The sequence below is a fragment of the Oncorhynchus nerka genome, linkage group LG19, assembly GCF_034236695.1.
Source record: "Oncorhynchus nerka isolate Pitt River linkage group LG19, Oner_Uvic_2.0, whole genome shotgun sequence".
NCBI lineage: Eukaryota > Metazoa > Chordata > Actinopteri > Salmoniformes > Salmonidae > Oncorhynchus > Oncorhynchus nerka.
Window position 1 is genome coordinate 28,622,883 of NC_088414.1, and position 258,636 is coordinate 28,881,518.

The 258,636-nt window shown below is 43.0% G+C and overlaps 15 protein-coding genes across 20 annotated transcripts; 7 read left to right on the forward strand and 8 right to left on the reverse strand.

Moving 5' to 3' along the window:
- Window positions 1-3,537: 3,537 nt before the first annotated feature.
- kif4 (kinesin family member 4) lies at window positions 3,538-22,531 on the reverse strand. The gene is made up of 30 exons (XM_029620685.2): window positions 22,247-22,531; window positions 21,788-21,911; window positions 21,560-21,674; window positions 21,263-21,453; window positions 20,948-21,046; window positions 20,685-20,851; window positions 20,405-20,499; window positions 20,082-20,204; window positions 19,277-19,452; window positions 19,106-19,167; window positions 18,247-18,379; window positions 18,000-18,058; window positions 17,601-17,706; window positions 17,160-17,282; window positions 16,782-16,955; window positions 16,497-16,600; window positions 16,141-16,285; window positions 15,786-15,896; window positions 15,560-15,643; window positions 14,778-14,891; window positions 14,311-14,466; window positions 11,613-11,710; window positions 7,692-7,821; window positions 7,188-7,472; window positions 6,860-6,937; window positions 4,866-4,967; window positions 4,544-4,711; window positions 4,276-4,401; window positions 4,025-4,144; window positions 3,538-3,855 (listed from the first exon to the last, which is right to left on the reverse strand). Exons 2-30 carry the CDS (start codon window positions 21,908-21,910, stop codon window positions 3,706-3,708), a joined length of 3,717 nt encoding a protein of 1,238 aa, XP_029476545.1. The 5' UTR covers window position 21,911; window positions 22,247-22,531; the 3' UTR covers window positions 3,538-3,705.
- Window positions 22,532-22,659: 128 nt separating this feature from the next.
- LOC115147034 (small ribosomal subunit protein uS12m-like) lies at window positions 22,660-24,243 on the reverse strand. The gene is made up of 3 exons (XM_029689026.2): window positions 24,110-24,243; window positions 23,937-23,987; window positions 22,660-23,357 (listed from the first exon to the last, which is right to left on the reverse strand). The coding sequence occupies exons 2-3, from the start codon at window positions 23,983-23,985 to the stop codon at window positions 22,972-22,974; spliced, it is 435 nt and encodes a 144-aa protein (XP_029544886.1). The 5' UTR covers window positions 23,986-23,987; window positions 24,110-24,243; the 3' UTR covers window positions 22,660-22,971.
- An 11,735-nt stretch (window positions 24,244-35,978) lies between these two features.
- On the reverse strand, window positions 35,979-39,845 carry LOC115146931 (neuronal PAS domain-containing protein 4A-like). Its single transcript, XM_029688935.2, has 8 exons — window positions 39,671-39,845; window positions 39,084-39,235; window positions 38,849-38,957; window positions 38,320-38,611; window positions 38,105-38,214; window positions 37,837-37,972; window positions 36,208-37,703; window positions 35,979-36,010 (listed from the first exon to the last, which is right to left on the reverse strand). The coding sequence occupies exons 1-8, from the start codon at window positions 39,843-39,845 to the stop codon at window positions 35,979-35,981; spliced, it is 2,502 nt and encodes an 833-aa protein (XP_029544795.2).
- Window positions 39,846-47,094: 7,249 nt separating this feature from the next.
- On the reverse strand, window positions 47,095-55,734 carry LOC115101308 (EGF-containing fibulin-like extracellular matrix protein 2). The gene is made up of 11 exons (XM_029620686.2): window positions 54,669-55,734; window positions 52,653-52,918; window positions 52,326-52,374; window positions 51,852-52,064; window positions 50,329-50,451; window positions 50,073-50,189; window positions 49,760-49,879; window positions 49,217-49,336; window positions 48,942-49,080; window positions 48,600-48,795; window positions 47,095-48,022 (listed from the first exon to the last, which is right to left on the reverse strand). The coding sequence occupies exons 2-11, from the start codon at window positions 52,755-52,757 to the stop codon at window positions 47,861-47,863; spliced, it is 1,344 nt and encodes a 447-aa protein (XP_029476546.1). The 5' UTR covers window positions 52,758-52,918; window positions 54,669-55,734; the 3' UTR covers window positions 47,095-47,860.
- A 77-nt stretch (window positions 55,735-55,811) lies between these two features.
- Window positions 55,812-73,025, reverse strand: LOC115101309 (acidic fibroblast growth factor intracellular-binding protein B-like). 6 transcript variants are annotated; one of them, XM_029620689.2, is made up of 11 exons: window positions 71,460-73,014; window positions 70,835-70,927; window positions 70,437-70,635; window positions 67,545-67,671; window positions 67,087-67,187; window positions 66,694-66,827; window positions 64,775-64,883; window positions 64,579-64,642; window positions 64,135-64,221; window positions 56,400-56,497; window positions 55,812-56,326 (listed from the first exon to the last, which is right to left on the reverse strand). In XM_029620689.2, the coding sequence occupies exons 1-11, from the start codon at window positions 71,629-71,631 to the stop codon at window positions 56,257-56,259; spliced, it is 1,254 nt and encodes a 417-aa protein (XP_029476549.1). In that variant the 5' UTR covers window positions 71,632-73,014; the 3' UTR covers window positions 55,812-56,256. The 6 variants fall into 6 exon arrangements, with proteins under 6 accessions (XP_029476549.1, XP_029476553.1, XP_029476550.1 ...); XM_029620693.2 differs by having other exon boundaries at window positions 70,835-70,947; window positions 71,460-73,011; XM_029620690.2 differs by lacking the exon at window positions 64,135-64,221 and having other exon boundaries at window positions 71,460-73,020.
- LOC115101311 (coiled-coil domain-containing protein 85B-like) lies at window positions 72,865-74,582 on the forward strand. Its single transcript, XM_029620697.2, has one exon. The coding sequence runs from the start codon at window positions 73,424-73,426 to the stop codon at window positions 74,021-74,023; it is 600 nt and encodes a 199-aa protein (XP_029476557.1). The 5' UTR covers window positions 72,865-73,423; the 3' UTR covers window positions 74,024-74,582.
- Window positions 74,583-75,338: 756 nt separating this feature from the next.
- tmem223 (transmembrane protein 223) lies at window positions 75,339-76,701 on the reverse strand. The gene is made up of 2 exons (XM_029620696.2): window positions 75,951-76,701; window positions 75,339-75,851 (listed from the first exon to the last, which is right to left on the reverse strand). The coding sequence occupies exons 1-2, from the start codon at window positions 76,570-76,572 to the stop codon at window positions 75,553-75,555; spliced, it is 921 nt and encodes a 306-aa protein (XP_029476556.1). The 5' UTR covers window positions 76,573-76,701; the 3' UTR covers window positions 75,339-75,552.
- A 1,697-nt stretch (window positions 76,702-78,398) lies between these two features.
- On the forward strand, window positions 78,399-82,572 carry LOC115101312 (cofilin-2-like). Its single transcript, XM_029620698.2, has 4 exons — window positions 78,399-78,507; window positions 80,937-81,247; window positions 81,370-81,446; window positions 81,539-82,572. Exons 1-4 carry the CDS (start codon window positions 78,505-78,507, stop codon window positions 81,649-81,651), a joined length of 504 nt encoding a protein of 167 aa, XP_029476558.1. The 5' UTR covers window positions 78,399-78,504; the 3' UTR covers window positions 81,652-82,572.
- A 523-nt stretch (window positions 82,573-83,095) lies between these two features.
- On the forward strand, window positions 83,096-89,692 carry LOC115101313 (transmembrane protein 151B). Its single transcript, XM_065004835.1, has 3 exons — window positions 83,096-83,711; window positions 86,508-86,558; window positions 86,860-89,692. The coding sequence occupies exons 1-3, from the start codon at window positions 83,658-83,660 to the stop codon at window positions 88,522-88,524; spliced, it is 1,770 nt and encodes a 589-aa protein (XP_064860907.1). The 5' UTR covers window positions 83,096-83,657; the 3' UTR covers window positions 88,525-89,692.
- An 11,710-nt stretch (window positions 89,693-101,402) lies between these two features.
- Window positions 101,403-106,468, forward strand: LOC115101314 (amino acid transporter heavy chain SLC3A2). Its single transcript, XM_029620700.2, has 9 exons — window positions 101,403-101,533; window positions 102,381-102,624; window positions 102,752-102,942; window positions 104,014-104,187; window positions 104,317-104,411; window positions 104,517-104,653; window positions 104,935-105,250; window positions 105,393-105,455; window positions 105,538-106,468. Exons 2-9 carry the CDS (start codon window positions 102,407-102,409, stop codon window positions 105,883-105,885), a joined length of 1,542 nt encoding a protein of 513 aa, XP_029476560.1. The 5' UTR covers window positions 101,403-101,533; window positions 102,381-102,406; the 3' UTR covers window positions 105,886-106,468.
- A 1,638-nt stretch (window positions 106,469-108,106) lies between these two features.
- On the forward strand, window positions 108,107-112,705 carry LOC115101315 (calmodulin-1). The gene is made up of 6 exons (XM_029620702.2): window positions 108,107-108,487; window positions 109,629-109,659; window positions 109,758-109,901; window positions 110,057-110,163; window positions 110,400-110,535; window positions 111,633-112,705. The coding sequence occupies exons 1-6, from the start codon at window positions 108,485-108,487 to the stop codon at window positions 111,659-111,661; spliced, it is 450 nt and encodes a 149-aa protein (XP_029476562.1). The 5' UTR covers window positions 108,107-108,484; the 3' UTR covers window positions 111,662-112,705.
- Window positions 112,706-117,300: 4,595 nt separating this feature from the next.
- LOC115101316 (pyruvate carboxylase, mitochondrial-like) lies at window positions 117,301-214,618 on the forward strand. The gene is made up of 21 exons (XM_029620703.2): window positions 117,301-117,572; window positions 123,745-123,886; window positions 124,025-124,209; window positions 124,317-124,482; window positions 124,649-124,794; window positions 124,892-125,009; window positions 125,096-125,247; window positions 132,124-132,242; window positions 142,694-142,856; window positions 173,821-174,003; window positions 195,684-195,828; window positions 201,700-201,789; window positions 201,915-202,136; window positions 202,852-203,008; window positions 203,185-203,425; window positions 203,597-203,846; window positions 208,733-208,977; window positions 210,257-210,436; window positions 211,356-211,604; window positions 211,719-211,859; window positions 212,320-214,618. The coding sequence occupies exons 2-21, from the start codon at window positions 123,745-123,747 to the stop codon at window positions 212,569-212,571; spliced, it is 3,546 nt and encodes a 1,181-aa protein (XP_029476563.1). The 5' UTR covers window positions 117,301-117,572; the 3' UTR covers window positions 212,572-214,618.
- Window positions 179,133-192,979, reverse strand: LOC115101317 (leucine-rich repeat and fibronectin type-III domain-containing protein 4-like). The gene is made up of 3 exons (XM_029620704.2): window positions 192,280-192,979; window positions 184,961-186,656; window positions 179,133-182,751 (listed from the first exon to the last, which is right to left on the reverse strand). The coding sequence occupies exons 2-3, from the start codon at window positions 186,631-186,633 to the stop codon at window positions 181,662-181,664; spliced, it is 2,763 nt and encodes a 920-aa protein (XP_029476564.1). The 5' UTR covers window positions 186,634-186,656; window positions 192,280-192,979; the 3' UTR covers window positions 179,133-181,661.
- A 6,371-nt stretch (window positions 214,619-220,989) lies between the features above and the next one.
- LOC115101318 (peptidyl-prolyl cis-trans isomerase FKBP2-like) lies at window positions 220,990-228,663 on the forward strand. Its single transcript, XM_029620705.2, has 6 exons — window positions 220,990-221,097; window positions 221,555-221,712; window positions 222,389-222,501; window positions 222,703-222,749; window positions 227,781-227,816; window positions 227,941-228,663. Exons 2-6 carry the CDS (start codon window positions 221,557-221,559, stop codon window positions 228,000-228,002), a joined length of 414 nt encoding a protein of 137 aa, XP_029476565.1. The 5' UTR covers window positions 220,990-221,097; window positions 221,555-221,556; the 3' UTR covers window positions 228,003-228,663.
- Window positions 228,664-228,746: 83 nt separating this feature from the next.
- Window positions 228,747-233,185, reverse strand: LOC115147035 (protein phosphatase 1 regulatory subunit 14B-like). Its single transcript, XM_029689027.2, has 4 exons — window positions 232,693-233,185; window positions 230,964-231,047; window positions 230,720-230,752; window positions 228,747-230,509 (listed from the first exon to the last, which is right to left on the reverse strand). The coding sequence occupies exons 1-4, from the start codon at window positions 232,885-232,887 to the stop codon at window positions 230,423-230,425; spliced, it is 399 nt and encodes a 132-aa protein (XP_029544887.1). The 5' UTR covers window positions 232,888-233,185; the 3' UTR covers window positions 228,747-230,422.
- Between the last annotated feature and the right edge of the window lie 25,451 nt (window positions 233,186-258,636).

The window sequence follows — 258,636 nt, forward strand, 5'->3', positions numbered from 1 at the left end:
CCTAGGTGGTACATCAACATACAGTACCTGCCTGGTTTTAGGCTATAACGGACCAACTGGGAACCATCGTTCGTGGTGTCATAACTCAGATCACATGGTGGGCTCTGCCAGTTGTTGGGGTGTAGATGTAAACTAGTTATCTAATGAGCTCTAGCCATGATCATGCAATGACATCAACACCCCTGAAACCGTAAGTAGTGTTGTCGTTGTTATGAAAGAGGGTTCACATCCCAAGTGAGGTCGGCCATACAAGGACGAATCAGCTTTATATTGGGAAAGTTTCCTATCCTAATCATTTACCCAAAATATGGCAACAGTAAGCTCACAAAACCAAAGACCCTTCTCTTATGATCTTTCATATTTGTACTGTAAGTGAGGGAGTGATACCAAGGTCAGAACATGAGATGCTTGCACTAAAAGTGTAGGTTTACACTTGCCTGAGGACTCACTCTGAATTGAATTACACTGTTATATGGATCGGTACATACAGTACATTCAGTCTGAAACTGCCATCCTATAAGTTGTTTGTGTGACTTCAAAATGAGGGATGAGGTACAAAAATTCATCAGTGATTGGATCGCCTCTAACAAATCTAACCAATCAGAGTATCAAAGTTATCATCATGTAGGCCGGCTCTGGCCCAACCCATCGGTTTCTGGGACCAATCTGAAAGGTCAGAATGTGTTGACGTGCTAGAAATCATCGGGAGGGGGGAAAATCCAGACTCATCGTGGAGAAGAAACATTAGTTGGCCGTAGCGATGTGGATGGGTAGCCAGGCAATGTTTACACCTCTGCAGATGACTGGCTGCTCCCTAAGTGAGGGCTTAAAATGGATGACAGTGAGGTTTCTCAGCACTGAGCTAGGCAGATCAGGCAGGTTTGGAGAGAACACACATACAGAGCCCTCTAAGCTGCTAGGCTGAATGAATGAGCATCAGCTTGAAGCGCTCAAACCTTTTGCAGTGTGTTGCCCATCTTCATTTGAACTACTGTATATTGCAGATGGTTCTTTGCAAGAGCAGCAAACTACTTGCTACATGTCCTTTAATAAAGGTAGACTCCGCAATATGACAACCGTTCACTCCTATCCCTGGTCCCAGAACAAAGAATTGATTGAGACATAAAATCAAATGTTATGTCATATGCGTCAAATACATCTTTTTGGCCTTCCTGTGACAGCACCCGATGTCCACCAGGCTGCCTACAATGTCATTTTAGAGAATTTCAAATCAAATCATATTTATTTATATAGCCCTTCGTACATCAGCTGATATCTCAAAGTTCTGTACAGAAACCCAGCCTAAAACCCCAAACAGTAGTACGTCCAGTACGTCTTGACCTGACTGCAGTTTGGAGTCATAAATGACTTCAGTGGGCAAATGCTCAACTTCAATGGCCACTGGCAAACTAGAAAAGTGTGCTCTTCACAGATCCTGGTTTCAACTACCGGGCAGATGGCCACTGAACTCTGGAGCTATTTTAAAATCACCAATGGCCTCATGGTGACATCCCCAAGTAGTTCCCTTTCTATCCTGCAGCTCAGTTCAGGATGACTGCATCCTTGATGTGTCTGGGTGGTTTTATACATGTCAGTGCTAAACCCTAACCCCCAACCCTTACCATTTTACATTTCAACTTCAATGGGGTAGGGACGTTCCAAGGATTCTGGATAGCACGGGCCATTTAATACATCAACAGCATAATTATTAACTTGACCATGCGTAAAGATATATTCTATGTTTGATATGAAAAAAGTTCAAGAGGGGTAGTCTTTCTATATGCACTGTACGTAATTTTAAAAAAGTATACTTGTCTTTTAAAAACGATAAATACAATTAATAGCAAAGTTCTACTTGCTGTTCACATTAGGCTGAGCATCACACCATGAACATGCACACCCACACAATATGACAAGAGCAGTTTGAAAATGTGTGCCATCAGCATTCCTTCCACTTGACAGCTCCATTCTTCTGTGCACAGGCTGCTGCTGCCGCATTTCTCAATATTTCGAGCAGGGCTGGGGCAACTAGACTCAACCGCGGGCCGATTTGTATCAGAGAGGACGGTTTGGGGCCAGAACATAATTATAATCATTTGTACCCAGCAAATTGACCACAACTAAGCCCAACGAGAAAGTGCATTTGAAAAGAACAATCATTTCATACCTTGATTACATGGAGACACAATCACATATTTTATTCCTGGGAATACTTGAACAGATTTCCTAACTTGAAACAAATTTGTAGCCAAATTCCTGGCGATTGTTTTCCTAGAACACTTTCTTTTTAGCTAAAAACTTGATTTAAGTGGCCAAAACTGGCCATCTCCAGAAGCATATTTACGTCGTATGTCATCAACGTAACTCAAAACTGGCCATCTCCCAGAAGCATATTTACGTCGTATGTCATCAACGTAACTCAAAACTGGCCATCTCCCAGAAGCATATTTACGTCGTATGTCATCAACGTAACTCAAAACTGGCCATCTCCCAGAAGCATATTTACGTCGTATGTCATCAACGTAACTCAAAACTGGCCATCTCCCAGAAGCATATTTACGTCGTATGTCATCAACGTAACTCAAAACTGTGACAGTCACAGGAGACATAGGTTCAGCATTTTTAGGTATTGAAACATTTAAAATGATTCTCCTGTCAGCATTGTCATTCCCATGTGCAGTTGGAAGTCAGCATTCTCCACATTCCTAGGATGAGTCATTTTTTGTCTCAACTTAAAATTTTCCAAACTTCATACCATCCAAACCACCCTGGGCCATTGTCAATTTCAGCAAAAGGTATTTGGTTTCAAAGTGCTCTCTCACTCACTACCATTTTTAATTTGGGTGTATGCTGCCTTTATATGGGACAATCTTTTCACACTACTTCGATACAAAAGTGATTCTCGTAGCAGGTTAGTAGGGCATTTCCCTTAACCGCGGTCTCCTAACCTGCTGCGTAAGTTCTACTAACCTGCTACAAAAAAAGGTCACTTCGGTATAAAGGTTTTTCCCCTCTATATAGTCACACTGCTTTGATTGAGACTTAAAATGGCAGCAGTTCAGACTCAGAGTGGATGTCATGTTAACTCTGGACTGAAGCATTAAAAAGGTTGGGAGTGGAGTGTAAACACTGCAATAGTCTTCAATGGGAATGCTAACAACATCGTTGCAAAACTGGGTGATCATTTGATTTTTGTTAGACAACTGCAAGTTAAGAAAGTTTGATTTATTAACTATGTTTATTTGTTCCAATATTCCACAGAAAATTAAAATCATGAATTATTAATTTATAACAAAAAAAAATGTATATTAAAAAATGATCCATTTCTATTGATAGAAAATCAGTTACATTCAACTATTAAACGTTTATATTTCAAGTGACAAATAATTCCCTAGTATGATTGTCTAATTAAAAATAGTCTCGTTAAATGTATGTATGTATTTAGCCCTCATAATTAGGCCATTTACGGCAGGCAGTTCACAGTAAGTGAATTTCTGTGCCCTCTAAGATTTAGACCGATAAAAGAGTGATGTCTCATTTAGAATCAATTGCTACACTTTATTACAAGGAACGTAAATGAGGACATTTAAAAGACATTGAAAAATGACCAACAAAACACTGAAAAAACAAACAGATAAAAGGACTATCCTATAGCAGAGGCTAAGACCTTGCATGTCTTGTCTATACTAGCATGCCTTTCCCACCTTAAGACTCTTCCCTGATGGGCGTACATCCAGAGAAAAAGCTGTTCTGGAAGCTAGTAAGGACTCGTTTTTTCTTCAAGAAGCTGGTTGTGTTCCTTTCTTCAACCTCCTCATCTTCCTCCTCCTCGACAGAGACACTCTTCCTCACAAGCTATAAAGAACACAGCAAGGAAGATAGTCTTTTCAGCACAATAAGGACATGATCTGAAAACCCCAATAACCCACCTAAGATGCAGTTTTGTGCAAAAGAAAGTGATGTGCGATGAGTCTGTTACGGGTATGTCACCACCCTGTTGCGTTATTGGTATAGAGGAGCCTACCTTGGTGGGAGTGACACAAGGTGGTTTAAAGAACGTGGCGTCACCAGGGCTAACGGCTGTGGGGTCTTGAGGAATAGAAACTAAATCTTTGGACCCATCGTCGGTGACCTCGCTGGAGTCCTGATTTTAGGAAGAGAGGAAAATGATTAACAAAAATAAACTGCACAAACAATGAAATATTCTCCCACTAGTGAATGTAGGGAGCCTATGGTATACAGATATCTGACAACAGATGGACAATTTTAACTTACTATACTGGACGTCTGGTTGTCCATGTTGCGACACTTCTCATGGTCACACTGGCAGTTCTCCCCACAGATCATCTTTCCCTTACGGCACCGGCACAGCTTGTTGCCACAGCGACCCTTACAGGCACACTGAAGGAAGAGGCATACAGATGTGAAAACTTATTTAACACTACAAATACATAAGAATATTGATCTGATCATCTCTAAACAATTAACAGTGTTGCCCCGGTCTCACTAAATTATTTCCTATACATTACGTCTATGTTCTCACCCCTGTAGCCTTGGGTTTTTTGACATTGGAGCTCTTTCTGTTACGGCCACTCTCATTCTTCTCAGGGCACCACTCAACCTCCTCTGACTCTGAGGGAGACTCTAGCTCCTCCACGTCAATGGCCATCTTCAGGGGAGCCCTGGCTGTAGTGAAACGCCGGCCTTTAGGCTGCAGGAGGTAAAAAACACCAGCCGTGAGATGGTGCAATCTCTTAGCGCTGGTCTAAGTCAGGGTCATCTTCCCCTAGACTCGAATGGGGGAAATTTCCACTCTAACAGTTGGATATCAAACAGACTGGTGAAGAAGTGTGCCAGTGGCTTACCTTCCGTGGGATGTACTCAAAGGAGTCATCTGGGGACTGAGTGGATGTTGGCAGTAGGTTGTTGATCTTTTTCCCACTGGCCAACTGGAGCAGTGTTAGTTTCTGAACACACAGAGCAAAAGTTGCTTGATATGGACAGTTTCAACAAATAGTAGACATAAATGTTTAGAATTGTAATAACCTGTGCTTTTAGCACCTAGGGTGTGAGAAACTTTACAAATTACATGAATTAATATTAGGGTACATGTAAGATTAGGTTTTGGTGATATACCGTTTATACCGAGTTATTTTGAAATACTGACGGTATCATTTTAAATACCTTACATTATTTAAAGAAAATAAACATTTGGGGTTGGGGGCACCCACGCATTGCGGGGGCTGCGTGCTACCTGAATTCTTTAGGCCATGGGTTCTACAGGTTGGAAACGTTCCACATGGATGTTGGTCCATGCTGACGCAACGGCATCACGCAGTTACTGCAGATTGGGCTCCCTAGTGGCGCAACAGTCTAAGGCACTGCATCTCAGTGCTAGAGGCATCACTATAGACCCTGGTTCGATTCCAGTCTGTATCACAACCGGACATGATTGGGAGTCCCATAGGGTGGCGCACAATTGGCCCAGCGTCGTCCGGGTTAGGGTTTGGCTGGGGTAGGCCATCATTGTAAATAAGAATTTGTTCTTAATTGAACTACCTAGTCAAGTAATAAAATAACAAAAGATTGGATGCCGGGAACGCCACTGACACCAGCCTGTACTGTTTACACCAGTCAGGATAGGTCGATGGACTCGTGTTGCTTACGCCAAATCCTGACTATGCCATTCGCATGACGCAACGCGAACTGGGGTTTTTCTGACCAGGCATAGATTTTCCACTCCTAAATTGTCCAGTGTTGATGATCGCCTGCCCACTGGAGCGGCTTCTTCTTGTTTTTAGCTGATAGGAGTGGAACCTGGTGTAACAATAGCCCATCCGTGACAAGGATAGACAAGTTGTGTGTTCCAAGATGACGTTCTGCACACCACTGTTATTTGTCTGTTTATGGCCCGCCTTTTAGCGTGCACAATTCTTGCCATTTTCCTTCGACCGCTCTCATCAAAAAGCTGTTCCCACAGGACTGCTCCTGACTGGATGGTTTGTGTTTGTTGCTCCATTCTGGGGAAACCCTCGACACTGTGGTGCATGAAAAGCCCAGGAGGTCGTTTCTGAGACACTGGATCCGGCGCATGGCACCGACCATCATACCACGCTCAAAGTCGCTTAGGTCACCCGTTTTGCACATTCTAACGTTCGATCGAACAGTAACTGAATGCCTCGGTGACTGCTTTATATAGCAAACCACGGCCACGTGACTCATCCATTTTCATGAACGGGGTTGTGTACCTAATAAACAAACGTGCTGTACTCCACCTTATATAAACCTAAAAATCGGGTGTGGATCCTTGTATATCATGAAAAGAACAGTAATAGGACAGCACTCCGGTAAACAAAAGTAAATGGACATTTGCATTGCCGTACGAACATGTCAGGTATGAGCCCTTCCTCAGCGTGCAAGGCAATGGCAATCAATGTCACAACAAGACTTCACAGATGGGCATAATTACAAATTCAGTCAGTATAGGCCCAATTAAGAGATCCCAGCAGAGGGAGCTGTGGGGGAAACATGAAAAGCAAATAAAGATAGACACACAATACCAATACCTAATATCTGGCCTGTGAGTGTGTAAGTATAACTATAAGAAATCTAAGATGTGAAATAAATTATATCCAGCTCAGGGCTACAGCAATGCATTTGGTTTGCTAACTGGATCAAGATCCCAAGTGCCTAAATTGTTTTATGTGCACTTACGGTAATACCGTATACTCCAGTATGGTACAGAAACAGTATGACTGTATGACAATCTGGATACCACCCAACTCTACTGCAGACCTTTGTTCTTGTAGATACTTTAAAGTGTTCTATTGTCCTTGTACAGGCTCATCTGGGCATTTACCTGTTTGTATTGTTCATTTTCATCCATCAGCCTCTGGTTTTGCTCATTCAATTCCCGTATCTTTTCAATCTCATCCTCCTGTAGAGACAGGCATTGAATTAGGAGGGGGGTTAGAATACCTATATTCACCCTGATCAGTCTTTGATAAGAGTTGTCTAAAACACAACACTGAGTTGAACTTGAAGTCAAATCAACCTGCTTGGATAATGAGGATTAATAGCAGAAACAAGCCCATAAGCACATAAATAGACCTGACTGTATGACCCTGATGAACTTTCCTCCAGAATGTTATTTTGCACAGTAGCTGAGAGGACAGAGTGTGACAGACCTGGAACTTGAGGCGCTGCAGAAGCTCCCTCTCTCTTTTTGAAGTCTCCTCCTCCTGTTTTTTCTCCACTGACTTGCTCTCCTTGCTCTGCAGCTGACCCAGGAGGTACAGGACCTTCTCCTGGTGCATCTGCTCCAGCTCCACCAGGTGGTGCTGGTGCTCCATGTCCATGGTAGACATCAGTTTCCTCTCGTCACACAGCGTCTTCTGAAGGTCCAGCACGTTGCTTTTCTCCTGCTTTAGCTCGCTCTCCAGCGTAGAACTGGTCGTTTTGGCAGACACCAGCTGTGGAGGTGGTGATATTTATTGTAAGTTGCTCTGAATAAGAGCATCTGCTAAAATACTAAATAGTCAAATGAAATTTTGGGTTGCCATGTATTTTGTCAATGAACATTAGCTTACAAGGTAGGCTAATAGGCAAAGAATGACATCTTTTCAAGACATTGAAAACTTGAGACTAATACACTTGCAGTTCAACAATACGCGAATAAGCTCATGTCTTACCTCTGACATGAGGACCTTGAGGGCACACTTGGCCTCCACCATAGTAGTGATGTTGTCCCAGCGTTGCTTCAAGCGCCCCTCATTGTCTGCATCCAGAACCTTCTGTTGTAGGTCAGCTATCTGGGCACTCCTAGGAGGAAAACCATGGGACATTACATGTGAATGTTTGTCTATAAAAATACATAAATACACATGAATGAGCTAACGGGATTTCCCATGCACCGATAGAACAGAGAAGCTGCGTCTGGTAAGACGAGGGGTGGGGGTGTGTGTCTATTTGTCAATAACAGCTGGTGCGCGATGTCTAATATTAAAGAAGTCTCAAGGTATTGCTCGTCTGAGGTATCTTATGATAAGCTGTAGACCACACTATCTAACAAGAGAGTTCTCATCTATACTATTCGTAGCCGTGTACTTACCACCACAGACCGATGCTGGCACTAAGACCGCACTCAAACAACTTTAAAAAGGCCATAAACAAAGAAGAAACTGCTCATCCAGAAGTGGCACTCCTAGTGGCCAGGTACTTTAATGCAGGCAAACTTAAATCCATTTGACCTAATTTCTACCAGCATGTGCAACCACAAAATATATAAAAAATAAATAAACAAAAAAATAAAAGCTCCTCTAGACTACCTTTACTCCACACAGATGCATACAAAGCTCTCCCCTGCCCCCCATTTTGCAAATCTGACCATAATTCTATCATCCCAATTCCTGCTTACAAGCAAAAACTAAAGCAGGAAGTACCGTTGACTAGCTCAATACGGAAGTGATCAGATGACGCGGATGCTACAGGACTGTTTTGCTAGCACAGACTGGAATATGTTCCAGGATTCATCCAACGGCATTGAGGAGTATACCACCTCAGTCATCCGCTTCATCAAAAGCTGCATCGACAACATCATCCCCACAGTGACCGTACGTAAATATCCCAACCAGAAGCCATGGATTACAGGCAACATCTGCATTGAGATAATGGCTAGAGCTGCTGATTTCAAGGAGTGGGATACTAATCCTGACGCTTAAAAGAAATCCTGCAATGCCCTCAGACAAACCATCAAAACAGGCAAAACGTCAATACAGGATTAAGAATGAATCCAACTACACCGGCTCTGACACTCGTCGGATGTGGCAGGGCTTGAAAACTATTACAGAATACAAAGGGAAACCCAGACGCGAGCTGCCCAGTGACGCAAGCCTACCAGACGAGCTAAATGCCTTTTATAATCACTTCGAGGAAAGCAACACTGAAGCATGCATGAGAGCACCAGCTGTTTTGGATGACTGTGATAACACTCTCGGCAGCAAATGTGAGTCACACGGAACCCAAACCGGCCTCGTGCATGCGCCATCGTACATACATTTATTTTGTCCCCCCACACTAAACGCGATCACGACACGCAGGTTAAAATATCAAAACAAACCCTGAACCAATTATATTAATTTGGGGACAGGTCGAAAAGCATTAAACATTTATGGCAATTCAGCTAGTTAGCTTGCACTTGCTAGCTAATTTGTCCAATTTAGCTATCTTGCTGTTGCTAGCTAATTTGTCCTGGGATATAAACATTGAGTTGTTATTTTACCTGAAATGCACATGGTCCTCAACGCCGCCAATTAATCCACACATAAAAGGGTCAACCGAATCGTTTCTAGTCATCTCTCTTCCTTCAGGCCTTTTCTTGACTATATATTGAGATTGGCAACTTTCATAAATTAGGTACATTACCGCCACTGACCCCGTTCGTCTTTCACTCACCCACGTGGGTATAACCAACGAGGAGATGGCACGTGGGTACCTGCTTCTATAAACCAATGAGGAGATGGGAGAGGCAGGACTTGCAGAGCGATCTGCGTCAGAAATAGAAATTAGCCCGTGGCAACGCAGACACTCGTTGGCGCGCGCGAGCAGTGTGGGTGCAATAAGTGAATAACATTGATTTGAAAGGCTGGTCATGGCTCACATCAACAGCATCCTCCTGGATACCCTACACCCACTCCAAATTGAAATACCGTCCCAAAAGATCCACAGATGATGTAATCTCAATCACACTCCACACTGCCCTTTCCCACCTGGACAAAAAGAACACCTATGTGAGAATGCTGTTCATTGACTACAGCTCAGCATTCAACACCACAGTGCCCACGAAGCTAATCACTAAGCTAAGGACCCTGGGACTAAATACCTCTCTCTGCAACTAGATCCTGGACATCCTGACGGCCACCCCCAGGTGGTAAGGGTAGGAAACAACACACCTGCCATGCTGATCCTCAACACAGGGGCCCCTCAGGGGTGTGTACTCAGCCCCTTCCTGTACTCCCTGTTTACACACGACTGCGTGGCCAGACACGACTCCAACACCATCATTAAATTTGCTGACGACAGTGGTAGGCCTGATCACCAACAGCGATGAGACAGCCTATAGGGAGGTGGTCAGAGACCTGGCAGTGTGGTGCCAAGGACAACAACCTCTCCCTCAATGTGAACAAGACAAAGGAGCTGATTGGGGACTACAGGAAAAGGCGGGCCGAACAGGCCCCCATTAAGATCAACAGGGCTGAAATGGAGCAGGTTGAGATCTTCCAGTTCCATGGTGTCCACATCACCAACAAACTATCATGGTCCAAACACTCCAAGACAGTCACGACTACACCTTTTCCCCCTCAGAAGATTGAAAAGATTTGGCATGGGTTCCCAGATCCTCAAAATGTTCTACAGATATACCATCGAGAGCACTGGTTGCATCACTGCCTGGTATGGCAACTGCTTGGCCTCACAACCACAAGTCACTACAGAGGGTAGTGGGTACGGCCCAGTATATCACTGGGAACAAAAAAATGGTCAAAGACTCAAGTCATAGACTGTTCGCTACCGGAGCGCCAAGTCTAGGTCCAAGAGGCTTCTAAAGAGCTACTACCCCCAAGCCATAAGACTGCTTGAACAATTATTAAAATGGCCACAGACTATTTACATTGACCCCCCCTTTGTTGTTACACTGCACTACTCGCTGTTTATCATCTATGCATAGTCACTTCACCCTTGACTACATGTACAAATTACCTCGACTAACCTGTACCCCCGCACATTGACTCGGTACCCGTACCCCCTCTATATAGCCTCGTAATTGTTATTTTATTGTGTCACATATAATTTTTTACTTTAGTTTATTTGGTAAATATTTTCTTAACTCTTCTTGAACTGCACTGTTGGATATGGGCTTATAAGTTACTTCACAGTAGGGTCTACACAAATAAAGTTTGATTTACTTGCCCAAACTTAAATACTTCCTCACATATATCATTACTCTGTTCTAAGGACTTGCGTCTGGCAGCCGTCACAATATCCTATCAACAGGAATTAACAAAAGAACAGATGGGGAAGGCGTATGCTTTGGAAGGTGTGAAAAGCTTTGGAGCAAAGCCTCACTATGACATCAACATTTCTCCAGGCAAGCCAAGGGGAGGTAGGCCAGGAATTCACAATGACAGTGCAAAAATGGATAGCAATGCAATGCAACTGAAAGACAAATTATGTGGATGTCTTTCACGTCAGTAGAGTCATGTAATAAAATCAAATGCATTAGAAGTAAGGTGAGGTCAATGTTTAGTGTTTGGATAGAAGGAATCCCTCAGCTGCGGGAGGTAATATAGGTCAATGTTTAGGTAAAAGGAATCCCTCAGCTGCGGGAGGTAATATAGGTCAATGTTTAGGTAAAAGGAATCCCTCAGCTGCGGGAGGTAATATAGGTCAATGTTTAGGTTAGAAGGAATCCCTCAGCTGCGGGAGGTAATATAGGTCAATGTTTAGGTTAGAAGGAATCCCTCAGCTGCGGGAGGTAATATAGGTCAATGTTTAGGTTAGAAGGAATCCCTCAGCTGCAGGAGGTAGTAAGTCAGTTTTGAACGAGTCAGACTCACCTGAGGTTTATTTCTGTCCCCAGATTGTCCACCTGTTTGCTGAGAGACGCCTCCAACTCTCCCTGACTCTCCAGCTCTGAGATGATGAGGGTCCGACGCTGTGGGAGTAGAGCGAGAGGGGAGAGAAAACACAGTAAAAACTGTTAAAGGGGGAATGGAAAAACTTCAGGAAGTAAAGCTAAGCAAAGAGATGTATTCTGTCCACTAATATTAAACCATATGCATTTAACATCTCTGTTTTTAGGGTTTTGATATTGAACGATTATTAGGAGGTATGGGTAGCGGCATCTTGAATTGCCATAGAAACAACTGACGCTGATGCGTCATTGGCAGGATTGAGCAAATTGTGAGTTTTGGCAGGGGACTGAAAGTGAATGCTGCCACGAGGCACCTCGCCTCCACTTGACCTGAAAGGGTTCTCATAGCTCAATGACAAAGCTGTCAAAGTTAAGGACAACATTAGGGTAAGAAACTGTATTCAATTTGTTTTTATGTTGGTAATTATAGTATTTTTTCAGATTGTCTTTTAAATCAGTCAGCCAAAACAAGGCAAGGCAGCCATCTACTTGATTTAGCACTTCTCTTGTCTTTTTTACATTAAACGTTGTCTTTGATAACTGTACAAAATCAAATGCTCATATTATCAATTTGAAGAGTATTTGTCATTGGTTTAGTTAAGAACTAAAATTAAACTGTCTAGAGCCTGATTCTACAGTAGTTGATAGCCAGCAACCCACAAGAGGGCTGCAGCAGGACTAATATTTTACCAGTAAAAAGTTTGATACCCATATAATCATTAGTTAGCTAGATATTTCATTAGGTATCGGTTTATCTATGATTCCTAAAAATAATTAGGCTGGTAGCTTGGTAACAACCCTAAATCATCCTGTTCTAACTGCTAATGATTTATTATTGTTATGTAATATTAGGCCTTTACATACGGTATATTAGCTCCCTCCCCCTCAAGCTTAGACCTTCACGAGGAGGACATCCCTGTAGACATGTCACCTGTGCACCAGGAAGTCAATAGAAGCTGTCCCAACAGTGTCAATGACAGACAGGACAACATGCTGTGGAGGCAGCAGACAGGGCTGAGGGACAGTCACATCCTCACAGCCTAGTTGAGGTGAACTTCAATTTTTATTTCACCTTTATTTAACCAGGTAGGCTAGTTGAGAACAAGTTCTCATTTGCAACTGCGACCTGGCCAAGATAAAGCATAGCAGTGTGAACAGACAACAACACAGAGTTGCACATGGAGTAAACAATTAACAAGTCAATAACACAGTAGGAAAAAAAGAATCTATATACATTGTGTGCAAAAGGCATGAGGAGGTAGGCAATAAATAGGCCATAGGAGCGAACAGTTACAATTTAGCAGATTAACACTGGAGTGATAAATGATCAGATGAACATGTGCAGGTAGAGATACTGGTGTACAAAAGAGCAGAAAAGTAAATAAAATAAAAACAGTATGGGGGTGAGGTAGGTAAATTGGGTGGGCTATATACTGATGGACTATGTACAGCTGCAGCGATCGGTTAGCTGCTCAGATAGCTGATGTTTAAAGTTGGTGAGGGAGATAAAAGTATGTACCGCAGGACTACTCTAGAAATGGTTGGTTTTGTTAGAGGAAAGATAGGAGGAAATGGCATGGTTTATTTGTGTTGCACCAGAATGCAAGGGCAAGCAGTTATGCATCGCAGAGGACCAATTTATTTTGTGATGAAATTATTTTATTAAATGGGACTCATTGCAGACATAGGCACTAGTAAAGGTACTCCTAATCTTCACCCAGTAGCTCAGTGTCACTAGTCACCTCCCCTGTATGCTTTCAAATTTGTTCCCATTTTGACTCTTCGAAGGGGGTTAAAATGTATGCCTTCATCTTTTTTGTAATTCCAATTTGAGATGTAACTTGCATTTTGTTTGCAGGTTTGAATGAGATGTATTCCCCTCAATAAAGTTATTTAAATAATGTTCTTGATTTATTAATATTACGTGGGTGTCTTTCCTTATCATATGTCAAATCAAATACACTTGTAATGTTTTGGTGCAGATATGTAGTTAATATACAATCCAGATAGGTGTCTGATAACAGAACATTCCGTAGAATTTAAGAAAAATGCCACGTTCACCAAAACAGCTGTGACTCATTCACAATAAAAGGTATTACTATTCTGATTACTATTTAGATTTTCCATCCTTGTAAAACCAGGAATAGTTATCATGCTCAGTTTTTCCTCCATCGTCATTAGGAAGTTACGTAAATAGCATTTGTTTAGGGGGGGAAAAGCGTCAATTTTCCACAGGTATTTCTTGACTGATTACCATTTGAATCATGTGGTGCCATTATATGTCATATCATTGGAAATGGCTGTTTCTCAGCTTTAAACTATGTATCATGTTTTCATATATGGTAAGACATTAGCTAAATTTGCTCATTAATGAACGCAGAGTTCATGGTCTTTGAGACAGTTTTTGGAAATCCTGCCAGTGATGCAACATTGCCAATCTGGCGATTTAGTTAGCTGGTGTTCTAAAGCCTAGTGTTCACATTCCCCTTGGACTAACTCCTGCAGAAAAACAGAGAAGCATCATTTCCTCATGTAGCCTAGCAGTGGAAATTTCCACTGATAACTCATTTAGTAAAAGCTCAGATTGTCATTGATCTTTTTAAGACAAGGACTCCACTTACCCTGACTTTGGCAGCAGGCCGCTCCCCTGCCTCCATCTGTTGTTTAAGTTGGGATATCTCCTCTGCCAGGATCTTCCTGTCCTCCAGCAGGTCCTGCAGGTGGCGCCGCGCCTCCCCGGTGCTCACCAGCACCTCCACCTCGTTCAGGAGCCAGGTCTGCCCACAGATTCAGGTAACAGCATACATTACTCAGTCCTTCATACACAGTGACAGTACTAGAGATCCAAAATTACAGGACCTTTCAATAAATTCCCTGGTTTACCTCCTTATTCCGCAAATCATACAACCAGGATTTTTGAAAAACACGGAATTGATTGAAATTTCACAACCCTAGGCAGCACATTTAAAATCACACACACAATCACTTCGACCACAGCATGCACGTTCACATAACACATTATGGCAATCAGTTCCTTTCTTGCAAACCAGGACCCCTCACAAATCGCTGATCAAATAATTCACAGGACCTTCACTCTCCCGGCTGCTCCCTCCATCCCTCTGTAATGGATATCCTTTCGTTTCTCTGCCACCTCACTCCTCTTCTGTAGGGCATCCTTCAGACGCTTATTGGCTGCTGCGGCCTGAAGGAGAACACCTGTAGAGTTAGAACTACCGCTCACCACAGTTCCAGCTAACAACAATTAAAGAATTGACACAAAATGTTTTCCTGGTCGATTAGGCCCAGTGGTTGAAAAAGTATCCAATTGTCATACCTGAGTAAAAGATACCTTAATAGAAAGTCACCCAGTAAAATCATACTTGAGTAAAAGTATTTGGTTTTAAATATACTTAAGTATCATAAGTAAATGTAATTGCTAAAACATACTTAAGTATCAAAAGTAAAAGTATAAATCATTTCAAAATCCTTATTAAGCAAACCAGATAGCACTATTTTCTTGTTTTTTTTTAAATTTACACATAGCCAGGAGCATGCTCAGGCATCATTTACAAACAAAGCATGTGTTTATTGAGTCTGACAGATAAGAGGCAGTAGATGACCAGGCATGTGCTCTTGATAAGTGTGTGAATTAGACCATTTTCCTGTCCTGCTAAGCATTCAAAATGTAATGAGTACTTTTGGATGTAAGGGGAAAAGTAACATTTTCTTTAGGAATGTAGTGAAGTAAAAATTTTAAAAAGTTGTCAAAAATATGAATAGTAAAGTAGATACCCCAAAAAACTCCTTAAGTAGTACTTTCAAAATGTTTTACTTAAGTACTTTACACCACTGAATAGGCCTAGGCCTCACCTCCTCAGTTTTACGACGCAAGACATTAGCTTGCTTCTGGAAGTCACTCTCAAGCTTCACCATCTGAAACTGACGTTTACGGTCCTGAGAGGTGAGAAATGTATTGTTATTGAAAGAAAAACTAAATCAATCATCTAAACCACATGGAAATGAAAGTGGTGAACAGTGTGCCTTATCTATGGACTGGTGAGTCCACCAGAGTCGCTACCACACGTCACACACACACCTTCTCCTTGAGCTGAAGCACCTCCTTGTCCTTCTTGTTCTTCCACACTCTGAACTTCTCAGAGTCCTCCTTCATCTGCCTCATCAGCTGTACACGCTGAGTCTTCATAGCCTACAGGGAAAGAGAGCAGACAATCAGAGAAGCCATCAACAACCTCGTCTTAAGAGTACCATCATTAGGTCACATTCAAACATTTCATTTCAAAAGCCCATTGACCGATGAGATCCAGACTGAAAACCTCTCATTGTCCTGAAAAACAGTGCCCATTAGTTCAGAGTAACTAGTATATCCACAGCTCACAGTATACCCACAGTGCCATGACAGTGACACACCAGAGAAAAGCACACTGTCATACCTGGATCTCATGGTTGAGCTTGGCCACGCTGCGAACAGAGGACTCTTTGACCTTGAGGAGTTTGGACTGCTCCTGGAGCTTCTTCTTCATGTCTGTGATCTGAGCCTCCAGCTCTTGCAGACGCTTTCTCCGTTGCTCACTCAGCCTGGTGAAAGATGGAGAGAGGGAGAAAGACAGAAGGAAATGAGATTGATGATTCCATTCTACTGCAGAGAAATGCTTATACTAAACGTAAAATTCTGTTACACACCAAGCTCGTGGCTATCATAGAGGGAAACTCTTGTGACAGATAACTATCATATCAACTGACTACACAGCCTGAACATAAAGACGCTATTAAAATACTTAAGTCTTACTTAGCCTGATTGACATCCTTCTTGGCAGATTGGAGAGCCTGTATGAGGTCCTCCTTTTCCTTCTGCAGAGAGCCCACTGATGTCTGCAGGCTCTTGATGTTATTCTAGAGGGGAACCGTTAATGAGGAGTTCAGATTAAAAAACAGTTCAGTTTGAAATCTTCCCAGTGGATAAGAATCAAAGTGCTGTGCTGGTGTTGCCCTCCCTTGTTTCAGCCCTCTGAACCTCCATTACAGCCAACCCATATTTTCTCTCCCCTCTCCAGTCTGTCATCTCCAGCCCTACCTGGTGTTCAGTCTGCATAGGCTCCAGGTGGCTGTCGTTCTGGCACATCTTCCTGACAAACTCCTCCTTCAGAGCCAGAACGTTGTTGAGCTCAATCAACTCCTTGGACATCTGAGCCTGACGCAGGGCATGCTGGGTAGTGAAGGCCTCTGGAGAGTCCTTGTCAGCAGCAGCCTGTGAAGAGTGGCATGTTTGTTTGTATGGTAACAAAAACACACCTGTTGTACAAAACCTAAAAACACACAACAATTCTATAATATCAGTGAAAATGCAATAATCCCAAAACACCTGCACAGAATCAGATACATGTCAGGAAGAGTAAACCTGCAGCAGACAGACTTCTGCATTAGAGGAGTGGTTCTAGATGACCAGACTTACTGAAGGAGAGCCATCAGTTGGGGTCCTGCTGCCACTCCCTGGCCCATCCGGGCTGTCCTCTCCTTCAGCCCCACAGTCTGCAGCCAACGCCTCAATGGTGGCAGCAAGGCCAGCACTCTCATCCTGGAGGAAAAAGAGCAGACATTATTACCCAGCCAGGATGCAGAGCAGCTTCTTATTAGACTGAATATTGGGAAGGGAACTAAAATACCCAGCCATTCAAACGTTGACACGTGCAATGTGTACAATGAAACATAATAAATCAAGTGTCCTTTATCCTTATGACTAGCATGATCAATAAGGTTATGACATTGCACAGAAACAGCTTAGCTACTAGGAAATTCAGGGGGAAAATGCTTTGCTTGCTAAACACAGAGGACTGAATGGAGTCTAATGCATCAGTAGATCCAGCCTTGTGAGCGCTCCCTCGTCTGGCCGTACCTGGAGCTGCAGGATGACGTGCTGCAGATTCTGGATCACTTCCACATTCTCCTTCAGCTCCTGGTCCTCCAGAGTCTCCATCACCCTCTGCAGGTTCACCTTACACCTAAACGATAAGCCTTGTGTTTAACACAAATAATTATGGTGCCAATTACCTAATCAGACAATGGTAACAGCACATGACATTTAAATATTTACAGCGTAGCCCTTTGTCTCTTATCCACGGCGATTTACAGTTTGTGCATTCATCTTAAGATAGCTAGGTGGGACAACCACATATCACAGTCATAGTAAGTAAACTCTTCCTCAATAAAGTAGCTATCAGAAAAGTCAGAGCTCGTAAGGGGGGGAAAAAAGTCAAGTGCGAGTGTTAGTTCACAAAAAGACATTCAGACTTACGCTGCATGCTGCCTCAACTCTTCCAGTTTGCTTTGCAGCTTCTCATTTGCTTGATCCGTCTGTGGGTGGGGTAACAAAAAAGGATGGCACACGTCATGGTAATACCTCCAAATATCTTTCCAAAGATGAATAACTAAAAAGGATAATTGTATGTTTATGGATGGTCAGTCAGCGTTGCTGTGTGATGTTGGCATGGCCTGCAGTATGACAGAGCCAGTCCTACACTAGTGCAGGCCCTCATCCTCACCATGATGATCCTCTCAAGCATCAGGGCAGTCTGGCCAGCTGCCTCGCTCAGCGCACGGCTCAGCTTGTTGTTCTCATCCTGTAGGGTATGGGTCCGCTCCAGGATCTTAGACATGTTCTCCACTGGCTCAGACCTTTTCAGAGAAGAAATGTTCCCAGTATGGATGTTCAGTCATTATAGGTTGACAGACTATTTGGCTCAATAGATGGAGAGGAGGACATATAGTCTGGTCCAGGATTATTGGAACCATTGATAAGGATGGGCAAAAAGACTATAAAATAATCTAAATAATATTATATGCTAAAAACAAAACTAAAAACAAGGGGGAAATTATATTATTTGATAGTAACACAATTACTCTGAAACATTTTGTAAATACACATATATATATATATATATATATATATATAAATAAAAGGGGAAGAAAAACACCCGTTTTCCTTGTTATCCTTCATCTGGGCTTATGGACTGCCCTCTTCAATTAAAACCAGTTTTTAACGGGGTTCAAGTCCGGAGACTGAGATGGCCATTGCAAAATGTTTATTTTGTGGTCAATTAACCATTTATTTGTGGAACAACGTGGTCTCTAATCTCATAAAACATTTTAGAAAAAGGCTCAGTGTCAATATCCTCCCAAAGAGAGTACTGAAAACAGGGATGCCAATCATTTTGACCCCCCAATCTTTGTTTGTTTGTATTACTTGTTACACAAAATATTTTTCTCTGTGCATGCAATATAGCTCATATTGTATTATTTATTTATTTTATTTGCTGATCTTTATCTAGGGTTCAAACAACTTTACACCTGAATGTATCTTAGTTCGGGAAATTATCCCAAAATAAATAGCATAGTAATTACCCAGAAAGCACGGGTGACACACCTCCACGTGCATGCAGAAGCATCACCTGTAGCTCCTGAACCTGTGTTCAAAAGAGGAGGAAACATTCCCATCGAAACAATGGACACTTAAAATCAAGTCAACTTCGCCAAAACACAAATTGTAAGGTCACTCAGTAGGGTGGTCACTACCTGCTGCTTCAGGTGTTTCATTTCAGCAGCTCGAGGGTCCACGTTGACCACAGGTTTGTTTTTTATCTTGCGGGCTCTGTCAGCGTAACGCAACGTGTTTATCGTCTCCTCAATGTTGGAGTCTGCAGGGCTGATGCAGGCGATCATCAAGGTGTGGCTGTTACCTCCCAATGAATCTGAAGGAGAGCAGTATTTATTATTTAACCCCCACTTTAAAACATGAATTCTTAGTATAGTGTGTGTGTGATATATATTTATATATATAGAACCGAATCAGTCTCTACATCTAAGAAAAACATGCTAGATTTGAATGAATGCTTGTTGTGTTGAATGCCTTAGGGCAGGGATGGACAACGGATAGGGGTGGGGGCCACAAAATCTGAAATTATCATGAGCGGCCGCAGGGGCTCGCAGGTCTGCGTAACCACACCCATATATGCAGTCAAAGCCGGCGCTGCTTTGACGTTTGCAGAGAACAGTGTTGTCGATAGTTGTCGATTGTCGCCAAGGTTCTTTGCACTCTGGGAGTTGTCAACCGTGATTTGGCCAGTTGCCCTTCCCTGCCTTAGGTTATGTAACTTGACTGCTCTCTTGACTGTTCTTTCAGTCATCTGACTACCACAAGGTCTTGTACCACATGACACTATCTTTGTTATGTTAGGCTGCATTGTACTTACAAGCCAATCCTAAATTGATAGTGGACCCAGAAAGATCCTATGGGCGGTTAAACCTGGGATTTGGTCTGCCCAAACACAGTTAGTGTCAATAACGCCTGCATAAGCTGACCATCCATTTGAGCGCTCACCCTGCAGCAGTCTGGTTAGTTTAGAGTCCCTGTAGGGCACAAAGCCGGTGCCTTTCTTGCTCTCATCACCGAGGGCGCTGATCACGTTTCCCAGGGAGAGCAGGCCTCGGTTGATGCTGATGCCTGGAGCAGACAGGATGAAAGCAAAAAAATCAATAAGGTTCTGATACTGAACTAAATCAAACATTGAATTTGAACTGGGACTGTCATTTAAAACATGTAGATTGTGCTAATAATTTCCCATAACAATACTGAAGTACACAGATTAATACAGTCAATGAAAGCTTGTTTTTTAAAGGATTAGCTTCTGGTAATCAACTCACCTTCCTTCAGACGATCTCCCTCAGCTTTGGTCTTTTTCTGTCTCTCAGAGCCAGCCAGATCCACCAGGTGTAGTTTTGACACCACATTGTCAGATCTAAACACACATTTGGAAACACAAAGGAAGAACTGAGGACAAATCAACTTGCAGACAAACTTAAATCAAATTAATTGAATTATCTATATCATGAGATATTTGTATATAAACAATATTTATGCTCTGCGTATTGAGAAGAATATTAAGAAGGTGAGATTTATGGGAGAAAGAAAGAGAAGACCGACTTGTCTGCACCCCTGCGCTGCTCCAGGGTGATGGTGAATATTGCGTGGGAGCGAGACGAGGCAGCATTCATCGCAGTAGAGCCCACAGTGCGGGCTGAGTTCCCCAGCTCCAAGCAACCTACCATCTCATGGGCAGACATCACCTGTCTCTCAGTCAGGCCCACAATCTAAGATCGGGAGGCAGATGGAGAATGGGTTAAAACAAACGGTCCATTTAAACACATTCAGGCAACACGTTCAACGGTTACAGACAGTTCACTCACCTTTATGCCCTCTTTGGGGTCCTCCCGAATGTTGATGGTTGATGGTTTATCTTTGGATGCCGATGGACAGAGCAAGTCCAGGATCTCTTCATTGTATATCTATGGCAAATCAAATGTAGACATAATGTTACAGAAAAACATGCACAGGATACTTCCAGAACCAATGAGATGGATTTCTTTATTAATCAGAATACTCGCTTTTTTGGCATTTACAACTTCCCGTTTTGATTTTCTATTACAATCAAACTATGGCTTTGTGTTATGACAATTAAATAATGACAATTAAATAATAAAAACTAAGAGGTTCCCACACACCTCCAGATAAGACACTGTAAGAAAGATTTCACAATCGGTATGCTTCTCCCTTTCCTGGAAGATCATTCTGACCACCCTGGGGATGACTCCAACGGTGGGCTCATTCTCCTGGGCCGAGGTGTATGTTCCTCCCATAGAAAAGGTCTTCCCCGAACCAGTCTGACCATATGCAAGCACAGTAGCATGATAGCCTTAAAAGATAAGTAGAAACATACAGCTTATTGATCCCATCCCATTTTGTCAGCTTACTGGTTTATGGATAATATTGTGTGAAAGTAAAAGGTTTGTCTTCCATACCTTTAAAAAGACCACACAATAATGGTGAAACAGCACTGTTGAAGACTTCCTCTTGTTCAGTTGTAGGATCAAATACAAAATCGTATGTGAACGCCTTTTCAGTGCCAACAACCACCTACAAGATAAATTAATTATATTAGAAAATAATTTTAGTTATGTAGCTAGGTATGAAATTGGATACATAAAACATCAGGACAAGTGCTTTGTCTTGTGGCATAGACTGCTGACCTGTGGCTCCCCTGGCACGAAAGTGAGACAGGTCTGGCAACCCTCGTTGATTTCTTTAGCAACCAAAGGTCGACACCGCAGGGCAACCCGCACAGGGATCGACTTATCATCCTCCTTTGTCATGCTTCGAAATCAGGTGATTGACAGATTCAAAACAGAATTGTGTAAATGTGGCCAATTCTTTAAAGCAATGTTGTCATTGGAAGATTTGCATATCGGAAATGTATTTTCTGAAAGCTATTTTAGCCTCATTGTGATTCTATTCACAACCGACCAAACCCTTCTGATAATAGTACGGACCGCGGCTGTTAGTGTTGTTAGCCAGCACTTAGCTAGCTACAGTACCTGTCTAGCTAACGTTAACTTGTCTATATCATCGGGCTAGCTAACCCCCATTATGATTCATGCTCTACCCATCCAAATAAGTTTAGTAGATAGCTGAGGAGGACGGTCACTTACCTTATGGTCTGACAAGACGTTGGTCTTCACCCCTGCAATGAGCTGTACGGTGGCTAGCTGACGTTAGCTAAAATGTGTGTGCCTCTAGCTTGCTAAAATTTTATAAAAAACTATTTTTTTCAGACGAAAGAATAAGAATTGTCAGTTCATAAATCGCATATAACCACACCAGTTGTCGTAAGAAATGTAGACTGAACGTTTGACTATTGTTATCTCAAAAGAGAACTTCGGTCGGTGCCTGCCATGGATCTCGTCTTGCCCGCCACTTTCAAATATTCTGCCCCGCCTCCACCACGCGTTTTGCGTCGCAGAGTGGCTGTCATTCGCCTGTTTCTCCAGATTGTAGTCTAATCGGGTGGTTTCTCAAATGTCAAAATAAAATTGACAAATACAGAACATATAATACACTAACATTGCAAATATTAATTTAATTTTAATGGAACAATATAAAATGCAGCAGTATCAAGATCTGAAAATAATATAATTGTATTTCTTAACTAATTTGAATCGGGCAAATCCTCTTCGAGCTGACTGCTCATCTCTGGAAACAGAGGACCGGTTGCTGAAGTCCACAAAACAAAAAGGGAACTACTGATACATGGGATAAATCACAAGATAAGATAAAGATAAATCACTGGATCCAACTCATGTTTAAACTTACGCATGTATTATGCAAACACAACAAAAAACACATTCGCACCCCACCGCCCTCTCCCATGTCCCTATTAGTTATTTTTCTTCTTCACAACATGGGCACAGTCATATTTTCCCCTAACCACAGTCAGCTTGACTCCTGGCAGGTCCTGTGTCCTGCCCCCCTGCACCAGCACTACGTTGTGCTCCTGGAGGTTGTGTCCCTCCCCAGGAATGAACACCACTGCCTCCTTGCCGTTACTGAGGCGGACTCTGGCACATTTACGGTTGGCCGAGTTTGGCTTCTTCGGTTTCCGGATCATTGTCTTCAGGATTACCGCCTTCAGCTGGGGGCGGCCGAACATGGCGCTGACGCTCGGGGGAGGGGCCGATGGCTTTCCACGGCGATGCATCTGATTCAGCGTAGCCATAGTTCTGGAGAGGACAGGTCCAGACCATTGGGAGACAGACTGAGACACTGTATTAGGGTACAAAGAGTGCATAAGAGATCTACTCCAATTTATAATGTCGAGAGTAAAAACTGTAAACATAACTGGTGTTGGCTACAGATTTTCTATAATCAACTTTTGTTGATTTAAAAAATTGTCCCAGGGATGAGGGAACCCTGCGGTCTGATAAATGGGCCTCAATAAGATGCTGAGGGTATTCTGAAGTAGGGATGGGCAATCATCTTCACAAAAGGTGCAGTGAGGGAACAGGCTTTCACTCCAGCTAATGCAGTACCGTACTTCATTCACCTTAACATTTAATCATCATCTGCTCTACAATAAATACTTATTTTTAGTGTAATCAACGGAGTTCATGGCTTCAAGCAAACTGGCCCTAACAAGGTAAGATAACCCACCCCTGCAGGTCTGAAGTCAAGTGCATGGATAATGACTTTCACTGTCAACCGTCTGTGTGTGTGAGTGTGTAATATGATTATACTACTGTATTATGTGACATTTAGCAGACGCTTTTACCCAAAGCAACTTTACAGTCATGTGTGCATACATTTTTTTGGTGTGTGTGTAATACGAATGCACGATGACATTACCTTGCAGAAATGATGTCAACGCTGGTCTCAGACTCCCCAATAAAGCCATCCCTGCAAAAGAGTCAAAGACAGGATTTAGGGGGAACCTGTCTGTGTCACACTGGTAACCTTGCAGCTAACCCTACCATTAACTCTAGTCTAAAACCGTGTTCTATAGTATTTTCAAATCGTACCTGCTGCTTTTCAGTTCCTGTCCAAGGATAAACCACCCACGTGTGTTTTCAAAGTATATAACAACTTGTAATATGGAAAATAAGAAATGTCACACAAAAATCATAACCACTCTCAACCGTTTGACCTCCGGAAGTATTTGATATATTCTTCCGCATTGAGTGCGACAGCTTCTGTTGCAGATTTTTGTAAGAGCACTACTGCCACCTACTGGTCGGGTACACGAAAATAACCACAAAACACAATGCACATTATGCTGGCCACGAATTAGAAGTGCTTGTGGATTTGATGTTGATCATTTTCTAAATAAGCCCATTTTCTAAATAAGTCCTTATGTTATAACCCTTGAAATAGACAGGGGTGGACTGGAGCTGGAGAGGTAAGCCAAAGCAGTGTCAAATTAGAGTTGAGGTCAATTCTGTTTAAAATCCATCCCAAATTGATTATAGTCAAATTGTCCTTGAAATATTGATAACTCATGACAGTAGGCTACATTATTTCATTTTCTCTAGGGACTTCAAATCAAGTGGCTTTCCCAATCAGGTGGTATTTTACCGGCAGGTTATGAGTCTAGAAAATATGTTCAATGAAAGATGACAGATCGTGGGTCTCACACCGAGGTAAAGGCAGTTTCAGATTAGATATTCGACGGATATGTTCATCTCACACGTTTTTACATGAATTTTTCTAAATGTAACCTTTCAACAGCTCCTTGGTCACGTGACCTAATGACTTCAAACAAGGTTGAGAATGTACACTCAGTGGGCCTACACATTGCACACCCTTTAGTTTGTCCATTTTCATCTCACAAGATTTTACATTCATTTTTCAACATTTAGAATTCCAATAGCTCCTTGGTCATGTGACCTACTGACTTCAAACATGGTGCAGAATGTACCCTTCTATATTGCACACTTGTTTGTGTGCTGTAAAATCATGCGGTTTAACATACATTTTTCATAGTTTTAAATTTCAATAGCTCTTTGGTGTTGTCAATTACACACTTAAGAAGCGTGCAGTGAACCCATATTGCATAACCTCTAGTTATGTCTCTTCTATATTGTTGTACATTAATATTAGTTTGGCAATTACGGGGTTCAGTCCAGTGTTGTGTTTACCCTTTTCTTTAATATTTATCTATAATAATTGGCAGTTCTAAGTTCTTATTTTCCCTGTTTTTAATTTTTCCACAGTATGTAACAGCGGTACACAATAGGAGAGAGACAGATATCTCCTTTCGTCGTTAATATCAACCATAAATGAAAAGGGCAAAGTACGAGAGTCATACTATTAATTGTCCAAAGCAGGGATGGAGAGTGAGCTGGTGAGGTAGGCTGCAGTGGGTTTGCTGGTCAATACATATACTGAACATTTAACCACAGCAATGGTGGCCAGTATATCAATGAATAAAAATGGAATATTGACAAATGAAACAGAAATTGTATACCTTTAATATTTTCCAACATGTCAACAGACACTTAACTTGAAATAAGTATGAAACATTTCACAGTGTTAACTTTCTCTTTATCCCTGGTTGATGTACATGTCAGAGCCTCTTCAGTGTGGGTGGGGTATAGCATACATTTTCAACAACAAAGACTACACTTCCTGTTTGTGTTCTTCACTCTGTTGAACTCTTTTGTCTTCATTGCTAGTTACAGCACATGGAACCACCGTTGGCAGGCAAAACATTCAATCTAAAACAAAACAAAGCGTAACACCTTATAAATAATATCAATGTAGTATGACGAATTAGCCATCCATTTGTGTTATATCATAAATTGTCTTACATGCCATCACTGTTGTCAAAAGATTATAAACATGTTAAATAAAGTTACTAACCCAGTCAGTCTTTGTGCCACATCCAGGTTCTTTATCAGTGGCACACATGAAGCAGTTGTTGGCTTTGTTGAACTCTGAAATCATAGGCATGAACTGAACATATTGCTGACACAACTACATAAAAATAAAGAATTTACATTTAATTTCAATTAAATGTCATTTACATACCAGACATTTTTTGTATATCCTCAGCCATTTCTATTGAAATTTTACATTTTAAAATGTTCATGTCAAATCATGTGAAATGAAAATGGACAAACTAAAGGGTGTGTAATGTGTAGGCCCACTGAGTGGACATTCTGAACCTTGTTTGAAGTCACATGACCAAGGAGTTATTGAAATTCTAAATGTTGAAAAATTCATGTAAAATCTTGTGATGAAAATGTACAAACTAAAGGGTGTGCAATATAGAAGGGTAGTCAGTGGACGTTCTGGACCTTGTTTGAGTAAAGTAGGTCACATGATCAATGAGTTATTGAAATTCGAATGTAAAAAAAGTTTGTACTTTGTTTACGCTCCCTAACTAATTGAACTAGAAATACAAAATACTGCTTACATTTCCACATGTTTATTAGCTTCGGAAAACAAATTAATGTCCAAATCGTGAAAATAATACATGTGCAATGTTCTGCGCAATTTTTCCAAAATAATGACACTTATTTGGAATCTGTTCCTATTTCTAAGTGGTCTGAGAGCGCGAATATCCGTCGAATATCCAACTTGAAACTGTCTTTACCTCGGTGCTTCTCACTAGTTTGTTTTTCCTATTTGGTAAACAAACAGTTCGATGTTTATAATTGTTAGAAAAATAATATCAGTTGAGATCCACGAAAGTGTTTCCAGTTTTTTTTTCAATCACTAACCACGTTTCCATGCAAGTAAACTCGTACAGTATAAAATAAAAATCATAGCAGCTGTGATGGAAAGAGGAAGTTTCGGTGTAATTTTATAAATGCTGACAGATAATATGTTCGTTCGACATGGTGGGATCTTTTGTGTTGGTAAAATTAATTATGCAGGAAGGTGGTGGAAACGCCTTTATGCGCAAATAGTTATATAATAACCCAACCTTGCAACAACCATCATATTGAGATAAATTTGGAGTCACTCAATGATATGGTGTTCACAGTCTGTAGCTGTTGGCTACAGCACAGGTGTCAAAAGACATTAGTAGGCACATTTGCTATATAACGCAACCGTTTTTGTGACAAAACTATGGGTAGAGTTGAAAATGCGATGGAAACACGTTGAACTTAAACATTTTATTCAGTACATGACAACTTGAGCGCAAAAGTAAGAAGTCAATGCACTACGTCATCAAATATCGAGTTTTATCCTCAAGTCCAATTGCTGGAAACAGCGCATGCATTCTTTATGTGGGTTCTAGAATATTCACATGACAATCTGTTGCCAGTTGGATGAAAACCTGGCTACTGGTGCAATTTTCACAAGTAGGTTGTACTTTTTCACAATTCTAAGCAAAAACACCTAGTTCGTGTTTCAGAACTTTAATCACATTTTCAAATGACTGAGTACAAGAAACAAATTCACAGTCACTTGTTCACTGCACCAAAACACTTTCAAGTTGGATACATATTCAACCTAAGCATCTGCTTTTCAAAACGTTTTAAATTATTTTCTTGTCATTTGTTAACAATACTGTCACGAAGTGGAATGTGACAGGTTATTTTAGATCTGGGTTGGGCAGGCAGACTGAAGTAAAGACCAACACAAAGGACCAGTTTCAAAACATGTATTTATAAGGCATGGTTTTGGGTTAAACCATTCAACACATTCAAGTCAAATCGTCAAAACACATAATTTCAGTTCTTGGTATCAGTTTCCTTCAGTTCAGTCCTACTTTAAAAACCATGCTATTGAAAACATAAACCCCAACAAAACAAAAGGGGCACAGGAAGTGTTGCAGCCCAGGAGGCAGGTGTCCATTTTCTAATTTCAAGCTCAACACAAGTATCAACCATGCTTCTGTCATTTTACACCCACTGGATCTTGTAGCACTGTTGAGTTCTATGAAAGAGGCTCCTATTTCTAGCGCTCTCTCATTCTATCCTTCCTGCCCTTGCGTCCTTGTGAAAACTCAAGAGGGACGAAAATAGACTGGACCTAAATGAGGACAGTGATAAAAGGGTAGGAAGACATGCAAGGAGGACTTGAGATGTTTTTTTCCCCTTCCGCCATCTCACTTGTTCTCTCTCAACCTCTCCGCCCACAATTTAGTTTTCCTTTAATCTTCCCTTTTTTACACATCTGTGTTCTCTTGTTCATTCAGCCGTACCTCATTCATGGAAACCATCTCCTTATTAGTAATTGTCACCATACTCATCTATCCCTGTTCTCTCCTTCCTAGCTTTGCATCCCCTCGCTACTTCATCTGCTCTACACAGAACCACACACACACACACACACACGTGGCGGTCGGTGCCATCTAAGATGTGGGGACGATTTTAGTTTGTTTGAGCATGACTTTATTTCTATCACAGCATATTGGATGGCTGTCATTCAAATTCCATTCAGCCAGCTCAATGTAACATCGATAGATTTAGGCTACTACACATGATACTAAAATTTTCCCTATACCCATCATGAGGTTGCTTACAATCTAGCCTATGAATGAAAGTTTACAACGTAGATGCACAGGTTGAGAGAAAATTGAGTAATCAAGGTGACTGACAGTGAGTGACACATGTAATACCGCCTTGCACACTGTATTCTATTCTATCTTAGTCTATGCCGCTCTGACATTGCTCATCCAAATATTTATTAGTTCTGAATTCCATTCCTTTAGATTGTATGTAATGTTAGATATTACTTGTTAGATATTACTGCACTGTTGGAGCTAGAAACACAAGCATTAATTGAATCCATTTTAGAATAAGGCTGTAATGTAACAAAATGTGGAAAAAGTCAAGGTGTCTGAATAAAATGTTATTTGTCACATATTTCTTCAGCAGATGTTATTGCGAGTGTAGCGAAATGCTTGTGTTCCAGCTCCAACAGTGCAGTAATATATAAGTAATATCTAACAATACACATAATCTAAAGTAAAGGAATGGAATTAAGAACATGTAAATACTAGGACAAGCAATGTCAGAGCGGCATAGACTAAGATACAGTAGAATAGAATACAGTATATACATATGAGATGAGTAATACATAGACTAAGATACAGTAGAATAGAATACAGTATATACATATGAGATGAGTAATACATAGACTAAGATACAGTAGAATAGGATACAGTATATACATATGAGATGAGTAATACATAGACTAAGATACAGTAGAATAGAATACAGTATATACATATGAGATGAGTAATACATAGACTAAGATACAGTAGAATAGGATACAGTATATACATATGAGATGAGTAATACATAGACTAAGATACAGTAGAATAGGATACAGTATATACATATGAGATGAGTAATACATAGACTAAGATACAGTAGAATAGAATACAGTATATACATATGAGATGAGTAATACATAGACTAAGATACAGTAGAATAGGATACAGTATATACATATGAGATGAGTAATACATAGACTAAGATACAGTAGAATAGAATACAGTATATACATATGAGATGAGTAATACATAGACTAAGATACAGTAGAATAGAATACAGTATATACATATGAGATGAGTAATGCAAAATATGTAAACATTATTAAAGTGGCCAGTGATTTCAAGTCTATGTATATAGGGCAGCAGCCTCTAATGTGCTAGTGTTGGCTATTTAACAGTCTGATAGCCTTGAGATAGAAGCTGCTTTTCAGTCTCTCGGTCCCAGCTTTGATGCACCTGTACTGACCTCGCCTTATGGATGGTAGCAGGCGGAACAGGCCGTGGCTCGGGTGTTGGATTTCCTTGATGATCTTTTTGGCCTTCCTGTGACATCGGGGGCTGTAGGTGTCCTGGAGGGCAGGCAGTGTGCCCCCGGTGATGCGTTGGGCAGACCGCAACACCCTCTGGAGAGCTCTGCGGTTGCGTGCGGTGGAGTTGCCGTTGCCGTACCAGGCGGAAACCATATGCTTGTGAAAATAGTACCAAAGTGATTTTTAAAAAACCTGTAAATTCAGACAGTGAGTGAAATACAGTATATTGTTATATATAACCCAGGTATTTCAGCAGTGCATTGTACACTACACTATAATTTCAAATGGTAGAACATAGAGTGACATTCCACTTTGTCCTATTAAAGCACACTGGCTGATGGAGAATGATGATGTAGTATTCATGGCAACATCCATGTATGATTTGGTTTCACCTTCCAACATAAATTGAGGTCAAATGGAAACATTTATGTGGTAAAAATATAGCGGTAATCAAACTATATATGTTAACTAGGAACTACATCATTTGTGTTCAGTAGTTATCCGTTTTTAGTAGTTTATTAAGTGATGGTTAATTGTATTTTCACAGCCCACTAATTGTCCCAGTTAATTCAGCAAGCATTCCCATTGGACAATTCACCTGATCATGTGACTTTGATTCCCTCATGTTTTTGTGTTCTCTGCCACTGCCAACAGGAGGTGGATGAAGGGCCAGGAGGGTGGATGGCATTTATGCTTTTTTAATTTGTATTATTTGGTGCAATTTTCACGTGGTACATTTTCACAACGCTTTAGTACAAAACTCAAAACAGATCATCAAAAAGGTCGCTGTTTCATCACTGTGAGCAGGTTTTAAATTCACTAAGTAACACACACAATAATACAGTCACTTTTTCACCAAACTCAATTGGTGTTTCATATTGCAATACATGTTCATATAAAGTAATTGATTTTGACAATGTGATGCTCACATTACTTTTGATATGATTGTTTTCTCATTGTTGAAATACATTTGACTATTACTTCATCCGACTGCTCTTAATTGATCATCGCTAAACCATTTGGTAAACCTATAGATTTTAAATCAGTTTGTCTACAACAAATTTTGATAACTACATAATGAAAATGTATGTTTATAAAGTATGCTATATATACTCTAATGTACTATTATGATGACTATTCTGATTTTTACTTCACAGTGAGTAAAAAAAGAAAGAAATATTGATAAGATCAGAGATATACTGTATGTAATGCATCCCAAAATGAAGTTGCTGGCCAATACAGTACTGTAATATATGGCATTACAGTAACATAGCAGGGTTTGTATCCAAATGGACAACAGTGAGTACACACATTTTTGTATGTGACCCCAGTGGGAATCAAACCCACAACTCTGGTGCTGCTAGTGCCATGCTTTTACTAACTGAGCCACACAGGACTACTACAATACATAAGTACAATACAATACTGTAAAATTCAATACATAATTACAATACCAGTAGTAGGGATAGGATTGCCACCCCCATGAGCATGCCATCCTCCTCCAGTCCATGGTTGAGGCATACATTGACAGCAATTCAGACCTATTTCAGGCTTGGATTCACCATGCCAAAAGATTTTCCCCCAGGTGCATGAACAACGAGGACATTTACTGAAATGTCGATGAGTACCTATGGCCAAATGCTCAAGACAGGCTTGATGCAAACTAGTGCCTGCTAAACATTTATGTTTCTGTCATTGATTTCATTTGTTTCATTTGATTACAATAAGCCTATGTCGTAGTTATATCCAAACAATACGTTTACTTTTTGCATCAATGATTGTAATCTTGAATGATCACACCTTTTGATCACTCATGGGAAAGAAATGATGGGAAAAATGTTGTCTTTTTTTATGGGTAATGGAAGTGTATTGCATAATGTGAAAAAGGTGTAATGTGCTGTAATTTACAGTACTGTATCATATTACATTCTAAGGGCAATTTTGAAACATGTATTTTTTTCTATTGGATTAAATGGTTGTTAAAACAATTAGATAGCACACAATGGGAGGCAGGTAGCCTAGCAGTTAAGAGTGTTGGGCCAGTAACCAAAAGGTTGCTGGTTCAAATCCCCAAGCTGTCTAGTGGAAAAATCTGATATGCCCTTGAGCAAGTCACTTCACCATAATTTATCTGGATAACAGTGATTAAAATGATGTTGTCTTTTGGTGATTTAAATAAATGTTCTAAAGGTATTTCAGAGTAAACTTATATTGTGGATCAATGGTTGCATGTTGAAAGATGTCTCCAAACAAAATGAATGCACAATAAAAGGTTTTAATATAAGACTTGTTGCGTTACAGGTGTTACCAGCTTGGATCACCACATACTTGTGAAAATAGCATCAAAACAATTGTAAAAACCTGTAATATCATTCTTGTCACACACTGATCTGTTTCACCCGTCTTTGTGATTGTCTCCAGCCCCCTCCAGGTGTCGGCCATCTTCCCCATTATCCCCTGTGTATTTCAACCTGTGTTCTCGGTTTGTCTGTTGCCAGTTCATCTTTTTTGTTTAAATCAACCAGCGGTTTGTGTCTCAGCGCCTGCTTTTTCCAGTCTCTCTTTTCTCTCCCTCCTGGTCTAGATTCTTGCCTGTCCTGACTCCGAGCCCGCCTGCCTAACCACTCTGCCTGACCCTGACCCTGAGCCTGCCTGCCTAACCACTCTGCCTGTCCTGACTCCGGGCCCGCCTGCCTAACCACTCTGCCTGACCCTGAGCCTGCCTGCCTAACCACTCTGCCTGACCCTGAGCCTGCCTGCCTAACCACTCTGCCTGTCCTGACTCCGAGCCCGCCTGCCTAACCACTCTGCCTGACCCTGAGCCTGCCTGCCTAACCACTCTGCCTGACCCTGAGCCTGCCTGCCTAACCACTCTGCCTGTCCTGACTCCGAGCCCGCCTGCCTAACCACTCTGCCTGACCCTGACCCTGAGCCTGCCTGCCTAACCACTCTGCCTGTCCTGACTCCGAGCCCGCCTGCCTAACCACTCTGCCTGACCCTGAGCCTGCCTGCCTAACCACTCTGCCTGACCCTGAGCCTGCCTGCCTAACCACTCTGCCTGTCCTGACTCCGAGCCCGCCTGCCTAACCACTCTGCCTGACCCTGAGCCTGCCTGCCTAACCACTCTGCCTGACCCTGACCCTGAGCCTGCCTGCCTAACCACTCTGCCTGACCCTGACCCTGAGCCTGCCTACCTAACCACTCTGCCTGACCCTGAGCCTGCCTGCCTAACCACTCTGCCTGACCCTGACCCTGAGCCTGCCTGCCTAACCACTCTGCCTGTCCTGACTCCGAGCCCGCCTGCCTAACCACTCTGCCTGACCCTGACCCTGAGCCTGCCTGCCTAACCACTCTGCCTGTCCTGACTCCGAGCCCGCCTGCCTAACCACTCTGCCTGACCCTGAGCCTGCCTGCCTAACCACTCTGCCTGTCCTGACTCCGGGCCCGCCTGCCTAACCACTCTGCCTGACCCTGACCCTGAGCCTGCCTGCCTAACCACTCTGCCTGACCCTGAGCCTGCCTGCCTAACCACTCTGCCTGTCCTGACTCCGAGCCCGCCTGCCTAACCACTCTGCCTGACCCTGACCCTGACCCTGAGCCTGCCTGCCTAACCACTCTGCCTGACCCTGAGCCTGCCTGCCTAACCACTCTGCCTGTCCTGACTCCGAGCCCGCCTGCCTAACCACTCTGCCTGTCCTGACTCCGAGCCCGCCTGCCTAACCACTCTGCCTGACCCTGAGCCTGCCTGCCTAACCACTCTGCCTGACCCTGACCCTGAGCCTGCCTGCCTAACCACTCTGCCTGACCCTGACCCTGAGCCTGCCTACCTAACCACTCTGCCTGACCCTGAGCCTGCCTGCCTAACCACTCTGCCTGACCCTGACCCTGAGCCTGCCTGCCTAACCACTCTGCCTGTCCTGACTCCGAGCCCGCCTGCCTAACCACTCTGCCTGACCCTGAGCCTGCCTGCCTAACCACTCTGCCTGTCCTGACTCCGAGCCCGCCTGCCTAACCACTCTGCCTGACCCTGACCCTGAGCCTGCCTGCCTAACCACTCTGCCTGCCCCTGACCCTGACCCTGCCTGCCTAACCACTCTGCCTGCCCCTGACCCTGACTCCGAGCCCGCCTGCCTAACCACTCTGCCTGCCCCTGACCCTGCCTGCCTAACCACTCTGCCTGCCCCTGACCCTGACTCCGAGCCCGCCTGCCTAACCACTCTGCCTGCCCCTGACCCTGACCCTGCCTGCCTAACCACTCTGCCTGCCCCTGACCCTGGCCCTGCCTGCCTAACCACTCTGCCTGCCCCTGACCCTGAGCCTGCCTAACCACTCTGCCTGACCCTGACCCTGACTCCGAGCCCGCCTGCCTAACCACTCTGCCTGCCCCTGACCCTGACCCTGCCTGCCTAACCACTCTGCCTGCCCCTGACCCTGACCTTGAGCCTGCCTAACCACTCTGCCTGCCCCTGACCCTGACCCTGAGCCTGCCTAACCACTCTGCCTGCCCCTGACCCTGACCCTGAGCCTGCCTAACCACTCTGCCTGCCCCTGACCCTGACCCTGAGCCTAACTAACCACTCTGCCTGCCCCTGACCCTGGCCCTGCCTGCCTAACCACTCTGCCTGCCCCTGACCCTGGCCCTGACCCTGACCCTGACCCTGGCCCTGCCTGCCTGCCGACCTGTACCTTTGCCCCCCTCTGGATTACCGACCTCTGTCGTACCCTGGACCTGCCTGCCGCCGACCTCTGTCGTACCCTGGACCTGCCTGCCGCCGACCTCTGTCGTACCCTGGACCTGCCTGCCGCCGACCTCTGTCGTACCCTGGACCTGCCTGCCGCCGACCTCTGTCGTACCCTGGACCTGCCTACCGCCGATACTGTTGCCCCACCTCTGGTTTACAGACCCCTGCCTGCCTTGACCTGTCTATTGCCTGCCCCTGTTGGAATATTAAACTATTGTTTATTTGATGTGGTCTGCATCTGGGTCTTATCTTCATACCTCATAATTCTAGTTGATATATTAAAGGGTACATCTGTCAGGTCTGTGTGTGCGTGCGCAAATGCAGGCACATTCAGGCCTGTGGCTCAGTCTGAGCTGCTGATTGTGTGACAGGCGTCACAATGTACGTCAGAACTGTCCCTGACTCTCATCACACAATGGAGAGAATAAGGGAGAGGCAGATGGATAGAATGACAGTGTCTAAATGATCAGTAAAAGACAAACACTTCCAAATATATTTTAATAGAGTTGCTTTTGATTGGTATCCAAATACGTCACCACAAGAGAAAAATACATTGACAACAAGACAAAAACACATTAACAATCTCCATTACTCATTCAGTACAGTAGCTAATGTACTGGATGTCATTAAAAAAAATCAAATACAGAAATCAGAGTTATATAATATATGAATGTACAGCATACAGTGTATTATTGGTACACTGGTAATACACACTGTTCACTCCACTTTTAGAGTCATATATAGTCAATAGATCAGTCAAACACAGTATGTGAACAGAACATATATTTTCACATTATTCTATACAAACACTATTGTGTATAATATAATCATTTAATTTCTAAAATATAGAAATCAAACCTTTACTATGTGGTATAGACAATGCCACATTGTGTACTTTGACACTAAAACAGAAGTCTATCGATTGATAACTGCTGAAAGACAACCCATTATGATTTTCAAACCAAAATGCACCCATTCAACAAAATAAGACCAAGTTGACCAATGTGTAGATCAATGTATAAAACACTATCTTTATAGAATAAAACCAAACAAAATTGCTGTGGTCTGTTACATTTTTACAATTTTATATTTTGTGCTCAAAGAAGCCTTCTTCCTCACTATGAGTGAATATAAACATGGCACTTTAAATGACCTCTATCATGAGGTTACTCAGCAATCATATGTATTCACAGTAATGCATGTACAACTGAATCATCAGAAAACAGTATTATACAATATTGAATTGTAAGTATCTTAAATATGTATAGGAGCGAATACGCATTTCACCGTTTTGAATATTTTGTATAGATGTTGCACATTCAGCTTTTACAAGAAAAGCTTGAAATATGACAATATGCCATACTGAACGAAGTAAGTCACAGACTTATTTTAGAAGAGGGTCACGCAGGGTTCCATCTGAAATGAAAGAAAACAACGGACAAGAGTTAATTTAGTTCAGCAACCAATATTTATCACACTGACATTTTAGTAGTGATGCATCTTATACTGTAAAATGGAAAATATTGGATGAAACTATGAAACAAATGTATGTGCCAGTGGTAAAATGGCCTGTTCTCTTATCAATATATTAGCATGACAAAAATGTCCCGCACCTTGGTGGAAGCTTTGTGAATGTATGGTTGAGTGGGAGTTGATACAACTCAGGTTGTCACCCCGAGACGGGTTGAAAGAGTCATCTGCCTCAAACACAGATTCCATGGTATGCAGATCCTCCAGAAGGGACTGGGCATGGGGCAAACCGATGGTGGGAGCCGGATGGACAAAGGCAGGGGCACCTTCCTGAAAGGCTGTGAGAGCGATGGCTGATGATGGCAGTGACAATAGAGGCTCCACCGACACGTCCGTATCCATCTCACTCTCAGATGACTCCTCCACGTCTCTCTTAATCCCTGCCTCGACGGCCATCATAGCTCCACCCACTGCCATGAAGTTACACTGCGTCGACTGGACGCTACAGAAGTGGTTTACACCAATTGAAGATTCACCCTTGAAGAGGCTTGGGTTACACCTGCTCACTGGGGTGAGTGGCCAGCATGGAGGGGAGGACTTAAAGGAGGAAGATGGAGGAGAGGAGCATGAAGAGGGGGACAAAGGGAAAGTTGAGAGCTCCTCAATTAGGCTCTCTAGAGCCATACTCTCCTCATACAGAGAGATATCCTCTCGGCTAAGGGGCGGGTCTAGCCCCTTCCAGGGCAGACACTCAGCTCCGCAAGGAGGAGAGGAATTCTGGGATGTGGCCTGAAGACTGGGTGAAGACGAGAAGGTGGGTGGGGTTATTCTGGGGAGAATTGGGTCACAATAGAATCCCTCAGCTAAAGAGCTAATATATTTAGCCAAGAGAGAAATGTCCTCCCTCTCTCGCTCCTGCTCTTTCTCCGTGGAGAAGAAGGAGCAGGGAGGATGTGTGGGGGAAGCCTCTGGAGTTAGGAGGAGCTCATTCAGAGGGCCATGGAAGGGCCTGTGGGGAACATCCACATACAAGGGACCACTAATCTGTGGCAGGCCCATGATGGAGCATTCATCTCCCCCAAAACTATTGGTGGTGGGGGGCAGCTTTCCATGGGGCTCTGCCAGGAAGAGTACCTGAGGATGCTTGGAAGAGAGGACCTGGGAGAAGGCTGGTGCACTATGTGCTGAGTTAATAACCTCATGGGCCATTGGGCAGGACACAGCTGCATTGAAAGGATCAAAATTGAGTTGCAGTTTCTCCACAAAAGGAAAACTTCCACTAGCAAGATGAGGGGTATACGGGGGAGTGCATGCACACTCCCCCATCTGTTGAGGGTGGGGCATAGTAAGAGGGGCGAGGGGCTTGGTGAGGGAGGAGGGGAGGGGTTCTGACATATTGGTTAGGTGAGAGGTAATTCTTTGAGTCAGAATATCAGACTTAGTGTCAGTCAGTGAGGCAGAAGTGGTTGGTCCAACAGAGAGAAGGCTGGTCTTTGGTTCCCACTGGTGTTGTCCTCCATGTGTCTGGGGGAAGTTGTCTTCACCCAGAGATGACAGGCTGGACCGAAGACCATAACCAACTGGCTGCATGGGCACCTCACAAGAGCTCTGCTGGCGTATTGAACAGGCCTCTGACTCGCTAAGAGAGAGAAAGAGAGAGAGAGGAAAAGAGACAATCATTATTTATATCTCACATATACTGTATAGAGGTCATGGTTAAAGGTAAGAGACAAATGACACAGTGGTGTTTCATAGCAGCGTAGCTGTGGTACCTGATGATGTAGTTGTGGCAGCTGATAGGGCTTTCGTCGATGTTCAGCTGGAGGACCATATAGAGCCAGACCCATGAGTGGTCTGCTGCCTCCACCTGCACCACCATGTCCACCTGCCTCCTCTCTCCTTCACTCACTACAGAGACAGACACATTCCCATATTCAGCTCTCCTCACTGGTCTGTCTTCCTCATGTCTTTGTATTGTTATGTTGGACTGAATGTTAAGTGTCTGCTGTTGAGTAGTTGTGTTATTGTGGATGTACTCACATAAGAGACAGTGCTGTGTAGAGGCATGGGAGAGATCCCTGGGATGGACCAGGCTGTACCAGGAGCGAGAGCGTAGAAACTCCACATCGTAGCCCAGGTACACAGTCACACTGGAGAAAAACGGGACAATAGAGTTGATAATATACCCCATGTTCTCATGCCTATACACTACCAAAACAGTGTTGTACTTCAGAATGAACCAGGCTCATTCTTACCTGTCCTGGGCATCCCAAAGCCTCATGTCCCTGTGGTGTTGAGAGTGGAAACAAGCCAGTAGGAAGGACTGCTCAGGGGGTGGGGTGAGGGGGGCACTCTTGGCGATTGTAAAGTAAGGCATTTTTGTCCTCAGGGGGGTACAGAAACACACCCATACTGGGTTGGAGGTCCAGTATGCAGAGACAGGGCAAGGTGGGGTGAGGCAGCGAGCTCTGACTAGCATCAACTTGTTCTCCGCACCCTGTCGCCGGATGAACTTTGTAGTATTGAATCGACATCGAAATAACTTGTCTGGAGGAGGAGAAAAAGGAGAAAGGTTTGAAATTGATGTCATCTTTTGTCTTATAAGATATATACACATTTGAGGAACAGTTATATAAATGACATTTCATTTGTAAACTAAGGTCTTGGTTGTCTTTTGATAGATGATGTCACCATAGTCTAGGATGGATGCAGCAGTTGGATTACTCAGATATTTCTAATGGATCCAGTAAAACAATTATTAGATTAGTGATGAGAGATCTATACCTGTGTCAGTAGTGGTCATTGGTAGCCCTGCAAGGTTACTCCTTATGACAAAGTGGTCCATAGGATCAATGATATCATACACACTATCACTCTGGGCAACCAGGTCCACCTGAATGAGAAAAACAGGTTACATGACATTGAATGAGACTTTCATAGGTCTATGCACAATACTTTCAGTGTATGATTTGTCAAAGTAACAACAACAGCCACATGTTTTCAGCTTCGGGCTACTCACCATGCAATGCCCGAGGTGGTCTGCGACATTGTCTGACAGATACAGAAGTTTTCCATCGCTTGTTAAGAGTATCATGAAACCTGACAATTCGTGCATCAGCCCTGACAGCTCCTTAAACAACATTAAGTCCGTGGTCTCGTCTTGAAGAGCGTCTGTTTGGCAAAGAAAATAAAAGGTCTAACATTAGTTGTAAATATCGTCACTGAGACAAAAAGCATGAAATAAATTGTAGTATTTGCATTTTTTTCAACAGGGATCGTGTTCATCCTAAATATTACTTGTGTTATGCATCCAACAGATTGGAGTCGCGCGCATTTACTCGCTACAACAGACTAGTACCATGGACAGCGGCAAACATTTTCAGAACTTTAGACAACGCAAGACTTGTATGGACATTATGTACAAATCAATAACAAATCAAACTATTAGCCAACAAATAAAGCAGTAAATCAACTTCTGCATTACATTGCTTGATAGAATGTAGTGGTTGTCGACCATGCACGTTAAACTTCAGTGCTCCTGGTGACTAAAACCACAAGAGACACTTTGTGTGACCATATTTGAAATAACAAAAAGGTAAAGCCTACCTTGAGAGAAGAATACAGACTTTCGGGTGTACATGCAGGCAAGTGACATGATGTGTAGGTAGGAGAGTCGAGCTTTGTCCGAATCGGAAATGGGCAACAGTTCCTTGATGTTCTGAATCTCTGCGTTGATTTGATCCCTCCGAGCCTTTGAGGCTCCTTTTGTGGACCGATACATTGTTGCGTGCCTGCCTGAAACAGGTGTCTGTTTGGAGTTTGAGAAGATTGCAGAAGTCGCGGAGTTGTTCTGTCTCACTACTTCATCCTGATTCAGGCGCTGTAAATTGACAACGGAATTGTTAGAATGAATATGAGTAGTTTAATAGCTGAGTTTGCATTGTCAATCCATTGTAATTTGTCTCCCCATGAGCAAGGAGCTGTTTGGGTGGCTGACTATGTTGACTAGTTGCGTCGTGATTATAAAGTACATGAACGAGGATGTTCTTTATATAGGCTGATGGTGGGGTGGAGGGGGGCTGAGCAACCATACAGTAGATAGGAATATAATGTGAATGGCGATGGGAGGGGGTGATTAGCATTGAGGACTGCCTGCTGTATGATACCTCTCTCTCTCCCTCTCTCTCTCTATAACGTGTCATAGAGAGAGAGAGAGAGAGAGAGAGAGAATGTGTGTGTGTGTTAGTGTGTGTTAACCAAAGCTCGTGCAGTAAGTGTTGTCTCCAGGTGAACTAAGCAAACGCCTACACACTCCCCTTCCCTTCTCTCTCTGGTGAGAATTCAGCCTTGTACATGTTCCTTGCTCTATTATTGGTTGTTCAGTTTATTTTTAGAACATGGACTTGAGAGGATTGTTTTGATTGTAATGATACACTATGTTTTATCTGATTCTCTTCTTAGACTGAGCTGGCGGTCTGCACCAATTACAACGAAAATACAAGGGGTCAAGATTACATTTGTTAATTTGTCATTTTAGATGTGGTGTTACATTAGAGTTAAGATATAGTAGGTGTTTTAGTCTAACACTAAACAGTATACTCCATTCAGATAATAATATTTTGTATTCTTTTTTACCTATAAGTAAACTTAAACCACAAATGAGACTACAGCCACACACATTTTCACTTAACTGATGTACAAAATGCCTGACTCCAACATCCTGTTGATAGTCCTTCATAATACCATATCACTACACTTAAGACCAACTGGACTCTCCTTGAATTGAAAACAACTTTATTAAAATCAGATAGATTGAAATGTTACTGGCTTCAGTTTGGTCCGGGCCCATGGGACAGAGAGGGAACTGCTGTTTGACATCCTGGGCTCCCTGTGGTAATGGATGTTTTTATCGTGGGTGGTGTGGCCATCTGTTGAAACCACAATGGTGTTGAGATATGGAGCATCTATATTCTCACTGATGGTGCAGGACTTTGATACAACACAGAATTTGATTTTCCCAACTCTTGAATTGCTATTTTGTGTATAGAGACATTTTCACATGCAGAGGTGTTGTAAGAGTTGTTCTTTAACTCAGCATTTATTTCCCTCTCTTTCTATCTGCATTCATCAATCACAAGGTGCTTGTCTCTTGTTTGTCTCCATCTCCATATCTGCTTGTCTCCATCTATGTGTGACCATGGCAACAATACTGCTGTTACTTAGTAACCACATTGAGAATAATTATTAATATGTGGACCAAAGACGCCATTTAAGCTGGTAGGTGATAACCACACTTTATTATTTAGAGGTGGATTGAGATAAATCAACTATTTTGTTTGAAATATAAAATATGATTATTGGATATCTAATTCAATTGTAGGGCGGTGTGTAATTATGTAATTAAATTGTATTGTAGGGCGAAGTGGTTACATGGACCACTACCATATCTTCACCATAGGTTGAGTTTAGGAGAAGCACAGTATGATTTTTATAGAAATTGTGTCACACGACCAAACATTTCATTCCATATTGTTCTTCTGTAGAGTTTCATCAGGTAATGATGACGCATTTGTCTCCCGTCATGATATGATTACATTTTCTCTAATTATATTCAAAATGGTATAAACAAGCTAAATGTAAATAAATATAAAATCAGTGTCTCATTCACACACTTTTTTGAATTGAAATAAAACGATGATTCATTTCCTCTTTCATTCATGCATTTCCTCTGTCATGTCAGAGCCCTTCTCCTAATGGACTGGTGATGACTAGGGATTCATGAGGGAGTGGAGAGAAAATAACTCTACCTGATCCAGCTCAATTTCCTCCTCTCTGGACAGAAATATACAAATACAGTTGAAGTCGGAAGTTTACATACACCTTAGCCAAATACATTTTAACTCAGTTTTTCACAATTCCTGACATTTAATCCTAGTAAAAATGCCCTGTCTTAGGTCAGTTAGGATCACCATTTTATTTTAAGAATGTGAAATGAATAATAGTAGAGAGAATGATTTATTTCAGCTTTTATTTCTTTCATCACATTCCCAGTGGGTCAGAAGTTTACATACACTCAATTAGTATTTGGTAGCATTGCCTTTAAATTGTTTAACTTGGGTCAAACATTTCGGATAGCCTTCCACAAGCTTCCCACAATAAGTTGGGTGAATTCTGGCCCATTCCTCCTCACAGAGCTGGTGTAACTGAGTCAGGTTTGTAGGCCTCCTTGCTCGCACACACTTTTTCAGTTCTGCCCACAAATGTTCTATAGGATTGAGGTCAGGTCTTTGCGATGGCCATTCCAATACCTTGACTTTGTTGTCCTTAAGCCATTTTGCCACAACTTTGGAAGTATGCTTGAGGTCATTGTCCATTTGGAAGACCCATTTGCGAGCTTTAACTTCCTGACTGATGTCTTGAGATGTTGCTTCAATATATCCACATCATTTTCCTACCTCATCAGCCATCTATTTTGTAAAGTGCACCAGTCCCTCCTGCAGCAAAGCACCCCCACAACATGATGCTGCCACCCCCGTGCTTCACGGTTTGGATGGTGATCCTTGGCTTGCATGCCTCCCCCTTTTTCCTCAAACATAATGATGGTCATTATGGCCTAACAGTTATATTTTTGTTTCAACAGACCAGAGGACATTTCTCCAAAAATTACGATCTTTGTCCCCATGTGCAGTTGCAAACTGTAGTCTGGCTTTTTTTTATGGCGGTTTTGGAGCAGTGGCTTCTTCCTTGCTGAGCGGCCTTTCAGGTTATGTCGATTAAGGACTTGTTTTACTGTGGATATAGATACTTCTGTTCCTGTGTCTTCCAGCATCTTCACAAGGTCCTTTGCTGTTGCTCTGGGATTGATTTGCACTTTTCGCACCAAAGTGTGTTCATCTCTAGGAGACAGAACACGTCTCCTTCCTGAGCGGTATGACGGCTGCGTGGTCCCATGGTGTTTATACTTGTACAGATGAACGTGGTACCTTCAGGCGTTTGGAAATTGTTCCCAAGGATGAACCAGACTTTTTTTTCCTGAGGTCTTGGCTGATTTCTTTTGATTTTCCCATGATGTCAAGCAAAGAGGCACTGGGTTTGAAGATAGGCCTTGAAATACATCCACAGGTACACCTCCAGGTGACTCAAATGATGTCAATTAGCCTATCAGAAGTTTCTAAAGCCATGACATCATTTTCTGGAATTTTCCAAGCTGTTTAAAGGCACAGTCAACATAGTGTATGTAAACTTCTGACCCACTGGAATTGTGATACATATATTATTTCATTTATAATTCAATCTGTAAACAATTGTTGGAAAAAGTTACTTGTGTCATTCACAAAGTTGATGTCCTAACCGACTTGTCAATACTATAGTTTGTTAGCAAGACATTTGTGGAGTGTTTGTACACTCCACGTACTATTGTTTTTACAGATGAACGTGGTACCTTCAGGTGTTTGGAAATTGCTCCCAAGGATGAACAAGACTTGTGGAGATCTACCATTTTTGATCTACCAAAGATCTACCAAAAATTACTTGTGTCATGCACAAAGTAGATGTCCTAACCAACTTACCAAAACTATAGTTTGTTATTTTAACAAGAAAGTTGTGGAGTGGTTGAAAAATGAATTTTAATGACTCCAACCTAAGTGTATGTAAACTTCTGACTTCAACTGTATCTTTATCCACAGGAATAAATATACCTAGAAACCATTTCAAGTCGGCATAGGTTAATATAATATGTTGGCAATGAAGCTGCGGTATCATTGGAATATGTTGTGAGGATATAACAATTTATAACAGATTTGTAATTATTATGTATGTATACAAATGAGTCATTGTAAAGTGTCAACAAGATTAATAATAACCTTTTAAGTCCTCACTGGGAAGCTAATTCATGTTCAGGACAAACTTAACAATGTACGTTCATCCTCTCCCTCTACTTCAGATTGAGCCTGCTCTGTGAACCCTGCCTCCCAGGTCATGGCACCCTGTGATGAAATCCCTGTCCAATCCCAGGTGTGCCTTGACAGCATTACCCCCTGTACTACACAACACCCACACCCATAACATTACCCCCTTTACTAACCTCCACCCATAACATTACCCCCTGTACAATACACCACCCATAACATTATCCCCTGTACTACCCATCACCCCAAAAGGTACACCCTGTACTTCTCACCACCCATAACATTACCCCCTGTACTACCAATTACCCATAACATTCCCACCTGTACTACCCACCACCCACAAAATTCCCCCCTGTACTACATAGAAACCACAACATTACCCCCTGTACTATACACCCCCCATTACCCCTGACCCATCCACCACAAAAATACTACCACCACCCATAGCATTTACCCCTGTACATTACCCTGTACTACCCACCTATAACATTACCTCCTGTACTACACCACAAAAAAATTACCCCTTACTACCTACCACCATAACATTACCCCCTGTACTATACCCCTGTACTACCACCCATAACATTACCTCCTGTACTATCCACCACATACAACATTACCCACCACCCATAACATTACCCCTGTACTACCCACTCATCCTCTCCCCCTACCTCAGACACATAACATTACCCCTGCTCTGTGACCCCCATAACATTTCCCTGGCACACTCCACCCATAAATTACCCCTGTACCAACCCAGGTCACCCAAACATTACCCCTGTACTACCCACCACCCCCTGTACTACCCACCACCCATAACATTACCCCTGTACTACCTACCAGCCATTATATTACCCCCTGACCCATCCACCACAAAAATGACCCTACCACCCATAACATTACCCTACCACCCATAACATTACCCCTGACTAACACCACCCATAACATTACCCCTGTACAATACCCACCACCCCATTACCCCATGTACAATACACCACATAACATTACCCCCCTGTACTACCCACCACCCATAACATTACCCACTGTACTACCCACCACCCATAACATTACCCCTGTACTACTACCCACCACCCATCCACCACAAAGCATTACCCCTGTACTACCCACCACCCATAACATTACCCCTGTACTACCCACCACCCATAACATTACCCCTGTACTACCCACCACCCATAACATTACCCCTGTACTACCCACCACCCATAACATTACCCCTGTACTACCTACCACCCATAACATTATCCCCTGGACTAACCTCCACCCATAACATTACCCCATGTACCACTCATCAACCATAACATTACCCCTGTACTACCCACCACCCATAATATTACCCCCTGTACTACCCACAACCCATAACATTACCCCTGTACTACCTACCACCCATAACATTATCCCCTGGACTAACCTCCACCCATAACACTACCCCATGTACCACCCATCTTCCATAACATGACCCCCTGTACTACCCACCACATATAACATTACTCACCACCCATAACATTACCCCCTGTACTACTTACCAGCCATAACATTACCCCCTGTACTATACACCACCCACAACATTACCCCCTGTACAATACACCACCCATAACATCACCCCCTGTACTACCCACCACCCACAACATTACCCCCTGTACTACCCATCACCCATAACATTACCCCCTGTACTATACACCACCCACAACAGTACCCCATGCACAATACACCACCCATAACATTACCCCCTGTACTACCCACCACCAACACCCATCTGCTTCTTCCCCGACCCACCTACATAACATCTGTGCCTGGACTTCCTGCCTCTCAGCTCCCACACTGAAGATGTCACAGAGGAAAGCCCAACACTCTGGTACAAACAGACCAAAACATACTCACACATGATCTCACATGCAAACACACACTCTTCACTGCCCATTCTAATGTAAGGTATGAGTAAATAATTTATTCTGTAATATTCTTGTTTTTTACTCAAGTGAATCAGATTCAGGCTTCCGTTGTTTCTGCCACTATGTGGAGACATTGAGGTACTGATACTTCAGTCCACACTGTGTGTGTGTGTGTGTGTGTGTGTGTGTGTGTGTGTGTGTGTGTGGCACAGCTGAGAAAAACTTGTTTGTGTGAAAAATAACATGATGAAGTGAGAATAACATCAATTTCTCAAAATAATTATTTAAGTAACAGATAACTGAATTATGTCTTAGGTAAGGGATAATTCTACAGTGGAGCATTCAAGTAATGTAAATCATTTGAACATGAATATGTTGAAGGGAGAATAACATCCATTTCTCAGTGGAGCATTCATGTGTCTACCACTTTTTCGATGACTGTGAACTCTCGCACAGCTACAGAAAAAACATTCAAGTTTGGTTGATATGTGACTGCATTGTTGATTTGAACCCCATTGTTGATTTTTTGGTTGACATCTGGGTTCAAATTAGATGAAATGACTGTGCATGTTGATGACCTCATGCAAATTCTACCAACTAGCCAAATTAATGGAACACGTTGATAAAGTCTGTTTAAATGACAAGGAGACCGAGGGCTCTATTCAGTCTGTATCACTGAAGTGTTACAGTTGCCAGATAGAGATGTAAAGGTCATTTCCTATTGAGCCGACATATGCAGCATTTACCATGAATGCAGTCACCTCTAAAGCGGGAACATTGCCTTTAAATTCAGGCTGTAAAGTTGAACTTCCGTGATGTGGATTGAATAGGGCCCTTTATTGACTCAACCAATTGACCAACTTTTAAGTTGGTACGCTGTAGGCTATACATTTAAAAGACATTTAAACCCAAAGTTACAGTAATTTGGCAATTTACATTAAGATATTAATCTATAGTAACTGCAGATTTAAATATACTCCAATGTATATAGATATATACAGTATATAGAAACAGTGTCCCTTGTATTGTAATAGTGCTCTATGGCTTTTCATTCACTGTAGTGTAAATGCATTTATCTGTCTGTACTGAAAAGCAAACTTGACAGAGTGAAAGAAAGAGTTTGAAAAAAGGTCAGCAAAGAACCCATTAATGGGCCTTAATTAAGCAGAATAGGAGGTAAGGCCACCAGAAGGAACCACCATTCATCCAAATGTTGGTTTCAATTATTTGAATTTTTAGTAACATGTCAAAACAACCGTAAGGTGTAGAAAAATAAAAAACGACATCCTTGATGGAGAGAAAGAGAACAGTATAACATGGGTTGTAATGGTAGCCTTGAATGGATGTTTTTGATCAATTTCCTTGGTAACAATGTCCCTCTATATAACTTAGCTAGTCTTCTGTACAGCAACAGACTATTGAAATGATGGTGAAGAGGCTAGATACCAACTATGGTGAACACAAGGTGATGGGTTAATCTGTTAATAGAACTGTCTGGGAATATTACTGATTGAACTGTCTTAACCTATTGCAATATACCCGTGCACCAGCCATATGCACCCTGTCCCAGTGTGCCATGCCTGTGTCCTTGTGTGTGTGTCAGAGGAGTCTGGTAAAGGGAGGGAATAATGTCTGGAATGGAATAAATGGAACCGTATCAAAAACAAGTTTGACTCAGTTCCATTTATTCAATTCCAGCCATTATAATGAGCCTGTCCTCCCATTTAAAGTGACACCAGCCACCACTGGTGTGTGTGCATGTGCATGAGGATGTGTGTCTGGTGACTCACAGAATTATGGAAGAATGCTTTCACAACTAGCTTTTCCCCGGGCAGTTGTTTTAAAGACGCATAGTAGTATAGCAGAAATGAGTCTGAGAAATGTTTCTGTCTCATGTCCTTAACAGTTTTCCTCTTCTCATTTCCCTCCCACTCTCGATTTCTGTTCTTGCTCTCTCTCTCTTTACTCCATCTCTCTCCTCAGAAGGTGTAAGGTCCCACAAAGACAGACAGTCGTAGGGCAGAGCTGGTTTGGTAGCTGATGAGGGGGTTGACAGACACCATCTCCAGATCCAGGGTGTACTCTATTGGACCGGTCACAGCACGGTCCAGGACCAGCACAGCACTGAAGTTGTTCATTTGCTGTGAAAAGATAGAGGGAGGTATAGTGGCATTGTGTGAGTGTGCAGGACTGAATCATCATTTTAACTCAGTATTCGGTCTTCAAAACCAGTCGTTTTTGTTCCCCTACTACTGCAGTAGGCAGTATTAGATGTTCGGTCTTGGTAAGTCTTTTTGTGTAATATGCAGACATCTAGACATTCTGCTTTCTTCTTGACATGCATCCAACCCTGACTCATAAGTCAACACTGTGGCCTTTAACTCCAAGTATTACAACACACAGGGATATTCAGTAGTTGGTGTTTCCTCACTCTTAGAAAAAAGGGTTTCGAAAGGGTTCTTTGACGACTGTCACCATAGGAGAACCCTTTTTGGCTCCAGGTAGAACCCCTTTGAGTTCCATGTAGAACCCTCTGTGGAAAGGGTTTTTACCTGGAACCCAAAAGGGTTCTACCTGGAAGCAAAAGGGTTCTTCAAAGAGTTCTCCTATGTGGATAAGAGTGTAGTGTAGTGAATGAAACTGGTATACAGTTAACACATGTAGTGGAGAGAAAATAGTTGATACTCCTAGAGTTGCCTGTATCTCCCACCCACTCACCCGTATGTAGAATTCCCCATTGTGGTCCCCAGAGCGGATGCGGAAGGTGTTGTAGACTCCAGGGTAGACGCGGGTGGCCTGGATCTGGAAGATGTCTGAGGGGACAGAGCGCTCCGAGGTGATGCTCATGTAACGGTGGACGATGGAGAAGGGGAGGTCACGACACTCAGGCTTGATGACCGGGCAAACACAGCGGCTAGAAAGACAGGGAACAGGGGGTTAAATAACCTGTCTAGTGCTGTCCAAATGTCATTTCTTGGAGGGATTTTCAGACTATATGAGGTTGTGTGATAGTGAGGTTATGTTAGTGAGTCTGAACGTGTGGAGGAGGATGCTACTCACTTGTCAGACAATAGGGCTCTTGTCAGCACATAGGGCTCTCGACAGCGGTTGGAATCGGTGCACTGATAACCCCCATGGATGTTAATACAGGTCTGGCCCTCTCCACACTGGTCTATGTCTGTTTCACACTCATTCACATCTGGAGAGGGGGAGAGAATGAGAGAGGGAGATGGGGAGAGATGGAGGGCAGAGGAGAGAAAGAAGAACATGGAGAAAGAGATATCATAACTTCTCACATTTGTCAGTTATAAATAGCGTATTCTAACGATGTTTACCTTGGCAGAGTCTGGTGCCCTGTAGCTGGTACCCCTCTGGACAGATACAGGAGAATCTCCCTGGATCGTTAACACACTGAAACTGGCACATGTAACTGGAGTAGCTGCATTCGTCTACATCTGCACAGAGAGAAAGATAGTCAGGGAAAGGCACAGATGTAACTGGAGTAGCTGCATTCGTCTACATCTGCACAGAGAGAAAGATAGTCAGGGAAAGGCACAGATGTAACTGGAGTAGGTGCATTAATCTACATCTGCACAGAGAGAAAGATAGTCAGGGAAAGGCACAGATGTAACTGGAGTAGCTGCACTCGTCTACATCTGCACAGAGAGAAAGATAGTCAGGGAAAGGCACAGATGTAACTGGAGTAGCTGCATTCATCTACATCTGCACAGAGAGAAAGATAGTCAGGGAAGGGCACAGATGTAACTAAAGGGCTGGATTTTAATAACCTGCAGCATTCTTTGTTTTCATGTTGGAAACCCTACAGCAAAATAGACTGACAGACAGAAAATAGCCAAGGAGAAAATCAGGCCCTTTACCATTGCATGAGTGTCCGTCTGGTCCCAGTTCGTAGCCCGGTTCACAGCGACAAAGAAAGGTGCCATATGTGTTGTAACATTTCTGCTGACAGGGGGCGCCCATCTCACACTCATTCACATCTTGAGTTGGATATAGGATGTTGTAGGGTTAGGGTTATGTTGTAGTAGGGTGAGGGAGAGACCAGCAGGCAGAGAAGAAGAACAAACAGTAACCATCATCAGATATATTGTGAGGTAATGAATTCTAGTTTAGTGTTTGAAGTTTGGATTTCAGCTGAGTTTCTGCCAGCTTTACTCATGTAAAGGGACTTACCCACACATGAACGGTTGTTTCCAGCCAACTGAAACCCAGGCTCGCACTCACAGGAGAAAGAGCCAGGTACGTTTACACAGCGATGCTGACAGTACCTGTATCTACACTCATCAATATCTGCGAGGAGAGGATGAAAGAGAGGATGAAAGATTCTGAGGTTGCGTAGGGGAGAAGAGGAGAGGATGGAAAACAAACAAAGTAAAAAGCCTCAGAGGAATAAAGAAAGTGAAACGTGATGTAGATAATGCTGTCTCACCCACACACTCAATACCAATTTTACTGTATCCATCTGGACACTGGCAGCTGTAGGTGCCCACAGTGTTAACGCACTGCTGGCTGGGCTGGCAGTCATGAAGATCGAGTACACACTCGTCCATGTCTGAAAACACACACGCAAACACACACACACACACACACACACACACACACACACAGTAACCTTTGACTCAGTAGAACAAAGAGGGCAGGCGAGGTGTTCATAGTGAATCATTCCACCCTGATCCCTGCTCTTACTCACAGTGCTTCATAAAACAAACCAACACATACACGATCACACTGTCCCTTCTCCCACTCAACACTTATGGCCAGCCTTCCCAGTCTCTGTCCAGGCTTGTGACTCACCCAAACATCCCTCCCCCTGGCCTCGCCCACACAGCCCTCCCCCTTGGCTTTACCTACACAGCCCTCCCATTTGGCCTCACCAAAACAGCCCTCCCCTTGGGCCATACCTACACAGCCCTCCCCCTTGGCCTCACCTACACAGCCTTCCCCCAGGGCCTCACCTACACAGCCTTTCCCCAGGACCTCACCTACACAGCCTTTCCCCAGGGCCTCACCTACACAGCCCTCCCATTTGGCCTCACCTACACAGTATCCTCTTGGGCCTTACCTACACAGCCCTCCCCTTGGGCCTTACCTACACAGCCCTTCCCTTGGGCCATACCTACACAGCCCTTCCCTTGGGCCATACCTACACAGCCCTCCCCCTTGGCCTCACCTACACAGCCTTTCCCCAGTGCCTCACCTACACAGCCCTCCCATTTGGCCTCACCTACACAGCCTTCCCCCTTGGCTTTACCTACACAGCCTTCCCCCAGGGCCTCACCTACACAGCCCTCCCATTTGGCCTCACCTACACAGCCTTCCCCCAGGGCCTCACCTACACAGCCTTTCCCCAGGACCTCACCTACACAGCCTTTCCCCAGGACCTCACCTACACAGCCTTTCCCCAGGGCCTCACCTACACAGCCCTCCCATTTGGCCTCACCACACAGCCTTCCTCTTGGGCCTTACCTACACAGCCCTCCCCTTGGGCCTTACCTACACAGCCCTTCCCTTGGGCCATACCTACACAGCCCTCCCCCTTGGCCTCACCTACACAGCCTTCCCCCAGGGCCTCACCTACACAGCCTTTCCCCAGGGCCTCACCTACACAGCCCTCCCATTTGGCCTCACCTACACAGCCTTCCCCCTTGGCTTTACCTACACAGCCTTCCCCCAGGGCCTCACCTACACAGCCCTCCCATTTGGCCTCACCTACACAGCCTTCCCCCAGGGCCTCACCTACACAGCCTTTCCCCAGGGCCTCACCTACACAGCCCTCCCATTTGGCCTCACCTACACAGCCTTCCCCCTTGGCTTTACCTACACAGCCTTCCCCCAGGGCCTCACCTACACAGCCCTCCCATTTGGCCTCACCTACACAGCCCTTCCCTTGGGCCTCACCTACACAGCCCTCCCCCTGGGCCTTACCTACACAGCCCTCTCCTTGGGCCTTACCTACACAGCCCTCCCCCTGGGCATCATAGCCTACAGGACAGGGGCTGAAGGCCTCGTTGGACTCCTCCGGCAGGATGGCCACTGATTGGCTGGATGGTTCAGGGGCGGTGATGACAGAGGCAGAGCGTGGGAGACACAGGTAACCACCATAGTGGTTAAAACACTTCATCTCCCCCTGGCAGGCCTCCACAATGGTCTGACACTCATTGATATCTGAGAGATGAGGTAAGAGAGAAAATGAGTGAAAGGCAAATTAAGGAGATGGAGAGAGCAAGAGATGAGGAGGAATGTGTGAAAGTGCAAACATGTGAGGAGTAAAAAAAACTCAAATGAGGGTTGGTGATGAATAGAACTGACAAAGGAAGCTTATTTACCATGATATTTTGGCTGTGACACCATCAGATCATAAGCACAGTGACATAACTTTCTCACACATCACTCTCTCTAACATTACAACCAAATTAATCCACCCACCTTTACAATGCTGACTCCCAACATCCCACTCATAACCATCTGTGCACTCCTGAGAGAGAGAGAGAGAGAGAGAGAGAGAGAGAGGGAGAGAGAGAGAGAGGTTGCAGTGTTGACTGGATGCACTAAAGTGCCAGAGCATGCATGCACATTTACAATATTAGAAGAGGGACTGACTCAGGTACATGGGGAATGAGCATTGTTATCGAGAGGTGTAAATGTTGCTGGGAGAGAGGCATAAAGTGGCTTTTAGAAGAGACAGAATGAAAAACTGAGCAATGGAAAAGTAATAAGCAGGAAGAGGAGAAGTGAAGACTGACTCATCCTTACCGTGAGGCTGTCACCTTCAGGAGGCGATTGCGACTTTGTATGGTGGAAGAGGGACAAACTCACACACACGCATAACAACACAAATGTTCTCCGCATGCTACACATAAACACACACAAACAAACAAGAGAGCAGGTAGCAGACAGACAAACAAATGCTGTGGAGTCACTCGATCACAATGACACACATACACCTGAGTCAGTAGTACATAAATGTCCGGGCAAAGACCAACAACACAGAGAGGGGAAGCAAAGTGATATTCCAGAATCTGGGAGAAAGACAAGAGAGCGAGAGAGAAATTCAGTTTGACAATGGCACAAACAGTGATACTTAGTATTTGTATATCACGTGTGCATGTATCCCAGTTCAGACAGTGGATGGGTTGTTTTCCATGTTCAGTTTCTCCCATGTGGTGACCTGAACACGACAGCATTATGTCAAATAGCTAAGTTTAGGCCCATGCTTTTGATCCTGCGACACCAACGGTCACACTGGAAGACAGAGTACACTGCCCCATGGTCTCATGCTTGAGTCATGTACTGCACAAGTAGAACAATGTGTGCTTCTGGTCAAAGGAGCATTTCAAAGAAAATGTGTCACACAATTATAATGGTTTGAATCGGTATTTCATAACTTGCCACATACCAGGAAGTCCTCTGTTTTCACTTCAGTATAAACGAGACTGAACCACCATATCCAGTCAGACACGTGCTGATATTGGCAAATAACCACATCACCACTCTGAGAGATTAACGCAATTAGGCTGGCTCCAAGAGGGCTGTGAACTCCTTTCCTAAATTCCACACTACCATAGAGACTAACGGTGCCAGAGATATGACCTCAATGGCCTGGGAGGGAACAGGTGCAGGTATACAGACACCACATGAAGCTATGTATAAATGGATTCAGCTCACAGCTGTGCATAAGCTTTTATTAGTCCATGATACATTTTTCCAGAGGTTTTATTATTGTGCAATAATGTAAAACAGACTTGAGCTTAATATTAATATCCATCCCAAAATCAAATGTGGATATGTACACCGGTTTGTTGTGGCCATTCTTGGCCCTAAAGCCTGGCAGGTGACAAGATTAACAGATGAGCCTTCTCTTTCAGGAGGGTTTAAAATTCGTTGACAGATCCCTTTCCTGTAGTCAATGAGCAAAAGCGCCATCTAGTGTCCTTGTGGATGGAACGTTGTTAATATTTGTCATCATTTCATAATTCATAAAGAATCTTTTTTTTTTTTAACTGTCAAAAATCTGCCGTTTCTATGTCAAACAGTTTTGTTATATTTCAGTCTTCTGTGATGTATATAAAGTCTAAGATTGGGATGCAAACTCAAAATGTTATACATTTCAACATGGTACAGGTATCTTATTTTTTGTAAACCCATAACCATATGTGTGAGGTGTACACTTTTGTTTGAAAGTAGATCTGTTTTAAGACTACCCAGAATCCCTCCGTGTGGTCCTGATTTAGCCCACTGCAGTAACAGGTTTTTAAGAATAGCTTATATTTAACAACTGATCAATCATTTCAATACAACTTGCACTGCAGAACTACACAGTACATTTTATCCTCAAAGCCAAAAATAAAATGCCAGAAAACAACATAGGATCTTTCTTTGATTACCCTGTTGAAGAGAACTTTCCTGTAATGCAGAACATGTTTAACTTGTAGTGTATTTGAGGTTTAAATAAGCTTCTGAAGATTGTAATTTACACTTCGAAATGTCAGACTTGATTTACAAAAATGTATCAACCCTTGCAAAAGTGTCCATTAATTATAATTCACATAATAATTTACATTTCCTGTCGCTGCATGATTATTTTCCTGCTGTATCAAACTGGCTCAAATTAAGGTCCTATATTTGTATTACAGCAGGTTCAAGGGAAGAATGAAGGAAGAATGACGTTACAACCTACAGTACTGTCTTTCTATGGAATGTATTGCATATTTGTTTTTACATTCTACATTCATAAATTCCATAACATTTTAAAAATCTAATATTACTCACTGATCAGTCTTCCTCTAGTCCACAGTCCACAGTTCTGTTCACTTGTATCATGTTGTAAGTCCTTGACACCCTTTCACAGTTTATGCTAACAGAAAATCTTTGTCAAGATGCAGGGCTATAGTACAGCTTCGTGGGCTGTCTCTTCCTCACTTTCTCTCTCCTCTTTTTTTCTTAGTGATTTACAGGTCCTGTCTTTTAGGTGTCTGTCCTACAAGTAGAGGAGTGGATTGCGGCAGTATGAAAATGTGTATGTGAAGCAGTGTGAAAGTGTGTTTGTGAAACAAAGTGTTTGGGGAGAAAAAAAGGGTCTGGGCAAGAGAAAGGAAAGGGGGAAGGCCAGCCCATTCTTACCCCCTGAGCCACATCCTTGCTGCACAGCCCTGAGCATTATCCTCCTTCAGCCTCTTGTATGTCCTCTGTCTATTTCTCTCTATCTGGGATTCAAATTCCTGGTCTGCAGCCCAAATTCAACATCCATTAATCAACCATGCAGGGACCATAGTGGCATAAAAAACCAACCCTGCACTCTAGAGGAAAGGACGTACCTGTATTCAATCAAACCCAGTCCTTAACTTATCACTCTTCCTCCACTCCCTCTCTACCTCTGAGTGCCATCCATCCCTGCCCTCCCCTGCTCCCTCTTAATCTCCTGACACAGTTGGATATTTACTGTCTGGGAAGAAGGGGGGCCCAGAGGAATGTGGAGACAAGTTAATGAGCAGACACAAAGAAACAAGGTTTAACAGTTAAAGACAGCAGGCCACTGTTTCTACAGCATACACACAAGTGTGCTCATGTTCAACATGATAAATCCCTGTATTGCACCAGAGTGAAAATGCCTTTATGCATTGGAAAATAAACTGTGATTCCATTCCTTTAGTCCAAGTTATCATTAGGAAAAAGAGGACACTTTGTCAAGGAAATTTCCATGACCATTTGGCAGGAACGGGGCAGGACAGCTGTCCTAGTGAAGGGGTTTTATAGGGCAGTAAAGTCTCAGTTCAGACCTGAATCCCCCTCCGAGACAAACCTGACCAACTGTAGCCCCCTGCTGCTAACCCACCCCCTTAAAACACACACACATGGACTAAGACACACACACCCTCACATTTTCACAAACATATACCAAACAGTTGAAACATCTTTCTAAAACAAATATGTTTACTTCATTTAAGTCACAATTTACATATCAGAAAAGTATTCAGTTCATTCAGTATATTTACAGGGGGACTGACTGAAGAGATAGAAGGAGATGGAGACAGATAGTTCACTTTGATCAGGGAGAGGTGGAGAAGTGGACTGCACTGGGCTGAGGTAGTTACGAAAAAATGCCAGAGGGAAGACAGATTCACAGTAAGATCAATACAGATCACAGGCGGCCGGTGGAACCTTAATTGGGGAGGATAGGCTATTAGTAATGGCTGGAACGGAATAAATGGATTGGTATTGAAAACATCAAATAAATGGTTTCCACGTGTTGATACCATTCCATTCACACCATTCCAGCCATTTTTATGAGCCATCCTCCCCTCAGCAGCCTCCTGTGATACAGCTCAATCAGGAGAGGAGGTCCAGACCAGGGATCTACCTATTCATGGTACATTTGGAGGATACAGCTTTTGATGACGCCCATGTATCTGTCCCAAATCATCTGGTGCCTGAAGAGAGAAGAGATGAAGTATTACGACAACATTAATGACTGTATAAACACACACACACACACACACTAACCTGAACGTGCCAAGACAGTGAGCGGCATTGGTGTAGTGAGTGAGGAAGAGTGTGATCTCTGCCACTGTCCATCTATCATATCGACATGGCTCTATGAACTAGGAGAAGAGGAGGAGGATATAAGGCTGTTAGCAGAGATTTCTCAATCTTATCAGGACAGGGGAAAAGCAACTTAGTCATAGGATGATAGTCAGTATCAGGGCAGAATCTATTCCACAGAAAGGTCCAACTGAATACTATACCAACAAGATTTAACCAATAAAACTACATCAATACATAGCCATCTTTACGATCATATCTGGCAATGAAGTATGTCTCATTTGTTTCTACAATCTATAATGCCAAACAGCGGAATTCACAACAAACAAGATTTAGAAACATCTTAAAAGAGGAATTGTCACATACAGTACCAATCAAAAGTTTGGACACACCTACTCATTCAAAGGTTTTTCTTTATTGTTTACTATTTCCTACATTGTATAATAATAAAGACATCAAAACTATGAAATAACACATATAGAATCATGTAGTAACCAAAAAAAGTGTTAAACAAATCCAAATATATTTTATATTTGAGATTCTTCGAAGTAGCCACCCTTTGCCTTGATGACCGCTTTGAACACTTGGCATCTCTCAACCAGCTTCATGGGGTAGCCACCTGGAATGCATTTCAATTAACAGGTGTGCCTTCTTAAAAGTTAATTTGTGGAATTTCTTTCCTTCTTAATGCGTTTGAGCCAATCAGTTGTGTCAGACAAGGTAGGGGTGATATACAGAAGATATGGCTATTTGGTAAAAGACGAAGTCCATATTATGTCAAGAACAGCTCAAATAAGCAAAGAGAAATGACAGTCTGTCATTACTTTAAGACATGAAGGTCAGTCAATCCAGAACATTTCAAGAACTTTGAATGTTTCTTCAAGTGCAGTCACAAAAACCATCAAGCGCTATGACGAAACTGGCTCTCATGAGGACCACCACAGGAAAGGAAGACCCAGAGTTACCTTTGCTGCAGAGGATAAGTTCATTAGAGTTAACTGCACCTCAGATTGCAGCCCAAATAAATTCTTCACAGAGTTCAAGTAACAGACACATCTCAACATCAACTGTTCAGAGGAGACTGCGTGAATCAATCAGGCCTTCATGGTCGAATTTCTGCAAATAAACCACTACTAAAGGACACCAATAAGAAGAAGAGACTAGCTTGGGCCAAGAAACACAGTCAATGGACATTAGACCGGTGGAAATCTGTCTTAAATTTGAGATTTTTGGTTCCAACCACCGTGTCTTTGTGAGACGCAGAGTAGGTGAACGGATGATCTCTGCATGTGTGGTTGCCCCAGGGAAGCATGGAGGAGGTGGTGTAATGGTGTGTGAGTGCTTTGCTGGTGACACTCAGTGATTTATTTAGAATTCAATGCACACTTAACTAGCATGGTTACCACAGCATTCTGCAGCAATACACCATCCCATCTGGTTTGCACTTAGTGGGACTATCATTTCTTTTTCAACAAGACAATGATCCAACACACCTCCAGGCTGTGTAAGGCCTATTTGACCAAGGAGAGTGATGGAGTGCTGCATCAGATGACCTGGCCTCCACAATCATCCGACCTCAACCCAATTGAGATGGTTTGGGATTAGTTGGACAGTAGAGTGAAGGAAAAGCAGACAACAAGTGCTCAGCATATGTGGGAACTCCTTCAAGACTGTAGGGGCCTCCCAAGTGGCACAGTGGTCTAAAGCACTGCATCACAGTTGCTAGCTGTGCCACAAGAGATCCTGGTTCGAGTCCAGGCTCTGTCGCAGCCGGCCGCGACCGGTGATCCATGGAGCGGCGCACAATTAGCCCAGCATCGTCCAGTGTAGGGGAAGGTTTGGCCGGCAGGGATGTCCTTTTTCCATCGCGCTCTAGCGAATCCTGTGGCGGGCCGGGCACATGCATGCTGACACGGTTGCCAGGTGCTTCCTCCGACACATTGGTGTGGCTGGCTTCCGGGTTAAGTGGGCATTGTGTCGAGAAGTGGTGCGGCTTGGTTGGGTCGTGTTTCGGAGGACGCATGGCTCTCGACCTTCGCCTCTCCCGAGTCCATACGGGAGTTGCAGCAATGAGACAAGACTGTAACTACCAATTGGGGAGAAAAGGGGTATATATATATATATATATATATATATTATATAAAAATAAAAAAAATCATAGACTGTTGGCATTGGAAAAGCTGGTTGAGAGAATGACAAGTGTGTGTCATCAAGCCAATGTCACAGCCTGACCATAGAGAGCTGTTTATTCTCTGTGTTGGTTGGGGCGTGATAGTGACTAGGGTGGGTCATGTCGGTGATTAATGGTTTATGTTGGCCTGGTATGGTTCCCAATCAGAGACAGCTGTTTATCGTTGTCTCTGATTGGGGATCATATTTAGGCAGCCATTGTGCTTTGTGGGATCTTGTCTACAGATAGTTGCCTGTGTGCACACCTGTAGCTTTACGTTTCGTTTGGTATTTTGTTCGGTGTACGCCTACCACGCTGCACCTTGGTCCACTCATTACGACGATCGTGACAGAAGATCCCACCACCAAAGGACCAAGCAGCGTGGTCAGGAGTGGTCAGGAGGAGCAGGGATCCTGGGCCCGGGAGAAAAGTGAGTGGAGGACATCATGGACATGGGAGGACGTTATGGCAGGGGACAAGACCCTGCCATGGAAGCAGGCAGAGGCAGCGAAGGAGGAGCAACGGCGACTCCGAAGTTCACAACCACGACGGAAGCCCGAGAGGCAGACCCCAAATTTTGGGGGGGGAGAGAGCACACGGGTTGGTTGGCGAAGCCGAGGGGCGAGTCTGAGAGCGAAGAGGAATATTGGGATAGACTGAGGAGTATTGTGAGATAGTTGAGGGGAGTGATGAGGTAGAGTGGATGTTTTGGTGTCTGCAGCAAGACAGTCGCCGTGAGGAGAATGGGACTAGTCAGGCACCATGTTTTGCGGATCGACACACTGTATCGCCAGTGCGCCTTCACAGCCCAATGCGTTCTGTGCCAGCGCCCCGGCACTTTCCGGGCAAAAGTGAGCATCCAGCCAGGACGCGTTGTGCCAGCTCTACGCTCCAGACCTCCAGTGCGCCTCCATGGCCCAGTATATCCTATGCCGGCCATACGTACTGTGTCTCCAGTGCGCCTTCACAGTCCAGTACGTCCTGTGTCTCCTCCCCGCACTCGCCATGAGGTGCGTGTCATCAGCCCGGTGCCACCTGTGCCGGTCCCACGCATCAGGCCTCCAGTGCGCCTCCACAGTCCAGAGCTTCCAGCGACGGTCGGCGGTTGGGAACCTCCAGCGACGGTCGGCGGTTGGGAACCTCCAGCGACGGTCGGCGGTCCGGCACCTCCAGCGACGGAACCTCCAGCGGCGGTCCGGAACCTCCAGCGGCGGTCGGCGGTCGGGAACCTCCAGCGGCGGTCGGGAACCTCCAGCGGCGGTCGGGAACCTCCAGCGACGGTCGGCGGTCGGGAACCTCCAGCGACGGTCGGCGGTCGGGAACCTCCAGCGACGGTCGGCGGTCGGGAACCTCCAGCGACGGTCGGCGGTCGGGAAACTCCAGCGACGGAACCTCCAGTGACGGTCGGCGGTCGGGAACCTCCAGCGACGGAACCTCCAGCGGCCCGGAACCTCCAGCGGCGGTCGGCGGTCCGGAACCTCCAGCGGCGGTCGGCGGTCCGGAAACCTCCAGCGGTGTTCCGGAAACCTCGAGCGGCGGTCCGGAAACCTCGAGCGGCGGTCGGCGGTCCAGCGACGGTACCTCCAGCGACGGTCCGGAACCTCCAGCGACGGTCGGTGGTCCGGAGCCTTCAGCAGGGGTTCTCAGTCCAGAGCCTCCTGCGACGATCTATGTCCCGAGCCACCGGTGACGAAACACGGTCCTGTGCCTCCGGCGACGAAACACGGTCCGGTGCCTCCGGCGACGATCCCCGCACCAGAGCCGCCATGGAGGAAGACGTCGTATCTCTGAGCGGAGTGGGTACTTCGCCCCGCACCGGAGCCGCCACCGACAATAGACACCCCCCAACCCTCCCTTTTGGTTTCAGGTTTTGCGGCCGGAGTCCGCACCTTTGGGGGGGGTAGTACTGTCACGTCCTGACCATAAAAAGCCTTTATTTGCTATGGTGGAGTAGGTCAGGGTGTGTCTGGGGGGTGTTCTAGTTTATTATTTCCATGTGCATTCTGGTTTTTCTATTTCTTTGTTGGCCGGGTATGGTTCCCAATCAGAGGCAGCTGTCTATCGTTGTCTCTGATTGGGGATCATACTTAGGCAGCCTTTTTTTCACTTTTAGTTTGTGGGATCTTGTCTACAGATAGTTGCCTGTGTGCACACCAGTAGCTTCACGTTTCGTTTGTGCTTTTTGGTGAGTTCAAATTAAATCAATTTTTTTGTTGTCACATACACATGGTTAGCAGATGTTAATGCGAGTGTAGCGAAATGCTTGTGCTTCTAGTTCCGACAATGCAGTAATAACCAACAAGTAATCTAGCTAACAATTCCAAAACTACTACCTTATAGACACAAGTGTAAGGGGATAAAGAATATGTACATAAAGACATATGAATGAGTGATGGTACAGAGCGGCATAGGCAAGATACAGTAGATGGTATTGAGTACAGTATATACATATGAATGAGTGATGGTACAGAGCGGCATAGGCAAGATACAGTAGATGGTATTGAGTACAGTATATACATATGAGATGAGTATGTAAACAAAGTGGCTAGTGATACATGTATTACATAAAGATGCAGTAGATGATATAAAGTACAGTATATACGTATACATATGAGATGAATAATGTAGGGTATGTAAACATTATATTAGGTAGCATTGTTTAAAGTGGCTAGTGATATATTTTACATCATTTCCCATCAATTCCCATTATTAAAGTGGCTGGAGTTGAGTCAGTGTGTTGGCAGCAGCCACTCAATGTTAGTGGTGGCTGTTTAACAGTCTGATGGCCTTGAGATAGAAGCTGTTTTTCAGTCTCTCGGTCCCAGCTTTGATGCACCTGTACTGACCTCGCCTTCTGGATGATAGCGGGGTGAACAGACAGTGGCTCGGGTGGTTGTTGTCCTTGATGATCTTTATGGCCTTCCTGTGACATCGGGTGGTGTAGGTGTCCTGGAGGGCAGATAGTTTGCCCCCGGTGATGCGTTGTGCAGAACTCACTACCCTCTGGAGAGCCTTACGGTTGTGGGTGGAGCAGTTGCCGTACCAGGCGGTGATACAGCACGACAGGATGCTCTCGATTGTGCATCTGTAGAAGTTTGTGAGTGCTTTTGGTGACAAGCCAAATTTCTTCAGCCTCCTGAGGTTGAAGAGGCGCTGCTGCGCCTTCTTCACGATGCTGTCTGTGTGGGTGGACCAATTCAGTTTGTCTGTGATGTGTACGCCGAGGAACTTAAAACTTACTACCCTCTCCACTACTGTTCCATCGATGTGGATAGGGGGGTGTTCCCTCTGCTGTTTCCTGAAGTCCACAATCATCTCCTTAGTTTTGTTGACGTTGAGTGTGAGGTTATTTTCCTGACACCACACTCCGAGGGCCCTCACCTCCTCCCTGTAGGCCGTCTCGTCGTTGTTGGTAATCAAGCCTACCACTGTTGTGTCGTCCGCAAACTTGATGATTGAGTTGGAGGTGTGCGTGGCCACGCAGTCGTGGGTGAACAGGGAGTACAGGAGAGGGCTCAGTGTTGAGGATCAGCGGGGTGGAGATGTTGTTGCCTACCCTCACCACCTGTGGGCGGCCCGTCAGGAAGTCCAGTACCCAGTTGCACAGGAAGGGGTCGAGACCCAGGGTCTCGAGCTTGATGACGAGCTTGGAAGGCACTATGGTGTTAAATGCCGTGCTGTAGTCGATGACCAGCATTCTCACATAGGTATTCCTCTTGTCCAGATGGGTTAGGGCAGTGTGCAGTGTGGTTGAGATTGCATCGTCTGTGAACCTATTTGGGCGGGAAGCAAATTGGAGTGGGTCTAGGGTGTCAGGTAGGGTGGAGGTGATATGGTCCTTGACTAGTCTCTCAAAGCACTTCATGATGACGGAAGTGAGTGCTACGGGGCGGTAGTCGTTTAGCTCAGTTACCTTAGCTTTCTTGGGAACAGGAACAATGGTGGCCCTCTTGAAGCATGTGGGAACAACAGACTGGGATAGGGATTGATTGAATATGTCCGTAAACACACCAGCCAGCTGGTCTGCGCATGCACTGAGGGCGCGGCTGGGGATGCCGTTTGGGCCTGCAGCCTTGCGAGGGTTGACACGTTTAAATGTTTTCCTCACGTCGGCTGCAGTGAAGGAGAGTCCGCATGTTTTAGTTGCGGGCCATGTCAGTGGCACTGTATTGTCCTCAAAGCGGGCAAAAAAGTTATTTAGTCTGCCTGGGAGCAAGACATCCTGGTCCGTGACGGGGCTGGTTTTCTTTTTGTAATTCGTGATTGACTGTAGACCCTGCCACATACCTCTTGTGTCTGAGCCGTTGAATTGAGATTCTACTTTGTCTCTATACTGACGCTTAGCTTGTTTGATTGCCTTGCTGAGGGAATAGCTACACTGTTTGTATTCGGTTATGTTTCCGGTCACCTTGCCCTGATTAAAAGCAGTGGTTCGCGCTTTCAGTTTCACGCGAATGCTGCCAACAATCCACGGTTTCTGGTTTGGGAATGTTTTAATCGTTGCTATGGGAACGACATCTTCAACGCACGTTCTAATGAACTCGCTCACCGAATCAGCGTATTCATCAATGTAGTTGTTTGATGCAATACGAAACATATCCCAGTCCACGTGATGGAAGCAGTCTTGGAGTGTGGAATCAGATTGGTCGGACCAGCGTTGAACAGACCTCAGCGCGGGAGCTTCTTGTTTTAGTTTCTGTCTGTAGGCAGGGATCAACAAAATGGAGTCGTGGTCAGCTTTTCCGAAAGGAGAGCGGGGCAGGGCCTTATATGCGTCGCGGAAGTTAGAATAGCAATGATCCAAGGTTTTTCCAGCCCTGGTTGCGAAATCGATATGCTGATACAATTTAGGGAGTCTTGTTTTCAGATTAGCCTTGTTAAAATCCCCAGCTACAATGAATGCAGCCTCAGGATATATGGATTCCAGTTTGCAAAGAGTCAAATAAAGTTCGTTCAGAGCAATCGATGTGTCTGCTTGGGGGGGAATATATACGGCTGTGATTATAATCGAAGAGAATTCCCTTGGTATATAATGCGGTCGACATTTGATTGTGAGGAATTCTAAATCAGGTGAACAGAAGGACTTGAGTTCCTGTATGTTGTTGTGGCCACACAACGTCTCGTTAACCATGAAGCATACGCCCCCACCCCTCTTCTTACCAGAAAGATGTTTGTTTCTGTCGGCGCGATGCGTGGAGAAACAGATAGTTGCCTGTGTGCACACCAGTTTCTAATTTAAATATGTGGAACTCTACGCGCGCCTTGGTCCAATCATTATGACGATCGTGACAGGCAAAGGGTGGCTACTTTGAATAATCTCAAATATAACAATTATTTTTGATTTGTTTAACAACTTTTGGTTACTACATGATTCCATGTGTTATTTCAGTGTTTTGATGTCTTCACTATTATTATACAATGTAGAAAATAGTCAAAATAAAGAAAAACCCTTGAATGAGTAGTTGTGTCCAAACTTTTGACTGGTACTGTATGTCATAACACATTGATTTGATATTAGGGGTGTACCTTCTCCACAAGGTCGATGAATAAATCTCTGACATCTTTGGTATGTGTAAGTTTAGATGCAAGGTTTATCAGGGCTCTAGAAAGATTCTGTGTTCAGAGAGAGTGAGATAGGAAAAGAGTAAAAATACATTCTTACAACTAACAAATTCCTTCCATTTTGTCCTGTTTCAGTGGGGGGAGGGATGTGGGATGTTCATTTCAATCTGAATAGGAACCAAAGTCTGAAATGTTAGACTATTTGATACCTATTACACTAGTTTCATATAGCTTTGATATATTTTACTTTAACTTATTAATTCATCATAATTTAGATACTTTGAATTGAAATAAACTATTTTTCATGCAATATTGTACCTCACCTCTGGTTAAAACCCACGCCAACTCTATGTGCATTTCTTAGTCTCTATACACATTATTAACAGCAATTATCAGTTAGTTGCTCACTTTGAAGTTAACCTCCATCAACTTGTAGACTTTGATCTTTCCCCGCAGAGCAGCACACACCAGGCTAAGAGAGCGAGGAGAGGAGAGAAAAGGAGTCAAGAGGGGGACCAGCAAAGACATCAACGGCTGAATTGTTTTTAGAACTCAACATTAACCCACACAAGCATTTTCATACAGGTGGTTACACCCATCCTACATTTTATGTTGGTCCATCATGTCTTTGTCGTTAACCAAAACCTTGAGATCTTTCAGTTCATTCAGAAACTCTTTCTCCAGGTCAACATCCATATCCTCCATCATGCTATCTGTGAAGAGAGAGGGGGAAAATGAATGGGATAAGTATGTCCAGCGTCGATACCTCATAAAGCAGGGGTCTCCAACCTTTTTTTTAGCATGAGAGCTACTTAAAATAAAAAAATAATGTGAGCTACTCATTTCTCTAACTTAAAAACATTATAATTTCCTCATTTCCTCTGCAACTCTTTCTGGGGTCCTTATTTTTATTATTTTTTTCATTTTTTATTTAACCTTTATTTAATTAGGCAAGTTAACTAGGATTTGAACCAGGGACTGTAGTGGCGCCTCTTGCACTGAGATGCAGTGCCTTAGACTGCTGTGCCGCTCTGGAGCGAATTGTACAAGATAAAGTAGTGCACTATGTTCTCTGGCAGAATACCTGGTAAAATAATGGTTAACAAAAAACTAAGGGGGTCCCTACAATTTGTAAGTCGCTCTGGATAAGAGCGTCTGCTAAATGACTTAAATGTAAAAAATGTATAAAATCTATTTTTTACCCCCCAAATTCAGTTGTGTATTTTCCTTGTTTTGGATTTTTTGGGGGTTTCACTCAACATTACAATTGTTCATAGAGAAACAACGACATTGGATGTTCTGCGTTGATGTCAATGCTTAAATCACAACATAATACCATTTTGTGGGGGTCTTGAAGAAAACTAACATATTTAGATTTGAGAGTCTAATTCCACTTTAAATGCGCATCTGGCCCTTTAAATTAATTGCACATCTAGTGTGCAGTCTAATGTGCCGGTCTAGCGATGGTTCTGTACTACTGCTGCTCATTTCATGGCAAAGTTTGCAAATAATATACAGTACTTACTCATGACATACCTCTGCCAGGTAAGCCTATTTCGCAGTTAACATTTATTTCAGAAGGTTTTGTGTAAAGTATTTCTGTCAAACCACAAGATGGTTATCACGTCAACTGGCTACTATGGATGGGCATTTCGAGTATTTTCTGTGAGCCGGATCGTTTGGCTTCGTTCACTTAAAATAGCCATTAATTTGGCTCCCAAACGGCTTTAATCTCTAATTTGAAGCCTAAAACGTTGCCTAGCATTATGTCATATTGTTCAAATAAATGTTAACCTGACCTAATTATTAGATGGCCTGCAAAAAAAAAAGTAAGATAACATTTTACGCACTGAAAAAAATAGCGTGAACCACAATGAGGCTCTCTCCTCACTATATTGTTATTGCACTGAGGATTTACCATCTTCAGAGAACGTTTTTAGAATTTATCTGCAGATAATCGATGTCTGGAGCTCAAATAGTAAAAGTATGCAAATCAGGGAGCCAAATTAACTTATTTTTCACATATGTGATTCGGCTTTTGGCGTTCACCAAAAACAGCTGTTCAAAAAAGCTGTTCGCGAACGAGCCATCACTACTGGCTACAAAAGGAGTGATAGACAAATGCCGGCACCACACAGACCTAAAGGGGCAATATTGATGGAATTGGCAGATATTGTGTTAGGTTTGGCTTTTTAAGCCAATAGTGGCTAACCAGGGGTTTTATGTTAGATAGTAGCTGGAAGCTTGCGGTGTCCGATACGTTATAACAGTTTGCGGTGGAACACAGAATTGTTTGGTGAGCTACTCATAAGCTACTGGTAGCTCGCAATCGATCTGTTGTAGACCCCTGTCATAACGTAACTACTTCCACGGGCCAAATAAAACTGTTTTTGACAAGAGCTTTGGGTTCAAATAATTATTTATACGTTATGATTTTTTTCCCCCGGGACTGACTTCTTTACATTGTGTTCTACATTTAGCTGCATTGTGCCATCAGTGACTGGTCAAAGTGATGCATCTTACCCATTGCTCCTATTGTCCAGTAACTGATGAGCTGGCCTGCACAGAAGGCAAAGTCTTGGAATGAGAGGTACTGTAGCTTCCTCTTTCCTGTCTCAAAGCGGCTGTTTGCAAAAAACACAATGGCAGCATAGTCCCTGCAGGGATAGAGAAAAAAGTGAGAGGGAGGCACTGTAGGTTGGAGGGCCTGAACCCAAGGAAACTATCACAGGAAATTATCATTTTTTTTCATCCATCATTCTATAAACCATTAAGTCAATGTCTACAAACAAAGACGCATGTATGCTATTCCCTGTGAATATATAAATATTACTAGAGTTATGGTTGACAGATTTATTTCGCTACACTATTTCTGTTTCTCCTTCCTTATTCCTCCCACTCTGTTCTTGTATCCACCTTGCCAGTGTGTCGGAGAGCAAGAAGTGACGCTGTATGTTCTCCACTAGTGGGCCCTTGAGCTCCTCCACCACTTTGAACACCCGCTTGAAATTGTCAAACTGGAGAGAAAGACAGTAAGACGGACATAGGGACAGACAGACAGACATACATACAGACAGACAGAGATGTGCTTCGTGTTGGTATGCTCTATATATTGTATTTCTGATCATGACCTCACTATAAAAGCCCCACGGTTGGAAGGCAAATCCCTCTGCATGACAGTGCTTAAACTGGACAGATAATTCCATTACAGAGCAGTGCTGTCCAGGTAAGGTCCTGGCCTGTCCTTTTGCATTTAAGCTGCTCTTGAGTGACAGGTTCTTCTCAAGCTGGGAGTTGTGTGTTAATACAGTCAGGAGTCACGCTATATTAACGTAGCCCCTTCTCAATGAGTGTGGTGTTTGTGTTAGTCTCACCTGTCTCCTGCAGCTCTTCAGTGTGATCCCTGTTTTACAGCTGATGTCATCCAAGTCCTTTTTGGTCCCTTTGGAGAGCTTTTTCCCCAGCACCTCTCTGGCAAACACACTGTCAAATTCATAGTACCTGCAGAAAATAACAACACACTGGTTTGCTCTAAAACATGGGGAGGAAGGGCTAATACACACACACACACACTATTTGGATTTGCATATGGTCCTGAGCAGTGGAGGTTCCTCAGAGAAAGAAGGGGAGGATCATCCTACTAAGGGAATTTCATAAAAATAGAGAAACATAAAAGTTCTCCTTTTTGGATAAAACTATACTAAATATATTCACACCTCATCAAATAACTGATTAAAACACACACACTATTTTGCAATGAAGGTCTTAAGTAGCCTAAACAGCACTCTCTGGGGTAGCACCATGGTGTAGATGGAGGACAGCTAGTTGACTTCAATACAAACCCTAGGAGGCTCATGGTTCTCAGTAGTTACACTACATGACCAAAAGTATGTGGACACCTGCTCGTTGAACAACATCCAAAATCATGGGCATTAATATGGAGTTTCTCCCCCTTTGCTGTGATAACAGCCTCCACTCTTCTGGGAAGGCTTTCCACTAGATGTTGGAACATTTCTGGGGGACTTGCTTCCATTCAGCATCAAGAGCATTAGTGAGGTTGGACACTGATGTTGGGCGATTAGGCCTGGCTTGCAGTCGGTGTTCCAATTCATCCCAAAGGTGCTTGATGGGATTGAGGTCAGGACTCTGTGCAGGAGAGTCAAGTTCTTCCACACTGATCTCAACAAACCATTTCTGTGTGGACCTTACTTTGTGCACAGGGGAATTGTCATGGTGAAACAGGAAAGGGCCTTCCCCAAACTGTTAGAAGCACAAAGTTGGAAGTACAAAATCATCTAGAATGTCATTGTATGCTGTAGCGTTAAGATTTCCCTTCACTGGAACTAAGGGGCCTAGCCCGAACTATGAAAAACAGCCCCAGACCATTATTCCTCATCCACCAAACTTTACAGTTGGTACTATGCCTTCTCCTGGCATCCACCGAACCCAGATTCGTCCGTCAGACTGCCAGATGGTGAAGCGTGATTCATCACTCCAGAGTACACGTTTCCACTGCTCCACAGGCCAATGGCGGGCGAGCTTTACACCACTCCAGCCAACGCTTGGCATTGTGCATGGTAATCTTAGGCTTGTGTGCAGTTGCTTGGCCATGGAAACCCATTTCATGAAGTGCCTGATGAACAGTTATTGTGCTGATGTTGCTTCCAGAGGCAGTTTGGAACTCGGTAGTGAGTGTTGCAACCGAGGACAGATGATTTTTACGCGCTTCAGCACTCGGCGGTCCCGTTCTGTGAGCTTGTGTGGCCTACCACTTCGCGGCTGAACCGTTGTTGCTCCTCCACATTTCCACTTCACAATAACAGCACTTTCAGCTGACGGGGCAGCTCTAGCAGGGCAGACATTTGATGAACTGATTTGTTGAAACGGTGGTGTACTATGACGGTGCCACGCTGAAAGACACTGAAATCATTACGGGACATTCTACTGTCAATGTTTGTCTATGGAGATTGCCTGGCTGTGTGCTCGATTTTATACACCTGACATCCAGAGGATGTCCTCAAACCTATCAGAGCTCTTGCAGCATGAACTGACATGTTGTCCATCCAATCAAAGGATCAGAGTAATGAATCTAGTACTGAAAGCATAAGCTACAGCTAGCTAGCACTGCAGTGCATAAAATGTGGTGAGTAGTTGACTCAAAGAGAAAAATACAATAGCTGAACAGTTTTGAACAAATTAATTTCTTAAACAAACAATGAAGGATAAGCAGGAGAGAGAGAGAGAAAGAAATAAAGAGAGAGGGAGAGATTTACTGTAGCTATATTTCGAAGTGTTTTTTTCTTCTTCATTTACCTTTCACTTCCTTAGCTAATGTGACTAATTTAGCCTACTCAACAACCTGACTCAAACAGAGAGGAATGCTATTTATGTTAGCTAGCTGGCTTAGGCTATCCAACACGACAACTCTTCCAATCAAGGTAAGCTTTCGATTTTATTACTTTATTGCCAACGGGGCCCGCCAGTGTAACTACTAAATTGTACACATGGATTGGATTGTGGATTAACTCATGTGTTAGTTCTAGTTTTTTGACTATAACGTTAATGTATTGACAACGATGTAGACTGTTTAGCTTTTAGCGGACATGGTATGAAGACTTGGCTTGGAGAGTTTTTTGCACCTGGTCACAGACAGCTGTTGTATTGTGCCCTAAAGTCCACAAACTAAGAGAAAAGGTGAGAGGAGAGTACATAGATGCGAGAAGGAATTATACAATGAGCAAAGTGATGATGCTGTATGTGGCTGCTTTGAAAGCGAACTGTGTGTGATCAGGGGTGTATTCATTCTGCCGATTATGTTGTAAAACGTGTCTTAAATGGAAGGAAACTGGGAGGGAACTACCTGAATTTGTCCAATAACTGTTTGGATGAATGATTACACCCCAGATCAGCTAGAATCAGTATTGAATGAGTCTCTGTCTGTCACCTTGCTTATTCTATGTGTCTCTCGACCTGTGCACCTATATGTCATTTGTAGGGTAGGTTGTAGCAACCTCATGATGGGTATAGGGAAAATGTTTGTATCAGTAGCCTGAACCTATCAATGTTACTTACATTGAGCTGGGTGAATGGAATATAAATGACAGTCATATGCTGTAATACAAATATGGACATGCTCATTAAAACAAATAATCCTCCCTAATCTTGAATGGCACCAACCACTACTGGCCCTGTGTATATTTCTAAGTTTCCACACAAATTGCCCTTGGCTTTGGGAACAATAACAATTTATGGAATTGAACACACACCTTTCAATGAGAATTATCTGGTTCTGGGCCGGGATCTGATACAGCAGCTGACTGCCCAATTTGGTGGGGGAGTGTAAAAGACGCTCACACATCTGGAAGGTTCTAAACTGGTCCATGGTATCGCTGGTCAGCACCTCTGGATTCGCCTCACACTCCAATAATGCCCCCTCATCCATCCGCACCTTTACTGCATCACTCACTGTGAGGGAGAGCAAGGCAGAGATGGGAGAGAGACAATAGGATGTAAATTATCTCACGGTCTGGTAATTGCCATTCTATTGTGTAGGCATCTGTGATTTCAATACATTCCTGAAATCAATACATTCCTCTGTCACACAGTGCAGTATCACCACAGCCATGTCATTCCAAAGTCTCAACAAAATAGGATAGAGACAAACCGGTGAGACCGTCCAACCAAAGCTGATAGACTTCCATATCCATGATAGTTGTGTTCCCCACAAACACATCCAGTTCCATAGACATCTTGTAGGCTAATGAGGAACCAAAAAGACTGCAGAGAGTTAATTTAAGAATGACTATGCCGAGTAGTTAAAATGAGTAGTCTACACACAATCAGAATATTCTTGGTAGCCTTTTATATCTACTGAGTAGCGGGTAACCTAGCGGTTAGAGCGTTGGGCCAGTAACCGAAAAGTCGCTGGTTTGAATACCCGAGCCGACAAAGTGAAAAATCTGTCAATGTGCCCTTGAGCAAGGCACTTAACCCTAATTTGCTCCAGGGGTGCCGTACATCTATGGCTGACCCTGGAAAACAACACATTTTACCGCACTTATCCGGTGTATGTGACAATAAATAAATAAAAATATATATATACACACTCACATTATGCCTCACTATTGATATACTGCAAAGTTGATCCACTGAGGGTCATGTTTCTAGGTGAAGCTGGCATTAACAGTCAAGGATCGATGACCCATTTAAAAGGGTAGTCACACCGGGTCACTATATTGTGCCATTATGTAACATAGCCATTTTAAGAATAACAAATAATTATACTTTACCTTTAACTAGTGTTATGTATCTGTCAAGTCGAGGGGAAACCGTAGCCAGCAAATATATTGCACCAGGCACCGTTTGGGTAAACAGCATCTGCAAACGCGTATTATTTATTGCGCAGTTAAAACGTTGGGTTCTGCAAAGAATTGGAGTAAAAACAGCGTATCGAATTTGCATAGACCTGCATTCAAAAGAACAGTAAACACTGCTTAAAAACGCTATCCTTATTGTAAATTAAAAGCGAAACGACAGATGGTGTCGCTGACAAGTAAATTGTGGCTCCTCTCAAAATCCACAACAGAAAGCGCAACTTTGTTTCTCTTTGCTGGATATCTCTAGAGAATAGCACATTGGATACAAGGCACTTTACTGCCATCTACTGCTGTGGAGAAATATTTTTTTCCGGCGGTGGGTTTGTACCGTTTTCTAGCAAAATATGACTGGACGAGTTATTTGAAGGGAAGTCTCTATCGCACGCAATATGACGGGCACTGCCCATTGCCCTGAAATGGACAAATTTATGGAACGTTCCATGGTTTTGAAATTAGCTAAATGCTGGGGCTGTCCATGGTGCTGAAATCAGCAACGTTCCTGTGTTAACAGTACAAGGTGGGAGTGTCTGCTGCATGGGAGAAAATGTAGTGGGCTAAGAAGGCGGTCTATGCCAATATTTATAGTTGTTCCATTATATTTGCCTAAACTAAACACTCTCTGAGTACGGATATATTTCTTAACGGAGGGCCACAACATAATATAGCTACTAATATGTATATATAGCGGGCAAGAAATTTACAAACAAAGGGGCCTTTGGATATGACCCCAACACCCAATTGTGGTGATGAGTACATAGACAAATTCCCCAACACCTAATAATGGTGAATGAGTCCAAAGACAAGTTTAAGGCCCAAGCTATGGGGCTGTGCCAGCAAAAAAAACAAGTATATAGCGGGCAAGAAACCTATAAACAAAGGGGCCCTCAGCCCGGCCCCCAACACCCATTAATGGGGATGAGTACTAAGACAAGTTTAAGTCCCAAACCATGGGGCCGTGCCAGCAGTAAAAATAGACATATAGCGGGCAAGAAACCTATAAGGAAATAGGCAAGTCAGATCCGTAACCCAGGGATAAGGATTGGCTCTGCAAGCAATAAAGAATGTATATATAGCGGGCAAGAAACCTAGAAATGAAGGGGCCTGTAGACAGGACACCAACACCCAACAATGGGAAAGAGTACAGGGAAAACAAATCAAAAACCTGGACATGCCAAACCAGGTGCGACCTCGAGCGGAGACCACAGGGCAATAAGGTTGCAAAGTGAGCTAAGTAATGCAGGATGCACTTCCTGATAACCGAAAAAAGGTGCCGCTAGTGGGTTGGGTACCACTGGTGAAATCTTCTTATCTTGACCGAGTACAGCCTCAGAGGAAGGGCCACTCCAAGGAGCCGGGTCCTCCCAGGGTTTCTCCGCTGGACCCGACTAATATGCTGGTTTGTTCCACAAATCTGTATGGGCATTGTTTCCTCTGTCCAAATATGACTGCGCGTTTATCTTTCTGTGGACAGGACTTGAGCGCCACCCTGGCGAAAGTGAGAAAATACAGTGTATTTTTACATCAACGTCAGCCTACTGGTGACGAATTCTGTTTTTCTTAACTGGCCATTTTTAAGAGCCATGTATTACGCGCTTTAGAAGAGGCATCGATACAAATCGCATAAAGCGCTACATAAAACTCTCGTTTCACTTCGTGTCGTGAAAATGACAATGACAGAGGCAATGTGGGCAAAGGCTTGTTTTGCAAGACATACTCGGTAGCGTTGAGGATCAGGGCATCACAATTTAAATCATAATTTTGTAAGCATTCCATTACCTATTTTATTACTGTTTATTTTTTTGCAAATTGGCATATTTGTCATGGATAGTCGTTGAGCCGCACTCGCATGACGCCAAGCCTATAGTAAATGACACAACATGTGCAGCAACAGCGAGATTGACAAGCGAGAGCTCTCTAAAATGTCCGACGGGGATTTGATGTCATTCTCCAAAAAAGACATCGTGGCCAGGTTGCGCCAAGAGGAGGCCAACAAGATGACAGCCCTTATACAGCGAGGGCGGTTAATTAAAAAGGTTAATAAACAACTGCAGGAGCATTTACTCGAAATCAGGGAACTCAAAGTAGTCAATAATAGGCTTCAGGAGGAGAACCAAGAACTGCGAGAACTATGTAGTTTCCTGGATGATGACAGAATGAAAATAAAAACGCTTTCCCGAGAGTGGCAACTTTTTGGACACAACGCAGCCAAAGTGATGCGTGAGGACGTGGGTGGACATCTGAAGAAGTTAGCTGATTTGGAACGAGTGCAAGATGGATTGGTAAAGGAGAATTTCGATCTCAAGGAACTGTGTGTTGTTCTGGAGGAGGGTTGTGTCAGCAGAGGTGATTCCAGTCCTGGCGGGTCGTCCGAGTTGAGTTTACAGTATTTTGTGGCCCGGGACTTTGGAGACGGAAGTTCCAGCGCTGGGAGCATCGGTAGTCCAGATCCTCTTCTAGTCTGTTCCCCCGATGAATGAGATGGTACCAACAAACCTCTTCTATCAAATATAAAATATGTTGTTAATGTCACCTCAGGTTACATAAAAGGGGAATGGGTCGTTTGCTATGTTATAGATTTCTAGCAAAATATCACAGGCCACGTTCTTATCGTGCATTCAATATGACGGGAGCTGACCATGGTTCTGAAATAAGCAACATGCTGTACATCCGACACGGGAATGCTTTATCTCGAACTGTTTTATATTGACTGATGATGGGAATTTGTATTCTTCAGTTCTCTTTTATTAGTTTGCATGGCACATGTTCAATTTTCACTTGCAGTTTTGTCATATTGTTCTTCACACAAATAGTGTTTATTTCCCTCCATTCAATATCACTTTTCTCTCTGAATATCAAATCATTATCTATACTATCCTTTGAGCTGGTGAACCTTTTCTAAGTCGTGTCTGTGCCCCTTATAGCATGTCATAGTATTTATAATACAAAAAAAACAATTGTCCAAAACTTTATTGTAATTGTGAAAACCCTCATGTTTTTACACTGTTTTGATTAAAAGATGACAATAATGATCTGTAACAGCTTGTTGTTTTTACATGACCCCTATTTGGGTAGATTAGAAGCAATAATGCATGATGGTGATGTTTTGAAAAACCCAACTCCCAGTTGTAAGTCTTTCTTAGGATGAAGTGGATGAAGGAGGAATTCATTATTGATCCAGGGTCAACTTCAGGAGCAAGGTCTAGGCCAATACATGCAAAATATTGGGCTTGTTCAACATTTCAGCCGACACTGCAGGTGACTGCAGACTGTTTGATCTACAAATTACCATGCATCATAAATAACTACTCATTACTATTTGTAGATCATTCAGTATGTTCAGTGACAGCTGTTGGAAGTGGAGTGGAGATTGCACTCAAAAGGGAGATGGGGGCAACTACAGTAACTCCTCAATCTCAATGGGGATTGAGGGTAACTAGTCACTCCACCCTGTCTCAATGAGGGGGTATGTGGGGAACTGAGCCAGGAGAGATGATCTAATGTTATCTCAAACTAATCTTTAACTCAAACTCTTAGCCAGGTCAAATATGTATGCATTTTAAGATCATCTACACATTGAATAAGGTGGCAAAGCCTTTATGCAATATATTTGCATATATTTTTTTGAGTGTGGACCCATCACACCTTTTTGCTAAGATCATCTACTATCAGATGCAGATTTTAGTTACAGTTACAACAATCTTCATCCCAGAGTAAAAATACTGACTGAAAATGTGTATTTTTGGTTTGGAGGTGGTGAATAGTGTTGAAAATGATCCACTTCAATGCACTGGAAACATTTTTACATCCACAGTTTATTAATATCTATATCTTATTTGTTGTCAAATTAATTACAAAAAGCCAACAACATTTTTGCAAACTTAATCAATGGTTTATGTTGAGAACTTTAGCCAACAGATTGTTGAATTCATTCCAATCAACCCCTTTGTACTGACACAATGTTGCATTGACAATGGGGGACAAGTCACATTCTGTTATCTTGACACACCTAGAATGATCGATATGCCCCAACTGTAACATCAAACAGTTGGGGATTATTCAGTGTGCCTTCTCTGTCCAAAAGAAAGTAGAACTTGCGATCTTTCACCCTGAGGGGAATGAAAGTAGGAGACTCTTGTCTGTGGGCGTAACAGGCCACTTGTGACAAGGGTACAGTAATTCTCTGTCCCTTGTTTGGTCCCAGGGGTGACTGTGTCGACACGGTGACCATCCCGCCCCCCTTATGTAGAATCACCTGGCTGACAGAACGCCGGCAGAACAGAGCACCAAGTCCCATGATCCCTCCACCTAAGAGAGAGTGAAAAGTATTAATACAATCACACACAGGTATAGGTGCCTTAATTTATAATAGTGCCAGTCTTCTGCACACACAATTCTGACACATACCAATAACAAGGCATGCCAGTGTGAATCCATATCTCCAAGCATTAGATCCCAGGTTCATATCGAAACTCCAAAGTCCTGCCAAGCCAGTAGTGGAGACATGTCTCCCACCAGAACCACTTCCACCAGTGTCTCGAAGACCAGTAAAGGCGAAGTGGGCCAGGTATGTCCAGAAAAGAAACTGACCACCACAGAAGACTGCTAAGAGGCGAAAGAACCTTGTTCGGTCGTGCTCAAACAGAATCACGTCTTTTGCAACCGCTGTCGATGTAGAAAGAGGGCGGAAAAGAGGCACCTGTTGGTGCAGTTTCTTCATAACATGAAAGTACCGTTTTTGTGTGTTCACTCTTGAGCGGATTGATAACAGACCAAAACACAACGTATCTGTTGCCCATATAGCACCCTCTCTCCCCAAACTGTATGCTACTCTTACACGGCTATACAGGTGGCCATTGCTCATGCCAGTGCATGTCGACGATGGTGAAGGTGTATGTGATGGATGGCTCAATATCGCTCTCGGGGTCACTTCGCTAAGGTTCCGCAATCGCGAAACGTTTGATAATCGATGACGTGCAAGACTAGACCAGCACTTCGATATACCGCTTAACAAATACCGAAATGTCATTTTTCTTACTGTCAGATTTTTATGGAACCCTTTGATTTTTTAAATCAGAACATAGCTGGACACAAGCTACATAACTCGTTTGTAGGACGCCGCCATGTTTAGATGTCTACGGAGACTGCAGTGGCACAAAAAGTAACGTCATGACAAGCAAGCGTGATAGCTTCAAAGATGGTGGATACATAAAGATGTCCTACTCAGGCCGTTTTACCATTGAAAAAATTGTCACAGTTCCGGTCTACTTGAAGGGGTGGTTCTCCCATTCACACCAATGCAATAGCTGCTGGGTCTGTATAAGAGCCAGAAAAAATGGACTGAGATGTATCGCTTCCTCTTCCGTCTCTGATAGCAGTCTCATCGCTAGGCCTACTGGTAAATTAGGCCATATCAGGCTTATCTCGTGAACAATCTTATATATCAACACAGTGAATTTAAGAGAATGTATTGTGTTATATAGCTACAATTATCATCCCTTAATTTTATCCACAGAAGATGTGTCACAAAGCTATAGTCTTGCTCATCTCACTCAGTAGACTAGTCCAATGTATGGATGTGTGGAAAAATGGAAAAACTGGTGGTGCTATAAGACAACGAATGAACACCTCCCCGTAGTCACGCTCCTTCTCACTCTCTCAAGTCAATTGAAAAAGCCATTATCAGCGTGGGAAACATGTGTTCCCATTGTCAAAGAAAGTAAAATCGATAATGAACAATAGTGAAATAAACAATCCGAACTGAACAGTAAAGATTACACTCACAAGTTTAAAAATAAGAGACATTTCAAATGTTATAATATGGCTATTTATAGTGTAACAACTTACAAAAGGGAAAATAAATATGGGTTGTATTTACAGGGTGTTTGTGCTTCACTTGTTGCCATTTTCTTGCTGGTGTGATGGCACACTGTGGTATTTCACCTAGTAGTTTATTTTTTTTCTCTCTCTCTCTCAATTCAATTCAATTCAATTCAAGGGCTTTATTGGCATGGGAAACATGTGTTAACATTGCCAAAGCAAGTGAGGTAGATAATATATAAAGTGAAATAAACAATAAAAATTAACAGTAGACATCACACATACAGAAGTTTCAAAACAATAAAGACATTACAAATGTCATATTATATATATATATATACAGTGTTTTAACAATGTACAAATGGTAAAGGACACAAGATAAAATAAATAAGCATAGATATGGGTTGTATTTGTATTTGTATTCTCTCTCTCTCTCTCTCTCTCTCTCTCTCGCTTTGCTCTGGTTTGAGTCTGTCGTTTATATTGCACAGCAAGTACTCGTCTGTCTTGGTCTAGATTTGAACGAAATGCCCTAATGACCATATATGGAGATATAGATGCCGCGAACCACAGGGTGTGCACGAGGCGCGCATTGGCCCTACTGCCGTTCGTTTCCTTATTTGGAAGTGAGTTTAGCCAACCTTCTCATTGCGAATGAATAACTGATGTATCGGAGAGACAGACACGTCAGTCCCTGTGTCTGTCAAAAATGCAAACAGTGAATTGATTGTAAGAGACAAATTGGATTGGACATACTTTTTAAAAGCTGATTTAATTTTCACCATATAGATCATTAGGAATTTTAAAAAGTATGTTCTTAATATAGTCTAGAGACGTAGCTATAAAGCTCAGTTTTCTTCTATAACGTTATTATACTCTATTCTATATGGACATTGAGTGTTACAGTCTAGATCTGTAGTTTAGCCTACTGAACGTCGTTCAAGTGCATACTGTGATTGTGTCAGTGTGTGTTCGGGGGAGGGTTATAATGAAAATACAATTCCCATGATACTTTGGGTTGACACTTGCTTCCTTTGTTCTGATGCCCGTCAGGCGCGTGTCCGTCGGTCTAGTGTGAACTCAACAAGAAGAACGAACATTTCATTTTCAACTCAGACGCTGATACACGAAAGACCCAACCATGGTAACGTTACTTTTATGGTTCAAATAACTAATTTTGTTATCCTACATATACAACCCACAGTAGTTGTATTGGGGAGGGGTAGTTAGCAACTTGGCCCGCTGATCATAAAATGAAGTTATTTATTTCCCCACCATAGTTTTTCAATCGGTGAACATTGGCCACCTTGCTAGCTAACAGCCCACATTTGGTAGCTAACTGTTTAACTTGGCTAACCTGCTTAAAAAATGAGCATTTAACTAAACCGCCATTTGTCATTCATGGTCAGAGTTAACTAGGTATCACCTGGTAAATGTAAATGTACCTCGGCATTTCCTCTAAACCATGACCTAACAGTATCACTAGTATTATAGCTAAGCTAACTAGGCCTCGTGCTAACCGGATGGCTAAATTAGCTAGCTAACTGGTTAGTATACGTAGTTAGCTAGATTACTTCAGATGGCACAATTATGTAAGCAAACGAACGGTACGCTATCCACCATTGGTGTTGATTGGAATTGACAATTGCTTTAACGTGACAATATGTTTGAGTAAGACGATGCTAGTCTGACACTTGTCTAACGCATCACCCGCTAACATTTACTGCCAGCTAGCTAGTACCGGTAGTTAACGTTACCTCCCGTTTCAGCCGACCCCACCCTTAATGCAAGTACAAGGAAGTGTGCCGTCAAAGCTTGCTAGCTACCTGGCAATGTTCGTAGATTATGACATGTCAATGGATTTTGTTCAATGGTATTTTATTGTTGACTGCGTATGTTCACTTTATCAATTTCGGTGACAATTGTTGAGAATGATTATTGAGAATTGGTTAGCAGCTCCATCAAACTAGGAAGCCATGGCATCGAACCCTGACACCATTTCCTTCTCCCTTGACTTGCGCTGACAACGGCACGCCAGTGTGTTTGTAACACTGAGTATGGTTGTCTGCTTCAGCACACCCACCATAAGAGTGAATGTACCAAGCGCTGTAACCACTGCTTTGGGGAAGAGGAAGTGAAACAACTTCCCAATGCAAACACACTGTTTGCTAGTGGACATCCTGTTTCATATGCCAGGGTGTCCACCCACTCTGGGTGATGACATTTCACTTCCCTATGTTATAAAATAGATTTTATCAAGACAAATGTAATTCTTCATGTTCTGAATCGTTCAGTGGGGTATTTCTCTAACATGATTAACATAAAAGTCCATCAGATTAAAGGCACCGAGCTCTGTTTACAGAGCGGTGCAGCTTTATCGCAAAGACATTTGACCATTTTGTTGTTGGTCGCAAATATAAAAATTGGCATGACACTAGCTGAATTAAATGTAAAAGGTTTTCGGGTATGCACAGTGCTCTGACATTTTGGAGAAAAATACAGGAACTTTGCGTTAATATGAACAGTGTATACTAAAATGTCTCAATCGATAGCTATCTTACCTCTTTATTGTTTTATGATGATTTCAATGGTAAACCTGTCAGGTAGCCTTAATTCTCACTCATCATCCAGTCTGGTTTCCCCCTTGATTTAGTACCACTTTTTTTTCTCTGGCCTCCATTGATTTAGTTGCCATAATTTTGACCATCCTGTAAGGGTAATAACTCTCAATACATTTTGAACGGATTATGATAAGATGCATGAGGTTTGGACCATTGGTTGTTTCAGAGGATTTATCTACATAACATTTTATCCATTGGTCAAAATATGTTTTTGATTGGACACCCTACATATGGTCTTAGTGAAGTGTATTTCTTCCACCTTGGTTATAACATTCTAGCTAGCTAGCTGCCAGCAACCAAATCATCTTCATACCACTGGAAATGGAACTGAAATGTATTTTATTGAGATTAACATTCTCTTTTTAAGTTTTCCCTGGCTCTTTTTAGAGATTGTTTTGGAATGTAAGTGGATGATTGTGAAATTGTAGGTTGTTTCACTTAGTCAGTTTGTCCAAGGTATTGATTTCAGGAACAGTAACAGCACCCTCTGCTGTCTTTCTCTGTTTGCTTGATGAATAGGTATCTTTTGTTCTGACACAACCCTCTTGAGTTTTTGTTTGACTTGAGGTCTTTTGCAATTTTGAGGAAAAAATGTAGAATACTTTTGGCACTCACCATCCTTGTATTTCAATCATTCAAGTACTGACCTGACTAACAATTGTTCCAAATGTTTTCTTTAAACTGTAAAGTCAACTGCTCTGAATAGTGCAAGTGTGAAATGATCATAGTGATTTATCAACATCCTTATCCCAGTGTGCCCACTAACAGTGTTTGCTTAATGATTAGTAGACGGGGCTGAAGATATCAGCAATCGTTTAGTCTGGAAAAACAAGCCATTTAAAGCCCTGCAAGCTGTTTTAAACTTAAATCCAAACATGCAGACCAAAGCTGAGAGATCTCATTCATTGACCTCTTGGGTACATGATGCATTCAACTTGTTTCCTCCTCTTAGGCCTCTGGGGTGACAGTGACTGATGAAGTTATTACAGTCTTCAATGAGATGAAGGTCCGTAAGGCCCAGGCGAATGAGGATGAGAAGAAGAAGAGGAAGAAGGCAGTGCTGTTCTGTCTCAGCGAGGACAAGAAGCACATTGTCCTTGAAGCAGGTAAAGAGATTCTGACTGGTGATGTGGGTACCACCATCGCAGACCCTTACCTGCACTTTGTCAAGATGCTGCCTGCAGACGACTGTCGCTACGCCCTCTATGACGCAACCTATGAGACCAAGGAGACCAAGAAGGAGGACCTTGTCTTCATCTTCTGGTGAGTGTCAACTGTTAAGCACTGGGTTTAAGTCTATTTAATTTGATGATTACAACTAGTCAATTCTGCTGATATAAAGAAAGAATATTTTGGTAATATTTTCTGTTTCCTTTGTATCTCAGGGCCCCAGAAGGTGCTCCACTGAAGAGCAAAATGATCTATGCCAGCTCAAAGGATGCCATTAAGAAGAAATTCACAGGTGAGCTTAACCTTTTAGGTTGAAAGAAAATCTGTGATGATTAGTGTGCTTTCATTTGTTTTCACACATTTGACCACTTTGCTCATTTCTAGGTATCAAGCATGAATGGCAAGTTAACGGTTTGGAGGACATCAAAGATCGGCGCACCTTAGCAGAGAAGCTTGGAGGCTCATCAGTGGTCACCCTTGAAGGTGGGCCTGTATAAATCCACTCAGTCAACTGAGGCCTACAGGGAAAGAAAAAACAGAATTTATGTCCCGGGGGTATGGCTGTTGATTCCAGAATGAGAAGGAATTGGGTGAGGGGGGTTTAGAGTACAAATAAGATGGGGTGGAGGGTATCTTGTTGTGGGGAGAAAGATCAAGTATGCTATTTCATGGTTAAAATTGTGGTTATCATTCCACTTCTCACAATGAAGAACAAACATAGACAAGTCTCAATTTGTGATGAAGGATTATGACAAAATAGATTAAGATTTGCGTCAACATTTCCAAGATTGTCCTTGCAATTTCCAAACGAATGAAGAACAAAATGTGGTTTACACAATGAAATCATTAAGGAGGATATTTTTTAAACTGATGAGGACTGGGTATGTCTCTTGTATGATGGTGTATGGATCAGGCAGAGCAAAGAGCAACTTGAGTGAAAAATCGAAGTTTATTGGTCACAAACAGTTAAGCAGGTGTCATAGCGGTGCAGCAAAAATACTTGTTACTTGCTGGGTAAACTTGTCAATTTATGCACTTTGTTCACACCTAATTTATTTGATGGTAATTCCTCTATTGACAAATTTGTTTTAACTACTTATATGCTAAACGAGGTTTATTTTCCAACATGCTTCCCGTACAAGTAGAAATAAAAAAACATAGCATAATTCCAGGAAGTTATTTCCAAGACCTTCCAGCAAACAATTGCTGTGTACAAAAATGCATTCCTTTTTTCTTGATGAAATTTCAGAACAGCTTAAACATAAATTGGTTGAGGGTTTAACAAGATGGAGTCAGGGGTATGTAGTAATGTTGGTGGCTCCAGTTGGAAGAAGCCTATGAGAGAAGGTAAAGTGTGGATGGATATATTGTGGGTGTTTTTGTCTCATGTCTAAATAAAGAAAATGCACTTACATTTACTAGTGTTGGCTGTTGCATATTTCCTATGGTTAATTGTCCATTCCTGCATGCCTTTTTATATTACTTAAAAAAAACTGATACAGCATGTTTGTAGATGCATAAGTATACTAACAGTTAGCCTATGCATAATGTGCATATTTTACATTTGACAGCAGAATATAGCCACAGTTAAGTGGAGGCAAATCGCACGGGCATACAATTTTCAGCGTAAGTGTCAGGTCACACTTTCTTGGTTCTGTCCCATTTCTGCACGTAGACACTTGCCATGGAACTAGTTGTTTGTGAAACGTGGGCGATGTGCAAGGCTCATCAGACTGAAGAAGCAGTATTTGCTCACAAAACGTATATCGGGAGTTAAATGACTACAATATTGCCACCGCAACTAATTGAAATGTAGGCCTTTTAGAAAATGGTGCGCGTTTATGTCCGTACTCAGTGACGTCAGCTCTAACCGTCGACGATTAAATGTGCAGGTGAAAACCGGAATAAACACATGACCAAACGCGCTAGGAGGAGGGTGAACGAAATTATCTGCCAATCATAATATCTGAATGGTAGGATGAGGATCCATTTACGCCTACGGATAAATAGCGTGCTATCGCACTTGACAGACCATAGTTGCATCGTCAGGAGGTAGCCTACCAAATAATAACGCGATGTCTCGGTTGTGATTTAACGTACAGTATTTCCTCATCTATCTTCCCCGCTGGATGGTCCATGTTGGAGCCTGGAGCTACTGTAGAGTAGATTACAGCAATACATTAGCAATAAAACAACATACGGTGACTTAACAGACACCCGAGAAACTACACATGAAACGGGGTTTTGCCATGTCCCGCGGTCGTGTGACAAGAACCGCAGGACAGGATCGAATCAATCCGTTGGGGCAATGCTAGGAGCTGTGTTAATAACCTGGCAAGAGGAATACTTGATACTCGAAGACGTTTGCTTTCGGAGAATCGAATTCGGACATGGGGCTTGAGTTGTCATGCGGGGCGGTCCGGACACTGGACCCCCTGATCGTGGGAGTCTCGGATAGATACCGATGCTCACGGTCAAATCATAGCTTGTGAGGAACGAAAGAATGCCTGCGGTGACCGGAGAAGCGCCCTTACTGAACGGGGGCAGAAGAGAAGAGGTAGTAGAGCATTGGCTAGGTTGTTTGGGGTGTGGGGGGGGGGGAAGTGCGCGCGTGCGTAATTGTTGTTTTGGCTGCTACTAAATGGCCTAGGCTACTATATACAGGCTAATAAAATGACAATGTTAATACCCATATAGAATGTGCGCTTGCAAGGATATTATCCATATATTTAGATCTGCACTACATGGTGAGCTCAAGCTAATAGGCTACTCCACCTCCGTTTTCACTCCTCTGTAACCAGTGGAGCTCACTCAGTTATCCACTCACTAACCAACATGTTGAGCACAAACATAACTCTGCATCTCTGGTGCGTCCGAGTTTGATCAGAGGAACTCTGGTCTTTACAATAGGCTACGACAGACCAGTCACGTATTTTTTTAGTGCGTGTATACTACAAGGTTACTAGAAGTCACCCCTCACTAATGGACGGACGGACGCAACTGCATTGCAGTCGAACTGGAGGTGAACGATTTAGCTCCCCCTCATTTATTTGCCTGGGCTGAGATATGAATTCCACCTTCAATTACTGACATGATAACAACATGAATTATTAAATCATTCCTCATTATTAGGAGACATCTCCAGTTGGGGAGTACTTATTAGAATGAACTGTACAGCATCAGGCCACATTATAGTCTATGATCACTGTTCTGTCTTGAGTAGTAGCCTAAACGTTAGAGTCCTCAGTTGCTGAGCTGTAACCTCAGCTCTTATGTTACAGAGAGATCAATAAAAAGAAGAGAGACAGATTGGGCAAGCACCAGAGAGCACTATTGAGTTTTTATGTTTGTATTATACTGACACAACCATATCTACTGTTAAGTGAGATAAGTTACATGTCATAATGCCCTTTTTTCCAATGAGCATGGTTGATATGTGCACATAATGATGTCTGTGTGTCCTGTCAGGCAAAATCAGCACACCTCTGTGTGTGTTAATGTTTATTTCTGAGGTTGCTTTTCTACTCGGGCGGCCTCTGTGTTCCCTTGAATGTTGTGGGGTTTGAGAGAAATAAGACAGATGTGCAGGCAGAACTGTAAGCCTGCCATCTCTACTTTCTCTCTTCCTCTGCTTTGCCCTTCATCTCAAAGTGAAGGTAAGACAGTGGAAGACAGGCTCCTACACACACAAAAACAAAGAAGGGAGGGAGGTCTGTAGTATCATTACAGTTTGGACACTGGTTGAAGAAAACCTGGTTGGGTCAACCCACATAGTTGTGTGTCTTGTCTTCTGTTGTGTTTGCAGCCATCAATGGTCAGATTTCTTCCACATACTTTGAGAATAATTGTACTCTTATGTAGTAAGGACTTGCAGACGACAGGCTGACCTACTTGAATTTATACACACACAAACTCACATTATGTTTTTTGCCTGCCTCTAATGTGAGAGGCATTCCCGATAAAACTGTCTCTCAGACCGGTAGTTCTTAGGCTTGATAAATAATTAACACTAGTTGAGTATGACTGAAATGCTCTTTGTATACCTACTTAAACACACTATCCATCTCTCTCTGTCTGTTGTTGCATCAGAATATGTTACATTTATTTAGTTGGATTTGTTTCTATAACAAAAAGACACTCCTTTACTCTGTCCCCCTTCTTTATTCATCTTCCCTGTACCATTATTTAATTAGGCAACTTGCTCTGATAGTTGATAGGTGAACTATTTTGTCCTTGTCCTTATGACAGTAAGAAGGAGCAAAACCAAATGGTCTACTGTGTGTGAAATTGAAGCAGTTTTTTCCATTCTCCTTTCAGCAACAGTTTTACACCCAAAGTAGTTTTACAGTGCTTCATGTCAATATGGAGTGGGAAGAAAAGCGATCAAGTGGGAGGGAAAAAGCACAGTGGAAGAAACATGAGGCTCCTAGTAAACTACCCATACCTCTTTCTTTTCATCTCTTCCTCTCTAATGGCCTGTAAGTGGGGGATGAGTACAGAGTTAGCCCATCATCATTAATATAGACACACACAAATGTAATAAATTAGCAATTGAGGCACTTGGCTCTAGCTTTACGGTGAACTTAAATGGTCTCTCCCTTTTGACTCAGCGTGCTCCCTTGTCCTTGTAATGCAGGCACAATTAAACCCTGGCACCTCTGCCAACAGGAACACACCTCCTCACAGCTACCGTTTGGACAGCAGCCTGCCTTTTAGCAAAACAAACCTTCCCTGCAAGGTCACTGTCATGGCTATGAGAGGCCCATTTGACTACATCAAAAGCGAAGCAGATAGTCAAATACTCTGATCTCAGGGCCCATATCCACAAAGCATCTTAGAATAGAAGTGCTGATCTCGTATCTCTCCATATAATCTTATTCATTATGAGACTCTTTGTGGACACGGGCCCACCTCTTATCTATCTCTTTTTTGTTTGTTTTCCTTTTGTTTCTTTTTCTATGCTCTGTGTGGCCAAGAATGACCCTGTCCATGTGCATCTCCCTATGGGAAGCAGGGATGGCCACAGTACCACTAACTTCCACTGGCAACAGAGAGCTGAATGCACTCTCTTTCTCTCTTGATGAGGTCTAAAAGCATCAACCTCTTCCAGTGCCCACTAAAACCAAGTGTTTAAAATGGGCTTCATGGTTTAGGTTTCACTCTGCCAGGAAATGTGTTCATGTCTCCAGAGACTGGAATGTTCCATCTCTGGCAGAGAAGGGGAGCAAGAGAGGAGACAACATTGATGTTTATTAATGTTGTAAGGCCATGGTGTGATTGATGCCCCATGGTCTGTATTCTAATGGAATACACTTAATATATGTTCTGTTTTCTCTGTTTCTGTTTCTTGCAGAAAAATCCAGTTTTAACACCCTTTCCTTTCCTTGTCTTTCTGCCTCCTGTTGTATGTCCTTCAATGCTGTTCCTCTCCTTTTTATCACCCCTCATACGTTCCATTACACGTGATGTTTTATTATCGTTAAAACCCCATCCCCACTACTTAAACAATCATTTATCCAACGTCCTGTCCACCCTCACATCACTCCCTTTACCCAAAATGTCAAGCTCCTGATCCCATCACTCAAACTCTGCTACCTTACTCCCATTTATAAAATGTTAACCAAATTTCTACTTGTATTTGTGCCTGATCCTCCACCCCCCCCATCATCTGCTTTACCTTGTCTCTTATCCCTACCCCCCTGTAGCAGCGTCCCTGTAAACAGTCCCTTCCCGGGTCCCTATGCCGAGAGTCCCATTGGAAGTGCCTGCTCCTCACGCTGCTGATGTTCGGCTGTTTCGCCACGCTGGGATGGTGCTCTTTTTACCGCGTCACTGTCATGGCTGCCGATGAACACGGCCTCTACTACGGTGGCCGCGCCCGCCTCTACCATGACAGCCCCTGCTCCAACGGCTACGTCTACATCCCGGTGGCCTTCCTGATCATGCTGTACCTGGTCTACCTGGTGGAGTGCTGGCACTGCTTCTCTAAAACATCCTCTCTGGCCCGGGTGAGGATTAGCAAGGTGTACAACAGGGTCCAGAGGCTGCAGCAGGCCATGCCCTGTATCTGGTGGAAGGCCATCAGCTATCACTATGTGAGACGGACACGGCAGGTGACTCGATACCGCAATGGTGACGCTTACACCACCACACAGGTGTACCATGAGCGGGTCAACACACACACAGCCAGCTCTGAATTTGACTATACCCGACATGGTGTCAAGGACGTATCCAAGGAGCTTCTTGGCCTTCTGGAGCACCCGGCCGTACGCCTTCGTTTCACCAAGTGTTTCAGCTTTGCCAGTGCCCATGCCGAGGCTGCCTACCTCACCCAGCGCGCACGCTTCTTCGCAGAGAACGAGGGTCTGGATGACTACATGGAGGCACGGGAGGGCATGCACCTGAAGAACGTGGACTTCCGTGAGCACATGCTAGCCTTTCCTGACCCGGCGTGGCCGCCCTGGTTCTCTCGCCGGCGCATGTATTGGCTGATCTCAGCCCTGATGTTGTCCTGGCCACTACGTGTGGTGTCAGAGTACCGTACGGCGTATGTCCACTATCATGTGGAGAAGCTGTTTGGTGAGAACGAGGAAGTCAATGACAATGACAGCACTGAGATGGGCAGCTACCGCTCAGGCCAGGAGAATGGGCAACGCGGTGGCCCCAGATTACGTGTCATATCGAGGGTCAACACGGTAGACATCACTGAACTGGAGTGGCACATTCGCTGCAACCAGCAGATGGTGCCCAGTTACTCCGAGGCGTTGCTGATGGATCTGAACACCAACAACACAACATCTTCGCCCTCTGCGTTTACCGGGGCAACGCGTGTCCCTATGAGGCGGAACTCTAGCTACGTCCTCCAGAGCTGCCCCCGCTGTCGCAGGTCCACCAGCAGCTCCTCGCTCCCCTCGCGAGTCAGGGGGAACGTGGCGATGGGGGCGGGCTCTTTGACATATGGGACAGTGGGAAGGATGGGAGGAGGAAGGCTAGCCCTCAGCCGCAGTGGATTCTCTCTGGGCCGTTTGCACACTGTGCGGCAGGCCTGCCTGTTTCACTCCCGGAGCCTTGGTGCAGGGATGGGGAGTAGAGGGGATGAAGGTGGTGGGTTTCTGGGACTGGGCCTCCGCCGGGCTAATGAAGAGAGCAGAGGGGTACTGGAGGGAGAAGGATTTGAAGAGGATGAGAATAGTCTGCAGCTAGAGGAGGATAGAGAGCAGGAACTAGAGAGAGTGAGGGCTGAGATCATGCAGGGAGTGGCCTGTGTGACAGAGAGACCACCAGCTTATCAGGAAGCTCTCCACTTGCCTGTGTTGATCGTCCATGGTGAGGAGAGCTGCCATGGAGGGGAGGACCTTGACACAGGATAGTCACTATGATTGGCTAGGGTGATGGAGAGTAGATAAGCAAATCTGCTCAGGATGATGCAAGAAATGAATGAGAGGAGGGCAGAGGAGAGGAAAATAGGGAAGGAAGAAAAAGAAGTGGTAATATGGAAAGGATTGGAAAGAAGAGAGGGGTAAGGAAGGAGAAAGAAAACAAATGGAAAACCCCTAGTTTCCAGACCTGCGACAAAGGACTACTGCAAAATGTGTAGGGAAACCAAACTATTGTGTCACGGTAGATTAAATTACAACTATGTAGTTGCTCTTGCTTGAGAGTGTGTAATATGTGTATCCCATTGTCCACAATGAACAACAATCGCTTTGTATCATTGTTCATCAATGTATGAAATGTATGTTCATGAATGTATGGACGTATCAATGAGCTGCTGAGTTAGCGCTTAACATCAGGAGTAGTAGTAGTCCACCAAGCTATTAGATTAATTCAAGGGGCACTGTATATTGTGTAAACTTACATAACTCCCGGGTGGAGGTGGAGCACAACTCTCATGCCAATGAAATCAAAAAAATATTACCATTACACAGAGATGATAGTAATCCGATTTTATATTACTTTTAGATGTAAACAAATAATACATTTGATCAAGGCACTGAGGTGATGCGGCGTATGTCATCTACTCATCTTCCTCTTGAGATAATGCAGATCCAAGCGGCCAACAATATTGTCTATGACATCACAGATATAGTGAATAATGTTTTAAGAGGTAAGTGCACATATGGGTATGTTTGAGCAGGGATGCAGTAGTTGCTAAAAATCGAGCTACTTTATGAGAAACTTCACGATTTTTTAAAAATGTCCTTGTAGCTCAGCTTTGTGACTCCGTCAGCCAAAAACATGCATTTGCCCCCCTCACAGACAACAGGAATGTGGAGAAAGACACTCACTTTTTAAACCTAACATGGATATGGGGAACAGGAGATGGAATATGATAGAGTTATGGAGAGAGCAATTGTCCCATTTTATGTTGGTAAGATTAACCCCTTTATTCATCCAAAAAATGCCTCTTAGCAATTTGGCCTTAACCACATTTACATTTACATTACATTTAAGTCATTTAGCAGACGCTCTTATCCAGAGCGACTTACAAATTGGTGCGTTCACCTTATGACATCCAGTGGAACAGCCACTTTACAATAGTGCATCTAAATCTTTTAAGGGGGGTGAGAAGGATTACTTTATCCTATCCTAGGTATTCCTTAAAGAGGTGGGGTTTCAGGTGTCTCCGGAAGGTGGTGATTGACTCCGCTGTCCTGGCGTCGTGAGGGAGTTTGTTCCACCATTGGGGGGCCAGAGCAGCGAACAGTTTTGACTGGGCTGAGCGGGAACTGAACTTCCTCAGTGGTAGGGAGGCGAGCAGGCCAGAGGTGGATGAACGCAGTGCCCTTGTTTGGGTGTAGGGACTGATCAGAGCATGGAGGTACTGAGGTGCCGTTCCCCTCACAGCTCCGTAGGCAAGCACCATGGTCTTGTAGCGGATGTGAGCTTCAACTGGAAGCCAGTGGAGGGAGCGGAGGAGCGGGGTGACGTGAGAGAACTTGGGAAGGTTGAACACCAGACGGGCTGCAGCGTTCTGGATGAGTTGTAGGGGTTTAATGGCACAGGCAGGGAGCCCAGCCAACAGCGAGTTGCAGTAATCCAGACGGGAGATGACAAGTGCCTGGATTAGGACCTGCGCCGCTTCCTGTGTGAGGCAGGGTCGTACTCTGCGGATGTTGTAGAGCATGAACCTACAGGAACGGGCCACCGCCTTGATGTTAGCTGAGAACGACAGGGTGTTGTCCAGGATCACGCCAAGGTTCTTAGCGCTCTGGGAGGAGGACACAATGGAGTTGTCAACCGTGATGGCGAGATCATGGAACGGGCAGTCCTTCCCGGGAGGAAGAGCAGCTCCGTCTTGCCGAGGTTCAGCTTGAGGTGGTGATCCGTCATCCACACTGATATGTCTGCCAGACATGCAGAGATGCGATTCGCCACCTGGTCATCAGAAGGGGGAAAGGAGAAGATTAATTGTGTGTCGTCTGCATAGCAATGATAGGAGAGACCGTGTGAGGTTATGACAGAGCCAAGTGACTTGGTGTATAGCGAGAATAGGAGAGGGCCTAGAACAGAGCCCTGGGGACGCCAGTGGTGAGAGCGCGTGGTGAGGAGACAGATTCTCGCCACGCCACCTGGTAGGAGCGACCTGTCAGGTAGGACGCAATCCAAGCGTGGGCCGCGCCGGAGATGCCCAACTCGGAGAGGGTGGAGAGGAGGATCTGATGGTTCACAGTATCGAAGGCAGCCGATAGGTCTAGAAGGATGAGAGCAGAGGAGAGAGAGTTAGCTTTAGCAGTGCGGAGCGCCTCCGTGATACAGAGAAGAGCAGTCTCAGTTGAATGACTAGTCTTGAAACCTGACTGATTTGGATCAAGAAGGTCATTCTGAGAGAGATAGCGGGAGAGCTGGCCAAGGACGGCACGTTCAAGAGTTTTGGAGAGAAAAGAAAGAAGGGATACTGGTCTGTAGTTGTTGACATCGGAGGGATCGAGTGTAGGTTTTTTCAGAAGGGGTGCAACTCTCGCTCTCTTGAAGACGGAAGGGACGTAGCCAGCGGTCAGGGATGAGTTGATGAGCGAGGTGAGGTAAGGGAGAAGGTCTCCGGAAATGGTCTGGAGAAGAGAGGAGGGGATAGGGTCAAGCGGGCAGGTTGTTGGGCGGCCGGCCGTCACAAGACGCGAGATTTCATCTGGAGAGAGAGGGAGAAAGAGGTCAGAGCACAGGGTAGGGCAGTGTGAGCAGAACCAGCGGTGTCGTTTGACTTAGCAAACGAGGATCGGATGTCGTCGACCTTCTTTTCAAAATGGTTGACGAAGTCATCTGCAGAGAGGGAGGAGGGGGGGGGGAGGGGGAGGAGGATTCAGGAGGGAGGAGAAGGTGGCAAAGAGCTTCCTAGGGTTAGAGGCAGATGCTTGGAATTTAGAGTGGAAGAAAGTGGCTTTAGCAGCAGAGACAGAAGAGGAAAATGTAGAGAGGAGGGAGTGAAAGGATGCCAGGTCCGCAGGGAGGCGAGTTTTCCTCCATTTCCGCTCGGCTGCCCGGAGCCTTGAACCACAATTCTAAAGGGGTTCTCCCCATGTCTCAGTTCTGCCCACTGTCGTAGTTCTACATCATGGTCAAGTATGGATATGATGCAGTTGAGTACATATCCCCCCCCCCCCTCACTCAACTGATGCCATTAGGATGTGATCGATGCTCAGAAGCCTTGGGATCAAAGCCAAAAAGGGTCTTGTAATTAGGAATTAGAGAAAAATTCATAACACAATATTTATTTCAAGACATGTATTATCTGTCTTTATGTAGATAATCAAACAACATGCAGACAGCACATAGTTGACATAACACACAGCATATTTAGCTCAAACACAACTTGTCAGAATTACAGAAAGACATGCCCATACAAAGACTTGACAGCCAGGCGAAATAGCATGTCAGGACTTATACTTCTTTACATCAGCATATTCACATGTCATAGTAGGTGCACATTATTAAGCACAAATAGACCATCTTAATAACAGTAAAAAGATCCATGGATGTGAATGTGGACCTACTTTTCAAATAATGGCCATGTTAACATTCATAGGTACTGTATGAAGGTATGGACATGGTGACTTGTCCCACCAACACTTTAAAACCACTCCCTATCTTGAAAAGACTCCTGTGTGTTCCCATTCTGTTGTGTCTCATGTGTTACCAATACACATTCAAATTGTTGAGTGTCAAGTACAGTAACTGTTTGAAATTGCATTAGGCCTATAACTGTTAGGTCACGTTGTTGTTACCAGTGATCTTGTAACTACATATTGTAACCAGATTCATAAACTCATTTTGTAAAGAAGTGTTGGTTTTGGTTCTCAGTACATCCATGCATGTCTGTCTGCATGCAAGCAAAGTCTCACTCTCTCTCCCTCCTACTCGTAGCTGGTTTTAAAGGGCTAAGCACCCGGCACATTTCATATGACACAGTCTGCACATCAACTGCATGGGAATTTACCAGTAATTGTTAAGTAGATGTAAAAAAAAAAAAACATTTGAGTGAAGAGGAGAGAAGAAACTGCTGCAGCACGTTGCAGGTGTGAAACGTTTCTCACTGTGGTAAGTGGCCCTTCCAAGAAATGTCTGTAGACACACACTATTAGGAGTTTGTATAAATCAGAGCAAAATGTTTAAACACTTACAGCAAAATGTTGGTAACCACAATGTAATTATAATCCAATAACTGCAGGTAGTTACACTGAAATATTATGTTATATTGTCACATACAATGTGTTATGCACAAATTACTTGTTGGCTTCCCTTATGGAGACATGGATGTAAAACAATATATGTTATTTTGTGGTTCAGAAAGTGCCTGAATGGTGAAAATGTGTTGCCTGTTGTTGATAGCACTGTAGGTGAGAGATACGCTCCATGGTAAGCCACTTGCAGTTGTCTCAGGGGCTGATGAATCAGACTGATGCTGCCACCATGAACATTTCAGTCTTTATTAACATTTACATGAGGGTGGCTAATATCTTATCAAGGGGATTTAAGATAGTGTTGATTCACTAGGGTACACCTCAGTGCAAATCCATGTCAGATGTTTTATGCTCTGCTTGGTGTTAATTCCAGACTAGTATGCGTTTTATGCCCCATTTGTCCTGTAATATTTCACTTTTCACTTTCCCCCAGTCCATAAAATGTCTCAGGAGCAGGTGGATTCTGTTGTGAGGAACATGGAGATCCTGTTGGTGGAGGCAGCACAGCTTAGGACCCCATGCAAGGCACAGAGCACCCAGCTGGCCCTGGTGAGGTCACCTCAGCTGAGGGAGGAGGGCCAGGGCCTGCAGATAGAAGCAGCACAGCTAGACATATCCAACATACGCAGGCAGCTGGAGCAGCTCCTGGACACCAAGGCCCCATTGAAACAAAAGAAAGACAAGCTCGCAAACTCAGCAAGCAATTTGTAAAGATGGAGAGAAAGAGAGTGCTTGAAGAAAAGGGCAGAGAGGAGAGGGATAGATGATGGTGAGAGGAGGCAAAGAATTATGAAGTGGTTGGGATTGAAGACTAGTTAATGCCATTTATAAAGGTTGTGATGGATTGATTTTTTTTCTCAGAAAATGTAAAATTGTAACTCATTCAATACTAGAAAATAACTAGTAATGATCTGTACTTAATTAATAATAATCAAATAAAGATTAAGACAATTTAAAAAAATGTGTATATATATATATATATATATGTAGAAGATACACTTCACAGGAAATGCTTTGTCTTTCACAGACGTACATATCAGTACAGTATAATCTGAACAGATCATCCTATATATCAGGAAGGGACTGAATTGTGTATCTAATTGATTTAAGTATACAAAAATGGAAGAGGTTACTTCCAAAGTTAATTGTATTTCCCACTATTCCATAGTGAAAACATGTTGTAGTTAGGTTGCCCCATTGAACATCCTGTTTTACAAGCCCCTGTTATTTGATCTTGGGCCAATAGTAGGTTCTTGCATGCAGGGAACTAGATCCAAAGACACATAATGGCACCTATCGGGCTATAGGTTAGGTCAGTGGGGTCAGACAGGTCGGTGGAAGAAGGGTTCTGTTTCAGACGTGCTCCATTCTGACCCGGACGTTTCTGGACAAACACCACCGCCACGATCAGCACCCAGAAGAAGAAGTTCACCCACACAGACTTCTGGGAAAGTTAAAGAAATAGAGGACAGATGAAGAATACAATATGGCTTTAAATAAAAATGTCAATACTTTTTTATAGCCTTTGTATCTGTGGTCTAATAAGGCAACAGTGTTTTGATGTGTCATCATGATATGGATAGTGTCAGGGCAGACCTCTGCATTATACACGCCTGTGTAGAACTGATTCCCATCGTAGCGACTGACTCAGGTTTTATTGTCTGCTTCATCACAACTGAAATTAAAGAAGTCCTCCAGATATAAAAGAACAGCATAAAATATTTCATATACAGTATGAGAGACAAGAGGGCACTGAGCACAGAGGTGATATGGGAGAAGACAGGCCCTACACCCAAACAAGGGCACTGCGTTCATCCACCTCTGGCCTGCTTGCCTCCCTACCACTGAGGAAGTACAGTTCCCGCGCAGCCCAGTCAAAACTGTTCGCTGCTCTGGCCCCCAATGGTGGAACAAACTCCCTCACGACGCCAGGACAGCGGAGTCAATCACCACCTTCCGGAGACACCTGAAACCCCACCTCTTTCAGGAATACCTAGGATAGGATAAAGTAATCCTTCTCACCCCCCCCCCCTTAAAAGATTTAGATGCACTATTGTAAAGTGGCTGTTCCACTGGATGTCTTAAGGTGAACGCACCAATTTGTAAGTCGCTCTGGATAAGAGCGTCTGCTAAATGACTTAAATGTAAATGTAAGACGGAAAAACAAGGCAGCCATCTCACCTGGTTATGGAGGGCATGTTTTGAAGGGCAGACAGAAAGAGGCGGTCCCTGACACTGCCAGTAAGAACAATATCTTCACACACCCGCCCAGAGTAACATTCAGCCACAGTCTTTCCCTGGGGGTGCAGAATGGGAGCTAAGTAAAGAAATAGTCCAAATCAAATCAACAACAAACAAATAATTTCTGTTGATGCCACACTATTTGGGCATGGAAATCGATATTATTGACACATCTGCTGGGCCATACAGTTGAACCTCTCACCTCTTGACCTTCTCTTCCACACAGCTGGTGTAGAACCAGTAGATGGCCACAGATACAGAGATGGCTTACACAAAGTAGCGGAGGGAGGGATGGCTGGGGCTCTCCCGAACCAGGCTAAATGTGTTGTACTCAACAGTCCCATAAAGAATGCACTGGCCTGTAAAGTGGCCCTGAATGACATACACATTTTACAGATGCATTCAGGAAAACTATAGTTTATTCAACAGTATGCAATTGAAATAATTGTATGCATGTTCCACAACCTAAAGCTACATAGTCTGTCACACACGGGCCTCACTGTCTCCTGGCCTGGATAGGGAGCCTAATTCAACTTAAATTAAATGCTTTAGAAATTCCATTTATCTGCACAAATGAACAGTTATATTCTTTTAGGACATTAGATGATTGATTATCTTATGGTGCCACTGGGCTGTGTGACAACAGGAAGATCTATGATTGTAGAACACATTTTTCTCAACACATTTAATTTCAAACAGGCATTGTCATCTGTATGGAAATGGTAGCCTAATCTATTGCACTGTCAATGGTGCATTTAGGTGAAGTCAACTAAGACATCAAAAGAATGTATTCCCTGAATTAAAAAGTCACATGATGATCTCTACTGATTTAATTGATATTCTCATTATTTGCTTCTATGGTTAGTCCCCATGTTTTGAGAAAAAAAGCAGGAAAATACAACATAATACTGTCTGGGAGAGAAGTTATTGAAAATCTGATAAAATCTTACTAAACTATTGGATGTAGCACCCAAAAGTTAAACCCATTGTTGAGAGGGCGATAAATATTCAGTAGTCTCAATAGCCAGCAGCTGTTTACTAGTAGCCTTGTGTCCATTTGAGAGTGAAAGTAGTGTAACAGGCTATAGTTGCAGTCGGAAGTTTACATACACCTTAGCCAAATATATTTAAACTCAGTTTTGGATAAATAATTGTATTTATTTCATCACATTCCCAGTGGGTCAGAAGCTTACATACACTCAATTAGTATTCGGTTGCCTTTAAATTGTTTAACTTGTGTCAAACGTTTCAGGTAACCTTCCACAATAAATTGGGTGAATTTTGGCCCATTCCTCCTGACAGAGCTGGTGTAACTGAGTCAGGTTTGTAGGCTTCCCTGCTCGCACACGCTTTTTCAGTTCTGCCCACAAATGTTCTATAGGATTGAGGTCAGGGCTTTGTGCTAGCCACTCCAATACCTTGACGTTGTTGTCCTTAAGCCATTTTGCCACAACTTTGAAAGTTTGCTTGGGGTCATTGTCCCTTTGGAAGACCCATTTGCGACCGGCCAAGCTTTAACTTCCTGACTGATGTCTTGAGATGTTGCTTCAATATATACACATAATTTTCCTTCCTCATCAGCCATCTATTTTGTGAAGTGCACCAGTCCCTCCTGCAGCAAAGCACCCCCCACAACATGCTGCCACCCCCGTGCTTCACGGTTGGGATGGTGTTCTTTTGGCTTGCAAGCCTTTTTCCTCCAACATAATGATGGTCAAACAGTTCTATTTTTGTTTCCTCAGACCAGAGGACATTTCTCCAAAAAGTATGATCTCTGTCCCCATGTGCAGTTGCAAAACGTAGTCTTGCTTTTTTATGGTGGTTTTGGAGCAGTGGCTTCTTCCTTGCTGAGCGGCCTTTCAGGTTATGTCGATATAGGACTTGTTTTATTGTGGATATATATATACTTTTGTACCTGTTTCCTCCAGCATCTTCACAAGGTCCTTTGCTGTTCTGGGATTGATTTGCACTTTTCACACCAAAGTGTGTTCATCTCTAGAAGACAGAACGCGTCTCCTTCCTGAGCGGTATGATGGCTGCGTTGGGTACTATTGTTTGTACAGATGAACATGGAACCTTCAGGCGTTTGGAAATTGCTCCCAAGGATGAACCAGACTTGTGGAGGTCTACAAATATTTTTCTGAGGTCTTGGCTGATTTCTTTTGATTTTCCCATGATGTCAATCAAAGAGGCATTGAGTTTGAAGGTAGGCTTTGAAATACATCCACAGGTACACCTCCAATTGACTCAAATTATGTCAATTAGCCTATAAGGAGCTTTTAAAGCCATGACATAATTATCTGGAATTTTCCAAGCTATTTTTAGGCACAGTCAACTTAGTGTATGTAAACTTCTGACCCACTGGAATTGTGATACAGTGAATTAAATGTGAAATAGTCTGTCTGTAAACAATTGTTGGAAAAGTTACTTGTGTCATTCACAAAGTAGATGTCCTAACCGACTTGCCAAAACTATAGTTTGTTAACAAGACATTTGTGGAGTGGTTGAAAAAACTGTTTTAATGACTCCAACCTAAGTGTACGTAAACTTCTGACTTCAACTGTATGAATGTGGAAATGTTTCCAATAATTTATATTGCTAAGTTATAATGGGATATAAATAATAATACTATCAAGGTGGTTCATAAGTGTTCTCAAGTTTAAAATGTCCCATATGCAGTTGAAAGATCAGACTTTTCAATCATGAATGCGTTCATACCTGGGTGATTGTCAGTGAGTCAGCAAACGTTATTCCACAGATGAAACAGTCTGCGTAAAGTACGAGCTACAAAACGAGCTGCCTTGGCAACGCCATCACGAACCTCTGCAAACCCATCCTATGATACCTATCAAGGACACCCTAGCACCCGGACAATGCACTCCATTCCAAGCTTGTTTAACTTTTACAATGGAATGCCAACTTTTTTTGCAAAAATGTACCCATTAACACATTTTTTTAAAATTGTAAACCTCAATTGAATATATGACCAAGGAATGCAATGCATTTACTATAATTGGTTGATTGTAAGATTGGAATGGAATACTTCAATTGGGCCTCTATGTGAGACAAAATACATGGCCACGTAAGGGCGCTGTGTAACATGTAACCATATAACCAGAGCCCTGAATTGGCCTGTTAACCCATCCACACAAACCAGTAGGTCTGTGCACTACTCCATTACACTGATGATGGCACAGGCACAACCTTGAATCACTTGATTTCTATCACATGATTGAGATTATGACAGTGGTGGAAAAAGTACCCTATTGTCATACTTGAGTAAAAGTAAACATGCCTTAATAGAAAATGACTCAATTAGAAGGAAAAGTCACCCAGTAAAATACTACTGCTATTTTAATTATAACTACTAAAAGTAAAAGTATAAATCCTTTCAAATTTCTTATATTAAGCAAACCAGACTGCACAATGTTCTTGTTTTTTGTTGTTGCCTGGGGCACACCAACACTCAGACATAATTTACAAACTTAGAATTTTTGTTTAGTGAGTCCACCAGATCAGAGGCCGTAGGGATGACCGGGGATGTTCCCTTGATAAGTGTGTGAATTGGACCATTTTCCTGTCCTGCTAAGCATTCAACATATAAGGAGTACTTTTGGGTGTCAGGGAAAATGTTTTAAAGAAAAATTACATTATTTTCTTTTGAAATGTAATGAAGTAAAAGTAAAAAGTTGTCAAAAATATAAATAGTAAAGTAAAGTACAGATACTTGAAAGTATTTTTACTAAAGTACTTTACACCACTGGGTTTTTATTATTCCTAGACCCAGCTCTCCAACATACATAAACAAATCTAATCTTCTCAGTAATCAGCATAGTTTCCCTCTAACCCTAATCCAGTTTAGAATTCCATGCACAGAAATGCAAAGCCATCTTTTTGGATCTTGTATTGTTCTCCTCTGAGACTGAAAACTGTGTGTGTGCAGACTCTTAATTTGATCTCCACTCTTTACTAACAGTTGTGGCTGCTTCATGTGATGTATTGTTGTCTCTACGTTCTTGCCCTTTGTGCTGTTGTCTGTGCCCAATCATGTTTGTACCATGTTGTGTTGCTACCATGTTGTTGTCTTATTGTGTTTATACCATGCTGTGTTGCTATGTTGTTGTCTTAGGTCTCTCTTTATGTTGTGTTTTGGTGTCTCGTCGTGATGTGTGTTTTGTCCTATATTCTTATTTTATTTTTCATCCCCGTAGGAGGCCTTTCGGTAGGCCGTCATTGTAAATAAGAATTTGTTCTTAACTGACTTGCCTAGTTAAATAAAAGTTAAATAAAAAGAAATGTCAGTAGTGGTCTTACTCTGGCGCTTTGTGATTAAAGTAGTGTAAAGAAGAAGTGTTCCTAAGTGATAACAGAACATTTAACAGCAGATGTTTTTTTTTATGCTGATTTGCTAAACGGAGTTACTGTTTAACTATTGTTTTAAGCTATTCATTTTAATCCCAATAATGTTTTCTTCAAATAAAATTGTATAAATACGCCTTGACTTGACATACAAATGTTCTGGTTTACACAATGTAGCCTGAACCTGAGACCTGGAGGTGGATGTCTCAGGAATGTAATATCCTCTGTGCAGCACGATGATGAAAGGAACAAATAACAGGAGGTCAATAGTTATGAAATGGGCAGATGGGAAACGTCTGGCTTAAAGCCAGATAAATTTGTGTCTGACTGTAATATCAAACCAATAATTCACCAGGTTGAGCAATCTGCTTGAATCAGATAAGTAAATGTTTTCTGGAATGTTTGATTCAGTGGGGTTTTGCTGTTTGTGAATTTGTGCATTCTGTAACCTTTCGCAGTCCTGTCAAGCTGGATAAGTGCAGGTTAAACTGACTGAAAAAAAGATTTGAGCTTAACAGAGAACCATCATACTTAATCAAAAGCCTTTAACACTGCTCTTGATTTGATCACAGTGTACTTCCATTAAATGCAATTACTGATCTGACCGATCATCATAGTCCTTTGACAAAACATCGATCATACTTCCATTGTTCTCTACTGTGTTCATTAATTGCAACTCTTGCGTAGAAGATTGTAGGCCTTTTCAGGAAAACATGTTGATCTTCCATTCTACAAAGTGTTTTTCAGGGAGGGCCTAAGGACACAATGTGCTCAGCTCCGCTATGTTTACATGATACCGGACACACCTCAGCCTCTGACCTCCAGAGGGAGGGACATGGGCTTATAGAGGGACTGTATTTTGTTTAGTGTTTTCCTGTATTGTATGTATTGTTATTTTACTGCTGCTCTTTAATTATTTGTTTCTTTTATTTCTTATTTTTTGACTTATCTATTTTTTACTTAACACATATTTTTCTTACAACTGCATTGTTGGTTAAGGGCTTGTAAGTAAGCATTTCACTGTAAGGTCTACTACATCTGTTGTATTCGGCGTATGTGACAAATACAATTCAATTTGATTTGAAATAGGCCTATAATCTAAAGAATGTGGCCTGGCGGACATTTTAGATGCATTACAGCAAGTATGGTTACCTGGCTCCTGTGTGGCGCAGAGGTCTAAAGCACTACATCTCAGTGCTAGAGGCATCACTACAGACCCTGGTTCGATCCCAGGCTGTATCACAACTGTCCGTGATCGGGAGTCCCAAAGGGTGGCGCACTATTTGCTATACTCTACCATACTGCAAATGGAAATAGGTGAAAAGCTCCATACAACCTCTGCCTACAACAGTTTCACTGCATTATCAGAGGATATATTCTGCTGAATAGTGATGTCTGTAATCTTGGGAGATAACAAGACATTACTCTTATCACTGCAGAGTCTGTGAGGGGATTACAAGATGAGAATGTATCTTGTAGATTGGACAGAACTGTGTCAACATAGAACAATATGCAGAAACTTGATCATTAACGATATAATTTCCATACATTGGTCCATAATTAATTCAAGTGGTGTTTTCTTCATCTCTTCTTTGTCTTAAAAATAGATGTTGTAATCAAGATTGTTTTAAAATTATTCTAGTCATTGCATTGATTGGTGGATGCAAATTAATATGAAGAAATATTCCCTGAATTATCTTGAGAATAACACAAACACGACCAAGGAGTCTGGAGTCCAAAAACACAAAGAGGGGTTATGAACACAGGAGATTGTTGCGGACCCTTAAGGTGGACTTTCTTTATCAAACGCAAACATTTGAATTCCCAAACCATGAAATGCAAGTCGACTTTAACTCTCATTTAGAGCACACTTGCAAAGTTAACGAAGTTGTGTTAACGTGATCAAACTCATCATAATTGATCAATCTGCAAATTGCGATGTTGGCCCTTCCTTAAAATTGGGCGGTTGGGAGGCTACTGACGCCTACAGTGCTATATAAATAGCGCATTACTGCGGCCGTGGATAAACCATTTTTCTCAGCATTAAGGTTAACCTGAAGGCGAATTGAAAACTATTTACGCGACCAGTTATCTTCACCAGGTAAGAATGGATTGCTTATTCGGTTCATGCAGGTGAATATCTCAAATTGCGGGTGTTTTCATTAGCCATATCCTACACAGATACTATATGTAATCATTGGATTGTTCAGTGACTGAACTTCAACCGTTTGTACCCCACTAAAATCACTGAAAGTGTCGTTACATTTAACTAATCTGGTGACAATTTAGAAAATAGTTTATGGTATAGTACCTTTTCTGTTTTCAGTTTGTGGTGTGCCTTAGCCCTTAGTCTGGTGCCTTCACTAGAATAAAACTGGACCAATCCTGTTAACGCACACGAGATTAGGCCTACAAACCTGCCATAGGCTACAATGTATACAATGTTGTCTACTGTAAAAATCAAACCAACGAACCATTGAATGAAGACGTTACTTACATTCGTTATCTAATGAAATTGTTTAGGTAGGTGGCAATTGCTTTAACATTTAACCCTCATATGTTCAATCTAAGCGATGTGAATGTAACTCCTTTCGCCCGCCTGGCTCAGAGTCCAGATATATTAGCCCATTTCTGTCATATATAACATCGTAATTTACATATTTGCCCGCTTGGTCCTTGTTTAAAATTGAAGGGTGATGCAATTCTTCGTCAAATTGCAATTGTATTAGACCATCGTTTGCGCATGTGCGTGACAGCTGTGTTCGAGAGCGTCAAACACATGTTTCATGAGTAAATTATGACTGACTGACAAACAAAATGTTGTAGTTATTTAGGATGAAAGGTGATTTGTAGAGCAGTCAGTCTCAATTTACATTTAAAGTCGTTGGCATTGTCGAGCGCGGCCACAGACACTACTTACTCAGCAACACTCCTTTCTTTTTATAAAGAAAATCTCAATTGAACCAACGTCACAATGAGTAAGGACACCGAGGTAGACATGAAGGATGTGGAGCTCAATGATATGGACCAGGAGAAGCAGCCGATGACGGGCGGGGCAGCGAACGGGGATTCTGGTTCTCCCACTTGCACGGAGAAGAACGGCAGCGTTAACGTGAAAATGCCCGAGGAGACCGAGACTAAATTTACCGGTTTATCCAAAGAGGAACTCCTCAGAGTCGCTGGAACACCAGGGTAAGAACTATTAAGATGTATGCAATAGACCGGCTTATTAAAAAATAGCTAATGGTGGTTCGCAATGTAAACATTTAGGGTATAATATTGCATTACTAAACAATCTTGGTCCCTTCATCACCTAAAGGTGGGTCCGGACAAGATGGGCCCTTCTGATTCTGTTCTGGCTGGGCTGGCTGGGGATGCTGGCTGGAGCTGTGGCCATCATTGTTCAAGCACCTCGCTGCAAAGACATTCCTGCCATGAACTGGTGGAATTATGGACCTCTGTACCAAATTGGAAATGTGCAAGCTTTCAGCGAGTCCCAGAATCTAAAGGGTAAGAGCCCCTGAAAGGGTTAGTGATGAAACCCAGTATGTTAGTATGGTAGGTAGTGTGTTGAAGGTTCAGACCAGTGTTTATTTCTTCGAGCAATGTGACGAGACATGAGATTTTAAAATAGTCTGCTTTAGCTTCCAAGTGTGTGCCCATAGTATTCTCAGAATTGGGGTCATTTATTGTACGTGAACACGTTTACTACTTCCTTGACTCCGCTCCAGGGGATTGTGGGGGGGGGGGCTCTTTAAGCGTCCTACTGAACCAGCAGAATCCTGCCTCCTACACCCTAAGCTGACTGGTTTGGCATGTTTCTTGTTTGGGGGGTATTAAGGTGTCTGCATGCTTCAGTCCGGTGGGCCGAAGTCTAACGAGTGTGCTCGCCTACTACCGAGCACACTCGTAGTAGGTGAGCGTTCTCGCTTTAAGAACGCTCACCTACTAGAAGAAGTGCCAATCGTTCTATTTGAGACTCCGTTGCCAGTATACAGTTCCTCAACATAGTCAGAATTACTCTAAGATATCTCAAGGAATCTGTAATTAATTTGGACATTTTTGCAGAGGAGAGCTTAGTTGTGCAATTTGACATATAATCAAGATTGGTGCAGTATTTCTCAATGGAGAAAATGTGCATTAAAACGAGTTCTCTCATTGGACTATAGACTTTATTGACGAATCCCTACAGTTGCCCGATCATGGGTGTCGACTTGGGCTCCCAAACTTAGGCTGGCCTTGAGGAAAAAGTGTGGCCGAACAGCCGAAAAAACCCTTAATGACGTCCAAATCGTCATAATATGTACACACTCTTCCAAACTGTTTTGGCTTGGAAGCATGCAGACACCTTTAGTCATATTCCAAGAACTGGACTACATGATGGCTGCCTGAAACAACTTGTTTTTGTTTGTGGGAGCGCAGCTACAACGCCAGTGGGTGGTTACACACTGAGAATGAACAGATTGTTTAACAAAGGATTTCAAGGATAAATGTTTATTTATTTTTATCCAGATGTTGTACATTCAATAAAGAAACGGATGTATGGCCACTTTCAGTAAGCAGTTTTCTACTGTGTAACAGGTGTGGAGGACAAGATTGACCGTCTGAGCCAGCTGAAGGTTAAAGGTCTGGTCATTGGGCCCATCCATGTTGCCCCCTTAGACAACCTTGTGAGCCTGAACTTTGAGGAGATCTCCTCTGACGTTGGCAATCTGGAACAGTTCAAAGGCCTCATTACAGCTGCACACAAGAAGAGTGAGTGTAGCCCCTTTTTTATTTCGTCCCTTCATTTGATGTCCTTTCAATTGTAGTCTCTTGAAACTACTCATTGGTTTGGCAGTGGTCTGTGGTTCAGGTGGATTAACTCTCTCCCCTCTCTGACAGGCATCAATGTGATCCTGGATCTGACTCCCTACTATCTGGGAAGTGGACCATGGTTCACTAATGTTAGTGTCACAAATGTTGCTGAGCGACTCAAGGTAATTTGTAGTGTCTCTTCTCAGTGAACTCATTAAATCTACTCAGTCAGTCCCAATTGAATGTGAGTTCATCAATCTAATGTGTGAACGGTCTTTCCTCCCCAGTCTGCCCTGGTGTTCTGGCTGAACCAAGGTGTGGATGGGATCCAGCTGTCTGGTGTAGAGCGTGTGTCCAGTGTAGTTCCGTCTCTTTGGGCTGACATTCGAGCCATTGTCCAGAATGGGACTGAGGGAACGAGAAGGTGAGCACATGTCCACAATTATGTACATCACTCCCTTAGAACTCAACTGGGCATCTCAGTAAATTGTTATGCTTTGGAGCCACCTCGTGGTTTAATGATTGTATTGTTTCGTCACATTTTCATCCTCTACAAAATGGCTATTGGCTAACTTGGGGTGTAAGCTGCACTGACTGCTACTTAAAGAGCTGATACTGTATCTTGCTTCTTTTACAATGGGTACATTAGACTTGTGTGTGTATATATAACATTAATTCCTTTCCTAATGTGGTCTTTTTGCTCAGGATTCTGATTGGAGTGACTGAGAAGACCTCTGCTGTTGGAGTCTCTGAACTGCTTAACTCCACTGGGGTGGACCTACTCCTATCCGGGGCCCTCAGGTCTAAGAGCATGACCGCTATGGATCGTGCGCAGACTGTCCAGCAGCTGCTCTCTTCTCACAACCAGACCCAGCTGGCCTGGAACATTGGGGACAGGAAGGAGGGTCACCTGGCCACACTGGTGGGCCCAGACATGGTGAACTTCAACCAGATGCTCCTGTTCACACTGCCTGGAACCCCAGTGTTCAACTATGGGGATGAGATTGCCCTGGCTGATGCGGTGAGCAGGGGTTTTCCATAACTAATGTATCATAAAACAAATGTCAGCTTTAGCCTTGGAGAGATTCACACTTTAAAAAATAAATAAAAGCTTGTCTAAATTTGTATGGGTACCAAATGTATTGATTGTCTTTCTATAACAGGATACAAAGTCCCCTAAGATGCTGTGGGATCCACTCGAAGATGAGACAAATGGAACTGCTAAGGTAAATAGGATGCTAATGACAATATTAATTAAACTGTTAGAAAGGCAAAGCAATTCAAATATTTTATTCCTGCCACCCTCAGGAGGAGAAAGAACAGAGGCTCTCCTGCCGTTCCTTCTTCAAGACTCTGAGTGAACTGCGTGGAAAAGAGCGTTCCCTGCAGCATGGGGACTACATTCCCCTCTTCAATTCAACCTCTGCCCTTGCTTACCTCCGCCAGTGGGACCAGAGTGGGCGCTATGTCGCTGCCTTCAACTGGGGCAGCGACGCAGTGACCCTTCAGCTGTCCCACCCTGACCTGCCTGCTCAGGCTGTGGTCCAGGTGAGCACAGACCAGGTCAACCTGGCCCCCGACAGTACTGTTGCACTCTCTGCGTTGGAGCTAGGCCCAGGCCAGGCTGTCCTGCTACAGTTCCCCTACATAGCCTAGAAAGAGGAGAGATCCCAGCACCATCTGTGTGGGCACTGATAAAGTAGTCGTCACTTATTTTTTTGTATTTACATTTTCTAGGGAATTCTGTTACTTTAATGGGGTATAAAGTCTGAGTCATTCAAATGGCCATAGCATTTTAGCATGCACTGATCAATATATTTTACTTTAACTCCTAGACCATAAACTGCTGTGAATTAGTCCTGTATTCTAGAATACTGTGTTGGTCAGACCTACAAACACCTGTACACATCGCAAGCACCAATCAACACTTCTGCAACTATCGGTCTTTCTTGCTGTTACTGAAAATACATTCCAGACCATGAAATGCAATGTTTGAATTTATCATTTTAAAAATGTATTTTATTGTTGTTTTTTTTTAAGTTGTCTTTTCAGGCCATGGTTGGCCTCTTACTGAAATGTTATAAATGTTTCTTACATGTTTCAAGAATGATCACTTATCTGATGTTGATTGCTTTGGCAGCAGAAGGTGTAAAACACATGAACGGTGGAGGGGCTTAAACTCCTACTAAATTAAATTGGCATGATATAAAATGAGGGGGAAATAAACAACTGAATACAACCTTTACTAGTCTGTTTTTATTTAGGCTAGTGTGTGCTTCCAATGGTGTGGGGAAATCTAAACCTGAGGTTAAACATTAAAGCTAGCCCTCTGCACTTGAACATCTCTTATTGGTATCAGGTGGCCCTTAAATGCCTACATTTAAACTTGGTACATGCAGGAGCTCTGTCTCACCTGACAATTTTGACACTACTTAAACATTTATCTACCAACGCTGCTTTTGACAGACAGTGACTGCTCCTGTTTGCACCCACAGAAGTTGGTCAAGAGTTAGTGATTGAGTACTGAACTAATATAAAAGCATTTGAGTGTTAATCTATAATAGAAATGCATACTTGTTGATTAGCTGGGACTGGGGGGGGTGGAATCAATTATGTACACGCCATTGGCCTAGTTTCTATTAGAAAGGGGGGGAAAAGATTATCTGTTGTGCACTCTTCATGAAATGGTTCTAAATTTAGCTGCTTGACACCGTTCACAAGGTCCCAAAACTCTACACTATATACTACTAGTGTGGTTTGTGTATAAACTAAACCTCTATCACAAACACTTAGACATGGCAAACTACCCCTTACTTGGGTTTTAATGGTGCACACTGTTAGAATACTGAAAAGCATATGCTTTTGAATGGATGTCTGATCTAATCACTACACCGATCTCAATGGTTGTAGTTGTCATGTAAGGATGAGTAATGGGGGGAGGGGGTTAGGGGAGAATGCATCAGTCTGATGACTGAGGGGTATGAAAATGGAGCCTAGTTACTAACACCAGATCTGCTGAACAAAAATTTCAGCAGAGGGATGAGAAGACCTTGATGCTGAAAGCAGCAATGAATCTTAAAATTATTTTTGTTATTAAGGCTTTTTCTTCCTGTCTAATTTTGTGTCAGGTAGTCCTGAGGGTGCTAGCATTCAACCTTGATGTAGTGCTCTCCTTGAGATGTTCTTGTCTGTTTTCTATTATGTCATGATTTGTGTGGACTCTAGGAAGAGTAGCTGCTTCTTCTCACAACAGCTAATGGGGATTCTAAAATACCAATACCTTCCAGGAATTGCAATGAGGTGTATAGCTCTTATCTTTCTCAAACTCTTTTTCTTAATTGGGGTCACATTGACTCTAAAATAATCTGTTCTGTGTTGAGTTGGACTTAAAATGTACCATCTCAAGTTATCAAGAGCATTTTCATTGTTCTCTAGTCTAGACATGCACAGTTTAGGGCCTACAGGTATTCTATCCCTAAACAGGTCCCTTCCTACTATAGCAAAAATGTCATCTGACTAAAGGGCTTCTTTGATAAAATCCCGAACTATCCCTTTAAGATTGGAACAGCCTTTACACTCTCTGGGAAGACTTCTGGTCATCACTAGTTACCACCGCCACAAAGTCATAAACCCCGCCCATTTCTACAATTTATCGCAATGTGATTTCAAACCTTAACCACACTGCTAATCTAAAACGCAAATTTTTGTTTTCATTCATTTTTATGCTGTGGTAATTTGTGGAAACTCTCCCTGGCGCATTGCAGGTGGCTGAAAACCAATCTAGTCCGGTTTACTGGGTCAGCTGATGTGCGCCGTTGATCTCTCTCTATAACGTCCTGGGCTAGTTCATACAAACAAAGACAGAATTTACATTTCCTAGAAATAGAGAATGAGCATTATGTAGTTGGTTTTCAAATACAAACGTTTTCAACGATTGGATACTTTGAAACGCGACTTTTAAGTGAATGATAAAATTGAGAATAGTCCACGTTGCAGATAAATCAAAATTGTGCCGCTCGATCTTTAAAATAAATAAATATACTATATTATGTATATTTTTAAATATATATATATTCGGTGCGCGGACACCATAGTTGCTAGGGAGTGCAGTGTCCTGTTTAAAATCTAAACCAAAGCGGATTGATACACAATTTGAAGCGGCAAAGAGCGCGTAGGACTGTAGTACACTTGATTATCATATTTATCAAGTCGTTGTTAGGTACAGTAGGTAGTAAGATCAAATCAACATATCAAAATGGTAAGTTCCCTTTGCTGTACATTTAAAAAAATTAAATACACATTTTGGATGAATATAATTGGCGTTTAGCCAGGTATAGTACTAGAGCAATCTAGCTAACTGGCTAGCAAGCTACACTACATGGCTAGATAATGTGTTGGCTTGGTTGCTTTCTAACTGCGATTGATTAGCTAGTTAGCTAAGCACAGCATACTGTAGGTTACTCACAACATTATGATGATGGCTAACGAGATACAGTAACGTTAATTACATGTGTTATGAATGTGGTAGCTAGTTATTTCTGCGTCAAATTCAGTCGTTAACAAGGCTGTTAGTTGTGTCCTACACAGACAGCCAGTTCCGCTACGACGAGGAAACGAACTACTATAACGTTAGCTAAAGTTAGTATGGCTGTTTGTCAAAACTATCCACCTTGGCTTGGTGTCGCTGTCGTCGTTGTTCCACATTAACATTCGATAGTTTTCAAGGCTAGTTAATTTACCTATACAGTCGCTAGTTAACTAGTTTTGTATAGTTAACTATTTTGGCTAGCCAGGTAGCTAACGTTAACTAGCTGGAACTGAGAGCTGGTCATGACTATAAATAATTTGAAGTAAGCTAGATAAACGTCCAATGTGACTTTTCGTAACAAACTAGGATCATTTATGCAGGATGTTCGGTAAATTAAAGTAACAGGTTAGGATAATTAGGTTAGGGTTAGCTAAATTAGCTAAAAATATATATTTTTAACGTTATTTTTATTAAAGCTGGATTGCTTCTAGACATGAACGTAACATCTGGAATTTGGCATTATGTCTATTTAACAGTTGGGTTCCTCAAAGTGTTGTAAACTAACGTTAGCTTCTTCAATGTCTTCCGAATTTGGTGAAGCAACGTTACTATATATTGTTCTGGCTAATTTCAGTTCCAGTGGGATATCCCCTGATCCAATGTGTTGCTTTCTAGGCCACTGTGCGGCAGCCTGATCAAACATTGGGGCAAATATGGTGCAAGATGGACTCATTTTTAGACAGAACATCACTTGCTAGCTAGCTAATAATGCGATGTTGCAACTGAAGATGGACGTATAGACGACTGAAGTGCAAAAAAGGGGAATCCAAAATCAAAAGGTGTCATTAATGATATTGTTTATTGCTTTCAGGCAGATCAACTGACAGAGGAACAAATTGCTGGTAAAGTGGCTGTATTTGCTCAAACATTACCAAGGAGTTTAGATGCTTTAGTCAGCATTATGGATGTGGAGAGTGACCTTCTACATTTTTTCATTCAGAGTTCAAAGAAGCCTTCTCGCTGTTCGATAAAGATGGAGATGGCACCATCACCACCAAAGAGCTGGGCACAGTGATGCGCTCGCTGGGACAGAACCCCACAGAGGCCGAGCTGCAGGACATGATAAATGAGGTGGATGCTGATGGTGAGAGACTTAAAAATGCTCTCCATCTCTCCCCCTCAGATTAGGGTGTTGATAATGTCCTGATGCAGTATCTGATTGGGATGAAAGACCTATTACATTGTAAAAAAACAAAAAAAACACTTGTTCCTGTGACAGCATTTTTCTGTCATCCACAGGAAATGGAACCATTGACTTCCCTGAGTTCCTGACCATGATGGCGAGGAAGATGAAGGACACTGACAGCGAGGAGGAAATCAGAGAAGCTTTCAGAGTCTTCGACAAGGTCAGCTAAACTGAGGAATGGAAGACTTTTCGATTATCTTAACGTGGCAAGTCATAGTAGTGCAAATACTAACCAATGGGTTTCATCACTCCCAATAGCTCTGTCTCAAACCTCTCCAGAGTTTCAAAATTCATAATTATTTGACATTTAATATTCAGAAATTGCTCAGTAATAAGATCTGCATGTTAGTTAACACTAAATTCGAACCCAAAAAATGAATTGATTTCTTGTTGCAGGACGGTAACGGCTATATCAGTGCTGCAGAGCTGCGTCACGTTATGACAAACCTTGGTGAGAAACTGACAGACGAGGAGGTGGATGAGATGATCCGGGAGGCTGATATCGATGGAGATGGACAGGTCAACTACGAAGGTCAGTTTTCCCGTCTTCTCTCTATCTAGTTTTACATTTATGTTAACCTGAACAACGTTGTATATTAGTCAGACAATTTAATTGTCCATTCACAAGCCAAGAAAGTACAAAACGAATGCTGTCACCCAATTTAATCCATTCAACATTCATGCATTCTAGCTTGCTTTGTTTTGTCGTCATAGCAATATATAAAGCAGGTTGTTTTAGGTGTTAGTGCTGCAGTTAGACAATGTTGTTCTCATTCCTCTGTTTGGGCAAGATGAAGTGGCTGAGTCAATTGTTACTGTAAAAAGGAACATTTTATTTTTGACTACCACATCCCCTTTGATCAATCATATCAGTGTTGGTAATCCTTCTGTTAGACAGACGTTGCTCTGCTACTTATATGTCCTAGTGTCCATTTTGTGTCTGTTAAAACAATCTGTTTAATGGTTTTAAAAGGCATCAATTGACAAATGTCACTGCAAATTATATTGCGATAATTAAATGTTTGGAAAATGGCTCCATATTATGAAGTGTGTGCACAGATGGAGCAAACTGTCGGGCCATGCTCATGAAAAGGTAAAACATTGAAGAATGTAATGACTGGCACGCAGCTGCAGAAATACATTTGATCTTCACATCAAGATATCGAAGTGTACACAGCCTTGCTCTCAACCACCACTTGAGGCATGGATAACAGAATAGAGCTCTGATGAAAAATTAAACATGGCATTATACCACAATTATTTGTGATACTAATGAACAGCCCCTTCAAAAACTTGCACATCAATTTGCAGTCTAGATTCCGTTAACTCGTGGTTGTGGAGATGGCTCCCAAATATTTGTAATAAAATAAGCTTTAAATCGCTGTCTCGAATATGGTCAGGCTCAATTCCTGTTGGGTATTGCATTTCTTCCGTGCTTGATATTTTGGAGGCACATTAGGCCACATATTTGGGTTCAGCTGTTCTTTGGGTTCCTCTTGTGCCGTGTGTCGATCACTTGTCAGCTAAGACACAAGTGGTATCTTATAGAATGTGAAGAATGGAGAACCATTTGCCAATGCAATGTATGCCTGCCTGCCTCCAAATGTTGGTCCCAATCTTGTCTTTCAGAATTTGTGCAGATGATGACGGCAAAATAATACCGTAAACCCAAAAGAACCCTTCACCACCAGACCAAACAGTGGACAACACACTCACTGTCAACACTCGACTGTCCTCTTATTTATTTATTTTTGCTTTGCATTTGGTTGCTTTCCCCCTTTGTCCATTTCGCTTGATTCAGGCTCATCTTGCAAAATCTGTTTTCTTTCATTGTTCCTCTCTTATGCTCTTTTCTTTGACATTTTCTGTTTTCTCTCAAGTAAAATATTTACATAAACATATACAAAAATTGTCGAAAACAAACGTGAACCATTTCAAGCTAAAATATATACAGGAAGAGAAATGCATGCTGTGTTACTTTGGGAATATTTTTGTGCTACACTGCTTGCATTGTTTTTTGTTTATTACATGGTCTATTCTCATGCCATTTACGGTTGTAGATATTTGCTAACTTTTAGAAATGCAAAATATTAACATGATGGGAGGTGACAGGATTTTAACAATAAAATAGACTAATGTACTTCCATGTGTGTATGCGCATGTTTTGGTAAAAAATGTTGATATGTACGTTTGGGTATAGCAGACATGGTTGTCCAAGGACTCCCCTGTGCAGTGCTGTATGCATATCTCCATTATGTCCTGACATTAAACATTTTGAAAATGTTCTTATGCTAGAGCAGGGGTGTGTTCATTATGCTCATTCTGTTGCAAAATGTTTTTGATTAAACTGCGAACAGAACATCTTGTGTTTTGGTTAATTGGTTTCCCTAATGAAAGCCCCTGGTCTTTCTGTTCAGCACCACCAGTCTCGTTTGAAATGATTTATGCTATTTTAACAATCCAGGAATGTTTTCATGTACATTTCACTTATGCGTAAAGATGTAAGGTATTACAATTTGTTTTGAATGGTTATGACCTAAGTGGCAAACTTCTGCTCTGAACAACTTTATGTACTATTCATTCCCCAAGCAAATGCCACTTGCCTTGTAATTGTGGTTTTAAAGGAACCCTGTACAAGAAAATAAATTTCCCCGTCTACTATTTTTGAAAATGTTATCTGTGGAAGGGTGAATACAAGTTGAGTCTGCTGATTGTGGTTTTGTACTGAACTTGTGTGTATGTGATTGAAGTCATGGTCTGTGTTGTCGCTGTCCTACCTATCTGATCATGCCATATTGCATATTTAACTTGACAACCTTTCATGTTATCCATATTTTAGTTTCCCCCTCCCATTCCTAAGTTTACTTTTTTACTGTCCATAAATGTTCTGTTAATGATCTTTTTTTTTTTTTCTTTTTTTTAATTGAAGACTTTGCCTGTTGTCATGTTCTTTCCCCTGCCCTTTAAAGTTGTGAGTTGTTTGGAGGAGAATGAGAGATTATGCATTCCATTGCTATTTAAACTCTTTGACCAGTGTTTCTATACCAAGATTCCTGCCTTTCATTTACAGTGCATTTAGAAAGTATTCAGACCTTTTGACATTGTTATGTTAGCCTTATTCTAAAATGTGTTAAATGTTTTTCCTCATCAATCTACACAATACCCCATAATGACAAAGAAAAAATAGTTTTTCAGATGTATTTGTTACATAAGTATTCGGATAGAAGCCACACCTCAGTAAAAGGCACATGACAGCCCGATTAAAGAACACCTAAAGAACTCAGACTGATGAAACCAAGATTGAACTCTTTGGCCTGAATGCCAAGAGTCACATCTGGAGGTAACCTGGCACCATCCCTACATTGAAGCATGGTGGTGGCAGCAGCATCGGTTCACATTACAACAGGACAACAAACCTAAGCACACAGCCAAGACAAAGCAGGAGTGGCTTCGGGACTTTGAATGTCTTTGAATGTCCTTGAGTGGCCCAGACATGAACCCGATCGAACATCTCTGGAGAGACCTGAAAATAGCTGTACAGTGATGCTCCCATCCAACCTGAAAGAGCTTGAGGATCAGCAGAGAAGAATGGGAGAAACTCCCCAAATCAGGTGTGCCAAGCTTGTAGCGTCATACCGAAGTAGACTTGAGGCTGTAATCGCTGCCAAAGGTGCTTCAACAAAGTACTGAGTAAAGTGTGTGAGTACTTTTGTAAATGTGATATTTCTGTTATAATAAGTATATTACAAAGTGAGTACACCCCTCACATTTTTATAAATATTTGAGTATATCTTTTCATGTGACAACACTGAAGAAATGACACTGCTACAATGTAAAGTAGTGAGTGTTCAGCTTGTATAACAGTGTAAATTTGCTGTCCCCTCAAGGGAAGGGATCATGCTCTGCTTCAGTATGTCACAGTACATGTTGGCATTCATGGTTCCCTCAATGAACTGTAGCTTCCCAGTGCCGGCAGCACTCATGCAGCCCCAGACCATGACACCCCCACCACCATGCTTGACTGTAGGCAAGACACACTTGTCTTTGTACTCCTCACCTGGTTGCCGCCACACACGCTTGACACCATCTGAACCAAATAAGTTTATATTGGTCTCATCAGACCACAGGACATGGTTCCAGTAATCAATGTCCTTAGTCTGCTTGTCTTCAGCAAACTGTTTGCGGGATTTCTTGTGCATCATGTTTAGAATAGGCTTCCTTCTGGGACAACAGCCATGCAGACCGATTTGATGCAGTGTACCGCGCATGGTCTGAGCACTGACAGGCTGACCCACCACCCCTTCAACCTCTGCACCAATGCTGGCAGCACTCATAAGTCTATTTCCCAAAGACAACATCTGGATATGACGCTGAGCACGTGAACTCAACTTCTTTGGTCGACCATGGCCAGGCCTGTTCTGAGTGGAACCTGTCCAGTTAAACCGCTGTATGGTCTTGGCCACCGTGCTGCAGCTCAGTTTCTGGGTCTTAGCAATCTTCATATAGCCCAGGCCATCTTTATGTAGAGCAACAATTCTTTTTTTCAGATCCTCAGCGAGTTCTTTGCCATGAAGTGCCATGTTGAACTTCCAGTGACCAGTCAGTATGAGGGAGTGTGAGAGCGATGACATCAAATTTAACACACCTGCTCCCCATTCACACCTGAGACCTTGTAACACTAACGAGTCACATGACACCGGGGAGGGAAAATGGCTAATTGGGCCCAATTTGGACATTTTCACTTAGGTGTGTACTCACTTTTGTTGCCAGCGGTTTAGACATTAATCGCTGTGTGTTGATTTATTTTGAGGGGACAGCAAATTTACACTGTTATACAAGCTGTACACACTACTTTACATTGTAGCAAAGTGTCATTTCTTCAGTATTGTCACATGAAAAGATATACTCAAATATTTACAAAAATGTGAGGGGTGTACTCACTTTTGTGATACAATTTTTGCTTTGCCGTTGTTGGGTATTTGTAGATTGATGAAGGGGGGATAAACCCCATTTCAACCAGTTTAGAATAAGACTGTAACGTAACAATGTGAAAAAAGTCCAGCGGTGGGAATGCTTTCCAAATGCACTATATACTCGTACTGTGCAATGAAAGCAAGTGTTTGACAATTCTATCAAGAATATGGACAGACAGTATTTGACCTTGTATCTCTATTCTGTCAAGTTTTAATATCGCAACATTTAGTTGCACATTTGCAAAATATCTTTAGTTGGTAATGTTGTGCAATAGTAGTGCATCTTGTGTTTATGGTCTGTACCTAGTTGAAAATCAATTATGTATGTCTATTGGCTAGGGGCGGAGGAAACACACAGTATGCTAACCTGGTAACTAGAGACTTTACAAATCCTAATGATCTCTTCAATGCATAATGAATACCAGAACTATACAGTGCATTTGGAATGTATTCAGACGCCTTGGCCTTTTCCACATTTTGTTATGTTACAGCCTTGTTTTAATATTGATTACATTTTTTCCCCTCAATCTAAACACAATACCCCACAATGACTCGAAATTGAGCTCAGGTGCATCCTGTTTCCATTGATCATCCTTGATGTTTCTACAACTTGACTGGAGTCCACTTGTGGTAAATTAAATTGATTGGACATGATTTGGAAAGGCACACACTTGTCTATATAAGGTCCCACAGTTGGCCGTGCATGTTAGCCAAAATCCAAGCCATGTGGTTGAAGGAATTGTCCTTCGAGCTCTGAGACAGGATTGTGTCGAGGGATAGATCTGGGGAAGGGCACCAAAAAATGTCTGCAGCATGGAAGGTCCCCAAGAACACAGTGGCCTCCATCATTCTTAAATGGAATAATGTTGGAGCCACCAAGACTCTTCCTAGAGCTGGACGCCTGGCCAAACTTGAGTTATCAGGGGAGAAGGGCCAAGAACCTGATGGTCACTTACAGAGCTCTCTGTGGAGATGGTAGCACCTTCTAGATGGACAAACATCTCTGCAGCACTCCACAATCAAGCCTTTATGTTAGAGTGGCCAGACGGAAGCCACTCCTCAGTAAAATGCACATGACCACCTGCTTGGAGTTTGCCAAAAGGCACCTAAATACTCTAAGACCATGAGAAACAAGATTCTCTGGTCTGATGAAACTAAGATTGAACTCTTCGGCCTGAATGCCAAGCGTCACTTCTGATGGAGAACTGGCACCAGTCCTACGGTGAAGCATGGTGGTGGCAGCATCATGCTGTGGGAATGTTTTTCAGTGGTAGGAACTGGGAGACTAGCCAGGATCGAGGGGAAAGCTGAATGGAGCAAAGTACAGAGCGATCAATGATGAAAACCTGCTACAGAGTGCTCAGAAACTCAGACTGGGGCGAAGGTTTACCTTCCAGCAGGACAACGACCCTAAACACACAGCGAAGTCAACGCAGAAGTTGCTATGGGACAAGTCTGAATATCCTTGAGTGGCCCAGCCAGAGCCCGGACTTGAACCCGATCGAACATCTCTGGAGAGACCTGAAAATAGGCAGCAGCTCTCACCATCCAACCTGACAGAGATTGAGAAGATCTGCAGAGAAGAATGGAATAAACTCCCCAAATCAGGTGTGCCAAGCTTGTAGCTTCATACCCAAGAAGACTCAAGGCTGTAATCGCCACAAACGGTGCTTTAACAAAGTACTGAGTAAAGAGTCTGAATGCTTATGTAACTATGATATTTGCTAAAATAAAATAAAACTTTGTGATTATGGGGTATTGTGTGAAGATTGATGGGGGGAAAAACTAATTAATCCATTTTAGAATACGGCTGTAATGTAACAAAATGTGAAGGCTTTTGAGTACTTTCTGAATGCACTGTACATGTTTTTTTTTTTAATGTAGAATGAATAACAGTGCAATGTTATAATTACTCTAAAAATTTCACCATTTGTGTTTCACGGTGCTGTGTAGTATTAGCTGGCTGTTTCATGATAAACTCCTTGCACGATTCCTCTACCCCGTCAACCAATAGCTGAACAGGTGCGTGTGTGTGTATTGATTGACGTTGGGTATTACGAATAGCACACATTAATTCCAAACATTAGCCAGGGGTGTAATCCTTAGTTCAAACAGTTGAAAAACGTTTCGTTTTAAAATTTAAAGGAGAATTTCTGTTGGACAAATTCAGGTAGGTGTCTCCCTGTTTCGTTTCGTTTGCGAAACGTTTTACAACAGACTCAGCGGAAAGAATACACCCTTGAAACTAAATTGACGTAAGGAAAAATCTAACCAATAGCAGGTAGCCAAGGGGTGGGCGAGTCGTCTGAATGGGTTTAAATGTATTATCTCAATAGACAGCTAGCTAGTCATTATAACACCAGCCTTTTTTTCAGCCATCAAGGAGGACAGTTAGCTAGGGTGCACAGAAAAATCATAAAAGCCACATGCACTGAGGTAGATCAATTTACGCTGATTGAAGAGAAGAGCGAACTGCCAGCGACAGTCAAAAGCGCCACACCAACACCCATGCTAATGTCCGATAGCCACTGAACGTTAGCTGGGAGACTTTAAAGCCTCAGTCATTCACGCATTCTACTGTAGACTTGACCGTAAGGTAAGTTTTTTTGGTTTTGGATTTACAAGTCTTGGAGAAAAATAGACCATTTGGGGGTTGCTTATCCTGTGGTAGTTGGCCAATATCCATCCATCATACTATGTTTTTACATGCAGGTCCAGAGCTGCTAGCTAGTTAACAGTTGGTTGGCTAGCTAGCGAGTTAGCTATGCCAGTTACTGTAGCCCTTTCTCATGGAAGTTAGTTGGCTGTGAGGTGGCTGCATACTAAGCACCGAGCAAAAGTGTACACTGCAGCCGACAACTCCCTCAAATGATGGTGACATTTCCACATAGCTAGCCATTTAGAATTATCCGCGACAATGCCCTTTTGGACTCCAGTAAAAACTAGTGATGTACATATTCGTTATCTTCTGACTGACAAATAATACACCGAATGGACGTCGAACGTGAGAACATTGATTGAGATTGGTTTGTTTGCTCTTTCGATCAGTGAAGAACCTCGACTTTGGTGTTTCACCAAGCACTGGTGAATCGGTCAAGAGTTCAGTGGAACAGAAACTGTCTGGACAGTTCATTCATGTGCATGTTGTATAATGTGGTAATGTCTGGAAAGGATTCTCGTATAAAATCTAGTTTATAGCGTGCAACAACGTGTAACTTTTGGACTCCTGTTCACTCATTCTGATATATAGACCTAGCAGTGTTATTAAATTATTGTCCTCGGAACCCATGAGGTGTGTAGACAAGTCCGGGGTGCAGGCCAGACCCTTGGCTTGGGTATGCAGGACCAGTCTGAAGAACACTGCGGTGGCATAGCCTTTATTGTGCATTAGTGTCCCAACCATCTATTGTGACATTTCCTTATGGTTTCTACTTTTTTCATATCTTACCAACTGCTGTCCATGAATAAATCAGACTGTGATACCAGCTTTCTGGTATCCACTTAAGCAATAAGTCCGAGGGGGTGTGGTATATGTCCAATATACCAGGGCTAAGGGCTTTTCTTATGCGCAACGCGGTGTGCCTGCGTACAGCCTTTGGCCGTGGCATATTGGCCGTATGCCGCAAACCCCCGAGATGCCTTAATGCTATTATAAACTGGTTACCAATGTAATGAGAACTGTAAAAAAAAAATGTTTTTGTCATACCTGTGGTATATGGTCTGATATACCACAGCTTTCAGTCATTCAGCATTCAGGGCTCTAACCACACTGTTTCTGATCTGAAATAAAGCACTGCAAACACTTGAAGTTTACTTGCAAATCAGATTGTTGAACAAAATCACATTTGTACTAACTCTGCCGGCTGTCTGTGCGGTTTGTCTTTTTTCGGGTCAAAATTTGAGGAAATAGCAATAGTATTATTTACCCAACTGTTTAGCTTGCCGTTACTGCCATTGAGATTTCTATAACCTGGTACATGTGCAAAACCATGTAAATACCTGCAAGACTTCAGTTAGTATGCATACTTGAAGGCTACTTCTGTCTTGTGCACGTAAGGTGCCTTTAGGTGACAAGTCATAATAGCCACACACAGACACCTGCGTTTTGAAGTTGGCTTAATAATACTTTCCTGTGGATACATTTCCACAGACAGAAATCAGCTGACAATGGGTAGAGTAAGTTTAAATGTAATGTACATTTGGAACATGGGACATAGGTTTGCTTCAATAGAGAACAAGCTTTGGGGCTATAGCTGTCCCTACATTTTCAGTCTGCCACATTGCTAGACTTGTTTTTTGAATGTCATGGTTACCGATGGCATTTAGGCCTAGGTTCAAGTTACCCCTGCCAGGCTTATAGCTTACTAAACACTTAGCTGGGAAAGAGACTACGTTCAAATATGGCATGCTCTTCGTGCTAGCCTTTTTGTTTTCCACCTAAGGTGTATTTGTGTGTACTGTCTTAAGTTTGATTCCGGCTGATCAATCCCTTTAACAGAATACTTCGGGGTTCTGGCAATGAAGCCCTTTCTCTACTTTCCCAGAGTCGGCTGACCTAGTGGATAACATTTTTATATCTGGCAACTTCAAACTGCACTTTCCTCATTGCCAAAATCTAGAAGTATCCCTTTAAAGGAGAAGTTAACTTTGCATTTTGATGTAAAAGAAATCTGTATTTTGGATGCAAATTGCATGTTATAGTAGAGTCCACACACTTTTCTGCAATTTTACTTAAATGTAGCTTGTTCTGCAGTGCCAAGGCGTGGATAAAACATGCACAAAAACACCTAAATATACATCCTAGAAACCGCAATGCTCTCAGTATAGTGATGCAGGTCTTGTAGATGTATGTGAAATTGTCATTCCGAGCGATGTTCCATTTTGTGCCATTCGAGTGATTTCCCCTATCCACTTGTGATACTTCTCCGTGAAGCATGAGCACTCTGAAAAGTATGGCATGAGTCGCACAAAGTGGTATATAACGTTGAGGTTGAAGTTTGGAATCACACAATTTTAATATGTACAACATCTAAAGACCTGGATCACTACTGAGAGCGTTGCAGTTCTAAAATGAGATACTTGGGTGTTTTTGGAGCTTTTATTGTTTAATCCACTCCCTGGCACCTTTAAAATGTGCATATGGAAGTCCATCGCTGTTTGGGGTACATTTTTCAAAACCAATCAAAATAAATAGTGTGTGGACTCTTATATAACATGCCATTTACATCCAGAATGCAGATTTGGTAAAAAAAAAAAGTGCACTTTCTTATTTGATATAGCTGGATCTATGCAACATGTCATAGTACTCCACTCAAGCTTAGATCTTTTGAGGTTTGACAATGTCTCTAGGGCAAATATTGCTTAATTGAGCAGGAATTATTGTCGTTGCAGAAATCTGTCCTGCTACTTTGCCGAAGGTAGGCTTCCTGCAACACTTCTATTAGGTCAGAAGTCCTTCTCATATGTTTAATGGTAGTCTACGACATTGACTCCTTGTACTACAATTGTAGTTACTGTGAAGATTATTGCGGGCAAATCGTGAAGAAATTCAAATGCATTTCACCTACTCACCATGTTTCCAGAATCTAAAATGAATTGTTGAATGAAGGTGTTTGTTGTGAAGAGCATGCCAGATCTGTTCCAGATGAGTTGATAAAGTTGAGGCTTTGTTTCCTCAACACCGCTTCCATACCTCATGTATGTTTATAACTGCATGGTGGGGTTGTTTACCCAACAACAACCTCAACTTGCTACACTTGCTCTCTGGTTATATTCAGTGCTATCAACACAAGTAGCATATGTCTTGGCTACTGTGTTCAGAATGTTTAGGATTCAGCCTCTAAATTGAATAAAACTAAACTTTTGTAATGATGGTAGTAAACAGGCTACCACTTTTATTTTTCAGCCTACTAGTAACCGTTTACTTAATGCCACATCAGTGTTTGTTGAACTGAGTGTTTTTATGCGTGTTCAGTCATCTGGTTTTAAGACCAATTAATTGCCCCAACATGTTCTAGTATGTCTTGTGTGGTGGGAAAGACCAGCACAGAGACTAAGCCTGCCTACATGTAGACTGATTTGATGGGATATGTAAACCACCTTGTTCTGCCTGTCATGGCCCATTTTCAAAGCCATCAGGTTATTGATGGCCATGTTTAGGCCCATGTATTTATGAGTGACATATTGGCAATATTTGGGGAAGGATGGTAGTGAAGTCTCTGCATGTCACTAGGGCCCTAGTCCTATGCTATAGGTTGGTTTGTCACAGGGATTGACGTTACATTCTGAAAGGCACTTGCCCATCAGTAAGTTGGGAGCTTTAATAAAAATAAAAAATAAAAATTGGTTGCCTGAAGATTATGATCACTTGGTTGAAAAAGTAAACTAGCTATTTACATACAGAAGTGCCATACAGCCTGCCTTTCACCTACACATGGGGAAGGAATTAGAAACTGAGAACCCAAATGCTAAGAATTCCAGTAAATCAGTAAAAATCTCAGAACAAATTTAACTTGCTTGACTGCCATAAATTGTCTTTCACCTAATACAATCGGATGAACCAGAAAGGTCAGGTTTAGGCTACTGGAATTCTTTGCAGTTTGGTTGTTTTCAATGACCTGCCAAATGGGGCAGGCTCAACTTGCGGGACTGCTCAATTTACTTTCCCCAGGCAATAGGGCAACACCTTAATATCAATCCCTGAAATCTCAATGAAAGTTCTCTGTGAAGTATTAACTCATTAGGTAGTCAACTTATTACAGTAGCCATCACGTTTTACAATGTGAGGGCTGGGCTATTTCTCTTGTCTAGAAAGAAGGCACTTTAGGTGACAATGGAGAGGCTGTTCAAGGTCAGTCTGCTGATGCGAGGTCCTTGGTGCCAGACTTTCTCCAGAGCCCTCATTAAGCCATAAACACACCCTGTCAGCTTGAATACAGAACACAATGAAATACGTTTGCAGCTCATTTTTGGGTAGAAATGGTTGACAGGTCAAATTACAGTTGAAGACAATGTACCAGGCTATATTACAATAAGCTGCCTTTTAACATGTCTCTCAAATGATTGGACCAGAGGAATGTCGTCAAGAATATCCTGTTTCATTTGGCCCACTTCCATTCATTCAGCCTCTGACTAGCCTCGTTTCTTTTCTTTTTTTTTGTGCCAACTCTGCTCCCTCTTCTCTTTCCTTTTGCTTTATTTTCAAGTCATTTCTATTCATGGGAACATAGTGAAGTCTTAGGTTCATTCACCTGCATTTATTGAGGATGTTATAAATAAAGGATGTCACGTGCAGTAATGTACTAGGTTAGGGTTAAAATGGTTAGGGATTTCTTATCAATTCTTTGGTTTTATTCTAATGCCAACATGACAGTGCCATGAGAATTTCATAATAAATGGTATCATTTGTCAACATGGCAAAACAAATATTTGTTATCAAGGGGATCTGACATCAAAAGAGCATTCCTGCAAACTGCCCTTTTCTTTTTACCTTTGAACCTGTTATTGCAATGTGCGCTTTGCAGTATTTTGTTTTGTTTTGTCCCAATCTGTTTCATTTTCAACATGCAGTGCAGGTATAGCTATAATGAAGTGCCCGTATGATACGGACTTTTAAATTTGATGTCCTATATTTGGGATCACAAAGTACTGAATGTGATATGGTTTATCAGTCTCTTGCTCCTGCCAACGCAGCAGTGGACGTGCCATTGTTTATGCCAAACATTTTTAGTGTTGGGATTGAATTCTGGTGTATCAAACCATATCCACCTCTTAGTGTTGATCAGTTAGCCTGTTCATGTGACTACTACTTATACAGATGAGGTATTTCCAAATCTGGAGAACTGGTGGTCGGACCATGGACAACTGAGCTTTGTTATGCTGGAGTTACGAGAGGTCACTACGAGAGGTCACTAATGCTGCTGTATCGGCGGACCAGTCTCATGATATTGTCACATCAACAGGCCAACACTTCGGATACTCTGAAGGGTTTGGATTGATTTGTGTGCTAGGGTGGCGTGTTAAAGGCAGTTGGACATTCAACCATTTTATATTTAATTCTTGTTGTGTTCAAACCCAATTTAATTTCCCCTTGGCCTTTTCTAATGAATAAAGTATTGCTGAATTGATCTCCTCTACAGGTCCTCTGAATAGGAATGTTTTACTCTTTTCCCCATCTGCGTCCCATGGAGCTTCCACCCCTGCTGTGTTCATTCAGTCACTATTTGTTCAGATGGAAAGTGTTTACCAAACTATTTCTTTAAGTTCCACCTTTTTTTTTTTTGTCACTGACCCCTGGGTTGCACATGAATGCTTTGTTTAGTCAGTTGGTATGGAGTGTTAGGCCAGAGGTCTGGTACGAGTGTACTGTAATAGAGGTTAAAGATGTCCTCCAGCAATTTTATTTTGTATATTTTTTACATATAAAAAAAATACTTTTACTGTGAATGTGATATCTCAAGTATAAATGCAGTGAAGTACACACTTAAGGTAAAAAAATAAAAATAATGTTTGGTGCAAATGTTTCTAGACACAACTGATATTTCTACAGGTAAGTCAGGTATCTAGTATTCCCACATTCCTTCCAAGGTAAAGCAAAAGGAAGTGTTAGGCTTATTTTATCTGTTGTCTGCATCTTATCGCCTTGACAAGTTTGACATGTTTACTGTCCGTTAAGTCAGTCCCCATACGACTGTATTTAGGTCAGGACCTGTGTTGCATCATGCATGGGCTGTCTGTTTACTCCTTAACCACACCCTTCCTCTGTGAAGATGCTGCTGCACGTTGGAGGTATGCGTTCGGCCCTGGGGCTACTGGCTGTCAGGAGGGCATGCTGCCTGTCTCGCACCACCCACAACTCCCCTCAGACACTGGAATACAAGCCCATCAAAAAGGTCATGGTGGCCAATCGAGGTACCGTAACAATTTTCCTACCTTGGTATTTCTGACACTGAAATGTAAGCCAAATTGTTGTAGCTAGTTTCCTCTCACCACATGATTACATTTTCCTGAGACTGCATCATGACAGCTGAGTAATCCAACAACTTGTAGGTGAGATTGCCATCCGTGTGTTCCGGGCGTGCACTGAGCTGGGGATCCGGACAGTGGCTGTCTACTCTGAGCAAGACACCGGCCAGATGCACAGGCAGAAGGCAGATGAGGCTTACCTCATAGGGAAAGGCCTGCCGCCCGTGGCTGCCTACCTGGACATCCCTGACATCATCAAAGTTGCTAAGGTCAGAGATGTGAAAATATATTTTGGAAACTTTTCTGAACCAACTGTTACTGCTCTTAAAGATCACAGCTTTGTTTTTTTCCCACATCGTTTTATTATTTTTCTCAGGAAAATGATGTGGATGCAATCCACCCTGGGTATGGCTTCCTGTCTGAGCGATCAGACTTTGCTCAGGCATGTGTCGATGCTGGGGTACGCTTCATTGGCCCTTCCCCTGATGTGGTGCGCAAGATGGGAGACAAGGTGGAGGCTCGATCCATCGCTATCCGTGCAGGTAGGCCGGACACTCACTTACTGTCATGTTCAGGACCATCTGATGGATGTTTGTTTCGTGTCTTAAAGTAATTTCTTCAGCAAAATCATCAAACATACAGCTGACATTGTGTACTGTTAAGTTAACTGTTTAGTTAAGCTCATTGTTGGATTGTTTTTGCTTCCAGGAGTTCCAGTTGTACCAGGGACAGACGGTCCCATCACTTGCCTATCGGAGGCCCAGGAGTTCTCCAACACCTATGGCTTTCCCATCATCTTTAAGGCTGCCTACGGTGGTGGGGGCAGGGGAATGAGGGTGGTCAAAGAGTACGAGGCGAGTATAAATATCTGTGCCTAAGTAGAGGCTCCAGTCTGAGTGTTTTGTCTTTGTGCTGGCTGACTTATTGATCCCCGTCGGTTGACGTGTGTAGGAGCTGGAGGAGAACTATCAGCGTGCGTACTCTGAGGCCCTGGCTGCGTTTGGGAACGGTGCTCTTTTCGTGGAGAAGTTCATTGAGAGACCCAGACACATTGAAGTGCAGATCCTGGGTGAGTTTGTTAGACTGTTTTTGTTGCCTCTTTTAAAAGGGTTGTATACAGTAGATCTAATCACATTGTCATCCCATCTCTCCCAGGTGATAAGTATGGTAATGTTATCCACCTGTATGAGAGGGACTGCTCTATCCAGAGGAGGCACCAGAAGGTGGTAGAGATCGCCCCGGCTGTACAACTGGACCCACACCTCCGGGACAGACTCACCGCTGACTCTGTCAACCTGGCCAGACAGGTACAGGATGCAACACACACGCTTTATGATACATTCTTTTAATAGGGAGTGTAGAGCTGAAACCTTGTATTCCTTTGTCATTTTCATTTTTTAAATGTTTAGAATTTTGGCACTGCTGCCTTTTAAAATGGCTGAGCTGTATGTATTGGCAGTTTTGAATGGAATATCAGATGATCATTGTTAGAATTGAGTAGAGTTTAAGTCTGTTTTATTGTGCAAAAACACTTCTCACAGACACCATAAACATCAAGGATGAAAGTTGAGAAACCCTGAGTTTGTTCGTTCTTGGCCTTTCGTTCAAAACGGCTCATAATGAAAAATGTCCTACATTTAAAAAATAAAACAAATTAATTGTAGTAAGGAAAGCAAGGCAAGGCCCTCAAAGCACAATGTTTTAAATTCATTTATAAGCTACTCTGAGCCCTTCTAAATGGGTGTTCTCATTCGGTGTTGTGCTCATAGAGGCATTGGAGACGTGTGGGAGGAGGATGAGAACCTGGAAAGGAATATTCCAGTTTAAGAAAGGGATTTAGAGACCAAAAGAGCAATTTCGATTCATAAGTGTCCTACAGGGAAGGAAGAAAGGATCAAAGTAAAAGACTAGAGCCTAATTAAAGCAGTGGAAAGAAATTCCACCTGCAGGCTACCAATTGACACACTAGATGGCAGCATTCAACAACACAGATGGCCAGAGGAGACTGCCACTAGTAGTGAACTGTTGAGACTGCCACTCCCACTCACAATAAATATCACCTGTAAGGTGGCTTTCACACCATAGTGTTTACTCCCTTAGTTCGGTTGGTTTGAACTGGTATGAACACTATCCGCACTAAACAATGCACGGTGTATCGCTCAAAGGGTGGTCTCGGTCCGATTCGTACCGTTGTGCGGTTCGCTGCAGGTGAGATGGCAGTCTGGACCAAACACAAGGGGGGGCGGCGGCGGCCGTGGCAATATAGGCTACTGAATATAGTCTAGTCATGTAGCAGCTATTGTTTCGTGGGGGGATACAATGGAACAATAATGGAACTCTGATTCGAACTATAGCTCAGCACTGTGCTAAAATGTCCTAACAATACGCAATTGAAGAATTTCCTGATTGCAATCAAGCTGACTTATTTTGTTTTCTTGAGGTGGAAGCAATTACTTTGATCTGAAAACAGTTACTGTTGTCAGTGGCATCCCACCGATTTCCCCATCCTGTATGAGATAAACTTTTAGGCGTTGTGTACACTAGCTGGTGTGCCTGTCATGTTCACCCTTGAGCTAGCTGTATTTTGCAAGTGCAAATTTTGCTGTTTTTGGGATGGAAGAGGGATGCAGGGGGTGGGATGAGTTTGCCATGTTTGAGGGAGTGAAGAAAGACCTGTGATGTGCATGTGGCCCTCAATTTGGGATCGGCCACTGTTGAACTGCCTGAACTCATCCATTCAGCCTGATACCCAGACATGCACTACAGTGATCAGTCTCCCACCCTATTTGCTCTGTCAATAACTTAACAGAATGGAAAATATGACTACACTAGCATTGGTCTGTGTGAGGGAGAGAGAAAGAAATTGGGTGTGAGTGAGGGACAGAATTTCTCCATCTGTTCAATCATATGGCAGGGAGGAATGAAGAGGAGTGGTGACGAGAGCGTTTGGCTATGCATGCACTTCGACAAACCTGCTCTCCTAACGAAAACAAAACCCTGCCAGTGGTGGTTCATTAACAGACTCCTCCCACATGAGCACATTGTTTGCATATCAGATGTGTTAAGCCCTTCAGCATGTATTTCCACTAGGGTCCAGCTTGTCATGTCAAAGAGTTTCAAATTTGTTGGTCTTATCTATAAGTGAATTATAGAGTACATTTTAATGCTCAATGATTCTCCTGTTCTACTATCCTGTGGGATATCCATAGATAATCATATCTGACAGTCCATGACTTCTCTAAGGAGGATACTGTTCACCCATATACCTTTTATATAGCACCTTCCCCAGACCCTAGTAAAAAAAATATTTATTACTTTGATCTGTTATTTAAAGCTTTAATCATCTGCGGTTAATTTAGGTAACTTGATTACAACTTCATTAAAAGCGTGTGTTCCAGCCCTTTATCTCAGGAGTAAGCTGTGGACCAAAATATCAGTGTGAAACATGCTTTGGGTAGATTTAGTTATGATTTGAGATGAAATTTTGACTAGAATACTAGGGTAATAAATTCCTCCGATACATTAGAATACACGTGCTTGTCAAGGCGTGGTTATAGGGATCACTCTTGTATCTGAATTGAACATACAGTGTACACTGGGTGTGCAAAACATTATGAAAACACCTGCTCTTTCCATAAGACTGACCAGGTGGGAGCTATGATCCCTTATTGATGGGTTAAAGAAGGATTTTTAAGCCGTAACAAGTCTCAACATATTTCGATGTGATTGTGTGCTGATAGTTCGTGGGAAAGTGTTTTTACTCCAACCCCAGAAATGTTTGTCATTCAATTACAAAGCTACCACAAGGAGTTTTGAAAAGGTCAGAAAATAAAACTTGAATAACTGAAATTGCTAATGAAAAACTCAAAACTAGTTTGTAATATATTTTTGTCTCGTTTCCATGGTGACCACTCTACCCAGAGCCTCTTAAGAACATGTAGGGGTGTGGTCACAGCCTTGATACGGTCTCCTAATTCCATTCTTTTCTCTTCTAGCTCACATGCTCATTTAATTCATTTTACACTCCCACCCCCCCACACCATTGCACTCTCTCCAACTGAAAGCCTTGTATTTTTGTTGTCAACTGAGCCAGCATTGACATATTTAAAACAGCAGATTGCCTTAGTTTCTGAATTGTTGTGCTTGCATGTACAGTACCTGTTATTGGTGATAGGAACACTTGGCTTCCAATCTGCCGGTGTCTACCACGTCTCATCCCCGCTCCCGCTCCATCGGTCTCGTCCACGCTCCTGGGTCTCGTTCCTTATCCTTTGAAATGGTCCACACACGTAGCCGGTGTGGTGACGAGTGTGCAACTGCTCCTCTTCAACCTCAGGCGGCTGAATAAATTTGGATTGTCACCCAAAACCCTGACAAACTTTTACAGAAGCACAACCGAGAGCATCCTGTCGGGTTGTATCACAGCCTGGTACGGCAACTGCACCGCCCTCAACCGCAAGTCTCTCCAGAGGGTGGTGCACAACGCATCACCGGGGACAAACTACCTGCCCTCCATGACACCTACAGCACCCGATGTCACAGGAAGGCCAAAAAGATCAAGGGCAACAACCACCCGAGACGCTGCCTGTTCACACCGCTATCATCCAGAAGGAGTGGTCCGTACAGGTGCATCAAAGCTGGGCCCGAGAGACTGAAACAGCTTATATCAAGGCCATCAGACTGCTAAACAGCAATCACTAACTCTGAGAGGCCCACTGGCCACTTTAATAAATGCATCACTAGTCACTTTGAACAATGCCACTTTAATAATGTTTGTCTTTCATTACTCATCATATGTATATACTGTATTTTATACCATCTATTGCACCTTGCCTATGCTGTTTGGCCATCGCTCATCCATATATTTAAATGTACATATTCTCATTCACCCCTTTAGATTTGTGTGTATTAGGTAGTTGTTGGGAAATTGTTAGGTTACTTGTTAGGTATTACTGCACTGTTGGAACTAGAGCCACAAGCATTTTGCTACACTTGCATCAACATCTGCTAACCATGTTTATGTGACAATGTGATGTTTTGAAACAATTACTGCTTTGCATACAAGCCAGTGAATTGTATGCGTTACAGCTGGATGAGTCAACAGACTTGGCATGCACAGCTCCTGGTATTTGTTTTTGGAAGGCCAATTAAGACATCCTCTTCTGCAAACCACTGGACAGCTTTGTGACATCAAATGGACTTTGGTGGTAAAGATGTGTTATCTGTACTGATGGTGCAAAAGCCATGACGGGGAGACATAGTGGAGTGGTAAAGCGCATGCAAGCAGTTGCTCCCGATGCCACTTGGGTACACTGCAGCCTCCACTGAGAGACTCTTGCTGCCAAGGGAATGCCTGACAGCTTGAAATACATTTTGGACACTACAATGAAAGTGGTTCATTTTGTTAAAGCGAAGCACCTGAGTGTGTTGGGTGCGCAATTACGCAGGTACTTTTCCGAAATGTATGACACAAACAACTGGAGTCGTTATCCCTTTCATGCCCTGCCTGCAGTCCAGTTACTGATATCTGAACAAGAGAGCCTCATTGAAATTTCAACAAGCGGTTCTGTGAAAATGGAATTTAATCAGAACCCACTGCCAGATTTCTGGATTGGGCTGCGCTCCGAGTATCCTGCCTTGGCACATCGCGCTGTTACGACACTGATGCCCTTTGCAACCAGGTACCTATGTGAGAGTGGATTCTCGGTCCTCATTAGCATGAGAACTAAATACAGGCACAGACTGTGTGGAAAATGATTTAAAACACTCTCTCCAATACAACCCAACATTGCAGAGTTGTGCATCCTTTCAAGCACACCCTTCTCATTAAACTTATTCACAATTTTTGATGACTAGTAAGGTTTTCTATGTAAGATGGTTAAATAAAGAGTGAAATGATTTATTTGTGCCTTGGTCCTATAAGAGCCCTTTGTCACAACCAGTCTCATGGGAAGTGATATTCACACTCTTAATAAATGCTTCATATTGTGTGTGTGTGGCAGGCTTACAATGATTGCAAAAAACACAATTTGAGAGTGCGTTGAGCGCACTGAAGGTTGAATATTTTGAAGGGGTACGGTCTATAAATAGTTTGGGAACCACTGCCGTAGAGGATAAGTATACAAACAGCCCATAATGGAAATGCAGCCTGTTCTATGAAAACAGTTGTGGAATATGGGTGCAAGCAGCGCTCCCCCTGGCAGGGGTTGTAATTGTATTGAAATGACTGATGCTATTTGCTGTGGCACTCCCATTTTTAAGTTTTATTACCAAACATTTATTGTAATTAAGTTTTCATACCCCTAATTCCATATTTTGCTGTTACAGCCTCAATATTTTTTCTCACACTTCTACACAATACCCCATAATGACAAAGTGAAATGTTTTGTTAATTTATTGAACATTATATATAGAAACCTCTCATTTACATGGTGTTTCACATCCCTGAGTCAATAAATGTTAGAATATACTTTGGCAACGATTACAGCTTTGTCTTTCTGGCTAGGTATTTAAGAGCTTTCCACACCTGGATTGTACAATATTTGCACATTATTATTTTAGAAAATCTTCAAGGTCTTTCAAGTTGGTTGTTTATCATTGGTAAAGATTTTTAAGCGGTTTCCCTCTAGGATTTTGCCTGTGCTAAGCTCTTCATTTATTTATTTGTATTTTTTATCCCACTCCAAAAATGTCCTTGATGACAACCATACCCATAACATGATGCAGCCACCACCATGAAGTGGTACTCAGTGATGTTTGATTTTCCCCAAACATAGCTCTTTGTATTCAGAAGATAAAGATTTCTTTGCCACATTTTTTGCGATTTTACTTTAGTGCTGTATTGGAAACAGGATGCATGTTTTGGAGGATTTTTATTTATTTACAAGATTCCTTATTTTCACTGACATTTAGGTTAGTCCTGCAGAGTAAGTACAATGCTTATCCATCCTCAGTTTTCTATCACAGCCATTAAACTCGTAACTGTTTTAAAGTTACCATTGCCCTCACGGTGAAATCCCTGAGTGATTTCCTTCCTCTCCGGCAACGGAGTTGGTAAGGACGCCTGCATCTTTGTATTGATACTAATTACACTTTGGATGGTGTAACTCCACCATGCTCAAAGGGATATTGAATGTCTCCTTTTTTTTTTTTTAATTTTAAAAACTTTTTTTTACCCATCGGTGCCCTTTGCGAGGCATTGGAAACCCTCGCTGGTCTTCGGTTGAATCTGTTTTGAAATTCACTGTTCAACTAAGGGAACTTATCTGTGCGGGATACAGAGCTGAGGTAGTTATTCAAACATGTTGCACACAGTGACTCCATTTGAACTTATTTGACTTGTTAAGCAAATGTTTACCCCTGAACTTATTTGGGCTTGCCATAGCAAAGGGGTTGAAATACGTATTGACAGACATTTGTCTCTTTGTTTACCAAAAAAAAAATATATTCAATAATCTTTAAACATTTTTATCTTGACATTATGGGGAGATTGTGTGTCGGCCTGTGACCTAAAATCTCAATTGAATACATTTTAAATTCAGGCTGTAACACCTTGGAAAAAGTCAAGGCGTGTGAATACTTTCTGAAGGCACTGTACATACACAGCACTTATCCTGTGTGACATGAACTGCCTAGCCATGAGCCTGCACCTTCACGTGGGTGACTGAATGGATGAGCGGGTGCCTGCCTAGCTGGCAGAGATTAGTTTTGGGCAAGGGATGAATTTCAGTGGTTCAGATTTCAGTGAATTTGGCTAGTGCTATTTTGACACCCCGCAGCGCTGTGGAGGGGGAAATGGGCTGATTATATTAAATCCTGCTTCCTCTTTGGCTGAGCTCTAAGGCTGTCTAAAAATGACTATAATCACAATGGGATATCGCAGTCTTCAGTAGATATTAGCTGGCAGTCTTGTCATTTTCCCTTTTTTAATTTTTTTAATTTTTTAGATTTAGTTTTCTGTAGTAGCGGGGGGAGAAACTGATTCAGTATGTGTGAGACTTGGTTTATTCTTTGTATGAAGTTAATTTTAGCTTTTGAAACACAGAACGTGTAAACTCTTCCAATAGAATTCAGAATTTATCAAGAAATCCAGGCATACTTATTTCTTCAAATGTCTTTCCATGTCCTCAGGTAGGTGAGGAAGTAGAGGTTTGCATCTAATTGGATTTGTCCTGTGTGTACAGGTGGGCTATGAGAACGCTGGCACGGTGGAGTTCCTGGTGGATAAACATGGAAGGCACTACTTCATCGAGGTCAACTCCCGCCTACAGGTGGAGCACACCGTTACCGAGCAGGTCACAGAGTAAGTTAGACATTAACGAGGAGGCCATGGCCGTTACTTGGCATTACAATGTCACTTCTCTGACGACCTGTAAGACTGTTCCCTGTCTGGTCAAATTATGTCTGTTCATGGTAAGTGTCAAGACTGTCCTTTTGCTCACTGTCTTTATAAAGGTTGGGTCCCAATACTTCTAAATGGCTTCATTGTGTCAACTTAACTGAAAACAATATGTAGGTAAAAACATGGCAAACCCATATCCATGTAGATATTCTGGCAAATCCATGAAGGTATTCTGGCAAATCCATGAAGGTATTCTGGCAAATCCATGAAGGTATTCTGGCAAATCCATGAAGGTATTCTGGCAAATCCATGAAGGTATTCTGGCAAATCCATGAAGGTATTCTGGCAAATCCATGAAGGTATTCTGGCAAATCCATGAAGGTATTCTGGCAAATCCATGAAGGTATTCTGGCAAATCCATGAAGGTATTCTGGCAAATCCATGAAGGTATTCTGGCAAATCCATGAAGGTATTCTGGCAAATCCATGAAGGTATTCTGGCAAATCCATGAAGGTATTCTGGCAAATCCATGAAGGTATTCTGGCAAATCCATGAAGGTATTCTGGCAAATCCATGAAGGTATTCTGGCAAATCCATGAAGGTATTCTGGCAAATCCATGAAGGTATTCTGGCAAATCCATGTAGGTATTCTACATTCTGGCAAATCCATGTAGGTATTCTACATTCTGGCAAACTTAGGGCTGTTAAGGTCATGAAATGTTGGATGACCCTAATTGTCCATTCGAATAGCAAAACACAGAACGGGCGTCTGTATTCAAGTAAATGATGGCATAATGAGTGGACTGGCGGCCATTTGTGAGGTGTACCCATAGGTGCAAAGCGGGAGGTAAAAGCAGGAAGTGTACCCACCAATATGTGCTGTGATTTGTTAATTCATCTCAACTGAGAATGTGGTAGCTGCAGCCCAATATGACGACCAGTGTATGGAAAGGAGTGGGTGTATGGAAAGCACTCTGCTATAGTGTACTGTTTTTAGCTGTTTCTTACCACGCCAACTACTGTACCGCAAGAGTTTGGACTTCTGTTTTGAAGCCAGAGGATGAGTTTGAGTTGTATTTCACTGTTTTACACAATTTTAAATGTTCAGCTATAAAACTGATGATTTGTTTATTTTTGATTAATTATTGATGGGAGGGCTGTTGCGTCATAGGTTGTATGCTTATACTTACCGTGACTGTCAACTTGATGTTGGTTACTAGTTAACTAATTCCCACGCTCCTGCTGGATGGTAGTGCTTGTTGAGTGGGAGCGAAGGGCTGTTGCCGATAATGTGACATCTAGATGGTTATCAATATTAGTCATTTCGTGTTGGCTGCTATCGTACTTGAAATGAAATCAAATCATAAGTCATATACATGAATTTAAATCCATATAGTCATGTAGGTAATCTAGTCAGTATTTCCAGATGAGTGGACAAAAGAAAGAGCCTTTTGGAGTGAGTCTAGCCAATGAATGAGTGTTTTTAGTTTCTGTTTTTTTTCTGCTTGATTGTTATTGTTGACTTGGGTTTCCTCTGCTTGGGAACTTGATTGAAGAGTTAAGTTTATCATGGAGGAAGAAAAGGAACCAGATGCGAAGACATGATACTACTTAGTCAAGGACTGAACATCTTGCTTTGTGATAACGCAAAGGAACCCTACAGAAGTGTCGTACCGATGAAGTAAATGGACTGCTATAGCAGATGCTTAAGAACATTATGTTCTTATGCCGTTTTCCCTTTCCATATAAATCACAGTCCAGGTTGTCTGAGTTCTACATTAAGAGCCAGAATCCTAGTCCACAAATAGTCTCGCAGTGCTATGTCATTTGGACTTCCTACTCTGGACACTAAAGATGATGAAATGCCTAATCTCACCTGTCAAATGCATTTAGAGGTGAAACGCTGACAATAGCATGCACTTATCAGATGCAGCAAAGTCCTCTATTTAATAATTCAGGAGGGATGAAAGCAAAGCAGCATCATTTTTTAACACTGACTCACACAAATTGATATGAATTGTTTTTTTTGTGTGTTTCTCCTGTGCTCCTGGCACAGACTTCTGTATTTGTGACTGTCTGGTCGCGTGGAAGGAATGTAGGTTCATTCATTATAAATGTCCATCTTGTCACATGAAATTGAAACTGTCAGACTGCAATTGGCATTCAGCGGGAGCACTCCTCTGAGTGATTGGGTCTGGAAATGCACTTGATTCTTCTTATTTCGGAAACTCTCCAAAAAGGCATTTGAGCCACGCCCACCAGCCGCTGGCCATGTTCTCCTCCAGCTGGGTTGAATTCTCAGGACTGAATATAGTGCTCTGGTGAGGTAGGTTATTACACGACAGCTCTGTTTTTTGCTGTCTGCCCCCACCTTTTATCATGACTTTCAATTGGTCACAGTGATTAAGACCAATTAAGGCCACCTTCTGTCATTTCCGAGTTAGTTGTGTGGTAATGGGAATCACTGGAAATGGGCCATGAAATCGCAATGTGTTAACTCCTCAAACTCTGACTTCCCCAGTCTCATAATAGCATTTCTCTCATTTCAGTCAATGTTCATCTGTCCTTTTTTGGTGCATTCATCCTTTTTCTTGCATTGCCATAACTTTCCTCTCTAGGAACAGTATCCTGCTGTATGGAGGCCATGTACAGTGCATTTGGAAAGTATTCAGACCCCTTCCACTTGTTCCACATGATGCTGCCACCACCATGCGTCACTGTAGGGATGGTGCCTGCCAGGTTTTCTCCAAACGTAATGCTTGGCATTCAGGCCAAAGAGTTCAATGTTGGTTTCATCAGACCAGAGAATCTTGTTTCTCATGGTCTGAGGCATCTAAAGGACTTTTAGCAGTCCAAGAGGGCTGTCATGTACCTTTTCTACAGTAGTGGCTTCCGTCTGGCCACTCTACCATAAAGGCCTGATTGATGGAGTTCTGCAGAGATGGTTGTCTTTCTGGAAGGCTTAGTTTTGTTTGTTTGAAAGTATATTGGAAGTTCATGGTAGCTACCTAGCTTATGTTGGCTCCCGAGACGCAGTTGGCATCAGTTGCTGGGACTGCTTTTATCTTTCCAGTGATCCTGTTGACCAAGGACCGTTCTGAGGAGCTATTTGGCATCACATCTAGCCTAGCTGCTAGCTAGCTGGACATCAAGCTGGCAATGTTTATTTGAGCGCAGCCCACAACGTGGTTAGCCATTGTGGCTGGGACGGCAGATTGTCCCTGGTTTGTGGCTGTCTAGTACCCTGCTGTTGGTTTTCAATTTTCCTGTGACCTGCCCTGTCTGGAATTGCGAGGAGTAACAGCCTAACATGCGTTGATAGCTACCATGACAAAGCCCAAAGCCGGCGGTAGTACCATTTTTGAGGACAGTGCCAGTGATGTCTCTATCACACGTTTAGGATCTTTTAAACAAAAAGAGACCTATAAGCAAGAAAAGTGTTTTGTCCAAATACTCGGATTCTACTAATAAAAGAATGGACAACCTGACCAGAGGTCCAGGACCTGAAGAACAGTAAGCAGAACAGTGTACCAGAAGAGGGAAGAACTGATCCCAGCCATGAAAGCTGCCAGAGCTTGTGGAGACATTGTGTACTTCCATTACGACACTCATTGTCCACCCTCCCTCCCAGAAGCCTGCAAGGGATGAGAGCGAGCCAAGCCTATGGGTTTGTAGCCTCAACCCCGCAGCGCACGCACCAATTTATTAATGGACTGCTAAATGTATATATTTTTTTCTCTTGCTTGGTCTGCTCTTTTAAATATTATGTCTCTCTGATAAGCTACCCAGGAAAGGGCTGAAAATAGCCCATATTAATACATGTAGCCTTAGCAAGTTATTGATTTCATGAACCTTCTATCATCTGATAACATTAATATATTAGCCATTTCTGAGACTCCCTTAGATAATTAATGTGATTTATACATCAGTAGCAATACAAGGATATAACATCTATAGAAGAGACAAATGCTTATTGGGGGACAAATGCTTATCAGAGCCATATTCCTGTAATGCTTAGATCTTAAGTGTTGTGGTTGCAGGTTCACTTGGCACATCTAAAGCCTTTTCTTTTCGGGTGTTGCTGTAGGTCACCAAGTGCTAACAGTCAGTATCTAAATCATATGTGTGACCTGCTTGATAGTGTGTGTGACGTAAACAGTGCTTTCTTGGGGACCTGAATATTGACTGGTTTTCATCAAGCTGTCCGCTCAAGAGGAAGCTTCTCACTGTAACCAGTTCCTGTAATCTGGTTCAGGTTATTAATCAAATCACATTTATTTATATAGCCCTTCTTACATCAGCTGATATCTCAAGTGCTGTACAGAAACACAGCCTAAAACCCCAAACAGCAAGCAATGCAAGTGTTGAAGCACGGCTAGAAACAACTCCCTAGAAAGGCCAAAACCTAGGAAGAAACTTAGAGGAACCAGGCTGAGGGGTGGTCAGTCCTCTGGCTGTGCCGGGTGGAGATTATAACAGAACATGGCCAAGATGTTCATAAATGACCAGCATGGTAATAATAATAATAATAATCCCAGTAGTTGTCGAGGGTGCAGCAAGTCAGCACCTCAGGAGTAAATGTCAGTTGAATTTTCATAGCCGATCATTAGGAGTATCTCTACCGCTCCTGCTGTCTCTAGAGTTGAAAACAGCAGGTCTGGGACAGGTTGCACATCCGATGAACAGGTCAGGGTTCCATAGCTGCAGGCCGAACAGTTGAAACTGGAGCAGCAGCACGGCCAGGTGGACTGGGGACAGCAAGGAGTCATCATGCCAGGTAGTCCTGAGGCATGGTCCTAGGGCTCAGGTCCTCCGAGAGAGAAAGAAAGAGCGAATTAAAGAGAGCATACTTAAATTCACACAGGACACCGGATAAGACAGGAGAAGTACTCCAGATATAACAAACTGACCCTAGCCCCCCGACACAAACTACTGCAGAATAAACACTGGAGGCTGAGACAGGAGGGGTCGGGGAACACTGGCCCCGTCCAGACGGGGCCAAACAGGCAGGATATAACCCCACCCACTTTGCCAAAGCACAGTCCCCACACCACTAGAGGGATATCTTCAACCACCGACTTACCATCCTGAGACAAGGCCGAGTATAGCCCACGAAGATCTCCGCCACGGCACAACCCAAGGAGGGGCGCCCACCCAGACAGGAAGATCACATCAGTGACTCAACCCACTCAAGTGACTCACCCCTCCTAGGGACGGTATGAAAGAGCACCAGTAAGCCAGTGACTCAGCCCCTGTAATAGGGATAGAGGCAGAGAATCCCAGTGGAAAGAGGGGAACCGGCCAGGCAGAGACAGCAAGGGCGGTTCGTTGCTCCAGAGCCTTTCCGTTCACCTTCACACTCCTGGGCCAGACTACACTCAATCATATGACCCGCTGAAGAGATGAGTCATCAATACAAGACTTAAAGGTTGAGACAGAGTCTGCGTCTCTCACATGTGTAGGCAGACCATTCCATAAAAATTGAGCTCTATAGGAGAAAGCCCTGCCTCTAGCTGTTTGCTTAGAATTTCTAGGGACAATTAATCAACCAACCAGGGTGTTTTATAGCACTACAGGAACAAGATCATCCACATGTATCGATCACATTTTTACTAATGCTGTATACCTTTGTTCTAAAGCTATATCCATACCCATTGGATGCAGTGATCACAATATAGTGGCTATATCCAGGAAAGCCAAAGTTCCAACAGCTGGGCCTAAAATGGTCATACAAAAGAATTTGTGACTTATGTGGATGATTGATAATGTCACAGGCCGGCTCATAGCCTGTGGCAAAAATGAGGGGATGCGAACAACAGGTATAGGCCAATTAAAAAATGTTCTTTATTGTAAACAAAACTAACTTTAAACTAAGAACACTAAGTCATTTGGGCTAAACCCAACTGCTTTCTTGCACTACTTCACGAGCAGCTAGTAACAGCCAAGGTAACCCCTCCTCCCAATCTGCAGAGTTCTGTACAATATGTACGAAGCAAGGATTTTAAAGTTTGATGAAAACATTCCAAAGCTCCCTGGCTCTGGGCATGGAATGCAGTAGACTTGTTGTGTTTAACTTTAAGCTGTTTGAGTACCTGGGCAAATAAATGGGAGGTAAAGTTAGACCCCAGATCTGACTGGATGATTTTTGGAATCCCAAATGTTGAAATAAATTGGGTTATGGTACGCAAGGAAAAAGCTGCCGGATATCTGGTTGCTTGACACATAACCGTTTCATAAGTAGCTATGACCTGACTTGGACCTTGGTAAAGTCCCAACACAATCGATAATAAGATGCTCAAAAGGTTGCCCTATGGCTGTTATTGGATACAAAGGTGCTGGCTTTACAACCTGGTTTGACTTGCTTGTGCGCTGACACGTATCACAAGTTTTAATAAACTGAGATACATCCCGCTTTAAACGTGGCCAGAAAAAATAACGAAGTATGCTATCATAAGTTTTACGAACACCCATATGACCTGCCACATCACCATGTGAAGTTTGCAACACTTTATTTCGCAAAGTAGTAGGTACAACTATTTGAAAGACTGGTTCTCCTAGACCCTGATCATAGTGTGGAACCCATTTCCTGACCAACAGCCCATCCAGAAGAAAATAACACTGAGCACTATTCCTCACCACTGAATCAGGAACAACTTTGTCAAACAGATCAGCCAAGTTAGAATCGGCCTTTTGCTCAGCCATCAATGAATCTCTAGAACTAGTCAACTGTTCTGTCTGGAGTTTGACTGGCAACTCAAGACTTTCTGGCTTACTCTCAATCTCCTTACGAGAGGCTGCGCGGGTAACCGCACAAACTGGAAATACCTCAGACATAGTTTTGATCCGGCGATTCCCTTGCAGGTGACACTGAAGGTTGCTTCTTACAGATGTTTAATTTGCCATCTCCCCACACCTTACTACCTGCCAAGTCATTCCCCAAAATCATGTGGACTCCCTCTACTGGCAACTGGGGTCTAACCCCAACATCTACACCACCCTCTACCATACCACATTTTAGGGTAACTTCATGTAAAGGACAAGAGAATGGAACTAAACCCATACCACATATCAGTGACCATCAGGTTCTTGGTCTCCTCCCTGACCAAGGCCCTTCTCCCCCGATTGCTCAGTTTGGCAGGGCGGCCAGCTCTAGGAAGGGTCTTGGTGGTGCCAAACTTCAATTTGAGAATGATGGAGGCCGCTGTTTCTTTGGACAATTTCACTGCTGCAGAAATGTTTGTACCCTTCCAAGATCTGTGCCTTGACACAATCCTGTCTCAGAGCTCGACGTAAAATTCCTTCGACCTCATAGCTAGGTTTTTAGCTCTGACCTGCACTGTCAACTGTGGGACCTTATATACAGGTGTGTGTATATATGACATGATTTGGAAAGGCTTATATATTGGACATGATTTGGAAAGGCCAATTCATGTCCAATCAATTGAATTTACCACAGGTGGACTTCAATCAAGTTGTAGAAACAGCTCAAGGATCAATGGAAACGATTCATCTGAGCTCAATTTTGAGTCTCATAGCAAAGGGTCTGAATACTTATGTAAATAAGTTATTTCATATATTTTCTAAATAAATTAGCAAACATTTCTAAACCTGTTTTCACTTTGTCTTTATGGGGTAGTGTGTGTAGATTGATGAACACTTAATTTAATCAATTTTAGAACAAGGCTGTAATGAAATGTGGAAAAAGGGGTTTAAATAATTTCTTAATGGTGTGTGTGTGTATATATGTATATATATCATACACATACATACTATGGGTGGAGTGTTGTGCTTTCCCTTCTACATATTCAGGCTTATGGCAGACCTCAATTCTCTCAGCATTTGCACTACTCCAATTCTCCTTCCCACTCCTCTCCCTCAATTAAATTCTCTTTCTGCAGTGTGTGTCTACAGCTCAGTCATTATAGGCTGTCTGTCACTGACCCTATAATGGGTTTCAAATCACTGAGTTGTGGCTAGATTGCAGCTGCACATTTGTCTAGTCTGCGAGAAATTAGGAATGGGAAACGCGAGCGGGGAGAGGGAGAAGGGTACTAAACTGGCACACAAGGATGAGGAAAGCTCGTCAACGGATTGATGTTGGGGCTGGTTTAAAGATGACCTGGATCTTATCCATATAGCGATGGGGTAAAGCGGAGAGACTTTCAGTGGAAGGGTTTTAGGTTATTATGCGGAGAGGGGCATTTTCCCCCACACCAGCGCCACATGCGCCGCATGGCATCAGCAATTAAAGTGGAATAGGAAATCAGACTGTATATAGGAACCCCCCCACCTTTCTGTCTCCCCCTCCCTCCCTCTGCTTCCAGCTCATATCACATATTTGGTTTTGTGCAATGCAGTCTCCTCCGCCTCTCCTCTGTCCTCGTTTCCTTCTGTATTTTTCTTGTTATTGTCCTCTTCCTTTTCTTTCTTACCACCCCAACACTGTTTGGAACTGTAGCAGAATGTCCGTCTTGTGGTCTCTGGATATAGGAGTTAGATTAGGTAACAGAACAAAGCAGGGACTCACTGTTTACAGCATGGCTGACATGTTTAAAGGGATTACTGCCCCCATTTGTTGTCATGTGTTAGAGACGTTGGTTAAGCTAACACAGTTGTGCATCTTAGATATTTCACCATGCCTAAGTCGAGAAGAAACGTATGAGGCAGAATCTGCTTACCCCCCCAAGTGATCTCACCAGATGAGCCCTACGCCTGTTGACTTGAAATGCGGCCACTTACTCCTAAATGAAAGAAACCTCATCAAGTGGATAAAACGTATGACCGGGTACTCGTCTAAAGAGCCGTGTTGAGAATGAACACCGCTACATAAATGTCATGTTCCAGGCTGCAACTAAATTTATAGATTTGCGTAATTATCTTACAATGAACACTTTTTAGTTTGACCCTGTTTGTAGTGAAAATCTTTTGTCTTTAAGTGCTTTTTCTACATCAAATGTATTGCCTGGGGAAGATTATTCCTGTTTTAGATAGGTTTGTATTTGGTTATTCATGAGCTTATGATTATATTTGCGTACAATTTGGTGATTGGGAAACTTTGCCAACAAAGAAATAATGGTATAAATTAAATGCAAGTATGAAAATATTGTTGTGTTCAAGTTAGTCAGTTGTTCTCGGCCTGTACAGTTCTTCCTGTATTTGGTTGTCGGTTTGGAAGAAATTCTGTCTTTATGACACGCAGTATCCAGTCTACTCCAAGGCCTGAAATGATCTTATCTTGTCATGTATTGTATCAAAACATTTGGCCTGTGTGTTTGAGAGTTCATAAAGTGTGTCACTAGCAGCCAAAATAATTAAATTTCATAGCTAGGTTTCCATTGAACTGGTGACAAATTTTTCAAACAAATGTTCTAAAATTCACAAAGAAAATATGCATTTTTTTCCCCACTGTTGGTGTTTCCACCAAATAGACTAAAAATCAGTGTGAAAAGACTTAGTGCACACAATGTACTTCTTCGCTTATGTTTTCATGTACCGAATAAAAATGTTAAGTTCAATGCGTTTCCATCGCATTTGAATTTTTGTCAAGCATCGATCAATTCACCAGTCAGACCCTCAATGTTTATTGGAAAGGAGCATAAAGAACACATGTGCACTTTTACCACCCTGTGCAGTTAATCATACTTATCTTTAGCCTAATAAATTGCATGGTTTCCCGAGTCGTAGTCTGAGGACCACACACCATTTCGTGTGACTCTAAGGTTACTTTGATATGATGGGCATTACCCCCGCTATTTCGCTCAGAATAAATTTTACAGACACAAAGATCCCACCATGTTGAACAAATAAATGATATGTCGGCTTTTATTAAATTGTATGGAAACGACCAGGTTCCATCACAGCTGTCTTTTTTTTTTTTTTTTTTTTTTTTTGATACGGTATGACTTAACGCGCCTAAAAACTGGATGGAAATGTGGTTTGATACAACAACAATTTCCAGCCAAGACACTTTGTTACTTTTTAATGTTGAACATCACTAATTTAAGAAACTGTGTCCCTTCCTCTTCATTTAGTAACAACATATTCCCTCAGCCTGGAGGCACAGACATGCACATATGCTTTTTAGCCAGTCAAAGAGGAGTAGAAAAGTGGTGTCATAGACTTGGATTTGTTTTCTCTATGACCAGTAAAAAACATTCCTGCATATCGTTTGGAGCCCTAAGAAGTTCAAATGACCAGAATTTATTCTCTACACACCTTTTTCTTAATTCAAATGAAATGGACAATCATTTCTGTTAATGTAACAAGTCACCACCACATCTGTGCATCATGTAGGGGAATAGACATGCTGGGCTGGTTACTTTAGGCACAACAGAGTGCATTTTCTTGTGTTTTCCTTGTCAATTTTGACAGTAAAATGATATTTTTACTCTCCCCCTTCTGTCTCCTGTCAGTGTGGACCTGGTTCATGCTCAGCTGCGCGTGTGTGAGGGGCGTAGCCTGCCAGAGCTGGGCCTGAAGCAGGATAAGATCCGGATCAATGGCTTCGCCATCCAATGCCGTGTGACCACAGAGGACCCTGCCCGCGGTTTCCAGCCTGACACTGGACGGCTAGAGGTAAGCAACAGCCTCCACCTCCCCGCAGGCTACTGCCACTCAGTTATAATGGGCTGCATTCTCTCACTCGGTGTAGGGTCAAAAGGTTTCCTAACCATGAGCCCTGACAGAATTATTGGCCAGACTTTTTCCTGTTTGGACTCATGTCACGTGGGCAGGAGGAAAAACTCCTGGCCCTAGTTATGCATGTCCATTTTTTAGTGTAGTAAGGTATTTGATGGCAGCAGATGTAAATCCATGACCAGTGAGTTTTCAGACATTTTATGTTAAATCAATGACATCAAATGCCACACGGCAATGTAGAATGATGGGTAGTCCTACACTGTGTATGTCTGACTGTATTCAACAACTAGTCTAACCACGTCCCCTAATTCTTGAGACTAGTCTGATGACATATCAATGTGGGAAATTATTACATCATTCCTCAGTAATTTGAGACTGCTAGATTTTTTTTCTTCCATGAGAATGGCGTTCTCCTTGAAATGTAAGGTCCAATGCAGTGGTTTTCATCTCAATATCAAATCATTTCAGAGGGAAAATTCACTACCTTGCTATGATAGTTATCAATTAAATTGTTCAAAAAGAAACAAAAATAGCTTCATAGCAAAGAGACATTTCTGAAGCAAGAATTTAGCTAGGACTGTCTGGGGAGGGGAAAACAGAACATGAGCTGTTATTGGCAGAGGTTTGCATCTTTCTTCTTTTATTGGTCTCTTAAGTCATTTACTGCATGGTGATGTCCCCAATGAAGGCCAACTCCATCCAACCACAACAGGCTGAAGTTGTAGGCTTTCTTTCCAAACAGCCCTAACACTAAAAGGGCATTATCGTTTTCACAGTATAATTCCAAACTCAAGTGTGGAAATATATAAAAAATCACATGAATTATGGTTTTGACTGCATCAAGGCGCTGGGAAAGTGGTAATATTACTTTCTAATTCCACAGTTCTGACAGGTAAGGGTGTATCAAAGCCATTTTATTCTTTTTTTGGTTTTACGTTCATGACTTCAAAGGCTTTCTCAAAGCACCCTGTAGGATTTGGAGAACTGCCTGTCTGAATGGAGGGAGGAGAGCGTTTGAAATGCAGTTTTGGCCTTTGCTATCCTTGCCTCTAATTGAAAGGCAATATTATGTAGCCATAATTATTGTCCATTAGAGATTTAGGAGACTATTGGCTAGATTAAAGGGGTTGGAAATTGTAGTTCGAATGCAGCAGGTGATGGGTAGAGCATAAATATCGACGGATAGATGCGTTATGGATGGGCATCATGTGAAATCAATAGGTGTAGAGTGGACACTGATGGGAGGAATGCAGTGTGAATGTCTCAATGCTGGCTAGGGACAGGCTGGTAGATGAGGTAAACACTACAGACAGGTTCTCCACTCTCTTACTCTACTTCTCTCTACTCGCTCACTCTACTCTGTGTTTGTCTGAATGAGGGCTGGCTTTGATCCCTCGCCAGTCTCTGCAACTCAATGTCACCCTTTTTTTCTCTCTCGCTCTGCTTTCTGCTTATATTGTGAGAGGAATAAGAATGTTTGTGCAAAAGGAATGAAACAAAACAACTTGTCACATTCCCATTTACAAGTTGCTTACATCTAGTAAAGCCTGGGAAGAGGTAGGGGTGTAGCAAAATAGCCCCATAACAGCAAAGATCCACCATATTTTACAGTAGGTATGGGGTACTTTTCAACTTATGCATCCTTATTTTGATGCGAAACCCACCACTGGTGAGCGAGATAAATAAATAACTATCTGAGCAATTGTATTAGTATAAAATTGTTTTTTTTGTTTTTTTTTCTCAGCTTTATCAAGGATGCCAATCCATTTTTTACCTCACTCTAGGTAGCAGCAGTAGCCAGAGTCAGGATGAACTAGCTAGCTAGTTAGGTAGCTAACCAAAAAAATAACAAATGGTAATAATCAGTCTGCATTTATTGCTGTTATAGTAAATTGTCCTAGTTGTTCCATCGTGTGGTTCTAAATCCTGAATCCATCGATACTATTTGACTTGGTGCAGCCGGGCTTGGACCGTGTGCCCCTAGGTAGAAGTTAATTTGAATAGCCAGGTGCATGTGTGTCTCATTGGCTCAGCTGGCAAATCAGCAGTTTTTCTGCTGTATGCCTAAACCACTCTGTTTCCCAACAGGACAGTTAAAAAAAGTTTTTATTTTATTTAACTAGGCAAGCCAGTTAAGAACCAATTCTTAGTTACAATAACGGCCTGGCAAAAGACCTGAGGGGACGGGGACTGGGATAAAAAAACATCTAAATACAAAACACACATCACGACAAGAGAACACTACATAAAGACCTAAGACAACACAACATGGTAGCGACAACAACATGGTAGCGACAACAACATGGTAGCAACACAACATGGTAGCAACACAACACACAAACATTATTTGGCACAGACAACAGCACAAAGGGCAAGAAGGTAGACAATACATCATGCAAATTAGCCACAACTGTCATTAAGTGTCCATGATTGAGTCTTTCAATGAAGAGATTGCGATAAAACTGTCCAGTTTGAGGGTTTTTTTGCAGCTCGTTCCAGTTGCTAGCTGCAGCGAACTGAATAGATGAGCGACCCAGGGATGTGTGTTGTTTGGGGACCTTTAACAGAATGTGACTGGCACAACGGGTGTTGTATGTGGAGGATGAGGGCTGCAGTAGATATCTCAGATAGGGGGGAGTGAGGCCTTGTTGGCAAATCTGATTGTCCAATGGTAAACAACATCTCGCCGCTCGAGAGCACCCTTACCTGCTGATCTATAAATAATTTGTCCATAATCTAGCATGGGTAGGATGGTCATCTGAATCTGGTTTAGTTTGGTAGCTGCGGTGAAAGAGCAATTTACGATAGAGGAACCAAGTCTAGATTTAACTGTAGCCTGCAGCTTTGATATGTGATGAGAGTAAGACAGTGTACTGTCTAGCCATACTCCCAAGAACTTGTATGCGGTGACTACCTCAAGCTCTAAACCCTCAGAGGTAGTAATCACACCTGTGGGGAGAGGGGCATTCTTCTTACTGAACCACTTAACATGTTCTGAACACCTCCTAAACAAAGGTAAAGGGTAGAGAAAGATTTTTGGACACTAAGAAAGCTTTGTTGTAGCGCATTTAACACAATCTGGGGAGGGGTCAGCTCAGTATATCTGCATATAAATGGATGAGGGCTTCCTACTGCCTGAGCTATGTTGATGTAAATTGAGAAGAGCGTGGGGGCTTACGATCGAGCCTTGGGGTACTCCCTTGGTGACAAGCTGTGGCTGAGACAGCAGATTTTCTGACTTTATACACTGCACTCTTTGAGAGGTAGTTAGCAAACCAGGCCAAAGACCCCTAAGATGCCAATACTCCTTAGCTGGCCCACAAGAATGGAATGGTCTACCATATCAAAAGCTTTGGCCAAGTCAATAAAAATAGCAGCACAATATTGCTTAGAATCATGGGCAATGGTGACATTATTGAGGACCTTTATGGTTGCAATGACGCATCCATAACCTGAGCGGAAACCAGATTGCATACCAGAGAGAATACTATAGACCTCAAAGACAGTCAGTTGATTATTCCAAGTTTTTCCAACACTTTTGATAAACAGGGCAAAATAGAAATAGGCCTATAACAGTTAGGATTAGTTTGATCTCCCCCCTTTTTAAATAAAGGACGAACCGTGGCTGCCTTCCAAGCAATGGGTACCTCCCCAGAAAGGAGAGACTGGCTTGGCGATGATAGGGACAGCAACCTTAAGGTATGAAAGGGTCTAAACCATGTGATCCAGATGTTTTTTGGGGGGTCAAGTTTCAGGAGCACCTCGGACTCAGTGACTGCCTGCAGGGAGAAACTTTGTAGCGGGTCAGGGGAAGAAGAGGTGAATCGGGCCTAGACTCATTAGAAGGTGTGGGATATGAGGAAATGTTGGACGGGCAAGGAGGCATGGCTGAGTCAAATCGGAATTCTGACTTAATGAAGTGGTGATTTTTAAAGTGCTCAGCCGTGTGCTTGTCAGTATCAACCACTATAAGGGACATGGGCAGCTGTGAGGAGGAGAGTTTATTCTCCAAGCAGGGGCACAGAAAAGCTGCTTTGTAACATTAATTATAATTTTAGAAATATTTTTTTATATTTTCATTTTAGGTAATATTTCATAAATCTGGAACACTGGATGGATACTTGAATATTTGTCAATGGTTCTGTAGGAAATGACTGTCATTGGATCCGTTTACTTTGTCAGGTTGTCAGTACTCCAAGTCCAGGACTTGGACTCAAGTCACAATTTTTGTGATTCGTGTCTCGACCAGTGGTGACTTGGACTCTGACTTGACCAGTCAGAATGTCTCTCCATTGCATAATTCATGGCAATAGCTACTGTATTAGCTAGGCCTACTAATTTGGAATGCTGTAAGTCAGCTTCAAAGATTGTTGGATGGCAGCTTTTAGTCTGCCAAGGGTCTCGCGACTTGACTTGGCTAAGACTGGCCCCGTGTTCACACAGGCATTTGTTAACCACGGTTAAGATTATTATTATTATTATTTATTTTTTTTAGAGCTGGGCTAAGGATTCACACTTGTATTCCAAAGCCCTGGGCTAACGGACAAATGCACATGCGACTAACATTCCATCTCTGTCCACGACCAATGTTATAAGCAATAAGGAACACATTATTTCCTCTTGATTCTAGCCTAGCATTTGATTTTCAACATTGAAGGTCTGTATAAATCTTGCTGTCTGCCCCTACGACCTTGGAAACAATGTTTCACTTTTGAAATGTGATCTTGCCCCATATGCTGTGCAAGGACGAGAAACTTTTCTGATCCAGGCAAAATCGTGCAACAATATTATTATGGATAGTTTGGACACACCTAATCATTCAAGGGTTTTTCTTTATTTCTACATTGTAGAATAGTATTGAAGACATCAAAACTATGAAATAACACATCGAATCATGTAACAAAAAGTGTTCAATTTTATATTATTCAAAGTAGTCTTGCTTCGTTTTATTTTTCTTGATCTCCAGTATTTTCCACAACTAGTCAAATTTATTTTTCATGTCTGACTTCTCCTTTTACCTCCTGAGCAACCAGTGAGTGAACATTCCCCCATTTTGAGTTTTTCATGTCCTCTGAATCCATTTTGCTGTCACATTTGGAGTTTATAACCAATTTATTGATGTGATTTATATGCTATGTCAAGCCCTATTGGTCACTTGCATGCGACGCATTCATGTGTCATGTTAAAAGAGCTAGGGGATGTTTTTCCGAAACAAATTAGGGATTTCGGTAACGACTTTTTGGTCAGTAATGGCTAGTTATGTTGCAGCTTCAGCAACACGGACAGAGCGATACACACTGATGTTCTGTGGTGGTCGCTACAGCAGGGAGGAGAGGGAGACAACTGGTGCTAGTCACGCAGCAAGTAGTACTCCCTCTAGTCACTTGTGTCTTAATCAAACAGAGCGCTTAAAGCGTCAGACAAGCTTAGTGCAAGTAGTTGATTTGATTAAAACACATAGGATGTGTCTATATATGGAACAATACACTAACATTTTGACCAATCGATTTGTCAAAAGAACACATGACTCTTGGTCGAGTAAGATTATTTTTTTGTCTGGGTCAGCCTGATCACATGTATAGCAGAACCCACAGCCTCAGTTTATGATAAACATTTCTGTAGAAAGGGTTGTTTAAAAAAAATTATAGGTTGGAACTCTTGCTGTTAAAATACAATACATTGTTATTCTTAACTGGAATTGTCAGGAGAATTCTATACTCCTGTTCATTTACCAATTCAATTAGGTTACCCTTAGTCTGTTATATCAGGATTTGTAAGCTACTGACAAAATAAAACCGAGGCCCAGTCTACCAAAGTTAAATGTTTATTCACTGAACGTTTTGACGTGTACAGGACCTTCAATTTATAGTGACACACATACTTCCACACCAACCATCAAAATTGGAAGCCAATAGAGCCTAGGGGAGTACGTGAGAATAGTGTCTTCCTACCCTCCCCTAAGATAGGGAGGGGACTGGGAAGTTAGTGTCCCAGCCAAGGTCGCCCCGGATCTGGCTCAGACAGTCTGTTCTCAAAACACTAGACACATTGTTCCCAAAACGTTGATTCTGACTAAAACCACATAGTATTATAATATAATCATCGACTGAGTCTAACCCTTACACACGTATTATAATACTCTAATGATTCAAATAAATTTCATACAATCACATGGTTTCAGGACTGTAACATTCTAATCATTTATTAAAACACATTTCCTTATCAGGAATGAACTGTTTCATCACATAGATGTAGACCAGAAAACAGCGCGCACACACACTGTCCTAATGAGATGTCTGTGGCTGGTTGAAGTTTTCAACAAGCATGTCTATTCTGGGCTCAGTTTGACAGTGCAACCCCAAGGTCAGGCTCAGTACGGTGTCTGTTCTGTACTTTGTTTTTTAAGTATGCCAGAGTTGAGAACCATGACTCGCATAGGTATGTGGTGCAAAACTGGATCAGAACATCTACTGCTTTCTCAGTCAGGCAGGAGACCGCTTCCTGCTGTAGATGAGCAACCCAGAAGTGAGTGTGTTTGCCTCAAAGCATTTTGTTTCAATCAGTTTATTCCAGTTCAGAATAAAAAAATGACTTGTTTAACAGCAACAGTTCCAACCTAGACTAATTTATACAGTAAGTTGAATAGCAGGCCTGCTCACTGTTACTCAGCTAGCTAGCTTTGGCTAATGTTAGCTAGCTAACTCTTAGCTGTGCACAAGGGAAATGCTTCAAACTCTGGCTTGGAAAAATCTATTTGAATGGTAATCCAACTCGGAATTCCAACTCTGGAACTCTGGCCTCTTTCTGGAGCTCAGACTTTACGACCTGAAGATTACTGACCTCATGATTTGACATCGTATTTTTCAGAGTTCACAGTTGATTTGAACGCTGCATAACGGCGCATCTGCTGCTGAACGAGCACCAGCGTGTGGGTCGCAAAGTGAGCTTCAAGAGAACTGCAGAAAAAATAAATGGTAAAGCACATGGAAATCTAACTCACACAGCCAAACCGAGCAGGCACAGCCAAACCGAGCAGGCACAGCCAAACCGAGCAGGCACAGCCAAACCGAGCAGGCACACCACTGATGAACAGAGGGCAGTTGCACATGGCCAAATCAATTCCAGTAATTAATTAAGAAATTAAACATTTTACTGAAACGTCATGACCCACCATTAACAGGTCTGTGACCCACTTTGGGTCGCGACCCATACTTTTAAGAAAGGCTGCATTCTAGAATGCAAATATAGTCGTCTTGCACCGAACCCAAACCGGCTGTGCGCCATTGTGCGTAAATGTATTTTGTCCCCCCACACCAAACGCTATCACGACATGCAGGTTAAAATGTCAAAACAAACTCTGAACCAATTATATTAATTCGGGGACAGGTCGATAAAACAAACATTTATGGCTAGCTAGCTTGCACTTGCTAGCTAATTGGTCCTATTTAGCTAGCTTGCTGTTGATAGCTAATTTGTCCTGGGATATAAACATTGAGTTGTTATTTTACCTGAAATGCACAAGGTCCTCTACTCCGACAATTAATCCACACATAAAACGGTCAAACAAATCATTTCTAGACATCTCTCTTCCTTCCAGGCTTTTTCTTCTCTTGACTTTATATTGCGTTTGGCAACTTTCATGAATTAGGTGCATTACCGCCACCGACCTCGTTCGTCTTTCAGTCGTGGGTATAACCAATGAGGAGATGGCACGTGGGTACCTGCCTATATATATATACCAATGAGATGGGAGAAGCGGGACTTGCAGTGTGATCTGTGTCAGAAATGGACCTTTTTTTTGTTGTCCTTGGCAACGCAGACGCTCGTGAGCAGTGTAGTCAGCCTGTGAGTAGGACTGCAATAATGATATGGTGTGTGCCCGCATCCGTTTTGGGAGTCGAGCAAGAGTTGATTCCTTCCGACGCCAATCACAGGAGTCGGACTTGTTTGGAAGAAGTTAGCCAGCCTGCATAGCAACCGCTGTTGCTATGAGGGCTCCCGAGTGGCGTAGCGATCTAAGTCACTGCATCTCATGTTTTTGCACGGATTAAAGTGTTTTTTTTACCTTGGAGAAAATTATATGAATGTACTTCAAATTGCTTGCAGAACGCATCACATGCATATATTTATAGTCTTTCGGATGGGATGTTAAACAGGTGTCCTGACTCTCTGAGGTCATTAAAGATCCCATGGCACTTATCGTAGGGGTGTTAACCCCTGTGTCCTGGCTAAATTCCCAATCTGGCCCTCAAACCATCACGGTCACCTAATAATCCCCAGTTTACAATTGGGTTATTCATCCCCCTCTCCCCTGTAACTATTCCCTTGGTCGTTGCTGCAAATGAGAATGTGTTCTCAGTCAACTTACCTGGTAAAATAATGGATAAATAAAATGCAAATGATGTTTAAGTGCAGCTTTTGGAAGTGTTTCTGGGCCCCAAAGTCGGTGCTAATCCTGCTCCGGAGCATGGCTAGCTAGTCCTGGGCTAAGGTTGGCACCAGCCCACTTTGCAATGTGCAAGTGTGGACACTCGGAGGCTCTTAGCCCTGGGCTAAGGTGTGAATGATGACTCTGACTCCAACTTGGGACTTGACTCGAGGTTTAGGGACTTGACTACAACACTGTGTTTAGGATTACACAAAAATTAAACAAGTCTCCATTGTATGGGCAGAATGGTTGAATTTAGGCAAGTTGCTACAATTTATGCAATAAATGGGAATTGGAACAGTATCTCCTGTCAGCATTCCAAACGGAACTTTGCCTGCTGTGTTATTTGTGGCATAAGAATGTAGGCGATCACCTGAGAATTATACCTGAAGTGACATTATGCTGGAAAGAACATTTTAGATTGATTCATGATCTCATATATTCCCCACAAAATGTGAGCTATGCAGGAATAGAAACGGCAACCAACATTTTGCAACTGAAGCCATTTACTCCAAACGGAAAACATGTTGCCCTGTTTGTCACACTTGCTCATCTCTCCACCCACTGGTGCCCACTGTCAGGTAAACTCTTGTTGCTCATACTTGAAAGCACAACTTGGGTTATGTCATTGATTTAGGTTATAGGGAAATGAATCTCTCGTGGACAGACTACGTGAACATAATCTGACCATATTGAGAGATTTTAGCTAAGAATGAACCTAGATTATTAACGAACTGACCCGATAAGAACTACTTCACAAATATTTAATGAGCAAGAATCCATTGTAAGGGTAGGAGGGTTTAAATGAGTCAAATTGCTACAATTTATGTAATTAAAGGGAATTTGAACAGTATCCCCTTTTTTAAGCATGTCAATGTTCCTAACGGAACTTTACCTGCTGTGATCTTCTGTGGCATAAGAATGCAGTTCATTACCTAAAATTATACCTGCAGTGACATTATGCTGAAGAGAACGTAAGTCTTTGGTATTACTCGGCTGGGGATCAAACTCCTAAGGTTATTATTTTAAATTCTGTTTTGTCACACAGGATAGGTGCAGTGACATGTTTTACAGGGTCAGCCATAGTAGTGCAGTGCTCCTTTAGCAAATTAGGGGTTAAGTGCCTTGCTCAAGGACACATTGGAAGATTTTTCATCTTGTCGGCTCTGGTATTCGAACCAGCGACCTTTCGGTTACTGGCCCAATGCTCTAACCGCTCTACCTGCCGCTCTAATCTTAGGGTGGAAACTAACCACAAGACCACAGAGTTGGTCATGTATAAGTCAGCTTGCTTTCTACATTATGAAATGTAGCTTCAAAGACTGTTGGATCACAGCTTTTAGCCTACCAAGGGACTATCGACTCGACTTGAGACTGAAGTATACTGAACAAAAATATAAACGCAACGTGAAGTGTTGGTCCCATGTTTTATGAGGTGAAATAAAACATCCCAGACGTTTTCTATAAACACAAAGCTAGGTTCTCTCATTTTGTGCGCACATTTGTTTAAGTCCCTTTTTTAGTTTGCATTTCCTCTTTGCCAAGATAATCCATCCACCTGACAGAAGTTTGTCAGCTGAAGCATTGAGGTAATTGTAATTACCACAATTTGATAGGTCATTGGGGTTAAATGAGCGTTCAGTGTATTGGCAGCAAAGAAGAGGGCGCATTGATTGACTGACTGATGTTCCTGCTTTGGAAGCCAGTGAACACCTAAGTGGCAGGAACCACACTGATATACTTTAATGTATTCTCTGGCATGTCTCCCACATACAATACATTTAACAAGAATGTTTCATTGTATTTGTTGTGACAGCATCTATAGATGCACCAACAAGTATGTAAACATGTCAGGTGTTTCATGAGCTGAAATGAAAGGTCCCTGAAATGTGCCATATGCACAAAAAGCTTATTTCTCTCATTTTGTGCACACATGTTTACATAGTTGTTGGTGAGAATTCTCCTTTGCCAAGATAATCCATCCATGTGACTGGTATGGCATAATCAAAAAGCTGATTTTAAATGGCATGATCATTACACAGGTGCACCTTGTGCTGGGGAAAAGGCCACTCTATAATGTGCAGTTTTGTCACACAATACAATGCCACAGATGTCTCAAGTTGAGGGAGTGTGCAATTGGCATGCTGACTGCAGGAATGTCCACCAGAGAAATGCATTTCTCTACCATGAGCTGTCTCGAATGTCGTTTTGGAGAATTTGGCAGTACATCCAACCGGCCTCACAACCTCAGACCATGTGTAATCTAGCTAGCCCAGAACCTTCATCGGTCTTATTCACCTACGGGCTTGTCTGAGACCAGCCACCTGGACAGCTGATTTAAACTGTGGATTTGCACAACTGAAGAATTTCTGACCACCCCAAGGTCTTGACCTGACTGCAGTTCGGCGTCGTAACCGACTTCAGGGGGCAAATGTTCACCTTCGATACACGCTGGGGAAGTGTGCTCTTCACGGATGTAACCCAATTTCAACTGTTATGGGCAGATGGCAGACAGCGTGTATGGTGTCTGCAAGTGGTTTGACATCAACGTTGTGAACAGAGTGCCCCAAGGTGGCAGTGGGATTATGGTATGGGCAGGCGTAAGCTACGCACAATGAACACAATTGCATTTTATCGATGGCCATTTATTTAAATGCAAAAAGAGACCGTGACACGAGCCTGAGTCCCCTTGCCGTGCCATTCATCCGGCGCAATCACCTGATGTTTTAGCATGATGATGCTCGGCCCCATGTCGCAAATCTCTATACACAATTCCTGGAAGCTGAAAATGTCCCAGTTCTTCCATGGCATGCGTACTCACCAGACATGTCACCCGTTGAGCGTGTTTGGGATGCCCTGGATTGACGTGTACGACAGCGCGTTGCAGTTTCTGCTAATATCAGCAACTTTGTACAATCATTGAGTGGGACTACAGGCCACAATCAACAGCCAGATCAACTCTATGCGAAGGAGTTGTCACACTGCATGAGGCAAATGGTGGTCACACCAGATACTGACTTTTTCTGATTTACGCCCCTACTTTTTTATTTATTTAAAAAATAAATGATTATAAAGGCATATGTGACTACGGTATGTATCTGTTTTCCCAGTCATGTGAAATCCATAGATTAGGGTGTAATGCATTTATTTTAATTGACTGGTTTTCCTTTATGAACTTTATCTTTATTTATTAATCTTTGAAATTGTTGCATGTTGTGTTTATTTTTGTTAATTGGTTATGACTTGAATTCCAACACTAGGGTCTTGGGACTCGAGGTTGACGGACTTAGTGGCAAGAAAAAGCATGTGAACCCTTTGGAATTACCTGGCTTTCTGCATAAATTGGTCATCAAATTTGATCTGATCTTCATCGAAGTCACAACAGTAGGCAGTGTGCTTAAACTAAAACACACATTATTGTATTTTCCTTGTCTATATTGAATACATTTAAACATTTTGTGTATGTGGACCCCTAGGCTAATGACTTCTCCAAAAGTTAATTGGAGTCAGTCTGCTAACCTGGAGTGCAATCAATGAGATGAGATGAGATGTTGGTTAGAGCTGCCTTGCCCTATAAAAACACTCACAAAATGTGAGTTTGCTATTCACTTGAAGCATTGCCTGATGTGAACCATACCTCAAACAAAAGAGCTCTCAGACCTAAGATTAAGAATTGTTGATTTGCATAAAAGCTGGAAAGGGTTACAAATTCTCTAAAAGCCTTGATGTTCATCAGTCCACGGTAAGACAAATTGTCTATAAATGGAGAATGTTCAGCACTGTTGCTACTCTCCCTAGGAGTGGCCGTCCTGAAAAGATGGCTGCAAGAGCACAGCGCAGAATGCTCAATGAGGTTAAGAAGAATCCTAGAGTGTCAGCTAAAGACTTACAGGAATCTCTCTAGAACATGCGAACATCTCTGTTGACGAGTCTATGATAAGTAAAACATTAAACAAGAATGGTGTTCATGGGAGGACACCATGGACGAAGCCACTGCTGTCCAAAAAAATAACATTGCTGCACTTCTGAAGTTTGCAAAAGTGCACCTGGATGTTCCACAGCGCTACAGGCAAAACATTCTGTGGACAGATGAAGCTACAGTTGAGTTGTTTGGAAGGAACACACAACACTGAAGAAGAAAGGCACAGCACACCAACATCAACCTCATCCCAACTGTAAAGTATGGTGGAGGAAGCATCATGGTTTGTGGCTGCTTTGCTGCCTCATGGCCTTGGACAGCTTGCTGTCATCGCCGGAAAAATTAATTTCCAAGTTTTATCAAGACATTTTGCAGGAGAATGTTAGGCTATCTTTCCCCCAATTGAAGCTCAACACAAGTTGGGTGACGCAACCGGACAACGACATAAAACACAGAAGTAAATCAACAGAATGGCTTCAACAGAAGAAAATACACCTTCTGGAGTGGCCCAGTTAGAGTCCTGACCTCAACCCGATTTTGAGATTCTGTGGCATGACTTCGATAGCATTTCACACCAGACATCCCAAGAATATTGCTGAACTGAAACCGTTTTTGGAAGGAACAATGGTTTTAATTCCTCCTGACCGTTGTGCAGGTCTGATCTGCAACTACAGAAAATGTTTGTTTGAGGTTATTGCTGCCAAAGGAGGCTCAACCAGTTAATTAATCAAGGGTTCACATACTTTTTCCCACCCTGCACTGTGAATGTTCACGCTGTGTTCCTTAAAGACTTAAACGTATAATTGTTTATTTTAAGCAGACTGTTTGTCTATTGTGACCTAGATGAAGATCCGATCCAATTTGACCAATTTATGTAGAAATCCAGGCTTTTCCAAAGGGTTCACATACTTTTTCTTGCCATGAACTACAGCAATGGTCAATGGTTCCTTTGAATTATTTTGACATCAGTCGATTTATTTTTTTGTATTCTGTTCACTATTTGGGCAGGTAGTATATGAAGTAACTACACATGAGAATTATCGAAGTTTCAAAGTAAGCAGAGTTAAATCCTTCTGGCAAGGAAATGTTCAGTATGCCAAAAAAGCATGTCAGTTATCTTATCACTGTGTTGTCATGATCATTATGGTCTTTCTTTATAAACATAATTACCGTGATGAATGTTGAACTGATAAATTCCTGTCTGTTTGAAATGTGAGCTTCCCATTCTACTGATGAGGTGCTGGAAGGCACCAATTATCTCACTTATTGTTCGGATGATCTGTAATTTAAACTATGCATACCACTCTTCCTGCAGATATTCTCAAGGGCATGACCAATACCTTGGAGACAGTTGGGCATCTGAGAACACTAAACCAATGTACAGGTTGTAGCTTCATATTTAACGAGGGTTTTGCCGAATTGGTCCATTCAGACTTCCGAGTTTTGATATTTGTTGACTTTCACAGCACTACCAGCTTAACTTGTGAACAAGTGGTGCCATTTTGTTTTTATTGCGTGTGCTTTTCAGATGGCCCAGGGAATAAAGGCAAAGCCGACCATTACATTAGTATTCTGTATTTAGCCCTGTGTTGGCCCCCTGTTTACAAAACCGTCAATGTGGAAAGTGCCAGGATATTCCCAAGGAGAGACGTCGTAGAATGGAACATGTACTTGTGAATTCCAGGCAGAGAACAAGATTACTTGCAGACGTTCTATAAACATGCAAAGTATGATTGTGGTGGCTGGCTTTCTAGGCTCTCTGGCAGTGTGATATGTCTAATAGGGTGGTCCCAGATGATAGTTACTGCTCTCAAAGGTTTTTGCACCAGAATTGGATGTGGGCTCTGCACTCTGAAGGACAGCTTTCACATGAATCAAATCACTGTTGAATTAAGAATATTACTATTGCCATACCCTGTATTGTAGACTGACTGGACAGGGATCATTGATATGCTTCATTTATTCATCTTGATCAGGGATGAACAATTCCAGTCCTCGAGGGCCTGATTGGTGTCACAGTTTTGCCCCAGCTAACACACCTGACTCCAATAATCACCTAATCATGATCTTCAGTTTAGAATGCAATTTGATTAATCAGCTGTTTACTAGGGATGGGGGAAAAGTGTGACACTAATCAGGCCCTCGAGGACGGACGGGAGTTGCCCACCCCTGATCTAGATGCATGTTTTAGGTAAGCTATTTATTTAGGACTGCATCCCATCACAGCCACATCCCAATCTCAGCACAGTGAGACATCGCCAGCTCTCTCCACTTCTGAATATGTATTAGTACCGGTCCTGTTCTCTTCATCCATAGGGGGACGACTATTTGATTCAATGTACAGAGCAGTGCAGGTTACAGGAGAATATTCTGTCTGTTCTGACATCTCCTGCTCAGACTTACTAATACGGCAGGAAAATGTATTAATGGTTTTACATTCAGAATGACCCCTAAATGACTTTAGATGCCCTTAAAGTCTTTTTCCACTTTTAAACATGACTTCCTCATCCAATTCTTGGAATAGCAGAATTGTTTTTGTATTAGAAGGTTGTGTATCTACAGTGGGTTTTCTTTTTATATATATTTTTTTTAAATTGTAGGAACACAAAGTAAAATAAAAGAACAAAACATATTTGGCAGTTAGTGCACGTCATCATGGCAGTTAGTGCACGTCATCATATTAGTTACATTTGACATCTTTGAATTAGACCTTTTTCAAGTACGAAACCCATTTTCCCCAGTATTCCTGACCTCTCTCCTCTTGTGTTCTTAAAGCAAAGGTTATACGGTCCATGTGGTGTATTTCTTTTACAATGTCTATCCATTGCCACTGTGGGAGTGTTTTTGTAGCCATTTCCTAGTGACAGCCTTTTTACTGGCTACCAGTAGGACCTTCAAGAGGTACTTTTCTCTATTGTCTAAGTTCAGGTAATTCACCCAAGTACAAAGAAATGAGTGTTTGTTCTATGTCAAATCCCATTATTTTCCCCCAGTAAGTTTCGAGTAAGTCCAAAAGATATGAGTGATCCACTCTCGATAGACCGCATTCTCTCCAACAAGGATGTTGGGAGCCAGTCTGTTTTGATTTCAGTTTAGGTGTTCTTCCAACAGAATTCTCTCCATGACCATGAGTTGGTGGAGCTTTGTTGAGTCTCTGTTCAATCATGTTTCATCAGTTATTTCAATGTTAAGTTCCTCCTCCCATTTCTTTTTAATATAGTTTGTAGAATGTTTCTTTGAGGGTTGAATACCAAAGTAGAAATTTGAGTTTTTTTTTTTTGTTACTCCCCCAAGTTGTATGCGTTAATTTTGGAGGTGCTCGGGGGTCAGTCACTTTTATCTCTCTTAAGAAATAGTGTCGAGCTTGTAGGTATCTGTAAAAATGTTGTTTATCCAAGCCATATTATTTTTTTTACATAGGTCCTGGAAGTTATCTAGGTCCCCATGCCTTATAATTGTACTGAATGAAGTGATGCCTTTCTGCGTCCATTGTTTAAATCTGCTGTCCTGAGTTGCAGGGATGAAGCTGGGGTCGTATGCGGGCCAACTCAGCAGTTTGATCTCTCTAAATTATTTTGCTTAACTACCCTAAACCATGTCTTCAGAGAAATGAATCCACTGATTTTTGTCTACTGTAGATTTATATTACCATGTCCTTATTTCCCCAAACTGACTGTGTGTGTCTCTGTCAAAGTAGTCTCAATGTCTTTCCATTTGGATTCATATTCTGAATCGCACCAACACCAGAGGTCTCATTGGGCTGACACACTGTCTTTTAGGTTTGGTAAAGCCACACCCCCACAGTTGTTTGGTAATTGTAACGTTGTAGATCTCTTACTGTTCCAAGTAAACCTTGATATCTGTTTATCTCTAAACTGTTTAGGCGGGATTTCTATGGGCTGTGATTGGAACAAATACAGTAACCTCGGCAGGATGTTCATTTTGATTGTTTCAATTCTACTAAGATCTAAGGGAAGTGAATTCCACCTGTCTTGGTCATTTATTTTCTTATTAATGTGATCGTAATTCATACAATAAAGTTTGGGTGTATCTTTTGGTAGATCTACACCAAGATATTTAATGGATGAAGAGGTCCAGTGGAAGTTATACCACCTCAGCTCTTCCTGTGGGGTATAATTATATGCTTGGGTCTTGTGTATGTTAAGCATATACCCTGAATATGTTTGTAAATCATCCATCAATCTAGGTACACTTGAGCCTGGTTCTTTAAGGAATAACAGAACATCATCAGCATACATGCATATCTTATGTTCACTGCCTCTTATTGTTATTCCCTCTAAAGTTGGGTCCTGTCTTATTGCCTGTGCTAATGGTTCTAGGTACAAGGAGAAGAGTGGTGGTGAAAGATTACAGCCTGGTCTTGCCCCTCGCTCTAATTTTATCGTTCGTGACAAAGGTCTTTATCTTTATTCTAGCTGTCGGACACGAATATAGTTTTTTGATGCACTGTATCACTACTTTGTTGAAACCAAATCTTTCCATAACTTGGAATAGGTTATCCCATCACTGGATGTTTTCTATGCTCAAGTCCAGGGTTGTCTTCGACCACAAAAAAATCTTGGTTAACCAAGAGTCATCTGTTTGAATAAAGTCAGCTATATGTAGGCTACGTTGTCTGATGCTGTTAAGCACTACAATTAAAAATGAACACCAATCATTAAAGAGGGAGCCAGAGGTCATTCTAGCCTAACCACCCCTGTCTGTCCCCCCCCATCTGCAGGATTTCGCAAGTTCTTCCATTACACTCCTGAAGTTGCAGGTAATGGCCTACACCAGTGGGTCTGCAACCTTTTCCATTTAGAGTGCCAAGTTATCCTATCATTTCTAATGATCTGCATACCAGTTATGATTTTCATATGCACATTTTCATGGAACAGTTTCATTTAATTTACAATGGTCTTCATATCTCAAAATAAATGTCATGTGGTTCATCATATTTATATCTCAATGAAGACGATACAAATCAAAAAATAATTGCTATTGCCAATATGTAAAAATAGCCTACATAAAGCCTACAAATAAACGCTGGGGTAGAAAATGCCCTGATTTAAAAAAAATAAATATAATAATAAATCCTATAAATCACATTGGCTATGCGTGGCCTGTCTGCAACAAACTTGAAACATTAACTTGTTCCAGCCTGAAGCTTGCACTAGCAAACTTGTAATATTGTATAAAATATTCTGGGCCCTCAGTTTCCAGGACCAGTGAGCTCTGGACAGGCCGACATGGCTGTAGGCTATTTGCTCAAGGGATAAGAAGTAATCAGTTTTGTTTTTTTGACATTTCCACCGGATCATAGCATGACTTTATTTTTTTTTTTTTTTTTCTCTCTCCCCTTTCATGCTGAATAGTTATGGAAAGGGAGAGGGCTGGAAAGATTTTTCAAATGGGCTACTTTGAGGAACAATTGTTAGTCTCAATGGATGTAGAAATGGACTTAATTTACTTTGAGGTGAAGAAAAATCACTTTGAGAAGCTCCACAGTAATGGTGAGTTAAGACAATCAGAAATGTTATCAGATACCCAATGGGCACATTTTATAGGCCTACATTTGCGTGCAGACCAGGTAGCCTAGGCCTAGTTCTATGCGTAATTAGGTGTCCTTACTCAAGATTGACAGGAGCCCTCCAAACAAAAGACAATGAATAAGTTGACAACTTGTAAATGGAATGAAATAAACCAAAACTTAGTGTCGCTTAGCTTGTGTGCTCAGCAAACAAGGTGCCCACTCCTACAATGACAACAGTAAGACTAATAATATATTGAATGCATTAACAGAAATGACCGTGACCAACCGAACATTGTAGATTATTGTCGACCAATAGCCTGTGACCTACTAGTTTCGCACTTTCTGTCAAGGCAGGAAGATTACCCTTTTGAAACACTTGAATCTTTTTAGACATTTCTCATCCTTGCTCTGTTGAGTTGGGCAATTTCTCACTTGTGACCAAAATGTTTAATGACATCGCTAGCTGACATTGGGTAAGGCAGAGAACGGCAGTGCTGAGTTCTGGACTGCAATTCTCAGCCACGTTCAATACTCCCTGAGGAGTTTGACATCCCGTTGTACTGTCTCTCTATTGTTCATCTGCCTCTGCTGTTCTTCTCCCCTGCTGTTCTTGTTGTCTCTTGACAACAAGGTTGATGAAATCCGAGCGAGGGTAGCATTCCAGAGAGACATAAGACTGTAGCGTTCTTTGCTTCACGGAAACATGACTCACCCGAGACGCTATCGGAGTCTGTACAGCCAGCTGGTTTCTTCATGCATCGCGCCGACCGAAACCAGCATCTTTCTGGTAAGAAGAAGAGGGGGGGGGGGGGGGGGGGGTGTATGCCTTATGATTAACGAGACGTGGTGTGATCATAACAACACAGGAACTCAAGTCCTTCTGTTCACCTGACTTAGAATTCCTCACAATCAAATGTCGACCGCATTATCTACCAAGAGAATTCTCTTCGATTATTATCACAGCCGCATATATTCCCCCCCCAAGTAGACACATCGATGGCCCTGAAAGAACTTTATTTGACTCTGTAAACTGGAAGCCACATATCCTGAGGCTGCATTCATTGGACCTGGGGATTTTAACAAGGCTAATCTGAAAACAAGATTCATAAATTCTATCAGCATATCGATTGTGCTACCAGGGCTGGTAAAACCCTGGATCGTTATTCTAACTTCAGCGATGCATATAAGGCTCTCCCCCGCCCTCCTTTTGGAAAAGCTGACCACGACTCCATTTTGTTGCTTCCAGCCTATAGACAGAAACTACAACGGGAAGCTCCCGCTCTCAGGTCTATTCAACGCTGGTCCGACCAATCTGACTATTAAAACATTCCCCAACCAGAAACCGTGGATTCATGGCAGCATTCGCGCAAACCTGAAAGCGTGAACCACTGCTTTTAAGGCAAGGTGACCGGAAACATAACCGAATACAAACAGTGTAGCTATTCCCTCCACAAGGCAATCAAACAAGCTAAGCATCAGTATAGAGACAAAGTAGAGTTGCAATTCAACGACTCAGACACGAGGTATGTGGCAGGGTCTACAGTCAATCACGGATTACAAAAAGAAAACCAGCCCCGTCACGGACCAGGAAGTCTTGCTCCCAGACAGACTAAACAACGTCTTTGCTCGCTTTGAAGACAACACAGTGCCACTGACACAGCCCGCTACCAAAACCTGCAGGCTCTCCTTCACTGCAGCCAATGTGAGTAAAACATTTAAACGTGTTAACCCTCACAAGGCTGCAGGCCCAGACGGCATCGCATCCTCAGAGCATGCGCAGACCAGCTGGCTGGTGTATTTACGGACATATTCAATCAATCCTTATCCCAGTCTGCTGTTCCCACATGCTTCAAGAGGGCCACCCATTGTTCCTGTTCCCAAGAAAGCTGAGGTAAATGGCTACCGCCCCGTAGCACTCACTTCCGTCATCATGAAGTGCTTTGAGAGACTAGTTGAGGACCATATCACCTCCACCCTACCTGACACCCTAGACACACTCCAATTTGCTTACCGCCCCAATAGGTTCCCAGACGACGCAACCACAATGCACACTGCCCTAACCCATCTGGACAAGACTAATACCTATGTGAGAATGCTGTTCATCGACAACAGCTCAGCATTTAACACCATAGTACCCTCAACTCGTCATCAAGCTCGAGACCCTGGATCTTGACCCCACCCTGTGCAACTGGGTCCTGGACTTCCTGACGGGCCGCCCCCAGGTGGTGAGGGTAGGTATCATCTCCACCCCACTGATCCTCAACACTTTGGCCCCACAAGGGTGCTTTCTGAGCCCTCTTCTGTACTCCCTGTTCACCCACGACGGTGTGTCCATTCACGACTCCAACTCGATCAAGTTTGCAGACAACACTACAGTGGTAGGCTTGATTACCAACAACGACGAGACGGTCTACAGGGAGGAGGTGAGGGCCCTCGGAGTGTGGTGTCAGGAAAATAAGCTCACACTCAACGTCAACAAAACAAAGGAGATGATCGTGGACTTCAGGAAACAGCAGAGGGAGCACCCCCCTATCCACATCGACGGGACAGTAGCGGAGAGGGTAGTAAGTTTTAAGTTCCTCGGCGTACACATCACAGACAAACTGAATTGGTCCACCCACACAGACCGCGTGGTGAAGAAGGCGCAGCTGTTGTGAAATTGTTAGGTTAGATTACTTGTTGGTTATTACTCCATTGTCAGAACTAGAAGCACAATCATTTCGCTACACTCGCATTAACATCTGCTAAACATGTGTATGTGACAAATCAAATTTGATTTTGATTTTTAGAATTTAATCATTGCATTGAAAGACATTTTGCTTCTTGTTCCATCCTTCTAAACTGATCAAGTTCACACCTTCATCAACCATTGAATAGTGGTTCATGGCCAATGGAATTAAATCTAAGGGTTTGAGAATGCTCTATACCCACCCACTAAATGACTGAATACACTGAATGAATGCCTCTGCATGCTTGACTCTCTTTATTCTCTCATGCTGGGGCTGAAGCTTACCAACATCTTCCATGTTTGCATTTATTTCTACAGTACCTTTCATTTCTTCAGTATTTACCATTTTAATTACTATACTTTGCTTGAGGCTACTATTCAGTGTTGTCATCATTGTGATATGTTAACAATAGCAAACCAGTCTGGCATAATTTTAAACCATGTTTAACAGAATTGTGCCTTGGTTAAAATCATGTCTTTTTAAATGTGTATATAAATATATAGAACTCCTGGTATAGTGCCTCGGTTTAATATTCGCGGTACAGTGTATTGTCTACCCTGTTCAGACAGGCACTCATACAAGTGTTGTTCATGGGAGGAGAACCCAATCTGTTGCAGACCCCAAAATTAATATCTCAGAAACTAAATCTCTCCATGCTGTCCCAAAAGAAATTGAAAATGTCCCATTGGCTGATAAATGGAAATGAAGATCATTGCTCATCCCCCTTGGTCCTTCACCTTCTAAAAAAACAATTCACTAACTATGATTGACATTCTATTCCTTATTAGTCTTTTATAGGTAATAAAATCATCCCCTTCTCTCCACTGTTCAATAACCCATACCTATTTAACCATGTTTTCCTTCCCCTTCCAACCACATGCTCCACCTCCTCTAATCATCCTCTTTTCATCCTCTGTTTACTTTCTCTTATTTGTTTGCTTCACGTAATTCTTTCCTCCCTCCCCAATCCTTGTCAACTCTTGTTTGCGCTTTCCAATTTTCAATTTAGTTTTGCTCTCCTGAAATCATTTAATTCTCTTCCCTCATCCCCCTCCACTCTGTCGCTTTATTTCTCCCCCTCTTTCACTATCTTCCTCTTGCCGTCTCGCTTGTACATTTAGTTTTAAACACGTTTTGTGGGGGTTCCCTAACTCCACAGTCTCCATCTGCTTGACATTTTTATTTTCTCAAGCTATTTAATTCCATTCCAGTCTCTAAGTGTTTGTTGGCTCTTGATGAGTCTCCTACACCCCACAGCACTACTCCACCTCTGTGTCGCTCTGTCCAGCCTAATGTGATTGAGTCATATTTGCAGTCTCTCTGTATGACTGCTTACCCTGTACTGCTGCGTGTTCCAGGATCAGTGCTGCTTAATCTCGCTCTCCGCTTCGCCTGAGTGTTCTCCTCTGACCTGGCTCTGTTTCCTCCGAGACCCCATCTAATTAACGGGTCATATTTGATACTGCTCTGGTCTCCCAGGCACTGATCCCTGGTTCATTAGTCTGCCAGTGTGTGTATGTTAACATTTGTGAATGTGCATTTGTTCTGTCTGCTTGCGGTCTCCAACTGGGGGATGTCAGGTTGTGTATGTTTTTGCAGCATCTAGAGATGCTGCCCTGCAGTGTTTTCCTGACTGAACCGTGAAATTATGAATGATATGGTCCCTTTTTTACTGCCAAGTAGGTTTCACTGAGTGGAGAGGTTTGTGTCTGTCTGTGTGCTAGGGTTGTTGCAGATTGTCATTCCGTGATAGTTTCTGTACCATATTGGGCGTGCACTTGAACAAATAATATGATTTACACAACAGGGGTCTTGAGTCAGGAGGAGGTTGAATGTCTGTGCTGTAACCAATAAGCTTTATCTTGACATCTAGGCGCTAAACAAGCCAGTTAGCAAACCAAATGCATTGCCCTGAGCTGGATATAATTTGCAGTTGTTTTTTTGGGGGTATCTGTACTTAAATATAAAAAGTAATGTCTACTTTTTTCATAATGAAAAGAATGTACTTTTTACTCCATTTTCCTCACCCACTTTTATTATTTTTTGTCTGATTCACTCCCCTATAAAGACATCCCTGGTCATCCCTACTGCCTCTGATCTGGCGGACTTCGTAAATGGTCAGGTTTGCTTAATATAAGGAATTTTTTTTTTTTTTTTTACTTTTGATAATATACATAAATATATTGTAGCTATTACATTTACTTTCTATACTTAAGTGTATATATAAAACCATACTTTTAGACTTTTACTCAAGTAGTATTTTACTGGGTGACTCACTTTTACTTGTCATTTTCTGTTAAGGTATGTCTACTTTTACTCAAGTATGACAATTGGGTACTTTTTCCACCACTGATAATTTGACACGTCTTAGCAGTTGCATAGCACAATATTTTAACAAATACTTTGACTTTCTGCTCTGAAAACAGAGCAGAAATACCTAGCAGCGAAATCCTTGTTCCCCTGGCTTGAATGCAAAGGCAGTTGTCTCATCATAGTTGGATACAGTGGTTGGAATTCCACTGCTGTGTGATGATGTTGGAGAGGTCTTTAGGAGGGGGGTCATCCTTTGTGCTGTGTTAAGTAGACCGTTCCTCAGTATACTGTTCCTCAAGGGGATCCCACTGCTGTTATAGATGTGCTCTACACAGCCGTGTAATGCATTTATTAAAGTCCCTATAGCATGGGCCAAACCTCGGTTCAACATGTCAAACAGACAACGTGTTTGAAGTTGTCGGGAGGAAGGGGAGATGATGGTGCGATGACTTTTTTGGGATGACCGTTTGGGTCAGTAGTTAGCTGGTTCATGCTTGACAATGATGTTTTAGGCTGTTAGGGAATGAGTGGAGGTGTTGTGACCTACTTTTGGAAAAGGGTTGCTCTGTCTGAGCGGGAGGAGGGGAGTTGGATTGGCAAGCCGCCATTTTTATTCACCCTGTTGCCTTGGTGACAGAGGTTGAAGCATCACACTTGGCTCTTGACTGAAACGAGCACGTTTTCCCCCTTCAGCCTCCCTCCCATAATTTTGCATGTGCTCAAAAATCAAAGCACATTAAACATCAGATCAGTTTATTCTCCCAGACCGAGAGCGAGATGGAGGACACACAAATTGCATCCACAGACCCATGCGCATACACACACATGCGCGCATACACACACATGCGCGCACACACCAGGGCTAGTGTTGGCTTTGCTGGAATGGATCTAAAAATTAAACAAAATGACTTGAGGTAATCACCTGGAATGCTTTTCAATTAACAGGTGTGCCTTGTTAAAAGTTCATTTTCTTTCCTTAATGTGTTTGTGCCAATCAGTTATGTTGTGACAAGGTAGGGTGGTATACAGAAGATAGCCCTATTTGGTGAAAGACCAAGTCCATATTATGGCAAGAACAGCTCAAATAAGCAAAGAGAAACAGTCCATCATTACCGTAAGACATGGTCAGTCAACACGGAAAATGTCAAGAACTTTGAACGTTTCTTCAAGTGCAGTCGCAAAAACCATCAAGCACTATGATGAAACTGGCTCTGAGCACCGCCACAGGAAAGGAAGACCCAGAGTTACCTCTGCTGCAGAGGATAAGTTCATTAGAGTTACCAGCTTCAGAAATTGCAGCCCAAATAAATTCTTCAGAGTTCAAGTAACAGACACATCTCCACATCAACTGTTTCGAGGAGACTGCGTGAATCAGGCCTTCATGGTTGAATTCCTGCAAAGAAACTACTACTAAAGGACACCACTAATAAGAAGAGACTTGCTTGGGCCAAGAAACACGATCAATGGACATTAGACCGGTGGAATCTGTCCTTTGGTGTGGAGTCCAAATTTGAGATTTTTTGCTCCAGCCTGTGTCTTTTGTGCGACGCGGAGTAGGTGAATGGATGATCTCTGCATGTGTGGTTCCCGCCGTGAAGCATGGAGGAGGTGGTGTGATGGTGCTTTGCTGTTGACATTGTCTGTGAATGTATTTAGATTTCAATGCACACTTAACCAGCATGGCCACCACAGCATTCTGCAGGGATACATTTACATTTACATTTAAGTCATTTAGCAGACGCTCTTATCCAGAGCGACTTACAAATTGGTGCTTTCACCTTATGACATCCAGTATACGCCATCCCATCTGGTTTGCGCCTAGTTGCACTATCATTTGACAGAATTCAGATCATGGGGCCGTTCTTAGGGTTCTCCCTGTACACCATGTCAGATCTGTAGGATAAATAAAGGGGGCATATAAGCAGACAATGAAAGCTCTTACAATGTTCAATGATTACAGTTCTCTAAAACAGGCAATTGGCTACATGTATATTTGTAAACAACTGGTGCACAATATCTAAGGAAGTGTCTATATTTTGCTCGCCTGAGGTAGAGTATCTCATGATAAGCTGTAGACCACACAATCTACCTAGAGTTTTCATCTGTAGTTATCTACATACCACCCTAGACTGATGCTGGCACTACCGCACTCAATGGGCTGTACTCCGCCATAAGCAAACAGAAAAACGCTCTTCCAGAGGCAGCGTTCCTAGTGGCTGGGGACTTTAATACAGGGAAACTTAAATCTGTTTTACCAAATAAGAGCATGAGAGCACCAGCTGTTCCAGACGACTGTGATCACGCTCTCCGCAGCCGATGTAAGACCTTTAGACAGGTCAACATTCACAAGACTGATTACCAGGACGTGTACTGCGAGCATGCGCTGACCAACTGGCAAGTGTCTTCACTGACATTTTCAACCTCTCCCTGTCCGAGTCTGTAATATCAACATGTTTTAAGCAGCCCACCAGAGTCCCTGTGCCCAAGAACACTAAGGTAACCAGTCAAAATGACGACTACCGACCCATAGCACTCACGTCTGTTGCCATGAAATGCTTTAAAAGGCTGGTCATGGCTCACATCAACACCATTTATCCCAGAAACCCTGGACCCATTCCTTGTTTGCATACCGCCCTAACAGATCCACAGATGATGCAATCTGTATTGTGCTCCACTCTTCCCTTTCCCACCTGGACAAAAGGAACACCTATGTGACAATGCTGTTCATTGACTACAGCTCAGTGCTCAACTCCATAGTGCCCACAAAGCTCATCGATAAGTTAAGGACCCTGGGATTAAACACCTGCAACTGGATCCTGGACTTCCTGACGGGCTGCCCTCAGGTGGCAAGGGTAGGTAACACATCAGCCACGCTGATCCTCAACACAGGGGCTTCTCAGGGGTGTGTGTGCTCAGTCCCCTCCTGTACTCCCTGTTCACTCATGACTCCATGGCCAGGCACGACTCCAACACCAAGTTTGCCGATGTCACAACAGTGGTAGGCCTAATCAACGACGAGACAGCCTGTAGGGAGGAGGTTCGAGACCTGACCGTGTGGTGCCAGGACAACAACCTCTCCCTCAGCGTGATCAAGACAAAGGAGATTGGACTACAGGAAAAGGGGGACTGAGCACACCCCCATTTTCATCTACGGGGCTGTATTGGAGCAGGTTGAGAGTTTCAAGGTCCTTGGCGTCCACATCACCAACAAACTAACATGGTCCAAGCACACCAAGACTGTCATGAAGAGTTCACAACAAAATCTATTCCCCCTCAGGAGACTTGGCATGGGTCCTCAGATCCTCAAGGTTATACAGCTGCACGATCGAGAGCATCCTGACTGATTGCATCACTACCTGGTATGGCAACTGCTCGGCATCTGACCGCAAGGCACTACAGAGGGTAGTGCGAACTGCCCAGTACATCACTGGGGACAAGCTTCCTGCCATCCAGGACCTCTATACCAGGCGGTGTCAGAAGGCCATAAAAATTGTGGTACCGGAGTGCCAAGTATAGGTCCAAGAGGCTTCTACTCCCAAGCCATAAGACTCCTGAACATCTAATCAAATGGCTACCCAGACTATTTGCATTGAAAAGGATTTGCCAGTAGATTGTCGACTTGATTCTTGATGATGACTGCTAGTTAACATTTTGAAAGTATGATGTTGACATGATTAATTCAATCAAAGCTCCTGTAGATATAACGTGGTTTGATGTAATTTTATATGTGGCCAATGATCTTGAGCCTTCTTGGATGGGCACTTCTAATGCAACGCTATGGCAGCACCCAAGGGGCTTGAATTTGAGCTCTACCTTTTAGAGTTTGAGGTGACGAAATGACAGGACACTGTGCCAATCAGGGCGCAACTAGAGAACATTACCAACCCATTCACTCCGTATTTTCCGCTTGCTGCCTTAAGAAAGCAAAAAAGAGACCGTATTTTAAAAAACAACTATGCATTCAATATTATTACTGTCTTCCTGTTGTCATTGTTGGAGTGGACACGTTGTTTGCGGAGTGCATTACCTATGTTACACTTGGTAACACAAGTGGTGTCTTATTTCAATCCATTTACGAATTTTGACAATTGAGTCTATCTTTTGTTTGAGGAGCTCCTGTCAATGTTGTGTAAAGAGACGCACGCACAGAAGTAGGCCTATAGGCTACCCGACCTGCGTATAAATGTGCCCATTTGGATCTCATAGTTTTCACTTTTGGTTTAATGCACCACCACTGTGGAGCTTCTCAAAGTAATGTCTTCACCTCAAACAGCAAGCAAACCAGTCTGTTGAGAATGACAATAGTTATATGTATTTGACATCTTTCCTGCTCTCTCCCTTTCGATAACCACTCAATGTGAAAAGGAAAAATGTAATTCTCTGATCCAATGGAAACGTCATGAAATGGGCCTCTACCTGATTTATATCTTATCAGTGCTTGACTGGAATAGGTTCCGGTACTGTTTTTAAAAAAATATTTAGTTGCAAGAGCTCCACAATACTTTTGAGCTAATATTCTATAAGGGGAACAGGAGCTCAATAGGTAGAACATTTGAGGTGCTGGTACTCAGCTCCGGTGAGCTCCTGCCCAAGTCGAGCACTGCTTCTTATCCCATGTGCAAATATCCTACATGGCAGGAGCTCACTGGCGTGGAAACTCGGGAGGCCCAGAATATTTTATACAATGTTGCAAGTTCGCTAGCCTAAGCTTTGGCTGACCCAAGTTAATAGTTGATACAATGTTTCAAGTTCATTGCAGACAGGCCATGTGTAGTGTTAGGTTCTTATTTTTCAGAGTAATTAACTCATGGACACTAGAGAAGCTTAACCAAGTTTAATTCTTCCCAAAGTGTCTTTACAGCTGTAATTCAGACAGACAAGGTATAAATATCCCACTTAAGACATCTCCTCTCCAATCCTTACATCTTATGGTTCCACAGGAAGAGGATAACCCTTATTACTCCCTTCAGGGGATCTGACCTCAACCCCTCCTTTGCCTAATCCACAGATGTCCATCTGCCTCCCCTATAGCAATCATTTGATCTCCTCCCGTCCACCCAGCCCGTTCCACAGCCACTGTCTTTTTACAGATCTCACTCCTTATATTCTATGCTTCTGGTCTATCATATCTCAATGTTCAAAGTTTAGCTATCTGTGTTGATTCCAACAGTAGCCAATGTGATTTATAGGATATTTATTTTTATCAGGATATTTTCTACCTACAGGCTGCAATGTTTTTTTTATAACGTAGTTTGCAATAGAAGTTACTTTTTAGGTTTGTATAATTTTCATTTAGATTTGGATAGAATTTTGATTCACCACATGACAATGATTTTGAGATATGAAGATGTTGTAATAAATTAAACTTTTATGAAAATGTGCATATCTAAACCATAACTGGCATGCAGATCGGTAAAATGGTCAAATAAATTGTCATTCCACATGAGAAAGGTTGCCAACTCCTTGTGAAGCCCATTACCGGCCACATCAGGAGAGTGACGGCAGAGTCTGCGGAAGCCTGCAGGTGGATAATAGTTGGTTCAGGTTACGTTTTCTTTCTTTTTTTTCTGGTTATTTAGATCTCTGGCAACCTCATGAGCCATTTGTCTTATTTAATCAAACCGTGAGCTTTAAGCATCAGACAAACTCAATGCATATAGTTGATTTTGATAAAAACACAAAGTGTGTCTATATATGGAAAATGTTTTTAAAAATGTCTACCAATCCATTGTTGGAAGGAACAGAAGACTTTCGGTCGATCCATGTTGTCTGGGACAGCCCTAGCGTGTGCACTCTGAGTCTGGCCCATGTTGTCTTGGCGCCATGGGGTGATCTCCTCTCTGCAACAAACCAGGCACGTTGGTTTTTCGGCCTTTGTCTATTACTGTGTAACTGTTGCTGTTGGCTCCATCCCTCCTGGTAGATTCTATTCATACTGTGGTAATAACTTTTATCAGAAAGGGCCCACTGTTTGGTAGACAATCAAGTGCAAGCATAGTTGTAACTTCATTAGGTTACTTTTCAATATTTTGATACATCTATATATCAAAATGCTAATTTGTACCGTAAAACATTCTAAGGATAAGTGTCATATTGTATTCATATCTAATTGAGCGATTTTTAAAGAATGTTAAATGTGAGTGCTACAAATATGCAGCTGCACCAAGGGTGGGAGCAGGCAGCACGCCATGGAACAGATCTCTCTCAGCCTCTCCAGCTCACCACACGGGAGCTGGGGCTCTTGCACCGCAGGTGGACATGTTTTTAATAGTGTTGGGAGGCTGTTTGGCTGTGATTGTTCTGATTTGTGTGGGAGTCCTCCCTGCAGTGCATATCACACAATGAGAATAGGGTTAACAGTGCTTTAATCCCAGTGCTGGAAGGCACATGACGGCACAGCGATGGGGGCTTGGGGGAATAGTCTGACCCTTGTGGAGCTAAACATGTAGTTTCTAGGTGTCACTCTGTCACTAGTTTTTGCCTTAAGGAAGCATGTTTTATTTCACACGCATCCACTGTTTGCTGTTGATAGCGTCTTCTGTCTTGTCTGTTTTTGTTGGATTTTTATTTTGAATCGCTGCCACGACCCCACAGGAGGCCTCTTGCCAGGCCATCATTGTAAATAAGAATTTGTTCATAATTGACTTACCTGGTCATTTAAAACTTTCAGTTTTTACTGGTGTTTAGGCTGTATTTTCAGTTTGCCATTTTATACCAATAATGATATCAGCACAGCACGGTAATACCAAGCTTAAATAATTGAGTGATTGTGTTTTTGGAAGCTAACACTGTCACCCATCAAGGGCAGTATCTTCTGATTTGAAAGGCTAGCTTTTGTCTTTGGTCTGTTCTGACATTGCACAGAACCTAGTCTAAAATGGATTGAAACGACCCCTATTTGTGCGTCATTTACATCAAACCTTTTCATTTGGAACGTTAAGTTTACAGTCACCTGGTGTGTTTTGAATCAAAAATAACTTCAATGAAGAGTTTTCAAATCAACTGTCTTTGAATCTTAATTGGACCATGATATTGGAGGTTGTTAAAGGATATCAGTTAATTAAACATCCACACCGCTGCAGTCGAGACTACTGCTGACTAATTGGGTTTGAACACTTCCCTCCAACTGCATCCTGGACTTCCTGACAGGCAGACCCCAGGTGGTGACGGTGGGCAAAATCACCTCCACCCCACACGACTAACACCATCGTTGATTTTCCAGACAACACGGGAGTGCTGGGCCTGATCGCCGAAGAGACAGCCAACAGGGAGGATAGCCCCCCTACAGAGTGGTGCTAGGGAAACAGCCTCTCCCTCAAAGTCAGCAAAACCAAGGAGCTGATCGAGGTCTCCAGGACACTGGGAGGGGAGAGGGCTATTGACGTGTGTTTACTTTATGTGAATTGTCATACTTGACATGGCACATTTATCTTTTCTGTATATCCTATTGTGTACACATCAGGCTAATACAAGGCATACTACCGCTTCTATTACCTGGCATACTACCGCTTCTATTACCTGGCATACTACCGCTTCTATTACCTGGCATACTACCGCTTCTATTACCTGGCATACTACCGCTTCTATTACCTGGCATACTACCGCTTCTATTACCAGGCATACTACCGCTTCTATTACCAGGCATACTACCGCTTCTATTACTAGGCATACTACCGCTTCTATTACTAGGAATTTTTTTGTAGACTTTACTCTTTTTATTGCTGTAGATGTTTCTGCTTTTGAGGGAGCTAGCACACAAACATTTTGCTGCATTTTTAAAAACCTGCTGTAGACTGTACGTGACAAGTCAAATTTGAGTGAATTGACAAACGTGAAACTTGGGAAAGGTTAAGTGTTGTCAAAGGATCTGTATAGCTGCATTTATAAATGTACATGTTTTATAGAGACGGTTACTTTCTTCCTGACTCGTGTCTTCACAGCTCTATCTGCATATCCGTAATTCCTCTCCAATTCCTCAGGTATTCCGAAGTGGCGAGGGTATGGGCATCCGTCTGGACAGTGCCTCTGCATTCCAAGGAGCCGTCATCTCCCCCCACTACGACTCCCTTTTGGTTAAAGTCATCGCCAGCGGGAAGGACCTGCCTGCCGCCGCCGCCAAGATGAACCGGGCGCTGGCGGAGTTCCGTGTCCGCGGGGTCAAGGTACGGTCATTAATTACGGCACATTGTCACATTTATTAGGCCTTTTAATCTCACGGCTGCACGACTCAAGTGACTAATTTAATCCAGTCAGCAAGAATTTTTTGAACTTATCAAATAACCTTTTTTCAAAAGTGCTTGGAAGTGCAGCTTCTGAAAGCACTCCGTTATATCCGCACCTAAAACTGTCTGCATGTGTCATTACTGTGTAATGGTCAGATGTTTTTAGCACAAGATCCTTACTACGGGAAAAGCGGCATAGTGAAAAGTGCTGAAAGTGGCAACTCTGGAGAAGAGAAGTGGAAAGCAGGAGCTCCATGAAAAGGATGTCGGAAGGCTAAGTGGGCAGAGAGAAGGGAGCTGTGTAGAGGCCGTTAAGGCCAGACAGGTCATCAATGCATTTATGATTAATCTGATCCTGATGATCAAAGACATTTGTAAATGATAAACATTGTAGAGAGCTGAATTTTTCTCCCCTCAAAGCCCAGATTTTCTTTCTCGCAAGTAGTGCATCTTTTAAATGGCACCGTTTTTAATTGGTAAATTATTTAGTAGTAATGGGAAGTAGAAGCTAAATATACAACTGACTGGATGGCTTGTCTACTCATGAGACGGACAGGATAAAAGACTAGCAGATGGAAAGAAATGCAGGTAGGTTTCTACTTTGTATCGAAGAGGGCTTTGTTTTGGAATTGTAAAGTAGAGAATCAGAGTTGCAATACTAGTGTCAATAGCATATGTTCACATGAAAGCACAGTATGAATGGCAGTAATGGCTGTATGTATGTGTTTTTGTTGGATTTAAGGGAGGGAATTATTGTTCTGCCAGCCCTAGTTTTCCATGGCTCTGAATGAAACCTTTGATTGGTGTGTGTGAGAGAGAGCGAGGGTTAGGGGCAGCAGCTGCAACATGGCCAGCTGCGCTTTTGAAGGGGATGCAGCAGGGGAACGCTCCAACATCTTAACTGTCCAACCCCACACACACACACACACACACACACTTACCTTCCTGCATCAGCTTCTGCAAACCACCGCCAACATGATTATATTCTCTTGATTGTCCTTTTTCTTGTTCCTTTCCGCTTGTCTAGTGTCCCCTCCTTGAATTCGTTTCCTTATTCTCCTCTTGTTCACCTGATACAGTGTGACAGACTGAGACTACTGCCCTGTGTAGTTGGGATATTTCATTTATCTTATCCCTTCCCCTCTCACCCTCTCCCTTCCCCTCTCACCCTCTCCCTTCCCCTCTCACCCTCTCCCTTCCCCTCTCACCCTCTCCTTACCCCTCTCGTTCCAAGTTAATGCGCTCTTCAGCCCCGGAGGTATTTTGTTGGCATGATTATTTGCAGCACTCCAAAATATCAAAGACATTAAAGCTGCTCCAGATCAACCCCTCTCTGCTCCACAGGAGCACTAACTAGCGAATTGTCACATGTTTTTTTAATGATGACTCATTATCACTTCAGGATGGGTGAAGAGGTTCAAACCATGTTGGTCGCACAATTGCCTCCCTCCATTTCCTTGCATGTTTGATTAATTTCCCTCACTGCATATACTAAACTCATTTTCCCCCTCTATCATGCATCCATCCTTTCCCATGTCAAAATCTCATTCGCTCTCACGCGGTTCCTCCCAGCAGGGGAAGGCCACTCGAACCCCATTGGGCCACAGCAGTGCCTCCTTTTTTTACATTTATTTTTTTACTACCCAGCTTCAAATGGCTAGTTTATTTAGCACTGACGCCACCAGAGATGTAATTACCTGTTCAAGTAAGAGTACAGCCAAGGGATTTCCCCCAGCAGCACCATTAGGTGTTAGAGAAGCAGAGGAAGTGCTGCTAACATCTGCCCAGATTTACACAACATATTGGGTGAAAAAACGGTCAGAAAATGTGATACCATCCTAGCCATAGGCAGTGGTGGTTTGAAAATCTGACCCGACAAGGTGAAGACATCTGTTGATTTGCCCTTGAGCAATGCAGTTAACCCTAATTTGCTACAGTGGTGCCGTACCTGTAAAACAACACATTTCTCTGCACCTATCGTACTACTGTGGCTGACCCTGGAAAACAACACATTTCTCTGCACCTATCGTACTACTGTGGCTGACCCTGGAAAACAACACATTTCTCTGCACCTATCGTACTACTGTGGCTGACCCTGGAAAACAACACATTTATCTGCACCTATCGTACTACTGTGGCTGACCCTGGAAAACAACACATTTCTCTGCACCTATCGTACTACTGTGGCTGACCCTGGAAAACAACACATTTCTCTGCACCTATCGTACTACTGTGGCTGACCCTGGAAAACAACACATTTCTCTGCACCTATCGTACTACTGTGGCTGACCCTGGAAAACAACACATTTCTCTGCACCTATCGTACTACTGTGGCTGACCCTGGAAAACAACACATTTCTCTGCACCTATCGTACTACTGTGGCTGACCCTGGAAAACAACACATTTCTCTGCACCTATCGTACTACTGTGGCTGACCCTGGAAAACAACACATTTCTCTGCACCTATCGTACTACTGTGGCTGACCCTGGAAAACAACACATTTCTCTGCACCTATCACTACTGTGGCTGACCCTGGAAAACAACACATTTCTCTGCACCTATCGTACTACTGTGGCTGACCCTGGAAAACAACACATTTCTCTGCACCTATCGTACTACTGTGGCTGACCCTGGAAAACAACACATTTCTCTGCACCTATCGTACTACTGTGGCTGACCCTGAAAACAACACATTTCTCTGCACCTATCGTACTACTGTGGCTGACCCTGGAAAACAACACATTTCTCTGCACCTATCGTACTACTGTGGCTGACCCTGGAAAACAACACATTTCTCTGCACCTATCGTACTACTGTGGCTGACCCTGGAAAACAACACGTTTCTCTGCACTAATGCGGCTGTGTGACATGCTTTTCCAATTCCCTCGTGAAAAAGCAACATCCGTAAACATGTTGAAATCCTTTTTAAAGGTAATCCCACAGTCATTTATGGGCGTAGCAACAGACTCGGAGCCTCCCAAATTCACAGTCAACAAGATTTGTTATTTCAGAGCTCATGTTACCCACTGTGCTGTTGTGCTAATATCTTTGCAGTGTACTGTAGTGGTGCATGCAGATACACCTTGGAAAGACTAACCAACATTACCAGCCCAATATCCATGACATGTAGCTGTCTCACTCTGCAGCTGGATTATCAATTGGCTTTTTAATTGTGTTTTTTTGACCCCTCGCTCACCCGCAGATAGAAATTGTACCTTAAGTGGTCTGGGAAATTACTCCTTTGGGTACTATGCAATGATTCCTGTGCCCACCATCAGTTATCTTTTGTATGTCCCTTTCTCTTTCCACCTCCTACCAGAGTTATGCATTTACAGTACGCATGAGCATGAGAGCAAAGACGAGGGTCTTAATCAATTGAAATGGGATTTCAATTGGTTATGTAACTACTAGCTTCCTTTACATGTGGAAATGGAGATGTGCTCCATATGAAACAGCAACACATTCACTGCCACTGTGTAGCGCAAAAAAAAAACTGCTCTTTGAAGCCCTAATCTGCACTGAATGGTTCCCAGAGGTGTGACTGGCTTTAGAGGGAGATATGGCGAACTGAAGCAGGGTGTGGGGAGATATGGAGAGGAGTTGTGTGAAATCGAGATGAGTGGGAGGCTGCTTAAAGAGAAGAGGAAGATGTAGTGTGCAGGCTGGATGCAGATTGTTCCCTTTATTTCAGATCTCACTCAGATGAACACATCTGATTTATTATTATGCATGGATACTTTTCAGTCGTTAGAATTTGAAGGCTTTGCTGCAATCTGCTTCGAAGTGGGATAGTGAATTAGGGACGTGCATTAAGGATCTAAGGATTTCACAGCTGTGATGCTCACTGTCATTATATCCCCCTCTGCTTTGCTCCCCTCCACCATAGCACCCCACACCCACTCCTCCCGAAACTGCCTCTCTATGCAGTTTAGTGATGAGACATTTTGTAGGACCAAGGTAGAAGATGAACAAGGATTTTAATGCTGTATGCAGCAATCTGTTAATGACCACTTAAACATGCATGTACATGAGTCATTTGCATGAATAATACTCAACCCCCTCCAACGCTCATTCTCTCCCTCACGCTCTCCCGCTCTTCTGCCTCCCATATTTATCGTTCACACACAAATAGAATTGTTTTTTTCCGGCTAAATTAATATTGCAGCACTGTTTCCCACTTTGCATCTGCTGATTGCTTTTGCAGCATTTGCTTCTAGGAAAGGAAATACTTCCCTCAAGGAACAACCACCAGAATTCTGGTCGTTTTAAAAAATGTAGACAACTGATGGTGGATGAAAGTGCCTTTTTAGGAATTTTGATTAATGTTGGTCGTTTTATATGGATTGTTTGTCAGTCTTCTCCACTTTCTCTAGCAACACATTCACCCACACACTCCTTTCCGCTGATCATAGAGTGTGGTTGGGGTAGAGGTGCTTCAGCGTAACGGGGAGTAGATTGGTGATTATATTCAAATGGGTGGTTTAAAATGTTGGTCCAAGAGATTTTGTTAGATTAATTCACCCTGTTTTTCTACTCAAATATCTAGTTGTGAATGGGAAAACCTTGGCTCTACGTCTAAGGTGAAAAAGTCAAAGCACTCAAAATCCTATTCTTTCTGGCTGTCTCACAGCTGGGGTAGGGTTTTAGATGCAGGGGCAGAGAACAGCCAACCGTGGTGAATGAGTTGGATGGTATGAGGTTAAATGAAATCAGGACTGGCTAAAAGAACTCTGAAACATTTTATTTTCTTATCCTACAAATTGGAGACTTTAGAATTATTTCTGAGACAGGGAACTCCTGAACTGGTCTAAACTGTTCAACATTATCCACAGCCAACCAGATCTGCAGATCTGATATTAATGGGACTTGTCAGCAGAACATGACATATCTGTCCTCTATGATGTGAACAGTGGTTGATTGCAGAACTGCAGGTCAGTGGTTTGAGCACCGCTGGGCAGAGTTCACAATGTGTTTGTGTGAATTCACCAATCAGCACTTTTTAATTGGGTGAAATAGGGCACCCGTTTGCCTCTGGCAAGAAAAGGGGAAACTGCTGTATGCCATTCTCTCACTATCCACTCTCCAACTCCATCACACAACTCATGCTAATTGAGTTCAGAGGGCCTTTGTGGGTATGACTGTACACTACAGAGTAGTATTTAATATGACAAATGGCACCAATAGACATGTAGCCTATCTCTGTGTACTGGTTTATCTCAGTGCTCCTCCCCCAGTCACCTTCTCAACCCCTCTTTCTCCCCATATCTCTCTTCCTCTCTCAGCTCGAAGACAAACTCCTCTGTGTTTGCCGATAGGCTGCTTCCTGCCCTTCTCAAACAAACACATGATCACTGACTGGCATCTGATTGTCAGTTTTCATATGATCCATTTTGATAACTGATCTACTCGGCGATTTGCAATTCAATGTCGAGTCGTGCTGCTGTTGAGTAGCGGTTGATTTATTTACTGTAATTCATGAATTGTTTCATGCATCTTGTTGAAACAGAAGCCTCAGGTTGTAGTCAGTCTCTTACAGCATTAAAGCAGACTTCGTTGTACTGTCATTTTTTATACTTGTCATCACTCCCATCTGCCCACACCGTACGTGGCTTATCTTCTTCACCATGTGCTAGGTTCCTTGTGCAATGCACTTTGTGCTTTTAAATGTATGTCCTTGTTTTTTAAGACATTTAGAATCAAAATAAATGATATACACCCATTCCACTGTATATTCTTCAAGAATCATTCTGAAATTGATTACATTTTTCCCCCCTCATCAATCTACACACAATACCTCATAATGACAAAGGGGGGAAAACAGTTTTTTTAGACATTTTTGCACATTTATTAGAATGAATTAACAGGTAGCTTTTTTACAAACATATTCAGACCCTTTGCTATGAGACTCGAAAAATTGAGCTCAGGTGCATCCGGTTTCCATTCATCATCCTTGATGTTTCTACAACTTGATTGGAGTCCACCTCTGTTAATTCAATTGATTGGACATGATTTGGAAAGGCACACACCTGTCTATATAAGGTCCCACAGTTGACAGTGCATATCTGAGCAAAAACCAAGCCATGAGGTCAAGGGAATTGTCTGTCGAGCTCTGAGACAGGATTGTGTCGAGGGACAGATCTGGGGAAGGGTACAAAAGAAATTATGCAGCATTGAAGGTCCCCAAGAACACACTGGTCTCCATTCTTAAATTGAAGAAATCTAGAACAGCCAAGACTCTTCCTAGAGCAAGGGCCTTGGTCAGGGAGGTGACCAAGAACCCGGTGACAGAGCTCCAGTTCCTCTGTGGAGACAACCCTCTCTGCAGTACTCCACCCATCAGGCCTTTATGGTAGTGGCCAAACTGAATCCACTCCTGAGTAAAAGGCACATGACAGCCCGCTTGGAGTTAGCCACAAGCCACCTAAAGACTCTGACCATGAGAAACTAGATTCTCTGGTCTGATGAAACCAAGATTGAACACTTTGACCTGAATGCTAAGCGTCACATCTGGAGGAAACCTGGCACCATCCCTATGGTGAAGCGTGGTAGTGGCAGCATCATGCTGTGGGGCTGTTTTTCAGTGGCAGGGACCGGGAGACTAGTCAGGTTTGAGGAAAAGATGAACGGACCAAGGTACAAATAATTATATTGCGGGTGTAGAGATGCTTATGAGAGATCCTTGATGAGAACCTGCTCAGGACCTCAGACTTGGACAAAGGTTCACCTTCCAACAGGACAACGACCCTAAGCACACAGCCAAGACAATGCAGGAGTGGCTTCGGGACAAGTCTCTGAATGTCCTTGAGTGCCCCAGCCAGAGGCTGGACTTGAACCCGATCGAACTTCTCTGGAGAGACCTGAAAATAGCTGTGCAGCGACGCTCCCAATCCAACCTGACAGATCTTGAGAGGATCTGCAGAGAAGAATGGGAAACACCCCCCAAATACAGGTGTGCCAAGCTTGTAGTGTCATACCCAAGAACACTTGAAGCTGTAATCACTGCTAAAGGTGCTTCAACAAAGTACTGAGTAAAGGGTCTGAATACTTATGTAAATATGATATTTAAGTATTTTATTTTTAATGAACTTGCACAAATTTCTAAACCTGTTTTTGCATTGTCATTTTGGGGTATTGTTTTATAGATTTGAGGGAAAAATACTTTTTAATCAATTTTAGAGTAAGGCTATAACAAAATGTGGAATAAGTCAGGGGTCTGAATACTTTACAAATGCACTGTAACCTAAATTCCTTGTGAGCTTAGTTCAACTGTCATACCCCTTCGAAACCCAAAATTTAAGCATGTTTTACTCCAATATTTGTAAATAAATGTAAGCAAACCCTGTATAGCCTTAAAACATGGTTAAAACTATACATTTGATATCATGGATTGTTAGTCCTTGCATCCATACCTCTATGAATTTGAGTGGTTACATTTATCCAGACCCATTCCTTTAGCTTTTTGGCTGAAACGGGCAGGGAGAACACTTTGTTTCAATTAAGGATTCTAGCTATAAAGCCAAATGGCTTATCTTTTACATCCACCATTTTGTCAGTTTCAGTCTGTTTCCATTATGTCCCTCTCTCCTCCTCTCCACCCTACACAACACTCTCTTCTAGGTCTCCAGCTTTGGCAGCCACTCTGGTGTTAGAGTTAGAGTTGGAGGTGTTGAAGGCATGCAGGTAGCCATGTGTGAGAGCAGGAGGCTGTTGGTCGCTGCCCATGCTGCTCGCTGAACTGGCCGTTGAGGCGCACTGGACCAGCATGCCGTGCACCGACTGGCTCCTCCTGGTCCATATCACACTCAGTCGCTTGGCATAGCTGTAGCAGGTTGTTGTGGTGATCTCTCCCACATCAAAGGAGCAGCTGCGTGTCCTCCCGAGTGGTGGACGATCGCCCCTCCTCCAGTCATCCAACCGCCCCTCCTCCCCCTGGGCCCCAGAGTCCAGGCTGCATCTGGAGCCCACCATTTTGTCCAAGTCTCTCTCTCTCTCCTCAGAGCGGCGCAGCTTGAGCTTGCCTGAGTGTCTCAGGGCCTTGTGAGCTCTGGGATGGGGTAAGGTCTGAGAGGTGTTGGCAGGGGAGTAGTACAGTGTCACTCTCTCACTCTCAGGGGTGAAAGGGGGGAATCTTTTCCCCCTCACGCCCACCTCCAGGCCCTGCTCCTCAGCCTTTCTCTCTCCACTGAGCTGATCGGAGTCGAGCGTTGTCCTGGGCTTGTTCTTGGCTTGGGGTTTGGTTTTCGATGGCAGGGGCTTAGCCTTTTGGCCAAGAATGCCTTTGGGCAGAGCCACCATCATCACTCTCCCATTCCCATTGGTCTGAGCGTAAACGTCCACTTCTCCCTTGGAGGGCAGGAAGTTGTCATGGTGATGGGCAGGGTAGTGACCCTCGTCTCTGCAGTCTCCACAGACGCGGTGCCTCACCATCATCGCCACGGTGAACACCAGCAGCATCACCACGATGACCCCGCCCACCATGATTGTCAGTGTGCCGCCCAGGAAGTGCGCCTGCAGGGAACGGCACTCTGGGAAGTCATCCTTGGTGCTGAACTGGGTGCAACCCAGGACCTTGGTGGTGGCCAGGGTGGACAGCCCGTCGTCAAAGATGGCCAGGACACAAAGGCTGTAGTCGGCTCCAGACACAAGGTTCTTTAGCAGGAACGCGTTGCTTGTAGGAGGCAGAATCCTAACAGACAGGGAAGGGGAGGGGGGGTTGAGGAGTAATAAAAGAAAAAAGGTTATTGAGTCATTTGCTGAGGAGAGAAAGAGGATCTCTGAGAGCAGCTAAGAGAGGGAGACTAATCAAATGAAATGCAATAAGCTACAGTACAACTCAGTGCTAATGATGATGATGATGAGTAGCCAGCTAGAGGGAGGAGGAGTCAGATCTGCTCATTTGTTGTGGAAATGGGCTTAATCAATAATACTCTGCTGTAGAGGGAGAAGGGCAATAGAAAGGGTGACTGCTCAGCCCGACTGCAAGGCACTACAGAGGGTAGTGCGAACGGCCCAGTACAATCTTCCTGCCATCCAGGACCTCTACACCATGGCAAGCGGTACCGGAGTGCCATGTCTAGGTCCAAGAGGCTTCTAAACAGCTTCTAGCCCCACTGTAGTCGCTGTAATAACTCTACCTGCATGTACATATTACTTTGACTATCACATTGACTCTGTACCTGTATCCCCCTGTGTATAGTCTCGCTATTGTTATTTTACTGCTTCTCTTTAAATACTTGTTACTTTTATTTCTTATTCTTACTCATATTTTTTTTTTTTAAACTGCGTTGTTGGTCAGTGGCTCATAAGTAAGCATTTCACTAAGAATACCTCTTGTATTCGGCGCGTGTGACTAATACAATTTTATTTTAAACCAGTCTGTTTACGTATGTTTTTTTTCCCCCTCTCCTCAAACGTGTCTTGCCAAGTGATGAGCTATTAAAGACAACTCCGAGGCAATGACACATACTCGCACCCCAATCACCACCCCCGCCCAAACGCTGTACGCAAGGACGAGGACAACACGGAAAACACTTCCGTTTTTAATGTCTTTCATCCCTCCGTCTTCCAACTGACTGCTCGTGTCAAATCTCTTGTTAAATGCTGCAGCTTATTGTATGGAATGTATTGGACGGTGTAAATGAGGCTGATGAATGCGTTTACCGTTGAGAGTTAATTGCGAGCTCTGAAAGGCAGACCTTGAGCAATTTCTCATTTCATCTGGCGGGCAGTTAACCTTTCTGGCGCCCTTGCTCTCCCTCATTCCTCCACACTATCCTCAAATGATATCTTTCTTTGGGTTACATTCCTTTGTTGTTATTACATGTAGTTGTTTACAGACAGGCTTTGTAATGAAAATCGGAAAGATGGGCTTTACGCGGAACATTAACTCAGAATATGCAAGCTATTCTCTCCGTAGGCTTATATAAGGTGAATAACTGCATTGTAAGCTCTACTGAACCTGTCAAAGGGATATGCTGTTTAAAGACATTAGCCATGGAGTCCCAGAGACGGTAGAAATTAATGTTTGCCTTCATCCATCTTATTTAGCTATGAAGACTACATATACCTTGGCATATATTAGTCATCCAAATGTGTGTATTTGCATACTTATTCTTTGATCTTGGAAGGCTTAGCAAGCAGTTCACCTGGCCTTATTGGGACACCAGGGAATTATGCGGTGTTATGAGGCATCAAATGTTTAGAGTATGAGACTAACCATCACTTCCTGACTTAGTGGGGGATGAAAGCTGGAAATGTTGAATTGGGAGGCGTTCTTTCTGTTTTTCATTCTGACAGCTGTTTGCACACATTACTGTGTCCTGACAAGTCCTTGAGAATCGTTCAGTGTATGATATAAAACACTGCATGTCTATTTAGGTGCCTATCCCTACCTCCACAAACTGAAGTGGGTTCAGCGTTCCCTAGACCCAAACCCACCATCTCCCTATTTATCTCCATTTCAGACTGACAGATGGGATGTGACACTGTCCTCAGATCTGCGGCTTGCACTTCTTCTTTTTTTTTTACAAGGACTTCATCCTCCTTTTCCCACAGTCTTCTCTCCCTCTCCTTCCATTGCCCTATCTCCCTTCCATCTCTTTCCTTTCCCTCTATCACTCATTCATACTTTACAGTCAACTACGCCTGCTCTCCTTTAATTCATGTGTCAGTGTTCATGTTCATCACTCCTGGTCCCTGTCATTCAAGGACACTCTGTGATAACTCCGATCAATTGTAAAACCACTGGGGTGTTTTGTACATGAGAGTATTACAATGGAAGACCACACAGAGGTGTTTGTTTTGCATCTAGCCTTTTGATTGATCTATTCATGCTTGTCCAGCTGGAACTGTCTCTCAGGTTCTGTAGGATGGCTGTGTCGCTGAGGGGAGCTTACCTGTATACCAGGGCGTCGTCTGCAGTGCAGTTGTACTGGATCTGGTACATCCACACCAGGTACGGCCCAGTGGCCCGGCCCAGGACCCAGCGCACCTGGGCAGAGGTGGCAGTCGCTCCCAGGACCCCCACCAAATGCTCACTGGCATCTCCATCTCCACTCTCTCCCTCTGTGGCGTTCTTGACAGTCACCACCCCTCCACCACCCTTCCGGCCTGCCCCTCTTCTCCCACTGGAGATATCTGATGACCCAGGGTCCCCTCGAGGGCTGGTTAGGGGGACAGTGTTGTTGCCGCGGTGAGGGAGGGGGATGATCTTCAGGTCTATCAGGGCCGTAGCCTCCCCGGCAGCATTGATGGCAATGCAGGTGTATGCCCCATCGTCACGGGCACGGGTCACCAGCACGTCCAGGGTGCCGTTGTAGTAGGAGTGCACACGGCTGGAGTTGGCTACTATGCGGTCGTCAGGGGAGATCCAGTGGATGATTGGCTCTGGGTCTCCAATGGCACGGCACCTCAGCGTGGCCCTCTGGCCCTCCAGCACCCACAGTTTGTTGGAGTGGCGCGTGATGAGCGGAGGCTCACAGGTGAACTCCTCTTCTGGAATGGACCAGAAGTAGCGCCCAGCCAGGTGGACGGGAGTGGCGCACGTCTCCATGTCGTCCCCGCGGATCAGCCGCCTCAGCCACAGCAGCTCACAGTTACAGTGCAGGGGGTTCCCACCGAAGCTCAGGCTGATGACAGTGTTGTAGGGGGTGGGGCTGACCATGCCTGTCTGGGAGCGGGAGAACAGGGGGTCAGGGGGCAGAGTCTGCAGCCGGTTGGACGTCATGTCAAGACGAGCCAGCTTGTACAGTTCTCCGAAGGAGCCCTCGGCGATGTGGTCCAGGAGATTGTGGTCCAGGTTGAGGGTGTGCAGGCTGGCCATGTTCTGGATGGCCTCCCAGGGGACCTTCCTCAGGTTGTTGTAGGACAGGTCCAGATCCTCCAGCGTCTGCAGGAAGTCATCAAATGCCTCGGTGGAGACGTTGGTCAGCTGGTTGTTGTTGATGATGAGGTGCTGCAAGTTAGTTAGGCCGGACAGGTCTTTTGGCCCCACCACGGTCAGCCGGTTGGTGTCCAGGTGAAGTGAACGCAAGCTCTGAAGGTCAGCGAAGGCCAGAGGTTTCAGGGCATGGATGGTGTTCCTGGACAGAGTTAGCTCTACCAGGCCTGACATGTTGGCGAAGTCCACTCTGCCCACCTCCAGGATGAAGTTGTCAGCCAGACGGAGCTCCACTGTGCGCCGGTCAATGTCAGGAGGGACGAACAGCAGGCCCTTGTTGACACAGAGCGTGCTCAGAGACTCTGAGAGGTTTCGGCACACACAGTGGAAGGGACAGATGGAGACCATGCCCCAGGTCTCTCCAGCGGTCACGCCCGGGCCCAGCAGAGCAGAGAACACACAGGAGCAGGTCACCACGGCCAGCCAGACTACAGTCTGTGGGGTCATAGAGCAGGCAGGGGGTCTCAGGGAAGGGCTGGTGACTTTTGGCTTGAGTTCAATAGGAGATAACCGGTTTATTTCCGGGTGGACCCCTTTTAGAGAGTGTTGCTTTGGAGAGGGCCTCCGAGAGGATTTTGAGTGGGGGGGAGCTGAGTATGGGTGTGATATTTGTGATTTGGATTTAGGCATTGTTGAGCTGGTTATCCATTGACCTACAGAAGAACAAGTGGGAAATCATTATCTCTCATTTCCATTGGTTTTCCCATTCAGTGGCTTTTACATCCAACAGTGCAGTAGAGGTATTGGATTGTACAATTTGGAATTTTAGATATAAAAAAAAAATTCCACAAACGTTCAATACTGATTTTGTAAACTGATGTGGGTTATGTTTGTGTAGGCCTATGTGTATAGTTTCAGTGAGGTTAGATTTGATATAAACCTCCAAACCTGGGTGGTTTTCCTCAGACCGGTCACTGCTTCTGGGGTGGTGGCAATGACTACCGAGTTCAACTGTTACTGCTTCTGGGGTGGTGGCCATGACTACCGGGTTCCACTGTTACTGGTTCTGGGGTGGTGGCCATGACTACCGGGTTCCACTGTTACTGGTTCTGGGGTGGTGGCCATGACTACCGGGTTCCACTGTTACTGCTTCTGGGGTGGTGGCCATGACTACTGGGTTCCACTGTTACTGGTTCTGGGGTGGTGGCCATGACTACAGAGTTCAACTGTTACTGGTTCTGGGGTGGTGGCCATGACTACCGGGTTCCACTGTTACTGGTTCTGGGGTGGTGGCCATGACTACTGGGTTCCACTGTTACTGGTTCTGGGGTGGTGGCCATGACTACTGGGTTCCACTGTTACTGGTTCTGGGGTGGTGGCCATGACTACTGGGTTCCACTGTTACTGGTTCTGGGGTGGTGGCCATGACTACTGGGTTCCACTGGTTCTGGGGTGGTGGCCATGACTACTGGGTTCCACTGGTTCTGGGGTGGTGGCCATGACTACTGGGTTCCACTGTTACTGGTTCTGGGGTGGTGGCCATGACTACTGGGTTCCACTGTTACTGGTTCTGGGGTGGTGGCCTTGACTACTGGGTTCCACTGGTACTGGTTCTGGGGTGGTGGCCATGACTACTGGGTTCCACTGGTACTGGTTCTGGGGTGGTGGCCATGACTACTGGGTCCCACTGGTACTGTTTCTGGGGTGGTGGCCATGACTACTGGGTCCCACTGGTACTGGTTCTGGGGTGGTGGCCTTGACTACTGGGTTCCACTGGTACTGGTTCTGGGGTGGTGGCCATGACTACTGGGTCCCACTGGTACTGGGGCCTTGTTCTCACCCTCCACTGCCCACTGTTCTGTCAGTGCTATTGCCCCATTCACCTGATGCATTAGTGTGTGTGTGTTGAGCATGAACATTGACCCACGTGCCATCTAATGAGAAGGAATGACATTGGGTTAAAAGGCAGGTCCTTAATGAAGCAGAATAGTGGTTTGTAGGGTGACTGAGTCTCCAGGTCATGAATGGAAGCCTAGTCGCTTGAATTATCTGTAACATTACAGGCCTGATTAATGTGATTGTGTTGTGCTTTTCCATGGCTGCTGTGTTTCACTGGGTTGAGAATATTACATTTGTGCTCGTTTGAGCATTATGTAAGGCCAGCTTCTTCTCCTGTCACGCTCACAAAGCACCGTTTTGAGTGTGTGTGAGGGAGAATGAGAGGGGGAGATGAAGAACCCACTAGGGGAATGATGGATACAACCTATAAATAACTGTGTAATAGTGTAAACTGTGTTTGTCTCTGTGCATGCACTGTGCAATGATACACACAGACACAAGAAATGTTGTGGTGTGTATGTAAGGTGTGCTTTATACTATAAGACACTTCACTGCATCATGGGAAATCTGTGTATGGGGTTAACCTTTTGGACCTGTATGTCTGAGTTGGAAGGGAAGATGGAGGCATGGTAACAGGGTTAGATTCTAAGCTTGACATTCTATCCCATATCTTTTCTGTATGAGTTGGCTGAGGGTTTGAATGGATTGCACATCCCCCTTAGTTCCTAATCACAGTGACTGAGGACTGCACAGTAATGGTTCCTACCTTAGTGGGTGAATATCCTGTTCTCCCACAGAACAGAACACAGAGGCCCTCATCTACAGTGCCTTGAGAAAGTATTCACACCCCTGGCCTGTTTCCACAGCTTATAACCTGCATTTCAAATTGATTCCATTTCGTTTTGGTGTCACTGGCATACATATACACACAATACCACATAATGTCAAAGTCAAATTACGTTTTTAGAAATGTTTACAAATGAATAGAAAAATGAAAAGCTGAAAGTCAGTAAGTATTCAACCCATTTGTTACGGCAAGCCTAACGTTCATGAGTAAACATTTGCTTCATAAACAAGTCACATGAGTTGCATTGACTTTCTGTGGGCAATAATGGTGTTTAACATGCTTTTTTCCTCTGTACCCCACAGATATAATTATCTGTAAGGTCCCTCAGTCGAGCAGTGAATTTCAAACACAGATTCAACCACAAAGGCCAAGGAGGTTTTCCAGTGCCTTGCGTAGAAGGGTACCTATTGGTAGATAAGTAAAAACAAAAAGCAGATATTGAATACCCCATTGAGCCTTGTTAACTTATTAATTACACTTTGGATGGTGTATTAATACACCCAGTCACTACAAAGATGCAAGCAGTGCGACACAACACAGTTACACATGGAATAAACAAGTGTACAGTCAATAACACAATAGAAGAAAAAAAATAACACAATAGAAAAAAGTAGTCTATACAGTGTATGCAAATTTTGTGAGGTAAGACAATAAATAGGCCATAGTAGCGAAGTCATTACAATTTAGCAAATGAACGCTGGAGTGATAGATGAGCAGATGTGCAAGTAGTGATTCTGGTGTGCAAAAGAGCATAAAAGTACATTTGAAACAATATGGGGATGAGGTAGGTAGATTGGGTGGGCTATTTACAGCTGGACTATGTACAGCTGCAGCGATCGGTTAGCTGCTCAGATAGCTGATGTTTAAAGTTAGTGAGAGATGTAAGTCTCCAGCTTCAGAGATTATTATTATTTATTTTTTGCAATTTGTGCCAGCCACTGGCAGGAGAGAACTGGAAGGAAAGGTGGCCAAAGGAGGTGTTGGCTTTGGGGATGGCCAGTGATGTATATATACCTGCTACGGGTGGGTGTTATCGTTACCAGCGAGCTGAGATAAGGTGGAGCTTTACCTAGCATAGACTTATAGATGACTTGGAGCCAGTGGGTCTGCCGAAGAATATGTAGCGAGGGCCAGCCGACTAGAGCATACAGGTCGCAGTGGTGGGTGGTATAAGGTGATTTGTTAACAAAACGGATGGCACTGTGATAGACTGCATCCAGTTTGCTGAGTAGAGTATTGGAAGCTATTTTGTAGATGACATCGTCGAGGATCGGTAGAATAGTCAGTTTTACTAGGGTAATTTTGGTGGCGTGAGTGAAGGAGGCTTTGTTGCGAAATAGAAAGCCGATTCTAGATTTGATTATTTTGGTTTGGAGACGGTCAGAACCGTCCAGAGTGGTGATGCTCGTCGGGCGGGCGGGTGCGGGCAGCAAACGGTTGAAAAGCATGCATTTGGTTTTAGAGCAGTTGGAGGCCACGGAAGGAGTGTTGTATGGCATTGAAGCTCATTTGGAGGTTAGTTAACACAGTGTCCAAAGAAAGGCCAGATGTATACAGAATGGTGTCATCTGCGTAGAGGTGGATCAGGGAATCACCCGCAGAAAGAGCGACTTCGTTGATATATACAGAGAAATGAGTCTGCCCGAGAATTGAACCCTGTGGTATCCCTATTGAGACTGCCAGAGGTCCGGACAACAGGCCCTCCGATTTGACACACTGAAATCTGTCTGAGAAGTAGTTGGTGAACCAGGCGAGGCAGTCATTTGTGAAACCAAGGCTATTGAATCTGCCGATAAGAATACGGTAATTGACCGAGTTGAAAGCCTTTGCCAGGTTGATGAAGACTGCTGCACAGTACTGTCTTTTATCGATGGCGATTATGATATCGTTTAGTACCTTGAGCGTAGCTGAGGTGCAGCCGTGACCAGCTTGGAAACCATATTGCACAGCGGAGAAGGTACGGTGGGATTCTAAATGGTCAGTGATCTGTTTATTAACTTGGCTTTCAAAGATTTTAGAAAGGCAGGGCAGGATGGATATAGGTCTGTAACAGTTTGGGTCTAGAGTGTCACCCCCTTTGAAGAGGGGGGTGACTGCAGCAGCTTTCCAGTCTTTAGTGATCTCGGACGATACGAAAGGGAGGTTGAACAGACTGTTAATAGGGGTTGCAGCAATGGCGGCGGATCATTTTAGAGAGGGTCTAGATTGTCTAGCCCAGCTGGTTTGTACGGGTCCAGGTTTTGCAGCTCTTTCAGAACATCTGCTATCTGGATTTGGGTGAAGGAGAAGCTGGGGTGGCTCGGACAAGTAGCTCCAGGGGGTGACTAAAACAGAGTTAAATGTCTGTGATAGGGAGAACTATAGTATTGTCGTTAGTCCACAATACTATCCTAAATAACAGGGTGAAAGGAAGCCTGTATAGAATAAAACATTTCAAAACATGCTTCCTGTTTGCAATAAGGCAAAAGTAAAATGCAAAAAATACGTCAAGGACATATGTACTTTATGTCCTGAATACAAAGCATTATGGTTAGGGCAAATACAATACATCATTGAGTACCACTCTTCATATTTTCAAGCATGGTGGCGGCTGCATCATGTTATAGGTATGCTTGTTATCGGCAAGGACTAGCAAGTTTTTTTATGATTAAATATATGATGGAGTAGAGCTAAGCACAGGCAAAATCCTAGGCGAAAACCTGGTTCAGGCTAAATATACTCTGGATTTGCTTACCAAGATTACATTGAATGTTCCGGAGTGGCCTAGTTAGTTTTGACTTAAATCGTCTTAAATCTATGGCAAGACTTGAAAATGGCTGTCTAGCAATGATCAACAACCAACTTGACAGAGCTTGAAGAATTCAAAAAAGAATGTGAAAATATTGTACAATCCAGGTGTGCGAAGCTCTTAGACTTAGTCAGAAAGACTCAATGTTATAATCGCTGCCAAAGGTGATTCTCACATGTATTGACTCAGGGGTGTGAAATAATTATGTAAATAGAGATTTTGATTTAATTTTCACTAAATGTTTTCGCTTTGTCATTTATGGGGTATTGTGTGTTGATGAGGGAAAATGTATATTTTTTATCCATTTTGAATTTAGTCAACTCATGAATACTTTCTGAAGGCATTGTACATGGCAGTATTTATTTAAAAACACTATCTGACACTAACACTAACTGCTAGTATTTAAATTCCTATCCCTAGTTATCCTCTTGGCTTGGATATGTTTCCCTCTTCTCAGTGTTTTATGATCGTTGGCTCAAAGCACAGAGGGAAGACCTAGTAATCCTTTTCCATGTTGCATTACCTTACCTCTGTCCACCTATCCATATTTACTTTGACTTAAGCTCATCCTCCAAATCAACAAGCGTATGAGCAATTTGTTGTTTGTCATTTATATTTTACTCAGTCATTCCTGTTGTTATTATCCTTGTTTTCTGGGATTCAATTGTTGCTAGGTCAGTCCATTGTATACATCCTCCAGAATATGAAGAGAGCCAGGATTAGCAGAGTGACATGGGCACAGATAATCACATTTCCTCCACAATGTGCAATACAGTCAGGACAGACTGCGAGTTAGATGCTCTATTAAAAGAAACACAGGGTTCTATTCTAATGTGAAGGAAACAAATGAACATTAACTTACAGAAGTTTGCTGCTTATGCTGTTCAGGATGCCAAGTCCATTGATTCGTTCTGGTAACTGGAGCATGAATCGAAATAATCAGATGTAGTTTTTCAAGCATGAGCCCAGAGGCTTTCGGAGATGACAAGCTTATGTTTCCTAGATAACAAAATATTTGAAATGTGTGAAACATTTCAGTGTGCTTCGTAGCGTTTATCCTCCATCTATTCACTAATTGCAGCCATCAGTCTTCTCCCAGGACAGTATCCAGTCTCTTCTCTTTACTCTGCAGTCGTTGGTATTCAGACCCCTCTTTCCTCTCGCTGCGCATCTGTCCTTCGCAGAATCAGTGCAGCTCTAGAACATCCCCAAGTCTGTTTTTATCTCTGTTGGAGAGCAGCTTTAACCACCTGACCTCCAACCCGCTTTCTCCTCCCAGTTTCCCACTGTGTGGGAATGGTAACAATTCCTTTTCACTCCCTTGTTCCTTCCGTCATGCTGCCTGTTTAGTTTTAGTCGTCCAGACAAGCCCAGTGAAAGGAACAGGGCTGTTAAAGTAGGTTATTAACCGTAGACGCCAACAACCGGTCGCATGTTTCACCTCTGTTTGCCGTGCTTATTCACAACTCAATCGCTTGTTTTGACGTTCATTTCCTCCGCCATCCGGTGCTGTACCAGTCGGATTTGTGCCTCCTGCTGCAGCAAGCGTGTGTGTGAGCGAGGGAGAGACTGCAAAGTGTGTCTGCTACTGAGATGGGAAAGGGAGGGAGGAGGGAGAGCCTTGAGCAGTCCTGGCTTTCGATAGAAGGGGGAAAGATGGAATTTGAGTGGCTAGGAGAAAATGCAAAATATGTGCGTAGGATAAATTAGTCAAAATGAAAAGAGGCTGTAGGAGGTTTTGGAGGAGGGAGAGCTAGCAGCCTCACCCCAGTCTATCATTTTTTAGCCTAACAGTTGTCCCAAAGTAAGGGATGGCTTCATTACTGCTGTGATTAAAGAAGTTATCATTGTATTTACACAAGCCCTTAGCAGACTGTACATTCAGCTGGTTAGCACTTGCTGTTTTCCTGTCTGCAATCGCCTGTAGACCACTGCTACAGTGAGAAACATTATGGAGACACTAGCCTAATAAGGTAGCTTTATGCTGAGGTGTTTGAAATGGGATATTGGTTGGTTACTATCAAGAGGCCTGTTAAATCAGCAATTTTGGGTTTAAAAGTCCTTTCATCAATTATTCAACGTTTGATTACTACAAGTTGATCGCAATGGTCCCCAATGTACCCTGAATGTTAAGTGTGGTCGCGGGGATGGGGAGTTTCTGATTTGTTCAGCAGATTTTGGAGTGAATAAAGTCTGATTGGAGTGCTTGCTTGTCTTCCCTGCTGTGGTCTGGGGGTGTAGGGAGAGAGAGGGAGAGGATCAATACGGATGATGAGAAACTCTGATAACTTACACTAGGTTTCTCAACCCAAACAGAAGTGATGAAGGTTAATACAGGTCAACACCAGCACCATGGCTGAATCTGACAGCGTGGCTTTTTGCCCTGGAGTTTGAGGGAACGAGACAGAGAGGGGAGGCTTAGCCCCTCTTCATCCTCCTGGTTCCTTTCATCCCTCTTGTTTCTATTCCAATCTGGGCTAGCTGTGTTTTTTTTATATATATATATTTATTTTGGTGAGGACTGAGTGACTCACCCTCAGCCAGACTCAAACTGGGGCTTTTTACAGAGGCCTGAGTACAGCCATGCTGGAGTGTTACACGCACCCTACAGGAACACTGTTGTACGTGTCCAACCAATAAGTGCTAGGTAACGCTGTACTCCTGACACATACATGCATACATACATAATGATTATTCAACCTACTGATTTTCTAAGGTGTTTCTTATCTTTCACCACATGGGAACCCTCATTTTGACTATTGTGTATAATTTAGGTGGAAAATGGGTTACTCTATCTGCAGGAAATTTGAGAAATGATTTACCTGGGGAAGCTGCAGGGGGACATTTTAATTTGATTCAATCCATAGCTATTCAGAGTCTGGACAATGGAGGATGTGCGGCCAATTGCAGAGAGGATCTCTTCAGGACCAAGGACAGCAGCACTCTGAGCCTTACACCACAGTACTGTCAGAGAGCAGAATAAACTCGCTGGGGCTGGCCATCTTGACCGTACTGTCAGAACTCTTGCCAGTTGACAAATTGGTCAATATTTTGAAGCAAATAACCCTGGCTTTTTGTGCCTTTCTCTTAATCATGAATGGCTAATTTGGAAGTGGTGTCATGGATGCATAATTTATCAGCCGGTCCAAAGAGGCCTTGAAGCATTTCCCAGATGCATTGTGCTCAAAGGGTTGTTTTTTTTCGCCCCCTCTTTCCTGCCCACTTGATGCAGTCATTATTAAAATGTGGTGTTAAACAAGGTTAGTTAGCTGTGATTGATGGTTTCCCAGAAAGTTTGTAACAGCACGACTCATAAAACGGTCATTAGAGAGCAAGGAGTGTCAGGGCACAAGCTATATCCTCTATTCTTACATAACTAGAGAATAAGAATGATCTGATTTGTACGTTTTTATATCGACATTCCATACAAAATGATTGAATTGTACTGTCATCATACTGACAATGATTCAACTATGGACTAATTTGTCTCTTCTCAGAAAGAAGCTAATCTTATTTAGTTTCTGAATTAATATTGCCAATGCAGACTTGCACATATGTCATTTATTAACGTCCTCTGTAATGTTTTCTTAGTTTGCTTTAGTCTTTTGGTGAGGGTTGGATCTGTTGTAAGACCTGTAATTGGGTCTACATGTAGAGGAATCTGAGTCACGGCGCTGGTGCTGTGTTGGCTTACTAGGCTGTTTGAAGTGTGTGGTAGAAATGGACTAAGGACTTGAGCAGTAGCCTATAGATATTTTCCCAGTCATTTCTATTATCTTATTCGCTCTAATTTCTCTGTGCCTCTCATCTAATCTCACTTGCTCTGGCTTCCCGGTTCTCTCTTTCTGTGTGTGTGTGTGTACCCCAGTGCACCTGGCTGAGACAGATGTGCAGCATGGCACAGAGGAACATGCAGGGCATATGTTGAGGATTAGCTGGGATTGTTTTGCCTAGTGATCACACTGTTTTCTGCTCTGTGTGTTTTGGCCTGATTAGTGCTCACAGAAGAAGGGACTCAGTGTGGTGGTATTGAGTGTTCTAAGCCATTTGATTCGGGACTGACCACAAAATGACCTCCCAGCCCTCCAAGACTATTTGCACTTGAGCTGTGTGTTTGCATGTCCAGGCACTTTGCCCAAAATCTCAGTCCCTAGTGTTATGTATCATGCAGACGGTCTTCTTGACCATTTTGTCATTTTAACAGCAATCTCTCCCCTCCCACTTTTTTCCCCATTTCTCGCCCCCTCTTATTTTGTTCCTGCACAGACCAACATCCCCTTCCTCCAGAACGTTCTGAGTAACGATCAGTTCCTGTACGGCACCGTTGACACCCAGTTCATAGATGAGAACCAGGAACTCTTCAACCTCAAGCCGGTCCAGAACCGAGCCCAGAAGCTGCTGCACTACCTGGGTAAAATGTCTTCAACTCACTGAAATTAGATTTGTTATTTCATAAACTGTGCTTCTTGTACTCAATTTAAAATAATTTGTTTCGTAATCTGTCTCTCTTTGTTGGTATAAATTATTTGAACTTTAGACACCACTTACTCAGTCATCTGATGTGTAGCTAATGATTGTCTTGATTCGTTGAACAATTGAAGCTTCCCTCCCTAGATCAAGTGGTGAGTTATTTGAATTCATACCTGGCTGGAATTAAAGCCGGTTTACGGCACAACTGTTTTTTTGGAGGGGTTTTAAATGTATTTGTTTTAGGGGGTGGATCAGCTTTAATATTAGATTGATTGTTGCTTCCATCAATGTAATTATCTGCATCATTTCCAATCCCCCATATATTTTGGGGATAAATATATAAACTCAGCAAAAAAAGAAACTTCCTCACTGTCAACTGCATTTATTTTCAGCAAACTTAACATGTGTAAATATTTGTATGAACATAAGATTCAACAACTGAGACATAAACTGAACAAGTTCCACAGACATGTGACGAACAGAAATTGAATAATGTGTCCCTGAACAAAGGGGGGGATCAAAATTAAAAGTCAGTATCTGGTATTGCCACCAGCTGCATTAAGTACTGCAGTGCATCTCCTCATGGACTGCACCAGATTTGCCTGTTCTTGCTGTGAGATGTTACCCCACTCTTCCACCAAGGCACCTGCAAGTTCCTGGACATTTCTGGGGGAAATGGCCCTATCCCTCACCCTCTGATCCAACAGGTCCCAGACGTGCTCAATGGGATTGAGATCCGGGCTCTTCGCTGGCCATGGCAGAACACTGACATTCCTGTCTTGCAGGAAATCCCGCACAGAACGAGCAGTATGGCTGGTGGCATTGTCATGCTGGAGTGTCACGTCAGGATGAGCCTGCAGGAAGGGTACCACATGAGGGAGGAGGATGTCTTCCCTGTAACGCACAGCGTTGAGATTGCCTGCAATGATAACAAGCTCAGTCCGATGATGCTGTGACACACCGCCCCAGACCATGACGGACCCTCCACATCGATCCCACCCGAGAGTACAGGCCTCGGTGTAACGCTCATTCCTTCGACGATAAACGTGAATCCGACCATCACCCCTGGTGAGACAAAACCGCGACTCGTCAGTGGAGAGCACTTTTTGCCAGTCCTTTCTGGTCCAGCGATGGTGGGTTTCTGCCCATAGGCGACATTGTTGCCTGTGATGTCTGGTGTGGACCTTCCTTACAACAGGCCTACAAGCCCTCAGTCCAGCCTCTCTTAGCCTATTGCGGACAGTCTGAGCACTGATGGAGGGATTATGCGTTCCTGGTGTAACTCGGGCAGTTGTTGCCATCCTGTACCTGTCCCGCAGGTGTGATGTTAGGATGTACCGATCCTGTGCAGGTGTTGTTACACGTGGTCTGCCACTGCGAGGATGATCAGCTGTCCGTCCTGTCTCCCTATAGCGCTGTCTTAGGCGTTTCACAGAATAGACATGGCAATTTATTGCCCTGGCCACATCTGCAGTCCTCATGCCTCCTTTCAGCATGCCGAAGGCACGTTCATGCAGATGAGCAGGGACCCTGGGCATCATTCTTTTGGTCTTTTTCAGTCAGTAGAAAGGCCTCTTTAGTGTCCTAAGTTTTCATAACTGTGACCTTAATTGCCTACCATCTGTAAGCTGTTAGTGTCTTAGCGACCGTTCCACAGATGCATGTTCGTTAATTGTTTATGGTTCATTGAACAACCATGGAAACGGTGTTTAAACCATTTACAATGATCTGTGAAGTTATTTGGATTTTTACAAATTATCTTTGAAAGACAGGGTCCTGAAAAAGGGATGTTTCTTTTTTTGCGGAGTTTATATCTATATACATAAAATCAAATGGATTTATATAGCCCTTCTTACATCAGCTCATATCTCCAAAGTGCTGTACCCAGCCTAAAACTCCAAACAGCAAGCAATGCAGGTGTAGAAGCACGGTGGCTAGGGAAAAACTCCCTAGAAAGGCCAAAACCTAGGACGGAACCTAGAGAGGAACCAGGCTATGAGGGGTGGCCAGTCCTCTTCTGGCTGTGCCGGGTGGCAATTATAACAGAACATGGCCAAGATGTTCATAAATGACCAGCATGGTCAAATAATAACAATCACAGTAGTTGTCGAGGGTGCAGGAAGTCAGCACCTCAGGAGTAAATGTCAGTTGGCTTTTCATAGCCGATCATTAGGAGTATCTCTACTGCTCCTGCTGTCTCTAGAGAGTTGAAAACAGCAGGTCTGGGACAGGTAGGACGTCCAGTGAACAGGTCAGGATTCCATAGCCGCAGGCAGAACATTTGAAACTGGAGCAGCAGTACGGCCAGGTGGACTGGGGACAGCAAGGAGTCATCATGCCACGTAGTCCGGAGGCATGGTCCTAGGGCTCAGGTCCTCCGAGAGAGAAAGAGAATTAGAGAGCATACTTAAATTCACACAGGACACCGGATAAGACAGAAGTACTCCAGATATAACAAACTGACCCTAGCCCCACGACACATGAACTACTGCAGCATAAATACTGGAGGCTGAGACCGGAGGGGTCAGGGGACACTGGCCCCATCCGATGATACCCCCGGACAGGGCCAAACAGGAAGGATATAACCGCACCCACTTTGCCAAAGCACTTCCCCCACACCACTAGAGGGATATCTTCAACCACCAAATAGAGCTTTTTGGTCTAAACTCCACTTGCCGTGTTTGTAGGAAGAAGGATGAGTACAACCCCAAGAACACCATCCCAACTGTGAAGCATGGAGGTGGAAACCTCATTCTTTGAGGATGCTTTTCTGCAAAGGGGACAGGATGACTGCACCGTATTGAGGGGAGGATGGATTGGGCCATGTATCGTGAGATCTTGGGCAACAACCTCCTTCCCCCAGTAAGAGCATTGAAGATGGGCCGTGGCTGGGTTTTTTCTCATTTTGTCTGTCATTAGTTGAAGTGTACCTATGATGAAAATTACAGGCCTCATCTTTTTAAGTGGGAGAACTTGCACATAGGTGGCTGACTAAATACTTTTTTGCCCCACTGTATGTGTATCTATGTATGCGCGTGTGTGTAAACATTCTATTGGTTGCAAGAATTCTGTATAATATAAATTGAGAAATTCAAAGTTTTGAATCCTGTGTTTTGCGTAAACCATGTGCCATGGAATCGGTACGTTGGAAAAATACGGCTCAACTGTTTGTTCAAACATTGCCTACCCATGGAGTCTATAGTATTGTACATCACTTCCTTGACTATACTGAACACTCTGACATTAGTTCTAACAAATGACGCCTTTGCTATTTAACTTGAATATACAGTGCGTTCAGAAAGTATTCAGACCCCTTTTTCCACATTTTGTTACATTACAGCCATATTCAAAAAAAAAATGTAATTCCCTCAATCTACACACAATACCCTATAATGACAAAGTGAAAAAAATAATTTAAAAAATAAAGGAATTGCAAATTAAATGAATAAATACCTTTTTTTTATATACATAACTATTCAGACCCTTTGCTATGAGACTGGAAATTGAGCTCCGGTTCATCCTATTTCCGTTGATCATCCTTGAGATGTTTCTACTATTTGATTGGAGTCCACCTGTGGTAAATACAATAGATTGGACATGATTTGGAAAGGCACACACCTGTCTATATAAGGTCCCACAGTTGACCGTGCATGTTAGCCATAATCCAAGCCATGATGAAGGAATTGTCCTTCGAGCGCTGAGACAGGATTGTGTCGAGGGACAGATCTCGGGAAGGGTACAAAAAGTATTCTGTAGCATTTAAGTCCACAAGAACCCAGTGGCCTCCATTCATAAATGGAAGGAGTTTGGAACCACTAAGACTCTTCCTATAGTTGGCCGCCCGGCCAAACTGAGCAATCGAGGGAGAAGGACCTTGGTCATGGAGGTGACACTGGTCACACTGGCAGAGCTCCAGAGTTCCTCTGTGGAGTTAGGAGAACCTTCCAGAAGGACAACCATCTCTGCAGCACTCCACCAATTAGGCTGTTATGGTAGAGTGGCCAGATGGAAGCCACTCCTGAGTAAAAGGCACATGACAGCGTGCATGGAGTTTGCCAAAAGGCACCTGAAGGACTCAGACTGAGAAACAAGATTCTCTGTTCTGATGAAACCAAGGTTGAGCTCTTTGGCCCTAATGCCAAGCGCCACGTCTGGAGGAAATCTGGCACCATCCCTACGGTGAAGGATGGTGGTGGCAGCATCATGCTGTGGGGATGTTTTTTCTGTGGCAGGGACTGGGAGACTATTCGGGATCGAGGGAAAGATGAACAGAGCAAAGTACAGAGATCATTGATGAAAACCTGCTCCAGAGCACTCAGGACCTCAGACTGGGGCAAAGGATCACGTTCCAACAGGACAACGGTCCTAAGCACACAGCCAAGACAAAGCAGGAGTGACTTCGGGACAAGTCTCTATGTCCTTTAGTGGCCCAGCCAGAGCCCGGACTTGAACCCGATCGAACATCTCTGGAGAGACCTGAAAATAGCTGTACAAGTGACGCTTCCCAACCAACATGGGAGTTTGAGAGGATCTGCAGAGAAGAATGGGAGAACTCTCCAAATACAGGTGTGCCAAGCTTGTAGAGTCATACCCAAGAAGACGCGAGGCTGTAATCCAAAGGTGCTTCAACAAAGTACAGAGTAAATGGTCTGAATACTTATGTAAATGTCATATTTCAGTTTATTTGTAAGAAATGTGCAAAAATTTCTGAACCCAGTTTTTGCTTTGTCATTATGGGGTGTTATGTGTAGATTGATGAGGGGGGATTAACATTTGAATCAATTTTAGAATAAGGCCGTAACGTATAAACATTTGGAAAGAATACTTTCCGAATGCACCGTACGCGTGTAGTGATTTTAGTATGCTTTTCTCCCATATAATGTTGCGCTGGGCATTGCCAGGGACCTCCACGATACAATATTATCACAATACTTAGGGGCCGATAATGTATTGCAGTTCTCATGACTCTGTATTCTGAATGCGATTCGGTAATGCTATTTGATTCTATACATATTGCTCACTATATGTCTGCTGCAGAGGGACGAGAACATTTTGTGGAAATGTGAATGAATGTAGGAGAATATCAAACAGATCTGGTAAAAGATAATACAAAGAAAAAAAAAACTTTCTTTAGTATTTTTTTGGTACCGTCTTTGAAATGCAAGAGAAAGGCCATAATGTATTATTCCAGCCCAGGTGCAATTTAGAATTTGGCAATTGGAGCAGTGCATGTGCAAAGTTTTAGACTGATTCCAATGAACCATTGCATTTCTGTTCAAAATGTTGTCAAGACTGCTGAAATGTGCCTAATTTGTTAACTTTTCATGTTCAAAACTGTGTACTCTCCTCAAACAATTAGCATGGTATTATTTCACTGTAATAGCTACTGTAAATTGGACAGTGCAGTTAGATTAACAAGAATTTAAGCTTTCAGCCAATTTCAGATATGTCTATGTCCTGGGAAATGTTCTTGTTACTTACAACCTCATGCTTATCGCATAAGTCTACATTAACCCAACCGTCCCGTGTATGGGACATTGATCCCGATGAACTTTTAAAAGAAGATGGAGAACAAGCTATAGGATGAAAAATACCATAGTTTTGGCACAGGTATAGCTGATTAGCGCCAGCTAATGCAACCCAGCAAACAAAAACGATACTTTGAGTCAAAGTTCAAATGTAATATCCAAAATAATATTGCGATATGTAACTGGATCCCCCCCCATCATTAATATATGTATTGGTAGGTTTTAAATGCCTACGACGATGGCCAACTCATGTTTTCTGATGCTTTCCTGCTGTCCTGTTTCAGGTCATGTGATGGTAAACGGACCCACCACTCCCATACCAGTGAAGGCCAAGCCCTCATCTATCGATCCTGTGATCCCACCCGTTCCTCTGGGTGAGATTCCAAACTACAAAACCTACCAGGTTTCTGTGAAACCTCTTGTTTCTTCTTGTAGTAGCCCATTTTGTTTTAATCCAGTCAGTATAACATTGTAAAAGCTATATATTGATGTGGATTAGGTGAGCCTCCGGTTGGGTTCCGTGACGTCCTATTGAGGGAGGGTCCAGAGGGCTTTGCCAAGGCAGTGCGTGCCCACAAGGGTCTGCTGCTCATGGACACCACCTTCAGAGATGCCCACCAGTCTCTCCTGGCCACCCGTGTCCGCACCCACGACCTCAAACAGATCGCCCCCTTCGTAGCCCACAACTTCAACAACCTCTTCAGCGTTGAGAACTGGGGAGGTGAGGAGTTGTTTACCACCAGTGCTCACACTCAATCTTTTGAATGTATTTTCTATTACCACACGTTTTCCGATCTCAATCTGCACTTTCTGTTTTTCTCTGGACCGATTTTGCAGCCTGCCTATGATTCAGTGGCCTCATTATAAACATTGTTTTCAAAGATCCCAGTTTGAGTTGAAAGGTCAAATATAATTAACTGCTAGGGTAAATTTAAAATGTGACACCGCTTCAGGCCTGAGTTCACATCATTGAGCAAGTTAGTGTAGTGTATCTGGGTTATTCGGGGGGGGGTGTTCTCCTCTCCTCATGTCTCTGAAGAAAAAGGACGGCACACTTTTGAGGTTGATATGGATAGACTGACAGTATGTTTCTAAATAGAGACTGAAGAAAGGCTCGGTCTCATCTGTAGCAAAGTGATGTATGAAAATACATGTTTTATTTGGATAGCTCTTTTTAGAAAATTAGCTACAGGAGATCACCTTAGCACCCTGAAAAGAGAATCTACTGTGACTGTGTCCAAAAACATTTTGATGTTGAGGGATCTGGACATCAGACTAGGGAGAGAGTCCTTCCTTCTCTGGATGAATAGGAGAGATTCATAGTCTTTTCATGAAGTCTGTCCATTTACTGTCTAGTAGATACATAAGCAGTCCAAATGCTGAGGTTTATGGAGTCTGTTGCTATGGCAGTTATTGATCATTCCTCTTCTGTGCAGGTGCCACCTTTGATGTGGCGATGCGTTTCCTGTGTGAGTGTCCATGGAAACGGCTGCAGGAGCTGAGGGCTCTCCTGCCCAACGTGCCCTTCCAGATGCTGCTCAGAGGAGCCAATGCTGTGGGGTACACCAATTACCCCGACAACGCCGTGTTCAAGTCAGTACCTCTGCCCTGGATCATGCACCCCTTAATCCTTATTCCAACCAGAGCACGTATAGTGTCAACCCAGCCCTCACGGTTTGAGGGTTATGCATGGTATTTTTAGAAAGCATCACCCTTGAACCCAAGGTCTCTTCACTTGTACTCATCCATCTTTTAATTGTTCTGACCAGGTTCTGTGAGGTGGCCAAGGAGAACGGCATGGACATCTTCCGTGTGTTTGATTCTCTGAACTACCTTCCCAACCTGATGCTGGGTATGGAGGCTGCTGGGAGTGCCGGGGGTGTGGTGGAGGCCTCCATCTCCTACACAGGGGATGTGTCTGACCCAATGAGGCAAAAGTACTCTCTGGAGTACTACCTGAAGCTGGCTGATGAGCTGGTCAGAGCTGGAACGCACATACTGAACGTCAAGGTACTTTATTTAGGGTGGCTCTGAACCAAACCCACTGATGTGGTTTATCTCAACCACTTACATGTTCTATTTATATTGCGCTATATATACATTTTTTGATTATTGACTCGGTCATAAATAACTAAAGAGAAAGGAGTCTGTCATGTTGTTGACCCCTCTATCCTTCTGCAGGACATGGCAGGGCTGCTGAAGCCTGAGTCCAGCCGCATGTTGATTGGTGCTCTGAGGGACCGTTTCCCTGACATGCCCATCCACGTCCACACCCACGACACGGCAGGCGCCGGCGTGGCTGCCATGCTGGCGTGTGCCGAGGCCGGGGCTGACATCGTAGACGTCGCAGTGGACTCCATGGCTGGAATGACATCACAGCCCAGCATGGGAGCTATTGTCGCCTGCACCAAGGGAACCAATCTCAGCACAGGTGAGCTGCCAGCCAATGGAGGGCAAATAAAGTGAGCTGCCAGCCAATGGAGGGCAAATAAAGTGAGCTGCCAGCCAATGGAGGGCAAATAAAGTGAGCTGCCAGACAATTTTTATTTGACCTTTTTATTGAACTAGGCAAGTCAGTTAAGAACAAATGATTATTTACAATGACTGCCTAGGAACAGCGGGTTAACTGCCTTGTTCAGGGGCAGAATGACCGATTTTTACCTTGTCAGCTCGGGGATTCGATCTAGCAACATTTTGGTTACTGGCCCAACACTCTAACCACTAGACTACCTGCCGACCCTCTGAATGGAGGGAAAATAAAGTGAGCTGCCAGCCAAGGTCTTCTATTGCAAACCGGTTGTATACACACAGAGGGGGAGCAGTGAACCATTTTTTTCTGTTCTTTGTTTGCTATGTCGGAGCATTTAAAAAGGTAAAAGGCTGAGACCTTTAGCCCCATGAAAGGATGCTACAGTCAACAAGGACAAGGAAAAGCAACAGAGAAAAAACAAATACATAGAAAAAATATATATATTTTTTAAACCTTTTTTATTTAACTAAACAAGTCAGTTAAGAACAAATGATTATTTACAATGACGGCCTACCGAAAGGCAGGAGACCTCCTGCGGGGACAGGGGCTGGGATTAAAAATAAATAACACACACACATATAGGACAAAACACACATCACGACGAGAGACAACACAACACTACATAAAGACAGACCTAGGACAACAACATAGCAAGGCAGCAACACATGACCACATTATGCAGTCATGACAAGTCATGAAAATGTAGCTACTGACTCAAGCTGTTTATGGCTGTAGAAATGGGTAGTTAATTGGCATTTTTGCCGCCTCAATGTGCATATGACATCCTCAAGTGTTTTTAAAGATCCATTTTCTGTTTGTGACGGAGGTTACTCTGCCTAGATGGCTCTGAAAAACACTTCAAAATGTGTTTGTAGAACCGACTGCAACAGCTAGTGACAATTTAATTATGCTGATGCTTAGTGCATATTTACACTGCGGTTGAGTTAAACAAACTGTCTTAATGGATATAACCCAAAGAACATGGTACACATGGGAGGTGATACTGTTCATGTGTAGAGGGTAATGTAAAAAGGGCCAAATGAAGCATGATTGTTGCCGGGAAGCGGAGAGGGAACTAGAGGAAAAGGCAGGGGGAGAGTGGCAGAAAGGGCAGAAAGAAGTTCACCACACAACCGTCATTTCGCAGCTCACAAACAACCCTGTGACCTTCAGTTAATTGAGACATTACAGCAGCAGGAAAGTCTTAACCCGCTGTAATGACCTTGGCCTGCAAGCCTCCGTGAAGCTCTGCCTCTGCGTGGGAACAGGATTGTGGTCAGAACCAAGTTCCCCTGGCTGCAGCCAGTCATGTTGTTGCTAGGGGAACGGTGATGAGACCAGATCATTGCCCTTGTGTTATTCAGGAGGGAATCTGTCAGCTGCAGGCTAGTGTTGCCTGTTATCACGCTGCCACCAGCCGTGACTGACGGTTACCGTGTGCTTTGATTCATCAACGATGGTGGACAAGGTGAAAGGCTGTTCTTTCGTTCATGTTGTTTCGATGAACAAAGAGCAGCAGATGAAATGGCAAATTTGATGAGCATTTAATCTAATCCTGCCATATGATACAAGGGTTTAATAACTACATATTTTGTTCGCAATGAATCAGGCTTAGATTAGCTACTTTTAAACCCTTAATTATTGAAATAAAGTGGCTGAAAATAAAAGAATGGAGTTGCTGTTTGTTTTGAATTGAACAACACTTGAGAATATAATGAATTTGTCATGAGGAGCATGGAGGTAGCAGCTGCTCTGAAATGACTTGACCATATACTGGTGTACTGTTTGGGAATACATCGCTACCTGAGCACTTACCAGCTAGTTCATTGTTTGTCCTCTTTAGAAAATGAAACGTGGCAGGACAGAATTAGAAGAATGGTGTGAAATTGAGTCGTTTTTTAAAATGACATTGTTTTATTGGATGCGAGTTGTTGAAAGTGTAGACAGTCGAGAGGTGAAATTTAGCATCTTTCTTTTGCTGGTTCCATTGTTCCATTTCAGGACTTGTGCATTTAATATATATATATTTAAATTTTATTGTAGCTTTTTATTTAACTAGGCAAGTCAGTTAAGAACAAATTCTTATTTACAATGATGGCCTACTGGGGAACAGTGGTTTAACTGCCTTGTTCAGGGGCATAACGACAGATTTTTACCTTGTCAGCTCTGGGATTCGATCCAGCAACCTTTTGGTTACTGGCCCAACGCTCTAACCACTAGACTACCTGCCACCCCATCTATGGTCTCCAAATGTCCTCATTCAGGTAATTGCTGTTCAAGGTCAAAAAACATAACTAGAAGATGTCCTGTCAGTGTGTGTGTGTGATTTCAGTCAGAATCCCATCAGAATGCTCACATTCAGGGGAAAAAGACGTGTTATTTTTGTTTATTTCTCATTAGTCTCCGCCTCCTGCTCCTTTTCACTGAGTACAAGGCTGCCTAGGTAATTGAAATGTCAGGCGGATGTCATTTGCCCAAGAAAATTTGGTGTCTAGTTACAATTCCCTTCTGTGTTGCGCTTTAGTGCCGTATATTCCATACAATATTTATCCATTTATTGTAAAATAACTTCCAAATTCATTCCAAATAAGCTACTATTTGGGCATTCATGCATGAGATAGGATGACAAGACTGCTTTAATTCATAGTTCTTCCCACTCATACCCTCGCTTACTTCTCAAAGCGCTCTCTGACCTACTACTGCCTTGGTCATATTTATTATCAGCTGTCTGAGCAGCTTACCGATTCGCTGCAGCTGTACACAGCCCATCTGCAAATAGCCCATCCAACTACCTACCTCATCCCCATATTGTTTTTGACTTTTTTTGCTCTTGCACACCAGTATTTCTACTTGCACATCATCATCTGCACATCTATCACTCCAGTGTTAATTTGCTAAATTGTAATTACTTCGCTACTATTGGCCTATTTATTGCCTTACCTCCTTACTCCATTTGCACACACTGTATATAGATTTTTCTGTAACTCAGTTGTTTTTTGTCGCACTGCTTTGCTTTATCTTGGTCAGGTCGCAGTTGTAAATGAGAACTTGTTCTCAACTGGCCTACCTGGTTAAATAAAGGTGAAATAAAACAATACAAAATTGGAAGTACTTATTGGTACTTGTTTGCAGAAAATCCTCAAGTGCCTCATTTAATCTTGCTCTTTCACCTTTCCTCTTTTCCATGGTCCCATCTTCTCATTCATATGCTTTTGCTCATAAATTACTTCTGAGCTCTTCACTCCTATAATCTTTCCATCCATATTTGATCTCTGCATCATGAGCTTTCCTCTGGCAAAGGTCCATTGTACTCTCCCGTGATGCTTATAGATCATCTTTAAGTCGGCTCTAGTCCTCTGAGGGACAGGAACTGTGGTCAATATCGCGCTCTCGCGTTTGCTCCCTTGCTTTCTCGTTCCTTTGCCTTTCTTTTTTCTTTTTCCTCCTCTCTGCTGTTTACACATCTATGTACCAATAGATGTTTATGGATGGAGTGGGAAGCTTGATGCTAATATCCATGCTTAAAAATCTTTTGTCTCTGAGATGGATAGGATAGGGAGAATGTGTGTGGGGGCGGGGGTCTGTTTGACTTATGTGTTGTCAGCTGAAGCATGGAGGTAATTGTCATTACCGCAATTTGATAGGTCTTCTGGGTAAATTAGCATTCGCAATGTATTGGCAGCAAAGAGGGCGCATTGATTGACTGACTGATGTTCCTGCTTTGGAAGCCAGTGAACACCTAAGTGGCTGGAACCACACTGATATACTTTAATGTATTCTCTGGCATGTCTCCCACATACAATGGAACAATCTTGTTAAACATATTGTATTTGCTTGGTATTTGTGCTACCAGCATCTATAGGTATCCTATCTATCTATCTATCTATCACAAAAATATAAAGGCAACATGTAGAGTGTTTCATGAGCTGAAATAAAAGCTCCTGTAAATTTTTAATACACACAAAAAGCTTATTTCTCTCAAATTAGTTTACATCCCTGTTAGTGAGCATTTATTCTTTGCCAAGATAATCCATCCACCTGACAAGTGTGGCATATCAAAAAGCTGATTAAATGGCATGATCATTACACAGGTGCACCTTGTGCTGGGGACAATAAAAGGCCACTAAAATGTGCAGTTTTGTCACTATGCCATAGATGTCTCAAGTTTTGAGGGAGTGTGCATTTGGCATGCTGACTGCAGGAATGACCACAAGCTGTTGCCAGATAATTTAATGTTAATTTCTCTACCATAAGCCGCTCCAACTATGTTTTTGAGAATTTGGTAGTACATCCAACCGGCCTAACAATCGCAGACCACGTGTAACCACGCCAGCCCATGTCCTCCACATCAGGCTTCTTCACCTGCAGGATCGTCTGAGTCCAGCCACCCACAGACAGCTGATGAAACTGGGGGTTTGCACAACAAAATAATTTCTGCACAAACTGTCGTCCTCACCAGGGTCTTGACCTGACTGCATTTCAGCGTCTGCCTGCATGAGGCAAATGGTGGTCACACCAGATATTCACTGAATGATTTTCTGATCCACACCCCTACTTTTTTGGGGGGGGGGGGTGTCTGTGACCAACAGATGCATATCTTTATTCCCAGTCATTTGAAATCCATAGATTAGGGTCTAATGAATTTATTTGAAGTTACTGATTTCCTTATATGATCTAACTAAATTCATTGAAATTGTTAAATGTTGCGTCTTTAAATATTTTTGTTCAGTGTATTTATCCCTGATACCTCAGTGTCATTATTCTCTGTCCTGCCCTCTCTTTGACAGGGATATCCCTGGAGAATGTTTATGACTACAGTGAGTACTGGGAGGTTGCTCGCGGGCTCTATGCACCCTTTGACTGTACAGCCACTATGAAGTCTGGCAATGCTGATGTGTATGAGAACGAGATCCCTGGAGGCCAGTACACCAACCTGCACTTCCAGGCTCACAGCATGGGCCTGGGGCACAAGTTCAAGGAGGTGAAGAAGTCCTACACAGAGGCCAACAAGCTGCTGGGTGACCTCATCAAGGTGAGGCAACCGGCCACCTATTCAAATTAAGTGATCAAACACCTTTGTAATTCTCTCTCTGGAAGTGGATTTTTAAAGTATTCTGATTTGTGGAGGAAAGTCTGTTTGAACTGCTGAATGAATTGCCCATTTAATTCCTTCACTCACCATCCCTCCTGTCACTCTCTCAACTGTGTGTGTGTGTGAGGGAGGCTCTGTCTCAAATACAAAATAAAACAAAATGGGAATCCGTTTGCAGAAAGGAGAGCCGTTGATCTCACCGCAGCCTAAAGTCAGATTAACCAAGGAGCTTTGAGCAAGCTTATCTGTTATGTTCTGCAAGCTTCTGTCTGATCTCTCCAATCAATGGTATCTTTTAGCGTTTAGTCTCGCCTTGCTGGTTTTCATTTCCTAGGTCTTAATTAAATGATCAGCGATAGTTGACTTTCTCTTCTTGTCCTCCTCCATTTCCTTTGTTTCCGTCTAATATTGTCCATAAAACAGGCACAGCGAATCAGTCTGAGTGTCTGTTCAATAGCAGACACGCTTACTTTGCTTTCATTATGCCTCTCTATTCATTTGCTCCTCTCTGCTACCCCTTGTCTTGTCGTCTTAGCTGCAAAAAAATCATGTTTCTCAAACTATTTCCCCTTCTACCATACTTCTGTTCACTTCTTTTGCTCTCGCTCTGTTTATCTCCTTTCATTCTCTCTCCTCCTGACTACCTCACTTCTGTTCACCCCTCGCTCCTCTCCTGACTACCTCACTTCTGTTCACCCCTCGCTCCTCTCCTGACTACCTCACTTCTGTTCACCCCTCGCTCCTCTCCTGACTACCTCACTTCTGTTCACCCCTCGCCCCTCTCCTGACTACCTCACTTATGTTCACCCCTCGCTCCTCTCCTGACTACCTCACTTCTGTTCACCCCTCGCTCCTCTCCTGACTACCTCACTTCTGTTCGCTCCTCTCCTGACTACCTCACTTCTGTTCACCCCTCGCTCCTCTCCTGACTACCTCACTTCTGTTCACCCCTCGCTCCTCTCCTGACTACCTCACTTCTGTTCACCCCTCGCTCCTCTCCTGACTACCTCACTTCTGTTCACCCCTCGCTCCTCTCCTGACTACCTCACTTCTGTTCACCCCTCGCTCCTCTCCTGACTACCACACTTCTGTTCACTTCCAATTTGCACACCAGCCTGGAAGTTACTAGGGTGAAATACCATGGTCTATGACAGATGGGCTGTAGCACCAGTAATGTTGTGGATAACATCTGTCTCTCTCCACCTCTCCCCGCATGCAGGTGACCCCCTCCTCGAAGATCGTGGGTGACCTGGCCCAGTTCATGGTGCAGAACTCTCTGACAAGGGCAGAGGTGGAGGAGAGGGCTGATGAGCTCTCCTTCCCCCTCTCAGTGGTGGAGTTCCTGCAGGGTCACATTGGCATCCCACACGGAGGCTTCCCTGAGCCCTTCAGGTCCAAGGTAACACACACACACACACACCACACCCACTTCACAAATTCCCAATAGATCCTAGTTCAAGGCCCTATTTATTTTATTTTTTTCAGCATCAAAACAACATTGTTCTTTTTAACACACTGATGGACTAATGCTTTCAATTGAGAACAGTCGGTGCATCACAATCTGCATCTCTCATTGGGCAGCTGCACTTACAGTAATCAATAGCTTGCCCTTGGGAATGGGGTACGGAGTGTATGTGGAAACATGTAACTATTCTATATCTGCCATTTCAATGCCAACCATAATGACAGGATTTATATTCCCACATTCTGTATTAAAGGATTATTAGGTTTTTACACTCAATGGTTATAACATTGAGAGTATATTATACTCCACTTAAATTGCAGTATTTTTTTTAACGAGCAGAAAATGACTTTTTAGTAGGGCACATCCCCTTAAGTCAGAGAAATACTTGAGAAGTTTGCCTGTTTTTGTCTCCACTGTCCCTGGATCTCTATCACACACATGTTTCTGTTTGAAATGTGAAGAAATCTCATTTCTTTCCCATCTCTAAGAGAACCACAATTACCCAGAAGCATTTCTCTGGAAGATCAATTATTTTCTAGGACACATTTGTGCCTCACATCACCAGTGCACAATGCAGTTCCACTTCTTGTTTTGTTTTCCATTGGACGCACAGTGGCACTTGAGTAATTTATTTTTCAGTTCATAAATAAATAGGCCATCTGCTTAGCATACATCATGTATAACAAAGGAATGGTACAGCCATTATGGAGCAGCTATTTCTCATTTCCAACAGATGCCTAGCATTATCCTAATTCATTATTACACATGTTTACTTGTGATGTTCAAACGTTGCTTGTAGCCTGCCCAGCTCCCTTTGGCCCGTTAGTGGCTGATTTCTAACCTCTGCCCCCAGGTGCTGAAGAATATGCCACGGGTGGAGGGCCGCCCGGGTGCCTCTCTGCCTGCCATGGACTTCCAGGCCCTAGAGAAACAGCTGCGAGAGACGCACGGAAATGACATCACTCCTGAGGATGTGATGTCAGCAGCCATGTACCCCAAGGTGTTCCAGGAGTTCAAGGAGTTCACCCATCAGTTTGGCCCCGTAGACTGCCTCAACACACGCCTGTTCCTCGATGGACCCAAGATTGCTGAGGAGTTTGAGGTCAGTCTCAACATGTGTGTGGATGAGAAGTGATTCATTTGACATGAACTGACTGATTACAATATATTTGCTTATGTTCTATTTTCTTCGGATCACACTTTCTGTGTCTGTCAGGTGGAGTTGGAGCGAGGGAAGACCCTCCACATCAAAGCCCTGGCCCTGGGAGACCTCAACAAGGCTGGCCAGAGGGAGGTGTTCTTTGAGCTGAACGGAGCACTCAGATCTGTCCTGGTCAAGGATACAGTGGCCATGAAGGTACAGTAAATCAAATCAAATGTATTTGTCACATACACATGGTTAGCAGATGTTAATGCGAGTGTAGCGAAATGATTGTGCTTCTAGTTCCCGAAAATGCAGTAATAACCAATGAGTAATCTAACCTAACAATTCCAAAACTACTACCTCATACACACAAGTGTAAAGGGATAAAGAATATGTACATAAAGATATATGAATGAGTGATGGTACAGAACGGCATAGGCAAGATGCAGTAGATGGTATCGAGTACAGTATATACATATGAGTAATGTAGGGTATGTAAACAGTACATAGACAGTACATAGTTACATGCTTAAAACGCATAATGACAAATAACACATTTAAGCTATTCTCACTGCTTTATAAATGGTTTAACCTCCCCATTAGATATCTCAATCGACACATTGGTGTTCCTGCAAACTCACGAAGTGTACTCTCTCTCTGCCCCTCTCTCCAGGAGATGCACTTCCACCCCAAGGCGCTGAAGGATGTGCGTGGCCAGGTGGGGGCTCCCATGCCGGGTAAGGTTGTGGAAGTGAAGGTGAAGCAGGGCCAGACTGTGGAGAAGGGCCAGCCTCTGTGTGTGCTCAGCGCCATGAAGATGGAAACAGTGGTCAACTCTCCCCTCTCTGGCACTGTGGTCAAGATCTACGTCAACGCCGACAGCAGCCTGGAGGGAGACGACCTCATCCTGGAGATCACCGAGTAGGACAGGAACCATTCATTTGAGCACAACCTTAACCCCTTCAGTCTCACACGCTAAAGTACAATTCCAACTGTTGAAAAGAGGCAGGCAGGAGAGAAATGTATCTATTTTTGAAATTCTGGAAAAAAAAATATACAGTATGATTGTAATCAATTAATGAACTAATGTTTGTTTATTGGAGCGCTTCCTGTGGTGATTGCACTTGTGATATGTACGGTAATCCACTGTCACTTTAGAAACTGATAAGTACAATCATTAACCATTGGAAGGGAATAAAATCTAGGAGTTTTCATATTCATATATTCATGTTAATCAATATACGTCATTCTCTAACGCTTTCCTGAAGAGTTATATTGCTGAGGCTATGCCAATATGAAGATGAATGATGCAATAAATAAGTGTAAAGCAATTGATAAGCCGTTGACATTCTGGGATTTAATGTAATATAAACTCTTAATCTTGGCTAATCATGTTTTAAATTGTACAATAGTCTTTAGGCCGTCCCTGTACGAGCATCACCTCCATGAGTGTCATCTGATATGTTGAAATAGAAAAATGAAAGTTAACATCAATAGACCCCAGGGTCGTTACAGTAATAATATAGGTGTTCAAGCATAAGAAGTGTTTCCATCTTAATTGTCCTCTCTCTCTTCCCTCCATCTCACTATATTGACTGACTGGGTAAAGCTGTTCTAAGCATCTTCTCATCACTGATCACTGCATTACTTTCACTCATTTTCCCCAACTCATTATAAAGAGTAAAGCTTTTACTGTACATTTCCTTTGCATCTGAAAGTGGATAGCCTATGAATTTTTGAAGCACAAGTGACTCAGTTGACCAAAACTCTTCTTTTAGACACTGAACCTAAAATAACACTTTTTTTTGACCAACTACCTTGCTTTGTACATGAACGCCAATATACTTGATATTCTGATACACGCTTGATATTTTGGCAACTTGCTGTGACTTTTTAAAATAGAAATGAATCCTACATAACTGGACATATTTAGTCATTCTGGTAGTCATTGGGACTGACTGGACTCTGGTGAGATTTACAGGTTGTAGGGGGTAGTTTCATGTTCTCAATCTGTGGTAATGGTTTACTAAGGGGCCTTAGTTTTTAGAATACATATGTTTACTGTGCAACTGTATTTCCCCAAGTGTTTTGTTTTGCTTATTAGTCCCCCACCCCCCCAATTGTAAACGTTGCTTGTTAGACCCCATAGGAACTTGACCCGAATAACCCATGACAAAATAATTGGTCTTTGTTTTCAGTGTAGAGATTAAAAGTAGTTGAATGTTACTTGTGTATATGGTGTGTCCTTGCAGTACATGAGGCTACTGTCTGAGTGCTGGTGGGTGTTGTTTTGTCAACTGTCATGGTAACCACTTTGTGTCTGTTTACATCTGGGGAGTTGATAATCGTGAGCACACTAGGCATTGTCATGTAATGCAGTATTTGCAGTGCAAAGAGAAATGTTATTGATTTTGTTTTGTTTTTACATGAAAAAAATCATAGCCTTGTCATGATTAAGTAACGTCTATAATCTATGACATTACAAATCATCTCTTGAGAATAGTTTACCGACCTGTTGTATCAAGCAGAAGTAATCAGATGTCTTACACTTCTAACTCCTGTATGTGAACCATAGGACTTAAGACCAGTAATGCAACAACTAAAGAATGCAACGATTGAGCCCGTTATCTTACGAGCGACATTGGTTCTGTGCGTAAAATATCATTTTTGCGTGCAGTACGCACAGTTATCTAGGTCAAGTAGGAGACTTCTACATAGGAAAAACGAATGTTAATGAGCTTTATACGTAGATGTCTTGTAAGCGTTAACATTACTACCGATTTATGGTGAATAGTAATGTCATTTGTATTCTAGAATCTTGCTGGGGATCTGTGGCAGTTATGCCATCCTTCTCATGTCTGTCTGTCTTTTGATGATCAGTTTTAAATCATGCAAATACTAATTCAGTGTAACCTCATGTTCTTTTCAATGTGACAGGACTTTGAAAGAAATTAAAAGCGCATTACAGAGTTGTCTCGCTCTTTGTCATTTTAATGTTTTGATAATAGAGCTTGTGTGCAATGGTGCATCTTAGACTTAGTGTGCGGCTCTGTTCAAGTGCTCTATTCTTATGAAGAGTAGCGTGAAAAATGAATCAAAATGGCAGACTAATGTTTCTACATAAACAATTCAATAATTGTGACAATTTGAAAGTCGACACTCGATAGGTATAAATAATGTACATATTCAGTTGCAGGGGTGTAAAAGGCAGATGATCGATAGTTGATAAGGCCCACTCTAATTGAAACGGACAGGAACAGCCCTAACCTACCCAATCAGTCGGTGCACATTGATTGGTTGCCAATAGCGTAATCCCCTAATGGATACAAATTGATAGATATGAGGACAACTTGTGTGTGTGTGTGTGTCCAATCGTTCACATGACACACTGTTAATAATTTTGACATTTTGAGTCAATAGTTACTCAAACAGTTACATCTCTTCTAAAGCCTGCAATCTATGCATTTGCACAGCCTCACAGTTTAGATACTGAGTAGTGTACTATTCTGTAGCATTACTGCACTGATGGATGATGGGCCTCAGAGCTGCCATATGCTCCTTTAGATGAGAAGTTGGGGTGTGTTTCCGGGCGCTGATTAATTGCTCTGTATGCACCAGGGTAGTCTACCTGTAGGTGCTGACCATGGCCATGTGATGTACAGCCAGGACTGGGGGCAGAGGAAATGTATGAGGCTGAATGACTAGAGAGAAGAGACTGGGAGCCTGTATTGTTCACCGAGTTCTAGATGGGTTGTAAAGTGCAGATTTTAAATGGCTATGTTCAAATGTTCTATTTTTTAAGGAGGGAGTTAACCCTGGAGATAATCATACCTCATGAGTGTGCTGCCTTGCTATTAGAAATGTGCCTGGGTGGCAGTCTGTCATAAATGTTTGATTCAGTGTCCTGCCCTCCTCCCATTCAGACCTAATGTATCTGACATCGCTCATCTCTGGCTCCTCCATCACCTAGGCTCTCTGCCCTCCTCCCATTCAGACCTAATGTATCTGACATCGCTCATCTCTGGCTCCTCCATCACCTAGGCTCTCTGCCCCCTCCCATTCAGACCTAATGTATCTGACATCGCTCATCTCTGGCTCCTCCATCACCTAGGCTCTCTGCTCCTCCATCACCTAGGCTCTCCCTCCCATTCAGACCTAATCAGTATCTGACATCGCTCATCTCTGGCTCCTCCATCACCTAGGCTCTCTGCCCTTCTCCCATTCAGACCTAATGTATCTGACCTAGGCTCTCTGCCCTCCCATTCAGACCATCTGACATCGCTCATCTCGCTCCTCCTCATCTCTGGCTCCTCCATCACCTAGGCTCTCTGCCCTCCTCCATTCAGACCTAGGCTCTCTGCCCTTCTCCCATTCAGACCTAATGTATCTGACATCGCTCATCTCTGGCTCCTCCATCACCTAGGCTCTGCCCTTCTCCCATTCAGACCTAATGTATCTGACATCGCTCATCTCTGGCTCCTCCATCACCTAGGCTCTCTGCCCTCCTCCCACAAGTAAACGGTGAAGCCACTTTTGCAGAACATTTCAGCAACATAATTAGTTTATACAGGTGTGGCTCAGGCTCTCTCTCAGTAACAAAGCTAATGATCGCTGATCCTCTCCCCTCAGTTTTTTGCGCCCTCATAATCCCCTTAATTTGGGATGTTTGGTGAGCTTGCTGTGACGAGGGGGTTCACCATGGGTTAGTGTATGCTCCCAGCATGACAGAACACAAGGCGGAGGAGAACACAAATTCCCACAGAATGAGGTCAAGTACTTAACTGTCATTAGTATTCTTCATGATTTTAATATCAATCCATTAGCCTAATACCTTAGTGTTAAGTCTTGTTAATTAAATGAAGCCCAGGTTTCTTTAGAGAAAAAAATGCCACCTTGGTGCTGAGCTGAGATTTGTGCATTAGTACAATCATGTTTGTGGTTTAATGAGAGGAGTGGGAGTGTTAGGAGTGTTTATCAGACAAAATTGGTATGATTGGAGCATGGCTTTGATACACAGAACTTTGCAATAGGATATGTTAGAATATAGAAATATAGGTCTTCTGTCAGACTTTGTAAACATTGGCATTGTAAATATTCCACTTTGTGCAATTGCCTAAAGATTTTTTTAAACATGCATGAACAATATCACTTACAGCCCTATTTCAGACTTTCAAACAGCCCTCCAATCCCAGACTGGTAATAGGTCACCAGGGAAGTTATTAATAAAGCTTAACTACCACCATAAATTCCCGCTTTTTTATTTTATTTAAGAAGAAAATGGATAAATACCACAACAGGCTGATAGATATTAGAGATTACTGGCTCTTATGTCTTGCTACCATTGAATACTGAGTCAATCCAATATCTGAATTTAATGAATCGTTCTTAATATAACATATTTATGTTTGAAGTACATTGTATAAAGCTGTATATACTGATATGATATAATCCCTCAAGGTCTGTGGGATACTTGCAGCTTTCCTTATTGCGTGACCTGTTTTGATGGGATTTGTCTTGCCACTGTGCTGTACAATACTCTGTGTGGCAGCATGAAACATAGTTCAATAAGTCTGTGTTTACAACCGAGGTGTGCTTGTTTCCTGGATACTGTTTCTAATAATCCTCTGATCTAGAAATGAAGATGTTACTCTGGATTCCCCCGGGGAAGCCTGAAGTCAAGTCTATGAATTACTCATCTCTAATGTCAGCTCTCTGCGCTCATGCAAAAACAGAAGCCACAAACACACCAACAATATGAATAATGCAAGTATCCCAGCTGTCAAAACAAGGATCTTAAGATTCTGACATAGGGTTGAGGACTGAATTTGTTTTGGTGGTGGAAAGGGCTTGTTTAAGTTTTTAAAGTATATGTCAGGCTACCCACAAACTGTAATTTCTAAAGGAAAGCAGTTCGCTGCACATTACGAATTTTCACGATTTGGACATTAATCCACTTTCCAACGCTAAAAACGTGGAAATGTGAGCAGCATTTTGGATTCCGAGTTGAATTAGTTAGGGAGCGTAAACAAAGTACTCACTTTTTTTACATTCAAATTTCAATAGCTCCTTGCTCATGTGACCTACTGACTCCAAACAAGGTTGAGAATGTACACTCAGTGGGCCTACACAGTGCACATCCTTTAGTTTGTCCATTTTCATCTCACATGTTTTTACATAAATTTTTCTCAATTTTACATTTCAATAGCTCCTTGGTCATGGCACCTACTGACTTCAAACAAGGTTCCGAATGTCCATTGACTACCCTTCTATATTGCACACCCATTAGTTTGTCCATTTTCATTTCACACGTTTTTCCATTAAATTTGTAAACTTTGTCATTTCAATAGTTCCTTGGTCATGTGACATACTGACCTCAAACTACTTTCAGAATGTCCACGGACTGGCGAGGAATCCAGTGCGGTAACGCGACCGATCCTGGAGAAGCTTGCGGGAGCCCCTGGGAGAGTTCTCTTTTCTTTGTGATGAGCAGGGCGCCCTGGAATGGGTTTGCCCCGAGAGAGGGGCCCAAGCCCTGGAAAGCATTGCAGTTTCTTTATTGTCTGGTGAGCTATCCCTGGCCCTTGAAAATCTGGGGGAGAGGGTGTGAATCTCACACCGGGCCGTACCCGTATCCGCAGCAGGTCTCCAAGGCGAACAGCCTCTGGCATGTTATAATAATGTAGGTAAGGGAAGTTGGCAAAAAAGAGACGGAACTTCAGGATAAGGATTGGCTCTATGGGCTCGGTCGGTCGGATTGGGCTCGAGCTGCGGCTTGGGGAGCAGTCGCTCCATTGCCCTCCTCTCGCCACTATTGGAAGTTTTTTGTGCGGCTCATCCCGCGGTCTCTCGTCCGTGGTCTCGCAAGGAACTGTGTGCGGGGGTGTGAAGGCGGACCGGTGGGGGGTTAGGTCCGGCGGTTGGTGGCGGCAACTCTGGACGTGCGCCAGGCCCTTCTCGTGGATCTTCCCAGCTACGGCGCTCGCCAGCCCCACACATTGTAGGTGGGGTGGTGTCCTTTACACTCACTAGACTTGAGGCGGAGCCTAAACCCATTGGCCCCGCAGTGATAGGGCATTGCATGGATCTGGCTCATGACCTACGGAGTGGGGAGAGGTATCTCCAGCTTGCCTGGGGAGGGAGGCGTACATCTGATGTGGGTAGGACCATCCACGCCCATTGATTTGCTGCGGAACCATAAAATGGACGGAAGAAGTCTAGGTTCCCACTGGGCACGGATCACAGAATGTCAACTTGATGAAATTCAAAGGAGCGTACCCACCTGTCGCGGTCGCACTCAAATCACCCGTGGGGTGACTGTGACCGCCTCATGTCAAAGTGCTGGTAAAGGTGGTTCCTATAGCTCTGTCCCGGAGGGCTGACTGGGCAAATTATTAAAAGGGGATGATTATTTTCTGTTACTTCTTCCGAACATCCGGTCGATGGTGTCGCTAGATACAGCGAGGGATATTTGGTTCTCAAACCTATAAGTATTGCGCTGGCACTTGATGTCGATTGGGTGTAAAAACCCAGTTAAAGTCCGCTGAAGGTTAGTAGCGGGCAACTGCCCAGTTTGTAAGACAGAAAAGCCTCTGATGATACCACCGGGCGTGACTCGAATGGATGTCAATTTGATTATATCTGACTGTAACATGCAACCCTTCGCGGTCGCACTCAAACCACCTTTGGGGTGGCTGTGACCCCCTTATGTCAAAGTGAGGAAATTCAATGAAACGGGGATAAACGGCGGGACATAATTAAGAGTCTCTTGAGGTAGCCAAATACCTCATCATCTCATTAGTGATGCGCTGGAATGGATGAACCAGAAACGTATGAGATGAAAAGGGACAAACTAAAGGGTGTGCAATATAGAAGGATAGTCATTGGACATTCTGAACCTTGTTTGAAGTCAGTAGGTCACATGACCAAGGAGCTATTGAAATTCAAACATTTGAATAAATAATTTAAAATAGTGCGAGATGTTAGAACCAGTTTTTAGAAGTTTTAGGAGTAATGTGTTAAAGAGCTTTTGAAATTAGAACATTTTGATTTGTCGCTATGATGACGGTCCCTAACTGCCTGTGGTGGAGGTAAGGAAAACTACAGGCAAATATCCGTTGAATATCCAACCTGAATCTGTCTTTGCCTCAGTAGTCTGAATGTAGAGAGAGAATGAGGCAGGCTGTATATATTTGGTGTGCATGGCAACGATAACCTTTATAATGGTTTCTCTCTCTGTTTTTCTGTTTCTCTATTTCTCACACACACAAACTGTGTCATATAAAACCTTGTTGGAAAATAATGCCGTAATTACGGTTCAATCGAGTACAGGCTCGATTGGTGGGAAGGCGGGTAGTTGTTGAAGACAACTTAGTAAAGAGGTTTCCAAAAGGGTTCTAAGGCTGTCCCCATTGGAGAACCCTATTGGTTTCCAGGTAGAACCCTCTGTGGAGCTGTTCTACATAAAGCAGTCTACCTGGAACCAAAAGGGTTCTACCTAGAACCAAAAAAAGGGTTCTTCAAAGAGTTATCCTATAGGGACAGAAAAATAATAATTTAAGGTTCTAGAAAGCACCTTTTTTTCTAAGAGTGTATGTTAAATGGCAAGCTTGAGGAATGTGCATTATTTTGCTGTGCTAATAGTCTATAAGGTTAATAGGTGATTGACATTCCACTAATAGGAAAGAGGAGAAGGTACAAGGTGCTATGCTGATGATGATACGTGTGTATTCATTCCCATTATGCCTGTAGAATAGGAAACAAACGTGAATTATGTTATGCTTACTGGATTAAGTTAAATTGGCATTCAGACCAACCTCCTTGATTGAACTTTTGTAAACTACATTACAATGGATGGCTCTCATCTGAAAGGAGGCTAAAAGTGTCCAGGAGGACTTTCAGTCAATATACTGCTATTGATCATACACATGTAATCACATTCCTGCATAGCTGCATTTTGTGTGTGTGTGCACGCATGTGAATGTGTGAGTGCACAACAGGGTGGTGGGAGAAGCTAAAGGAAGAAGAAGCTCATTGTAATGGGTGGAATGGAACAGCATCATGTTTGATACAGTTCCATTCCAGTCATTACAATGAGCCCGTCCTCCTATTGGTCCTCCCATCAGCCTCCTCTGGTGTGCACGCATGACTGTGTGTGATGATAATTGTGTGTCAAATGATAATTCAAAAATATTGTGCTCCTGTTTGTTGTTATCAATATAATGTAGCTACAACATATCGGTCTGCTTTAGTGCTTTTATTCCATCACATACTTTGCCACCACCTGCCGGACAGTTCAAGATTAGCTATTTTCTCTGCTAGCTCTGAGAACGGACCAATAGCATGACAGAAAATCATTGCGTAGACATATCTGGGACATTCATTCAATCACTCGGCTTCGGAAAATTTGGAAGCACACCGACCATCTTTTGTGTTTTATTAAATTAAAACACTGGTAAGCTTCTTGAGAAATTATTAATGACTAGCTTTTTGAAACGCATGAAGGCTCAATACATTTTTTGAGGAACCTAGCTAAAGTAATTGGCATAACGGATATCAGATACTGGCACAACAGATACTAGCTAGCTAACGTTAGCTAACGTTAAGTTAACTAGTTTGCCCCAAACGTCAGGCTTGAGGCTTATAGTTCTATGTAGCCATATAACTATTAAACATATGTTTATGTTTTGATAATGACAATGAAACTTACACACATATGCTCCCATTTATGATTGAATCACAAATAGATTTATAGATGTAGTTAGCTCAGCTACACAGCTTCCATTTTATTTTTCCTATCATGCGCCCATTGATGATGACGTGTAGCAAGTTTATAAACTACGTTAGGTAGCCAGATGGAAGCCTATGAGATTTGCACTCTGTCTTAACATGAACTCTCATGTGTACCCCAGAAATGAGGCTTTGTCTGCTGTTTGTGGTCACTCTGGTGTCCCTGGCTCCGGCAGTTCGCGGGGGCGACAAAAAGAAGCTCCAAATTGGTATCAAGAAAAGAGTTGACAACTGCCCCATCAAGTCACGTAAAGGGGATGTGCTGAACATGCACTACACCGTGAGTAAAAATTGAGATGCTTCTCCATTTAGACACGGAATGAAAAACATGTCCTAAAGCAGTATATATTTTCATTTTAGGCCAAGATGTACTGTTAAGGAGTGTAGGCTAGCTTTACTAGCCGACTTCTAAGACCCCATTATATGTAGGGCTGGCTCTGGCTGCCAAAACAGTCAAAAAACATCCAAATACTTAATTTAAACGTGAATTGATTCTCAATTGTGGTATGGTTCTAGAAACATAAAGCCCTCTATTTTCATATCACATCAAAATAATGGTACAAATGCAAAATATACACTTACTATGCAGTGGCGGTCAGTGCTGTTTAAGATCAGATTTAAAAAAAATAATGCGCATGCTCTTATTTCTATTGGATGACTGTCATTCATATTCATTTCACCCAGTTCAATTTAACAGCGATAGGTTTAGGCTACTACTTGATACTTTGATTTTCCATATACCCATCATGAAGTTGCTACAACCTAGCCTACGAATGCAAGTTTAGGTACATACAGGTCTTAGGTACAATGTAGGTACATACAAGTCTAGAGAGAAATGTAATGTTATGCACTGCAGTTCTAGCTAGCTGTAGCCTATGCTTTTAGTACTAGATTAATTCTCTGATCCTTTGATTGGGTGTACAATGTGTGTTTAGTCAATAACTGTTTGTCTGCAGGGAAAGCTGGAGGATGGAACAGAGTTTGACAGCAGCATTCCAAGGAACCAGCCATTCACCTTTACTCTGGGAACCGGACAAGTCATCAAAGGCTGGGACCAGGGCCTGCTCGGGTTGGTGCCTGTTTTTTACGTTCCCCCTGTTGACTACTAGTGTCCTCATGCATTGGATGACTTGTGAGGACTTACATTTGCAGACCGTGTAAAAACTATAGTGATGTTCTTTTGGATATAAGGTGTAAAAAAACGACAACATTGATTTCTGACCCCTGCATGCAAGGTTCTTAATCCATCAATCCCACTTTCTCTCTTTAGAATGTGTGAGGGAGAGAAGAGGAAACTGGTCATCCCCTCAGAGCTCGGTGAGTTTGCCCACTGATACTTCACATTTCACTGTCCCAATGACCACTGATACTTCACATTTCACCGTCCCAATGACCACTGATACTTCACATTTCACCGTCCCAATGACCTTTGATACTTCACATTTCACTGTCCCAAATGACCACTGATACTTCACATTTCACTGTCCCAATGACCACTGATACTTCACATTTCACTGTCCCAATGACCACTGATACTTCACATTTCACTGTCCCAATGACCACTGATACTTCACATTTCACCGTCCCAATGACCTTTGATACTTCACATTTCACTGTCCCCAATGACCACTGATACTTCACATTTCACTGTCCCAATGACCACTGATACTTCACATTTCACTGTCCCAATGACCACTGATACTTCACATTTCACTGTCCCAATGACCACTGATACTTCACATTTCACTGTCCCAATGACCACTGATACTTCACATTTCACCGTCCCAATGACCTTTGATACTTCACATTTCACCGTCCCAATGACCTTTGATACTTCACATTTCACTGTCCCAATGACCACTGATACTTCACATTTCACTGTCCCAATGACCTTTGATACTTCACATTTCACTGTCCCAAATGACCACTGATACTTCACATTTCACTGTCCCAATGACCACTGATACTTCACATTTCACTGTCCCAATGACCACTGATACTTCACATTTCACTGTCCCCTGATACTTCACATTTCACTGTCCCAATGACCACTGATACTTCACATTTCACCGTCCCAATGACCTTTGATACTTCACATTTCACTGTCCCAATGACCACTGATACTTCACATTTCACCGTCCCAATGACCTTTGATACTTCACATTTCACTGTCCCAATGACCACTGATACTTCACATTTCACTGTCCCAATGACCACTGATACTTCACATTTCACTGTCCCAATGACCACTGATACTTCACATTTCACTGTCCCAATGACCACTGATACTTCACATTTCACTGTCCCAATGACCACTGATACTTCACATTTCCCAATGACCACTGTCCCAATGACCACTGATGACCTTCACATTTCACTGTCCCAATGACCACTGATACTTCACATTTCACTGTCCCAATGACCACTGATACTTCACATTTCACTGTCCCAATGACCACTGATACTTCATTTCACTGTCAATGACCACTGATACTTCACATTTCACCGTCCCAATGACCACTGATACTTCACATTTCACTGTCCCAATGACCACTGATACTTCACATTTCACTGTCCCAATGACCACTGATACTTCACATTTCACTGTCCCCAATGACCACTGATACTTCATTTCACTGTCCCAATGACCACTGATACTTCACATTTCACTGTCCCAATGACCACTGATACTTCACATTTCACTGTCCCAATGACCACTGATACTTCACATTTCACTGTCCCAATGACCACTGATACTTCACATTTCACTGTCCCAATGACCACTGATACTTCACATTTCACTGTCCCAATGACCACTGATACTTCACATTTCACTGTCCCAATGACCTTTGATACTTCACATTTCACTGTCCCAATGACCACTGATACTTCACATTTCACCGTCCCAATGACCTTTGATACTTCACATTTCACTGTCCCAATGACCACTGATACTTCACATTTCACCGTCCCAATGACCACTGATACTTCACATTTCACTGTCCCAATGACCACTGATACTTCACATTTCACTGTCCCCAATGACCACTGATACTTCACATTTCACCGTCCCAATGACCACTGATACTTCACATTTCACCGTCCCAATGACCTTTGATACTTCACCATTTTGTCCCAATCATTTCACTGTCCCAATGACCACTGATACATTTCGTCCCAATGACCTTTGATACTTCACATTTCACTGTCCCCAATGACCTTTGATACTTCACATTTCACTGTCCCAATGACCACTGATACTTCACATTTCACTGTCCCAATGACCACTGATACTTCACATTTCACCGTCCCAATGACCTTTGATACTTCACATTTCACTGTCCCAATGACCACTGATACTTCACATTTCACTGTCCCAATGACCACTGATACTTCACATTTCACCGTCCCAATGACCTTTGATACTTCACATTTCACTGTCCCAATGACCACTGATACTTCACATTTCACTGTCCCAATGACCACTGATACTTCACATTTCACTGTCCCAATGACCACTGATACTTCACATTTCACTGTCCCAATGACCACTGATACTTCACATTTCACTGTCCCGATACTTCACATTTCCCAATGACCACTTTGATACTTCACATTTCACTGTCCCAATGACCACTGATACTTCACATTTCACTGTCCCAATGACCACTGATACTTCATTTCATTTCACATTTCTGTCCCAATGACCACTGATACTTCACATTTCACTGTCCCAATGACCACTGATACTTCACATTTCACTGTCCCAATGACCACTGATACTTCACATTTCACTGTCCCAATGACCACTGATACTTCACATTTCACTGTCCCAATGACCACTGATACTTCACATTTCACCGTCCCAATGACCACTGATACTTCACATTTCACCGTCCCAATGACCTTTGATACTTCACATTTCACTGTCCCAATGACCACTGATACTTCACATTTCACCGTCCCAATGACCTTTGATACTTCACATTTCACTGTCCCCAATGACCACTGATACTTCACATTTCACTGTCCCAATGACCACTGATACTTCACATTTCACTGTCCCAATGACCACTGATACTTCACATTTCACTGTCCCAATGACCACTGATACTTCACATTTCACTGTCCCAATGACCACTGATACTTCACATTTCACTGTCCCCAATGACCACTGATACTTCACATTTCACCGTCCCAATGACCTTTGATACTTCACATTTCACTGTCCCAATGACCACTGATACTTCACATTTCACTGTCCCAATGACCACTGATACTTCACATTTCACTGTCCCAATGACCACTGATACTTCACATTTCACTGTCCCAATGACCACTGATACTTCACATTTCACCGTCCCAATGACCACTGATACTTCACATTTCACCGTCCCAATGACCTTTGATACTTCACATTTCACCGTCCCAATGACCTTTGATACTTCACATTTCACTGTCCCAATGACCACTGATACTTCACATTTCACTGTCCCAATGACCACTGATACTTCACATTTCACTGTCCCAATGACCACTGATACTTCACATTTCACTGTCCCAATGACCACTGATACTTCACATTTCACCGTCCCAATGACCACTGATACTTCACATTTCACCGTCCCAATGACCTTTGATACTTCACATTTCACTGTCCCAAATGACCACTGATACTTCACATTTCACTGTCCCAATGACCACTGATACTTCACATTTCACTGTCCCAATGACCACTGATACTTCACATTTCACTGTCCCAATGACCACTGATACTTCACATTTCACCGTCCCAATGACCTTTGATACATTTCACATGTCCCAATGACCACTGATACTTCACATTTCACCGTCCCAATGACCTTTGATACTTCACATTTCACTGTCCCAATGACCACTGATACTTCACATTTCACTGTCCCAATGACCACTGATACTTCACATTTCACTGTCCCAATGACCACTGATACTTCACATTTCACTGTCCCAATGACCACTGATACTTCACATTTCACTGTCCCAATGACCACTGATACTTCACATTTCACTGTCCCAATGACCACTGATACTTCACATTTCACTGTCCCCAATGACCACTGATACTTCACATTTCACTGTCCCAATGACCACTGATACTTCACATTTCACTGTCCCAATGACCTTTGATACTTCACATTTCACTGTCCCAATGACCACTGATTTCACTGTCCCAATGACCACTGATTTCACATTTCACCGTCCCAATGACCACTGATACTTCACATTTCACTGTCCCCAATGACCACTGATACTTCACATTTCACTGTCCCAAATGACCACTGATACTTCACATTTCACTGTCCCAATGACCACTGATACTTCACATTTCACTGTCCCAATGACCACTGATACTTCACATTTCACCGTCCCAATGACCACTGATACTTCACATTTCACCGTCCCAATGACCTTTGATACTTCACATTTCACTGTCCCAATGACCACTGATACTTCACATTTCACCGTCCCAATGACCTTTGATACTTCACATTTCACTGTCCCCAATGACCACTGATACTTCACATTTCACTGTCCCAATGACCACTGATACTTCACATTTCACTGTCCCAATGACCTTTGATACTTCACATTTCACTGTCCCCAATGACCACTGATACTTCACATTTCACCGTCCCAATGACCACTGATACTTCACATTTCACTGTCCCAATGACCACTGATACTTCAGACATTTCACCTTCCCAATGACCACTGATACTTCATATTTCAAGTCCCAATGACCTTTGATATACAGCATTTGATTCCATTTCACAATGAGGGTCCAAATCAGCCATTGTGCACTTCACATTTCACCGTCCCAATGACCACTGATACTTCACATTTCACCGTCCCAATGACCACTGATACTTCACATTTCACCGTCCCAATGACCTTTGATACTTCACATTTCACTGTCCCAATGACCACTGATACTTCACATTTCACTGTCCCAATGACCTTTGATACTTCACATTTCACCGTCCCAATGACCACTGATACTTCACATTTCACCGTCCCAATGACCACTGATACTTCACATTTCACCGTCCCAATGACCACTGATACTTCACATTTCACTGTCCCAATGACCACTGATACTTCACATTTCACCGTCCCAATGACCTTTGATACTTCACAGGCTTCACCACATTACTGCTGACTGAATCTAGGTCATTTTTTATTTTATTGAACCTGCTTAAAGTTATATTAACCCATCCATTATTACGCAGGATAAAAGTCTTGCCTTGTAGTCCATTTTCCTACACTCCCGCTGTTCTGATCTCTCCATTCACATTACTTCTTTTGTAGGATACGGAGACAGAGGAGCACCTCCTAAGATTCCAGGTATTTCGGATATTTCTCTAGATCTAACACTGGCTTGCTCTACAAGTCAGTCTGAGGTAACCATGTCTTTATTGTGAATAGCTTTCCACCATATTAGTTTGTAACTACCCTGTGTCTCCAACAGGTGGTGCCACTCTCATTTTTGAAGTGGAACTACTCGGCATCGAGAGGAGGTCTGACTTATAGTGAACATTAACTTAAAACAAAATAAGCTGCCTGTTAGTGCTGTTTTTAAGTCACTGTGGCTGCCCTACCATAACTTCTTCCTTAACTCCTACTTACCCAAGACAACGCACAGGGGGACTGTTTCTCTTTAGCATTAGTCGTTGCACTGAAATACTGTATAGTGCTAAAAGCTGTTGAAGATGCTACATAATATAGATACTATTCAACTATAGCTAACATCATATGTCACTGGTACTCCCTGGTGAATTTGAACTCCAATATGCCTTACACATTATAAATTTTTGCAAGCAAATAATCATTTTTAGTTCCGCATTCAAAATGGCCCCTTCCATCATTCCAGTGTTATGTTTTTCTAAATGTGAGACCAACTAGCTCTTTGACTTAAATTCATTGTCATTTTTGAGTATTTTACTAGCCTGATAAGTGTAACTTACAGGGTACGTATCATGCTGAGGGAACTAGTCTAACAACATACATGCACTATGGTAGCACAAGATAAGCGATAGTGCACTGTTCAATGGGTTTTTAGGCTCTATTGAATGCAGTATTTGTCAATGAATTTTAGTTTTGGAATTCCAGTTTCACTTCATTGGTAAATAAGACTTGACCAATGTTCATGTTTCAGTTTGTTTAAATTGATTAAAGATATTTGGATTTTCAACGTGTGACTGCTAGTGTTTTTTTCCTGCAAGATATTTAGCTACAGTACATTACAATAACATCGTAAGTGCACGCAAGTCAGAGTAGGTAAAACACATGTTGAATTTTAATAAAAATGTAACAAATTGTTAAACAGCACCATTAAGTATTGCTACATTACGTCACTAGTTTTGCAATCACATCTTAAACACACACACCACAGATTATGCAGTCGCCTACTGTACCTCCAGCACTCTAAATGAACACAGTAACCCAGTTCATGATTTGATTCAGTCTTCAACGTGATGCAGGTTCTAGGAGATGCACTGCGAATCTGGTAGTTAAAAGCCTGCCCAAAATAACATCTCAATGGGGTCCAAAAGATTAAGGAATTATAGTAATGAGGTGTACACATGCGGGCGCAGCGAAATGCAGGACCAATTGTCATACTTTTCAAAGACATTGCTTAATCCACAATAGTCGATACAATCATTGCTGTAGTCTTCTAAGGCCGAAGTTCTTTTCGCAGTGCTTACTGTATGGTTAATGACTAAGTGTTTTCGGTTTGAGAAACAAGTAGAAAGGCCTTCACTTTATATATTTTTTTATCTACTTGGGTCAGGTCTGAGAAACAGACCCACCCCGTCACTCTCAGGCACCAGGGTGGAGGATATGGAGGGGAAACCAGTTGAACCATATGTTATAGTAGGACTCAAAAGCATTCACTGTAGTGAAAGTTCATGTCATGGATTTAAATGGGCTCTAACCCTAATTTGCAAATGTTTTCCTGTGTTTTATAGAGTCAGTCATGCATTATTCCCAAAATGTATATTTAACAGAAAATGTGCGCAATGAAAACGTGTAGGCTACTGATGTTATTACAGTGCCTTGTGTGGCATGCTGGTGTTTATCTTTGATAACTGTCCACACTTGCTCATGTCAAAGGTGTAACAGAAAGCATAATGTTCACTCCCAGTAGTCCAGTGTGAAATGTTAGACAGGTGATGACAGTGCTCGGCTTGAAATCATTACACAGACTTAACTACCGTTTCCCCAAATAAACCAAATAAACCATTCTCCAGTAAATCCTAGTTAAAATGGCATCGTAAAAATGACATGGCTCCAACTATTACCAACCACTATTTCTAGCTGTTACTATTTTTTATTTTTATTTTACCTTTATTTAACCAGGCAAGTCAGTTAAGAACAAATTCTTATTTTCAATGACGGCCTAGGAACAGCGGGTTAACTGCCTGTTCAGGGGCAGAACAACAGATTTGTACCTTGTCAGCTCGGGGGTTTGAACTTGCAACCTTCCGGTTACTAGTCCAACGCTCTAACCACTAGGCTACCCTGCCGCACTATACATACAGTGACGTTGACTAATCAACTAACCAAAGAGTTACATTTGTTAGACTGCATAAAGTTGCATCTGTCATGACTCACTATGAGGTTTATGTACTTGTCATGCTTTGTTGGTGACTTATAGCTCAAGTTAAATGTTGTCATGTTCTTCCTCCATGTCATCAGTTTATCAATGCTGTACTATATTCTGATATTTGAACACTCATCACTTACTACTGTATATGTATAACATGATTATAAATCCACAAATAGTTTTAACAAAGACAGAGACATAGTAATCCCTGCTGCAGAGATTTGATTAGTCGATCTTCTTCCCTCTACCAATCCTGCTGATTGAAGGATTCTAGGTGCTGAGGGTTTCTAGCTGGGTGTCCCTGTGTAGAACTGAGTTGTAATCAGTTGGGGTTGTTCTGAGGCTAAGGAGAAGATTTTTCATTCTTTTTGGGCGGAGTGCTGAGTTTCTGCAGACCTTTAACCTTCTCTAGGAGAGCCGTGACAAAGTCCTGCAGTAAATGAACAATGGAGGGTGATGTGAGACTGAACAACTGTTATCATACATGTTACTGTATTACTCATTTATTTGAGAAACTCAGTCAAAACAATGGATGGGAAGTTGGTTCCAGACAGTTATTTTCAGTCGATCAGTCACTCTAATGCTGGGTTTTATAGCTTAACAGAAGCAGATAATAATCTTATTCTAAATTTGAACTTACATCTGTAGGTTTGTAACAGTCAACCAGCAAACCCTGCGAAACAGTACGAAGTGAAAGAGGAAATTAACTCCATTAGAAGAGCCGGATCCTAACTTGAAATCAACATGGGTAACTGTAAACACATGTAATGATATGGGAGATTTCCCATCAAATTTTGAGATTGACCTAAAGTAAGGATTCAGCCCTCGATACAAATGAACAATAATGGATTTGTATTCAATATAGAATAGTGTTTAGTGGTCACCTTGACCCTGGTTGCCCGGTCTCCATCAGTGGGCATATCCAACAGCTCATCCACATCAATCTCCAACTCTGGAATCTCCTCCTCCTGAGAAAGGCAAGGGCAGTGAGAGAGACAGTGATGGTGATAGACAAAGACATAGACACAGAAAATATAGAGAAAACAACAGAGAGGGGAGAGTAGAAAAAACTGTAATGAATATATCAGACAGCCTAAGGATCAAACCAAATATTTTTGCACAGCAGTCTCACCTCTGAACATCCTCCATAGGTCCCCAATGTCCCTAGCTTCCTCCCTCTGCTTCTCAACACAACAGGATGGGCTGAACCCCCTATGTGGTGTGTACTGATAACAATACACACAGACTTCCTGACTGCTGTCTACTCAATTGAACATGACTGTTTAGAAGTAGACATCCCTATAGAAATACAACATTACAATACAATCTCCAGTTAGTACATTGTATTGCTGTTTACATGCCTATAATCTACAGCCCAAGGACCTAGTCAGGAGGTCAAATAGTAGTTACAAGAGCCCACACTCATATAACATAGGCCAATCAGAAAACACTCAGCATCTCCTCTGACCCCGGCACAACCCTGAGTACCAGAGTTGCCTAAATCAAAACACTGATAAATCACATTCATATCTCCCACTGTATGTCACCCTCTGCTCCAGCCAAGGTAATTATTAGTTCAATTAGCCCTTTACTAGTCCAGTTGGTCTCTCTGAGGACCATGTGACATAGGTAATGGTCAATGTCGTTGCAGTCCAATAATGCGTAATGTGCCGGCGCTGCATGTTACTTCTCAACCTATAATGTTAACCATGTTGTTCCCAACTTATCTGATGCATAGGTGCTGCTGCAACACTTTTGTGTGAATAGTTCATGTGTTATTGTGTGTCAAAACACCTGATCAATTCAGTTTTCAAAGTTCCTAACTCTGGTTCTCTAGTACCCCTGACAAGCACATCTGATTAAACTAGTCAACTAATCATCAGGCACTCAATGAGCTGAATCAGGCATGTTTGTCCAGGGCTACAACATAAATGTGTACTGTCAGGGGTACTCGAGGACTGGAGCCAATGGACTCTAGACATGACTAAGGGGTGCTGTAAAAAATATGTTGTTTACAGGGGTCATTCATGAAGATGATCACCTCATAGTTGTTCATGCAGAATACATCACACACATGTCATGCTGTGCACCTTCATGCAGTATGTGCCAACGCATTTCCATGCAGCAGAGAGTGTGGGGTGGGATATCTATCCATAGTCAATGATATTTCCTTGGTTAAAGATAATCAGGCATTGCCATTATGTAACATTTGAAGTGGTCATCACATGCTAATCCAACAGAGTAGGCAGGCTGTACTGTAATTGCTTTGCAGGTGCAGTGGCCATAGAACTCAGTGCCAACCGGCCTATCCTCCTACTTATCAATACATTATGCACACATTTTATTGAAACAGCACATTCGTTCCCTCGCTACCTGAGCAGACACCTAATTTATTCAAATGTCTAGTACTGTATTACAATTATGTGGCCACGCCCTACATTGTGTCTGTAATTCCCACTCATATTTGTTTATATTATTGTAGCCCCTAGGTTTTAATATTACTGCAATCCTATAGCCTACATCAATCCCAATCAAGGTAGAGATCATTGAAAACAAAAAACGAATGGGGAATTATTTTACTGTAAACAAATAATAGATTGTGTCATTGCCTACCTCACAGTCGTATAAATCCGTTAACTGCTCAATTATCCACTCCTCTAAATTGAGTCGCTTCCTCAGCTCTTTTCTATCGTATTTCACGGTTACCCGGCCTTGCTTCTGGACGACTTCTGAATCCTCGGTACCGGGAGGCGTTTGGAAATAAACCCTCGCTTGAGCGGTTGAATCCTGGCTTGTTAACGTCGCCATTGTCCTATGCCCGTCTAGATAAGACCGGTTCGAAATTAGATGCGGTTATTCGACGTGTATTTCTTATCAGCAGTTTAAATACTGGGTATGCAATACGCTATTGTTCTCTCTGACCGAAGTTGCATTGTATTTTCCAAAATTACTGAGCTACTCATTAAAATAATTTAGGCTAGAATACGCACGCAAATACTTCAAACATATTAAATGATCGATTACAGGCAGGTCAAAAAAATAAGTGAGCATACAGAACATTCACCTCCTTCAGCTGTAGACCTACAGTCCTATACTGGTATAGGCAAAATTGTTGCACAGTCCAAATCCGGTATTAGGCCCTGTCACTTGGTACATTCTAACACATCGTTATTTACCAAGTTAAATATAATATGCATTTATTTGTACCTGTTGCCGAAACAAATCTTATAGGTAAATCACATGGAAATAACTCTTACGTAATGCATCATTGTAGACTCCCAATCGCCATATTTCTATTTTGGACTATCCCAAGTACCAAATGTCATGGATTATGAATCATGCACCTTTACTTCAGTTTTTTAATCGATAGGCCACGCCATTGTGACCTATATTGCATTCGGAAAGTATTCAGACCCCTTTTTTCACATGTTATGTTACAGCCTTATTCTAAAATTGATTACATCAGTTTTTTTCTTTCATCAATCTACACACAATACACCATAATGACAAAGCAAAAATAGGTTTTTAGAAAGTTTGGCAAATGTATAAAAACAAGAAACCTGAAATATCACATTTACCTAAGTATTCAGACCCTTTACTCAGTACTTTGTTGAAGCACCCTTGGCAGCAATTACAGCCTCGGCTACAAGCTTGGCACCTGTATTTGGGGAGTTTCTCCCATTCTTCTCTGCAGATCCTCTCAAACTCTGTCATTTTGGATGGGGAGAGTTGCTGCACAGCTATTTTCAGGTCTCTCCAGAGATGTTAGATCGGGTTCAAGTCCGGGCTCTGGCTGGGCCACTCAAGGACATTCAGAGACTTTTTAAATTGTATTTATTTTTATTTCACCTTTATTTAACCAGGTAGGCAAGTTGAGAACAAGTTCTCATTTACAATTGCGACCTGGCCAAGATAAAGCAAAGCAGTTCGACAGATACAACGACACAGAGTTACACATGGAGTAAAACAAACATACAGTCAATAATACAGTATAAACAAGTCTATATACAATGTGAGCAAATGAGGAGAGAAGGGAGGTAAAGGCAAAAAAGGCCATGGTGGCAAAGTAAATGCAATATAGCAAGTAAAACACTGGAATGGTAGTTTTGCAATGGAAGAATGTGCAAAGTAGAAATAAAAATAATGGGGTGCAAAGGAGCTAAATAAATTAATTAATTAAATACAGTTGGGAAAGAGGTAGTTGTTTGGGCTAAATTATAGGTGGGCTATGTACAGGTGCAGTAATCTGTAAGATGCTCTGACAGTTGGTGCTTAAAGCTAGTGAGGGAGATAAGTGTTTCCAGTTTCAGAGATTTTTGTAGTTCGTTCCAGTCATTGGCAGCAGAGAACTGGAAGGAGAGGCGGCCAAAGAAAGAATTGGTTTTGGGGGTGACTAGAGAGATATACCTGCTGGAGCGTGTGCTACAGGTGGGAGATGCTATGGTGACCAGCGAGCTGAGATAAGGGGGACTTTACCTAGCAGGGTCTTGTAGATGACATGGAGCCAGTGGGTTTGGCGACGAGTATGAAGCGAGGGCCAGCCAACGAGAGCGTACAGGTCGCAATGGTGGGTAGTATATGGGGCTTTGGTGACAAAACGGATTGCACTGTGATAGACTGCATCCAATTTGTTGAGTAGGGTATTGGAGGCTATTTTGTAAATGACATCGCCAAAGTCGAGGATTGGTAGGATGGTCAGTTTTACAAGGGTATGTTTGGCAGCATGAGTGAAGGATGCTTTGTTGCGAAATAGGAAGCCAATTCTAGATTTAATTTTGGATTGGAGATGTTTGATATGGGTCTGGAAGGAGAGTTTACAGTCTAACCAGACACCTAAGTATGTGTAGTTTTCCACGTATTCTAAGTCAGAGCCGTCCAGAGTAGTGATGTTGGACAGGCGGGTAGGTGCAGGTAGCGATCGGTTGAAGAGCATGCATTTAGTTTTACTTGTATTTAAGAGCAATTGGAGGCCACGGAAGGAGAGTTGTATGGCATTGAAGCTTGCCTGGAGGGTTGTTAACACAGTGTCCAAAGAAGGGCCGGAAGTATACAGAATGGTGTCGTCTGCGTAGAGGTGGATCAGAGACTCACCAGCAGCAAGAGCGACCTCATTGATATATATAGAGAAGAGAGTCGGTCCAAGAATTGAACCCTGTGGCACCCCCATAGAGACTGCCAGAGGTCCGGACAGCAGACCCTCCGATTTGACACACTGAAATCTATCAGAGAAGTAGTTGGTGAACCAGGCGAGGCAATCATTTGAGAAACCAAGGCTGCCGAGTCTGCCGATGAGGATGTGGTGATTGACAGAGTCGAAAGCCTTGGCCAGATCAATGAATACGGCTGCACAGTAATGTTTCTCATCGATGGCGGTTAAGATATCGTTTAGGACCTTGAGCGTGGCTGAGGTGCACCCATGACCAGCTCTGAAACCAGATTGCATAGCAGAGAAGGTATGGTGAGATTCGAAATGGTCGGTAATCTGTTTGTTGACTTGGCTTTCGAAGACCTTAGAAAGGCATGGTAGGATAGATATAGGTCTATAGCAGTTTGGGTCAAGAGTGTCCCCCCCTTTGAAGAGGGGGATGACCGCAGCTGCTTTTCAATCTTTGGGAATCTCAGACGACACGAAAGAGAGGTTGAACAGGCTAGTAATAGGGGTGGCAACAATTTCGGCAGATAATTTTAGAAAGAAAGGGTCCAGATTGTCTAGCCCGGCTGATTTGTAGGGGTCCATATTTTTCAGCTCTTTCAGAACATCAGCTGAACGGATTTGGGAGAAGGAGAAATGGGGAAGGCTTGGGCGAGTTGCTGTTGGGGGTGCAGTGCTGTTGACCGGGGTAGGAGTAGCCAGGTGGAAAGCATGGCCAGCCGTAGAAAAATGCTTATTGAAATTCTCAATTATGGTGGATTTATCAGTGGTGACAGTGTTTCCTATCTTCAGTGCAGTGGGCAGCTGGGAGGATGTGTTCTTATTCTCCATGGACTTTACAGTGTCCCAGAACTTTTTTGAGTTAGTGTTGCAGGAAGCAAATTTCTGCTTGAAAAAGCTAGCCTTGGCTTTTCTAACTGTCTGTGTATAACGGTTTCTAGCTTCCCTGAACAGCTGCATATCACGGGGGCTGTTCGATGCTAATGCAGAACGCCATAGGATGTTTTTGTGTTGGTTAAGGGCAGTCAGGTCTGGGGAGAACCATGGGCTATATCTGTTCCTGGTTCTACATTTCTTGAATGGGGCATGTTTATTTAAGATGGTTAGGAAGGCATTTAAAAAAAATATCCAGGCATCCTCTACTGACGGGATGAGATCAATATCCTTCCAGGATACCCCGGCCAGGTCGATTAGAAAGGCCTGCTCGCTGAAGTGTTTCAGGGAGCGTTTTACAGTGATGAGTGGAGGTCGTTTGACCGCTGACCCATTACGGATGCAGGCAGTGAGGCAGTGATCGCTGAGATCTTGGTTGAAGACAGCAGAGGTGTATTTAGAGGGGAAGTTGGTTAGGATGATATCTATGAGGGTGCCCGTGTTCAAGGCTTTGGGGGGGTACCTGGTAGGTTCATTGATAATTTGTGTGAGATTGAGGGCATCAAGTTTAGATTGTAGGATGGCTGGGGTGTTAAGCATGTTCCAGTTTAGGTCGCCTAGCAGCACGAGCTCTGAAGATAGATGGGGGCAATCAGTTCACATATGGTGTCCAGAGCACAGCTGGGGGCAGAGGGTGGTCTATAGCAGGCGGCAACGGTGAGAGACTTGTTTTTAGAGAGGTGGATTTTTAAAAGTAGAAGTTCAAATTGTTTGGGTACAGACCTGGATAGTAGGACAGAACTCTGCAGGCTATCTTTGCAGTAGATTGCAACACCGCCCCTTTGGCAGTTCTATCTTGTCTGAAAATGTTGTAGTTTGGAATTAAAATTTCGGAATTTTTGGTGGTCTTCCTAAGCCAGGATTCAGACACAGCTAGAACATCCGGGTTGGCAGAGTGTGCTAAAGCAGTGAATAGAACAAACTTAGGGAGGAGGCTTCTAATGTTAACATGCATGAAACCAAGGCTATTACGGTTACAGAAGTCATCAAAAGAGAGCGCCTGGGGAATAGGAGTGGAGCTAGGCACTGCAGGGCCTGGATTCACCTCTACATCGCCAGAGGAACATAGGAGGAGAAGAATAAGGGTGTGGCTAAAAGCAATAAGAATTGGTCGTCTAGAACGTCTGGAACAGAGAGTAAAAGGAGGTTTCTGGGGGCGATAAAATAGCATCAAGGTATAATGTACAGACAAAGGTATGGTAGGATGTGAATACAGTGGAGGTAAACCTAGGTATTGAGTGATGAAGAGAGAGATATTGTCTCTAGAAACATCATTGAAACCAGGAGATGTCATAGCATGTGTGGGTGGTGGAACTAATAAATTGGATAAGGTATAGTGAGCAGGACTAGAGGCTCTACAGTGAAATAAGCCAATAAACACTAACCAGAACAGCAATGGACAAGAAATATTGACATTAAGGAGAGGCATCCTTAGTCGAGTGATCAAAAGGGTCCAGTGAGTGGAGAGGTTGGTTGGGGGTCACGGCATTTAAACAGCTAGCCAGGCCATCGGTAGCAAGCTAGCATAGGATGGAGGTCTGTTGTTAGCCACCTCTTGCGTTCCGTCAGTAGATTAGTGAGGTTCCGTGTGGTAGAGGGGATTAATCCAAATCACACAAAAAATAAACAACAAATAAATAAATAAAAAATAAAATAAACATTAGATATAGTTAAAGAGGCCCAAGAAGAAACATAATAATAATACAAATAAATAAATTGTCCGATTGTCTATTCTGAGAGCAGCCGGTAAGACAGCTAACGGTTAGCAGGCCGCAGATGGGCGTCCAGGTAACGTCGCGACGGAGGAGCCAGCCGGATCTCCTTCGGGTAGATAACGTCGGCAGTCCAGTTGTGAAGGCCCGGTGGGGCTCCGCGTAGGCAGTAAAACGGGTCCGGATAGGTGACTGCAGCCCAGGAGTGATTAATGGAACTCAGGAGTGATTGACGGAGCTGGCTAGCTCCCGAGTAATTGATGTTTGCTCCGGAATCGACGAAAGCAGATAGTCACACGGATAGCAGCTAGCTAGCTGTGAGATCCGGGTATGAATGTCCAGAGAGCAGTTGAAATCCAGGGACATGGAGAGAAAAATTGGTCCGGTATGTTCCGTTCCGAGCCGCGTTGCGCCGTACAAAACTGGCGATAGATTTTCGAGCTAAAGGATAGCTGATGACCACAAACCGTGGTTAGCTGAATACTAACGATTTGCCAGTAAAGAAGCTAACTAGCTTCTGAACTAGCTTCTGGATTAGCTTCTGGGCTAGCTTCTGGCTAGTTTCTGGCTAGCTTCTTGGAGTTTCTGGCTAGCTTCTTGGAGTTTCTGGCTAGCTTCTTGGAGGATTGCAGATTTGAGGTAAATAATACTTATTTATAAATATAAATTGGTGAGGCGGGTTGCAGGAGAGTGTTTTGAAGATGAGTTGATGGAAAATAAAAATAAAATGTATGTGAAAAAAAAGTTGTAAATATATATATATACAGGACACGACAAGACGAGGACAAAAGACGTCTGAACTGCTATGCCATCCTGACTTGTCCCGAAGCCACTCCTGCTTTGTCTTGGCTGTGTACTTAGGACTGTTGTCCTGTTGGAAGGTGATCTTTCGCCCCAGTCTGAGGTCCTGAGTGCTCTTGAGCAGGTTTTCATCAAAGATCCTGACTAGTCTACTAGTACCTGCCACTGAAAACATCTCCACAGCATGATGCTGCCACCACAATGCTTCCCCGTAGGGATGCTGCCACCACAATGCTTCCCCGTAGGGATGCTGCCACCACAATGCTTCCCCGTAGGGATGCTGCCACCACAATGCTTCCCCGTAGGGATGCTGCCACCACAATGCTTCCCCGTAGGGATGCTGCCACCACAATGCTTCCCCGTAGGGAGGCTGCCACCACAATGCTTCCCCGTAGGGATGCTGCCACCACAATGCTTCACCTAAGGGATGGTGCCAGGTTTCCTTCAGACGTGGGGCGCTTGGCATTCAGGACAAAGAGTTCAATCTTGGTTTCATCAGACCAGATGATCTTGTTTCTCAGGGTCTGAGATCCTTTAGGTGCCTTTTGGCAGACTCCAAGCGGGCTGTCATGTGCCTTTTACTGAGGAGTGGCTTCCGTCTGGCTACTCTAACATAAAGGCCTGATTGGTGGAGTGCTCTCACACCTGTCTCCTCTTTTGCCCTCTGATTAAGTCTCTATTTCTCTCTCTGTTTCTGCTTCTGTCCTTGTCGGATTCATTCTTGTTGGCTTTGCCCTTGTCCCGTCCTGTCGTAATCTGCCTCTTCATCAGATGCTGCGTGTGAGCAGGTGACTCTGTCCTGCTCCCAGCTGGACCCGCGCCTACCCAGATTTCTCTCTCTTTCTGCTTCTGTCCTTGGGACCTGCAGTCTGTTGCCGCTAGCCCTGCAATTCTCCTCTACTACTAGAAGGAGGACTCTCCTGCAAAGATAGAGGATTTATGTTTTCCCTGTTTGGACATCTCCTGTAAAGATTGAGGATTTATGTTTTCCCTGTTTGGACATTAAAAGACTCTGTTTCTGTTGAATCGCTGTTGGGTCCTCACTCACCTGCATGACAGAAGAATCCGACCAAGAATGGACCCAGCGACTTCAGATCCTCTCCACTCAGCCGTCGAGATCCAGGGAGCGATGCTAGGCAGACACGAGCAGGAATTGTCTGCTGCTCGACATGCCGTTGAGACCCTGGCCGCCCAAGTCTCCGACCTCTCGAAACATTTTCACAATCTCCGCCTCGATCCACCGGCTACTTCCAGGGCTTCCGAGTCTCCGGAGCCCAGAATTAATAACCCACCGTGTTACTCTGGGGAGCCCACTGAATGCCGCTCGTTCCTCACCCAGTGTGATATTGTGTTCTCTCTCCAGCCCAACACGTACTCCAGGGGTACAGCTCGTATCGCCTACGTCATATCTCTCCTTACTGGACGGGCTCGTGAGTGGGGCACGGCAATCTGGGAGGCAAGGGCTGAGTGTACTAACCAGTATCAGAACTTTAAGGAGGAGATGATACGGGTTTTTGATCGTTCAGTTTTTGGGAAAGAAGCTTCCAGGGCCCTGTCTTCCCTATGTCAAGGTAATCGATCCATAACGGATTACTCTATAGAGTTTCGCACTCTTGCTGCCTCCAGTGACTGGAACGAGCCGGCGTTGCTCGCTCGTTTTCTGGAGGGTCTCCACGCGGAGGTAAAGGATGAGATTCTCTCCCGGGAGGTTCCTTCCAGCGTGGATTCTTTGATTGAACTCGCTATTCGTATAGAACGATGGGTAGATCTTCGTCACTGAGCTCGTGGAAGAGAGCTCGCGTTATCCGTTTCCCCCCACTCCGCATCACTACCATCTTCCTCCACTGGCTCAGGTGCTGAGCCCATGCAGCTGGGGGGTATTCACATCTCGACTAAGGAGAGGGAACGGAGAATCACCAACCGCCTCTGTCTCTATTGCGGTTCCGCTGGTCATTTTGTCATTTCATGTCCAGTAAAAGCCAGAGCTCATCAGTAAGCGGAGGGCTACTGGTGAGCGCTACTACTCAGGTCTCTCCTTCAAGATCCTGTACTACCTTGTCGGTCCATCTACGCTGGACCGGTTCGGCAGCTTCCTGCAGTGCCTTGATAGACTCTGGGGCGGAGGGCTGTTTTATGGACGAAGCCTGGGCTCGGGAACATGACATTCCTCTCAGACAGTTAGGGGAGACCACGGCCATGTTCGCCTTGGATGGTAGTCTTCTCCCCAGGATTCAGCGTGAAACGCTACCTTTAACCCTCACTGTCTCTGGTAATCATAGCGAAACCATTTCTTTTTTGATTTTTCGTTCACCTTTACAACACCTGTTGTTTTGGGCCATCCCTGGCTAGTGTGTCATAATCCTTCTATTAATTTGTCTAGTAATTCTATCCTCTCCTGGAACGTCTCTTGTCATGTGAAATGTTTAATGTCTGCTATCCCTCCTGTTTCTTCTGCCCCCTCTTCACAGGAGGAGCCTGGTGATTTGACAGGGGTGCCGGAGGAATATCATGATCTGCGCACGGTCTTCAGTCGGTCCAGGGCCACCTCCCTTCCTCCTCACCGGTCGTATGATTGTAGTATAGATCTCCTTCCGGGTACCACTCCCCCCCGGGGTAGACTATACTCTCTGTCGGCTCCCGAACGTAAGGCTCTCGAAGATTATTTGTCTGTAGCTCTCGACGCCGGTACCGTAGTCCCTTCCTCCTCTCCCGCCGGAGCGGGGTTTTTTTGTTAAGAAAAAGGACGGGACCCTGCGCCCCTGCGTGGATTATCGAGGCTGAATGACATAACGGTTAAGAATCGTTATCCGCTTCCCCTTATGTCTTCAGCCTTCGAGATCCTGCAGGGAGCCAGGTTTTTCACTAAGTTGGACCTTCGTAACGCTTACCATCTCGTGCGCATCAGGGAGGGGGACGAGTGGAAAACGGCGTTTAACACTCCGTTAGGGCACTTTGAATACCGGGTTCTGCCGTTCGGTCTCGCTAACGCTCCAGCTGTCTTTCAGGCATTAGTGAATGATGTACTGAGAGACATGCTGAACATCTTTGTTTTCGTTTACCTTGACGATATCCTGATTTTTTTCACCGTCACTCCAGATTCATGTTCAGCACGTTCGACGTGTCCTCCAGCGCCTTTTAGAGAATTGTCTTTATGTGAAGGCTGAGAAGTGCGCTTTTCATGTCTCCTCCGTCACATTTCTCGGTTCTGTTATTTCCGCTGAAGGCATTCAGATGGATTCCGCTAAGGTCCAAGCTGTCAGTGATTGGCCCGTCCCTAAGTCACGTGTCGAGCTGCAGCGCTTTCTCGGTTTCGCGAATTTCTATCGTCGTTTCATTCGTAATTTCGGTCAGGTGGCAGCTCCTCTCACAGCCCTTACTTCTGTCAAGACGTGCTTTAAAGTGGTCCGTTTCCGCCCAGGGAGCTTTTGATCTCCTCAAGAAGCGTTTTACATCCGCTCCTATCCTTGTTACACCTGACGTCTCTAGACAGTTCATTGTCGAGGTTGACGCGTCAGAGGTGGGCGTGGGAGCCATTCTGTCCCAGCGCTCCCATTCTGACGATAAGGTCCATCCTTGCGCGTATTTTTCTCATCGCCTGTCGCCGTCGGAACGCAACTATGATGTGGGAAACCGTGAACTGCTCGCCATCCGCTTAGCCCTAGGCGAATGGCGACAGTGGTTGGAGGGCGACCGTTCCTTTTGTCGTTTGGACTGACCATAAGAACCTTGAGTACATCCGTTCTGCCAAACGACTTAATGCGCGTCAGGCTCGTTGGGCGCTGTTTTTCGCTCGTTTCGAGTTCGTTATTTCTTATCGTCCGGGCTCAAAGAACACCAAGCCTGATGCTTTGTCCCGTCTCTTCAGTTCTCCAGTAGCCTCCACCGACCCCGAGGGGATTCTCCCTGAGGGGCGTGTTGTCGGGTTGACTGTCTGGGGAATTGAGAGGCAGGTAAAGCAAGCACTCACTCACACTCCGTCGCCGCGCTTGTCCTAGGAACCTTCTTTTCGTTCCCGTTCCTACTCGTCTGGCCGTTCTTCAGTGGGCTCACTCTGCCAAGTTAGCCGGCCATCCCGGCGTTCGGGGTACGCTTGCTTCTATTCGCCAGCGTTTCTGGTGGCCCACTCAGGAGCGTGACACGCGTCGTTTTCGTGGCTGCTTGTTCGGACTGCGCGCAGACTAAGTCCGGTAACTCTCCTCCTGCCGGCCGTCTCAGACCGCTTTCCATTCCTCTCGACCGTGGTCTCACATCGCCTTAGACTTTATTACCGGTCTTCCTTCGTCAGCGGGAAGACTGTTATTCTAACGGTTGTCGATAGGTTCTCTAAGGCGGCTCATTTTATTCCCCTCGCTAAGCTTCCTTCTGCTAAAGAGACGGCACAAATCATCATTGAGAATGTTTTCAGAATTCATGGCCTTCCGTCAGACGCCGTTTCGGACAGGGGTCCGCAATTCACGTCTCAATTTTGGAGGAGTTTTGCCGTTTGATTGGGGCTTCCGTCAGTCTCTCTTCCGGTTTTCACCCCCAGTCTAACGGTCAAGCAGAACGGGCCAATCAGACGATTGGTCGCATCTTACGCAGTCTTTCCTTTCGAAACCCTGCGTCTTGGGCAGAACAGCTCCCCTGGGCAGAATACGCTCACAACTCGCTTCCTTCGTCTGCGACCGGGCTATCTCCTTTTCAGAGTAGCCTCGGGTACCAGCCTCCTCTGTTCTCGTCCCAGCTCGCCGAGTCCAGCGTCCCCTCCGCTCAGGCTTTTGTCCAACGTTGTGAGCGCACCTGGAAGAGGGTCAGGTCTGCACTTTGCCGTTATAGGGCGCAGACTGTGAGAGCCGCTAATAAATAAGCGTAGGACTAAGAGTCCTAGGTATTGTCGCGGTCAGAGAGTATGGCTCTCCACTGACAGTAACCTTCATTGGTCCCTTATGACAGCTTCTCGCAAGTTGACCCCATGTCTCCTGTGGTTCATTGGTCCGTTCCGTATTTCTCGGAAGATTAGGTCGTTAATCCTGTCGCAGTGCGACGTTCGCTGATCGATGATTTTCTTCCGCGACATCTTCGTCGCGTCCCCTGCTGGTCGTATTAGGTCTTCCATGTCTCCTCCCAGCTGTTCCCCATTCTTAAGCCGTTTACTCTCACAGGATTTATGTTTTTTCCCTGTTTGGACATCTCCTGTAAAGATTGAGACTCTCCTCAAAGATAGAAAGATAAAGAGAGGATTTATGTTTTCCCTGTTTGGACATTAAAAGACTCTGTTTCTGTTGAATCGCTGTTGGGTCCTCACTCACCTGCATGACAGTTTGACGGAAGAAATTAGGCTGCTGCTATATCCATACATTTGTCAGTCAATTCCTCCACTCTTTAAATAGCCTGTCATTGAAGGGCTGTTAAGTTCAAACCAAGACTTGAATTGAGAGGGTATAAGAGGGTATGCCATATGTCTACTTTTTATTAAAGAAAATGGCAAATGGCACAGGCCTACCCCTAGTTAGCTTAAGATTTTGAAGAAAGTAAACATATCTGATTATGTAAAGTGATCTATAACAGTGCTTTGGTCCACAATGCTTTATGCTAGAAATGAACTGTAAAATACCTGGAGAATACGTGAATTTATTTCGATGCATATTAGGATATCATTGTTTTGTTTCAGAGGCTGAGCTACATACAACTTTCTATAGCCGAGGAGACACAAAAAAATGTACTTTGCCTGGGAAGTCATCTAATTCTGTCACTATCAATTGATTAAGATGTTCACTTTCTGTACAATATAAGAGGTTTTAACACAGACAGCTTCTAGGGAAACTCTTAAGACATTCTCTCGTTGGGTTAAACCATGGAGGAAGAGTAGCCAGCAGTTAACCTTCCATTTTTTCTGTGTCATAATCTGTCTGGAGTGGAAAGGTAGGCCTAACTTTTGAAAGGACCTATTTATAAAGGATTTTTAAAATTTGCAATCAGGGACAGTTTCGTTGCAAACAAAACACACTGATTTGGCATTGGAGAAATATGATAAGATGAACTCTGTCCCTTCTTAGCCTGTAATTTCAGTAATTTGTGTGGTATTATTAGGTTGGGTTTCTGTATAGCACTTTGTGACATCTGCTGATGTGAAAATGGCTTTATAAATACACTGATTGATTAAAAAACATTCTGCCTATACGTGAAATCATGTAGAATTGCATGAAATTTTTACAAAAATCCAAATTTTATCGGACCTGCAAATACAATGATAGATTCATGCAATGCTTTTACTATAAAGTAGATAATCCCACTTCTGCTCAACCTTCTGTCACGCAGCCCTGTGCAAAATCCCTGCATTGCCATGTAATGCTTACAGGACGATTTCTAAGGCTCTAAGGCTAAGGCTCTAAGGCTAAGGCTCTGGTCTGTAGATATGGTCTCTGCTATCCACTTTATGTTTCATTATTATTTGGGTTATAGGAGAGGGTCACCCTTTTTTCATGCATTCATGGAGGGTTCAAGGTCAAATCTATTTTGCTGAAGGGAGGGGCATCCGTTTTCATTTCAGAGGTCTGATTTTCTCCAAATAGCCCTTATTATCAATAACATTCACTCCCTTAGGTTAAATTAATTGGGTGAAAAAAAATACTAAATTCCCTTTACATTGATTACTTTTTGCAAATCCAATCAGTTTTCCACATTGATTCAATGTCATCACATGTATTTTTTGGTTGAAATGATGTGGAAACAACATTGATTCAACTTGTTTTTTCCCAGTGGATATTAACACAATTGTAATGTGAAATCAACACTATGAAGAAAACAAGATAAGTGAGAAAGGTCATTGTGAAAAAGGTAGGCCTACCACCAGAGGTCAGACAGCAACCATTATTCCTATCTACAAGTACCTGGGAAGCAATGCCTCATCCTTACCATTGTTGACAGTGTTGTCATTCCACCACTGGAGGGCCAGAACATTGGCATTAATGATACTGTATCTATGAACACAGAGACCATGGGGATAAGGCTGGCTGATATTGAAAAATGATTAAGACTCAGATTAAATGGAAGAGGTGAGGGAAGCAGGGGTGAAGATGAACTGAAGCAGGGGATTTGGTCATGCTTGGAGCTTGGTGAAGGGCAACTGTAATGTTTGATAAGATGAAAACACTTCTCTGGAAATGTGGTTCCAAGCCACGTCCTCTATCATCATACCAATATCAATATGACATGGTCCCAACGGTTACTGAGATACAGTCTGGCCAAGAAACACCTACTTTGTTGAGCCTTCAGAATGCATCTTTTCTTTCCAGCCGGGCTGATGGTCGACAGTGGAGCCAGTGGAGTATCCCAACTGTACAATATCCTGGCTGAGAATGTGCCTGAGCAGGACCTGCAAATTCGATCTGTGTATTGCAGCCTGGGGGGATTTCAGAGTTTGTGTACCTCATCCCTTCAACCCTAATGCAGCATGTCATTGGCTCTGTGGCCATGTGTATCAGTGATCTAGATTAGAGCAGTATGGTCCTCCATGGCACAGTTTCCTCCTCCCTCCTCATTCTGTGTGAATGCTCTTTGTCAAGTGAAGATTGCACTGTCCTACAAAAAGCCAATAAAAAATACATGAGGATTTCACAGGAGTGGCTCGGTTGTTTAAAAGTTAATCAGCAAAATGTAGCAAAGCGTAAAAGCGCTTCCTTAAGTGTGTGGAGGGGGTTGAGGGTCAAATCTACCATAACAGAAAGCCTTTTAGCTTTAATATTTTCCAGTTAAAAAAAATACACACAAACATGAACTTTCTAAGCAGAATATCAATTCCATTTTCAAAGATCTGACAGGTGTGAAAAGCTGTGGTGTCTTACTGTTCAAGGGTTATGCTGGTACTGATGTGATTATCATTAAGTGTGTGGAACTCTAGCAGGGCATTTTCACTTGATTTAGGCACCAGACATTTGGGAGAATGGGGATGGATGTATTCCGTAGCTCTGAAGTTCAGTGTTACAGTGTGATGGAAATTCAAAGGCAATGTTCCCGTGCTATTAGAGACTGCATTCACAGTAAATGCTGCATATGTCGGCTCAATATGAAATTTCGATCGCACAGTCTTTAATGCTTCAGCGAGCCTCCCCATTCTCATCTTACCTGAATTATTTGTGCTCTATTGCAACACACCCACCAATATTACATGTATAATTCAAATGGAAAACACTGGATCAAGTGGTGCTACATACAGTAGCATAGCTGTGTATCAGAGTAAATCAAGTGGGATAACATTAGCCATGTCTTTGGGTTGCTTTTCTCTGGGTCTGATTCATCCTCACTCTTGGAGCTGGCACTATGAAGACAACTAGCAAGATTCACCATGTGATTCATTGTCCAAAACAGCCAAGTTAGTTTGGATGAATTTTATTGTATTTCCAGTGCCTTCTGAAAGTATTCAGACCCCTTGACTGTTCCACATTTTGTTACGTTACAGCCTTATTCTAAAATGGATTATATAAAAAATAAAATCCTCATCAATATACACTAAATAACCAATTATAACAAAGCAAAAACAGGTTTTTAGAAATGTTGTAAAATTTATTCAAAATAAAAACAGAAATACCTTATTTACGCAAGTATTCAGAGCCTTTGCTATGAGTCATGAAATTAATCTCAGGGGCATCCTGTTTCCACTGATCAATCTTGAGATGTTTCTACAACTTGATTGGAGTCCACCTTTGGTAAATTCAATTGATTGGACATGATTTGGAAAGGCACACACCTGTCTATATAAGGTCCCACAGTTGACAGTTCATGTCATCTCTGCAGATCCTCTTAAGCTCTGTCAGGTTGGATGGGGAACATTGCTGCACAGCTATTTTCAGGTCTCTTCAAAGATGTTCAATTGGGTTCAAGTCCGGGCCACTCAAGGACATTCAGAGACTTGTCCCGAAGCCACTCCTGTGTTGTCTTGGCTGGGGGGTCGTTGTCCCGTTGGACGATGAACCTTCACCCCCAGTCTGAGGTCCTGAGCACTCTGGAGCAGGTTTTCATCAAGGATTTCTCTGTACTTTGCTTCGTTCATCTTTCCCTCGATCCTGATTAGTCTCCCAGTCCCTGCTGCTGAAAAACATCCCCACAGCATGATGCTGCCACCACCATGTTTCACCGTAGGGATGGTATTGGCCAGGTGATGAACAGTGTCTGGTTTCCTCCAGATGTGGGGTGTCATATTCCTTTTACTGAGGTGTGGCTTCCATCTGGCCACTACCATAAAGGCCTGATCGGTGGAGTGCTGCAGAGAGGGTTGTCCTTCTGGAATGTTTTCCCATCTCCACAAAGGAACGCTGGAGCTCTGTCATAGTGACCATCGGGTTCTTGGTCACCTCCCTGACCAAGGCCCTTCTCCCCCGACTGCTCAGTTTGGGTGGGCGGCCAGCTCTAGGAAGAGTCTTGGTGGTTCCAAACTTCTTCCATATAAGAATGATGGAGGCTCCTGTGTTCGTGGGGACCTTCAATGCTGCAGACATGTTTTGGTAGATCTGTGCCTCGCCATAATCCTGTCTCAGAGCTGTATGGACAATTCCTTCGACCTCATGGCTTGGTTTTTGCTCTGTCATGCATTGTCAACTGTGGGACCTTATATAGGCAGGTGTGGCCTTTCCAGATTATGTCCAATCAATTGGATTTACCACAGGTGGACTCCAATCAAGTTTTAGAAACATCTCAAGGATGATCAATGGAAACAAGATACACCTGAGCTCAATTTCAAGTCTCATAACAAAGGGTCTGAATACTTATGTAAATAAGGGTTTTTAATTTTTTTATATAGTTGCAAAAAAAAGTATGTTTTGCTTTGTCATTATGGGCTATTGTGTGTATATTCATGAGATTTACTGTATGTGCTGGGTACATGCTATACTATATGTGCTGGGTACATGCTATTTTTACAAAACAACTGAAACTCATTTCCCCGCAGCAATATCCATGTTCCAATTGCATAAGTCATTATATGAAATTGTTTTCATTTGTGACACTGAACAAAATGATGTCACTGAGCAAAAAGTGTGTCCTTCATGCGTCAGATGACCAACACCTTCAGTTCAGATACATGACAAGCATCATTGAACAGAATGGAATCAATTTCCAATAACAACTATGTGCAAGTGATCCACTGACCATTAAGCTGAGTCATGCATGAATTGCTGCCGTGGCAACTGCGATGTGTGATGGATGACAGTGAATTACAGTGGAGGAAGTTGTTACTGCAGTGCACAGGAAAATACAGCTGGCAATAACAAAGTCTGGCTTAAGTCACTGTGTCATAAAAACAATGTTTTGATGTTTTCATCTTATTTAGCGCCCTCTGGCAGCCATCATCAGGCTCTGAGTCGCAAGGTTCTGTTACCTTAACTGATTGAGCTCAACAAAGCATAGACATACAGTACACATAATGACATCCCACTGGGCACACACTGGTTGAATCAACGTTGCTTCCACGTCATCTCAATGAAATGATGTGGAGCCAACTTGAAATAGACATTGAATTGATATCTGTGCCCACATTTCTCCAAGCACATCCCTTAGCTTTTTACAAAAACAGAGGCGGGGTGTCCACCTTCAACTGCGGATTGGCACTTTCAAGAAAGCTACATACCCAGATGGAGGGCCACGTTAAAACGTTACAACTAAGAGCAGATGTATGTAACGATTCCCCACGGAATCCATTCAAACTACAGGCGAGAACCAGAAGGTTTCACTTGAGGTAGAATCCTTTTCTCAGGATGAGAGGCTTGTGGCAGGTGCGGAGGAGGTTTTCCCCCCAGACTTTTTTCAACGACAAAAATAAAGTGTTGCATAACCATACTAATCCTAAACACAAATCCTGGTAGACATCTATGTGGATTAGGTGCGCCAGTGTTGGGGAGGGGTACACTGCACGCTCAGAGAGGGAGGAAGGATGGGCAATCTCCCATGCAGAGGCAGCCGCAGGGTTTTAGACACACTTGACAGTCCAAAGACGCTTAGCCATCACTGGGAAAATGCTGCTTTTCCTTTGGGTGAAGCCGAACATTAATATGCAGAGAATGTGATTCAGCTCAAATGCATTATTAACTACCAGCCCTACATCTATGTTCAAACTTGTCCAGCTCTGGTATTTGATGTGCCTGAGCTCGCGATCATCCCATCAGTATGAATATATACAGTATATATACAAAAGTATGTGGACGCCTTCAAATTAGTGGATTTGGCTATTTCAGCCACACCCGTTGCTGACAGCTGTATAATGCAATCTCCATAGACAAACATTGGCAGTAGAATGGCCTTACTGAAGAGCTCAGTGACTTTCAACGTGGCACCGTCACAGGATTCTATCTTTACAACTAGTCAGTTTGTAAAATTTCTGCCCTGCTAGAGCTGCTCCGGTCAGTAATAAGTGCTGTTTTTGTGAAGTGGAAACGTCTAGGAGCAACAACGGCTCAGCCGTGAAGTGGTAGGCCACACAAGCTCACAGAATGGGACTGCCGAGTGCTGAAGCGTGTAGCCCATACAAATCGTTTGTCCTCGCAACACTCACTACAGAGTTCCAAACTGCCTCTGGAAGCAAGATCAGCACAATAACTGTTCGTCAGGAGTGTCATGAATTGGGTTTCCATGGCCGAACAGCCGCACACAAACCTAAGATCCCCATGCGCAATGCTAAGCGTCGGCTGGAGTGGTGTGAAGCTCGCCGCTATTGCACTCTGGAGCAGTGGACACTCGTTCACTGGAGTGATGAATCACGCTTCACCATCTGGCAGTCCGATGGACAAATCTGGGTTCGGCAGAACGCTACCTGCCCCAATGCATATGGCCAACAATTATTTTGCTTTTATTCCCTTATCATCCTGGCCCAGTCATATTGCTTTAGACTTCTCTGCTGCAGTTTAAGTAATTGAATTATTAGGGGTATTTACGGCAGCTCTGTTTTCCCTGTGAGGCCTCAATTCTCTGTTTTCTTTGTCTTTCTGCACTTCAGATTTTTTTTGTTCTTCCCGGTCTCTCCCTTTCTCTCGTTAATGACTGTTTTGCACTGCTGTGCAGTTCTCCTGTCTTTGGGGGAATATGTCTGGGTCGGGAACCATCTGTCAGACATTCTGGTAACACCGGATCTTAGAAAGCAATGTCTCTCCCCAAGAATGCGTTTATTTAATTTTCATTAAAACTTAGTTTCTGCCATTTTGGAACTTGGAAGATGAATGTTAATTTTCAAAATGAAGAAATTGTGAAATTCAATAAGAAACGTAATGCATTAGAGAACAGCAAAAACATGTTTTATTACAACATTCAACATGACTGTGCAATTGGAATATAAGAATGCCTGGAAAGTAATACTATTTCATGTACTCTCGCGCTCACTCATGCACTCATGCACTCTTTGTTGGGAAGTATACGCAACCATAGACCAGAATACAAGACAATAATACTGTAGTGTCACAGGTCGGCTCATAGCCTGTGGCAAAAATGAGGGGACACGAACAACAGGTACAGGCCAATCAAAAAGGTTCTCTATTATAAACCAAACTATTAACTTTAAACAAAGAAAAAGGAATGAGGTGTGAAAGTATCATAATGTAAGGTGTATGTAAAGTGCAGGGATGCGTGAATCTGTGTGTGTGTGAATGACTGAGTGAAAACTATGCAAAACTACAAAGGAACAAACAAAACAGGATCATACCTGGAGGAGCAGAGAGAGAGAGAAGAGTGATTAGTGAAGCCTTTTAAATACCCTGAGCCCAGGTGACTCCAATCACTAATGACCCTGCTCTGCCTGCAGGAGGAACCGCCCCTGCACTGCAGAGGAGGGGCCGTGACAGTAGAACAATTACTGAATGTTTAGATGAGTGCAGTAGGTGTTGGGTCATTCCACCAATTTGGTACTTTTTGAGATGTGTAACTTGTTTTTTTTTATTTTTACATTTGATTTCATCAAATTCTGTCATAAAGAGAATTTAATAAAAAAACAAGTTTTCCCATCTCAAGAGGTAAATGAATAAAAGAGTATAGTAAGTACCAAATAAAGTAACACAGTTGACCGTAACACAGTTGACCGTAACACAGTTGTCGATTTCATCTTAAATCAGCCATAAATCCTCTTGTGAAAGGGGAAATGTAAGTTTGTGTGCAACAGGGAGAGATGCAATTGGCTGCAAGCTTCACAAAAAAAAAATAGTTAAAAAATAATGTAGCCTGTCTTTCTATTGGTAACAGGACTGATGTGTTCTGCTCGACCTGCTCAGTTTTCCACCACAAAACACCAAATATAGTAGATCCAGCTCACCTGCTTTTACACTATGATTTGACTGTTAGTTGTTCAATGTTTATTTTGATGACATTTTAAAAAATGACAATAGTTTCATCATATTAAAACGAGAGTTCAGTTGACGTAACAGGGTTGACCTTAAAATGAGGGACAGTTTTTTTTGTTTTTATGAATCACTAATCACATAATAAATAATAATCTTCAGAAAGGACTTTGTGAAAGCAACAAAATAACTATGGCTTTACAATGATGCTGAAAACTTGAGGAAATTTGGGGATGAAGTGGTTTCAAATCTCCCTGGAAGTCACAGAGGGTGTACTGAGGGACATGTCAAAATGTAGAATTTTGTCACTTTAGCAAGTCTTTATTTATATTGAATTCTCCATGTGGTTTATATTAAAGGGAACTTCACTAAATATAACAGGCTTTTCAAAATCTAAATTGGTGGACAGTTTCTAATTCAAATATCAAAGGGACAGGCCTCCTGGGTGGCACAGTGGTTAAGGGCTCTGTATTGCAGCGCCAGCTGTGCCATGGGTTCGCACCCAGGCTCTGTCGTAAACCGGCCGCGACCGGGAGGTCCGTGGGGCGATGTCGTCCGGGTTAGGGAGGGCTTGGCCGGTAGGGATGTCCTCGTCTCATCGCGCACCAGCGACTCCTGTGGCGGGCCGGGCGCAGTGTGTGCTAACCAAGGTTGCCAGGTGCACGGTGTTTCCTCCGACACATTGGTGCGGCTGGCTTCCGGGTTGGATGCGCGCTGTGTTAAGAAGCAGTTGGGTTGTGTATCGGAGGATGCATGACTTTCAACCTTCGTCTCTCCTGAGCCTGTACGGGAGTTGTAGCAATGAGACAAGATACAAGCTACTAAAACAATTGGATAACCTGAAATACGGGAGAAAAAGGGGTAAAACACACAAAAAAATATCAAAGGGACACAAAAGGCACTCATTTTGTGGAACAACCCAGATATTTCTGTCAAATAGTATTTAATTTAATTTAGATTGTTGAAGGATTGCTGAAAATACAAACTGGCCAGCATAATGCATCAACTGAGAGACAGTTTAAATCACAGCACCATACAAACATCATGCAAAACACAACTCAAACAGTGCCAAATACTTTTTAAATAGGAGGTTGAATCATATAAATACATACTCCATCCAATGTATCATACAGTAGTTGTGTTGCTAAACTTTCCTCATGGCGTGGGGGCTCTATCATGACTCACTATCCTAGGGCATCCATGTCCGCTAGTCTTTTCCTGAGTGTGCTCTCTCTGTTTCTCTCTCTCTCTGTTTCGCTCTCTCTCTGTTTCGCTCTCTCTCTGTTTCGCTCTCTCTCTGTTTCGCTCTCTCTGTTTCTCCCCCCTCCCCTCTCTCTCAATAAGATTAACTCTTTCACAATAGCTAATTTACTTTATAGTGAGTCAGAGAGACGAGGAGAATGACCTTAAATGGAAATTACAACCAACACGCCCACCTAACTGCAACGACAACAGACAACACAATGACAGAAAGACAATGACTCTTTGAGAGGTCGCCTAGCAACAAGAAACACTAAAAATACATGCAGAGGTGCACACTTTATCTTGCCTCTATTTGCTACAAGTATATGAATAAATGTATTAAACACACTTCAAAATATGAGCACATGAACTTTTGTTACAGCCCAAGGACCAGAGAAATCCTTTGAAGCTGCAGAGCAGAAACTTCCCTCCCAGGGGTGCCCATACCTGGAAAACATTCCTTTCCTATTTCTGGTGATTTCGCAAAAACAAAATCTGATTAAGGACAATATCAACAATAAGGATGTACAGTACTGTGCTTTTTTTCCCCTGTGATTTATGTTTAGTGTTCAATAGACCAGAATGAATAATACATAGTATATTATAGAATATTGATTGTTCATATTGACTATACATGCCCTTGAAATGTAATTGTGATCTTTATCCTCCTGTGCTATGCTTGGTGTCAAACCAACTCTTGATACTGAAAACTGTCTGGAATAACAATTGAGCTATGACATTTGACATCTGGCAAGGCTTACGACAGGTCAAGCGTCTAAATGATTTAAATTCATTTTTACTCTCATAGATAACAGATCAGAAAATAGCTTTCTACTGCTGAAACACTACAGTAACCAGCCTCAAATGGGTAATAGGTGAAAAGTTCAACTGATAAAGAGGGGATTGGCGGAAGAGGGAATGCCTGGTTCTGCAGGGTACAAGGGTGGCATGGTTTCACTCCAACAGAGTCATAATTGCTTGATTCATATAACCTTGACTTTGGATTGCTCTTTAAAGCAAGCCTGGTCCCTGGCCGTACAGGAACTGATATGAGATACACAGGCATTCAGTAGAGGCAGATCTTCTACCAGAGTTGAGGACTCTGGTAGAAAGTCAGACTTAGTCACACCTAAGGGCTCTTTTCAATCTGTATCCCGGAAGATCCACGTTACAGCTGTGTATATAACCAGCTTCTCAGGCTCCAACTCAGTGTGCTTCATTCTAGAGGTCGACTGGTTAATCGGAATGGCCGATTAATTAATGCCGATTTCAAGTTTTCATAACAATCGGTAATCTGCATTTTTGGACACGATCATGGCCGATTACATTGCACTCCACGAGGAGACTGCGTGGCAGGCTGACTACCTGTTATGCGAGTGCAGCAAGGAGCCAAGGCGCTAGCTAGCATTAAACGTATCTTATAAAAAACAATCAATCTTAACATAATCACTAGTTAACTACACATGGTTGATGATATTACTAGTTTATCTAGCTTGTCCTGCGTTGCATATAATCGATGCGGTGCCTGTTAATTTATCAATGAATCACAGCCTACTTCGCAAAAACGGGTGATTTAACAAGCGCATTCACGAAAAAAGCACTGTCGTTGCACCAATGTGTACCTAACCATAAACATCAATGCCTTTCTTAAAATCAAAACACAAGTATATATTTTTAAACCTGCATATTTTGTTAATATTGCCTGCTAACATTAATTTATTTTAACTAGGGAAATTGTGTCATTTCTCTTGCGTTCTGTGCCACAGAGTCAGTGTATATGCAGCAGTTTGGGCCGCCTGGCTCGTTGCGAACTGTGTGAAGACCATTTCTTCCTAACAAAGACAGCCAACTTCGCCAAATGGGGAATGATTTAACAAAAGCGCATTTGCGAAAAAAGCACAATCGTTGCACGAATGTACCTAACCATAAACATCAATGCCTTTCTTAAAATCAATACACAGAAGTATATATTTTTAAACCTGCATATTTAGTGAAAATAAATTAATGTTAACAGTCAATATTAAACTAGGGAAATTGTGTCACAAGCCGCCGCCTGGCTTGTTGCGAACTAATTTGCCAGAATTTTACGTAATTATGACATAACATTGAAGGTTGTGCAATGTAACAGCAATATTTAGACTTAGGGATGCCACCCATTAGATAAAATACGTAACGGTTCTGTATTTCACTGAAATAATAAATGTTTTGTTTTCGAAATGATAGTTTCTGGATTTGACCATATTAATGACCTAAGGCTCGTATTTCTGTATGTTATTATATTATAATTAAGTCTATGATTTGATAGAGCAGTCTGACTGAGCGGTGGTAGGCAGCAGCAGGCTCATAAGCATTCATTCAAACAGCACTTTCCTGCATTTGCCAGCAGCTCTTCGCAATGCTTCAAACATTGCGCTGTTTATGACTTCAAGCCTATCAACTCCTGAGATTAGGCTGGCAATACTAAAGTACCTATTAGAACATCCAATAGTCAAAGGTATATGAACTACAAATGGTATAGAGAGAAATAGTCCTATAATAACTACAACCTAAAACTTCTTACCTGGGAATATTGAAGACTCATGTTAAAAGGAACCACCAGCTTTCATATGTTCTCATGTTCTGAGCAAGGAACTTAAACGTTAGCTTTTTTACATGGCACATATTGCACTTTTACTTTCTTCTCCAACACTTTGTTTTTGCATTATTTAAACCAAATTGAACATGTTTCATTATTTATTTGAGACTAAATTGATTTCATTGATGTATTATATTAAGTTAAAATAAAAGTGTTCATTGTTCATTCATTATTGTTGTAATTGTCGTTATTACAAATGTATATATATAAAGATTGGCCGTTTAATCGGGATCTGCTTTTTTTGGTCCTCCAATAATCAGTATCGGCGTTGAAAAATCATAATCGGTCGACCTCTACTTCATTCTATATCTAGAGGACTCCAGATATCTCCAGGAGTGAAAATAATCATTTTTGTCTTAATCTGTTGTTGTCTAGTATGGTGTTTTTGCTAGCTAGGGCCGTTTACTTTAAGTGCTTCCCGTCTTCCCAGTAGACTATTTGGTGTGTGAACTGCTGACTGCTCATAACTTGCAGATGATTGTTGACACATCAACCAGGGAAATTTGTGACTGTTGTTTTGGTAATCAGCGGCTGTATTGGAGGGGGAGGGGTTTCTCCTCTCTTAGGCAATCAGCAATTAGTACCGGGAGGTGTGCTCTTCATCTCCGCAAGGCAATTTGCAATTATTGTTAGTACTTTACTCTCAGCGGTGGTCATGTTATCGGCGGTTTCAGCACTTAAACCGCTGCTGTAACAAAGACGGTTCTGCAGAGTTGTTTGAAGAAGGAAAGAGAGGAAGGCTCCACACCACTCTCTCACTTGATTATCTTACATGGTCATTTATGATCTCATTTTTCTCTTTTGTAGCTTTGACAATTGTGTTTTCTATACCTGTTTACTATTCTCCCTGTAGGCTTTAGATGCTCCCCACGGTCACGACTCCTACGGAAGGTGGCTCCCCTTCCTGTTCGGGTGGCGCTCGGCGGTCGTCACCGGCCTATTAGCTGCCACTGAAGGTGGCTCCCCTTCCCGTTCTGGTGGCGCTCGTCACCGGCCTACTAGCTGCCACTGATTTTTTTCCTCCCCCTCCTTGTCTGTTTATTGGTTACACCTGTTGTTAATTAGGTTATTAGTTGGGCTTTATTAGCCAGCCGGCCCGCCTGCTCTTTGTGCGGGATTGTTCTATGTGTACTTGTCGTGCACACATGTATGTCACGGCTGTTTCGTGTACGTGAGCTGTCTCCTGCGTCTGACTCCTTCCTCCACTACACCCCGGACATTACACCCACCCCTTGGTTTCAACCCTTCTAATTTAGTGTCTGGTCTCTAGCAGCGTAGTTCTTCTCAGCCTATGCTGCCCTTCAGTCCTTTTACTTTTTGGCCTTGACGGAGACATGGATCACCCCAGAGAACACTGCTTCTCCAGCTGCACTCTTCATCTGATTACGTTTCCTCTCATAGTCCGAGTATCTGGCAGTAGCAGTGGTGGCACAAGGCTACACATTTTCTCTTAAGTGGATATTTTATCTTTTCTCCCTCTCTCACTTGTCTATCTCCTCATTGAAATTCCATGCTGTCACTTGTCGTGTCTTTGGCTATGCCGGATTAATTGATAAAACATGCTATTCTATCAAATATTTTCTCCGTAATTAATATCACCTGATTGAGCTAATCATGTAAATGTAATTAACTAGAGTCGGGCACCACAAATAATATTTATAGAGCTGTTATCTTCTGAATAAACTCTTAAAGAACTAGTAATATTTTACATCAATAGCAGTCAACATTAATCTTCATCTTACTTCAGTCTCATAATCTGAAAATTGTAAATTCTTTTATCTGCAAGAACCCTGGCTAACAATTTGAATCAGCAATACAAAATTGGGTTTACTTATTTACTAAATACCTAACTAATCACACAGAATTCACATACACACAATTAATCATAACTTGATTACAAATTACGTCATAAAGGTAAACGTCCCTAGAGGGCGGAACAGATATGACGGCTTGTTACACAAAGGAAAAGGGGCTGGGTTGAGTGAAAGAGTGAAAGACAGGAACAAAGCGAAGCTGTGCTATCGTAAATACAGTATCTTATGCATTCTAAATTACCGCCCATTTGGAAAAGGAAAATGCAATAAATATTTACTCTGAGCTGCGCTTCATTAGGTTGGTGGTAGATGGAAGGCCGCGTTGCCAAACCGAGTCCTCTGTCCTTTGAAGAATGTCTCTGGTTGTCAATTGGAAAAGTTGTAGTAACGTTGTTGTGTGGTAGATGGGATACTCTGTCTGTTCCTTCCTAACCTGCGTTTGCAGCTGCGGTCGCTAACTCAACGGCTAGGAGGTATCACTTCTGTAGTGAATAAGAGTTCAAAGTTCATATCATTCGCAACCAAAGCTCATGCTGATGTTGGCTTCGTTCTGAACCATTCTGACATAGGACCGTCGCCCTCATATCCTCGGAACAGGAAGTTCTATTGTCGTCAGGGGCTTATATAGGAAGGGAGAAAAGGGGTGTGTTTCATAGTTTACAACCTCTGTCTCTTCACGTGGGTGGGCCACTGAGTGAGCAGCCCTAACTTATGAAAACCCACATCTCACATTTTAAAAGCTAAAATCACATTTCATTCCATCACAAATAATTTCATATACAAACATTTAAATTGAACAACAATTCCATGTGAATCCGATAACTCTGATTTGTAGACTTTCCACTGCAGTTTGTCATCTGATCATTGATGAGAATGTCTCAGATGACAACCGAACTGACATCATATTCATTAAGTACCACCGCATATGTTCAATTAGTTCAGATTACCAGTTAATTTCCCCCCACATTCTGATGTTCCC

Excerpts from the sequence above, each read along its gene's own strand:
- LOC115101308 (XM_029620686.2), bottom strand. The coding sequence starts at position 52,757 with ATGTGTAGCATGCGGAGAACATTTGTGTTGTTATGCGTGTGTGTGAGT. Across the intron at positions 52,375-52,652 it reads CTGAAGGTGACAGCCTCACG|GAGTGCACAGATGGTTATGA; the intron begins GTAAGGATGAGT and ends TCTCTCTCTCAG. Across the intron at positions 50,190-50,328 it reads AATTGGTATTGAGTGTGTGG|ATATTGATGAGTGTAGATAC; the intron begins GTGAGACAGCAT and ends CTCTCCTCGCAG.
- LOC115101313 (XM_065004835.1), top strand. The coding sequence starts at position 83,658 with ATGCCTGCGGTGACCGGAGAAGCGCCCTTACTGAACGGGGGCAGAAGA. Across the intron at positions 83,712-86,507 it reads ACGGGGGCAGAAGAGAAGAG|AAAAATCCAGTTTTAACACC; the intron begins GTAGTAGAGCAT and ends TGTTTCTTGCAG. Across the intron at positions 86,559-86,859 it reads TTGTCTTTCTGCCTCCTGTT|CAGCGTCCCTGTAAACAGTC; the intron begins GTATGTCCTTCA and ends ACCCCCCTGTAG.
- LOC115147034 (XM_029689026.2), bottom strand. The coding sequence starts at position 23,985 with ATGGCTTTATTGGGGAGTCTGAGACCAGCGTTGACATCATTTCTGCAA. Across the intron at positions 23,358-23,936 it reads GTTGACATCATTTCTGCAAG|TGTCTCAGTCTGTCTCCCAA; the intron begins GTAATGTCATCG and ends ACCCTAATACAG.
- LOC115101312 (XM_029620698.2), top strand. Across the intron at positions 81,248-81,369 it reads GACCTTGTCTTCATCTTCTG|GGCCCCAGAAGGTGCTCCAC; the intron begins GTGAGTGTCAAC and ends TTTGTATCTCAG. Across the intron at positions 81,447-81,538 it reads CATTAAGAAGAAATTCACAG|GTATCAAGCATGAATGGCAA; the intron begins GTGAGCTTAACC and ends GCTCATTTCTAG.
- LOC115147035 (XM_029689027.2), bottom strand. The coding sequence starts at position 232,887 with ATGGCGACGTTAACAAGCCAGGATTCAACCGCTCAAGCGAGGGTTTAT. Across the intron at positions 231,048-232,692 it reads CGGATTTATACGACTGTGAG|GAGGAGGAGATTCCAGAGTT; the intron begins GTAGGCAATGAC and ends TGCCTTTCTCAG. Across the intron at positions 230,753-230,963 it reads ACCGGGCAACCAGGGTCAAG|GGTTTGCTGGTTGACTGTTA; the intron begins GTGACCACTAAA and ends ACTGTTTCGCAG.
- LOC115101309 (XM_029620689.2), bottom strand. The coding sequence starts at position 71,631 with ATGCAAATTCGATACGCTGTTTTTACTCCAATTCTTTGCAGAACCCAA. Across the intron at positions 70,636-70,834 it reads TTGGTTGGACGGTCTCACCG|TGAGTGATGCAGTAAAGGTG; the intron begins GTTTGTCTCTAT and ends TCTCCCTCACAG. Across the intron at positions 64,884-66,693 it reads CTGGACAATAGGAGCAATGG|ATAGCATGATGGAGGATATG; the intron begins GTAAGATGCATC and ends CTCTCTTCACAG.
- LOC115101318 (XM_029620705.2), top strand. The coding sequence starts at position 221,557 with ATGAGGCTTTGTCTGCTGTTTGTGGTCACTCTGGTGTCCCTGGCTCCG. Across the intron at positions 222,750-227,780 it reads GGTCATCCCCTCAGAGCTCG|GATACGGAGACAGAGGAGCA; the intron begins GTGAGTTTGCCC and ends CTTCTTTTGTAG. Across the intron at positions 227,817-227,940 it reads AGCACCTCCTAAGATTCCAG|GTGGTGCCACTCTCATTTTT; the intron begins GTATTTCGGATA and ends TGTCTCCAACAG.
- LOC115101317 (XM_029620704.2), bottom strand. The coding sequence starts at position 186,633 with ATGCCTAAATCCAAATCACAAATATCACACCCATACTCAGCTCCCCCC. Across the intron at positions 182,752-184,960 it reads GACGACGCCCTGGTATACAG|GATTCTGCCTCCTACAAGCA; the intron begins GTAAGCTCCCCT and ends CCTGTCTGTTAG.
- tmem223 (XM_029620696.2), bottom strand. The coding sequence starts at position 76,572 with ATGACATTTCGGTATTTGTTAAGCGGTATATCGAAGTGCTGGTCTAGT. Across the intron at positions 75,852-75,950 it reads ACTGGCATGCCTTGTTATTG|GTGGAGGGATCATGGGACTT; the intron begins GTATGTGTCAGA and ends ACTCTCTCTTAG.
- LOC115146931 (XM_029688935.2), bottom strand. The coding sequence starts at position 39,845 with ATGTATCGGTCCACAAAAGGAGCCTCAAAGGCTCGGAGGGATCAAATC. Across the intron at positions 38,958-39,083 it reads ACCACCTCGGGCATTGCATG|GTGGACCTGGTTGCCCAGAG; the intron begins GTGAGTAGCCCG and ends TTTCTCATTCAG. Across the intron at positions 38,215-38,319 it reads CTTTGGGATGCCCAGGACAG|TGTGACTGTGTACCTGGGCT; the intron begins GTAAGAATGAGC and ends GTTTTTCTCCAG.
- LOC115101311 (XM_029620697.2), top strand. The coding sequence starts at position 73,424 with ATGTGCAGCAACAGCGAGATTGACAAGCGAGAGCTCTCTAAAATGTCC.
- LOC115101315 (XM_029620702.2), top strand. Across the intron at positions 109,660-109,757 it reads GACAGAGGAACAAATTGCTG|AGTTCAAAGAAGCCTTCTCG; the intron begins GTAAAGTGGCTG and ends TTTTTCATTCAG. Across the intron at positions 110,164-110,399 it reads CTTTCAGAGTCTTCGACAAG|GACGGTAACGGCTATATCAG; the intron begins GTCAGCTAAACT and ends TTCTTGTTGCAG.
- LOC115101316 (XM_029620703.2), top strand. The coding sequence starts at position 123,745 with ATGCTGCTGCACGTTGGAGGTATGCGTTCGGCCCTGGGGCTACTGGCT. Across the intron at positions 124,795-124,891 it reads GGGTGGTCAAAGAGTACGAG|GAGCTGGAGGAGAACTATCA; the intron begins GCGAGTATAAAT and ends TGACGTGTGTAG. Across the intron at positions 211,860-212,319 it reads AGGATACAGTGGCCATGAAG|GAGATGCACTTCCACCCCAA; the intron begins GTACAGTAAATC and ends CCCTCTCTCCAG.
- kif4 (XM_029620685.2), bottom strand. The coding sequence starts at position 21,910 with ATGACAAAGGAGGATGATAAGTCGATCCCTGTGCGGGTTGCCCTGCGG. Across the intron at positions 16,286-16,496 it reads AAGGATGTCAATCAGGCTAA|GCTGAGTGAGCAACGGAGAA; the intron begins GTAAGACTTAAG and ends ATCTTTCACCAG. Across the intron at positions 4,712-4,865 it reads TTGAGTACATCCCACGGAAG|CCTAAAGGCCGGCGTTTCAC; the intron begins GTAAGCCACTGG and ends TACCTCCTGCAG.
- LOC115101314 (XM_029620700.2), top strand. The coding sequence starts at position 102,407 with ATGAGTAAGGACACCGAGGTAGACATGAAGGATGTGGAGCTCAATGAT. Across the intron at positions 104,654-104,934 it reads GGGACTGAGGGAACGAGAAG|GATTCTGATTGGAGTGACTG; the intron begins GTGAGCACATGT and ends CTTTTTGCTCAG. Across the intron at positions 105,251-105,392 it reads AGATTGCCCTGGCTGATGCG|GATACAAAGTCCCCTAAGAT; the intron begins GTGAGCAGGGGT and ends TTTCTATAACAG.